Here is a 288,358-nt window from a genome sequence, read left to right as displayed (position 1 = left end):
TACAGATCCAATTTTGTCCCTGCACCAGCTGAGAAAAGGCTGCTGTCTGGGCCCCACGTGACTGTCTCCTAACGATGCCTGTTAGCAGGTTAGTAACTAGGAACAGCTGCTTGTTGAGTTGTCAGTGAGACGGTATTATCGGGTCATGGTGGGGGGGTGGGTAAGCTGGGCCTTGGGTTGGGGTGACATCCTATCTATTGAGGAAGGACCTATATAACACTCACTTCTCTAGCTGGGACGTTGGCTCATTCACAGCATGTCTGGTTGTCCTGATGCCCCTGAAAGCATACTCTGAAATAGCGCGCACACACACACGCAAAACAAGAGTGGGGAGCAGGAGGGACTCATTTGTAACTCATGGACACTTAGCACGAAGAACAGTCACGTGACTGCTAGTCAGCCACATGGATCTTATTCATGCAGGAAGCAACCGCCGCTGGTTGGTTGGTTGACAGGTTGGTTGGTGGCTTGGTCTGTTGGTTGGTTAGTGGGTTGGATGATGGCTGAGTGGGTTGGTGGGAGGGTTGGTTGATGGCTGGGTGGGTTGGTTGATAGCTGAGTGGGTTGGTGGGTGGGTTGGTTGACGGCTGGGTTGGTGGGTGGGTTCGTAGGTTTGTTGGTGGGTTGGTTTGATGAAAACCCCATGTGTTTACCCACAAGCCCCTTCCCGGGTTACTCATTGTGTCTCAGAGGGAGAGACTCTGGCAGGTAGGAAGAGTTCACATGGCTGTGAGCTCTAATAGCTTTTGCTAATACTGGGGGGGGGGGGTGGTAACAGCTCACCCTCCTGATTTTGGGGCTGCCCGGGTGGCACAGTTGGTAAAGAACCCACCTCCCAATGCAGGAGACTCAGGAGATGCAGGTTTAATCCCTGGGTTGGGAAGATCCCCAGAGGAGGAAATGGCCACCCACTCCAGGATTCTTGCCTGAAAAATTCCAAGGACATAGGAGCCTGGTGGGTTGGAAAGAGTCAGACACGACTGAAGTAACAGCATGCGTGCAAGTATCTGATCCTTCTAGAATTCCCCACAATCTGCTCTGTAGTGTCATCATTGCTATGCATGTCTCTCATAGACTCTACCCTTCCTGAAGGCACACTCTGGACCTAAAAGCACATCTTAATTTGTCACACTCCCTAATCTAAACCGAACACAACACAGCAGTGAGAAATTGCCTGAAATGAATGAGTGAAAATGTTTCTGCTACATTAAGACTAGTCTTGTTGTGAAAATGCTTTGCTGAGATGTTGTCAAGAAGGGATATGTATTGCACTTGAAATATCAGAAACTAGATGCTTTTAGTGGGAATTTGGTTCTTATATTATTATGACTTAGCATCATATTTCTTTGGAAATTATAAATAATTCAGGGCACATATGGAATCCCTTTTATCTTTTCTGGCTTGTTGATTTGTGGGTAGTTATTATGCCTAATAAAATATGAAAAGAGAACGAGAACTTATCTGAATGTCAACTCAACATTTTGTGGTTGTTGTCTGAGTAATTATCAAGTTACCTTAAATCCTAGAGCCAGGAGCCCATCAAGATAACATATTAGGGGTATATCTGAGTTGCTCGTAAATTTCCTTGATATTTCCCAAAATATTGTGGTATAGTAAGATTCTCTGCTTCCTAGGAAGATATAAATAAAGCCTCTACAGCATCCAGTGGTGATGAATTGAGAATTATGTTCCCATATGACCAGCCAACAACTCCCTGGAATAAGTAATTCCATGAGGACCCTGCTTTAGAACACAGGTGCAAAGTGTCTGGCTTTAAAATTATGGAGCCATTTCTGAGACAAAAGGAAAATGACGTTGATTGCCGAGCATTTATATTGCTTGTTCATCTGCATAGTCAAAAAAGGTAGCACAGCACGACCTTATGTTGTAAAGATATGGCTATTTCAGGTAACCGTCAGGGCTTGTAACCAGGATTTAGTGAAAATATAGAGCAGCAGTTCTCAGATTTATGGATCTTGGGTTCCCTTTACAGTCTTAAAAGCTAGTGAGCATCCCAGAGTTTTTGTTTATGTGGCTTGTATCCATGGATATTTACCATCTTGGAAATTAAAACTGAGAAGAATTTTAAATAATTTTTAACTCAGTTAAAAATAGCAGTGATAAATGCATTGCATTATAATGTAAGAATAAGGTAACTATGTTTCCCCAAATGATATAATTGAGTAAGAAAAGTGATATTGTTTGAGTTTTTATAAATCTTTTTATTGTCCAACTTACTAGAAGCAGGTATCAGCTGTTAATATCCTTGGAGAGAGTTGATGGCACACTGTTAAGAAAATGATATTGAAAAAGACAATTAATGTCTTTGTATTATTATAAAATAGTTTTGACTCTGTTGTGGTTCAGTAGTCACTAAGTTGTGTCTGAATCTTTGCGACCCCATGGACTGCAGCTCACTAGGCTCCCCTGTCCTTCACTATCTCCTTAGAGTTTGCTCAGGCTAATGATCATTGAGTCAATGATGCCATCCAACCATCTCATCCTTTGTTGCCCCCTTCTCCTCCTGCCCTTCATCTTTCCCAGCATCAGGGTCTTTTCCAATGAGCTCTTTTCCAATGACTCTTCGCATCAGGTGGCCAAAGGATTGGAGCTTCAACTGCAGCATCAGTCCTTCCAGTGAAAATTCAGGGTTGATTTCCTTTAGGATTGACTGTTTTGATCTCCTTACTGTCCAAGGGGCTTTCAAGAGTCTTCTCCAGCACCACAATTCAAAAGCAGCAATTCTTTGGTGCTCAGCCTTCTATATGGTCCAGCTCTCACATCCATACATGACCACTGGAAAAACTGTAGCTTTGACTATAACAACCTTTGTTGGCAAAGTAATGTCTCTGCTTTTTAATATGCTGTCTAGGTTTGTCATGAGAGGGTTTGACTCTGTGGACCCCTTGGAAAGACCATGAGCACCCAAGGTGTCATTGGTCTCCTTTTTGAAAACTGTTAATATAGAGTAACTAGTTGAACCAGGATACACACACACACACACACACACACACACACACACACACACACACACACACACACACACACACACACACACACACACACACACACACACACACACACACACGGACCCTGAACTAATACAAAGTCTGTTCTTTGTGCCAAGGTGTTGGCAGTCCCCGGGAGGAACTGTGCTGTGCTGTTTGCCCAAGCTGGTGGGATCTTTTGGATGCTTTCAAACTCCCCTCTGTCCTGCGGACACAGTCTGGCTGCCTGGCTGCTTAGGGTGGTGTGAAGGCTCTACTGACCTGCTCTTGTCCTCTGGGCAGCTCACATTATTCACCTGGTTCCCCAACCATGGACCACTGACCTGTTCTACTTTGTATGACATTTCTGCTTGGCTCGGGTAACCTAGTCACACAGATCACCACTGTGACACCAGTTACAATCAGAAGGGGAACTCTCAAACAGATGAACCTTAGTCAAAACCCCAACTCTTGGACCCTGTCTCCGAGAAGAATATAGAAAGGAGGCCATTCCAGGCTCTGGTGGTGTTGACTGACTCTTCAACCAGCGTGCTCAAAGTCATGCTTCTGCTTGACTCAGCCAACCAAGGGCTGTCTGTCCAGGAAGGGCCACTGGCATTTGGGGGAATAAGGAATGTCCCGTTTGGACCAAGACTTTGTTAGTTTTGAAACGCCAGACATGGAGCTGCAGAGGGGGACCTTGAGCTGCCTCCAGCTATAATTGTTGACCTTCCCAAGTGCTTGCCTAGACTCTGGGCCTGATAACTGCTTATTCCTGCTTCTTCGCTGACTTTGACTCCAGCTCCAACCCCCAGCCTTACTCCCCATGTTCCCTCTACACCCCTATCCACATTCACACTCAGTTCTTTACCTTATGAATGGACCATTTCTTTCCTCATTTCCTGCTGTCTAAACATACATTCAGCTGGAAGTGAGCTCTGCCATCAGCTGGGGCTAGAATTTTGGACCTGGAGAGAGCAGCATAACAAAGGAGTTGAGGCCAGAAAGGATGCAAGAGAACAGTTGGTCAGTGCAAAGTATTCTTGCCCATCATCTGCTTTTCTCCTTGGATGCTCCAGTTTGTCAAGAGTAGGCCACTCATGAGTCACTTGTTTACTGTGTGATTTCATTCCCCTCCCTGGGAGAAAAACACTAGGCAAGTAGAGCTGAGTTCATTTTCCCTGTACCCAGCCCACTTTCTGCTTTTCCCAGCAAAGTTTACCGCCATTCCACGTCCCAGATATTTCCATCAAGGAGTCTCTTGGTCCAGCAGTCTCAGAGTTAACTTGGCTCACCGAGATGAACACAGATGCTGTGTGCTCTTTTTGAAAATCACGTCTGAACCTACAGGCAGGATGACTAGGCTACTCATTTGCCAAATAGAACATACACCGCAAAATGTTCAGGATTATCACAGCGCCCCCAGGAAAGACGAGAGGACAGCTGGCGGTAGGATATCATTTCTGTTCATGTCTGTCCCCCGTCGTTTGGGCTTCTCAGGGGGCTCAGTGTAAAAGAATCTGACTGCCAGTGCAGGAGCCGAAGGAGGCTTGGGTTCGACCCTTGGGTTGGGAAGATCCCCTGGAGAAGGAAATGGCAAGCCACTCCAGTATTCTTGCCTGGGAAATCCCATGGACAGAGGAGGCTGGTGGGCTACAGTCCATGGGGTCGCAAAAGAGCCAGACCCAACCGAGCAACTAAGCACAAACATCCCATCATTCAAACATATTAACAGAGTGCCATGATGTGCCAGACATTTATACATTGGTAAACAAGACACAGATTCTTGCTCCCATGCTATCTACATTCTAGAGAGTAATAAGTCATCATCCATCCAGAATTCTGGATGAAATACATCTTTCCTGTAGGTTCTCCGTCATCATTTTGGTTGTTGTAGCTTTGGTGCTGTTTCTTGTTTGCTTTGAGGGAGCTGAGTATGAGTGACGAGAACAGTGCTTGTTCTCTTGGTAACATCAGGTTTACAGATTTAGTCATTTTTTAACTAGTGTGGTATCTAGTCACCCTACAATGAGTTATATCTGAAATGGTTGCTCCAAATCTTCTGTTGAAAGTGAAAGTGTTAGTCATTCAGTCATTTCCAAGTCTTTGCCACCCCATGGACTGTAGCCCGCAAGGCTCCTCTCTCCAGGCAAGAACACTGACTGGCGTGTACAGCCATTCCCTTCTCCAGGGGATCTTCCCGACCCAGGGATCGAACCTGGGTCTCCTGCATTGCAGGCAGATTCTTTATCGTCTGAGCTACCAGGGAGGCCCAAAATCTTCTGTTGGGAGCACTGAAATGCTCCTATATCTGAAATCATTTTGATATGAAACATCTGACTTTGCTGGTTACCGTTTCTACAAGTGGCCTTTTTCCTTGCACATTTTGTGAGTTTCGACTGGGTTTATACTCCTCAGAGCTTGATCTGTGAAATGTTTTTGAAGCTTGAGTTAAAGTTACTTTCCTCTGAAGAGGATCCGTGTTTGTTGTGTTCAGCACGTGAGTCCTGTCAACCCCAAACTACTTGAAATTCTCTCTTGGGGGTTTTCAAACCACACAGGGCCTGAAATCTGTTTGAACGCCGTCTCCTGGTTATGACTGTTCGGGGGAGATTGTTTTTCTCCTTGGCTCTGAAAAAGGAAGCCTTCTTGTCCATACTGTGTAATCCCTCTTGTTCCCATCCACGCTGATTAGAGCCCTCCTTTGAGATCAAGCGTCACGGAAGGGTCTCCTAGTGGGTCTCAACATGGACAGGGTGTGCCGCTTTCCTTCTGTCTCGACCTGCACAGCATCATATCAACGCTCCAGGTCGCCGGGGTTCGCCTCCTGGGACAACCTAGCTTCAGCCTCATTTACTCCCAGGACCCCTGCCTCCACTGTGTGTTTGGTCTGCACAGACTCCTGTTGTCTAATCGGTTCAGTGATAATTCTGGTATTTTCTTTAATCCTTCTTTTATCCTTCATTTTAGTTGACTTTAGCAGAGGGTGGTCCAAGATGTCTGGGCGTAGAACCGTATACAGGTAATCAGCATTCTGTGAAGGCCGAGGGTCGCCATCTGGTCAGTCACAGATGCCACGTCCACCGTCCAGCTGCTGGCCCAAGGGTGATGTGGACAGGCCCCATCGTCTTCCACCTTGCCTCACCCAGGCTGGAGACATGGTCTCTGCTTCACCGGGGAAACTGGGAATTCTTATGCAGCAATCACAGTCTTCAAAGATAAAAATAAAGTAAGACATCAGTTTTCTGCAAGTTTTCTCACAGTCCTGTGGTGTGGTCAAGGCACAGAACGCCCAGAACCACAGGCTGGCTCCTAACCTAGAATTTTAGTTGCTCTAATACCAGGTTCCAGGCCGTGGCCCCAGGGAGGGGGCGTGGTGGTACAGAGTGGATGGGCCCTTGTGACTGTGTGGGGAGCCTTCTGCTGGATAATTTGTCTATTAAAATTGTAGCTATTGAAAATGAGTATGGAATCCTAGACATGTTGGCAGGTTGAAAAGAATTATTTTCATCATTTGTAGAATCAGAAACTTAAGCATATGTGCCAGGTACATGGAATATTTTTAAATTTTATTTATTTCAATTGGAGGATAATTGCAATATTGTGATGGTTTTTGCAATCCATCAACATGAATCGGCCATAGAAATACATGTGTCCTCTCCACCTGAACACCCCCGTCCCCACCGTCTTCCTCCACGTTGTCACAGAGCAGTGGCTTTGGTGCCCTCTGTCATACATCAAACCCTCACTGGCTCTCTTTTTCATATGTGATAATGTATATGTTTCAATGCTCTTCTCTCAAGTCATCCCACCCTCTCCTTCTCCCTCTGGATCCAAAAGTTCCTTCTTTATGTCTGCCTGCATGGGAATATTATGCAGCCACGAAAAGGAGGGAAATTCTGACACATGCTGCAGCACAGATGAACCATGAAGGCATTGGGCTGAGTGAGAGAAGCCAGACGCAGCAGGACAGTATTGCACAATCCCACCTCTGTGAGGTTCCTGTCTGTCAGATTCACCAAGACGGAAGATACAGTGGTGGCTGCCCGTGGCTGGTGGGGGGAGGGGTGGAGAGTTACTGTTTAATGGCCACAGAGTTTCAGCTCTGGGTGCTGAAAACATCCTGGAGATGGTTGATGATAGTGATGGTTGGTAATAGTGATGCAACTGCGTGAATGTGTTTAATGCCACTGAAGTACGCACTCGAAGGTTAAGGTGGTAAATTTTATGTTATGTATGTGTGTGTGCGTCCTCAGTCACTTCAGTGGTATCTGACCTGATTCTTTGCGACCCTGTGGACTGTAGCCTACCAGGCTCCTTTGTCCATGGGGATTCTGCAGGCAAGAATGCTGGAGTGGGCTGCCATGCCCTCCTCCAGGGGGTCTTCTCGACCCAGGGATGGAACCCACATCTCCTGTGCCTCCTACACTGCAGGTGGATTCTTCACCTGCTGAGCCACCAGGGAAGCCCCATGTTATGTACATTTTACCACATTTGGAAAGAAAGCTTGAGATCACACACCCTCGACATTGTGGGGATCATGCAAGTGTGGTTACCAAACCTCATTACGTGGGTTCTCAGAATGGTGACCAGGGCTAGCCCCTTTCTCGAGGCTGGACAGACTCAGGCCTGTGTGACCCCTGGAAGTGTCTACACTTGTTGAGACTTGGAAGTGTGGGCAGGGCTGTGTTCTGCTGGCTTTGTAGACCGGGGATCACTTACTTTGGCATTTTTAACAAAGATTTAAAGCTTAGGGAATTTGCCAGTTGGCCTGGTCTTACGGCCCCAGTGAAGCAGCATGGACTTTTTTTTTTACTTAAATACAGAACAATAGCAGACGGCACAAAAGCTCTCCCAGGGCTGTTTTTCCCTTGAAGTAACACAAAGGAAGACGGATGCAGGAAAAAACACCCACATGGAATCAAATACTGCAGAAAACACATTTCACACCACATGATGTTACCACAGAAGGAAATGGAGACGGGTTAAAACCATGTGAAGTGCAGAAGGTTCAGGAGTGAGGGCACTCGAGCTATTTTTAGCATCAATGATGCTATAAATCCTGTTTTCCAGTGACACTCTGATGAATCGAATTATTTGCCTTTCTCTGCATTTGCTACACTAATTGTTGTGTGTGATGGAATCAGAGTGGGCCTGGCTGAGGGATGCTGACCCCAGGGGGAGAGGCCTCTTTTGGGGTCAGCTGGGTTTCGCGGGTCCACTGACATCATCTGGGTATCTGGTCCTTGGAGTGCCATACCGGACCCACAGGTGCACTTTTTAGCATTTCACCAGGGCATTTGGGACAATGGAAGTTTTTGAACCAAAAGATCCCCTGGAGGAGGGAATGGCAACCCACTCCAGTATTCTTGCCTGGAGAATCCCATGGACAGAGGAGCCTGGAGGGCTACAGTCATGGGCTTGCAAAGAGTCAGACATGACTGACAGGACTGAGCATGCACTCACATGGTTGGTACCATTTTTGCCGGACCGGAATGTGCTGCCTGGAGAAGTGTGTGGTCCAGGCTGGCCACTAGGGGTGTCTCCGCTGCTCTGGACGTTTGGTCAGTGGGGGTCTCTGCTTCCCTCCCTTCTGCTGAGTCCTCAGGCATGTGGAATCAGGTATTGGCCTGGCCTCTTCCTTCTGAACCTGGCTCCCTGACAAGGCTCAGAATCTCTCAGGGACCCAGGACTCTGTATTTTAGTGGCTCTCCAGCTAGTTCCACTGCCAAGGGAGATCTGGGAATCACAGCTTTCATCAGTTCTTCTCCATCAGTGGTAATGAATAAAGAGCTTCAATGGGAAGCCGATGGGCGGTGGGTGGGGTGGAGTGGTTGGGAGTGGAGGGTGGTCACGGGGGCGGGGGCGGCCCGTGTGCTTCTGGCGCAGCTCAGGTCTCAGCCCTGACATCCGTCTCCTTGGCCGCCTCACCTGCCTGGAAGTGTGTTAGTCGCATCAGTCATGTCCGACTCTTGGTGACACCATGGGCTCTATCCTGCCAGTCTCCTCTGTCCATGGGATTCTCCAGGCAAGAATAGTGGAGTGGGTTGCCATTTCCTTCTCCAGGAGATCGTCCAGACCCAGGGCTCAAACCCGAGTCTCCTACATTGCAGGCAGATTCTTTACCATCTGGAACACACGGCCAAACAGATCCCAGGGCCACTTGCTGAGCTCCTCGGGCAGGCAGAGATCTCAGCATCGGAGGAGGCAGTCACCTGCTCAGGGAACAAGTGCTGTGAAGGTGGGCAGGGGGCCCAGGGACCAGAGAAGCTGATGGCAGAATAAAGAGGCTTGGAGTTCCAGGGACACTTGACTTTGTACTCAGTCACCAGCCAGGAGCTGCTCCCAGAATATCCCTTGTCATGATCATCTTGATGACCCTGGGCCGCCAGGCAGAGGTCACAGGTATGTTCACTTCATTCCTCGGAGGCCCACAGGAAGGTGTGCGATCACTGTGGGAATTGCTCCATACAAAAGGGATAAAACGAGAGAACTTTCTGTGCCAGTTTGGCTCTGAGGGTTGTTCTCCTACACAGCTGAGCTTCACAAGGGCTGGCCCACAAAAACCCATCAGCCTCCCTGGCCCTGGGGAGGCCCTGCAGCCCCGAGCCTTCCCAGCTTCTCATTCGAGAACAGCTGCAGCCACCATCTCACTATTTTGCACGGAGCCATGTCTCCTGACGCTTCTACACCCTGTGACCATAGCTCCAGCCTTCAGTGGTGACTATGTCATGAGCCTTGGCTCAGCATCTTCCTAACATGTCTTAGGAAGTGCCTTCAATTTACTTAAATTCAACTTTATCTTCAGTAGGTGGACCCTCCTGATTTTGCTCCATGAACCACCATGGAAGAACCTTAGGACAATACCAGAGACCAAGGAAAACGGATTTATTAAATGTGGCTGAAAGCCAGAGAAATGTGAAAACTCTTACAGCCAGGGGACTTCAGAATTTGTCAGTTAACCGGTGGTACAGCTAAGCCCAGAAACACTGTGTGTTAAGGGCCCTCTGGACTCCTACACAGATTGCAAAATGTGATGACTCTTCAGAGTTACCTGGCGTCCATGGAAGGTTCTCTGGCAGCAGCTGAGATGGGCAGCCCCAGAGGACCGTCCTCAGGAAGCAGTTGAGTGCAAATGGCTGTGCAGGGGTCAGTGGCCACTGGACTCCAGATGCCAAGGAAGGCTGAGCAGGAGGAAGAGAGAACTAGAGGACTGTCCCCGGAGCTCAGCTAGGAGATGGGAGCAAGAGAGGCAGTTTTCCTAATATTTATGCCTGCTCAAGTGTTCTGCAGGCTGAGAGGAGGTGGGGTCACCTATGACAAAATGGGCATGATTTGAAAACAGCTGAGAACCCAGAAAACTAGTAGCTCATCTTTCCAACTCTGGGTGAAAACAAGAGATAGATCCACAGCCACCAGCTACTGAAAAAAAAAAAAAAAAAGCTACCTGTAAAACTGTAAAAAGAAGAAAGGAACAGATTTGGCTGCTGCTTTTCTTCTTTAACGATCACATGGCTTTAAACATCATCTGAAATGTGCGTTAGGCTCCTTCAGTGATCCACCAACAGTGTCAAGGTAACTGCCTTGCTTTGTTTGCGAGAAATCTCTGCTAATGTTGTTGGTGTTGGTTTTTGCTGATCCTCATTGATACCCATCTGTAAGTGTTTACTTGTTTGAAATTTTTCTGAGTTCAAATGCTGTAACCTGGGTTTTAAATGCTCGCCACTGACTTTTTTTTTTTTTAAGGAAGGGATTGTGAATTATTTAGAGGAAAAATGCCCTCTAAATCTTTTTGTGGAAGTCAATAGACAATATCTCTGGGGCACATATGGGTAGAGAGGAATAATTTGCTTCTTTGATGATATTGAAATGTTCTCAATGTTGTGGATCATGTTTAAAGAAAGTTAAGTGAATTTCAGCTCAATTTAAAACATAATAGTCTGATCTGAGTGCTGCCATTCTGTGTAGCTCTTGAACACATAGAATTAATGAGTAGAAGGCCCGGGGCTTGGGGGGACGGGTATTTTGGCTTAACAGGAAGAATTTTCTAGTAAGTTCAACTAACAGGATCTAGCAGAGGCTGCCAGAGAGCGTAGTGCGTCCTGTTTCCATGGAGACGGACGGCACTGGCTGGGATGCTGTGGGTGGCATTCAGTTTGCAGAGCAGGGGTTCTCCCCTAGCAGTGGTTCTGGGCGCATCGGGATCACCCCTTGAGGGGAGGGGGTGGTAGAGTCAGGCAGGGCCCACCCCCAGAGGGCAGTTAATGTTAATATCATTGGTCTGAGGCACAGCCTGGGGTTCCAGACCAAGGAGCCCCAGTGTCCACCTGCTTTTGGTGGAAGTGGGTGACACTTAGCATCCCTCCTACCACTCATGCCCAGCAGTCTTGATACACCTACAGCTTCATACCATGGGGCGCTGCTTAGGAATATAGAACCTCAGCCCTACCCAGACCTACCTGCTCAGAATTGCAGTTTAACAAGATTTCAGGTGATATGGGTGTCCATGGGCACCTGAGAAGCACTGCCATAGACCTTGATTTATAAAGCATTTTGGACTGCTTTTTCTTGTTTTTTATTTATTTTAATTAATTTATTTTTTGAGCCAAGCTGTGGGTCATGTGAGATCTTGGTTCCCTGACCAGAGATTGAAAATGTGCCCCCTGCAGTGGAAGCTCAGAGTCTTAACCACTGAACCACCAGGGAAGTCCCTGCTTTTTCTCATTTTATCTTGTGAAGGTGGCGTTCGTGGTAAAGAACCTGCCTGCCAATGCAGGACATATGAGACGTGGGTTCAACCCCCTGGTGGAGGGCAAGGCAATCCACTCCAGAATTCTTGCCTGAAGAATCCTTTGTGACCCCATGAACTGTAGCCCACCAGGCTCCTCTGTCCGTGGGATTTCCCAGGTAAGAATATTGGAGTATTCTAGGGTTAGGAGAGGGTTGCCATTTCCTCCTCCAGGGGATCTTCGGAACTCAGGGATCAAACCCACTCCTCCTGCTTGGCAGACAGATTACTTTCCGCTGAGCCCCCAGGGAAGCCCCTTGCTATTTTACCTCTTTAATATTATTAATACATTTCAGACAGATGGGTTAATTTTGTTCAATCCTAGTCCAGACCAAGACCCCCTGGGTCCAGATATAGTCCTCAGTGTCAGGGTTGATGCCAGACCACCGGCACACTCGGTCACAGGTGGCGCAGATGGGATCCCAGGGTCAGACTGGGCTCACGGCCTAGTCCTCGCCGCTGACAGACCAGACGGCAGGTCTCTGACCTACGTCTGACTCAGCGGCAGAGAGCCGCAGACCTGAACTTCAGGCACCCCCTGTTCCAGAGTCTCAAGGATTTCCGTGCACAGTTAAGAGCAGAGCAGACTAGCACGAATTGCCCTGATGGCCATCGTGGACAGAGAACGCTGTCATAGCCAGGCCTCCCCATCCTATCTCCTTGTCACCTGTCTGGGCACCTGGGCAGATAATTCACACGCAGAAGAACACTTGGGCAAAATTACTCTCCTCAAGTAATCAGAAGACCACATTTTTTTCCTACTTTAAACTTTTTATTTTTCTATCGGGGTCTAACTGATTAACAATAGTGTGATAGTTTCAGGTAAACGGTGAAGGGACCCAGCCATACATACACATGTATCCATTCTCCCGCAAACTCCCCTCCCATCCTGGCTGCCATGTAACATTGACTAGAGTTCCATGTGCTCTACAGGATCACCTTGTGAAGACCACATTTTTCAAAGTTGAAGTGTAGTTGACTTTAAATGCTGATCACTTCAGTTTGTTGTTGTTTGGTCCCTAAGTCATGTCTGACTCTTTGTGACCCCATGGGCTGTAGCACGCCAGGCTTCCCTGTCCTTCACCATATCCCAGAGTTTGCTCAAACTCCCGTCCATTGAGTCAGTGATGTCATCCAACCATTTCATCCTCTGTCACCCCTTTCTTCTCCTGCCTTCATTCTTTCCCAGCATCAGGGTCTTTTCCAGTGAGTTGGCATCAGGTGGCCAAAGTATTGGAGCTTCAGCTTCAGCATCAGTCCTTCCAATGAATATTCAGGGTTGATTTCCCTTAGGATTGACTGGTTTGATCTCCTTGTAGTCCACAGTTTTGTTTATACACACACACACACACACACACACACACTTTTTTATATTCTTTTCCTTTATGGTTTATCACAGAGTATTGAATAGAGTTCCCTGTGCTGTACAGTACAACCTTATTTATCCATTTGATATATAATAGTTTGCATCTGCTCATCTTGAGCCCCCCATCTGTCCCTCCCCTGCCCCCACTGCCCGCTTGGCAACCACAGGTCTCTTCTGTGTCTGTGACTCTGTTTCTGTTTCATAGATAAGTTTGTTTGTGTCATATTTCAGATTACACATAGAAGTGACTATCTTATTTGTCTTTGGCTTGCTTAGTGTGATCTCTGGGGCCATTTATGTTGCTGCATATAGCATTATTTCACTCTCTTTATGGCTGAATAATATTCCACTTTGTGTGTGTGTGTAGGGGGTGGAGGGCCAGCCAAAAAGTTCATTCAAGAAAACCCAAATCATCTGAATATACCACATCTCCTTTATTCATCTCTCCGTGGATATTTAGCTTGTTTCCATGGAGAAGACCACATTGTATACAGTATTTTATTACAAAGTTATTTCTTATTCCGCCAAAGGAAGAAATCACAGTTGGAAAGAAAAGCAGGAGATTGCCTGAGGTCATCCAGCCTGTCAGTGATGGAGCCGACCCCAGAGTCCACAGAACCCTCTTGGTTCCACGTCCCCACTGATTGAGGCACCCCCCCCCCCCCCACAGATCAGTCTTCCTGTGTGGCCCTGGAGGGTGGCACGCAGCCCTCATCATTTTGTGGTTTGTGGGAGGCGGAGGGTCAGCCGCTGGTTCCATGGGAACACCCCCCCAACTCCAGACTCCTCTCTGCTCATCCTCCCCCCACCCAGGTCCCCGTAAAACAGGCAGGCCCTTGAGAGATCTTGACCCTGGTTCTGGATTCCAAACCAACTCTGGCTACATGCTTGCTTTTGAGTAGAGAGAAGTCGCTCAGTCGTGTCTGACTCTTTGTGACCCCCAAGACTGTAGCCCATCAGGGTCCTCCGTCCGTGGGATTTTCTAGGCAAGAGTACTGGAGTGGGTTGCCATTTCCTTCTCCAGGGGATGTTCCTGACCCAGTGGTTGAACCCAGGTCTCCTGCATTGCAAGCAGACACTTTACCATCTGAGCCACCAAGGAAGCTTTTCAGTAAGACCATGATATTTTTCAGGCTTCCTTGGTGGCTCAATGGTAAAGAATACACCTTCCAATGCAGGAGACTCAAGAGACATGAGTTCGATCCCTGAGTCGGGAAGATCCCCTGGAGTAGGAAATGGAAACCTGCTCCAATATTCTTGCCTGGAGAATGCCATGGACAGAGGAGCCCGGCAGGCTACAGTCCATGTGTTACCAAAAGGTGTGTGGGGGTCAGCTGCTCGCTGCCCAAAAGCCAATTAACAGGCCAGATTGATGGAAAGGAAATTTGCTTTATTTTCAGATGCTGACAACTGGAGGGGAGGGGTGGCAGACGTCTGTCCAAAGGCCAACTTTCCCCCACCGCTGGCAACCAGTTTGGGCAAGAGGTTTTATAGACAGAGGTGGGGCCGGGGGAACTACATGCGGAAACAGCGCAGTCAGCTCTGAGAGTCATCTCCAAATTGGTCATCGGTGGTTTGACCAGTGCCATCTTGGCTGTTTTAAGTACAGTTAATCTTCAGTTCCAGGGCCCATTTGTTCCCATTTCTTTGAGGTCATTTCTCTGAATTGTGGCAGCTTGTGTCATGGGTACAGTCTGGTCAGCATGTAGTAACTTTTCCACCTGGGGTTTCAGTCTCTGTAAGACAGCTCACAGGACGTGGCTGAGAATATTATCTATAGCCTTGAGAAGGAACTGAAGCCCTTGAGAAGTCAAGGAACTCCTTGACTATGCTTAATGACTGCATTGTGATTATTTGGTCTCCTTTTACTGTTTTTCTTTGTATGTTCACATTTCTCTGATTAAACCTATAATTCGACTAAAGTTTTCCACGGACGAAAGGCAGGCTGAGAACATGGGGGTGGGGGCATGGTGGATTCCACCCTAGGTGGATTCCCTAGGGTCTTGCTCCATTTCACACGGGGTTGCAAAGAGTCGGACCCAACTGAGCACGCGTGCACACATACACAATATTTTTCAGTATTTTAAAGTTTCCATGTGTCTCTTCTTCCGGGATTCAGTTCCTTCCTCTAAATCCTTGTCACGCTCTCGCCTTCTCCCTGTGGACGTATGAGGGCACTTAGGAGCTTATCGGAAAGCAAACAGTACCTCAGGAAGACAGAACATTCCTTCATTGCCTTGGTTGCATCTGTTTTTCTGCAGCCAAGATAAAGAGACGACAGAAAGAGGAAAGCAGGTGCTCTGTACAGCTCATCAGAATCCTACCTCTGATATGGACGTGTTCTTCCTGCCCCTGGGATTCTTGGCCTCACAGCGCTATAAATCCTACAGTGGTGCCGCCTTATCGTGTTGCCATGCAACGCTTATGAGCACGTGGGTGCACGCACACACATACACAAAACCACACATTGTTAAAGTCATGGCTGAGAAAGGCTTTGTTGTTGTTAATTTAATTTTTCATGACCTCAAAACGTTAGCATGTGCAGGGCTAGGAACAGACTACTCAGTGTGAGCTGGCCTGTCATTCTGACATAGACGTGAACTTGACTTCTACTCTGGAACATGGCAGAGTAAACAGTTGATATCACATGAAGGAAGAAAAAATTTTGAATTTGAGTTTTTCAGTGAGTATGGGTAAAAAAGAGATAATATTTCTAGAAGAAACAGTTCATAAAGATTTTTTTTAATTGTTGTATATTTTAATACTTATATTTGTTGTTCAGTCACTCAGTTGTGCCCGACTCTTTGGGACCCCACGGACCACAGTACACCAGGCTCCTCTGTCCTCCTCTATCTCCTGGAAAGAAAAAGTGTTAGTCACTCAGTCTAGTCCAACTCTGCAATCCCATGGACTGTAGCCTGCCAGGCTCCTCTGTCATGGAATTCTTCCAGCAAGAATACTGGAGTGGGTAGTCATTCCTTTCTCCAGGGGATCTTCCCAACCCAGAAATGAACCCAGGTCTTCCTCGGAGTTTGCTCAAATTCATGTCCATTGAGTCAGTGATGCAATCTAACCATTTCATCCTCTGCCACCTCCTTTTCAATAATGAACTGGATTTTACCTAATGAAAAATGGCCTAAGATCTTGACTTTTTCATTCTGAAAGAAAGCAGGAAGAGATTACTATAAATATGCATTGCTTCTCCCTCTGAAAACAATAAGATAGCTTTTTAATATTTTCATGTAAACTAGACCATCTACTTTTGTTTCATTTGTTGGTTGGTTTCCTTTTCTCTCAAACAAGCTTGTGAAAATGAAACGTATTTCTGTTTATGTTTATAACATTCCCAAATCTGAGTGTGGCCTTGGAATAATGATTTTGTTCTGTTCTGAAGAATCTGATAGTTTTTTTCAAGGACTCAAGAATTTAGCATATTCTAAGGGCTGAAGACTGCATGAACCAGGTAAGGATAAGAATATAGCACCAGCATGGAAAAAGAATTTGAAAAAGTTTATACATATATATGTATATATATAACTGAATCACTTGGCCATACACCTGAAACTAATACAATGTTGCAAATCAACCATACTTCAATATAAAATAAAAATTTAAAAAAAAACAGTGCCTCTACAAAGAGTATAACACCAGTAAATATACTGAATTGCTTAGTTAAGTAATCAAGTCATTGGAACATGCTTTGCGATAAAGCTGCATTGATTAATACATTTATTGAAGAGTAGTTTGGACTAACAGGATCAACTGATTTGAAGAGCATTCCACTCTTCCCTTTGCTAAATTTGGCTAAACATATAAAATAAATTATTTAAAAATTTTTTAAAAGTATCCAAACTTTCTTCCATTTTACCCAGGATTTCAAAGTTTAGAAGTTGTTAGTTGTGGCCTCATGGAAGCCAGGTGTGTGATAGTCTGTTAAAGAGACTAAGGGGTGGTGATGAGCTTTGCTTTGCAGAAGGGTCCGGAAGAAAGGGTGGGACTTGTGCTCCTCAAGCAGGTGGGCCGAAAGCCACTCACACATGTAAAGCATGATTCAGTTCACAGAAATGTTGTTTATCACCTGCTCTTTGGGGAAAATACTGTTATGCAAGCTGATATGCCTGTATGGGAACCTTTTGGATTGCAAGAGATGTTTGAAAGGGCTTGCCTTGCTGGTTCCCTGGGAGCTGGTAAATATGTTTGGAATTTGAAAATGAAGCTAATTGACGTCCGTGGTTAGCATCTGTTACTGAGATGAGGGCCAGCACCTTTTGAAGGCTTCCTGGATTGCTCTAATAATCCCAACCATCTGAGCTAACCTGCCTTGCCCTTTTACTCCGCAGCTCCCCATCTAGGTGTTTGACAGGTATTATGTCCTTAAATCTCAGCTGCCCTGTGAAGGTGAGAGACGGAGCAGAGAGAGGCTCAGTAACTTGCCTGAGGTCACTCGGCGAGTTAAACCACAGAGTCATATTTTGAATGCATCGGATCTTCACTGTCGGTTGGGGATGGGGAAGGGGCACCAGGGCGCAGCATGTGTGCTAAACAAGCATGTGAACAAAGACTTGAGGACTGTGTCGAGGCCCAGTGATGTTCTGACCTCTGCCTTACTGTTCTCGAGAAAACTTTTCAGAGAAGGTCATGGCTGAGAGAGTCTGGGTGAACAGTCCCGAAGTCGTGGGTTTTTAGATGTGAACATATCTCAAAATACTCTTGACAAAACCTTCTGATGCCCCTGTTACAGAAATGAAACATTGGGGGAAACAATGCCCAACATCTTACACATCTTCGTTTACAGACCTGGTCTCCACGGGCCACAAGGCCACTGCTCTGCTGGGAAGCTTCCATGGTGCCTTAGGCTGACTTGGGTCTGCTCCTGCTCCAGGGGCACCAGTGAGCTTCTTCTGGGGGTGAGCTAGGGGCCCTGTCCTTCCTGGGAGCCCTGGGGAGCAGGATCTGGCCCCCTGCCCAGGGACCCCAGCATCAGCCTCCAGGTTTGTGCTGAGACTTCAGACACCAGGACCTGGAAGTAGGTTAGATCACCCAGGCCTCAAGGGAGCCTCCCTCCCATTGTCGGATGCTTCGTGCAACTTCTGAGCCCGAGGTGCCGAAGGGGTGGCCTTTCCATCTGTGTAGCTGCAGCCTCACTGAACACGGGCATCGTAGGGACGCTGCAGGGCCTGCCCTCCGGCAGGATTTGGGGCCCACTGGTCTTGGCACTGCTGACCCAAGTCCATCCTTACGTAGAGAGTGCCCAGAGATTATCAGTAGTGGAGGGTGGAGGGAGCCTGCTCCTTGGATGGCTTGCAGTGAACGGCTTTGTCAGAGTGCAGGATGGTGTCTGTTAGGGCCGTTCAGGGGAAAAGCATAGGATGAGACAGTCATGATCGGTTAAGCTGACATGGAAAACGAGAAGCAGAGCTTTTGTTGTTCAATCGCTCAGTTGTGTCCGACTCTTTGTGACCCCATGGACTGCAGCACACCAGGCTTCCCTGTCCTTCACCATCTCCCAGACTTTGCTCAGACTCATGACCATTGAGTTGATGATGCCATCCAGCCATCTCACCCTCTGTCACCCCCTTTTCCTTTTGCTTTCAACCTTTTCCAGCATCAGGGTCTTTTCCAATGAGTCAGCTCTTCGCATCAGGTAGCCAAAGGATTGGAGCTTCAGCTTCAGTCCTTCCAGTGGAGATTCAGGACTGATCTCCTTTAGAAGTGAGTGGTTTGTGCTTCACTGAAGTTTCCATCACTAACTCACGCACCAGGTACCCAGCACGATGCCTCCCAAAAGATGTTCTGGGACTGCTCTCTCTCACCCCTGAGACCCGGCTGAGCGTCCTGAGGAGAGGTCGTGTCTTGCCTTCTCCCTGACCCCCTGAAGCCTCCACCCGGGCTGCAGAGCTGTGAGAGAAGCAGCTTATTCCACCACAGTTTTGTCTTTGAAGGCAGGGAAGTCAGGGTATACACTATTCTCTTCCTGCAGTTTTTTTTTTTTTTTTCCAAGAACCATTTTCTCTACACTTGCTTTGAGTTTTCCTCATTCCCGGGTCTCTGTCTGAGCCCCCTAGGCGGAGCCCAGAGCCTCCAAGGGCCTGGGAGGGGATAACCTGGGCGGAGGAGGGCTGGGAGGCACTGGCCCTCTCTCGCCGCGGCCCTGCCTCCGCGTCACTGGTTCGTCACCGGGGAAGAACCGTGTTGCTGAGCTGACCTACTTTTCCTGTTTGCCTACAGCAGGTTAAGCCTGTTTAGCACGGTCCGGAGGGGCCAGGCGGAGCAAGGAGCTTTCTGAGTCGTGCAGATGGCAATCTTTGGAGGAACGTGATTTAATCTGGTTGTCCCGTTTTCCGCTAGTCTAAAGAGTTAGGACCCGCGGCCTGAGGTGACCCAGGGCCAGCCCCCGAACACGGGGCCGCCCAGCTCTGGAGACTCTCAGAGACAGAGGAGCCTGGCAGGCTGCAGTCCATGGGGTCGCCAAGAGTTTGACATGACTGAGCAACTAAAACTTTCACTTTCAAATTTCATTTTATTGCAGTAGAGTTGATTTATGATGTGTTCAACGTCTGCTGTACAGTGAAGTGATTCAGTTATACATATATAGACATTCTTGTTCATAGTTTCCATTATGGTTTATCACAGGACATGGAATAGAGTTCTCCGTGCTCTACAGGACCTTGTTCTGTATGTCATAGTTTGTGTCTGCTAATCCCAACCTCCCAGTCCAGCCCTCCCTCATCCCTCTCCCCTCTGGCAACCACAAGTCTCTTCTCTATATCTGACCCTGTTTCTGTTTTGTAGATAAGTTCACCTGTGCCATATTTTAGATTCTGCATGTAGGTGATACCATATGATATTTGTCTTTCTCTTTCTGACTTAGCATGTTAATCTCTAGGTCTATCCATGTTGCTGCAGATGGCATTATTTCATTCTTCTTGATGACTGAGTCATATTCCATTGTGTGTTTATATACATATATATATGTCTGTATCACGTCTTCTTTATCCATTCATCTATTAATGGGCATTTAGGTTGCTTCCATGCTTTGGCTACTATAAATAATGCTGCAGTGAACATAAGGAGACATGTATCTTTTTGAATTATCATATTCTCTGGATGTATACCTAGGAGTGGGATTGCTGGATCATATGGTAGCTCTATTTTTAGTGTTTTCAGGAACCTCCATGCTGTTTTCCTAGTGGCTGCATGAATTTACATTCCCACCAACAGTGTAGGAGGGTTCCCTTTTCTCAGCACCCTCTCCAGCATTTGTTGCTTGTAGACTTTTTCATGATGTCCTGTCACACTTTTATTCTTAGCTGCATGTCACTGTATTGCTGCTTATGGGCACAGGATGGTATCTCTTAGGGTCAATCAGGGAAAAAATGTAGAATGAAATAGTCATGATCAAATAAGTGGACATGGGAAAGCCAGAAACTTAGCTTTACCTGTAGTTTATGTCACTAACTCGTGTATCACGTACCCAGTACTTATTCAGTCATGTCCAACTCTTTGCAACCCCATGAACTGTAGCACTTCAGACTTCCCTGTCCTTCACTCCTGGAGTTTGCTCAGATTCATGTCCCTTGTGTTGACAATGCCATCCAACCATCTCATCTTCTGTCACCCCCTTTTCCTTTTGCTTTCAACCTTTTCCAGCACCAGGGTCTCCTCCAATGAGTCAGCTCTTCGCATCAGGTGGCCAAAGTATTGGAACTTCAGCTTCAGCATCAGTCCTTCCAATGAATATTCAGGATTGACTGGTTTGACTGGTTTGACTTTAGGATTGACTGGTTTGATCTCCTTGCTGTCCAAGAGACTCTCAGAAGTCTTCTCTGGCACCACACTTTGAATTCTTTATGTGCTCAGCCTTCTTTATGGTCCAGCTCTCACATCTGTACATGACTACTGGAAAAACCATAGCTTTGACTAGATGGACCTTTGTCAGCAAAGTAATGTCTCTGCTTTTTAATATGCTGTCTAGGTTTGTCATAGCTTTTCTTCCAGGAGCAAGTATGTTTTAATATGCCTCCCAAAAGACGTTCTGGGTCTGTGCTTTCTCATCCCAGAGCCCTGGCTGAGTGTCCTGAGGAAGGGTCATGTCTTGCCTTCACCCCGCACCCTGAAGCCTCCACGTTGGGCTTCAGAGCTCAGGCGGGAGGGGTGTTGGGCCGGTGGGCGAATTGTGCATCGCTTGGTGTCACGTCCGGAGATTGCTGTCCAGGGATGGATGTGAGTAAGGACGGAGGTCCTCTAACTAACCATTAACTTACACCATGAATAGCCAAAGGTATAAAACTGGACCTTTCCAATCCTGCCGGGTTGACCATTAAACATGTGAAAACCAGACATGTCTGATGCTCCGCTTGCTTGGTGAACAGGACTGGGTCTCAGCCCGTGGCTGTCCTTCTGCCCATGGCAGGGTCATCTCAGCAGAGATTCTTCAAGTCCCCTCTCTGGGGTAAGGGAGGAGAGGTGGTTTGCTGGGGGTTTCCTGCCTGATGTACTGTTTGCATCTGTTCTATATCTCATCTTCCCTTCATGTCCAGAGGGCAGGCCTTTCCTTAGACTTTGTGCAAAGGATCTGCGAGTGTTAAGGAGAAATGCAGCTGCTGGGACATTTAGGGGCTACCTGCGACCCACCTGTCCGGCACACCCTGGCGTACATTTCATAGCGGTGGCCAGGGTTGGAGAGACAGGGTACACGATGTTTCTGGGGAGCCCCAGGGAGACTCAGGTCATTGCCGTGCTTTACCGTGGGGACATTTGGAAGGCAGCATCCAGCACAAGAGGGGACAACACGCTTCCTGTGTAAACTGGCCTCTAACCAAAGCCTGTGGCGCATTCTAAAACATGACCGTGGCCACGGGGCCTTCCTGGAATGGATCCTTCATCTCACGAGCCCAGCTGTTCACTAGAGGGTGGTACCACCTCCCTCATCAGAGGCTGCTCCCTGCTGAGTGGGACCAGGGCCCTGGGGACAATGTGTCAAGAGCAGCATGACCCCCAGCAGACACTCCACCAAGCTAAAGGCACCCACCTGTTTTTTTTTTCTTTCCCAGTACAGACAGGTCTGGACATCAGTCACCATGACCAGTTTCCCAACCGTGAGTTCCAGATCAACCCAGACTCTCACATCAGGTGGGGAAGGGTGTCCAGGTGGTGTGGATGGACCTTCCTTCTCTCATCCTAGGGGAAAACCCTGCCCCAGGCAGCACCTGCTTCCCCCGGGGAACTGGGCTCAGCTGAGTTGTACATCGGGAACTGACAGAAGGAGCGTGGGATGATCTAACTTCACGGGTTACCTGTGAAATGAACACAGAAAGTCACGGTAGAGTTGGGAGCATCAGGGGAGTGTTCTGTGGGGCCCCTGGGCTCGGAGCAGAGGTGGTGGGCTGGAGCACCTTGCCTTTGCTGGGAGGGCGGTGCTCTCTGTTTAAACCATAAAGAAAAGAAGTGATTGCAATGATGGAAGAAAAGGGAAGATGATGCACAATAAGGTTACTTGGTGCCAACCGGGTGTGCGGCAGTTGGTAAGTCACCTGTAGCTCTAAAGATGCTGGCCTCACCCCAAGGTCACCATGGCTCACTGTGCCTTAGAAAGGGGGCAGTTCACCTTTCTCACCTGGCCCACCCTCTGCTAAGTGCAGATGAGCCATCCTGATGTGCTCTTAGGAGGACAGTGAGGGCTTATCCCCCACTTACAGATGAGGTCATCACTCCCAGTTTCCGTCTGGACCATGGGGCGGAGTGAAGGAAAGAGGCCAGAGGTAACACAAACATAGATCTCGTTAGCTCCAGACTAATTTTTCCTGCTTCATTGGAAGGACTGATGCTGAGACTCCAATACTTTGGCCACCTGATGCAGAGCTGACTCATTGGAAAAGACCCTGATGCTGGGAAAGTTTGAGGGCAGGAGAAGAAGCGGATGACAGAGAATGAGATGGTTGGATGGCATCACCGACTCGATGGACATGAGTGTGAGCAAGCTCCAGGAGCTAGTGAAGGCCAGGGACGCCCGGCGGGCTGCAGTCCATGGGGTCGCAGAGAGTCAGACACGATTGAGCAATTGAACAACAGCAATAGTTACAGAAGCATCCTATACCTTTATTAAACATTATTTATTTGAAGCCCTGATATCAAACCACAAACTCCACAGCCTGGGTGTTCCAAGCAAATTTGACTTCTCCTTTCAGGACATCTTTTTCTTGTGCTCTCTTGGCAAACTCGAGCCTGTTAGGATGAGAGCTTCCAGGCGCGAAGGAGCGTGAGGACCAACTGTTTGGTGGACGGGTGTGCCGGGCTGCCGCAGCGTTTTGTAGATTCATTTCCGTTTATCTGTCACAGCTCCCAACAGAGGCTTTCACTGACTCAGTTCCGAGCATGACTCACAAATCTCCTTTCCCCTCTTGGTGATTTTTATAGGCATCTTTTGTCCACATTCTGACCACACACCGACACCCATCAGATTCTCTCGTAAAGTCTGCGTTATGCTGTGCAATCTGAACTCTTTAGAGAGGAGCTCCTAAAAGGAACTGTCAGTGATGAGAACATAAGTCCCAAAGTTTGCAAGAATCACATGTCATGTTAGGATGACCCTTTGATCCAGGTTTAGCAGTGATTTCTCTCTTGGAAAGTCTTTGCTAACTGAACAATGTCATTGCACATTTGCTTAATGACAGACTTTCTAACTTTCTCCTTCCATTCCTTCATTGTTTATGTCACTGTTGCCCTGAATAATGAATCATCAGACCCTTGGAAAAAGGAAAATGTGAAGGGAGCATCATGATCTTAATAGGCAGATGAATCCTCAGCCTCGACCTTAGAGAGGCTTGGGGGGTCATCCTCATAGGGTCACGGGACCTCACTGAGTCGGGGGCTCTTCTCAGTTTTTCCTAGGAGTCCAGCTCTGTGAGGCCCTGGCCAGCTGGCCAGGAGGGGTGGGGAAAGCTTTGGTGAAAAGTAGACCCGTCCACCTCAACTTTCCCAAGTCACAGAATGTGAGGGATGGTGCTGAGAATGGCCCCGCTTGATAAGAGTTGGGGTTGCAAGAGTGGGTGGCTCTAGGTTGGCACCATCCATTTCCTTTAAAAGAACTATTTTTTCCCCCAGTGAATGAATCATTGCGACCGAAACAACATGCCCTGGAGAGGAAGAATTAAAATGTAGAAATTATTTCCTAGTCTCCGCAAAAGGACAAAGAAAGACAAGTCCGCACTGCAGTTTCTCAGCGACTGTTTTTTCAGAGCCTTTTTATTTCTTAAATATAACAAGGAAAAATCATTGCTGAGCTCCCACATGGAAGATGCAGATGTTAATCCAAGACGACACAAGGTCCTCTTGCCAGGCGCTGGCTGGGCTCTTGACAAGGCGCTCATGCTCTTGACAATAAATAAGCCCCAGCCAACTGGGGAGATATCTTTGAGTTTCCACTTGCTCTTGTTTGCAGTAGTTTTTCTATTTTTAAAAATTGTATTTTATTATTGGAGTATAATTGCTTTCTAGTGTTGTATTAGTTTCAGTTGCATAACAAAGTGAATCTGCAATATTTTTTATTTTTAATAACTGAAAGCCACCAGGTTTGGTTGGTACAGTGAGGAGGAATATTCAGATTTTCCAGCTACCTCGGGGCTTGTCAATCAAACCATTTCTCCCACAATTTGAAAATATCATGATTTTAGTTTTAAAAAACATGGACCAAAATAAATAAATAAATAGAAATAAAAAAAACATGGACCTTGCAATGCAATACGCCCAGGGTAGCCATTTCAGGGGGAATTCACCGTGATGCAGAATGACCCACTGGGCCTCTCTAGGCTGGCTGTATAAAGAGTTCAGAATTAAAAAGATACTGAAGAGAAAGTCTGAGCACTGATTCTAGGAATTCTGTCTCATCCCCAGCTTGTTGTTACAAATAGTTTTATTGGGACACAGCTGCGCCTGCTCACTGACACAGCTTTGCACTTTCACACTATGATACAGCAGAGATTGGATGAAAAGTGAAAGTTAACACTCAGTCGTGTCCAACTCTTTGCGACTCCATGGACTGTAGCCCACCAGGCCCCTCTGTCCATGGGATTCTCCAGGCAAGAGTACTGGAGTGGGTCGCCGTTCCCTTCCCCAGGGGATCTTCCTGACCCAGGGACTGAACCCAGGTCCCCCACGTAGCAGGCAGATTCTTTGCCATCTGAGCCATCCGGGAAGCCTGACATCTCAAATACTCAGCAGGTGGCTCTTTACAGAAAACCCTTGCTTCAGGGGACCGACATGCCTTACTGCGTGGGATGTTCACAGCCTTCTCTGAGCCCCAGGAGTGAGCTGCCAGCCCCCAGGGGGCCCTGTCCCCTGTGTGATGCATTAGCCCGGCGTCCCCACTGACACCCTGCAGGACTCGGGGCAGGTGGGGCCTGAGAAAGCAGCAGCACTGCGGCTTGCCGGTCCCTGTTCAAAGGCCAGCGTGTGATCCACGGTGTAGCGGGTGTCTGTGAGCATGAGCCCCTGGGAGGCAGAGATTTCAGCTAGGTCGCGGCGATGTCATCTGCAGACCTCATTTGTGGTGTTCTGTTCAGTTAGAGTCACGAGATATTCATCGAGGGCATCCTTGGTCATGTCCCCCTGTATTCCTTTCATGCTCTCTTCCCTCTGCCTCTCAATCCTCAGAAGGACCTAAGGTTCTACTGAATTACCACTGGCTGCTTCAGGTGGCACCCCTGTGTATATGTCTGTCTGTCTGTCTTCCGTGAGTGCACAGAGGTTTTGACAGTGACTAGTAGGCAGGCACAGTAACCCCACTCTGCCCGACGGCCTTTGACAGGCTGAAGTATCAGTTCCTACGGCTGGCCTTCTAACTCATTGTCACGGATGACACTGTGTTTAATGGTAGCTGGAATCTGCGATGTTCTGTTTGTGCCAGGGACAAACAAGTCAGGGACTGCACAGCCTCTCTGGCAGCCGCAGGTGGTCTCTGGAGGGGGGCGGGGTGGGAGCTCTTATCTGGTTCTGGGGCTGGAAAAGCTTCTTCCCCCCATACAGCACTTCCTTCCCTGATCTGGAGCACCCCCCTCTGAAACCTGAGGTTGGTGCGACCCCCTTCGCGCTATGGTGGTCTTCTCATTGGGCAGAGTGTGTTCATTAAGGCAGACAAGGAGAAAGATGGGCTGGAGGGGGGCCCAGGACCACGGCGGGAATGTAGAGGTCAGGGTGATCACCTGGGGCAGATGTGGGTGAACAGGGCTCTCCTGATGCTTCTGTGCTGTGGGGCACACACTGGCCCTCCTTGTTCATGGGCATCTCTCCTTTATGTCTCACACGTTTTCTACCTGGTGGCCTCCCGTTAGAATGAGGGGAACAGACTCATGAAGCTGCAGAGATTTGCTTAAGGTCATGGAACAAGTGAGTCTGAACTAAAATTGAAGTTGGTCTGATTCTGTGGTCAGAGGCCCACATGTTCTTAGCAGGCGATGGGTCAACTGAAGGATACACGGAGCCAGGGTCCCTGGGCGGCTTGGCCTTCCTGATTCCTTTAGGAGCAGAGACTGTGGCCCATTCCACCCACAGAGCTGCATGGAGATGAGACGATGGTTTTCCAGAACCTGGTGTTGGTTGAGGGTTGGTAGGGAAGCCATTGGCTCCTCTTGAAGGTGCTGGTTAAAGCGAGTTTTCTCTTTTGTCAGTAGCGTGTACCTTCAGATGTACCTTGTAAGTGCTGGTACCCTGGGTTAACCATGATCACTGAGGGGTTTGTGGGAGTTAGTATTACTCGGTATTGTGAGGATTCAGACAGGGTTTGGTCCTGGCTGTGTCCTTCCTCTCCTCCCCCTGTGCCTCCCTCCCTTCCTCCCTCCCTCCCTCCCCTCCTTCATTCCTCATGTATGTCTTGAGCACCTGATGTGGGTCAGGAGCTGGGCTGGGCATCGTGGCCTGGGTAATGGGTAAAGGCACTTTGTACCGAGCCCTTGCCATCCAAGTGGGGAACCAGATGTTGAGTGTCTGCTGTGGACCAGGCTTGTGCTGGCGCTTTCATACCTGCCAACATAATTAAGCTCTTGAAGAGTCACAGCTGGGGACTTCCGTGGTGGTCCAGTGGTTAAGACTTTGCCTTCCAATGTAAGCGGGGTGGGTTTGATGCCTGGTTGGGAAGCAAGATCTCACATGCCTTGCAGACAGACCATACAGCAGAAGCAGTGGTGTAACAAATTCAGTAAAGACTTTAAAAATGGTCCTCATCACAGCCTGGATGGGAGGGGAGTTTTGGGGAGAATGTTATCATTCAGTCTCTCAGTCCTGTCCGACTCTTGGTGACCTCATGGCCTGCGGCACGCCAGGCTTCCCTATCCTTCACTCTCTCCTGAATTTGCTCAAACTCGTGTCCGTTGAGTCAGTGATGCCATCCATCCATCTCGTCCTCTGTCACCGCCTTCTCCTCTGCCCTCAATCTTCTCCAGGATCAGGGTCTTTTCTAGTGAGTCAGCTCTTCACACGGGGGAGAATGGATACATACGGCTGAGTCCCTTCACTGTTCATCTGAAACTATCACAACATTGTTAATTGGCCATACCTCAATACAAAAAAAATTTTTTTAGTATTTGTCCTCATCAAAAAAAAAAAATCTAAAAAAAGTCACAGCTGTAGGTGGACAAGCCAGTCCTCTGATCCGAAGCCCCAGTGCCTTCCTGTGTCACTCAGAGCAGAGGCCAGCTCCAGCCAGTCTCCCTGGGTGTCTCCCCGTGCTAACCCCACCCATCACGCTGCCCCCCTGCCCTGCCTGCCCCTCACCACCTAGGTGCCATGGGAGCCTCGACTCTTGGGGAGTATCTGTTGAATCATAGAAGAACGCACATGGGTATCATCTTCATGCTTCGGTAAAGACACTTCAGTGCGTCTGCACAGAGAGATGCTCCGCGCATGAACCTCAGCATTGTTACGGATCAGTTTTTCCCAAACTGATCTTTAGAGTCAACACAGTCCCAATAAGCATCACAGCAGCCATTTTTTATAGACATGGACAGTGTCGATTCTGAAACTTACATGGAAATGCAAAGAACTAAAATAACTAGGAATCTTGACAAAGAAGAACGAAGTTGGAAACTCTTTATGCAGTTGAGAAGCGTAGCTGTCACCCCCTAACTTCTCCGTGGTTCCTTTGACCTGTTCTCATGGGACTTGTCTTCTTCCCCTTGCCCTCTTCCCTGTGTGCCTTGGGCTCCTCTAGCTCCTCCTCATCACGAGGTGAAAGAGTGACTCAAAAATACAAGAGGGGAGGGATCCACATGTTTCTCACAACAGTCAACAGGAGGAAGCAACCCAGTATCCATGGACAGAGGGTGGGTAAACGGAAGGTGGTCTATGCATACGGTGGAATATGATTCAGTCTCATAAAGGAAGGAGATTCTGACACACGCCAAGACACGACGGATCTGGAGAGTGTTATGCTAACTGAAATAAACCCATTGCCAAAGGACAAATCCTGTATAATTCCACCTATATGAAGGCCCCAAAGAAGTGTGTGTGTGATTAGTTGCTCAGTCATGTCTGACTCTTTGTGACCCCATGGACTGTAGCCCGCCAGGCTCCTCTGTCCATGGGATTCTCCAGGCAAGAATACTGAAGTGGGTTGCCATTTCCTCCTCCAAGGAATCTTCCCAACACAGGGATTGAACTTGTGTCTCTTGCATCTCCTGTATTGATAGGTGGATTCTTTACCACGGAGCCACCTGGGGATGAAGGCCCTAGAGCTGTCAAAATTGGAGACAGAAAGTAGAATGGTGGTTATCAGGGGCTGAGGGAGGGGAAATGGGGCTTCGGTATTTAATGGGAGCAGATTTTCAGTTTTACAAGATAAAAGAGCTTTGGTGGTGGATGGTGGTGATTGTTGTATGGCAGTGTGAGTGTATTTAATGCTTATGAACTGTACACTTTAAAACGGTCAATTTTGTTATGTGTACTTTACCCCGATTGGGTTTTTCAATGTGCACTTTACTTGTTAATTTCATTTTATATTGGAGTATGGTTGATTTGCAGTGTTGTCTTAGGTTTAGGTGTGCAGCAAAGTGAATCAGCTATACATACACATATATCCAGTTTTTTTCAGATTCTTTTCCCATATTGCTTATTACAGAATATTGAGTAGAGTTCCCTGTGCTGTACATAAGGTCCTTGTTGATTATCTATTTTATAAACAGTTGTGTGTATATTAACCCCAGCCTCCTAATTTATTCCCTCCCCTCCCCCTCCTTCCCCCTTTGGTAAGCATAAATTTCTTTTCAAAATGTGTGTCTGTTTTGTAAATAAGTTAATTTGTATCATTATTTGAGATTCCACATATAAGTGATATCATGTCATATTTGTCTTTGACTTACTTTGCTTAGTATGATAATCTTAGGTCCATCCATGTCATTGCAAATCTTAGGTCCATTGTCATATCATTCGTTTTTGTGGCTGAGTAATATTCCATTGTATGTATGTACAGCATCTTCTTTATCCATTCTTCTGTTGATGGACATGAGGAAGGCATAGAAGACAGCACTAAACAGGATGTCAGCACAGAGTTTATCGGGCAGGTTCTTCCAGGGAACTTAGCTCAGGTGTGTTCTGTTTCCCCAGGTGCAGTGGAGCCTATCAGGCAAGGAAATGGGAGGGACAGGAAAGAAGAGGAAGTGGGTGTAGAGCATCAGGGCTTTGTGGATTCAGGAAGTGTTTAAGGACACACAGAGAGAAATCAGAGCTGCCAAGGTTGATACAGAATACCTATTAATCATTTGTAGAAGTTTTGTGTATGATGTTCAGGCTGGTTTTAGAAAAGGCAGAGGAACCAGAGATCAAATTGCCAACATCCACTGGATCATCAAAAACTCAAGAGAGTTCCAGAAAAACATCTATTTCTGCTTTACTGACTACGCCAAAGCCTTAGACTGTGTGGATCACAATAAACTGTGGAAAATTCTGAAAGAGATGGGAATACCAGACCATCTGACCTGCCTCTTGAGAAACCTATATGCAGGTCAGGAAGCAACAGTTAGAACTGGACATGGGACAACAGACTGGTTCCAAATAGGAAAAGGAGTAGTCAAGGCTGTATATTGTCACCCTGCTTACTTAACTTATATGCAGAGTACATCATGAGAAACGCTGGGCTGGAAGAAGCACAAGCTGGAATCAAGATTGCCGGGAGAAATATCAATAACCTCAGATATGCAGATGACCCCACCCTTATGGCAGAAAGTGAGAGGAACTAAAAAGCCTCTTGATGAAAGTGAAAGAGGAGAGTGAAAAAGTTGGCTTAAAGCTTAACATTCAGAAAACTAAGATCATGGCATCTAGTCCCATCACTTCATGGGAAATAGATGGGGAAACAGTGGAAACAGTGTCAGACTTTATTTTTGGGGCTCCAAAATCACTGCAGGTGGTGATTGCAGCCATGAAATTAAAAGACGCTTACTCCTTGGAAGGAAAGTTATGACAATCTAGATAGCATATTAAAAAGCAGAGACATTACTTTGCCAACAAAGGTCCATCTGGCCAAGGCTGTGGTTTCTCCAGTGGTCATGTACGGATGTGAGAGTTGGACTGTAAAGAAAGCTGAGCGCCGAAGAATTGATAGTTTTGAACTGTGGTGTTGGAGAAGACTTTTGAGAGTCCCTTGGACTACAAGGAGATCCAACCAGTCCATTCTAAAGGAGATCAGTCCTGGGTGTTCATTGGAAGGACTGATGCTGAAGCTGAAACTCCAATACTTTGGCCACCTCATGTGAAGAGTTGACTCACTGGAAAAGACCCTGATGCTGGGAGGGATTGGGGGCAGGAGGAGAAGGGGACGACAGAGGATGAGATGGTTGGATTGCATCACCGACTCGATGGACATGGGTTTGCGTAAACTCTGGGAGTTGGTGATGGACAGGGAGGCCTGGCGTGCTGCGATTCATGGGGTCGCAAAGAGTCATACAAGACTGAGTGACTGAACTGAACTGAACTGTGTATGACGACGCAACCTCAGTTGTCCAATCAGGATTTCAGATCCTCAGCAAAGCAGGTTGAAGCTCGCATCCTCCTGTGAATGTTCTCTGTCCAGGGGCAGCTGGGGAAAGGCATGCCTTTTACCCTTTCCCCATGGCTGGAGCCTAACTCACGGCCTCGGCACACAGACACCACCCCGTTCCTTGGAGTGCAGACCTGGGTAGCACATCATTAAATGAATGGACCACATTTCCCATGTCTCAAAGCTTTGAACAGATTCCATATGGGAAACATTAAGCAGATGCCTGTTTGCAGATGTGCTAAGCCCACTTTAATTATGATACAAGCCTCAACCGCCGAATGGCGTGTCTCGCAAATCTATCACTAAAATATGCCTGCCGACCGGGGCTTGTGCGTAAACAGTTGAGCTGTGGCTGCACAATTCCTTTTCCTCTTTGGCTCAGATTGGTGTCTGGGCTCACAGCAGATGAACGCCACACAACGAAATTATCTCAGAGCAAAGATTCATCTGTTCCCATGAAGAATTGTTATTTAAGGTTATCATTTTTATACATGGTTCTATTGGATTAGCTCATGTTTGGTTTAGAATTTTTATAGCCATGTTCATGAACAAGCTTGGCCTCTAATAATTCTTTCTTTTAATGTTCTTGTCACCACCAGTGGGAAGCTACTGTTTAACACAGGGAGCCCAGCTCAGTGCTCTGACAATGTAGAGTGGCAGGATCGGGCCCAGGGTGGGGTGGGGGAGGAGAGGGAGGGTCAAGAAGGAGGGCACATATGCATACATACAGCTGATATAGCCCCGGGTTTGATCCCTGTGTTGGGAAGATCGCCTGGAGAGGGGAATGGCAGCCCACTCCAGTATTATTGTCTGGAGAATCCCTTGCAGAGAGGAGCCTGGCAGGCTATGGTCCATGGGGTCAAAAAGAGTCAGACACAAAAAAAAAAAAAAAAAGAGTCAGACACGACTGAGCAACTAACAGGTTTTTTTCCAACATAGCTGGTATACGTATACTGATAGCCGTACACGCTGTTTTAAGCAGAAACCAACGAACACTGTAAAGCAAGCATCTTCCAACTAAAAAATAAAGGGACCTGAGCTTGCAGACATGATAGTGGATTGGAAGAAGTAGCATCTGGATAACTTTATTGTTAAAAAAAAAATTGCATACTGTCTTTTTCATGAAATGAGTTATTTTCATTTAAAAAATTGTGATCTGGAACTTGGAATTTCAAGAGTAGACTTTAGTGCATTTTCAAAGTGTCAATTCTGGAGTCCTGCCGTCAGACCCTCTGCTTGGAGACCAGAAGTACATGGACCATGGTGCCTCCATTTCCACGTGGTCCCTGCCCGTGTCTCCATCACACTTTGCTGCATGTTCCTGCCTCCAGTTCACCTAACTCTGGCCTCAGGACATCCTGATAGTCTTTCTGCATGGAGGCCTGGCTGGAGGGGGAGCCCCCGAGATAGAAGGGACCCTGGGGGGCATGTGAAGGAAAGGGAATCAGGAATGTGGCTCCAAGGATCGGAGGCTTGCGTGGAGAAGAGGACCCCTGGTCAGTGAGCCTGAGAGGCTTCTAGTGAGTGGCCTGGGAAAGTGAAGGCCCAGATGGTAAGGCCATCTCGATGATTTGGGGCTTTGAGAACGTTCCTGGATTGGTACTTTTCACATCTATGTGCCTTGACTGTCTGGGGAGTGTATATGTCTTTTAAAAAAAAAGGACAGCATCAGTATCTTACAGTTTTCTGAGTACAGGTCTTTTGCCTCCTTAGAGAGTTTTATTCCTAGCTATTTTATTCTTTTCATTGCAGTGGTAAATGGAATTATTTCCTTAATTTCTCTTTCTGATTTTTCATTGTTAGTGTATAGGAATGCAAGAGATTTCTGTCTATTAATTTTATATCCTGCAACTTTACCATGTTCATTGATTAGCACCAGAAGTTTTCTGGTGGCATCTTTAGGATTTTCTATGTATAGTATCATGTCATATGCAAACACTGACAGTTTTATTTCTTCTTTTTCAATTTGGATTCCTTTTATTTCTTTTTCTTCTCTGCCATGGCCAGGACTTCCAACGCTATATTGAATAACAGTGGCGAGAGGGGACGTCCTTGTCTCGTTCCTGACCTTAAAGGAAATGCTTTCACCACACTGTCATACCAAGTGAATTAAGTCAGAAAGAGTAAAACAAATGTCATATATTACCGTATATGATGTGGAATTTAGAAAAATGGTGCAGATGAACCTATTTGCAAAGCAGAAATAGAGACACAGACATAGGGGTCAAACATATGGACCCCAAGGGGGAAGGGGTGGCTTGGATGAATTGAAAGATTGGAGTTGACACATATACACTGTTGGTACCGTGTGTTGTTTTGCAACTGTTGGACACCATGGTTACCATGTTTACCTGGTTCTTAGTCAATTTCAACCAGTTCTGGTGACATTTCTTTTATGTATTGGCTTTCACACAGTTCAAGACTCTGATGTTGCTGTAACATTTCTTCTCTTTTCCATGCTGTGTACACATTTTGGACAAGAAACGTTAGCTTGCAGTATTTTTCAAAGCAAGTTGAAAATGCTTGAGTAGTCATTTTGTTGGAGGAATTTATCACAGGCGAAAGAGTTTTGCATGGGAAAGTATGTATTTTCTGATGAGCAATCGCTTTGCATTTATTTTTGCAGGAGCTGCCCCCAAGAATCTAATTTTAGGTATCATCACCAGGGTCTGTGTGTGTGTGTGTGTGTGATTTTGATGGGATCTACATTCCTTTCATTGTTGAAATTAGTTGAATGATTCTGTAATTGGCTTTAAAATGCAAAGGAGATCCTCTTGTAGCTGTATTTTAATTTGCAGAGCTTGGGCTTCTGCCACTAATGTTTATTTTTCCTGACAAGACTGTAAAACGTGTGGGCAGGACCCAGCGCTGCAGCTTTCCCATTGAGGCAGCCGGAGTCCTTGGGCAGTTTCCTCTCTGGCTTCTCCCCCAGGACCCATTCTCGGTGCTGATTTGCAGGATTTCCAAAATGAGTCTTTCGTGTCTCCAGAGGCAAGAGCAATGCAGATGCCACCCACTGCTTGTTAATCCAGCTGGTATCAGGGAGGCCTGATGGAAGTTCCAAGAGAGGGCAACCGGACTGTCATTCTGGGTACACTTTCCAGGGTTTCTAGGGCCTCTAGAAAACAAAGCAATACTTATTGCTTGAAAGTGGAAGTGTTAGTTGCTCAGTCCTATCTGAATCTTTGTGGCCCTATGGACTGTAGCCCTCCAGGCTCCTCTCTCCACGGGATTTTCCAGGCAAGAATACTGGAGTGGGTTGCCGTTTCCTCCTGCAGGGGATCTTCCTGACCCAGGGATGGAACCTGGATCTCCTGCATTACAGGCAGATTCTTTACCGTCTCAGCCGCTGGGAAAGCCCCTCATCAACAGTTTCTTTAAAAATATTTATTATTTATTTGTTTATTTGGCTTGCCAGGTCTCAGTCGCAGCACGCAGGATCTTTGATCTTTGTTGCAGCATGTGGCATCTAGTTCCCTGACCAGGGATTGAAACCAGGCCCCCTGCATTGGGAGCACAGAGTCTTAGCCACTGAACCACCAGGGAAGTCCCAGCAATTTCTTACTAAAACTCTGAGTGTTTTAGTAAGAAATAAAATACTAAGCTTTATACAAAGCATTTCACAAGTGTTAGCTAATTGTTTTATGAGAGTTGTTTTCTATGAGACGTATCATACCAGGTCTGGGAGGCATCTTACAGATAACAGAGTCTTACAGAACAGACTCAGAGGATGTCTGGCCCCGCTCACAGAGCAGGTTCAGAACCCAGCAAATGCAAAGCCAATCCTCTGAGTAACGTTCAGGATTTTTTTCCTGCTCTACCAAAACCATCTCCATCCAGATTTGAAACCCAGACAAATGGTCGAATCAGAAATGTTTCAGACCAGCAGCCCCTGATCAGAGCTCTCCAGGGTACCCAATCCTATGGAAATGATAGTGAGTTTGGTCAAGTGATGTGATTCTGAAATATAAACTTGTAACCTGTCTTGGGAGAGGGGTGGACAGGAACTGGTCCAGGGAAGCATACTTCCTCGAAGTCCTTAAGCAAAGAGCCAAACCATGAGGCTTTCTTACAAAGCAAACACACCACTTTGCAGGGCATGAGTGTGAAATGAAGGGTTGCAGGTATCCAGAGAAGGAAGCTTCCCGAGAATACCGAGAAGGTCGTTTTTGCTCATTTTCCTCCCTCTGTGCCTAAGCCTGGCACTCGCTGGTCTCTGATTTAAAGAGTTGAGTTTGCAGGCAGTTTGCTAATTATGACCCAACGAGGCACTTCTGGCTGCAGTCGAGTGCGTGGGTGTGAGCCAGCCGCCGACACGGCCTCCCATGGCCATCTGTGATTTAGAGCAAAATCTTTGAGAGAAGTATAACTGCCTGAATTACTGCTCTTTTATATGTTTTTAAATGAGAATGTAAAGGCCAAGGGCATTTTTTCCCATTTAATACCATTAAATCCATCATTAAATCTCTCGCTGAACACTGGCTGATTTTAATGATGCCCTCAAGGGCCGATCCTGGTGCTTGACTGTGTTAATATTGTTGTATATATAGATACAATAAATAATGCTTAGCTAAGATGGTATGAGATGCATTGCTGTGCGTATCAATAAAAATAGTCGTGCTAATGAGACCAAGTGTCAGGAACAGATGGTATGGTGGGAATCCAGCCACTGGAGCTAAAAGCACCGGAAAGGACAGAGTTCCACCGACACGTTAAATCTATCACGAAAGCCAGCCTGAATCCTCTAAATATTTTAGAGCAAGTTGGCATAAAAGGATTAATTTGGAGTTAGCGTTTATATTTTTATTATCTTCCTTTATAGCACTGTGGCATAAAAACCACAGATGCTTTCCAGTATCTGTTCTGTTTTCTGGCTCCAGCACCCCCAATTGCTAGGCAGCATCAGAGACTTACCTGCCTGATTCTTGATCACAGTGCGGAGTTACACTCATGTTTTTATCCCAGAGGACCAAGAAACAGAGTGTGGGGAAGCTTAAATTTTTTTTAAAAAACATTTGTGATTTTGAAGATGAAACATTTTTTAATCTGACTGTCCAATACTATATCCTTCACTTTATGAGTATTATTATTATATGATATATTGTTTTTATCCTTAACGATAATTTCAATGGATAAAGAAGATGCAGCACATATATACAATGAAATATTACTTGACTCTTTGCAACCCTATCAGCTATAGCCCACCATGCTCCTCTGTCCATGGGATTCTCCAGGCAAGAATACTGGAGTGGGTTACCATTCCCTCCTCTGGGGGATTGTCCCAACCCAGGGATTGAGCCCAGGTCTCCCACATTGCAGGCAGATTCTTTACTATCTGAGCCCTGTTTGTTGCTGTAGAAAAGAATTAAATGATTCCATTTACATCATAAGGGGTGGATTTAGAGATTATCACACTAAGTGAAATTAGAGAAAGACAAAGATCGTATGATATTGCTTATATTTAGAATCTAAAAAACTGCTACAAATGAACTTGTTTACAAAACACGAATAGACTCACATAGAAAACAAACTTATGGTTACCGAAGGGGAAAGGCAGAGGAGGGATAAATGAGGAGTTTGGGACTAACAGATACATACTACTAGATATAAAATAGCCGACAAGAACCTACTGGATAGCACAAGGCACTATATTCAGTATCTTACAATAACTATCGTGTTTTTTGTTCAGTTTCTCAGTTGTGTCTGATTCTCTGTGACTCTTGACCTATGATGGAAAAGAATCTGAAATATATGTATACATACACACACATATGTATGTACAATTGAATCACTTTTCTCTACAGCTGAAACTAATAATGTTGTAAATCAACCATATTCCAATTAAAATTTTTTTAATTGAAGAAAAGAAAGCATCTACCCCCAAAAAAACACAAAATTTCATTGGCCGCAACTGAGATTTAAGGACACAAGGAGCTCATGCAACGCTGATGGGAGCGTTGGTGCTCCTGTCTTATCTGAGCCTCTCATCAGCCCCTTGAGTCAAGTATGGTCATCAGTCCCCATTTACAGATGAGGAAACTGGACCTCAGAGGCTCCATAGGACGCAGAGCTCAGGCAGCAAGCTAAGATTCAGACCCACCAGGGTCACATTACAAAGCCCAGACTCTTCCCTACTGTGGTTCTTATGCAAAACATATCAGGCATTGTGCTGGCTGGGTGTCACATGTCACTCAATGAAACTCAATTGAGATTCAAATGCAGGAACTTGATTAATATCCGTGGGATGGAGTGAAGAGACTAACTTCTTAAAGACTATAATGTCTTAAAGAACTGAAATGTTTGCACTGACTCCAAGTCTCAGAATTTCTTGAGTAATATGGAAACAGTTGGAAGTTTTCTGAAGAGTTCTAAACTCTTGTCTATCACAGAATAAGATACAGTGGATGAACCTTTCATCTGCAATATGTTTAAGAACTTTTAGCTTAACTGTCTCCCAGAAACCTGAAGTGAAAGGAGATGTCCCCTTTTACTGCCCTTAGAGAACTTATAAGATTCCATTATAAAGAGAGGAAAGGAATAAGACAACAGTAAAGTTTTATTCTTTCTAAGCTAGTCAGTCATCCTATCTTTAGCAGTTGTAACCTTTCCAGGTAATTGTTGGAGATTTGAATATAATTTTTGAACTAGCACTCTCCTTTTACAGGCAGATAGAATCTACCTCTGTGCTATTATTTTAGATTTAGAAATGGCTGTTTAATATGAGTGGGCACTAAGGTAGTGATGTATAATTTCTTTTTTGGGGGGGGGGTGCACTGGATCTTTGTTGCAATGCATGGGCTTTTCTTTTTGTGGTACACAAGCTCTGAAACACACAGGCTCAGTAACTGTGGCGAGAGGGCTCTCTAGTTGCCCCCAGGCATGTGGGATCTTAGTTCCCAGATCAGACATCAAACCCACAGCCCTGCATTGGAAAGTGGATTCTTAACCACTGGACTATCAGGAAAGTCCCAGTGATACATAATTTCTTAAGTCATAGAGTCTTACTGTAATCCTCTATCCTCTGTTTTTCTCTCTTGCTATTATACAGATCCACATAGATTAGGGCTTGGGGTGGCTTAGCGAGACTTTGATTGTGTGTGTCTGTTAGTTGCTCAGTTGAGTCCGACTCTTTGTGACCTCATGGACTGTATAGCCCACCAGGCTCCTCTGTCCATGGGCTTCTCCAGGCAAGAATACCGGAGTGAGTAGCCATTCCCTTCTCCAGGGGATCTTCCCGACGCAGGGGTTAAACCCAGGCCTCCTGCGTTGAGTTACAAACAGACAAACCAGTTCACGCTGAGCTGCAGCATCTGACTCATTCTGCATCTTCCAGCCTCTTGGATGTCAGGACACAAGCAGAGCTGCACATGAGGATCAAGTAGAGAAAACCTCAGAGGGTACTCGCATTACCTCCATGCGTACCCACCAAACAAGACGCAGGCAGCTTCCCACACTGTGGTTAGGATTCCCTCAACGATTTCAGAGCTAAGGTTAAGGATTGAGGAGATATGCAGAGAGAGTACAGAGAGCACATTTCCAAAGAAGAAAACTAATATAGCCGTCTGATGGGACCATTATGAATTTTTATACTCTAATAACTTAGCATGTACTCATGATAGAAACAGCCTCTAAAGGTAATTGAAAGAGTATGGACTGAATTTGAGGATAGTAACAATTACATGGATATATTCTTACTTCAGATCCCAAAATAAAAAGCGTCTAAGAGGATTGAAGCTCATTTTATTCAATAGAGGAAAATTGCTGTCATGTCTAATGCCATGTAGAGCTTGCTTGCCACATGCTAACAACCTAAGATTCTGAAGCTGAGAAGCAGTATCTTAGTACTGCACAGAGCTTTCTCCTGTCCTAATATCGTCTCATATGTCATGTGAAAAGTGTGGAGGTGTTAGTCACTCAGTCGTGTCCGACTCCTTGTGACCTAAGAACTGTAGCCCACCAGGCTCCTCTGTCCATGGAATTCTCCAGGGAAGAATACTGGAGAAGGGTAGCCATTCCTTTTCCAGGGGATCTTTCTGATCCAGGGATTGAACCTAGCTCTCCTGCCTTGCAGACAGATTCTTTAGCATCTGAGCCTCCAGGGAAGCCCCGTATGTCGTGTGCAGGAATAGAATTTCCTGGTGTCTGCAGCTCTGTTGGCCAGCGCCTTTGCGTTCTATCTATTCTTTGCTCCAAGTCTGTTCCCAGCCCCTGCAGAGATGGAAGCTCCAGGCCTTGTCTGTCTGTCATACTTGTTCTGTGATATGGTTCTTGGTATGAGTCTGCATCTGTCAGACTTGGAGCCTGCTGAGGCTGGACAGGGTATTACTACACACACACACCATCACACACACACACACACACCATCACACACACACACACACCATCACACACACACACCATCACACACACACACACACCATCACACACACACACACACACCATCACACACACACACCATCACTCACACACACACACCATACACACACACACATCACACACACACACCATCACACACACACACACACCATCACACACACACACACCATCACACACACACACACACACACACCCACACACACACACACACACACACCACCATCACACACACACACCATCATCACACACACACACACACATCACACACACACACACACACACACACCATCACACACACACACACACACACCATACACACACACACACACACACACACACACACATCACACACACACACCAATCACACACACACACACACACCATCACACACACACACACACACCATCACTCACACACACACACACCATCACACACACACACACCATCACACACACACACACCATCACACACACACACACACCATCACTCACACACACACACACACACACACACCATCACACACACACACACACACCATCACACACACACACACACACCATCACACACACACCATCACACACACACACCATCACACACACACACACACACACCATCACACACACACCATCCCAGACTGCAGACCAGGGGCAGCTCCCCGATGAAGTCTTGTTTCCAGGCAGGGAGGTGTTGGAGAGGACGGGGTCCTGGAAACACGGGCTGTGCGGGCCTGGTTCTGATCAACAGATACTGCCTCCAGATTCTCTGGACTGAATCCAGTTCCCTAAGGGGCTGAGGGCTTAAATAAATCCCTCGCTAATCATTCAGGCCAGAGCAGCTGGTGAGCTAAGTCCTTGCTTCTCAGCCAGGCATACAAGGAGGTTTCCTCGAGTGTTTTCTTTGGTGCTATGGGGGATGCCCGGGTGCACCCAGAAAGTAGATCAGAGTGAATGCAGCTGCCCCGGGTTCTTGCAATGAGTGATGTCTGGCTGACAGAGTACAGGCTGAGCTTGGTACAGAGTGGGTCCTCTAATCAGACACGTTACACCCTCCCCAGTCACTTTCCCTCGCCACGAGGGCTCCCTCTCTGGTGCAGTCGGAGCAAAACAGAATACCTTAGAAAAGTGGTTGGTGTTAGATCTTCAGGGAGGTCTCTCACCATTTTCTTTTCTGGAGAAAAGTTCCTCCTAATGACAGCCTTCCACATCATAGAGTATGCCTAGATTCTAGAAAGACAGTCAGGCTAAATGCTTTATGACAGATAATGCTTTGGTTTCAAAAAGAACACACGTTTTGTCAGTGACCAAGCTGGACTTCATCCTTAGGACAGTGTGGGGTTGACAGGAACCCTCTCAGGCCGTCCAGTCCTTGCTGTCACATGGCATCTTTGCTGAGTAGGTACTGAGTGCCCTGGGAAGCAGAGGCCTGAGTGACAACTTCTGAGGGTGTGTCGCTTCTCTCACGCTGCAGGGCAGCTTGGCTACTGGCATGAAGTTGCAGAGTTGACACTTATACCTTCCCCTGGCAGCCCTGGGCACAGACAACACACCCCCCTCAGAGCACCCGGACTCCAGGTTAGAGGCCCCAGTGTGTCGGGATTCCCACGCTTGGGGCCAAGCATGGAGGGAATGTCCATCCGGAAAGTTTGAGGAGGGTATTAAGAGGAGGTGGTTTAGGAGGTGGAACTGGCAACAGATGGCAGCTATGAGAAACTTGGAGATAGAGCCAAAGCTTTCTGTCCATTTCAAAGTTGGGTAGATAGTGAAGTTTTCTCATGGAAATCTCTTCTCATTGTCCATTTTCCTCCTATGAGGATGGATTTTAGCCACCACTGTCTTCTGCAAAAGAAGTGCCTAGAGAAAAGAAAGCTGGGTTGGGCCCAGGTTCTAAGCAGCCACTCACTGTCTCTGCCTGCCACGTAACTCCCTGCAACTCAAGGCACTTGCCTAAAAGCAACAGAGCAGAACAAACTTTCGGATGCTGAAAATTATTTCTGTAGCAAACATTCAAACTTAAGAAAATGGACCCTTTATACACTCATGGGCCAGAATAAGCATTTATGTCTTTTTCACTTCTGGATACCTAAATGTCATGAGTTTAAAATATTTTGAGTCTTTAATGGGGCTTTGGAGCACTAATTTTACCTTCAGAAGCCTTGCCTCTGATTTTGCCATTAGTGGGTGTGGTGGTGATGGTGGTGGGTGTGTGTGTGGGGGGGCATGCACGCTTGGGTGCACATTGGAGCAGGAGTATTTGTCCACAAACGTAACTATCCGTTTAAACAAACATCGGGTGAGGCCCAATCAGTCCTTGGATGTTAACACCAAAAGTAAAGCCCAGAGCGAATGCATTTGAAGTTGGAGCTCCTGAGAACAATCACTGCAGGTCAAGGTTTAAAAAGTTTCAGGAATCTTTGACAAAAGAGGCAAGAATATACAATGGAGAAAAGATAATCTCTTAACAAGTGGTGCAGGGAAAACTGGTCAACCACCTGTAAAAGAATGAAATTAGAACACTTTCTAACACCATACACAAAAGTAAACTCAAAATGGACTAAAGATCTAAATGTAAGACCAGAAACTATAAAACTCCTAGTGGAAAACATAGGCAAAACACTCTCTGACATAAATCATAGCAGGATCCTCTATGACCCACCTCCCAAAGTAATGGAAATAAAAGCAAAAATAAACAAACGGGACCTAATTAAACTTAAAAGCTTTTGCACAATGAAGGAAACTGTAAGCAAGGTGAAAAGACAGCCTGCAGAATGGGAGAAAATAACAGCAAACGAAGCAACAGACAAAGGATTAATCTCAAAAATATACAAGCAGCTCATGCAGCTCAATTCCAGAAAAATAAACGACCCAATAAAAAAATGGGCCAAAAAACTAAACAGACATTTCTCCAAAGAAGACATACAGATGGCTAACAAACACATGAAAAGATGCTCAACATCACTCATTATTAGAGAAATGCAAATCAAAACCACAATGAGGTACCATTACACGCCAGTCAGGATGGCTGCTATCCAAAAGTCTACAAGCAATAAATGCTGGAGAGGGTGTGGAGAAAAGGGAACCCTCTTACACTGTTGGTGGGAATGCAAACTAGTACAGCCACTATGGAAAACAGTGTGGAGATTCCTTAAAAAACTGGAAATAGAACTGCCATATGACCCAGCAATCCCACTCCTGGGCATACACACCGAGGAAACCAGATCTGAAAGAGACATGTGTACCCCAATGTTCATCGCAGCACTGTTTATAATAGCCAGGACATGGAAGCAACCTAGATGCCCATCAGCAGACGAATGGATAAGGAAGCTGTGGTACATATACACAATGGAATATTACTCAGCTATTAAAAAGAACACATTTGAATCAGTTCTAATGAGGTGGATGAAACTGGAGCCTATTATACAGAATGAAGTAAGTCATAAAGAAAAACACCAATACAGTATATTAACACATATATATGGAATTTAGAAAGTTAGTAACGATGACCCTATATACAAGACAGCAAAAGAGACACAGAAGTAAAGAACAGACTTTTGGACTCTGTGGGAGGCGAGGGTGGAATGATTTGAGAGAATAGCACTGAAACATGTATATTATCATATGTGAAACAGGTCGCCAGTCCAGGCTGGATGCATGAGACAGGGTGCTCAGGGCTGGTGCACTGGGGTGATCCTGAGGGATGGGATGGGGAGGGAGGTGGTGGGGGAGTTCAGGATGGGGAACACATGGACACCCGTGGCTGGTTCATGTCAATGTATGGGCAAAAACCACTACAATATTGTAAAGTAATTAGCCTCCAATTCAAATAAATAAATTAATTAAAAAAAAATTTAGGGCTCAGTGCATGTTAATTAGATATGCTACATACATCATATTATTAAGATTTTCTCTGTTTACATGTCTTTTAGTCCACTCAGTTTAATGAATTTAAGGGAATAAATTAAAATATGCTACTCATAAAAAATAAATAAAAAGTTTCAGGAGCAGCTTCAAATAGATCACCTCAGAAAACCTTGGCAGGGTCAGTGGCAGTCCTACTGCTATAGCAAAGGTCATGGTCAGGCAGGATGTCCCCTGAGTGTTCAGTGGGGACATTGTATTGCCTTTTAAAATTCTAATGCTTACCTTAACCTTTCAGGTTGTGTTCCTTTATCTCTCCCTGTTTTCCTCCCTCTTTTTCTCAGAATTAGTCCCTTAGAAAAATAGCATCATAAACCTGGAATTCTGTTTCTTTATTTTATAATGTTCACTAGCATTTACAGATGTTTGGGCTACAGGGCTTTTGGTAACGTGTACATTAAGCCTTTCAAGTGCACTCTGTTTACAATTATTACAATGTGAAGACCCTAAATCCCAAAGACAGCTGTCTTCGTGCCCAAAGGGAAATGGAAAATCAAAACATTGGCCAGAATAATTTAAAGAAGAGAAAGGAAAAAAACTTTCCTTTTAGGTTTCTGAAGCAGTAGTTTTTGGTGTGTGTGTGTGTGTGTTTGATTATTTGGAATGAAGTCTCCAAAGTAATAAAGTTCTCCATGAGTTTAAATGACATGTCGGCCCCCAGTATCCCTCTCAGCATTTCTCTCTCCTCACATCAAAGAAAATGCATTGTATTTCCAGCTTACAGGAAAGAGAATTATAAAATATATGTTACATATGTTTGGATTTTGTTAAGTTCAAATCCCTTTCTGTATTCTGCTAGACTTGATTAAGTTGCTAACAAATGCAAATACCCTTTTGATATATTTCTTCACCCCATTTCCTTGCTTTTTTCTTTTCCTCTTTCATGCATTCATTCATTAATTTGAACAAGTTTGTTCAATGTCTGTATCATATGCCAGCATGGTCTTCTAGGCGAGTTTCTAAGCTTCAGTTTCTTCACTTGTAAAATGAAGATTAAAAATAATAACTGTGTGGTCACTTTCCCAGGATTTTTTGTTTGTGAAAATCCCATGAAAATGTGAATTACCAACACTGGTACATGATACTATAAGCATAATGATCACATTCCTGCTGTTTTAAAATTTTTGTTTAGGAATTTGTCCGAGGAATTCAAAATCAATTCAACAAATGAAAATCAAGTAATGTAATAACTATAGAATAAATGATCTTTAAAAACCTATTATCATCTAATAGATTAAAAAGTAAAGCTTTTGACAAAAATCTAACACCCTTTCATGATAAAAACTCTCACCAAGCTAGAAATAGAAATGAACTTCTTCAACCAGTAAGAGTATCTATGGAAAACCTACAGCTAATATCATATTTAATCGTGCAGGACTGAAAACTTTCTCCTAAGACCAGGAACTATATAGGAATGTCCGCATTCACTGCTTCATTCAACATGGTATTGGAAGTACTATCTAAGGCAATTATGAAACAAAATAAAGGGCATCCAGATTGGAAAGGAATAAGTAAAACCATCTCCATTCACTGACAGCATCATCTTCTATATGGAAAGCCCTAAAGAGCCCCCATATATGTACACAAAACTATTATAATTAATAAACAAGTAGCAGTGTTGCAGGATATAAGATCTTATACAAAAATAAATATTTCTCTATACTAGCAATGGACAATCTGAAAGTGAAATTAGGAAAAGAAGTCCATTTGCAATGGCATCAAGAGAATAAAATTAGGAGTAAAATTAATCAAGGAAATGCAGTACTTGTACATTGAAAACTAGAAGACAATGTTGAAAGAAGTTCAAGGTCTAAATAAATGTAAAGATATCCTGTGTTCATGGACTGGAAGAATAACATTAAGACGGCAGTACTCCCCAAACTGACTCACAGATTCAGTGCAATCCCCATCAAAATTCCAACTGCCCTTTTTACAAAAATGGACAACCTGATCTTAAAATTCATATGGAAATCAAGAGACCTCCAAAGCCTAAAGAAAATATTGAACAAAGTTGAAAGGCTCACACTTGATGATTTCAAAGCTTACTACAAAACAATCATACTTAATTAAGGTGTTGTGGTGATGAGATTAGGATAGACATATGGATCAATGGAATAGAATTGAGAATTCAAAACTAAACCCATGAATTTATGGTCAGTTGATCTTTGACGAGGATACCAGGTCCGTTCAATGAGAGAAGAAGTGTCCGTTCAATAAATGGTGCTGGGACAACTGAACAACCTCATGTAAAAGACTGAAGTCAGCTACCTCACACCATATATAAAGATTAATTCGGACTTTTCTGATGCTCCAGAATCCACCTGTCAAATCAGGGGACACAGGTTCAATCCCTGATCCAGGAAGATTCCACACGCCACGGGGCAACTAAACCCACGGGCCACAGCTACCGAGCCCATGTTCCGCAGCGAGGGAAGCCACCACGGTCCTAAGCCTGCACACCACAGCAGGAGAAGCAGCCCCTGCTCGCTGCACCTGGAGAAAGCCCGGGCACAGCAGTGAAGACCCAGTGCAGCCAAGAGTAAATAAAGAATTTTTTTTTAAGTAAAAATTAACTCCAGATGGACTGAAGATCTGCATTTTAGAGCTAAAACTATAAAAATCTTAGAAGAAAATATAGACCCAAATCTTTGTGACCTCTGATTAGACAGTTACTTCTTAAATATTACACAAAAAGCCCAAGAAACAAAAGGAAAAATAGCTACATTAGCACCTATCAAAAGCTGAACATTTTGTGCCTCACAGGACGCTATGAAGAAAGTGAGAAGACAACTCACAGAATGGAAGAAAGTATTTGCAAATTATATGTCTAAAAAGGATCTGTTATCCAGAATTTATAATGAACTTAGACTACAACAATAAAGAAAAAAAACTTTAAAAAATGGGCAAAGGATTTGAATAGACATTTCTCCAAAGAAGATTACAAATGGTTGGTCAGAAAGCACATGAAAAAAATTGCTTATCATTAGCCATTAGCAGAATACAGATCAAAACTACAGTGAGTTACCACTTAATATCCCATGCTGCTGCTGCTGCTAAGTCACTTCAGTCGTGTCTGACTGTGTGAGACCCCATAGACGGCAGCCCACCAGGCTCCCCCGTCCCTGGGATTCTCCAGGCAAGAACACTGGAGATGGTTGCCATTCCCTTCTCCAATGCATGAAAGTGAAAAGTGAAAGTGAAGTCCGTTCAGTCACATACGACTCTTAGTGACCCCATGGACTGCAGCCTACCAGGCTCCTCCATCCATGGGATTTTCCAGGCAAGAGTACTGGAGTGGGGTGCCATTGCCTTCTCCGTCATAGCCCATGAGGGAAAAATAAAAGAAGTATTGGCAACAATGTTTAGAAATCAGAAACCTCATACATTGCTGTGGGAGTGTAAAATGGTGCAGGGGCTGTGGAGAACTGCTGGCAATTTCTCAAAAAATTAAACATAAAGTGACCAGTGACCCAGCAGTTCCCCCTGAAGTATATATCCAAGATAATTAAAAACACATGTTCACACAAAAACTTTTACATGAATGTTTATAGCAGCATTATCCATAATAGCCAAAAAGTTGAAACCATCCCCAATGTTTATCAACTGATGAGTGGATAAACAAATTATGGTACAATGAAGTCTTTTTTGGCCATAAATAGGGATGAAGTACTGACATAGATTGCAACAAGGATGAACCCTGGGAACATTATGCTAAGTGAAAGAAGCCAGACGCCAAAGGCCAAACATTGTATGATTCCATTTACGTGGAATGTCCAGAATAGGTAAATCCATAGAGACAGAAAGTAGGCAGGAGTTGCCAGAGGGTGGGAGGAGCCTGGGATTGGAAGGTACAAGGTTTCTTTTGAGTATGGTGGAAATGTTTTAGAATTAGAAATGGACGACAATTGTACAGCATTGTGAATAACTAATAACCGACTCAACTGTGCATGTTAAAATGGTTAAGATGGTGAATTTTATAGTATGTGAGTTTTATGTCAGTTTTTAGAAAGTAATTTTGTAATTCCTAGTAAAAATAATGCAATAGCGATTTTAGGCTCTGAGGTGCCAGAAAAATACAACTGTAGTATCTACTTTATTGGAAAGTGGCCAGGTTCTCCACAAGAAGCATCTCCTTAGCACGTTCGTACACACTCATCCACATGCACACACACAAACTCAGATGTCTTTCTTTCCTACTATTTTCTTTCTTTTAACTGTGAAGGTAGGGCACTTCCCTGGCAGCCTAATGGTTAAGACTTTGCCTTCCAATACAAGGGATATGGGTTCGATCCCTGGTAGATAAGCAAAGATCCCACCTGTCTCGAGGCCAAAAAAACCAAATCATAAAACAGAAGCAATATTGTAACAAATTAAATAAAGACTTAAAAATGGTTCACATTAAAAAAAAATTTTTTTAAGGAAAAGATTTTTTTAAATTGTGAAAGTAGACAGTTTAGATTTTAAAAAAAGAGCTTCCAAATAGGAAATATAGTGAAGTTCTGCGATACATGCCTATTACCCTAACATAGTAGTCAATGTAGTGTTAAAGCCCTGTTATCTTCTTCCTTCTCCAAAGCCTATCTACATTTCAAGTTCTGGGAATCATGAATCAACATGTTTTTCTAGCCATTAGATGTGAAAATAACTGAAAATCTTAATATCATCATCGCTGAATATCTGAAGATCCACCAGTAGAATCTATACTTCATCTCACTTTCCCATCAGTGAGAGTCCAGTGAGAATTTTTCTCGTCTCTTTTTCTCATCATTATGTTTATGATGATCCCTAAGGAGAGGCTGTGTCCGACTCTTGGCCACGCCGTGGACTGCAGCCCGCCAGGCTTCTCTGTCCATGGGATTCTCCAGGCAGGAATACTGGAGTGGGTCACCATGCTCTTCTCCAGGGCATCCTCCTGACCCAGGGGTCAAACCTGAGTCTCTTACTTCTCCTGCATCGTCAGGCGGATTCTTCACCTGGAGAGCCACCTGGGAAGCCCAAGGAGGGGCTATACTTTTTTTTAAATGTCATTGTTTCCTGATTATTAAATGTGGTGTGTTCATTTAAAGGTGATACTGAATTTAGGATAACTTTTTTAGTTATTTCACGGTCACTATACCCTAAAAATTACAAGTCTACCAAATTCTGACTTCCAAAAGGTATCCTTATATTGAAATTTTTGAGGAGGGACCACTTAAATGGAGATGACTTCTCTGAGCTCCTTCTTTCCATGTTTATATGTGTGGTGAGTGGGGGCGGACACACATGTACAGCATACACAGAGATGCCCTCACAGATGCCCTTGCCAGATGGATACATAGATACCTAGACAGAGGGGCTTCCCTGTGGATCCCAGTGATGCTCACACGAAAGGGAAATGGATGTGGGAGCAGGAGAGGCAGACTTCGATCCTGCCCTGGCTGGTTATTGTTTAAGAGTAGGGGAGGCATGGGGCTTCCCAGGTGGCACTAGTGGTAAAGAACCCGCCTGCCAGTGCAGGAGACATATGAGATGCGGGCTCAATCCCTATGTTGGGAACACCCCCTGGAGAAGGAAATGGCTACCCACTCCAGTATTCTTCACTGGAGAATTCCATGGACAGGGGAGCCTGGCAGGCTACAGTCAGTCAGGTGGCAAAGAGTTGGACATGACTGAAGTGACTTAGCATGCATGTAGGGGAGCCATGCTGGAATGCATATGTGTGCATGATCCTTCTTCTGCTTTCTAATCTGCTCTTAGCCGCCTGTTTCCTCCACCTCCCATCCCAGTCACTGTCTGTCTGAGACACCCACGGCTTCACCCCTTCCTTAGATCCACGGTCCATCCTTTTATTCATTGAACAAATACGCCCAAGCTCAGCGCCAGTGCTGCGTGAGCTGCAGATAATGGCCTTGAACCTGCAGGAGGAGCTGGAAGAGGAGGCCAGAAGCCAGGGAAGAGGAAGTGAGCTGCAAGCCGCCAGAGCACTGGGCCGCTCTGGCCAAGGACACAAGGCAGGCACACGGCTTGCTGCAGAACCCCTCAAGCCTGGGACAAGCCAATCTGTCCTTATTACACAGACCTGTAGGGACAAGGTCAGAGGGACTTACCAGCTTCCTGTTTGAACCAGCAGTGCTGGAACTAATTTTCCCAGATGTGGGTTTTGTAGAGTAACCCTGGGGGCCTGCTGGGGGAGCGCTGGGCCTCTCCTCTGGGCAGCCTGGGGAGCTACTGAAGGGAACTGCCTCCAGGGAGGTAGCCTAGCAGAGACCAGCTCTCAGGGCAGTTTCATGTTCTCAAAAAGGACAGGAACAGAGTAGAGAGCCTGCCAGGTGCTGGAGTTGCCGAGCTAGCATCCTGATGAGTTATAATGAGGGGGTTTGAGAGAGTCGTAATGAGGAGCTGTGTACTTACATCTGCGAGAGAAGCGTAGAAGGCCAGTCAGTGGGATGCCTAAACCCATGCAGGAAGCGAAGACCCAGGCAGCCAGGACGGTGTCTCCCCTGGCCAATCATCCCTAGGACTCAGAGTTCAAGCCAGGGACCCCGCGTGGTCTGTCCACAGACCCCCACGGCCTGGGGCCCACTGCTGTGTGCAGTTGGCCCTTGGGCTCATCCCAGCCACCATCTGCCGTCAGCTGGTTTAAGGCCCGCGAGGGATAGGGCTTGGGTCAGGAAGGACCAGGACGAGGCTTTTGGGGGAACAGAGGCCTCCTCTGTGTGGAAAGCACAGCAGATGCCTGATGCACTGTCCTGAGACGTGCCTGGGAAGGACGTAGGTCCGTGACAGGACCTGTGTAAGGACTCTGCGTGGACGCAGGAGGCTCTCCGTAGATGCTTGTTTAAAACCACAACTGACTTGAAAGCCTGAATGGTGTGCTTTTTGTTTGTCTATTATTGTTGGTGTGTTTGTTTGTTTTTAAGAAAAGCATAGACCCCCTTATCAGAGGCCTTGCTCTGGGCCAAAGATTACTTTATGGCTAGGACTCCCCCTTTACCATCACATCCGCCACCCCAGCAAACAGTCTATCTGGAAATACCCAGTTCTCAGCAACTAGTTATGCCTATGAAATTATACTAATGCAAAATAGATTTCCCCTGAGCTGTCAAACTACCCATGTTTCAGAGAGTGAGCAGCAGCTCAGGGCCTGCATCCCCTCTGGAAGCATTTCTCATGGAACCTCAGAGAGCCTTGCTCTGCTCTACTGCTCTGTCCAGGGCTTGGTCAGTAGCAGAAGGTGCCTGTTGAGGGCATGGGAGCACTTCTGGCCGCCAGTCCTCTGGGTGGGAACCGAGCAGCCCCTTCCCCATGAAGGTGAGCATAGAGACAGGGTGGCTCAGAGGCAGGTGAAGGTGGCTCCTTCACCTCCTGGCCGTGTGACCTTGGGGAAGTTCTTTAACTTCTCAAGTCCTCAGTTTCCTCATCTGTAAAATGGGTCTGTAGCACTTACCTCACTCTGTTCTAAGGACTGCAAGAGCCGTGCAGAAGGAGACCTGGGCGAGTGTGTTCTATACTCAACACCTTTGAAAATGTATTAGATGTCCATGCTCTGATCAGCAGTAGCCCAAGGAACTGAATCAGCTAGTCTCACCCTTGAACTGAGATTTTAAATGTGAAATTTCCAGTTAAAGGTGACTTGGTGATCATGCTGGTCATTGTTTAATTTTCATACATCCATGCAGATATTTTGTCTCTTTCTCAAAGCCCAGCATTCGTTCTGTCTTAGAGTCATCCTCAGTAAGGAAGAGCAAGAGTCCTTTAAAGCAAGGCTGCTGTGCTCATTTCAGACTCTTATGCTTTTTTGAAATTATTTGGTCATTGATTCTAAATGCCTTTCAACTCATCTAACCCTTGTGATCTAAAATGCATAATGTTGCCATTCTAAAAATGCGAATTACATGCCATTCTGTGATGCTCACTAATTCATATGTGTTCATCATGGGCTTCCACAATGGCTCAGCAGTAAAGAATCTGCATCCAATGCCGGAGACACAGGATATGCAGGTTCCATCTCCTGGTCAGGAAGATCCCCTGGAGGAGGAAATGGCAACCCACTCCAGTGTTCTTGCCTGGAAAAATCCCATGGACAGAGGAGCCTGGCGAGCTACAGTCCATGGGGTCACAAAGAAAGGACATGACTGAGCATGCCTGCATTGTGTCTCCACTTTTTTTTTTTTGGCTATTCTGGGTCTTAGTTGCAGCATGTGGGGTCTAGTTCCCTGACCAGGGATTGAACCCAGGTCCCCAGCTTTGGGAGCTCAGAGTCTTAGCCACCGGATCACCATAGAAGTCCCACATCTTCACTTCTAACCGTGATTCTCCTGAGGGGAAAGACTGTGGTTTTGATGTCTTCTGTATGGTCAGAAGCTGAGCAAAGACTGTATGAAGACTCTAAGGTTGCATTGGATAAATCAGGTGGGTCGATACACAGTTTTGTTTGTTTAACTTGAGGGCACACTGACCAGGTTCCCTTCTCTCTGCTGTAGTGACAGAGAATTCGGAAGAGTGAAGGGGGCTCCCTGTGTCCTAAGGGTGCCTAGGCTGGACAGGGCGGGGCACGGAAGGGGTCCAGGAGTTGAGGTGGAGCATGGCCGCCCCCAAGTCATTCTTCTGGGCCTGGGACACTTTGGTGCTCCAGCTACCTCCAAAGAAACCTGTTCTGAGATCAGAAGCTGGCCCTGCAGACTCTGTCCTCTAAAACCAGTTCCTTACTCTGATGCTGAAATATCTGATTTTTCCTAGAGCCTGCCACCTCCTCCTTCCTGTAATTGTATTTCTCATCACTTTAAAAGGTCACCTTCTTTTCCACTGTCCCCTCATCCAGACTGTCTGGCGCACTGTTGCCAAGTCACTCTAAAACAGCACCAGATATGTGTGACCCTCCACATTTAGACCCTCACTGCCCACCCACTGCCAGCCCCTACCCTCCATGTCTCGAGGTGACATTCAAATTCCCTTGTAGACCTTGGAGGCCCATTACCCTCCTCTGCTCTCTACTCATTCCCTTGTCCCAGCTCAGACTATCCCACCAGCCTGTTCCTGGGGTCACCCAACTCTCACCTTCTGTTGTAAATTCTGGACAATAGATTCATGCAGCCCTGGCCATGCCAGCTTATGGTGAGCTCTGCGTCACTGCCTGGCCCTGAATTTGGAATCTGCTGCCCATGTCTGAGGACTTCCCAGGTGGCTCAGTGGTAAAGAATCCGCCTGCCAATGCAGGAGACACGGGTTCAACCCCTGGGTGGGGGAGATCCTCGGAGAAGGAAATGGCAACCCGCTCCAGTATTCTTGCCTGGGAAGTCCCATGGACAGAGGAGCCTGGTGGGCTACCGTCCATGGGGTCACAAAGAGTTGGACACGACAACTTAGTGACTAAGCAACAGCAACTGCAAGCCATGCCTGAAGGACTGTTTTCCTGCGCCTTCATGCGTTTGCGGATTCCTGTCTCCCCGGCTGCCCCGTAAGCTCCCTTCCATGATCCCTGTTCTCTGTGCCCCATTGACAAGCACGGCTCAGGGCCACTCCCTCGCCCTGGAGCCAGGTTGGAGACTGTTCTCACGATGTTCCCAGAAGTCTGGTTTCTACCCGAGGCAGAGCCACTGAGGATGCCTCAGAGTGGAGCCCTCTCGGGTTTGGGCCAGAGTCTGCCACGGAGCCCAGACAGAACATCTGTTGTGCAGACAGCGGTAATAAAAGGTGATTTCAGTGGTTTGTTCATAGTGGCACCAACAGCCCTTCTGTGTGAGAGCAAGGAGCCCAGTACAGGAGCAGGGAGCGCGCGTGCTGCCAGCTCCTCTCCATTGTAATTGGGAAGTTGGCTTGTTTGAAATAGTTTCACAGGTGCAGGATTCATCCTCGACAGGTGACTATGTTTTGATTTGTATCATCACTTGCAAAACAGAATGGAGAGAGCGATTTCAGACTATAAAGCACGTTCTGCTGCACAAGAGATATTAGTGTTAAAAATTCGTCAGTGTTGCTAAATATTTACCCAATACTGGGTTTCTACCTTCTGCCAACCTGAAGCATTTTCTTGGCAAATGCGCTTCATGGAACTTTGGAAGTCTCTCTGCCATACTCCTCTAACTACATAAATACAGCCATCTGTCTGTGCTAGGTAAACAGACTGACCTCTATTCTTCTATTTTTTTAAACTTTTGTTTTAATTTCTTGAAATTTATCCAGAATAATCCATAGTCTGCTGCTGATTCTTTGTTAGGAGCCAAAAATACACAATTATAAGGAACTCCAGAAACAACTAAAGTGTTCTTTTTTGCCCAGTGTTATTTGAAACCCCTCTGAGAGTCGTAATTTGCAAGTTCTGCACATTTTCCTTCCTTCTGAGAGGTCATTATGTATTTTTCTGTGTCCCCTACTGTTGCATTATTTTATTGTTCTACTGGAGATGCTGGGTTTTTGTTCAGCGTCAAATTTATTTCAAAGTTCATATTTGCTCAGAACCAAACTAGTGTTCTGCCACAACTGTAAATAAGACGAGATCAGTCAGTGTCGAATTAGTTCCTACTGTGTGTTTAGTTGCTAGATTTGTTTTTAAAAGAAATACTCACATCTGGAGTATTTTTAATGTATTCAAAGGGATTACTCACTGTCCCTCAAAAAGTCATTTTGAGACACTAAATAACTCGATCTAGTAACGTCATCTCGCAAGCATTCCTAGAACTACTTTCTTCTTGAGAGTGAAGTGGATGAGCTCTGAGTTGAGTTATGACCCAGAATGGCTCTCCTTAGCTTACTCATTCACTTTCTTGAAGCTTGACTCTGAACCACTTCTGACTCTCTCTGAATTCAGATCCACTGTTAACACTGACATGCCCAACCCTTCATCCCCCAGGAATTCAGAGGCCTGTGATGTAGAGGCATTAGTTTCCAAAGAGGAATTTCAGAACGATCTTGAGTTGCCCCAGCCCTGGTGGAAAGACCCACCTGCCGAACAGCAACAATAAATGATACACATGTGTGTTGAATTAGCAAGGTTGTAACAACAGCTTCAGGACAGCATCACACCTCACTTGTTGAGCAACCGTTATCTGAGTACCTGGCATGGGCACTGCGCTGAGATAGACCCTGGGGATGGAGTCATGAACACAAGAGGGGTCTCTGCCCTCAGAGGGCTTGACCGTGGTCTCAGTATTGACTGAGTTACAAACTATTAGTGCTCTAGGCTTTCAGAGAAAAGGAGAGTTAAACGAAGGAGGCTGTGAGATGTTCCTGAACCATTGGAGTCATGAACTAGAATGTGATGAAAGGGTAGGATGTGGACAGAGACATGACGACAGAGGTCAGACATCCAGGCAGCCTCAAGGGTGGCGAGTGCATGAGCCTCCTTCATGTGGGAGCCGTGGGAACCCAGCTTGCCTGAACCCCAGGGAGATGCTCCTGGGAGAGGCATCAGGACATGTGCTGTTAGGCCCAGAGGCGCCTGGCATTTAAAAATATGCTTTCCCCAGTATTTCAGGGCCCCCAAAGACACAATAACTATGTGTAAGGAAGTAGGAATAGCCCTGGACTTGGAATGAGGAAGTGGTGAGTCTGGTCCCAGGGCCACGGGGAACCCTGGAATCTGGGGGCAGAGGCCACTGTAGTGAGCAGTGTTGCTACTTTTCACATGAGAGGTCTTGACCTGGAGAAGTTGTCTGCCCAAAGCCAGCAGTCCTTCTGGGGCTCAGCTGAAATGTGAAGCCAGGGCTTCTGTGTCCTTCAGTATCCCTTCAGTTTGTCAAAGAATGATAAGAACATTTAGCTGGGGTCCTCTGAGGAGGAGGGCCATGCTGAGGAGGGTCTGGACCCTTCATCAGTAGCTTACTACTCCTTCCCTGAGTCCAGAGGATATTCATTGTCTCAGAACCCCTCTGCCACTCACCATCTGCACATGCAATTGAGCAATCTCTAGGTCTTCTTTTTAACAGCTGTATCGAGGTGTGATTTACATATCAAAAAACTAACCCATTTCAAGTGTGCGATTCGATGATATGTAGTAAATTTATAGATTTGTGCAACCATCATCATAATATAGTTTTAGAAGATTGCATCAACCCAGTAAGACCCCTCATACCCATTATATGGAAACGTTCACACACACACAGACACACACACAGATATACACACACGCACACTCTTATACATTGGATGGTTCAACTAGAATATTGATACCCTGCCCTATTTAGGCTTTTAGTACAACACGTATTTTTAATGGGGAAGTGGTAAAGAATCTGCCTGCCATGAAGGAGACACCAGTTCGATCCCTGGATCAGGAAGATCCCTGGAGAAGGAAATGGCAACCCACTCTAGTATTCTTGCTTGGAGAATCTGTTGGACAGAGGAGCCTAGTGGGCTACAGTCCATGGGGTTGCAAAGAGTCAGACATGACTTAGCAACTAAACAACAACATATTTTTAGCAATAAGGTTTCAACATTTAGAAAAGTTTGCTGCTATATAATAAAACTTGCCTGCTGCATACTTTAATGATTATATGGAATACTCTTCAAAGATAAAATTTTATGGCTCACCTTTTCTTTTCAAAAGTTGCTTTTCCTTCCAGTTTTCTTGTTCATATTTATTTCAGGAATTCTACCCATAGAGATGTGATATGGTAAATATATTTGTGGAACAACCTAAGAGGTGAGGTAGAGAACTAATTTCCCAAATAACCAAAGCACTCTTTAAACAATAATAAAAATATATATTCTCATATAAAAGTGAGCAAAGATATAAACAAGTATTCTAGAAATAGGAAAAGAATGCATCTAATATATATGCTATACTAATAGGGATGCAATTAAAGCAACAGTTCATTTCTCCTGTGAAATTGGCAGTGAGTTAAAAAATGTATTTAATTGAGGTATAATGAACTGTGTATAGTGAAATAAAATTGCAATACATTTAAAGTATACATGATGGTATGAGATACATTGTGAAAGGATCCCCACCATCAGGGTAGTTAGCACATCCACCGCCTCATATATTTATCTTCCTTATTTTGGTAAGCACACTTCCATTCTGCTCAGCAAGCTTCAGTCGCGGTTGTGGTTTAGTCACTGAGTTGTGTCTGACTCTTTGTGACCCCATGGATTGTAGCCCGCCAGGCTCCTCTGTCATATTTCAGTTGTACAGTACAGCAGAATCATTACAACTGTAAGTATCTTATTATCAGCTGTACTTAGTCCTCAGACTTTATTGCTCTTCTAACTGAAAGTTTGCATCCTTCAGGGCTTTCCTGATAACTCAGTTGGTAAAGAATCCTCCTGCAATGTGGGAGACCCCGGCTCAATTCCTGGGTTGGGAAGATCCGCTGGAGAAGGGAAAGGCTGCTGACTCCAGGATTCTGGCCTGGAGAATTCCATGGACTGTATAGTCCATGGGATCCCGAAGAGTTGGACACAAGTGAATGACTTTCACTTGCATCCTTTTACCAATCTCTCCCTGTTTACCCCACCCCCCAGTCCCAGGCGGTCAGCATTCCTCTTTCTTTCTCCACAGAAAGTGATGCCACACAGTATCTGTCTTTGCTGCCTGACCTATTCCACTTAGCATAATGTCCTCAAGGTCAATCCATTTGTTGAAAGTGGCACAATTTTCCTCTTTTTTAAGGCTAAATAACATTCATATATATCACAGTTTGTTTTTCCATTTATCTGCCAGTGGACACGTTGGTTCTTTGCGTACCTTTGCTGTTATGAATAATGCAGTGAACTTGGGAGTGCCCATGTCTCTTTGGGATGATGATTAGTTTCTTTTGGATATATACCCAGAAGTGGGATTGCTGGATCGGTGGTAGTTCTGTAACAGGGCAGGTCAGGGCATAGTTGTTAGCACAGGACAGTAATCGTGAGAGTGAGTGCGGCAGTTAGAGGTCCCGCTCTGCTAAGGGTCAGCCTCGTGGTCAGCCTCGTGGTTGCCCTTGTGAGAGAGGGTGCTGTGGGAGGTGGACGGTAGCCTGCTCCCTGGGACCCTACGGGCCCTCCAGCCTCGGGGCCTGTGGGTGAGCTGTGGGCCGGGGACAGGCTGAGGGCTGTGTCCTGCAGGGCTCCAGAGCCCTCATCACAGCCGCCAGCTAGCCGGTCCCAGGCCTTGAGACAGTGGGAACCCCTTCCCCACCCCTGCCTCCGCAATGTAATGGCAGCCGTGGTCTTCATGGGTAGCGGACTATGGAGGCCTCAGCAATGGGAATACGTGCACACTGCCATTCAGGTACCAGCTTCAGCCAGCTTCAGTCTCTCTGTTCAAGTTTCAAATCTCAGTCTAGCCCTAGTAAGTGGCCGGAGGTCAGGGTTAAGTTGCAAGGACCTTACACGTGTTACTTCAGGTCCACCTCTGTGGGTGGGGCTCTTCTCAACAAAGGGCAATTGTTTTAAGCTGGCAATTAACCTGATGGGTACTCGTTGACCTTAGTTCCCTAACCACGTCTCCTGCGTTGGAAGGCAGATTCATAACCACTGGACCACCAGGGGAAGTTCCGAGGTGTGTGTGGTTTTGATTTGCATTCCCCTTACCCTTTAGTGATGTTGAGTACCTTTCCATGTACCTGGGGGCCATTTGTGTGTCATCTCTGGAAAAAAATGTCTTCAGGTCCATTGCCTATTTTTTAATTGGGTCGTTTGGCTTTTTACTATTGAGTTGTATAAGTTCCTTGTCTGTTGTGGATGTTAACCCTTTATCAGATGTGTGGTTTGCAAATCTCCAATTCCATGAGTCAACTTTTCATTTTGTTGATGTTTCCTATGCTATGCAGAATTGTTTTAGGCTGATATCCTGCTTGCTTATTTTTACACTCCCTTTCCCACATTTTGTTTCTGATGTAGCAATCTAAATATTTTTCTATTGTATATTCATTAACAAATTATTATAGTTACAGTTATTTTAAATAATTTCTTTTCACCTTTATATTAGAGTTGTAAGTTATTTATCCCCTCCCTTGTTAATACTCACCATCATTTTAATATTAGAGTATTACAGATTTATATATTTACCCTTACCAGTGACTTTTACACCTTCATATGTTTTTTGTTACGAATTTGAATTCAACTCATAGAAGTCCCTTTAACATTTATTGTAAGGCTGGTCTAATGGTAATAAACTCCTTCAGCTTTTGTTTAACTGGAAAACTTTTTATATTTCTTTCAATTCTGAAGGACAGCTTTGCTGGGTATTGTGTTCTTGGGCATAATCCCACTACCTTCCAGCCTGCAAGTTTTCTGCTGAGAAATCTGCTCATAGTCCTCGAGGGGCTCCCTTGTGCATAAACAGGTTGCATTTTTCTTACTTCTTTTAAGAGTCTCTCCTTGTCTTCAACTTTTGACAATTTAGTTGTAACACATCTCAGCATGAGTCTCCTGTGGTGCTTTCTGAGAGTCCTAGATCTGAATGTCTGTTTCCTTCCCCAGGTTCTCTGAAAAGCTTTCTGCCTCTTTCTCTCTTTCTTCTCCTCTTGGGATCCCCACATGCATATACTGTTCCATTTGTTAGTGTCCTATAAGTGTCTACACTCGTTCTCAATATTTTTTTTTTTCTCCTCTTACTGGATGAATTCCATTGCCCTTTCTTCTAGTTCACTGATCCTCTCTTCCACTTCATCTAGTCTGCTTTTGAATCTTTCTGTTGAACTTTTTGGGACTTCCATGGTGGCTCAGATGGTAAAGAATGCCTGCAATGCAGGAAACTCAGGTTCAGTCCCTGCATTGGGAAGATCCCCTGGAGAAAGGAATGGTAACCCACTCCAGTATTCTTGCCTTGAGAATTCCTTGGACTGAGGAGCCTGGTGAGTTACAGTCCATGTTATTATATTTATTATATTCTTCAGGCCTGTGATTTCTCTTTCACACTTCTTAATATTTTCTCTTTGTTATAATTTTCACTTTGTTGACGCATTGATCTCCTCACCTTGGTGAGCATCTTTATGACTGTTATTTTGACCTATCTCAGTTCAGCTCAGTTCGGTCGCTCAGTCGTGTGGTACATATACACCATGGAATATTACTCAGCCGTTAAAAAGAATTCATTTGAATCAGTTCTAATAAGATGGATGAAACTGGAGCCCATTATACAGAGTGAAGTAAGCCAGAAAGATAAAGAACATTACAGCATATATATATATATATATATATATATATATATATAATATGTATAACATATATATGGAATTTAGAAAGATGGTAATGATAACCCTATATGCAAAACAGAAAAAGAGACAGAGATGTACAGAACAGAATTTTGGACTCTGTGGGAGAAGGCGAGGGTGGGATGTTTCAAGAGAACAGCATGTATATTATCTATGGTGAAACAGATCACCAGCCCAGGTGGGATGCATGAGACAAGTGCTCGGGCCTGGTGCACTGGGAAGACCCAGAGGGATCGGGTGGAGAGGGAGGTGGGAGGGGGGATCGGGATGGGGAATACATGTAAATCTATGGCTGATTCATATCAATGTATGACAAAACCCACTGAAATGTTGTAAAGTATTTAGCTTCCAACTAATAAAAATAAATGAAAAAAAAAAGAGTAATGGAAAAAAAAAAAAGAATATTAGTAAAGGAACAGAAACTCATATACTGTTGGAGAAATATAAATTCATAGGCCCTTTTTTGAGAACAATTTGACAATATATGAAAATTTAAAATATTTATGTCATTTAACTTAGAAAATCAATTAATCCAGGAATTAATCCTATTGAAGAAATACAGAACCATGAAAAAAATCAATATACAAGCATTTTTGCCAAAGCATGGTTGTAGTAATGAAAACTAGCCACAATTTAACTCTACATCACTTGATTAAATAAGCTATAGTTCTTCCAGGCAATGCAATGGTCTATGCAGCCTTTAAAAAGATGGTAGGTTTATACTTCTTTGGGGAAAGAAGAAATGAAAAATGAAAAAGATTAAGTCACTAGACAGTGTGACCTTATTAGAAGTGTACATATAATCCCCCTGTTAGTATATGTATATAAGAACTGGATAAGTAGTCAGGGCTTAAAACTGTTTACTGTGGGCATTATCTCTACATCTTAGGATCCTGGCTGGCTTTCACTTTCCTGCATTTTGTATTTTTGTAGTGTTTAACTTTTTAACAAAAATCATGTACTATTTATGTAAGCCAAAAGATGTAGTGAGGATACTTTTCAGTTAAATAAAAAATTAAAACGGAATCATGTATCCCCAGCCTTTCAGTGATCACATGGATAGTTAAGAATTCATTGAGTCAGGAATCAGAGACAAATGGAGGGGGCAGGGGTTGCCCCAAACCCGGCTGTGGTCCCACCAAAGTCAGAACAGAGCAGATGCTCCAGACTGAATTCCCAGAGACCTCTCACTCTGTATGATCCTGAAACTTCCAAGATAAGCAGCTCACTATTTTAAGATGGCCAGCTCAAAAACAAATTGAATAGTTTTTGTGTTTCATTATTATGCTATTACATTATGCTAAGTTACACTGTGTTTTATTGTACAGTGTTACAAAGTATTGTCTCATTTTGGCCAGAAGGTGACCTCCATGAGGACGTTGACTTTATTTTCAGCTTTATTTCCAGCTCCTACAGCAGGGCTTATTAACACAAAGCACCTGTGGAATATTTAGCACCGGAGACAGATTCATTAGAAAGTTTATAAAAAACCAAGCTCCTTCCTATAGCTTTGACTCCGTTCGTGCTTCTTGTCTCCATAGGACACACAAAATGTGTTTTCTACAAGGCGGCCCCTCAGATGTCTGTTAACAGCAATCCTGACCCCTCTCATGCTTTTCTTTTAATTAGACACATCAGATCAATGCAGCAAGCTTGAGGAATATGGTTTCTCAACCAGCACCCATTAAGGCAGGATGGGCACTGGTGACTGGGGTGGCCCTATCAGAAAACAAAACAAAACTCGGCAACCATGAGGAGTGTGGGCCTGCTGTAGTTACATTTCTTGTTCATTGTTCATTACTTGGCTCTCCCACGGATGCTCATGTTTCCTAAGAGCCAGGGGCCATGTCTGTTGCATTGTATTCCCAGGACCTAAAGTAGCACCTGGCACATAGTGTGAGGCTAAAATATGTGTCTGGGGGAGTTCGCATCTGGGTGCATTAGTAGAGACTGACCCGACTGGCTTTACTGAGTCATAAACTATTCAGCTGATTGGAGACCCCTTCTCCTGACATGGAGCTGTGTGTTGTCAGCGGGGATCAAAGAAGAGAAACATCTGTCTGAAATTTGTAAATTATCCATTTGCCCTGTGTATTCCGAACCTTCTCACTTTCTCCCCCTCCTGAGAGATTGCTGCAAGATCATCTTTGCTTTCTAATTTCCTCCTAAAGTTCTTTTCTTCCTTTCCTCGTGTAAAGACACATTTAGCAACTGAGCTCTGAATCTTATCTTTTTTAGACATCATTAATTTGGTGTCTTCCTCTTTTATCTTTATTTCTCTGTTTTCACAGAGTATTTTTTCCCAAGGGGTAAGCTTCTTATCAGGCTATACTAAGCTCAGTCTTTTTTGTTGTTCCTTTCTTCTAATAAAGGTAACTGTTATCCTGTTTTTCTTTTGACCCCAACATCTCTTCTTCTTGAAGACCTGTGAACTTCTGAGGGAAAACATTTTAATCTTTTGCTTCTCCTTTTTTTAAGGATATTTTAGCCTCATGGTTAAAAAAAAAAAAAGTTTCTCTGGAGCTAACCGGCTTTCTCCCAGTCTCTGGATTTGACTGCCCATATATGGAGCACTGCAGGAGACATTTTCTGTCTCCTGTGAAGTCACCCTGCTTTTCACATTCATCCTTAAGTCCAGGAACATCTGGCTGGTCTTGGGCAGTGCCAACCAGTGATTTATAAATCATCTTTCAACCTGAGAAGAGATATTTGAGTGAACTTCATAGACAGGAGCCTGGTGTCTGGTAGGAAGTTAGCTGGGATAGGGCTTGAAGGAGGGAAAGACGCATGCCTTCAACAGGGTTAGGTTCACAGCAGTGAAGCAGTAGACTTGCTTTCCCTCTGGTGAACCAGAAATCCTGCCACACCAGAGACTTTTTATCTTAACCTCAGTGGCTTCCAGGGTCTGTTGCTGTCCAGGCTGGCCCGCTTTGCATGTGCCCTGCCTGGATGCTAAGTCCTGCCCCCCACCCCACAGAAGCTTTCCTCCTTTATGTCCACTTTCCCCACTCCATCCTGCAGCTCATCTGAGATGAGCTCTCAGGCCAGCATGCCAGCTGGACAACCCTCACTGCTGTCCCGGGAGGAATCTGTAGGCACAAAGGCAAAGCATCTGAACTCTTTGGAACCCAAAACCAACTTTTGGAAACAGGACACATCCTGGTTACTCATAATTGTCCCATTTAGGAAAAACACCAGTCACTGACGTGGCACATCCCCCGCCCACCCCCCGTGTGCGTGGTGCTTTAGTGGCAAGGGAGTTAGGGAAGCAAATTATTGTTTAATAAGCACACATTCTTTATGCCTTCTATTTGACTGGGAATAATTAACCAGTTAAATATTAAGTAATTAACAAAGTAAGATAGATTAAAAAAAAAAACTCATAAATGTCTTCTGTATTCATCCCATCCCTTCACAAAGTCTACGCCAAAAGCTGGAACACGCATCCTAAAGTTAGCGACACGGCAATGATTACCTTCCAGGGAGCACCGGCTTCAGGCCAGACCCTACGCTAGGTACTTTGTGTGTCTGTCGCTGATCCTCTCAGTAATCCTGCAAGAGAAGGTTATTAACACCAATTGTGGATGAGGACACCAATAATCAAAACAGGGAAGTTGCCCAGCGTCGTCCTGCTGGTCCATGGCAGGGCAAGTATTAGGCAAGGTTGGCCAATAGTAATGCCAACTCGGAGTCTGTTCTGTTCCACCATTATGCTTCTCTGTTACTGGGACACAGGCTTCATCAAAAGTACGTTTCCAGATTGTCTGTCTATGGAAAGTGGTTCAGAACATATAAAGTGAAAAACATGGCCAAGAACATAATTATGACTCTTCTTTCCTTCTAACCTCACCACCCTCCTCTCTGTCCCAGATGATAGCATCTTTCCCCTTGTTTTTGTTGTTTAGTTGCTCAGTCATGTCTGACTCTTCTGTGACCCCATGGACTGTATGTAGCCTGCCAGACTCCTCCGTCCATGGGATTCTCCAGGCAAGAATACTGGAGCGGGTTGCCATTTCCTTCTGCAGGGGATCTTCCTGATCCAGAGATCAAACCCACGTCTCTTTCACTGCAGGTGGTTTCTTTATCACTGAGCCACTATGAAAGAGCAGCTTGATTACTGCAAACCACAGTTAATTCAGAGATGATTAATTATAGTTTATATGTCTTTCCCAGGGCTAATTTCTGAGTGTCTGCATCTCCACTAAGAGGTATAACTTAGATCAGAAATAGGGTGACAGGGGCATCATTACTAACATGGCCTTTCTCCTGAGCTGGTCAGAAATTTGGCCCTCTTCCTGTAAACCTAGGTTTATATGGTTTATTCTCAGAAAGAATGCAGGAAAATACCAGCCCAAGATTCCAAATGTGGGAAATCCTCTTAATGCTCCTCAAATGCTTCAGTCTCTCCTTGAAAGCGTCTTTTAAATTTATGATTAGACCTGTGAGTGCTTCTCATTGGAGCGCAGGGTTTCTAAGAATGCACGAAGCTAGCAGGTACCTACTTGTGTGCTGCCAGCAGAAACTCAGGGGTGAACCTGTCACCTGGGTTTAACAAGCGCCATGAAGTTCCTGCAGCTGTGCACTCAACATCAAACCATCTCCTTTACATTCTGAGAACCTGATGTAGATTTCACTGCTGGTAACATTTTAACACACTCTTAGGTCCTAGAAGCTATCCCCAGATCAAAGAATGGGAATGACAGTAAACTTGAGATATATTCATCTTAAGTGAATAGATTTCATTTAAAATGAACCTTAGAAGTAACTGGTTTTTATTGTTTTGGAAGGTCCCAAGTAATACACAGAGAGAATGGGGAATGCACTTAACACAAAGGGATAGGAGAATAAGACAGATCATGTCCATCTTCCTGTTCCGAAATAAAACAAGAAAACAACAAAACTGCATCTAGAACAAGAAATCTTCAGAAAAGTCCAAAATGCAGGGATCTAGCATGAGATAATTTTTTCAAGAATGATAGTTATATACCTGGTGGCTCAGATGGTAAAGAATCTGCCTGCAAGGCAGAAGACCCAGGTTCAATCCCTGGGTCAGGAAGAGTCCCGGGAGAAGGGAATGGCAACCACTTCAGTATTCTTGCCTGGGGAATTCCATGGACGGAAGAGCCTGGAAGGCCACAGCCCATGGGGTTGCAAAGAGTTGGACATGACTGAGTGACTAACACTTTCACTTTCCAGCATGAGATAATTTTTTCAAGAGTGACAGTTAGTTATATAAACTTCAGTCAAGGCTCTTATCCTTTCCACAAGGAGTTCAGAGTTTTCAAGGGCAGCTGAAGTCAGAGAGGTGAGGGGTCTGGGTCTCCAGCAAATGGGCCTGATTGCCTTACAATGAATAACGCTCTTCACAGTGTGAAGGCAATAAGGAAAGGCCATACACCACGTGGGCTTAGCTTTGTGAGAACTGGAAGTCATATGGAGTTATAGGAGTGAGTGTGTGGCTCAGGTCTTAAGGCACCCTTGGAATTTCCAGTTGGGAAGGTTTCCTTTTGTTGTCAGTGCCCAATGCCTGCCTTCCTGCTGAAAGCCCATGGGATTATATTGTCCTCTCATGCACGTGTTCTCCAGTCTGTGAAACCTGAATTAAAAGCTGCTTCTTGAATTGTTTCCATTAATCTTTACCTACATGGTGTACCCTCTGTTGTATCCACTGGTGATTAACTTCATTGAGAACAGAGGGCAGCGACAAGTTTAGAAGCTCTGATTGCAGTGAATTAGATTAGTCAGTGTTCCAGTCAGAGAGTCTCCCACCCACCCCCTGGTGGGGGAGGGTGTGTGAGACCAGATAATATACATACAGCAACTGGGAATCCCCTTCTCAGGCCAGTTTTAGTTTATATTGGACATATGCCTGGGTTTTCAGTTTAAAAGAACGAGATTTCATGATGATTTTGGTAACCCTATTTTTACAGATTTCCATTGGTTATTTGCATATTTTTAATTTTAGCAGCCTGAGTTGTACTAAGAAAAATAGGTTTTTACAGACTCACAGATCTGGAGTACAGACTTGTGGTTGCCACGGGGAAAGAAAGGGAGGGAAGGGGTGGATGGGGAGTTTGGGATTAGCAGATGCAAACACTATACATAAATATATTAAATATATACATATATATAATAGATAAACAACAAGGTCCTACTGTATAGCACAGGAAACTAAATCCAATATCCTGTGATAAACCAAAATGGAAAAGAATATGAAAAAGAATTCATATATATGTGTGTGTGTGTATATATGTATATATAACTGAATCACTTTGCGGTACAGCAGAAATTAGCATTGTAAATCAACTATACTTCAATAGAATACATTTTTTGAAAAAGAAAAATAGGTGTAAAAAGTCTTAATAAGAAAAGTATTTTTATTTTTCAGCAGCTACTGCTTTTCCGAAAGCTTTCCATCAGTTGTTTTGAATGCACTGTACTTCCTGTTATTTTTCAGACTACAGGTCCCTCTGCTGTAGGAACAGAATGAAGATGTGTTTGGCTTTTTTGCAGATTTGTTGAGTTGTTGTTGTGTTAGTTGCTCAGTCATGTCTGACTCTTTGCCATCCCATGCACTGTAGCCCGCCAGGCTCCTCTCTCCATGGAATTCTGCAGTTAGACAGGAATACTGGAGTGGGTAGCCATTCCCTTCTCCAGGGGTTCTTCTCGACCCAGGGATCGAACCCAGGTCTCCTGCATTGCAAGCAGATTCTTTACTGTCTGGGCCACCTGAGAAGCCCAAATTAGTGATCTTGACAGTAACCTCCTTGTTCTAAGCTCAAGCCTGCCTAGGCTTCAAGTCTGACCTGGAGTCTGTGTTTACAGTCCAGGGATGGGTTGTCAACTAGAAAGTTCTTTCTAGTTCTGTCCAGGAAGGAGCATGGTTTTCCCACTTCATCTAACTCCAGGTCTGCCACGTACAGGCCAGCTGTAACGCCTCCCTTTCGCCAGATACGGTGCTCCTGTTGGCTTCCAGCATTAAAAGCATGTGCAAGTGTAATCAAAATTACCAGGTTCCATTGCTGGTGGCACTTACCTGATAAGAGTGTAATAACATGAATAATATGTGTGAAAGAACTGCAATGTGGAGTGGTGATTCTGATATGGAAACTGAAAATAAAATCATGCTCTGATCTGCAGCAGCCCCTGCCACAGACAAAAATCGACTCTGCCCTTTAGCGTTTGACAGGATTAACCCAGTGTTTTATTTTGTAAAGAGTCAGTTGCTGAGCCCAAAGCATTCTGGAGTTCACTGTGGTCATTGGCCAGGCCTGTGGAGGTGGACCCTCCGTTGGAAGCAAACGTGGAGACATTGCTGAGAGAGAGAAATAAGTAATTTAATTTAATGTAATTTAATCTCTCTCATCCATGTATGGATGTGAGAGTTGGACCATAAAGAAGGCTGAGCGCCAAAGAATTGATGCTTTTGAACTATGGTGCTGGAGAAGACTTTTGAGAGTCCCCTGAACAGCAAGGAGATCAAACCAGTCCATCCTAAAGGAAATCAACCCTGAATATTCATTGGAAGGACTGATGCTGAAGCTGAAACTCTAATTCTTTGGCCACCTGATGCGAAGAGCCGACTCATTGGAAAAAACCCTGATGCTGGGAAAGATTGAAAGCAGGAGGAGAAAGGGTCAACAGAGGATGAGATAATTTGATGGCATCTTCAACTCAATAGACATAAATTTGAGCAAACTCCAGGAGATGGTAAAGGACAGGGAAGCCTGGGATGCTGCAGTCCTTGGGGTCGCAAAGAGTCAGACGTGACTTAGCAATTGAACAGCAATCCTGGCAGCAGTCATATGTGTTTGGTAGGACAAGTATAATTTATTGTTGTTATTTTACAGGCAAAAAAGAATCTCAGAGAGGTTAAATGGATTCCTATTATTTTACCCATTGTGTAGGCATTGAAGGAGGTACCAGACATGATCTTTTCCCTCCAAGAGGTTATCATCTGGTAGGGAATAAAAGGTTTCCAATCTGATAGTGATAACCCATAAAAGGAAAACTCACATCCCCAAGTAGCCTGTGAACCATAGAGAAATGACACAAATCATGGGTGAGAGAAAGGAGGCCGGGCAGCCCTTGCTGAGGACAGCACTGGTCAGTGACCTGATTCAAACAGAGGTGGGGGTGAGAGAGAATGAAGAGGTAAGTGAGGCTGGAATAACATGAAATGAAAATCGAAAGAACTCAGGACAAGAAAAGCTTGGACAGGACAGGAAGTAAGTCCATCAGCCTTAGAGGAGGACAGTGTAGGAAGGTAACAGAGAGTAACACTGCAGTGTGCCTTGATAGCATCCTGTGATGGGGCATCCTGAGTGTGTGGAGCAAGGTCCCGGAAGCCGCGTGGCACGGTCAGTTTCAGATAAAACACTTCTGTGGCTGTGACCGAGGTAGACTGCACAGGGAAGCAGTAACCAGGGACAGAGACCAGGGAAAGTTGTTTTTCTATTCAATGCATCTAGTAGGAATAAGATACAGCTTAAATTTTTTCTAGTTTCATCTTTTTGCAAGCTCAACACTTCGCAGGTCTTCCTAACTGCATGTTTTGAACTCTAAGATTATTAGACCTCAGCGTAAAATGCAAATTTTTGTTTCTTCTCTCTTTTGATAATGAGCTGTGCTACTTATTGAATGGACGCTTTAAGTCTCCCACCATTTGTCCTGAGATGGGCTGATACAGGTGATATCAGTGCAAGTGGAAGCTACATGGCGGTGGGGGGCAGGGGTGCAGAATGAGTGTATGAGCGTCCTCTCACCTTGACGCTGCAGAGTCCTGGGACCCATGATCAGTCTTGCTCTCTAATAGGCAGGAACATGGAAACTGGCCTATGTAACCCCTGGCTTCTGAAGATTGGTATATGGAGGAGAGAGGTTTATGATATATGGAGGTATATGGAGGTATACGTCTTTTCAGTTCATGAAAGACAACCTTCTATACTCCTATTATTTAACCTTATCTGTTCATTCATTTAGGACAGAAGTGAGTATATTTGCTATATAGAGACTTGACATTTAAAGTCTGTCTAGGAAATAAGAAGATATTCTGATATATATCCCTTGGGTAACTAGACATCTTCCCTTGGGAGATGGGACTGGTGAGGCTGTGTTAACACAGATACATTGATTCTTTTTATATATATATATATATATATAATTTATATATTTATATAAATATATATTATATATTTTATTTATATATTATATAAATATATTATATATATATAAATTATATATATAACATATATATACTTAAAATTTCTTTTGCTCTTCTGTTTCCAACTTATATATTTTTATGTGTTTCCAATATATGTTTCTTATATATGTTTCCAATGTATATATATATTATATAAATATTCTATATTTATATATACATAATTTATATATATAATTTATATATATATATATACTTAAAATTTCTTTTGCTCTTCTGTTTCCAACTTACTTCTTATATAACAGGCTCTAGGTTCATCCACCTCACTAGAACTGACTCAAATTCGTTCTTTTTATGGCTGAGTAATAGTCCACTGTGTATATATACCATATCTTCTTTATCCATTCATCTGTTGATGAACATTCAGGTTGCTTCCAGGTCCTGGCTATTGTAAACAGTGCTGCAGTGAACACTGGGATATTAACGCATATCTATGGAATCTAGAAAAATGGTGTTGATGAACCTGTCTGCAAGGAAGGAATGGAGACAGACGTAGAGAAGGGGCTTGTGGACACTGTGGGGGGAAGGAAAGAACAGGATGAATGGAGAAAGTAGCTTCAACATATATAGACTGTCATGTGTAAAACATGAATAAATAGCTGATGAGAAGTCACTATATGACGCATGGAGTCCAGTCTGGCACTCTGTGATGACCTAGAGGATGGGATAGGGGAGAGGTGGGGAGGAGGATACAAGAGGGAGGGGATATATGTATAATTATGGCTGATTTGCATTGTTGTACAGCGGAAACGAGCACAGCATTGTAAACATTAAAAAATAAAACAAAAAACGTAAAGCAGATTGCCTTCAAAAAATTTTTTGACATATATGTGATTTACAATGCTATGTTTCAGGTGTACCACAAAGTGATTCTGTTATATACACACATATACAATAATTTTTTCAGACTCTTTTCCATGCTAGGTTATTACAATACATTGAATATAGCTCCCTGTGCTATACAGTAGTTCTCTACTGTTTCTCTTTTATTTATAGTAGTGAATATCTGCTAATCTCAGACTCCTAATTTATCCCTCCCCCTCACCTTTCCCCTTTGGTAACCACAAGTTTGCTTTCTATGTCTCTGAGTCTACTTCTGTTTTGTAAATAAATTCATTTGTATCATTCTTCTAGATTCTTAACCCCATCAGTTGGCTAAGAAGCATAGGCTGTTAACTGAGGACCTCCCAGCTGCTGGGGAACAGGGTATGATGTCATTCCTAAGTGACAGGAAAATCAGAAAGGAAAGAAGGTAGACAGATGCAAGCCGTAGCAGAAAAGTTTATCAGAAAGTGCCTGGCTAGAGTTTGGAGTAATTGGCTTCAAGCTTTGTATTTCTCTTCCTGTCTTATCTGTGGTCCAGGAAGTGGGCAAAGAACAGCTGAGTAGGGGTGAGGATGGGAAGATGAAGGGATGGTTGAGGTGCGGAGGTCTGGGGCAGGGCAGGGCTGAGGACTATTGCATGCAATGGTGTGGGGTCCATGGTCTGGCAATGGGACATAGCATCCTTTCCTTGTAGAGAAAATAATCTGAGGCATACTAAGTGAAGGTTTAGCAGTTATGAGAAAATATACCTTTGCTTACATCTAAATCACTCCCAGAAGTAAGGTACCAATTAAACACTTGGTGTCACATCTTTTCCCACTGGTTGTTATTACTGTGTCAGAGATCTATTCTGATGAGAAAGCTTAAGGAGGTTTTCTCCAGTATAAAGTACAAATCATACTTAGGAATCATAATAATCTCTTTAAATAACTTTCTGTTTTAGTACTATGTAGTTTCTATTAATCATTGCTAACTTAATTATAGATTACATTTGCACAATACTTCATTCTTTTATAAAAACACTTTCCCAGATACTCTGTCATCTCAGATTTCCGACATCTAAAACAGAGAGAAATTCTACCTCTCATTTTAGAGAGAATTCTGAAACTCAGCTTGGTACTAATCAGCATCAGTTCTGTTTTTTATTGAATGATTAAACATTAGGGAACCATGCTCATATATGTGTATATACACACTCACACACATGTAGAGTTAGTGATATATATATATACACACACACACACACATATTATATCTATAAAGTCTCATTTAATCCTCATGATTAAACCATGAGATACTTAGCATCTCTATTCCCTCTGTTTCAAAGATACCACAAGCTGAGATCTGGTTGCTTCCAAAACTGATGGTTTGAAATCACTACAACTAGCTGAAGATGTGACTTACTAGTTCACTGAGCTAGTAAGTGACTGAAGAGGAAATGAAGATAGTCTTTTGCCCTCAATTTTCACATGAAACCCTAATGTAGAATTTTAATATAATGAATCAGTCTTCGAAAGTCATTCCACATTAATTAAAAACAAGTATATTTAAATGTTTAGGGAAATTCTAATAAACTGTTTTAGACTTCCTTTTGGCTCAGATGGTAAAGAATCTGTCTGCAATTCAGGAGACCTGGGTTTGATCCCTGGGTTGGAAAGATCCCCTGGAGAAGGAAATGGCAACCCACTCCAGTATTCTTGCCTAGAGAATTCTATGGATGGAGGAGCCTGGCAGGCTACAGTCTATTGGGTAGCAAAGAGTCGGATGGACTTATTATCTTTACTATTCCTTCGTAAATTTAGTGGTACTCGTTACGTGGAAAAATCACATGGAAATATTTAACTATAATTAATGTTAGCAAGCAATTTTGCATTGACATATAGGTGCTCATTTCAACTCAACAAGGTAATTTTGAGCAAAGTGTTTTACTTAGTCCACACAAAGATGAGTAGACAGTATCCCTATTGAAAGAAATGTTTGGTCCTTCTTTAGAGGACTGTTCTTGAAAGACATTAGGTTTCCTCAGCATGATTTTTATTCTCCATTGGGAGAAGGGTATCAGAAGAGGGGAAAATGGTTGAATGCAGACTGAGGAGTTTACTCACAAAACTACAACACAAAAAGGAACATAACAGTTACTATGAAAAAGAGAGAGGAGAAAAGTGCCTTGGAGGAGAATGAGAAGGGCGCTCTCTTATCGTATTGGAATAGAAGGGGAATCAGCAAAGGCCTCATGACAGAAGTGATGTTTAAGACGAGCCTTCACACATGGCTAGAAATCCAAAAAGCATGTGGTGGTAGGGCATTCACACACGAAGAGAATGCTGTAAGTAAAAGCAGAGAGAGTAGTTCGTCCTATCTGTAGAGTGCATGGTTTAACACAAAGGCACAAGGCTGAAAATCGGAATCTTTGTAGAAGGTTTGAACACTGGGATGATGTCTTAGTAAATGCGGTAGAGTGAAAAACAGATACTGGATTTCTGCTAAGGAGATAGATGTGCGCACTTCAGCGGTGGCATTTTTGAACTTGGGCAAAGCAATGAATCCTTTTGAGCGTTGGCTTCCTCACCTGTAACATGGGGATGTAATCATCACGCTCAGGGTTGCGTGTAAACCTGAATGGAGCTCGCACCCTGGAAACCGTGGAGCACAGCCCCTGGCGTCACCAGCAGCTCTATTACGTGCGTGTGTTCAGTCTGTCCATTGTGGTCAGCTCTGCAACCCCATGGACTTCAGCCCGCCAGGTTCCTCTGTCCATGGGGTTCCCTAGGTCAGAATATTGGAATGGGGTGCCATTCCCTGCTCCAGGGGACCCTCCCGATCCAGGGACTGGACCTGAGTCACTTGTCTCCTGCATTGGCAGGTGGGTTCTTTACCAAAGGTGCCACCTGGGAAGCCCTTCTGGCTGTGTCCGTGATGGTATATGAAGACTGTGGAGCCAGGCGAGCTTTTCCTGTGGATCTGCACTTCAGAAAAATTAATTCAGCAGAGATGTGTGGGAAGGATTAATAACAACAGTAGAAAGAGAACCATCAGAAAGCATTAACATCTTTCAGGTTAAAAATAGTGAAGGTGTGATTAGAATGGTAGTTCAGGTAAGTGGAAAGGTAGAGATGTTGCAAGGATGTGTTGCAAGAATACGAATTAAGAAATGCACTGAACTGATGCTGTCCCTAGACACAAATTCAGCAGTGTTGCTTTGCAATCTCTTTAAAAGAGATAACATGATTTGATACATGATAGGACAGGCAGATGCTTGGGGAGCAGAGGGGAGAAGGTCACAAGGGGACATTAGGTCTTCCTTTGCTTTTTTTAGAAAACCTTGGTAACAGCAGGATAGAGAAGGGACACCTTGACTGCAAGAGTTTCGTCCCCCCCACCCCATGGCACATGTGTCACGGTGGGTGAGAGGTGACATAGAGTCAGTAAGTCCTTCCAGGGTGGGACTTCCAGAAAATGTGTTCACCTAAACAGAGGATTTCTTGCTTTTCTCAAAATCAGTTCAGTTCAGTTTCTCAGTCGTGTCTGACTCTTTGTGACACCCTGGACTGCAGCAGATCAGGCCTCCCTGTCCATCACCAACTCCTGGAGCTTACTCAAACTCATGTCCATCGAGTTGGTGATGCCATCCAACCATCTCATCCTCTGTCGTCCCCTTCTCCTCCCGCCTTCAATCTTTCCCAGCATCAGGGGCTTTTCAATGAGTCAGTTCTTCGCATCAGGTGGCCACAGTATTGGAGTTTCAGCTTCAGCATCAGTCCTTCCAATGAATATTCAGGGTTTATTTCCTTTAGGATAGACTGGTTGGATCTCCTTACAGTCCAAGGGACTCTCAAGAGTCTTCTCCAACACCACAGTTCAAAAGCATCAATTCTTCAGCACTCAGCTTTGTTCATGGTCCAACTCTCACATCCATACAGTCATACTGGAAAAACCATAGCCTTGACTAGACAGACCTTTGTTGGCAAAGTAATGTCTCTGCTTTTTAATATGCTGTCTAGGTTGGTCATAGCTTTTCTTCCAGTGAGCAAGTGTCTTTTAATTTCATAGCTGCAGTCCCCATCTTCAGTGATTTTGGAGCCCAGAGAAATAAAGTCTCTCACTATTTCCATTGTTTCCCCATGTATTTGCCATGGAGTGATGGGACTGGCTGCCATGATCTTAGTTTTCTGAATGTTGAGTTTATTTCTCAGAATGAATCACCTCTTGCCTCAGTGCTTGTCAGTTAGGTTTGGAAGTGGAAGGAATCAAGAAATAGGGTTCAGAACTGATTTGTAAATTCCAGGTCAGTTTCTTGGTAATCAGAAATGGATTCAATTGAAGTCCACAATCATTTAGTGAATGCAAATATTTTCCAGGAGATGGAACTGGAGAAAAATACCAGATATGAATGAAACAAACACCGTCCCCCTGTCACCTTGCACTCTCTCTGTCTCTCACAGTTTAGTGAGAGTGTACGTCAAAAAGCAGATGAAGTATTAGTACATGTTGAGCTAAAGTTGTATTCTTTGTTTTTTCACTTCTCCATGAATGACATTTCTATGAAGACCAAAATGATGTTTTGGACTTACTGAAAGCTTATACTGCTCCTAATAAAATAAATAGCCCCTCTAAATAATGACCTCTGTATTTTGTGCATTCCTTCAGAAACACCCTGTGAACTTTGTTGGAAGCAAACTTTGTTGTTTCCAAACTTTGTTGGAAACACCCCTTTGTATGGTGTTTTCTGTAGAACTTTACCACTGGGTCATCCCTTTACTAAGGAGCTTAAATGAAATGAAAATAGGATAGCCTAGTAGATCTTTCTAAGGTAGAAAGCACTCATGGAGATAGCCATGGAACCAGGAATTGGTAGATGAGGAAAAGAAATCATAAAAGTGTGTTTCAGATCTTTTTTAAAAAAAAGTTCCTTTCGTTTATTATTTATCTCTGTTCATTCCTTATCCCTCCCATGCCTTACTAAGACCGGCTTGTGAAACTGTTTTATGTGCTACTTCAAATGCTCTCTGTTTGATAGCGTTGTTTTTTTCTCCCTCCCTTTAGGAGATGACCTGGCCTCCACCGCTTGCTGCTATTCAACCACCTGGCAAAGTGGAACCAAGCAAGTTTCCATTTCCAAATAAGGTGAGATCCTGCATCACTCAGGATGAGTATACTTTACTCACACAAGATTTCTAGTAGACAGTGGGCTTTCCCTTATTGTCTTTCCCTGTGTAAATATTCCTGGCAGGGGCACATGGATCTGATTTTCAACAATTTGCAAGTGTAGGTCTGTTCATCCAAGGGATAATATAAAGCTTACAGTCCTATTATACTTACCTCCACTTTCCTACTTCCTACAAAACATGATGAATATTGTAATTATCATTTTATCTAGAAACATTTGTGAAGTTGAAATGTATCTTATAATCATTTTATGCATTCAGTGTGATTGTATACCTTGTTTTTCTTTCTGAAAAGCTGTTATTAAATTAATGATGTATCTTAAAATCAGTGTCTTAGAATTAAGGACATGAAGTATATAATTTCTTAGTTATCTTTTATAAAGCTGAAAATATTTTCTAGGACTTAATAAAAAAGATTTTCTGAGATCTAGCAGACACAAAATATCTGTCACAAAATGTATTTCAATTATACATGAGTGTAACAAGTTTTGATTTTTTTAATCATACAACCAACACATAATTATATACTCATTATAAAGATGTAATTATACAAATAGAAGAAGCAAAATATGAAAGTTTATCACATTCTTGTCCAGATTTTATTTCCCTACCCAGAGATTACCATCAAGAGTTTGGTGTATACCATTTCAGTTCTTTTTCTTGTGCATTATATACACATTTGTGTATATGCAGTTGTTTTTTTTTAAGTCCTAAATGGTATAATACTAAAAGTACTTTTTCTAAAAATTGGTTTTTTTCCAGATACACACAATGCACAAATGTCATTGCTAAATGTTAAATCACAATTTTCTAAAGTAAATTATCAAAATAATTGTTCATTATAATTATCACAATGGTAAACTCTGTCCTAAAAGTTGACTTTTAGTTCTCTTAATAAGGTATATTTAGAAGTCTTTCCAAGTGAGCATATAGAGATTTTTTTAATTTTTCTTAACAGTAGCAGTAAGTGGACAGTATTTCAAGCAATCATTTTGTAACTATTTTTTAGCATTATGCCTTCACAATGACTTGTCAGTTTCTTAATTCATCAAGGTTTATTGTGTCTCAAATCTTCTGCTTGTTAAGATGTGCTTATTGTGTTGCTGGGGTGTATTTTCTATCAAGTTTCTGGTCCAGTCTTGATCCAAAGTCTCTGATTGTCACTCTTTGTACTTACCTTTAGTCCTTCAACTTCCCTCCTCTCTGCTGGTTCACTCTCCTGGCGCTCTTATCTTGGTCTCTTGTTTTAAATACCCTGTATGCTCAGCTGGCTGACATCTAGATCTGTATCTCTATCTCCTTCTCCATTCCCCAAGCTCCATACTTGTGTTTCTGTTTACTTACTCAACATCCCCACTTGGGGATCTAACAAACATCTCAAGCTTGACATATCAAAAACTGAGCCTTTACTCTTCCCACTAACCTTCTATCTTGTGTTTTGCAATAAGTGGTTTCTTCATTTTTGCAGTTGGCACAGGTCAAAGTCTTGGAGCCATCTCTATTTCTTTTCTAAGGTACCTATAAAACTATGGTTTTTCCAGTAGTCATGTACAGATGTGGGAGTTGGACCATAAAGAAGGGTGAGTGCTAAAGAATTGATGCTTTCAAATTGTGGTGCTGGAGAAGACTCTTGAGAGTCCCTTGGACTGCAAGGAGATCTAACCAGTCAATCCTAAAGGAAATCAACCCTGAATATTCATTGGAAGGACTGATGTTGAAGCTGAAACTCCAATACTTTGGGCACCTGATGGGAAGAGCTGACTCACTGGAAAAGACCCTGATGCTGAGAAAGATTGAAGGCGGGAGGAGAAGGGGATGACAGAGGATGAGATGGTTGAATGGCATCACCGAGTTGATGGATGTGTGTTTGAGCAAACTCCGGGAGATAGTGAAGGACAGACGAGCCTGGCATGCTGCAGTCCATGGGATCCCAGAGAGCAGAACATGACTTAGCGACTACGCAACAACAGCAGTAATGAAGTACACATACCAGGTGGCTTAAAATAGAAAAAGTGTATTTTTCTCACAGTTCTGGAGGCTAGAAGTCTGAAATCAAAGTGTCAACAGGTTCATGCTCCCTCTGAAGGCTCGAGGGAAGGATCCTTCCTTGCCTCTTCCAGCTTCCAGTGACTGCTGACAGCAGGTCACACCCCTTGGCTTGTAGGTACATCACTCTGATGTCTGCCTCTACACTTATGAGGCCATCTCCCCAAGTCTCCCTCCTCTTCCAAGGATAGCAGTCACTAGATTTAGGGCCCACCCTCAGCAACCATCTGAACTTGAGTTTACCTGCAGAGACTCTTGATCCACATAAGGTCAAATTCATAGGTTGTGAGCAGACACAAGCTTCTGGGGGACGCTCTTCAACACCATCCTTGATTCTTCTCTTTCCCTCATGGCATGCATCCAACCCCTCATTAAATCATATCCACCCTACCTTCAAAATATGTCTAGAATCTAAATGTTTCTCCCCATCATCGCATCATAGAGGGCAATCCTGTCTTCTCTAGGATTACTGTAGAATTTGTGGGGAGCTATTTCAGCTCTAGATCTTTTGGTTTTTCTCAAGAAAGAATAGGTGACTTTACAAAGTGTAGGAACATTGGACTTCCCTGGTGGTCCAGTGGTTAAGAATCCACCTGCCCTCGCAGGGGACATACATCCCAGGTCGGGGAAGATTCCACATGCTACAGAGCAGCTAAGCCCATGGGCCAAAACTACCTTGCCCATGTGCTACAACTGCAGAAGCCCGCATACCCTAGAGTCCATGCTCTGCAACAAGAGAAGCCACAGCAGTAAGCCTGCTCACCGCAACTGAAGAGGAGCCGCTATTGCCACAACTAGAGAAAGCCTGCGCGCGGTGATAAAGACCCGGCACAGCCCCGAAAATTAAATAAATAAGTGAAGTGTAGGAACATTGCATGATTTTAATAATGCCTTTCTTTCAAACATTTCACAATAAGTATTGGTGATTTATCTCATGCCAATGAAATAAGACTGCATTAGTGTCATTTCTACTATAACAAATCACCATAAACTTAGTGACTTAAGACAACGCAAATTTATTATCTTACAACACTGGAAGTCAGAAGTCTGAAATCAGTTTCACAGAGCTAAAATCCAGGTGTCAGCAGAGCTTTGTTTCTTCTGAATGTTTTAAGGGAGAATTTGCTGTCTTCTCTTTCTCGGCTCCTAGAGGCTGCCCCTGTTACTTAGCTCATGGCTCTCGTCATTCTGACCTCTAACCTCCTTGTCACATCTTCCCTGACTCTCCTGCCACCTCCCTTCCCTTTGTGATGATGCTGGGCCTCCTGGATAGTCCAGGATGATCTCCCGTCTCAAAATAGTTAATCACTTCTGCAAAGTCCCTTTTGCCATGAGAAGTAGCATACTCACAGGGCCTGGGAATTAAGATGCAGACGTCTTTGGAGGAGCCCTTGTCCTGCCTACTGCAAAGACCTCACTAATTCTCTTTTAACCTGTATCTCCACTAATTAGTATTCTGACAGCTGGAGGCTTGCAGTTCATTAATTAGATTATTAATGTTTGGGATTATCATGATTGCTAGTGTGTAGGAGCTAGAATTGTTTATGGAACTTGCAGGGCAAAATCTCCAAAATGACTAATAAATAATGAAATTAAGCCCTTATTGAGATTAAAGGAGCAATTTGACCTCAAAGGAAAGTCGATTTAAATGTGCTTTCTGAGTTACCAGTAGCGCTAAATTAATTAGCTACATACTTCCGAGAATTTCCCCAATTTGTCTGGGTATTGAAGGACATAACATATAATAAAGTCAATTGATACTGAACTTGGATGTTTTTTCTATTCTCTGAAGATTTAATTTCGAGTCACAATTCCCTAGACAAACACTACCAGACGTGTCTGCCTTATTCTTCAAATCTCAAAAGTAATTGAATTTGGTAAAGAATGCATGCCATTAGCAGGTATTTCAATCAAGAAAAAAAAAAAAAGAATCTGTTTTGTCCTTTTCCCTTGATTTCCAGAGCAGTCTAATAAGTTTTGAAATGCAAATAGGGAACTGAAATTGTAGAACTTTCTTCATCCCCAGAAGGCATCTGTGCAAATCTAATGGCGTTCCGCAAACATTTCACATGGCAGTGAGTGCCGAAACTGATGGGATCAGATCTGGTTTGAAACTGTTCTTCCTGATCAGTTTCTAAAGCATTAGGCAGAAGAGTTCTAGCATGATTGGAGAAATGAGAGCCCTATTGCCTTTCTCTCTATATAGTACAAGGAGAATGAAAGCCAGCAAGCATGAAGGAAAGCACTTTGAAGTTGAAAAGTTTATGATCTATATCTCTCTTTGGGTTCCTGGCATGCTTTAGAAATGACCACAAAATGTTTGGGCTAAAACTTCACTTTTACTTCATTACCTCAAAGTAAACATTTAAATTGATTTTAATTTGCATTATTTCAGTTGTTCTGAGCTTCATAGAAAAGAAAGTGATTGGTGGGGAAGAAGGAAAACCAAACCACAGCAAGTGTTCTTTTTCCTCTAGTAACTAGCTTTATGTGGGGGTCTGAAAAGCAAAGAAGCTGTATTTCCATTTCTTGTCTTTTATAATTCCTATGATGGATTGACAGACAAGCAAGAGGACATATGAGGACAGCAGTCTTCAGATGGTTCCAAAAAGCCATTTTTTTAAAAAATGGACTATAATTGCTTCACAATGTTCTGTTAGTTTCTGCTGTTATTCCCACTACTGAGCATGTACTCTGAGAAAAAACCATAATTCAAAATGACACATGTACCCCGCTGTTCATTGCAGCACTATTTACAATAGCCAGGCCACAGAAACAGCCTTAATGGCTCACAAAAGATGGACAGATAAAGAAGATGTGGTACATATATACAATGGAATATATATTTAGCCATAAAATAATGAAATTAAATCATTTGTGGAGATGTGGATGGACTTAGAGACCATCATGCAGAGTAAAGTAAGTCAGAAAAAAAAACAACAACGAGTATAATATGAAATCTAGAAAAGTGGTACAGAGAAACCTATTTTCAGGGCAGGAGTAGAGACCAAAACCACTTTCCAGTAGTGTCTTCACAGGATAAGGACTCCCTTCCATCAGCAACATAGCTTAGGAGCAACTGTATTTTATTGGTCTAACATGCATATTTTTTTTCACATTTTAAGGTCCTAGTATCAGGATGTGTTTTACATTGATGGCATTTTACAATTAATTGGCAGCAATTGTCTTCAACAGTAATGCATGAGGTAATGCAGCCTTACATAGTTTTGCTACCTTTGATGAAATATGATATTTATTATAATGCTTCCTCAAATGGTTTTCTCAGCCACTAATATGCTCAGCTATTTCTGTCTTCAGCAAATGATTTGTACAAAGTTTACTTCCCAACTCATTACCACCTTTAAAGAAGTTTTGGGATTTCTTTGTACCCAACAATAGTTTAGGTGTTGGGAATTCAGGATTTAAAGATGGAGAAGCCTAAGTTTCCAGCTGTAGATATCCTAAGTAACCAGAGGTGGTTCTCCCCTCTGTGCACATGACCGTCAGAGTGACATATGCTTCATGAATGAATGTGGAAAACTAAAAGCACCAGAGTAACCTCAGAAATGTCCTGTTATAGGAATACAGGAAACTTTTTCTTATACTTTCCTGTTTTCCTGAATTTTCTTTAATGTTCCTTTCGTTGTTGTTGTTCAGTCGCTCAGCCATGTCCAACTCTTTGTGACCCCATGAACTGCAGCACACCAGGCTTCCCTGCCCTTCACCATCTCCCGGAAGTTGCTCAAACTCATGTCCACTGAGTTGGTGATGCCATCCAATCATCTCATCCTCTGTTGCCCCATTCTCCTTCCCTCAGTCTTTTCCAATGAATCAGCTCTTTGCATTAGGTGGACAAAGTATTGAAGCTTCAGCTTCAGTCCTTCCAGTGAATATTCAGGTTTGATTTCCTTTAGGAAACTGCTGTTGTTTAAATAGCAAATGCTATTTAATAAGATGGAGCCATCCTTGGGTCAAGATAATAATAGTAACATTCTTTTATTATATAGTTATTATCTAATTGAATACCTTAAATATGTACAGTTTATGTTATATCATTTATACCTTGATAAAGCTTTATTTTTAAAACAGGAGTCATAGTCAAAAAGACAATTCTTATAATGGAAGTTTGACACTGTGTAGTGAAAACATAAAGCAAATAAGTCCTTCTGAGATTCAGGAGTATTTCAAAGAACAGATACCCTTGAGCTCCTTTGTTCTGAGCCTTGAGGGGAGAATGAAGTTTCCGGGCAGAAAACAGAAGATGACAGGACGTACACCCAAGAATGAGGACGGGCTCTAAAAACTCAAAGCACTCCCACACAGCAGTCATGACGTGCCTTTCTGCCCTGGGTTATCAGAACTTGTATACACATCATCTCCTCTGCTCCCTGGGCATCTCCTCCACTCACTGGGCTCCCAGGCGGGGAAGGCAGGGGCTTTACACCCTCACTTCTGTAGCCCCTGAGGGCCTGACAGAGAGCCTTGCAGGTCTGGTGGAATGCTCCCAGAGGAGGCTGAAATGACAGTGCCCAGATGGGGCCAGCCACTGTCCAGGCAGCTCCCCAGGGATGGTGTTCACAGAGAGAGAAGCAGCCTCTGAGACGGAAGCTGTAGCTGTAAGCGCGTCTGAGTGTCTGACTTGGGCAGCAGGAGACACGAAAATGGAGAGGACTTCAGTGTCTGGAGCTGGTTTCCCTCCGAGCCCAGCCAGGCTCTGGCTCAGTGAGGGGTAAAGGATCTGCATATTCTGTGCCCTCTGCCCATGCTTCCACCCGCCAGTCTTGCAGCCGGCTGGGCAGGGAAGTACTGCTTCAAGAGGCAGCAACCATGGGCCCTGTCGTTGGCAGCAGAGAACTGAGAATGCAGCCAGGGCCCTGTGACCTAAACTTGGGAGGAGCCTCATTATACCTTCCACCAGCAGACAAGTGATGCACTCTCCAGATCAGTAAGAAGGATAATGGGGCATCATCTGTACCCACAGAGTGGTCCAGTCTAGGCACACGGGCTCCATTTGTGGTCAGTGCACCATCCAGAGGATGTCAGCTGGAGATGTGAGATGACACATTAGGGGCAGAGTCTTTATTGTGTCTCTCCAAAAGTCTTTCTCTCCAGACAGCAGATTTCGATGGTGATTTTTTTTTTTAAACCAATGATGTTAACCATTTTCTGCCTCTTTTACTCCCCCATCCAAAACGGAAATTATCATCATTAATGACAGAGATGTGTTCATTAAATTTTGAAATTTACTGGTTATGAAACACATGTTCTTGCAGTGTGTAATTACCATTCAGGTTGTCTGTAAGCTCATTTTCAGGTCTCAAGAGCCTGTGATCAGTAGTCATCATCTGGGTTTGTGGATGTCTGCAATGCATCAAGCTATAAAATGATCTATGTCCCAATAACATCAGCAAGCAATTTCACAAAAATTTGTACTGTTTTTTGGTTTTTTTTCCCCCAAGAATGGCCATAATGTTGAAAACTATCTCAGTTACCATTCTTCTTCATCTGACAGTAAATGAGTCTTCACCACTCTGGTACAAGACATCTCCAAAATGCCAAAATCTGCAGGTGGCTCAAGGGACTCAACTACATGAGACTCAAAGAATTTTTCACGTATAAGAGCTCACACTAATTCATGTTCACATGTAAACTCTACATTAGTTAGAAGGAGTGAGAAATATCCCAGTCCATTTGGGGAAGTTAACTGTGGATGTCCTCTTTGTAACAGCAACCTATTCAAATTGGCCAAAATCATTTCTGAGGATTACATTTTAGCCCATCATCTCAGGAACCATGTTTTATCTTAATACACTGTTTCCAAAAGCTGAAGCTTGGGTTGAGAGTTGAGCTTGTTATTTTTCTTCAGGTGAATAGCTCATTTCTATCAACATTAACATTAAAGGCATCTCTGTATGACTCAGTCTGCTTAATAGAGTGGAAATCCAAATTTCTTACCCAACCCCCACCTACCAATCTGAGTAAAATTAAAATAATAAAAAAGAATAAATAGAATGTTCACTGCTGTTTAAAATAATAAAAAAGCCGTAAAAAAGAAGTTAACTTCATTTCATTGGATTTTTGTCCTACACACTAAAATTGTAAATGAGTTTCACTGGACTTTATGGGTTTTTTACATTCCTACCATCTCAATGCATTGTTTTATAACTCCCTTTTATAATTCATATTAAATAGGAATCTTGCAAGGGAGGTACTCAGTCTCTCGGTCGTGTCCAACTCTTTGCTACCCCGTGGACTATAGCCCACCAGGCTCCTCTGTTCCTGGGATTTCCCAAGCAGGAGTACTGGAATGGGTTGCCATTTCCTCCCCCAGGGAATCTTCCCAACCCAGGAATTGAACCTGAGTCTCCTGCACTGGCAAGCAGATTCTTTACCACTGAGCCACCCGGGAAGCCCTTTGCCAGGAAAGAGGGTGTGAATTCCCAAAACAGAATTTAGCATTTCACTTTAGTGGAAATAAAACCAGGTTCACTCACCGCTTACCTGATCAGTAACTGAGATCAGACCCTGCATAGCACTGGCGTTCTGCCGTTGTAGGCATGTGGAGAGCTGCGATCATCTCCTGTCCACCGGTGTGAAACCAGCAGCGGCTGTGCAGGGGGACGTCCCCGAGGGTGGTGGCCAGCCTCATCCGCAGAAAGGGGGTTAGATTAAAAGCCACTAATACAGTAGATCCCCGGTGTAAGGACTAGAACCATAAACCTCACAGAGGAAGCATAGAGATTAATATTTCCAACCTTGGATTTAACAGTGGAGTCTCAGAGCCGACCCCAAAAGCATGGGCAACAAAAGAAAAAAATAGATAAATTGGACTTCATCAAAATTAAAAAGTTTTGTGTGTTAAAGGACATCATCAATAAAGTGAAAAGACAACTGACAGAAGAATAGGAAATATTTGCATATCACTTATCTAATAAGAGTCTTGGTATCCAGAATATATGAAGTACTCTTTTAAGTCAACAACAAAAAGGCAAACAACCCAATTAAAAAATGGACAATGTAATATAAAAAAGAATATGTGTGTGTATATATATATATATATATATAACTGTATCATTTTTCTGTGCACCAGAAACTAATACAATATTGTAAATCAACTATACTTCAATGAAAAAATAAAGATAATTTTGATACTCTTGAAAACAAGAAAATGGACAAAGTATTTGAATACACATTTCTCCAAAGAAGTATACAAATGGCCAAAAAGCATATGAAAAGATGTTCAGCATCATTGTCATTAGGGAAATTCAAGTCAGAACCACAATGAGAAACTACTACATACCCACTTAAATGCCTATAATAAGTTTTTTTAATTAAAAGAAAATAGCAAGCTTTGATGAGGATGTGGAGAAATTGAAATTCATACATTGCTGGTAGAAACTCAAAATGTTTCAGCCACTGTGGTTGCTCAGAGAGTTTAATGTAGAATTAGCATGTGACCCTGCAATGACTCCTAGATGTATACTCGAAGGATTGAAAAAGAAGGATTCAACAAGTACATGTGCATATGTGTTTTTAGCAGCACTACTCACAATAGTCAAAAGGTGGGAGCTGCCCACGTGTCCATTAACAGACGAATGGATAGACAAATTGTTGTGTGTGTGTGTGTATACGTATATAATGGGGTATTATTCAGCCATAAAAAGGAATGAAACATTGACATATGCTATGACATGGGTGAACTTCTGAAACATTATGCTAAATGAAAGAAGCAAGACAAAAAATGTGACATATTGTATCATTCTATTAATGTGAAATGCCCAGAACAGAAGAAGTCATAAAGACAGGATGTAGACTGCTGGGTACCAGGTACTGAGGAGAGGGGAAATGGGGAAAGTGGTGAGTGGGTAAGGAATTTGACTTTGCAATGATAGAAATGTTTTGCAATTAGAAGTGGTGGTTTAATACATGGTGACTGTACGCAATGCCACTGAACTGTTCAGCTTAACGTGCTTAATTTTTTGTGATAGGAATTTCACTTCAGTGAACAAAACAAGTCCACAATACAACATAGACGTGATTATGAGCTGTATACCGGAACTGCTTAAGGAACATGTAAATGTTTTTCATTATGGTAGCTGATAGCGATTATGATCAGTGATTAGGTTCTGAACGACCAATAATATATCTCACTTTGAAAGTCAAAATAAAAAGATTACTTTTCTCGACCTCTTATAGTTTGGGTATTTACACATGGATCTATGATTTGATTAGAGTGATTTTAAGATTAATTCATATAAAGGTCAGAGTTATTTTTTTCCATTAGATATCCAGTCATTCTGTTATTCCTCAAAAGCAGTGCTGTCCAACAGATATATAATATAAACACATATAATTTTTTATTTCATAGTAGCCACATTGAAACTGTAAGAATAAAGATGTAAAAATAATTTTCTCATGTAATTTTTGTAATCTCATATAAACAAAAGAGTATTGTTTCAATACATAATCAATATTAAAATGTTAGTGAAATGAAGAACAAAGTCTAATAAAAAAAATAAGAAAATTAATTGATAATTCTTGTTTTATTTTAGGACTCTCAGCTTGCCTCCTCTGGACACAATAATCCAAGTAAGAAATGCTTCTCTCTGTAGCTTCATATGTGGGGGTGGGAGTGGGTGAAGAGTGGGCGTGCATGCAATATACAATAGGGTTAAATGAACTTCACTAGGACAAAATCAAGTGGGGATATGAGGGTCATTGTTAAAGTGCTGCCCACACGGATAAGGTACATCGTGACCTTGAATGTTCTATCTTTATTCAAGGGCAGCAGGGCCAAAATATGGACTTCCCTGGTGGCTCAGGCAGTAAAGAAGCTGCCTGCAATACAAGAGACCCGGGTTCGATCCCTGGGTCAGGAACATCCCTTGGAGAAGGGAATGGCAGCCTACTCCAGTATTCTTGCCTGGAGAATTCCATGGGCAGAGGAGCCTGGTGGGCTACAGTCCATGGGGTTGCAAACAGTCGGAAACAACTGAGCAACTAACACTTTTTACTTAGGGTCAAAATATAAAATGATGAATTTCGAAGTAGCCCTAGGAGGAAGGAATACCATCCTTTCTTACAGTTGGCCTCTAGTGTGTATGAGGGGAAAATATTTTTAAAGGCAACTAATGAGTTACCTAAGTTAAAAGAAAATAGGTGGGCAAAGAGAACAATCAGAAGATCTCATGATAAATGTTCTTAGAATCCACGAAGAAACCATGCCCTCTTCTAGGGAGAAACAAACTAAAGTGTCCTGGAAGGAATTTCGTTGTTGAACCCAGTGTCTAATAAAACACTGGGGTTTCATCACCAAACAGAGAATATCATTCCATGAAGTATTGTTTTAATTCTCTTCTTCAGCAGGGCTAATTGGTATTAATGTTTTCTTGAGCATTAAAAATGCATAAGCCACCCCATCCATGTCGTGTAATCACACCCACAGAGACTGTGCTTTGTTAGTCTGTTGACCAGCCAGTTGGCTAAAGAGCATTGCTTGCAAATTTCAAAGCTATGTTTGAACGTGAAAATCACTCTGAGCCAGTAGATGTGTCTGGGGCTCACTCACTGAGCGTCTGTGAGGGCAGAAAGATTATGGAGGAAAGACATCGGAACAAATGCATTAGGAAGCCCTAGACTTTTAATGCACAGCTAGAGGAAGGTCAGGGGAGGGGGATGGTGGCATAATGGTGCATAGGCAATCTCATTAATTATCCCACCCTCTGTTGGAATGTGCTGTGAGCACAAGCACCAGGGAATAGGTGAAATTCTAAGGGACTTGAAATCTATAGAAATTAATAAATGTAATAGTAAGGAAAGGAATCAGGAGATGCGTGGTTAAGTTCGTGAGGTGTGCAGGCATCGGCATCATATGAAGACGCGAGCATACAGAATTGCCTTTGCTTTCCTCACCATTTCTTTCCATTTCAACTTAAACAGTTCAGGGTAAAGGGAGCAGGCAATAGATATAATAGAATAAATGTACTTCCCCTCAGCTTGGAGTCTTTGACATAAAGAAGAACAAAGGAAATAGCTGTTCAGTCCCTTCTGTGTTTAGTCGCTTCTTTATGTTTGCCTTTCATTTAATCCTGACAATAGCTGTATGAAGTAGGCATTGCATTCCCATTCTGCACAGGGTGAAAATGAGATTCTGCAGTTAATACCTAGACCATGGTCACATGGCTTAAAAACAGTGACAGGATTCGAATTCAGGGATCTCTGTCCCAAAGACAATAGGCTTTCCCTCCCATAACCTTGACCCCAAAAAGGTTGCTTCCATCCCTTCAGTGTGAGATTAAATTCCTGTCCAAGATTCTTGTTTACATCTGGCCTGGTTTTTGGCACGGCGTAACATTCACTTGCTGATCCTACCATTGAGATTATGTAAGCACGCCTACCTTCTTTGGAATTGTGAGTGGCACCTGCATGATATGGCATAAACCACATTCTGGCAATTCATCATCTAAGGATATTTGTCATTGACTTTCTCTTTTCTAGGGGTAAGGGGTTTTTTGTTTTTTTTTCTCCAAATAAAGCTTCCCCGATTAAAAAAAAAAGATAATATTATTTAAAAATCAATGATGTGGTATGTATATGTATACAAGTGTGTGCATACACACACACACACAAAATGGAATGCTATGCAGCAAAAAAAAAAAAAAAAAAGAATGAAATAATGCCATTTGCAGCTACGTGGGTGAACCTAGGGTTTATCGTGCTAAGTGAAGTAAGTCAGACAGAGGAGCAATATCATGATGTCACCTATGGATAGAATATAAAATATGACACAAATGAACCTATTTACAAAACAGAACCACAGTTACAGAGATAGAAAACAAACTTATGGTTACCAGAGCGGAAAGTGGGGGAAACAAATTAGAAGTTTGGGGCTAGCAGATACTATTATGTATGTAAAATAGACAAACAACAGATCCTACTGGATAGCCAAGGGAACTATATTCAAAATCCTGTAAGAAATCATAATGGAAAAAAATAAAAATCAGAGTGTCCTCTGTGGATTATAGCACACTGGAAACTTTTCAGAGCTGGTCCTACCAGCATTTCCTGTGCTGTTTCTTGCATTTGGTTTGAAATAATTACAGTTTGGGGAATCATGACTCCACTAAGTATGTAGAAAATAGGAAAACACTGAATTTCAGAGAAACAAAATGTGTCTTGATGGACTGATCTTCCCCACTCTAGGTCAGTGCTTTTTTTATTTTTGAAATTAGAAAACTATGTTACATAGATACTAAGAGAAAAGAGTGTAAAAATTAAACAAAATTATTTTTTAATCCAAATCTTTTAAAAGAGAGCTGCTTTAGCAAGCTTGCTGATTACCAATTAATTTAATATTATAAAACGGCAGCTTATTGAGTATTGAGAAACTTAAACATTAAAATAGGAGATGCATGTTCATAGTTTCTTAAAGGTGTGAGAATGTCCCGTTCGTGTGTCAGACTGAGCATAAGCACTTCTTCCCCTCCCTTCTGAATCTGCATTGAAATAACCAAAAGCAGTAGTGAAGGAAGGAAATCCATAATAGCCCTGAGGACAGGAAAGGATTTCATTAACAAACCAGAAATTCAGCTGAGTTTCTGGAAAATGGAGATTGGATGGGACTGTGCTGTTAGATAATCCTGGGCAGGGAAGGTGATGGCTCAGAAAAAGGAAAATAATGAAACAAACAGGAACAAGCCATAGTGGTGATGGGAATGTCCGTAGGAGCTCACTTCAGGAGAAACTCAATTCCCTCTCAACACCAACAAAGAAGTGTGGACTGTAGACCGTGATGGGTACGTGCCTGTTCTTCCACCCTTTTCTCCTCCACTCCCATCTTGGCAGGTTTTCATAGGGAGCTGTCAGTCTGGTTTTCCTCCCCCAGACACCAAAGTACAAAAAAAAAAAAGTAACATTTGCCAAGAAAGTGAACAGTTATCTAGAACTTCTAGTTGGGAGCTGGTACCTAAGAGAGAGAGACTTTCCTCGTAGCTCAGCTGGTAAAGAATCTGCCTGCAATGCAGGAGACCCTGGTTCAACTCCTGGGTCAGGAAGATCCCCTGGAGAAGGGATTCTTGGGCTTCCCTGGTGGCTCAGACAATAAAAAATCTGCCTGCTCAGACAGTAAAGAATCCGCCTGCAATGCAGGAGACCTGGGTTTGATCCCTGGGTTAGGAAGATCCCCTGGAGGAGGGCATGGCAAGCCACCCCAGTATTCTTCCCTGGAGAATCCCATGGACAGAGTAGTCTGGCAGGCTCCAGTCCGTAGGGTCACAAAAAGTCTATCACGACTGAGTGACTAAGCACACTCACATGCATGCATCTAAGAGAGAAGCAGAGTAGATTCTGAGATAATACCAAACCTTAAAAATAGACATCCATAGTTTAGTTCAGTTCAGTTCAGTCACTCAGTCATGTCTGACTCTTTGTGACCCCATGGACTGCAGCACGCCAGGCTTCCCTGTCCATCACCAACTCTTGGAGCTTGCTCAAACTCATGTCCATCAAGTTGGTGATGTCATCCAACCATCTAATCCTCTCATCCCCTTCTCCTCCCGCCTTCAATCTTTCCCAGCATCAGGGTCTTTTCCAGTGAGTCAGTTCTTTGCATCAGGTGGCCAAAGTATTGGAGTTTCAGCTTCAGCATCAGTCCTTCCAATGAGTATTCAGGACTGATTTCCTTTAGGATTGACTGGTTGGATCTCCTTGCAGTCCAAGGGACTCTCAAGAGTTCTCCAACATCTAAGGTTGGTGGAAGAAAAGTAAGTTTTTCTCAAGAGGGAAATAAACCAAAATGCTGTACACCCAGAATAAACTACTTCCTATTTTTGCTAGGGGTTCAGAGGACAGTCAGGCCGCCCAGCTTGTCTTGAGAGTTCTCTCTTGAACTCTAATTAACATTCTCTGTCCATTTAGAAAAAGCTGTAAATCAGCCCCTCCCTACAAGGGAGACATATGTTAGCAAAATGGATCAATATACTCATACAGACAATCCACACCAGTACCTTTTTAACCAGTTTGAAATCACATTCAAAGAGGTGAATACATAGCCATGAGCAACAAAGAAAAACACTGACCCAGAGGAAATCTACTTAATTCAAGAAACAGAAGAAAAAAATTTCAAATGTGACTGCAGTCTTTAGAAGCAATTGAAATTATTTGCATCAAATAAAAAGAACAGATTGATATGAAAAAGAAGCAGTTATAGAACAAATGAGTACTTGAGAATCAAAGATAAAGTTGACAAAATTTTTAAATTTAATAGAAATGATAGATAATAGCTGAGGTCTAAAATATAAGGTTGATAACATTTTTTTCTGAATATAAAGCAAAAGACAGATGAAAAATATGAAAGGAAATTAAGGTACATAAAGATTAGTCATAATGGAAAGATCAAACCTGGCTATTTAGAATATACCTCAAAAAGAAAACAAAGAAAATAGAGAAGAACAAATAATAATAGAATGAGAATCCCTAGGGAAATGAGAGCTTATTTATCAAAAATATTTACATGCAAGAAAACAAGAGACCTTGAACAAAAGCAAAGAAAAACAATAGACAGCCAAGAATTAAAGAAACCTCCAAGGACTTCAGATACTTGAATTACCAAGCCCAGAACATAAAATAAGAATGTTTACGTTAATTTTCAAAAATGAGAAAATTGAAAATATGGTAGCAAAAGTATTTGAAAGTATACTAATCAAAACCTCTACAGAAATTAAAATTTCTTTGGTTAGGTTTAACTTTTGTTTAGATATAGGTGAAGAAAAAGTAATGAATCGGGAAATTGAACTTAAGAAATTACCTAGAGTGCAGTCAAGAAAGGAAGTTTAAAGACCTGGGATATAAAGCAAGAAGGTCTAACATATACTTAACTAGAATTCCAGAAAAAGATAAGGAAAGAGAGGGAATGTTAAAGGAGATGATGGCTGAAATTTTTCCACAAGTGAAAGACTGTACCTTGCAGATTCAAGAAATCCAATGAATATTAAGCAGGATAAAGAAAAATAAGTCCACACTAGACACATAGTAGTTAACTGCAAACCACATAAATAAAGAAAAATTCTTAAAATACCATTTAATAAGGAAGCAACAGTTAAACTTCCAGTTAACTTTTGACAGCAGCTGTGGGAACCAGGAGACAATGAAATTATAACTTCATTTTTCTGTATGTGGAAACTGACAAGGTTGATTCTCACATTTATTCGATATTACAAAGGGCCAAAAATACATAGCTCATACTCTTTTGAAGAAGAGCGAGGCTGAAGGCTTGTGTTACCAATATTATGAATGAATGAATGTTTTAGCTAAGGGAGGCCTGGTGTGCTGCAGTCCATGGGGTTGCAAAGAGTAGGACACGACTTGGTGACTTAACAACAACAAAACTAAGTAGTGAAGATAATAATAGGCAAATTGAGCAGTGAAACAGTATAGGGGAAACAGACCCACAGATATATGAAAACTAGATTCATGTCAGAGCTAACAATGTAGATCAATGGAGAAAGAATGGGCTTCTATTAAGATACCAAAATAACTGGTAATCTACAGGGAGAAAAAGGAAGTTAACTCCTACCTCACATCACATATAGAAACTATTCCAGGTATTTGTAAAAGACCTAAATGTGACGAGTAAAATTATACACTTTCAAAAGGGTATAGAGAATATCTTTCTGATCTATTTCTTAAGTAAAACACCAAAAGGAAGTGTCAAATAAAGGAAAATAGCAGATTTTTATTGATGCTTTTGAACTGTGGCGTTGGAGAAGACTCTTGAGAGTCCCTTGGACTGCAAGGAGATCCAACCAGTCCATCCTAAAGAGGATATCAGTCCTGGGTGTTCATTGGAAGGACTGACGCTGAAGCTGAAGCTCCAATACTTTAGCCACCTGATGTGAAGAACTGACTCATTGGAAAAGACCCTGATGCTGGGAAGGACTGAAGGCAGGAGAAGTGGATGACAGAGGATGAGATGGTTGAATGGCATCACCAACTCGATGGACATGAGTTTGAGTAAGCTCCAGGAGTTAGTGATGGACAGGGAAGCCCGGCGTGCTGCGATTCATGGGATCGCAGAGTCGGACACGACTGAGTGACTGAACTGAACTGAACAAAGGGATGCAGCACAGCAGTGAGGATGAATGAACCAAAGCTAGGTGCATCATGTTGGCCGAATCTAAAAATCATACTATTGAATGACAGAAGTAAGTTCCAGAAGAGTGCATGCAGTATGATTCCATTCATGTGAAATTTAAAATCAGGAAAAACTGAAGACTGTTTTGTTTACAAATAAATACAGGACAGCCAAAACTGTCAAGAAAAATTGGAATATTAATGCAAGATTCCACCACTCGCTAACTGGAACTCAATAGGATGCAGGCCTAGGAGCATTCTGGGTTATTTCTTGTCAATGTCCTATTTCTAGGCTTGCAAGGTGTTTTCACAATTAACTCAATTAACTCAATTTACTTTGTAAAAACTGTGTGTGTGTATATATGTGTGTGTGTGTGTTCAGTCGCTTCAGCTGTGTCCGACTCTTTGCAACCCCATGGACTGTAGCCCACCAGGCTCCTCTATCCATGGGATTTCCCAGGCAAGAATACTGGAGTAGGTTGCTATGCCCTCCTCCAGGGGATCTTCCCAACTCAGGGATCCATCTCTTGTGTCTCCTGCATTGGCAGGTTTGTTCTTTACCACTAGCACCACCTGGGAAGCCTATATATACACACACACACATTTTTACACACATTACATGCATGCTCTATTGAACTTCTTTTTAGGAAAAGCATAGCCTTTGTCTGAGACAGATTAATCTATGCCACAGTGAGATATAAGAATGAGAATCCATTTGACGTAGATGCTGGGAACCCTTGCCTTCATTCAAGTTTAGTGGCAGTCCTTCTGCACAGGTCCAGTCTTTTAACTGTTTCTTAGACACTAATATTTATATTGTTACAATATTGTAAATTCCATGATCATATATAATTTTTCTCATTGGCCTATAGTCAATTCCCAAAATTATTAATTAAATTGATATTAATGAGATAACTCAATAATACTGAACAGAGTAGAAATATTTTAAACCTCAGCTATGCAGGAAGAAAGGTGTAGCTATGCAGAGTAGGATGTGATGGAGGGAGGGGAGAGCAGGAGGGAAGAATAAATGGGGGGAGCTTCTCCACTTCACATAGTATAAAAGAAAAAGTACTGTCAGAAGCTGATTAATCAAAAAATAGGAGATTAAATTTACTTAAAGTTAAAATACCCACTAGACATTAAAAGGGCTTCCCTGGAAGACATTAAAAGGGCTTCCCTGGTGGCTCAGATGGTAAAACAATGCAGGAGACCTGGGTTTGATCCCTGGGTTGGGAAGATCCCCTGGAGGAGGTCATGGCAATCCACTCCAGTATTCTTTCCTCGAGAATCCCTATGGACATAGGAGCCTGGTGGACTACAGTCCATGGGGTCACAAAAAGTCGGACACAACTGAGTGACTAAGCACAGCACAGACATTAAAAATAGTTAAAGAACTGGCAACAATTGTAAGAAGGGAGGTGGTCATATAAGTATATTAAATATCTTCTCTCATTTTTCATATTAGAAATTATTATGTAGTCTCTGAAGTTGATTCATCTAAAAATAAGCATATTATTTAGCATAATGGTTGTTACCATGAGCACAGATTACTTTTATTATGAAGAAATGTTGTAATGTAGCATAAGTTTCCTTCCAAGCAGAATGCAGCCCAGGTCTATTTTGATTTCCTTTTCACAGTACAACTTATGTAGAGTGCAGCACTCCAACAGTGCAGTCATTTTCAGTTAAATTAGATATTATCTGTCTTCCCAGACAGAGTACACACCATTTAAGCCCTTGGTACATTTATTGGATTAAACATGTAGCTTCTGTAACTTTTTAAGTGGCCTATTGGAGATTCGAAACTTTCACACGCCAAAGTCTGTATCCACCTCAGTGGAACGTGCAGGTGCACCACTCCCCTCTTTCCCACTATAGCGTGGGATTCTGAGTAATGAAAGGTCATCAGACAGCGGACATAGACTGAGTGTGTAATATGTGCTTGGTCCTGTGGAAGACAAATACAGAGCAACAAGCTGAAAGAACACATGTGAGATTAACATGGACACATTGCTATATTGAAAATGGATGAAAATGGATAACCGGCAAGAGCCTGCTGTATAGCACAGGGAACTCTGTACTCGACGTTATGTAACAACCTAAACAGAAAAAGAAGCTGAAAAACAATGTTGCTCAGTCGCTAAGTCATGTCCGACTCTTTGTCATGCCACGGACTGCAGCACGCCAGGCGTCCCTGTTCTTCACTGTCTCCCCGGGTTTGCTCAGACTCATGTCTATTGAGTTGGTGATGCCATCCAACCGTCTCGTCTGTTGCTCACTTCTCTTCCTGCGCTCAATCTTTCCCAGCATCCAGATCTTTTCCAGTGAGTCAGCTCTTCACATCAGGTGGCCAGAGTTTCAGCTTCAGTTACATGTATCTGTATAATTGAATCACTTTGCTATACACCTGAAACTAACACAACATTGTTAATCAACTATACTCCAACATAAAATAAAAAGTTAAAAACAAATTTAAAAATAAAAAAACACAAATAATATAAATATACATGTACATACCTATTTACATGTGTGAGTATAAATATGTACACATATATGTGTGTGTGTGTATATAATTTTTCCTTCTATGGCTCATTTTTTCTCTCTTCCTATCTGTAATTATATTTCCTCATCAAGATGACTGTGATGCACCTGAGTCCATCTCTTATGCCTAGTGTCTTCAAAAGATCAATTCAGGTCCCTTCCAAAGGACAGCAATGTGGAATCTATTGTGAAATCAGCTGAAATAGTCAGAACAACCCCCAGTAGTCCTCTTTGGTGGTGGCAAGGAAACGTCTCCTGAGCACCCAACTGAAAAGTCTCTTCCTGAGCATTTTTTCTGGCTTACATTCATCATTTTTCCCTTGGGTCCTGGTAAAGAGCCTATGATTCTTCCTGGCTTGTAGGACATTTCAAGTTAACTTCAGAAATTGCATCACCTAAAATTTCCAGATATTGGGGGAGAATTTTGTGTTTCATTCTTTCTGATGAACAGACATAGTTTTAATTCCTGACCCTATCCTGAGCTTACTTTTCCCCCAGAAAGGTTAATTCATGATCAGCTGAGAACATTCACTCCCAGACTGTTCACGAATGCCTCGTTTGGCCCTGTTGCATCCTTCCTGTTTGCCAGAAACTGTTCTGTTTTCCCCGTTGCCACAACATAAGTGCTGCTAAGAGCAGAGGTAATCAGCTGCAGCTCTATGCCTGCGCTGATCCGGCCCCCGATCTCCGCAGCCCCCAGATCCCAGGTGCAGTAAGGCCTCTGTCCCCCAGCCCACGGGTTATCTGGCAGCATTGTTGATCAAGGTAAAACATATTTATTCAAACATCCAAATAATGTCTTCATATAGCATATTGATTTTTTTTTTACATAATTTGTTCAGAAATGTTTACTGTTGCCTGCTGTTCATGTTCCTGATTATGATGAGATGTGGGGTGACTTCTGCTGGCTGCAGACCAGGAAACATAACCAGTTTCTCCAAATGAAAGGGGGAAAAGTCACTGTGTTTAAGAAAAATTAAACCTCCGTCTAGTTGTCTTTTTCATGTTGAGTTTTAAGCCAGCTTTTTCACTCTCCTCTTTTATCCTCATCCAGAGGCTCTTTATTTCCTCTTCACTTTCTGTCATTAAACTGGTATCATCTGCATATCTGAGGTTGTTGATGTTTCACCCAGCAATCTTAATAAGGACAGAGGAGTCTAGCGGGCCACAGTCTATGGGGGTCGCAAAGAGTCGGACACAACTGAACAACAGCAGCAGCTAGTTGTTTCTACCTGTCTTAGTTAATGCAGCTATTGTAACTCTGTATTTGGGGATTCTGGCAGGAATTGTGGTTACTTATTGGAAAGTAATTCTGGAAGCTACTAAATTAGGCTATTTTCTAGCATGAAAGTAGTTGACAAGGTCTTGCCTGTCTCTCAATGAGTTCACAACAGATCTGGCCTGGAAGACAAAATATGATACGGAAATATGAGCTTCAAAGTTTATTAATTTGCTGCCTCTACTTTTACTTCACTGTGATTTCCTGTGTTTGGGGCTCTGTCTGACCAGTGTTTGCTGTTGAGGCAGGTATACAGGTGTTGTGGCATTTTTACAAGGTGGCTGCCCTTCCTGGAGGCTCCAAAGCACTATGTGGGCACTCGTTAGCGCAGTCACATCTGAGATAGATGCGTGGACCATATATAGCGGTCTTCCTTCTCTCACAACTGTTCCTTTTCCTGTAAGGAAAAAAGAAGTTTACTTTTGCGTTCAGCTTGAACAGTGTCTTTGGAATGTGTTCATCATGTGATTTAGGAGGTCGTTGCTGAGCCTAGGTGTCAAAAAGGGGCTTGGTACAGGGCATAAACCTGAAGTCCTTAATGATAGACTGAGGGATTCTATGAGGTCTCCAGGCCTGACTTGAAATAGCAAAATAAAGCAAGTTGCCACCTTCAGTCCCATCTCTTGGAACTCATAATCTCGTCTGGGGTTTGTTACTATTAGCGGTGCATAACCACAGCTAACTCACAATGGCAGTCATGACCTTCTATCTCCTCTGTTGTTGTTTAGTTGCTCAGTTGTGTCCAACTCTTTGTGACCCTGTGGACTATAGCCCGCCAGGTTCCTCTGTCCATGAAATTTACCAGGCATGAATGCTGGAGTGGGTTGCCATTTTCTGCTCCAGGGGATCTGCTTAACCCCAGTATCGAATCCATGTCACCTGCTTGGCAGGTGAATTCTTTTCCACTGAGCCACCTGGGAAGCCCTTCTTCTATCTCCTAGCCTCAAGGAAATAAAAAGAAGCACCTTGTAATATGAGGATGTATAGTTTCAAACCATCAGTGGTTGAGGATCTAAGAATTATATCTACTGTAAGAGGAATTTGCCCTTTAAAACTCCAAAAAATGGACCCATTCAATCCTTGACTACACATGGCAGAAATGTGGCTTAAGTGGCCTCTCAGATGGTCAGGAAGGATTTCTGATTTACTCTGCGTTAACAGGGTGACCCCAGAATCTGCTGCCAGGGCTGTCTGTGGAGTGTCATTCTTGGGGATCTCATAAGTGGGGGTGCAGCCTCAGTGTTGTGTACAGTCCTCTTGTCCAAGCTCTGGTGTGCCCACCTGGTTGAGCTTGTGTTAGGGCTAAACACAAGCTAAACGCCACCATCCCACGTGGCGCTGGTGGTAAAGAACCCGCCTGCCTATGCAGGAGACATAAGAGGCTCAGGTTTAATCCCTGGTTTAGGAAGATCCCCCAGAGGAGGGCATTGCAACCCACTCCAGTATTCTTGCCTGGAGAATCCCATGGACAGAGGAGCCATAGGGTCACAAAGAGTTGGACATGACTGAAGTGACTGAGCATGCACATGGCAGAAAGGATCAAAGTGCCTTGCATCTAGAATGCTAATGGGGTTTATTTCCTGAGATTTTCTATAAAATGAAGGGGAAGAAAACAGGTTGCATCTGTAAGAGATTCATCTCTTGGCAGGGTCTCCACTCTGAGCCCTGGTTGTTTGCAAACAGCTCCTTCGCACCTATTCATAGGTCCATGCCCAGGCAATTGTATTACAGAGAAGAAACTATTTTGCAAATCCAGTTCTTGGACAATAAAAAGATGTTTTTAAAGCCTACTGCTGCACATTTTGAATGATTGTTAATATTGAATCTCTCTTAAATCTTAAAGGCTGTAACACTCATATGTTGGTATTTTTTTTTCTGCTTCCTTTTTTAAGAGAAAGGTGATGCCGAGCCAGAGAGTCCAGACAATGGCACATCGAATACATCGTAAGTCTCTTTCCTGTTTCTATCCCAAGGTCTTTAAAAAAAATACGCTTATAATACAAAATAGCGCAAATATCTTGTTATAGTAATAATAATAATGGAAGGAAGTCTGTGGTTCTCTTTCTCATGATAATGCCTGCTTAAATGCTTTTGGATGCAGTTGCATTTTGAGGTCTTTCTAATGCTTTAGCCCAGTAAGAGTAATCTTGAAAACACAAGGCTCCTCTTTATAATGTACAGATGTAATGAGATTTGATAGTATTATGGGGTGGAGGAGGGGAGGAGAGCTTTTGGAACTTGCTCAGCAACTTCTATCACTGTCATAAATAATTGGAGAACATTTCTCACATACTGGGAGATTGTCCTACACACCTGGGAAGTACCAGGGTCATTTTAAAGCCCGCCCTTTGCAACCTCACCTCTGAATTATGTGAAACATAGAATTATAGACATCTCTGGACCATGAAGGGTTTATTCATGTTCCTGAGTTAACAAACACAGTTGTAAAAAGATAAGAAAGGGCTCTTTTTAAACATGTTCTTCATTCCACATTTCATCTTTCTCCTCTCAATACTCAAGCAGTCGAAAAATGTTTTGATGATTAATTTGATGCCAAATTTATGTGCCAAAGTTTACATAACTCATGAGCTAACAAATTATTTTGGCTGAATAGGAATTAGTCACAGTTTTTTTTTTCTTAAAAATCATTATTTTTATCATTTCTGAGGAGTTAGATGTGATTTCTTATTATAAGACAGTTTTGTGAATATATTTATATTTGGACCAGTGTTCTTCTTACTAAGCATTTAAAGTGCTTTCTAGCCATTAGAAATGACAGCTTGTGATATAACATTATTGAGTGTATTTGTCCAAGATGTGTTTCTCAGTCTAGGAAGAGTCTTTGGCTTGCATAGGATGACTATTTATTTCATAAAGATTGTGATTATTTGCTGGTCTTTCTTAAGATATTATCCTAAAAGTTATAAATGGTTCTATTGTCATGATTTCTAATGATATAATGAATGTGACTGGTTTTAAATTGTTAAAATATTACTAATTTTTAATTTTTTTACTATATAAAATAGGAAAGGGTTTTAATGCCATCTGGAGGCATTCTAGAGAACTGAAAAGGGTAGAGTCATTTTTTTAAATGTAGTTCTTTTGAGCAGAGTTTGAGACTAGATAAAAATTTATGCAACTAAAATGTAAACTATTTGAGAGTAAGTTATATTTTTATAATTAATTTTATAAAATGTTAATTATTATAGAAGCAACCATTTTTCAACAAAATCATTTTAAAAGCAGACAAAGATACATACAAAATATGTTGGAAAGCAGCTAGCATCCTACATTTAATTTTTTCAAATTTAAAATCACATACAATGGGAATTCCCTGGCTGTCCAGTGATTAAGACTCCACACTTTCACTGCCCAAGGCCCAGGTTCAGCTCCTGGTTGGGCAACTAAGATCCCACAAACTTCACAGAACAACCGAAAAAGAAAAATCACATTCAATAGACTCAAATTTTGTTAACACAGTTTGATGTGCAACTAAAGTTCTCCTTCCCTTATATATTTCTGAAAAGTCTTAGTTTCTATAACTTATTACCTTAACAAAATCAACATGTTGTCGGAGAAATTACTTTTAAACCCTCCGGAGATTAGTGAATAGTGAAAGCTTGAAGCATCACCTCACATTCCTGAACAAAGCAGTTCCGTATTCATCTGCTCACATCCTGCCTCTTGAACTGGAAATAGCACAAATAAAGTCTGAGGTTGGACCTCTATTAAAAGTGGAGACTTCTGAGCTTGATCCTCTCAAAGAGCCCTCTAGCTCTTTCTGTTCTGTTATGATTAGGCAAGAGGAATAGCTTATTATGAATAAAGAGCAGGACTCAGGCTGTCTTAGACTTGGGTGGAGATTTACAGTCTCTATGTGGTACCCTGTCTGAGCTTTATCTATGTAGACAGATAAGTAGGGCAGGGATAGTATCCTTACTTTTTATATAAGGAATCTAAGGATCAGAAGAGTCATTCAATTTAAGTGATAAAAATAGGACACAAATCTTAGGATATTTTGCTTTTTTGGCTATTTATCATGATGAGGAGGTGAGTGGATCTTAGGAAACAAAGTCATAAGTCAAACCAAGTATAAAAATGGGGATCTATTTCTTTGTTAAATGGTAAGCATATTAGTTTGCTAGGGCTTCTGTAACAATATAGCACAGACTGGGTCCCGTAAACAAGAGAAATTTATTATCTGGAGTTATGGAAGCTAGAAATTATGAGTTCTGGAAGCTAGAAACCCAATATTATCATTAGGGTTTCTTTCTACTCTGAAGGAAGGATCTTATTCTAGGTCTTATTCATTGTTCTGTGGATAAACATCTTCTCCCCGTGTTTCTTCACATCCTCTTCCTCCTATGCTTGTCTCTGTGTGCATATTTCCCCTTTTTATAAAAATACTAGTTATGTTGAATTTTGGCCCACCCTAATGTTTTCATTTTAATGTCATTACCCTGGTGAAGACTGTCTCCGCAAAATCACATTCTGGAGTACTGGAAGTTAGGGCTTCAACATGTGGATTTTCAGAGGATACTCAACATTAAGGGTCAGGACAGTCATAATGATTTAGAAGCCAGTTCAGCAGAATCAGAGTGTACAGATGCCAGAAGATGGAGCAAGCTGAGAGGACCTGATGTGTATCTGCTGTCACCTTAGTCGTGTCCGACCCTGTGTGACCCCCACCAGGCTCCTCTGTTCATGGGATTTTCCAGGCAAGAATACTAGAGTGAGTTGCCATGTCCTCCTCCAGGGGATCTTCCCCACCCAGGGATTGAACCTAGGTCTTTTGCATTATAGGGAGATTCTTTACCATCTGAGCCACCAGGAAAGCCAAGATAACCTGATAAAACAGACCAAAATTATGAACTCCATGGGAACTGAAGGGGTGAAGCAGAGCAAAGAAAACTGTCAATAACATCCACACAGGCACTGGGAAAGATATATCTTCCACACTTGTGGTTTGGTGGGAAAATGTCAACTTCCAAAATGCCTCTACATCCCTTTGTCTGTATAGTTCCGTGAACTGTGAGTTATTTAAAGGCATTTTATGGATTTAAATTGTAGTATAAAATTGAGTCTCCATACAGCTCATTTTCCAAGGAAGCATCTTTCCTCAATGGCCTCTTTTATTTTTTTATTTTTATTTTTTTGTTTCTTATTTATTTTTTTTTCATTTAGTTTTATTAGTTGGAGGCTAATTACTTTACAATATTGTAGTGGTTTTTGCGTACATTGACCTGAATCAGCCATGAATTTACATGTGTTCCCCATCCCAATCCCCCCTCCCGCCTCCCTCCCCATCCCATCCCTCTGGATCTTCCCAGTGCACCAGCCCTGAGCACTTGTCTCATGCATCCAACCTGGGCTGGTGAGCTGTTTCACCCTTGATAGTATACTTATTTCAATGCTATTCTCTCAGAACATCCCACCCTCGCCTTCTCCCACAGAGTCCAAACGTCTGTTCTGTACATCTGTGTCTCTTTTTCTGTTTTGCATATAGGGTTATCATTACCATCTTTTAAAATTCCATATATATACGTTAGTATACTGTATTGGTCTTTATCTTTCTGGCTTACTTCACTCTGTATAATGGGCTCCAGTTTCATCCATCTCATTAGAACTGATTCAAATGAATTCTTTTTAATGGCTGAGTAATATTCCATTGTGTATATGTACCATAGCTTCTTTATCCATTTGTCTGCTGATGGGCATCTAGGTTGCTTCCATGTCCTGACTATTGTAAACAGTGCTGCAATGAACATTGGGGTACATGTGTCTCTTTCAGATCTAGTTTCCTTGATGTGTATGCCCAGGAGTGGGATTGCTGGGTCATATGGCAGTTCTATTTTCAGTTTTTTAAGGAATCTCCACACTGTTCTCCATAGTGGCTGTGCTAGTTCGCATTCCCACCAACAGTGCAAGAGGCTTCCCTTTTCTCCACACCCTCTCCAGCATTTATTGCTTATAGACTTTTGGATAGCAGCCATCCTGACTGGCGTGTAACGGTACCTCGCTGTGGTTTTGATTTGCATTTCTCTGATAATGAGTGATGTTGAGCATCTTTTCATGTGTTTGTTAGCCATCTGTATGTCTTCTTTGGAGAGATGTCTGTTTAGTTTTTTGGCCCGTGTTTTGATTGGGTCATTTATTTTTCTGGAATTGAGCTGCAGGAGTTGCTTGTATATTTTTGAGATTAATCCTTTGTCTGTTGCTTCATTTGCTGTTATTTTCTCCCATTCTGAAGGCTGTCTTTTCACCTTGCTTATAGTATCCTTTGTTGTGCAAAAGCTTTTAAGTTTCATTAGGTCCCATTTGTTTAGTTTTGCTTTTATTTCCAATATTCTGGGAGGTGGGTCATAGAGGATCCTGCTGTGATTTATGTCGGAGAGTGTTTTGCCTATGTTCTCCTCTAGGAGTTTTATAGTTTCTGGTCTTACATTTATATCTTTAATCCATTTTGAGTTTATTTTTGTGTATGGTGTTAGAAAGTGTTCTAGTTTCATTCTTTTACAAGTGGTTGACCAGTTTTCCCAGCACCACTTGTTAAAGAGGTTGTCTTTTTTCCATTGTATAGTCTTGCTTCCTCTGTCAAAGATAAGGTGTCCATAGGTATGTGGATTTATCTCTGGGCTTTCTATTTTGTTCCACTGATCTATATTTCTGTCTTTATGCCAGTACCATACTGTCTTGATGACTGTGGCTTTGTAGTAGAGCCTGAAGTCAGGCAGGTTGATTCCTCCAGTTCCATTCTTCTTTCTCAAGATTGCTTTGGCTATTCGAGGTTTTTTGTATTTCCATACAAATTGTGAAATTATTTGTTCTAGTTCTGTGAAAAATACTGTTGGTGGTAGGGATTGCATTGAATCTATGGATTGCTTTGGGTAGTATAGTCATTTTCACAATATTGATTCTTCCAATCCATGAACACGGTATATTTCTCCATCTATTTGTGTCCTCTTTGATTTCTTTCATCAGTGTTTTATAGTTTTCTATATATAGGTCTTTGATTTCTTTAGGTAGATATACTCCTAAGTATTTTATTCTTTTTGTTGCAATGGTGAATGCTATTGTTTCCTTAATTTCTCTTTCTGTTTTCTCATTGTTAGTGTATAGGAATGCAAGGGATTTCTGTGTGTTAATTTTATATCCTGCAACTTTACTATATTCATTGATTAGCTCTAGCAATTTTCTGGTAGAGTCTTTAGGGTTTTCTGTGTAGAGGATCATGTCATCTGCAAACAGTGAGAGCTTTACTTCTTCTTTTCCTATCTGGATTCCTTTTATTTCCTTGTCTGCTCTGATTGCTGTGGCCAACACTTCCAAAACTATGTTGAATAGTAGTGGTGAGAGTGGGCACCCTTGTCTTGTTCCTGACTTTAAGGGAAACGCTTTCAGTTTTTCACCATTGAGGATAATGTTTGCTGTGGGTTTGTCATATATAGCTTTTATTATGTTGAGGTATGTTCCTTCTATTCCTGCTTTCTAGAGAGTTTTTATCATAAATGGATGTTGAATTTTGTCAAAGACTTTTTCTGCACCTATTGAGATAATCATATGGTTTTTATCTTTCAATTTGTTAATGTGGTGTATTACATTGATTGATTTGCGGATGTTAAAGAATCCTTGCATTCCTGGGATAAAGCCCACTTGATCATGATGTATGATCTTTTTAATATGTTGTTGGATTCTTTTTGCTAGAATTTTGTTAAGGATTTTTGCATCTATGTTCATCAGTGATATTGGCCTGCAGTTTTCTTTTTTGTGGCATCTTTGTCTGCTTTTGGTATTAGGGTGATGGTGGCCTCACCCTAATTAGGTATTAGGGTGAAGGTGGAAGTTTGCCTTCATCTGCAATTTTCTGGAAGAGTTTGAGTAAGATAGGTATTAACTCTTCTCTAAATTTTTGGTAGAATTTAGCTCTGAAGCCATCTGGTCCTGGGATTTTGTTTGCTGGAAGATTTCTGATTACAGTTTTGATTTCCATTCTTGTGATGGGTCTGTTAAGATCTTCTATTTCTTCCTGGTTCAGTTTTGGAAAGATATACTTTTCTAAGAATTTGTCCATTTCTTCCAAGTTGTCCATTTTATTGGCATAGAGCTGCTGGTAGTATTCTCTTATGATCCTTTGTATTTCAGTGTTGTCTGTTGTGATCTCTCCGTTTTCATTTCTAATTTTGTTGTTTTGGTTCTTCTCCCTTTGTTTCTTGATGAGTCTGGCTAACGGTTTGTCAATTTTTCAGTCTTTTAAAAGCAAGGTGGTTTAGTTACAAAGTCATGTCCAACTCTTGTGACCCCATGGACTGTAGCCCGCCAGACGCCTCTGTCCATGGGATTCTCCAGGCAAGAATACTGGAGTGGGTTGCCATTTCCTTCTCCAGGGGATCTTCCTGACCCAGGAATCGAACCCAGGTCTCCTGCATTGCAGGCAGATTCTTTACCAACTGAGCTGGAGATTAGCATTGTTTGTGATGGCCAAGACATGGATGCAACCTAAGTGTTCATTGATAGGTGAATGGATAAAGAAAATGTGGTATATGTACACAATGGAATATTATTCAGCCTTAAACAGAGGAATATCCTGCTACTTGTGACAACACAGATGGACCTTGAGGGCATCATGCTAAGTGAAATAAGTCCAACAGAAAGACAAATACCATATGACCTCACTTGTATGTAGAATCTTTAAAAGAAAGAGAGAGAGAGTGCTCAGATTAGTAGCCTCCAGAGGCTGGGGGTGAGGCATGGACAAAATGGGTGAAGGTGGTCAAAATGTACAAACTTCTAGTTATAAAATAAAAAAGTCCTGGGAATGTAATGTAAATCATGATGACTATAGTTAATAATCCTGTATTAAGTATATGCAAGTTGCTAAGAGTAAAGCTTAAAAGTTCTCATCACACACAAAAAAAAGTGTAACTATGTGTGGTAATAGATGTCAACTAGACTTACTGTGGTGATCATTTTGCTGTATATACTTGTATGGAATCATTACTGAAACATTAGTAACTAACATTACATCAGTAAGCATTACTTACTGAAACAAGTAAGAGCAGGGGGTTAATTGTAATACATGATACGTAATATGTAATACATGTATAGCGATTGCCTTATAGGACACAGTAGTATGGATAACACCTGAGGATCCCTTCAGGATATATTATTGAATGGTTTTCTGAGTATTCATAAAGATGAGAGGTACAATTTATTCTTAGCACACACACAAATTAAAATTTCTGTGATAGGGTGCCAGTGTTCTCAGTGATAGAGAAGCTTATGTTGGATTAACTCTCCTGTTGATAACTATTGAAAACTCCAGATGAAATATTCTTAAAAAAACAAAACTTAAAATTTGAAGACACTAGAGTGTGATCGAGAAAAGGCAGAAAATGTTGGCAATTTGACCTTTGAAAGAAAGAAATTGGAAAGCATGAAATCTATATTTATACAGCTTCTCCCCTGAGGGCACTCCACATTCCACAAAGAGCAACTGCAATTCAAGGCCATAATCATATAATCTTGAAGTGTCTGAAGATGGAGTTCAAGGCTGTTCAAGGGTGGCTAGGATTTAAGGGAGGAAATTCCAGAGAGAAGGCAGCCATGCAGAAGATAGTTCCACTTCTGTATTTAAATTCCCTGTCATGCTTGAATGACTTCTAAACTGCATATGTATGGGGAAAAGGCCCATGAGTCCAGTGGAAAACAATAACTGAACCACTGAAAAGCTGATCAGAGATTTCAACATCTGTCTACTGCCTACAACAACTATCTATAGTGTATGGAATTTGAATCTCACCCAAGTTATAGGGAATGTAATGTAAATCATTGCAAACACTTGGAAAACACTTGGGTTTTTGCTTGAAACCTCAGAAAGGCCTTGCCTTTAAGAATAAAGGATTCACCCTAAAACTTAAGGGCAAAACCAAAGTAGATCATAACAAAATGTAATCCTAAGTATTCACAAGTTCAGCAAGTGATTTGTCTGAAAGAACAAAAATATTAATACTCTAAAGGTATAAAACAGAATCTAAACCCTCTATAACATACCATTCAAAATATTTATTGCCTAACCAAAAATTAAAGAATATGTGTAGGAATAGGAAATTGTTATTATCCATAATCAAGGAAAAAAAGTAATTACTATAATAGAACTTGAAGTAACCTAAATGTTGGGATTTTCAGACAATAACTTTAAAGCAGATATTAAGATATGTTCAAGAACATAAACAAAAACATGGTCATAATAAGTGAAAGAAGAGGACTCTCAGCAGGGAAATGGAAATGATTAAGACAAACCAAATGAAAATTCTGGAACTGAAAAGTAACATGTTTGAAATGAAAATGTCACTGGATAATCTTAAGTGAAAAATGGAAATGATGAAATAATGGGTAAATAAACTTCAGATCAGTAAGCATTATCTAATATGAAGAACAATGAGAATGATGATTAGAAACGATGAGCAGAGCCTCAGATAGGACAGTACCAAGCAGTATAATATACATGAATTAGGGTCTCAGAGGAGAGGACAGAAAAGTAGATCAGAAAAAATATTTGAAGAACTAATAGCTGAAACTTTCCTAAAGTGGCTGAAAACATTAACTTACATGAAGCTCAACAAATCCTGCTGCTGCTGCTAAGTCGCTTCAGTTGTGTCTGACTCTGTGCGACCCCATAGACGGCAGCCCACCTGGCTCCTCCGTCCCTGGGATTCTCCAGGCAAGAGCACTGGAGTGGGTTGCCATTTCCTTCTCCAATGAGTGCATGCATGCCAAGTCACTTCAGTTGTGTCTGACTCTGTGAGACCGTATGGACAGCAACCCACCAGGCTCCTCTGTCTACAGGATTCTCTAGGCAAGAATACTGGAGTGGGTTGCCATTTCCTTCTCCCAACAAATTCTAAACAGGATAAAGAAAAGTAAAACCACACCTTGAAAGATACAGAAAATTGCTGAAACATAAATTAAAGAGATTTTTAAAATCTTAAATATTGCTAGAGAAAAATGACATACTGTGTTTAAGGTATCAGTGATGCAGTTAACCAAAGGATTCCTACTACAGAGTACAGAGGCTGGAATACAAGCAAAGATATCATTAAAGTGCTGAAAGACAAAAAAAAAAAAGAAGATAAATAAATGTCAAGTTAGAATTATAAATCTAGCTAAAATATCCTTCAAAATAAAGTAAAATAAAGTTGTTTTTGATGTTATATAATCTGAGAGAATTTGTCTCCAGTAGGCCTGCACTACAATAAATGATAAAGGAAATTTCTCAGACTGAAGGGTAATAATATCAGGTGGAAGTTCAAACCTACATGAAGGAAGTATTTACAGGAAATGAAAAAGATATGTGTAAATATAAAAGATTATTTAATGCTAAAAACAAGATACTGTTTTATGGAATTTATGATGTATGCAAATATGAAATATATGACAAAATAGCTCAAAGGATAAGAGAGGGTAAATGGAATTGCATGACTGCAAGATTCTTACATTTCATGTGAAGTGATATATAATAATATTAAATGCAAGGAGACTGGCAGTAAGTTAAGGATGCATAGTGAAATACCACTAAAAAATATCCAAAAGAGCATAAGTGTCATTGGAGGCATTAAAATAAAATACCAAAATAGGTTAGATTTAAAAGACTGCCTACTGTCTTTAAGATATACAGTTTAAATACAAAACCAGTAGGTTGTAGCCAAAAGAGGAAAACGTAGACTGTGTAAATAGTAGGTGTAGGAAAGTTAGTGTGATACTATTATACCAAATCGAGTTCTAGATGAAAAGTATTAGAAGAGGTAAAAAGAACGTTTTCCCATTCTAAAAAGGTTAGTTAATGAAGAAACCATAACAGTCATAATATGTATGAATTTACTAATAGATCATCAAAATATATGAAACAAAAACTGACAGAACAACAATAGAGAAATAGAGATTTTTTAAATCTCTTTCTTCAGTAATTGATAAAAAAATAAGCAAAATATTAGGAAATATATAGAAGATTTGAACATTAACAACCACTTTGTTCTAACTGAAATTTATAAAACACTACCCAAAAAGTGTACGATATAATCTAATCAAGTACACATGATTCACTCACCAAGATAGACCTTATTGTGCACAGTAAAAGACGTATCAATAAATTCCATAGGATTAAAATCTTAAAGAATATGTTCTATGATCACAGCATGATTCCATTATAAGTCAATAGCAGTGGAATTCCAGAAAACCTCTAATATTTAAAAGTTAAATAGCATTCCTAAATAGAATAATCACTAAGGAAATTAGAAAATAATTTTAACTAAATGAAAATGCATGTACGATTTATAAGCTTTTATTGGATTCACTAAAACAATATGCACAGCAAAAGACAAATGTATAACTTTACATGGCTAGAATAGAAGAGAACAAAGGTGAACATCAGTAATTTATGTTTCCACTTTAAGAAGCTAGAAAAGGAAGAATAAATTAAACCCAAATAATTAGGAAGAAATACGTAATAACAATAGGAGTAGAAATTTTAAAACAATAGAGAAAATTAAGAAAGCCAAAATTTGTTTCTTTTAAAAATTTAGTAAAATTAGGAAAACACTGACAGGACTAATCAAGGAAGAAAAGAGAAAAAATATAAATTACCAACATTAGCAAAGAAAAAGCGGTCATCACTGCATATCCTGCAGAAATTTAAACAGTAGTAGCTGGATATTATGAACTAATTTCTGCTAATTAATTTGATAGCTTAGATGAAATAGTCAATTTCCTCAGAAAATGCAATTTATCATAACTGTCATGAGAAAAAAATAGAATATGTGAATGACCCTATTACTATTAAAGAATTTGAACTTGTATTCAAAACTTTTCCACAAAGAAGATTCCTCCAGAGCCAGGTGGTTTCACTGGCAAATTCCATCAAAACTTAAGTAAGAAATGTTTCTACCAATGAAACACCAACAAATGAACCACTAGTCTTATACAAACTCCTTCAGAAACTAGGAGAGGAAGAAAAACTACTGAATTTATTGTTATAAAGTCAGTATAACCTTGATACCAAAATATGACATAGGATTATAAGAAAGAAAGTTATCACCAATAAGAAAGTTATCACCCAATATTTCTTATAAACATTAAAAACTTAAACTTCTTAACAAACTATTAGTATGTATGACCCAATGATACATGAGAAGGGTATGATTCATTATAACCAAGTAGTGTTTATCACAGGAATGAATAGTTGACTTAACATTAGAAAACATAACTAATATAATCCACCATATTAATAAAATAATGGAGAAAACCATATGATCCTCTAAATAAATGAAGAAAAGGCATTTGATATGATTCAACACCCATCTATGACTTTTAAAACTCTCAGCAAACTAGGACAAGAAGAGAACTTACTTTATCTGACAAAGGGCATCTGCCCCCAAACCTCCTGCTAACATCATATTTAATGGTGAAATACCGAACACTTTCCTCCTGAGATCAAGAACATAGCATTAATGTCTGCATTATCTCCTTTATTTAGCATTGCACTGGAAGTTCTAGTCAGTGCAATAAGGCAAGAAAAGGAAATGAGATATAAAGATTGAAAAATCTTTTGGAAAAATCTTTATGAATGATTGCTTACAGAGAAAATCCTAAGAAATTTAATAAACGACTACTAGGGCTTCCCAGGTGGCGCTAGTGGTAAGGAACCCGCCTGCCAATGGAGGAGACATAAAATACACAGGTTCAATCCCTGGGTCAGGAAGATCTGGAAGAGAGCATGGCAACCCACTTCAGTATTCTTGCCTGGAGAATTCCATGGACAGAGGAGCCTGGTGGGCTACCGTCTACAGAGTCCAAAGAGTTGGACATGACAGAAGTAACTTAGCACACATGCACTAGAACCAATAAATGAATTTAGAAGGATCAGTTTACAAAACTCAATTGTGTTTCTAATAGCAATAAACAGTAAATAATCATAAAATAAAATAAAAGCCACTCTGTTTACAATGATATGAAATGCTTAATAGATTTAGCAAAAGACATATAAGACTTATATACTGAAAGTCATTAAACCTTGAGGAGAGAAATTTTAGACTTAGATAGATGGAGAGAAGTTCATAAATTGGAAGGCTAATTGAATGTTAATATGTCAGTTCTCATATTAGTACACACAATGTTAATCAAAGGGCAATAGGACACTGTTATAGAAAATGACAAGTTGCCTTGCAAATTTTTATAGACAAGCAAAAGATCTGGGTAGTCAAAACAGTGTTGAAGAAGAGCAAGTTCGGAGGCCTTACAGTATCTGATTTCAAGGCTTACTGTAAAACTAAAGTAATTAAGATAGTGTGGCATTGACATAAGACAGATAAATAAATCAATGGAACAGAACTGAGTCTGGAAATAGACCCACAAATATATGGTCACTTGATTTTTGATACAGACATTAAGCTGTTGAGTGGGGAAGGCCAAGTCTTCAACAAATGGTACTTGAGCAGCTGCTGGGGAAACATGAATCTCACACCAGACACAATGGAGATGGACCACAGACCTCAATAAAGAGCCCAAACCTGCAAAGCTTCTAGAAGAAAGCATAGGAAAACTTCTTTATAACCTGCAATGATTTCTTACAGAAACCACAAAACCATAGAAAAGAAAACCCTGATGAATTGGACTTCATCAAAATTCTAAATCTATGGTCACTGAAATGACAAGACAAGACACAAACTGGGAGAACGTATTTACAGTACATATACCTGACAAATACTTTGTATCCAGAATATGTAAGGAACTCTGACAATTCAATAACAAAATGATGAAAACACAGGTTTTTTAAATGGGCAGAGCCTTGAACAGACAAAAGAAGATATACAAGTGGCCAAAAAGGAATTGAAAACATTCATTTTACTAATAATATTCATCTTCAGGGAAATGCAAATTAAAGCCACAATGAAATACAACTATATACTCACTATAATGAGTAAAATTGAAAAGACCAACACCACCAAATAGTCACGGGTTATGAAGCAATTGAAACTCTTGTATATTGCTGTTGTGAGTGTAAAATGACATAACCATTTTTAAAAACTGTTTCTTATACACACATTTATTGCATTCCCCAGCAATTAGGCACACACTTCCATTTGTAATTATTAACATGGGAAAAATGAAAAACATATGTCATTTAAAATATCAGTACAAGAATTTTAATACTGGCTTTATTCTTGATAGTCAGAAACTGGAAACAACCCCAATATACATCAACTGGTAAGTGGATAAACAATTCTGGCATATTGGAATACTGAAATACTTTCCAATGTATTGGGAACATAATGGAATACTTCCAATAAAAAATTAACAAATTCCCCAACATCATCTTTGGATTCAGTGCAATCTGAATCAAAATTCCAGCAAGTTATTTTGTGGATATCACCAAACTGATTCTAAAGTCGATAACAGAATAGCCAATACAATAAGAAAGAAGAACAAAGTTGGCGGACACAAACTACCCAGCTTCAAGACTTACTATAAAGCTACAGTATTTAGCAGAAGAATAGATAAGTATATGATGGAACACAACAGAGAGCCCAGAAACAGACCCACATAAATATAATCAGCTGGTCTCAGAAAAGCGATTAAAGACAGTACAATGGATATAGATGCTCTTTTCAACAAATGGTGGTGGAACATTGTATATCCACATATTAAAAAATGAATCCAGACACAGCCTTACAGTGCTCACTAAAATTAACCCAAAATGGATCACAGACCTAAATGTAAAACACAGTACCATAAAACTCGTGGAAGGTCGCATAGAAGAAAACCTACATGGGGACTTCCCTGATGGTCCAGTGGTTAAGACTCCATCGTTCTCCCAGTGCAGGGGGCATGGGTTTGATCCCTGGTCAGGGAACTGAGATCCCGCATGCTGCATGGCGCAGCCAAAAGAAAAGAAAAACAAAAAACCTCCATGACCTTGACTATGGTGATGACTTTTTAGAGCAGGTGACTAAGGCGGTATGGGCAGCAGAAGAGCAAACTGAAATCATTTCAGATTCTACATCTTTACTAGAAAAGTTCTAGGAATAAGGAGCAACTGGAGATTTCCAAGACACAATGAAGACTGCAGTTTGGCAGGGTCACTGTGCTTGCTTAATCCAGATTTGCCCACCACTGGCTAATCAATGCTCAAGTCTGAGGTTGAAAGCATAGGCTTGTAGAAAAGGCCTAAGGCAGGACCCATCTGCATTTGAACAAAATAGTGATAAATTTAAAGAATAAATGAGGATTCAAAATGACCTTCATAAATTAAGGAAGCTGGATTAAACACAAAGAGTTAAACTCCTAGGAAAAAGAAATAACAAAATGTGGTGGAAGGAAGTAGTCTGCCCAGTGTTCACGTTGTACAATAAAAGACTGGGAAACTATTATGAGCTCAAACTGAACTAGAGCAACCCACAAAGCCTTCTTTCTCCAAAGTTAATACAGTAGTTGGAATATATGGTAAGGGCCCATTACCTAGTAGGCACTCAGTAAATCCTTATTATTACTATTCAGCAGTAATCATATATGACAGAGAGAGAAAGTGAAAAGAGAGAAAGAGAGAAAGCAACCCTATCTCTGCAGTTGGTACAGATCAGAGCTTAATGAGAATTTTCATCTCTCCTTTTAAAAAGATAACACAATTAGAAAGGGTTAAGTTTACAAAGACTCTTGAGAGTCCCTTGGACAGCAAGATGAAACCAGTCAATCCTAAAGGAAATCAACCCTGAATATTCGTTGGAAGGACTGATGCTGAATGTCTAATACTTTGGCCACCTGATGCAAAGAGCTGACTCGCTGGAAAAGACCCTGATGCTGGGGAAGATTGAAGGCAAGAGAAGAAGCAGGGTGACAGAGGATGAGATGGTTAGCTGTATCATCGGCTCAGTGGACATGAATTTGACTTAAATTCTCGGAGACAGCGAAGGACAGGAAAGCAGTCCATGGGGCTGCAAAAAGTTTGATGTGACTTAGTGACTGAACAGCAGCAAGAAGTTTACAGAGTTCTCCTAGTGAAGCTGAGGCTGTGAAGAAAAGGCTGAGTGGTCAGTTTTCTCCAGAAATGTCAGCTGGAATGTTCTCTTCCCCCAGCCTTCAGACTACAGAACCAGAGGCCAACAGTTCATGGAGTTCTCCCCAGAGGTGAACTCCAAGCCAGGAGTTGGCTGGAGAATTCACCTCCACCGCTGCTAATTATGTTAAACATCTTGGAAGACTTGGGTATCACAGACAGGTGGAACAAAGTGGGTCTAAATGATGTCCAGAGCTCCTTTCCAGGTGTCTGATGTGTACCTGTGAGTCGTTTATAAAGGTGAGAGGTGACCCATGTTACATCAATGAGTTTATATCAACTCTATCAATTCAGGCTACTGTATAACAAACCACCATCGACTCAGCGGCATATAAACAGCAGAAAGTTATTTCTCATAGTTTTGGAGGCTAGGAAAGCTAGGATCAAGTGCCGGCAGGCTCAGTGCCAAAGCCAAAACTTCCTGGTTTGCAGGTGGCTATCTTCTTGCTGTGTCCTCACACTGCAAAGAATGGAGAGACAGGAAGCTAACGCTCTTGTGTCTCTTCTTATAAGGGCATTAATCCCATTCATGCTGCTTCTACCTTCATGACCTCATACTTCCCAAAGGCCTACCACTTAATACCATTACATAAAGGGTTAGGATTTCAACATATAAATTTGGGAGAGGGGGCACAGCCCATAGTTATTTATTAAACATATCTTATGCCCATTGTAGAATTACCTTAGAAAATGTTAAATATGGAGGAAAAATATACAAAGGAACAGTTATGTGCTAAACATATAAAGAGATCTCTCACTTATGCATGTGCTTTTAATAATAAGATTATAGAAACTAATCATATAATAGGTTTCGGAATTTGAGAGATCAAAGTCGATTTGAGAACTGTTACTTACCAAAAGAGGTTATTTTCTTTTTAGAGAAATCTGAAACCTTCCTGATATTTATTTTGGCCGTAGCAGTCCGTGTCTAAAATGATGAACTGTGACTGTTCTTTTAGCCCATGAGGTACCTTCCCTAGAGACTTCCTTTCTATATCTGTTTAAGTCATTTGCCAGGATCCTGTCTGCTAGGAAAATGAGAAGTCTAGTATAGGCCCTTTGTCTAGAGAAAAGTGGCCAGATCCCGTTTCTCCAACTCTTAGGCACAGAATAAAAAATAACCTTGGAAGGCCGTTTAGGGCTCCTTGGACTCCCTCCTTACACAGATGAAATTAGATTGAAGGCCTTCGAGGGGTGTGGTGTGTCCCGTGGATATGGAGGGAAGATCTTGACCCTGCCTTCAGGGACCAACTGGTCCAACCGGGAATGGGCAACATTGCTGAAGGGGAGGAGGGGTCAGGAAGTTGTTCTACCTGAGAAGGAAATTAGATGTTGCTTTGTGTTGGTTGTTATTCATTCAGTCATGTCCAACTCTTTGTGATCCCAGAGGATGTCGGGAAGATCCCTTGGAGAAGGGAATGGCTACCCACTCCAGTATTCTTGCCTGGAGAATTCCATGGACAGAGGAGCCTGGTGGGCTGCAGTCCACGGGGTCACAAAGATTCAGACACAACTGAGTGACTAACACTTTCACTTTCACTTTGTGTTAGTTGTACTCTCAGGTTAAAATACTAAATGAATCTAGAAATGTAGATTGGAACTTATGCCATCCCAGAACAAGACTGCAAACCTTAACTTCCATATCCTTACACCAGACTGAAAGGCCCATAGTCCCAGAGATCATAAAAGAAAATTCTTCGACCAAATAGGAAGTCTGATCCCATCTCCTGTTTGGTTCCCCTGGACTCATGCTTTCTGTTTTCTTTATACCTGGATTTCATCCAAGCATATCTCTCCTCAAGGTGTCAGCTAGGTCAGGGTTTCTCAAGCTTTTTTTTTTTTTTTTGTAATTTAAAGGGTTTATAATTTAATTTTGATAAAATACATATAACATAAAATTTACCACTTTAAGCATCTTGAAGTGTACAGTTCAGAGGCATTGAGTACATTCACATTTCTGTGGCTACCATCACCACCAAGTATTCCCAGAGGTCTTCATCTTCCCAAGCTGAAACTCTGTTCTCATTAATACCAAATTAATAAATTGCTGTAGCCAATATCTCTCTGTTTCCTCCTCCCTCTAGCCCTTGGCAACTACTACTCCACTTTCGGTCTCTATAATTTTGACTACTCTACGCACCTCACAGAAGTGGAATCAGACAATATTTGTCCTTTCATGTCTGACTTATTTCACTTTGCATAATGTCTTCAAGGTTCATCCGTGTTGTACCATGTGTCAGAATTTCCTTCCTCTTTAAAAATGCATTTTCTTTTTCTTTAAAACTGAATAATATTCCATCGTGTGTATAGACATTTTATTTATCCATTTATCCATCAATAGTCATTTGAAGTGTATCTACCTTTTTGGCTGTTATGAATTACACTGCTTCGAACATGAGTATACAAATATCCCTTCCTGCTTTCATTTCTTCGGAGTATACACACATCTCAAATTTTCAAACATAACCTTCTCAGTCAGCCATACATCACATCCTGTGAGAGTGTATGTTTCAAACAAAAGTGTCACAGAACATTACCCGCCGTGACACTGACATTTTCTATTCTTAGTATTTTTTTTTAATGCAAGTCAAACCACACAAATTCATTTTTGTCAACCCAGGTTCACAAAGCATAGTAAAGGTTACTGACCAACAAACGAGATATTAATAACTTGTGCCGAGGGGGTGAGGGAAGAAAAGGACATGCCGTGTTTGTAGCCCCGGCTCGTCCCTGATGAGGGTGAGCTCTTCCAGCCTCCTCACAGCCTGGAGAGAGAGTTCTTCCTTCCCACTGTACAGGGGAGGAAACCAGGCTTGTCTAAAGATCTGCCTCCACGGAGTCTGTCTGCTGTGGGGCCTCTCTCTGGCCCACCCTGCCCGACAGGCTAGTTTATAGGGAGCCCTGCAGGACTCCCCTCAGAGAACCCAAGGCAGTGTAGTAGAGCCAAAGAAAACTCTGACTCAAGGGAGTGACAACTCAGAAAATTTCAGGACCCATTCACAGCCTCATGGAGCATGTATCTGGGGTGAATGCTGTACGGGAAGGGTTATTTTTCACCAACCTCTAACTCAACCAGCGAAGCACCTACTTATTTCACTTGATGATTAAGGTGGACAGTCTGTGGAAGTGAGTTTGGCACCTTTGCAATGAGCTCATTCAGTCCAAAGAGACATTCATTAGTAAACTGGAGCGTCTCTGTATTCAGTGTGGTTGTAGCAGATGGCAGTATTTTTCTGAGTCACTCTGGCCAAGGGAGACTGTGGTAAATCAATAATATTACCATATGTATTGATGGCAGTACATAATCAATAAATATTGCCTGACATTAACAGAGTGATTATGCTTTATCCAAATGTTTTCTTTCATAAAGCTGCTTCACATTCTTGTGTTGAAGCCCGGCCCAGCATTTAGAACATAATACTTATTCAGTAAAAGATTATTAGTGTGAGTAAATGAATAAATGTAGGGTAACAGACAGGCTGGTTTGAATACATCCACTGTGTATTTCGTATATCTTCTTTCAGAAATACCATTAGCTTGATTTGCTCTTTCTTTTCTGTGGATTTTAATCAAATGTAAATCTGCAAAATGCAGAGCTTGTATATTTACAACCTGAGTTTTCCCCATCCCTCCCACCCCCAGATCACAGATTCTCTTTGCACTCCATGCCTCTCTCTAACGCTGGTCCCTTCTCAGGCAGCCTGGTGCCAACATGAAATTCCCATGCATTCAGTGCCTGTTTAGAGCCTAGCACTCTGCCGGACACGTTGTCTTATTTCAGTCTCACAACAGTCCAATGATGTTACTACATCTCATATTACAGATGGGAAAGGCAAGGTCTCAGTGAGTGAGACCTCCCAAGCTGGCAATGACAGAGCTGAGATCCCTGTTGGAGGCACTGCTTTAGGTCTGGTGCAGAGAGCTCATGAGGTAGGATAGGAAGAAAGAAATCCTGTTTCTGAGCAAAAGGCCGGCATCTCCCTAAAAGCCCTGACTGCCTGCTCTCCCACCGTAGAGTTTAGAGCGCTGTAGCCCCAGAGCCCAGAGGAGGCTTGCGGGCGGAGTCAGGAGGAAGCCTGGTTACAGGCCATGAGTCACAGTGGTGTTTCTGCACAGCGATGGAGGTCTTGGAAATAGCAGGGGCTGGACTCTGGAATTCATCTAACAGTCCAAGAAGCTGGCAGACATCAAAGGACAGTTCCCCAGCCCTGGCCCACCTGCTCACCTCAAAGGGCCTTCTGCTGTTGGCAGAGTGTGTCTTGGTAAAGCAGTGTTCACATGATTCCCCTGAAGCATGTAAAGTATTTAAGCCTCTGCCCTCAAGTTTCTGCCACAGAGAATTCCATCTCCACTTTGAGCTTCTTAAATGACTGAACAGTACAAATGGTCTTCCCAGGTGGCGCTAGTGGAAAAGGATCCACCTGTCAGCGTGGGAGATGAAAGAGACACAGGTTCGATCCCTGGGTTGGGAAGATCTCCTGGAGGAGGAAATGGCAACCCACTCCAGTATTCTTGCCTGGAAAATCCCATGGACAGAGGAGCCTGAGGAGCCTGGCAGGCTACAGTCCATGAGGTCGTAAAGAGTCAGGCACAACTGAACATGCACACACAGACACACACACACATACACACATAGAAAGGGACAGGGACTGTAGGAATAACGGACAGGTGACAAAACGTTCACACATATGCACTCACCCTTCTGTGTGAAGAAGGCCATTGCCACTTTAAAAGTGATGGCTCTGCAGGATGTAAAGCATTTCTTTCAAATAGTACCATGGGGGTATATATTTATCATGATGAAGAGGTTACAAATACTGAATGCTAACTGTAGACCAGACTGCGTGCTGATGATTTCTAAAACTCGGAGGGTTGTACAATATATAACAGTGATGCAGGGACAGCTGGCGTAAACTGAACACAAGGTCACCCTGTAGACGAGTCAGTTCTTTGAATCCTCATAGCAACTCGAAAACATTGACAGCATTAGAATCTCCCTTCTTATAGGTAAGGAACCCAGGCTCAGAGAGCTCACATAGGTAGCATGACCCAGCAAGGAAATTCCCCTATAAGTGCCAGACTTGAAGGCACCCTTTCTTTGACACCGCCTCAGACTGCAGAAGCACGGGCTGAGCTGGAGCCCTCCGCACACGGGCTCAGCCGCCGCTTCCAAACACAAACAAATGAAGTTCTGCGTCACCAGATGGCAGGGAACCCGGCAACTGGGGACTGTTTCATTTGAAAGTCTGTCTAACACTAAACTGAGAGGATTGAGTTAGATTAATTGGATTGTAGGGATGGGGGAGAGGGTATTATTCATTTGCTTTTGGAGTTTTGTTAAGTAAGGAAAATTAATAAGCAGGGTGAGACGAGAAGAACAACCAGGAGTTGGGTAGAACTGGTGACCCTACAGCCTTACTTCTTGAAACAGGGTGATGCTAGTTTCAGAAGCAGATTCCTCTAAAAACAGAGGACTTTTTAATGAATAAATGCATAAAATATCTTTATTTTTAATTTTGAAAAAATAGATGTTATCCATTTGACCACAAAAAAATCTTTCTTTTTCTCACTAGTCACTTGTGAAAATGGAGATAGTCTCTTACTTTTGTGAGTTTTGTTTTCCTGCTGACAGTTTTGGCTAGGTCGTATGACTCTCACCCCTTAAAGTTACTGAGCATTTACTATGTGCTAGGCACTGTTCTAAGATTTTACTCATGTTATTCTCACAGCTCTCTGGGATGGTTATCCCCATTTACAGATAAGGGAAATGATGCGCTGAGAGGGTAAGTAATTTGCCCAGAGTCACACAGCCATTGTGTGACAGAGCTGGGATTTCAACTCATTTTGCCGCCTGAGCTCACGCTTTTAACTGCACTTCTCTACAGCCTTCATTTCCGCTATTAGACTTCAGATTATTTCCAAATACTGAATATGACTGTGTCTGTAAACTAGAGAACAGCATTTCTAAATTGTGTGATACCCCTGGGAGTACTTAGATGTTGGAAAATACACTTGAATTAAGAATTAGCATGATGTGTTTATCTTATCTTTAAATGTCTGTAGCATATCATTATTTTTATTTTCCCCTCAGAATGTCCAAGAGGTGATCATTTCATTACATTTTGAAGTACATTTGAATTCTTCTTCTGCTTTTTTTTTTAATCATACCGTTCCCAATCATGCTGTACAGTCTCAGAGTCAGAACAGCAGAAACCAGTGCCTTTGAAAGCATTAAATGTGAGGTTCAAACTTGGAAGAAAAGTGAGCCGTTAAAACTCAAGTGTTTGTATGGTATCTGCTTGCACTAAGATCGCGTGTTGCCTGAGGGACCAGTTTCACAAGTTCTGGATTCCGGTGATACTGGGTCAGCCCTGGAGCTCTGAGTGGACTCCTTCAGTGTCAGGATGTGGTACCTCCTGTGGATCTTTTATTCAAACTGGATTGATCAGAAATAAACTGAAGTAATGCCATGGAGAAGGCTGTGCCTAGACCAAAGGCATTCAGAAGGACAGGAGTGGAAATGTCTCTTCTGCCAGGAGTTGTAAATGGAAGTCTTTGTTGTTTCATGTCCCTCTGTTTAACCTCTAAACTAGGATTGCCAGATAAAACACAAGACACCCAGTTCCATTTGCGTTTCAGATGAATGAGGAATAGTTTATGAGTGTAAGTATGTCTCATGCAGTATTTGAGACTTAGCCGCTCAGTCGTGTCCGACTCGTTGTGACCCCATGGACAGTAACCCACCAGGCTCCTTTGTCCATGGGGATTCTCCAGGCCAGAATACTGGAGTGGGTTGCCATTCCCTTCTCCAGGGGATCTTCCCAACCTAGAGACTGAACCCAGGTCTCCTGCATTGCAGCAGATTCTTTACCAGCTGAGCCACCAGGGCAGCTCAAGAATACTGGAGTCGATAGCCTGTTCCTTCTCCAGGGTACCTTCCTGACCCAGGAATCGAACAGGGTCTCCAGCATTGCAGGTGGATTTTCTACCAGCTGAGCTATCAGGAAAGCCCCATTTGAGACATACTTACACTTAAAAAAACAAAACAAAACCAAAAAACGGGTGGGGAGTGTGTATTTTTTACCTGAAATTCAAATTTCACTGGGAATTATGTATTTTTATTTGCTAACTCTAGCAACCCTGCCAAGTCAGACATAGACTGTAGGTCCAAGTGGACTCTAATTTAAATATATAATTTATCAAAGAATAGAAGAAAAAGAGGGGAAAGGTGGGAGAGAAGAGAGACAGGAGAGAGATAAAGTAATGGGAGAGAGAGAAAATAAGAATGAATTCAGGCAATCTACCAAGCAAAATAACTAACATTTTGCAAGAAAGAAATTCTAAAACAGGTCATAAGATGGAAAAAGTCTGTTTCACAGACTCTTTGGCCTGAACATTGGCCAAAAAAAAAAAGCAGGCATCCTATTAACATGTGAATACCAAAGCTCATCCAGGAATGGAAAGATTTGGAATTTGAAGGTTCTTAGTTTTCAGCTTGGTTAGAATACCCCCAATTCTTTATTAATTGCAAGGAGGATTTTGCTTTTTCAGTGAGATGCTTCGGTAATTCTATATCAAAGAAAGCTAACTTCCGTTTATGTAACTAAGACGCGTTTGAAACTTCATCGGTCGTGTTTTGCTTGCTTGCTTACGCTGACATGCAAAAAAACTATCAGATGCCAGAGACGGAGGAGAATTTACCTGTTTAAAAATCACACAGTTCTTCTGTGAAGCATGAAAATGGCTTTTTTGTTGTTGTTGTTAAGTGAAAAATATTAACTGACAGCTCAAGTCAAGTTTTTTTTTTTTTCTTTAATCTCTAACCAGACAAATTACTATAACCAAGAACTCTCTTGCCTTAATCCTGGACACGTCACAGACATGACACTGTTCTGTAGGAGATGGCTTTTTAACTGTGGATGAGGGAAAATAACCTTTGGAATTTTTAGGATGTTATTACAAGCAAGTTTACTAGTTTTTGACTTACTAAGCCACAGCTGGAGCCAGCCTTCATCGGGGTAAGAATATTTTCATGCTACTATTATCTTGTTCATATTTCAAGCGTAGGATTATTATGTTGGGGGGAATATGGCCTTTGAGGCGTGTACTGTCTGTTGAGAATGCAAATGTGAATGTCCTATAAAAAGAGAGAGAAACTGACAGCTTCCGTCTGTGCCGTAAACTTAAAAGACTCCAACAGATGAGGCACTGGGGCTGTTGGAGCAGGGACTGGATCACACCACCATTTTGGATAAAAGAAAATGTTTCTCTGGGAGGTATTAAAAGGGCTGGGCTTGCAGCCTCTCTCAAAGCCAGACAAGCGTGTGTCAGGCTCTCATTTCTGTACTTGTTATTGTATTGTTGCTGCTGCTTTAAAAAAAAAAATCAACAGAAGAGGGCAAGGAATTTTCAGACCAAATTAATTGTGAATCTACTTGATCAGATTTTTGTTTGAATTAGTGAAATGTGGCTCTTTCTACCACCTCGTCTCTGTTCTGCATCTTACTGTTTCTTTCATAAGGTTCAGTGTGTGGTTAGTTCAGAGAAAAAGCAATGTTTTTCTATATGCTTTCACTTAAAGGAGATGCAAAAACAGTTCCAAAGCCAGTCTCTCTCCAACAAGCAGAGCTGACCTCCCCACCGGCCTGGCTGCCTCGGAAATGCATTGACAAGTCACAAGCAATCATATCAGTCCACCTGCAACAGCCAGGCTGGGAGCAGGCGCTGTTTTGATAGGAAAAATGTCCACAGGAAATTGTCAGGTGATGTCAGGAACAGAGAAGCAGTCTGTATGGTGACTTCAGTATCCTTCCTGACCAGGTTGCTTTTTCAGTCCCATCTCCTCACTGTGGTTCTTAACCAGGGTGCGCACCAGATCTCCCGGGGAGCTTTTGGAAATGTCAGTAGCTGTGCTGTGGACTCAGTGCCTGCCCCTGTCATTCTGATACACGTCTTTGGTTAAAAACATGCTTGGAGGTCTCAAACCCAGATCACCATAGGAATCACTGAGGAGGCTTTACAGTGCAGATTCCTAGGCCCCCTCCACCAGAAATTCTTATTCACTGGGGCTGGGTTTGGGCCTAGGAATCTGTATTTTTTAAGTTTCCCAGTTAATGTTGCTGATTAGTCAGATTTGGAAACCCCCTAGGCCCCAGCGGAATCACACAGATTTCAACAAGAGAAGCATCATAGGTTAAAGAGAAGAGTAACCGTGTGTTCAGAGGCTTTGGAGCAGCATCCTGTACTTGCTTTGTTTCCACCTTAAATTTTTCCCTAGCTTTGTGCCCCGCTGCTTCCTCCCATCCCAGAGGAAGAAATGCCTGATCCATTTCCCTTCTGATTCCCTGACCTCATCTCCTCCCTCTGTCCTTCTCCAGCCCCGGTTCATTCTTTCCTTAGGTACTCTTCCTCCCAGCCTGCAACATTCTGGTGTTTTCCCAAACCAGAGCAAATAGCCACACCCGTCAAGCGTTGTGGCTGCCGGGCTCTCCTGCTTGTTCTCTCTCCCATCCTCGGACCTCCCGTGGGCCCTCCTTTCTGCCTTCCTGTCCCCTGAGTCTGGTTTCTGGCATCTGGACTTGTGTGCCGCCATGACCTCCGTGTCCTGGGCCCGACCAGTGGCCCTTTCCCAGTCCCTGACTTGCTTGGCGTCTTTGCAGACTATGCCTGCAGCTCATGCCTGCTTTGAACCATCTGCTCTTTGCTGTCCAGCTACACTCCCTTGATTTGTTTTGTTGTTGTTGTTTTTCTTACCAACGTTCGATCTTTGATATGTTTCTTTTTCTCAGCAGCCTCCTAATGGTGATGTCATCCATTCCCACATCTTTTACTCTCGCCTGTGTCCAGGAGCCTCCCAAATCAAGATCCCTAACTCTGATGTCTTCCTCGAGTTCCTAACCAGTCTTTCCAGCCAGTCACCAAGACCGCACACTCTTATGTGTTCAGAACCTCACATTCCTCTCCATTCCACCACACCCCCCGGCTCTTTCTCTTTCATTAGTGCTGCCACCCAGAGTCAAAACCATGGACTCTGTCTCCTTCCTCAGCTCCAGAACCTAGTCACTTGGTGTATCCTTTCACATTCTATTTCCACAGCTTCTCCTGCGTATAATAATTCTATTCCTTTATGTCTCTGTAGCCATACCTTTGTTCAGGCCTTCCCTGCTTTGTTCCCAGGCCTCTATAGAAGCATGATCTTCCTGCTACCAGTTTCTTCATTCCCATTATATGACTAATTTATCTAAAGTACATTTCTGATCATGCCAAAATGTGAGTCAGCTAGGGATTAGCACACTGACCTGGGAACATAATACACTGCATGATCTAGAACTGTGTACTTTGTTCTACTAACTGGATGATTTAGGGGCTTGAAAAGCAATAAAGGGCAAGAAACATGATTAGTTGCTTGTTGGTTTTAAGGCAGCAGTCGATGGGGTTGCACAGAGTCGGACACAACTGAAGTGACTTAGCGTAAAAACAAATCCTAAAAGTGGAGTGGCTATTCATGGTGGGATCCACAACTTCTGAGACCAGTACTTCATTTTACCCAATTATAGCCACAGGTATGATACTATATATTGAATCTGACCATCTACCTAGGGTTTTTATCAGACATCTGAGATCTGAGCTATAGTGAATGGTTATATTCTTATGTTTCTTTAAACTAAATTCATGTTACATGAAGTACCTGCAAGCCCAGTGCCTATACAAAGAAGATGTTATTGGTACAGGAATGGCTTGAGACCTCAAGGTCACACCTCAAGTTCAGGAACCACAGGACCTCATATTTTGGACCCAGACTTCTAAAGCTATATTCTGATCCCAGAGTAAACTGTAGGATAAAGGGACTTAAATGGAGGTAAAGTTTCTATACTTCAAAGTGGATGCCAGTAGACTGATAAGTTATCTATGTGTATGGCACTGCTTAAAGCAACCCCTAAGGAAACTATACAAAGTACCATATTAAAAAAACACCATGAATAAATCAAAATGAAGCTCCGAGAAATGTACTAGTGAGCCATTGAAGGGGAAAAAGAGGAATAGGAAGCAAAAGGAATAAACAGTGTACAATAGACAACATGGCAGAATTATGCCCTAACATTTTCAATAATCACATTAGATGTGAGTGGTCTAAATACAGAAACTAAATGATAGAGATTGGTAGAGTTGATTTTTTTTTAATGACCCAACTATTTACTGTCCACAAGAAACTCAGATCAAACATAATGACATAGGTAGATTGAAAGTAAAAATATTAGAAAATACATCATGTAAAAATTAATTTAAAAAATCAAGAGTGGCTATATTAATATTAAAAGGTGGATTTTATGGCAAATAAAATTACTAGGGACAAATAGGGAAATTACATAAAGATAAAAGGGTCAACCCACTAAGAAGATATACCAGTTGGAAATGTGTATGAAGAAATAATAGCACTTCAAAATACGTGAAGCAAAAATTGATAGTATTGAAAAGATAGATAGACAAATCCACAATTATAGTTAGGACTTAACCCTACTTTAAGCAATTAATAGACTACTAGACAGGATATAGAGGAACTGAACCATACCATCAAACAACAGGATCTGATTGATGTTGATAGAACACTTCACCCAAGAACAGTAGGATACACAGTCTCCCCTGGAACATTCATGAAGATAAGCCTTATTCTGGTACATTAAAAAAACCTTAACAAATTTAAAAGAATTGAAATCATAGTGTGTTCTCTCACCAAAGCAGAGTCAAGCTAAAAGCAGTAATGGAAAGACAACAGGAAAATTCCCAAACACTTGGAAATTAAACAGCACACTTCTAAATAAATAACCCAAAGGTCAGAAAGGAAATTTCAAAGGAAATTTATAATATACATAGAAAGAAAAATTATACACACAAAAAAGACAGCATATCAAGATTTGTAGGATACAGCTAAAACAACACCAATATGTAAATTTACAGCACTAAATGGACTTCCTTTGTGGTTCAGCTGGTAAAGAATCCTCCTGCAATGCAGAAGACCTGGGTTTGATCCCTGGATTGGGAAGATCCCCTAGAGAAGGGAAAGGCTACCCACTCCAGTATTCTGCCCTGGAGAATTGCATCGACTGTATAGTCCATGGGGTCGCAAAAGAATTGGACATGACCAAGCAACTTTCACTTTCACTTCACTTTCACAGCACTAAATACTATGTTAGAATTGAGTAAAGATCTGAAGTCGATTATCTAAATCCTACTTTGAGAAACTTGAAAAGCCAAGACATGCAGAAGAAAGGAAATAATATAGCCGAGAGCAGAAATCAATGAAATCGAAAACAGGAAAACAATAGAGAAAATTAATAAGCAAAAAGCTGGTTCTTTGAATAAATTTAAAAATTCTAGCATGATTGAAGAGAAGAGAGAAAACACAAATAACCAGTATCAAGAGTGAATTGGGAGTATCACTTTAGACCCTGCAGATGTCAAAAGGATAAGATAATCCTGTGAACACTCTACACACATAAATTTGATGATTTATGTGAAATGGACCAATTTCTTGGAAACAACAGATTATCAAAACTCAGCCAAGTTGAAATACTTAACCACAATGAAGTGAAGTGAACGTCACTCAGTCGTGTCCAACTCTTTGCAACCCCATGGACATAGTCCATGGAATTCTCCAGGCCAGAATACTGGAGTGGGTAGCCTTTCCCTTCTCCAGGGGATCTTTCCAACCCAGGGATTGAACAGAATAGCCCTGTAACTATTTAAGAAATTTGTTGTTTAAAATTTGTTTCCACCCTGAAAAAAAAAAAAAAAACTCCAGGTTCTGATGGTTACACTGCAAAATTTTACTGTATATTTAAAGAAGAATTAACATTAATTTTATATACTCTCCCAGAAAAAGAAAAAGGAGGGATCACTTCCCAAATCATATGAGGCCATTTCCCTGATGCCAAAGCCAGGCGAAGGCAAAAATGAAAATAACAGACCAATATCTCCCATAAACTAGACATTTAAAAAAAGGTTTAAGAAAATGTTAACTTAAATCTTACATTGTATGAAAAGACCATGCTCATGACCAGGTGGGATTTACTCCAGGTATGCAAGACTGGTTCAGTATTCAAAAATCGACCAGTGTAATCAACTATAGCAACAGGCTAAAGAAGAAAGGGCATATGATTATATCAATTGATGCAGAAAAAACATTTGATGAAATTTAACACCCAAAAAAAAAACCAAAACAAAAAAAAAAGAAATTTAACACCCATGCTTTATAAAAATTCTCAGTACTCTAGGGGAATTTCCTCAACCTTGCAAAGAACATCTGCAAACCACAGCTAACATCATACTTAATAGTGAAGGAGCGGATGCTGTCCCTCTAGGAGTGAAAGAGAGATGAGGATGTTTACTATCATCACTCTGATTCAGTGTCATCCTGGAAATTCTAGCCTCTGAAATACGGCAAGAAAAATAAGTATAAGACATATATTGGAAAAGAAGAGATAAAACTGTGTCTATTTGAAGACAACATGCTTGTCTATATAGAAAATCCCAAAGAACCTATCAAATAGAACTAATGAATAAGTTCTATAATATTACAGGATGCAAGATCAACACACAAAAATCAGTTAGGCTTGTATATGCTGACCACAAGTAGAAACCAAATTAAAATATACAATACTATTTACAGTTGCTTCAAATAAAATGAAATGCTGAAGTGTAATTCCAACAAAACATGTACAAGGACTCTGCGATGGACATTATAAAATGCTGATGCCTAAATGTCTAAAACGTTCTCACATGTTGCCTACGAACATGTCTATCAGAACCATGAGGTATTCTCTTCTAGCAGAAGAGTGCTAACTCTGATCCGTAGTAAGCCTTGGAAATTGCTGGGTAAATGTGTAAAAGATTAAGTGCTCAAATGGATAAAAATTATTGGCAGCATGGATACTGATAAAGTTTTCCACTGTCTCAGTATCAAAAGCCCAAGAATGCCAGATTCCCCAAGTGAGCCAGGGTGCTTGGATTGTTTTTCGTGAAAGCAACTAGCCAGGATCAACACCCTTGGAGTAGAGCTTGAGGTGGAATTTCCAAATCCTGTAAACATTATGGTGACAACCACCCAGCACCCCAGTGCTGGATAGCCCAAGGCGTGAGTCACAGGCAGGCTCTTGGACAGTCAGCAGGGGAGAGATGCCCAGGTTGGCCCCAGCACTCCATCATTAGTGGTGTCAGAAGACACGTAGCCATGGGATGGAGAAATGAGCTTTAAAAAAATAATAATAAGCTGCTAAAATAATAGTCCAAAGGCAAAGAAGAGAGGTTCCTGGCTAGAGATTGTTGTTGCTTAGATTAGATGAGTTTTCAAACTGGGAAGAAGTTTAGAGATGGTCTGATTCTTGGAACTTTGGGTTAGGTCCAGAAACAACATAGCATTGCCCAGTCCTACAGATGATATGCACTTGGAATTCTATTTTGAACAGGCTGGGAATATACAGAGAAGTTTTAGAGAGAAAAAACATACATAGAATGTTAGAGATGAGACCTTGTCATACAGGCAGTAGATATATTATATTCAGTTCAGTTCAGTTCAGTCGCTCAGTTGTGTCCAACTCTTTGCGACCCCATGGACCACAGCACACCAGGCCTCTCTGTCCATCACCAACTCCTGGAGTTTACCCAAACTCATGTCCATTGAGTCAGTGATGCCATCCAACCATCTCATCCTCTGTCATCCCCTTCTCCTCCTGCCCTCAATCTTTCCCAGCATCAGGGTCTTTTCCAATGAGTCAGCTCTTCGCATCAGGTGGCCAAAGTATTGGAGTTTCAGCTTCAACATCTGTCCTTCCAATGAACACCCAGGACTGATCTCCTTCAGGATGGACTGGTTGGATCTCCTTGCAGTCCAAGGGACTCTTAAGAGTCTTCTCCAGCATCACAGTTCAAAAGCATCAATTCTTCAGCGCTCAGCTTTCTTTATATAGTCCAACTCTCACATCCATACATGACCACTGGAAAAACCATAGCCTTGACTAGACAGACCTTTGTTGGCAAAGTAATGTCTCTGCTTTTTAATATGCTGTCTAGATTGGTCATAACCTTCTTTCCAAGGAGTAAGTGTCTTTTAATGGCATGCAAATTCCTAGTCAGGTATTTGTTTAGTACTGCATTTATGTTCATAAAATAATGTCTTTCAAAGCACTTTATCACATTTTCTTCAACAACAACCTATAAAGAAGGTTGGGAATTGGGTTCCTTATTCCCATTGTAAAGAAGCCACAAGGAAGTTTAAGGCTAAATAGTTAACATTAGAACCAGGAGGAGAATTCAGATCCTCAGATCTACCAGTCATCAGCTCTGAACATGTGACAGAGCTGCCAGACCCTGAAAACAGTTATCAGGGCTTGGATCCTTACTAGGACCTATTTTTTCTCTTATTTTCATCCCAAGGACCTTTCTTTCAGAACAGAATGCTTTGCTTATCTAAAACAAAAGTAGCCTTTACAGTAGAAGTATGTCTGGAAGCATAACTCGTCATCTTATTCATTGCTCTTTCTTACCACATTTTCCTTGTAGACCTGAAATTTCCATATTTTCTTTCTCTATAAAAACTCTGGACTCTTAACAGTCAGTCTTTGAGTTGGAAAGTTTATTTCAAGGTAGAATATCCACAATTCCAAACACACACACACACACAGGCCACTCCCACACCCAGGTCAGGGATGGGCAGAAGGCCATCTCATGCCACAGACAGGTCTACTCAGCTGCATATGTGGCAGGAAGGACCCCACATGGCTCTGAGTAGTCACAGATCTACAGGAACCTGACCTGAACTTGTGAAACGTACCCCTCACCTGCTTTCCCCTCCTTCTTCCAGTCTCTACTTAGAAAGAGCCAGGTGGGCTCTATTTCCTGGAGGTGGAATGAAAAATTGAGTTGAGAGACCTAACACCTTCAAGTCTCCATGGTAGGGCAGGGATCTCAGAAGAAATAGATGGTGGGAGAGAAGAGCAAAGAGCAGAGAGGCTGGCCGCCTTCTTCTCCACGGCCGTCAGTAATCCCACCAGAACACAGAAATTACACGCTGTGTCATACCACGTGTAGACCTTTCATTAGTCCAAGTTCTGGGCTTCCAGAGACCACGTGCCTGGTGCTTAAGGGAGAACAATATAGAACAGTAACAAGCATAACTTGATCTCTTTCTTTTGTAGAAAACAGAGTGAGGGTAGATGTAACTGTGCGTGTTGCTGACATACTCCCCGGATTATGAAATGCATAATACCTTTTCTATGGAACGCAACTTAAAGTTTAAATGACAGCATACAGGATAAACTTGGTTTATAATTGCATACTATTTGGCGGAGATGCAGTCACTTTAGCTTCTTGTGTATAAACCACCGGAGACTTGATGCTGTTAAATGACAAGATGCTGGTAGGAGGACGTTGGAGATTGGTGTGACATTCATGAAATTTTTTATAGTTCTTCTGAGAAGCCAAGATTTTAGGTGATCATATGTCAAATAGACTTCTCAGGCAATTCATTTGAGAATTTTATCTACATCCCTCACTAAAAAAATAATCAGTTTTGTTTGAATGGGCTTGGATGGCTAACTGGGGCAGGGGGCAGCAGGCTTTGAGGAGTGGGTGCCTCCACGGCGGGGCTAAGTTCTGGATGACTCATGTTTAGTAAGTGCCTTATTGGTATGGTTTGGGCTGTTCCCACACACATAGGTCATCTTTTCAGAGATTCTGGAGAGTTCTTTAGCCAGAGAAAAATGACCCTGTGATGTTTATTTTTGCAGATACTTTATTTCAGCTTCTTCATCAGCTCCCTTATTTTATGGCATTCAAGTGTGTATAAGTGCTCGCAGAGTCTCAGGATTAATCATTACAAATGAAATCCAATCTCTGACCAATAAAAACAAGTGAAAATGTAGGGCTTTGTTGTTAGTGTGAGAAATCTCTTTATTACGGTTGTCGAAACTAAACGTGTTCATTTATAATGAAAAGAGTGGGGGCAAGGATAGTCCCACCTGCTCCATGCCTTGAAGCTTATGGGCACGCATGTAAAATCAGAGTTTTTACGGGAAAACTCGTACTCCAGATTTTCCCTTGCAGTGTCAAGGCATGCTTCCAGCCTTTCTTAAAAGATCTAACTAGAGAAGAACGTGTTCGTGCTCATAGATAAGGCACCTGGCCTAAATCCCCCGGTTGTTGGGAGTCAGATTGTCCAGGGCTAGAAGCACTGAATCTATGAGAGTCCCAGGGAGACTCACCCAGCACAGAGCTGGGAGTAGGGCCTGGGAGCCACCCTCCCACCCAACCCTGAGGCCCCTGGGGAATCTAGGGCTGCACTGCCCAGTCCAGGAGCCGCCAGCACAGCTGCCTGCTGAGATGTGGCGAGTCTGGACTGAGAAGGTTGTTAGTGTAAAATACGCTCCAAATTCCAAACACTTGGTACCAATAAAAAGTGAAAGGTCTCAGTAATTTTTTATTGATTTTTAGTGTTAGTCCCTCAGGCGTGTCCAACTCTTTGTGACCCGGTGGACTGTAGCCCGTCAGGCTCCTCTGTCCATGGAATTCTCCAGGCAAAAATACTGGAGTGGGTAGCTGTTTACTTCTCCAAGGGATCTTCCCAACCCAGAGACTGAACCCAGGTCTCCTGCATTGCAGGCAGATTCTTTACCATCTAAGCCACCAGGGAAACCCTTTTATTGATTACATGACACTATTTAGGATGTATTGGGTAAATAAAGTATATTATTACAATTACACTATTTCTTTTTATTTTTTTAGCACTATTACTAGAAATTTTAAAGTTACCTAGGTGGCTCACTTGATCCTTCTGTTAGACAGTCCTATTGTAGGCAGGCATCAGGTATGTGAGGGCGGACGGGGCGGGGGGGGGACTTATGGAAAACAATGCAGATGATTTGAAACTGAGGACTCGGCATTTCTGTTCTTAAAAGCCCTTGTCTGCCCCACCAGCTTCTTCTGCCTGGCTTCCTTGGGTAGCTTCAGCATCTACCCCGCACTAGCCTGCTGGCCCCCCTCTTTGCCCTCTGCCCATCTCTGCCCACAATCCAGACACCCTGCCTTCTATGGGGCTGAGCAGTGCTTCTCCCTGACCGCTCCACTTGATCCACTCCAGGCACTCAGCAAAACACAAGTGTCTTTGGTCAGCAAGACCCATCCTTCTTAGAAGACTTTCTTTTAAATACCAACCCACAGCCTCTCTCTCAATCCATAAACTTTAAAAGCTCTGAACACTTGAGGTTTTTAAAAATTCCTCTGGCAGAACCAATTAAAAGTGATGTGCAGCTTTTATCCCACTCCCTGAGACTATCTTGTCATTAGAGCACCCAGACCCTGCCTGAGATGGTGTAGGCTGTGTGGTATAGGCATTGGTTTGCTTTCCTAAAATACAAAGATGTTCTGAACCCCAAACACATGCAGACCTGAGGGTTTCAGATAAGGATTGTGGACCTGTTTTTCCCTTAAAATCTGGCTTTGCTCTCTCACAGCCTCCCATCAAGTCTGCCCTAAAGATCGTCTTTCTGAAAGACAGGGCTAGGCAGGTCCTTGTCCTGCTCTCAGTCCTTTGAAGGATGCCCGCAGCCTTCAGGACCAGAGCCCAGCACCCTCACAGGTGTCCGGGCTCCTCATCAGCTATCACCTGCTGCAGACCTGGTCCTCAGACAGGGGCTGAGGGGACTCAAAAGACACTTGAAATACCATCTCTGACCTCAAAGCAGAGAGGTAAAGCTCCAGGAAATATAGTGAACAGTAGAAAAATTAAGTGCCTAGGTGAATGAAACCAGCTACAGGTACAAGCAGAAGAAGAGAAGGAAGAGGCCAGAAGCACCCAGCCTGGGTCCCGGGCATGGGGAGGAGGCAGGCAGGCAGGCTGGGCAGGTGCAGGATGGGGGTGAGGGGACAGGAGAGGGAAGGGGAGGGGTGCAGTCCCCCGGTCCCTCAGCTGGACGTCTGCCCTCTCCAGATACTCACTGAGGGCAGGCCTATTGCCTGCCTTTCCAGGGGGCCCATGCCATCGAAAATTAAATGAATTCCCTGTGTTTGTTCACTTGAACTGATTCCTTAGAGCCATATAACCAGATGTTGAAGTTCATTACTTCCGTCCTGGTGTCAGTTAAGAAAGCTGATTGGAGCGTGCTAAGCCCAAGTATAATCTACCAACGGGATTTCCCGCCCTCCCTCACCCCTGGATTACTCATCAAGTTGCCATAGGAATTAGTGGTGACTCTTTCGTACCCTGCAATTCAGTTTCCATTTATTGAGACCCTACTCTATATAAGGCTCTGAGCCTACACTGATATAAACCCTCATTTATACTATGATTTAAAATCTACAGAATACTTTCATCTACATTATCTTACTCAACCCTTTAAAGTTGAGGAGATGTGTATTATTTATTCTCAATGTATATTCAGAAGTGGAGACCTGAAAAGGTTAAATTGCTCAGGACCATAGAGCTAGTAAGTAAGTGACAATGTTAAAAGTCAACAATTAACTCCAGACACAGCACTTTTTCCTGCATAGGTGTCAGCCACTTCCTCTTCATATCATACATAACTTGAGGAATTCAAAGCTTTCTTTTAAGTAGATAAGTTGAACATTTGAAGGTCATTGAGGAGGTGTGGAGGCCTGCTCACAACTGACCCAGAAATGCAACTGTTCTTATTACTTCTTAAAGCAATGTTGACAACATTTAGCCTCTTTCTCTAATATATCTTAAGTAGGCTGAAAATAAAAATGATACCCCAAATTTGTGAAGGAAAGGTTGACCCAACCATGTGAAATGGCAGAGCGGATCAGGGGAGGCTGAAAATACTTTGTGCATAGCAAGAGTGATCCAGGGTGCTGGCTCATGAAGGGAGATGCCCTCTTGTGGGGACATGGGGGACAGGCAGTTGTGCGTAAGTATTTAGAGGATAAATCCCCTAGATCCGAAACTGTAGTAATTCTCATAACCAAGTGATAAACTTTTGATAATGTTTCATTCCTGGGAATACAAAAGCCTTTGTTCAACATATTTTCTTTCAAATATACCATTCTGAGAGAGTATTTTGTGTTCTCCTTTATAGAGGTGGACATGGACAGCAAGTATCACCACCAGATCACCAAGCTGGTAAAGAACCCTAGAAAGTAGAGCCAGAAATCGAATCGCTTACACACCAAGCCCCCAGCTTCCTCTGGGCTGCCCAGGGGCTGACTGCCCAGGGTCCACTCTGACATAAGCGCCCTGTGTTTACACCTGCTGCCTGATCAGTGGGGTGAAAAAGTTGGTCTCTTGGGCTCTTCTGTCCATGGGATCCTAGCCATTCTCTTCTCCAGGGGAACTTCCCAACCCAAGGATTGAACCTCGGTGTCCCACATTAAAGGCAGATTCTTTAGCATCTGAGCCACCAGATCAGTGGGGTGAGAACAGCCAAATGGGTCATCCTTCAGAATTTGACCTTGAGCCCACAAAATCCTTTGAGCGTTTAAAGCACCCGTCTCCAGTTTCTTGGCCGGAGGGTTTGTTTTTTGTTTTGGTTGTGCTGGAGCCTAGTTGCTTTCTCTAACTGCAGAGAGCTGGGGGCTACTTTTTGTTGAGATGGTACAGGTTTCTCATCGCAGTTGCTTCTCTTCTTGCAGGGCATATGCTCTAGGCACACAGGCTTCAGTAGTCGTGGTACTTGGGCTCGGCCGTTGCAGCTCCCAGGCCCAAGAGTGTGGGCTCAGTAGCTGTGGCACACGGGCTGCTTGCTCCGAGGCATGTGGAATCTTCTCAGATCAGGGGTAGGACCCCTGTCTCCTGCATTGGCAGGAGGATTCTTATCCACTGTACTACCAGGGAAGTCCTTGCCTGCAGAGTTCTGAAAAGCACATATTTACACAATGAAAAGGCTGGGTTTTATTTATGTAAGATACCTTAACATTGGAAATAATGATGGGAAAAGAAAGAGGTATTGTGAGTGCTTTACTTATTACCAACCTAAATGTAAATAAGGCACCAAAAATCACTGGCTTTCATGTTCATTCTTTTTTATTTTTTTCATGTTCATTCTTTAAAAAAAAATTAATGACTTTATTTTTGAGTAATAAGGCAAAGGTAGAAGGAAGTATTTACTTGGTGTCATAAGATTTAAAAAGTCATTTCCCTGTTGTCAAGGAACCAGCAATAAACGTAGGACTTACAAACTGCAGGATCTAGGAGGCAATGCCATTTCTGTAATATCCACTAATGCTTTCATTTTTCTTTGGTTGAAATCACCCTGGCTTCTGAAAAAAGGAAAAGCTTAAGTGTTTTTCCTTAATAGAAAAAGCTTAGAATTACTGTAAATGATGATCTTAGGTAAGAAATCCTAATGGTATTTAAACTCTTTCCATATGAAAATTAGATTTGAGCACATCCGGGTTTTGCACTATCCAAGTGGGGGAAGAAGGTTTCTTTCCAAGAATATGATTGAAATACACACAGAGAAAAATACAATTTTCTTGCACAATCACATTTAGAGGTACCCATTTGGAGTAATGATCTTAACGTTCCTATCAATTAATAGACTTGAGTTGCAGTTAGAATGGAATTCTCATCGTGATGTCGTCTTTTCTCCTGTTCTACTGCCCAGCTGTTCCTCTGTAACCACAGTGGTCTATTTCTCTTCATTTGGTTCAGTTGAGAATCTGTCCAGTTAAGTTCCTTCTCTGTCAGGGGCCCCATGCTCAGCCCTGGACATGACTGTGAACATGGGAATATGACATTCTCAGCCCCTGCTCAAATGACATTGACCCTGTGGGGCTAGGGGGTGAAATGGAGAGAGAGCATTTCTGTGCAAGGTGTCAGGAGCCATGAGAGAGGGGTGCGTCGGGATGGGCGTGGAGCCCCCACAAAGCTGCAGCAGCTCCAGCCCCCTCGCACCGTGTTTCACCTGGTACTGACCACCTGACTGGTCCACAGGATGTGAGGAGTTTCATTCATCATCTTGGTCCTTCAGCCAGGACAAGGGTCCGTGGTGGTGCTCAAAGATGGGAGACCAGAGCAGGTGGACTGCCTGTGGTTTCCTAGAGGAGCGTATCTGAGGTGGACCCTCAGAGGTGTGTACAGTTCAAATGACAGAGGTTGGGAGCAGGCTGCAGGTGAGGACGCAGCACCCAGAGATTTGTAGGATATGACTTGCTGCTCCTCCTCCCCTCTCCTTGAAAACTCCTCCGGGACCTTCATCAGCCTGTCCTCCTTATGCTACCTGTACCTCCCAGGCACAATCCCCACCTCTGACCACAACAAACTGATAAGCTCTTCCCAACCCTCACTGCGGTTGATGACACATAAGAGCAAGAATAAGGAACAGTGCTGCTGAAGAAGGGATCAAGACCAAGGAATCAACAGAATTCACTGTCCTGTCCCCTGACCGGAGGGGCCCCCTGGGCTAATGGGAGACCTCTACAGAGGCCAACATTGGATTTAACAGCTGGGGACTTTTCATGCCTTGGGACTCAGTTCTGCAGGGGAAAGAGTTAACAGTGCTTGAGATTTTCAAGAGGCAGGCTGGGCCCGGAGAGGTAGGGGGTGGGCCCTGCAGCGATGGCCACACCCTCCCTAGGTTTCAGCAAAGCTGTTCTGACCTTGCACTCCAGCAAGCTCAGCCAAGCCTCAGGGACTGATGACCAGTCACTGCTTCCAGAAGTTCCCAAGGAGAAGGGAAGAAGGCTATGCTGAAATGTCCTTAAAGGCTTCTGAATTCTAGATAACATTAACCTCATGTTAAATACTAAGTTAATTGAATGAACTTAGCCTTTCCCTGATTCCTGAAAGTGAGAAACTGTTAGTCACTCAGTCATGTCCAACTCTTTGTGACCCCGTGGACTGTAGCCCGCCAGGCTCCTCTGCCCATGGAGATTCTCCAGGCAAGAATACTGGAATGGGTTGCCATTTCCTCCTCCAGGGGATCTTCCTGACCCAGGGATCAAACATGCATCTCCTGCATTGAAGGCGGGTTCTTTACCGTCTGAGCCACCCCTGGTTCCCAATCGCTAAGTAAACATCCTCCTGAAACACAACCTCCCTCAGAATGAGTTTCTACCTTTTTATCTAACAAGCCTCGTCCTAGGGAGCTTTCCCCTTAAGCCGGGTTTTCTCCTGACCCTGCAGGGCTGTCCGCATGCACTGTCATGAGCCTGTTGCCTCTGGGGGCCAAGGTGGCTGCTGAGACGTTTGAGGCCCGGCCCTCCTGCACAGGCTCTCCTCTGCTAAAAGGGCTGGGCTGCCAGTAACAGCGCAGCTTATCAACCACTGGTCTCCGTTGTCACCAACGCCCCTGAAGTCCCTCTGCAGAGGATTTCTCTGGTGCACAAGTTCATTCACAGCCTCAGTCCCCTAACTGTAGCCTGAGGGAAATGTCTTTGGGGAAGGCAGGTCAGAGGAAGCAGAGAAATAGTCCAGGGCGGGGGTGTGGGGGGGAAGGACACAAGGGCACTCTATCACCAGATGCTCCAAAATAAAACCCTGCCCTGGACCACAGGCTGCAGGAGTTGGGCCCCTACACGTGTCTCAGGTGGAGTTTCGTGACGGTGTCTGCATCTTTCGTGAAGATAATTTGGGCACAGATATATTGCAAGATCCCTCATGGAGCTCTCAGAGTACCCCTGAAACTCTAAAATTTCCGGAAACTCACACTCAGCTGGGGGGACAGAGCTGTGATGGGGAGCCTCCAGGGTGGGAGACCAGCCTTGGGAATCGGGCAGCCTGAGATCTCCCTGGAACAGGGAGTGCAGTGCAAGTGGGAGGGAGGGAAGTCTGGCTCCGATGGTCCGATGGGGAGGGGAAAAGGGCGGTGAGGGGGCCTGCCAGGGCTGGAAGGCACCTGCTCAGCCTCAGCTTTCTGAGGGCCTGGCCCTCTAAGCCACAGTCGAGGTCAGTGCCCAGTGAGTACAGGGGAGCCAACTGCCATGAGTTGAGGCCAGGCCATGAGGAGGTTTGTGTACTTTAGAAGCAGCAGGGACCATGAACGTAGATATGAGATGGACTGAAGCAAGGTGGGAAATGGAATCTAGAGGAATGACAGGGGAGAGGGAGTAAGCGATTACAGTGAGACCTGGAGTGAGAGAACGGGTGGAGACAGAAATGGGTTCAAGAGAAAGCTGAAGAAGCTGTAAGGAGGAGAGAGGGGAAGCCAAACTCCGCATGCAGGTGAGCAGGTAGACATGGAATTCAGCAGTGAATGTTGGATTTTAGGTGGGGAGGTAGTGGGATCTGGTTTGGGGCATATCACGGTGGAGGATAAGGTCACAGTGGTCATCCTTGGGAGCAGATGAAGAGATGAGAGGGTGTAAAAGATCAGAGAGTGGGAGCGGGCAGGATCCTAGGATAGCATCAGCTTCTGAGGAGTGGCCAGAAGAGGTGGATTCATCAAGGAAGTCCAAAGTTAAAGAGACCCTCAAGAGGCCAGAGAGCCATGCACAGAGCATCTCTAAGAAGGAGTATCACGTAAATGTCACATAAGTCAGAGTGACCAAGCAAGACCAAGAAACAAGGGTGTCCCCTATACCCTTAATGGGTTGTGCCTGCATATGCAGATATCTGTCACCTGGAAAAAATTCTACTTTTGCTGGTCAAGAATATGAATGCTTTGTTAGGACTTAAAATGACTATTTGGCCAGAATTTAACCACTTTTGCACAGATAATGACAAGCCTTTGATTTGTGCCTGTAGCTATCATGGAGACACGTTGCAGCTCCACCCCTTAGCTGTGTCTACAGGCTACTCAGTCTAGCACATTTTTGGGGGGCACACCGGTGTGGCATGCACAACTTTGTGGACCAGGGGCCCAGGGATTGAACCCATGCCCCCTGCAATGGGAAGCACAGAGTTTTAACGCCTGGGCCACCAGGGAAGTCCAAGCTCCCAATCCATCCCTCTCCCTTGGCAACCACAAATCTGTTCTCTGTGCCTATGAGTCTATTTTGTAAATAAATTCATTTGTGTCATATTTTAAATTCACATAAAAGTGATATCATATGGTATTTGCCTTTCTCCTTCTGACTTTCTTAGTATGATCATCCCTAGGTCCATCTCCGTTGCTGCAAATGGCATTATGTCATTTTCGTTTTTTGGCTATGCCATGGCTCCTAAGGCTTGTGGGATCTTAGTTCCCCAACTAGGGCTTGAACCTGGGCCCTTGACAGTGAAAGCACCAAGTCCTACCTACTGGGCCACCAGCGAATTCCTTCATTTTTCTTTTTTTTTTTTAATGTTTTGGCTGCACTTGGTCTTCATTGCTGTTCGTGGGCTTTCTGTGGTTGCAACGAGCGAAGGCTACTCTATAGTTGCAGTGTGGGGGCTTCTTACTGCAGTGGCTTCTCTTGTTGCAGAGCACAGGTTTCAGGGTGCACGAGCTTCAGTAGTTGTGGCGTGAAGGCTCGGTAGTTGTAGCACACGGGCTTTTGTTGCCCCACAGCATGTTGAATCTTCCCAGACCAGAGATCGAACCAGTGTCCCCTGCATGGGCAGGCAGAGTCTTAACCACTAGACCACAAGGGAACTCCTCCTAGTTCTTTTTTATGGCTGAAAATATATTCCATTGTGTATATGTGTACCACATCTTCTTTATCCATTCATCTGTTGATGGACATTTAGTTTACTTCCATGTCTTGGATTGTAATTGCTGTGAACACTGAGGTACATGTTTCGTTTTGAGTTGTAGTTTTCTCTGGATCTATGTTCAGGAGTGGGATTGCTGGACCATGTAACAACTCAATTTTTTAATGACCCTCTATGGAGGGCCTTTCAATACACTGACAGGGTTTGATATGCATGGATTGTTTGATACATTTTTTATCACCATGAGAGTAATTCCCCAAAGGATGTCATTGGTGGATTGAGATGCAGGGGTTATATTGATCTATTTATTTAATTTTTTTTTTTTTTGGCTGTGCTGGGTCTTTGTTGTTGCACATAGGCTTTCTCTAGTTGTGACCCAAGGGTTTCTCATTGCAGTAGCTTTTCTTGTTGTTGAGCCCACGCTTTAGGGCATGTGGGCTTCAGTAGTTGGGGCACATGGGCCTAGTTGCCCTGTGGCATGTGGAATCTTCCCAGACCAAGGTTCAGATTGGTGTCCCCTGCATCGGTAGGCAGATTCTTAACCACTGGACCACCAGGGAACTCCAGAGATGCACGTTGAATGGGTTATCATAGTTCCCATTGCAAAAGCCAGTGTGTATACCTGAAAATTATAAATAGAACATTTCACATACTTGACCTAATTTTCAGCCCTTTTCACTTAAAAAAAAGTGGTGAATTAGTCTTAGTATGTATGAGAAATTTTTTTAATTGAGGTTATTTGATTTATGTATTCAGACCACCTGGATAAGTTTTATAGTGAAAATCTAGAAACATCAGAGGTATTATGCAAAGTACTATGAAAATGGTAGCATTAAAGGTGAATTCACTAAATGCCTTGGTTTGACGATCATCTACCAATCCCCCAACCAGTTCAATGAATAGATAATAGGAACATGGAACATAGATGGCTTTTCCTTCTCCTTACATTTAAGTGATCTGCTTATCAGGTTTGTGGCAGAGAGGGTGAGTAGATTCATATCATAGCCTCTGTCTGGGGCTTTCCTAGTTGCTCAGAGGTAAAAAAAAATTAGCCTGCCAGTGCAGGAGACGTGGGAGAATAAAATCTATGAGGAAAGAAAAAGAGCAGGGCTGTCCAACAAGGAAAAAAGATGGGGATCTGTGCTCCCATTTTTTACTCACTTCACTCGGTTTATTTATCTGCCTTTAAGAGCCATATAAGGGCAGAGACTTTTCAACTTTCTATTTCTAGCACCTAGAACGTACCTGGCTCACTGGAGGTGGTCAATAAATTAAGAAGTTTATGTTCTCTTTTAGAAAAAGTAAAAAGAACTTACATTATCCCATGGTATTATTACAAGACAGAATGGGTAATAAAATTCTAATATTGAATATTGAGTAATTCCTGTGTATCAGCCACTGTATAAAATGTTTTATGCATTTCCCCCCATAGGATTCCCACATTCCTAGGAGGTGAACATTGTTTGTTTGTCCATTTTAAAGATGAGGAAACTGAGAGAGCAACTCTGAGTTCTTTGCACAAGGATGCACAGCTCATATGTGGCAGAACAGGCATGGGGATCCATCAATCAGGCTTTCTGACTGCAGGGCTCAAGCTCTTAATTACTATACATACCAGTTAGAATTTGATCTGAAAAAGAGAAGCCACTTGAGGTGTTTCAAGTAGGAAGACATTTAACACAGGAATGAGTGACCTCCAAGTCCATCAGGAGGGTTAGGTAAGCTAGCTCAGGGGCCAGCTGGAAATCAGTGATCAGTTCTGGAAAGCCATGGATGAAAGCTGCCGACAGTCATCTCAGATGTCTTGGCATCTGCAGGTGTTATTCCCAGAAGGATCCTGGAAGCCTCTGGAAGAACCTTACATCTACCACCTGCTGTAGCTTATACACCTGCTTCCACTGCCCCAGTGCAACACCTTCTGTTACCCTTCCACCTTCCAAATCCTATGCAGGCGCCTCTCACTGGTGACATCTAACCCAAAGCCCTGTAGGCAGGCAGAGGATGAGATGGCTGGATGGCATTGTCAACTCAATAGGCATGAGTTTGAGCAAACTCTGGGAGGTGGTGGAGGAGAGGTAAGCCTGGTGTGCTGCAGTCCATGGCGTCACAAAGAGTCAGACACGACTTAGCAACTGAACAACAGCAATAACTATGCTGTACTGTCTTGAAGAAAGTTTGGGGACTTCCCCAGAGACCTTGGAAGGTGGGATAACCTATGGAAGCATCTCTATTTCATCCCAGAGGCTGAAGAACAAGCCAGAAGATGATCTCAGATGCCCTAGCACTGCCCATCATTGCTGAAAACAACCACTAAGAATTCTAAAACACAGAATGATAATCCATTAACTCATTAGTAAGGGTGAGTTGTGCCTTACCCTAGGCATTCAGGAAATGCCCACCTCCCTGGAAATATTCGTATTCAAATGGAAATTGGGGGAAAGGTGAAGGCAGTTGAGTTGATACATGGTCTTAATACAATGCACTAGTTCTGTACAAAGTCAGATAAGATGTGGAGATTGCAGACGGCTTTAATGAAAAGGTGAGCATTTATTTGGAATTAGGTAGTGGTTTTCAACCCTGGCTGAATAGTACATTCATCTGGGATACTTGCCAAAAATATCAATATTGGGACTTCCCTGGCAGTCCAGTGATTAAGAGCATGCTTCCAATGCAGGGGGTGCAGTTTCAATCGTTGGTCAGGGAACTAAGATGCCATACACTGTGTGGCATGACAAGAGTACTGACGCTGGTGCCCAGCTAGGACCAATTAAATTAGCATCTCTGGGAAAGAGGCCCGTGAGTCAGTGCTTTAACACCCAGGTGGTGCTGACCTCACGGATGAGAAACCCCCAGGAGGCTCTCCAGTTTCCAGTGTGCTCCCACTTGTATCGTCTCATTTGTGTCTTGACTTTCATGCCTTTTTATTAGTGGACAGAGTAAAACTCAGAGTTTGGGACTTTTTCCAGGGACCAGAGCTATTTAAGATATTCCCCTCTGCAGACTGTCCAGTTCGCTCTGTTATATGGTGGTTCCTTTGTTTGGCTATAAATGAGAATCATCCTGGGAGCTTTTAAAATTCTGGATGCCCAGATCACATCCCAGATCTATTACATCAGAATGTGGGGGTGGAGTGGGAGCCTGGCATTAATATTTTTTTTAAAGATCCCAAGTGGTTCCATTGTGTAATAAAGTCTAGAAACCACTGTGTTAGGCCACACTCAGGGAACATGTGATGTGAGTGTAGTTCAGCTTGCCTGCCTTTACTTATTAGGAGATTATGCGTGACTCTGTTTTCTAACCTTCACAGTATATCTATTCAAATAAATCTATTAATTAGGGGCTGTCTCAGCAGTCAGCTTGTCAATAGCAATCGCCACAAAAATGCTAAAACTGGTATTGTGAACAAAAGAACACATTTTAACCTGCCTGCCCTATGTATGACCCTTCCAGATTCAATACATCCTTCCTGTCAAAAGTTATGAATGAAATAAGCAAACCACTAGTTAGGAAACAGAATAGGCAACCCAGTTTCTGACCATCAACATTTGGCATCACAGACTGGAGCCCAATCTGTGCAGACCTCTTTTCTCCTTCCCCTCGGGGTAGGTACACAATCCCCTTCTAAGAGGTTCATGTAAAGAAATGCCCGTGGTCAAGTCTGGGCAGCACAGGAAACTCCAAGTTCCCAGTCAGGGTCCCCTGACCTCTCTCCCAGGTCTGCAGAACTTGAATTCATCACTCCTTAGAAACCTCTAATTAGAAATAGCTTTATTAGAATCCTCTACTACCAAAAACATTAGTTCAGAAGCTAATTTTCTAAAAGTCCTTGTAACAGACAAAGTTGAGAATTTTAAAACCAGCTTTGAAAAGCAAGCCTTCCCTATTAAAGTACTCTTTCTAAAGTCCAGCTTGTTTTTGATAGAGATGATCGAGTCTAGCCAGCCCTCTTTCCCTGTAATTCTTTCAGGAGGAAGCAATTTTCGAGGCTAATAGTTCTGAGAAAGCTACTTTATAATCTACAGTGCCCTGAAGGGAAAAGAGGGAGTGTTTTCTTGTTTTCAGAATCATCCCAACTGTGTGTTGTGCTTACAACTCTTTGGGTGGAAAGAGGCCTGAACTGTTCAAGGAAACTGGGCCCAGCTGCCCAGATCTCCTCGCTAGAACTGCAATTCCACATAAAAAGAACAGCCAGCTCACTTTTTAAAATAGGTAACTAAAAAAAAAAAAGAAAAAGCAAAAAACAAACAAAAACTGGGCTATTTCAAATAACTTTGGTAAGATGGGTCCATGCCACGTCTGAGAGAAGCGAGGACATGATCAGTGAGAGGAGAGAGCAGACAGACTCCCCTGGCCAGACGGTCAGCATCTGACGCAGCGCATTTGCACAGCTGTTTTCCAAGGCTGTGGCTCCTGAATGCTCCGTCCTGAGCACATCCTTCTGTGAACCGCCCAGAGCTGTGCACTGGTTTCTCCTCACAGCTCTTCCATAAGACACTGTGGTGTGTCAGGTCCCGAGCAGAGAGTGTCCTCAGAACTGGGAGCAAGGTGGGTCACTGACACATTTAACTCGCCTTTGGGGTCCCTGACCCCACCAGGAATTGTCAACAGGGGTGCACGTTTGCATCGGTTCTGACCAGAGCCTGGCCTTTCTTCCGCTCAACTCCTCCACGCTCTTGAGTTATCAGGGTCTTTAGCTTCACAGGCTTGTCCAGTGTACCCCGTGAGGAAAGAAATGTAGAGAAGAGTGACCCCTGAAAGAGGCAAAGAGGAGCTGAAGGTTGGAGGGGGCAGGGATGTGAAACCTCCTCGGGATACAAACAGTCCTCATCTGCAGAAGCTCTGAGCCTATCTTGTCCAGTCTGGCAGCTACTGGCCACATATGATTGTTGAGCCCTGGAAATGTGTATGTTATCACTGTGAAATGATAACATTGGTTTATATATATTGAATATATTGTGAAATTAATTTTACCTGCTTTTTACTTTTTTTTACCATGGCTACTACAACATTTTAATGACCTGTTAGGCTTGAATTGGGACTTCCTAGGTGGCTCACGTTGTAAAAAATCTGCCTGCCAATGCAGGAGATACAGGAGACACAGGTTCGATCCCTGCATCGGGAGGATCCTCTGGGGGAGTAAATGGCAACCCACTCCAGTATTCTTGCCTGAAGAACCCCATGGACAGAGGAGCCTGGCGGGCTACAGTCCAGGGGGCGGCAAAGAGTCGGACACGACTAAGCACAGCTCTAGTGGGCTCATGGTGCTGCATTCGTATTTGCTGGTTAATGCTTAAAGAAGCTCTGAAGTCATACAGAAGAAACTGCAGACGGTGGTGACTTTGGGGGGCAAGACCGGGAAGTGAGTAGGTAGGGACAGGAAGGAGGGAGGCATTTCCCTGGATAGTTTATCTTTAGGGGGAGTTTTGTATTGTTCGTGTGTGTCACTTTTCAAAAAGAGCACCATGGGCCTGCAGGGTATAATCTACCTCCATCCCCAGGCCCGCCAGGCCTGGGGATCCCCTTCCTTGACTCCATCTGACCCCTGCACGAGCCTGAAGCCAGCACAGTCCTCCTCCTGTAGTGCTCTGCTCGGGGGCTCACTGGGTCACCGGTCCCCATGCCTGACTAACCCAACATTCTGAAGGCAGGTACGAGCCTTGGGAGCTTGTATCCAGTGAGTCAGGCTCAGCTGGTCGGATGAATGAGCTCTTTTCCTTAGCAGATGTGGGAGTGAGTGAGAGGAGTTCTCCCTGGTTCTCTCTAGGATCCCACCCTTTGGCCCAGGTCAAACTGGGAGAGATCTGGGGAGGAATCCACACTGGGGTGTGCCTGAGTGTCAGGGCCGCAGGCCCCCGGACCCAGACCACAGGCCCCAGTAAGTCCTCAGAGGAGCCTCGAGGGACCATCCCACAGGCTCTCTGCTCTCAGTGGCTGACTCGAGATGTAATAAACCTTTGTGGGCAGGAGATTACGGCCTAGCCCAGTGCTTCTCAAAGTGTGGCCTCTGGCCGGCAGCCTCTGCATCACCCGGGGACTTATAAATGCAAATATGGGGGGGCCCTTTCCCACACCTGGAGGCGGGCCCAGCTTCCTGTGTCTTAACGAGCCCTCAGGTGTCTAAGAAGCACTGGTCCAGCTTTGACTCCCAAGGCTCCTGTGCGGGGAGCTTCCTGCTGCCCTAGGCGCTGGAGGTCAGAGCCTCCGGCCTGCCGAGTCCGCTTTCCTCGGTAAACAGTCTGCCGCAGCACCTCGGGGTCCTTGCTGCCCCGGAAGACCGATCTGGTGAGGAGCTAACGGCTCAGTACACTTGGCCGCCAGCTCCTTGTTTCCGTTACTTGGAAGAATGTCCTGTGACCACGTGCTTTTCTAAATGTGCCTTTGCAGTGGAGCTCGGGGACACATTGTTCCTTAGAAAGAATGAAGTCTCCTGCAGACACAGTGTTTAAGAGGACGTGTGCCTTCAGTGCTGCACAGAACAGAGCCTGGAGCACTTGGCGAAGGCTTGATGGGGGTTCTTGGCAAATTTCTGTGCTGCTCTGCTCATCATTTAGCATATGTGTCATCTGATTTTCTTTGTAGATGCCCTTAGGAGAAAAGAAAACTATGAGTCTGGTTTTTTTAAACTACCCCAGAGCTGTTAGATGTGTGTTTGGGATCACATTCCAATATAATAAGGAAGAATCTAGAAAATATCTAGAGACAACAGGTTAGTTTATAACAGAAGAAAGAACACTTCCCTGGTCTCAAGCCCCGGTGGGGAGCTGCCACTACCTCCCGGTCCAGGTCTCGTGACCTCCTGGCACAAGAGCCTTTGTTCCTGGGAAGATGATCAGTTATTACAGACTCAGTGTAGCCGGTGCTTGCAGGTGAGGCTCTGTCCTTCACACCGTATCACATGAGAGATGTTTCTTACTGTTGTTCAGTTGATAAGTTGTGTCTGACTCTTTGCGACCCTGTGGACTGCAGCACACCAGGCTTTTCTGTCCTTCACTGTCTCCCAGAATTTCCTCAAACCCATGTCCACTGAGTCAGTGATGGCATCCAACCAACTCATCCTCTGCTACCCCCTTCTCTTCCTGCCCTCAAATTTCCCCAGCATCAGGGGCTTTTCCAATGAGGAAAAGGTGATGCCAATATTTTGGCATCAGGTGGCCAAAATATTGGAGGTTCAGCTGTAGCATCAATCCTTCCAGTGAATATTTAGGGTTCATTTCCTTTAGGATTGTCTGGTTTGATCTCCTTGCTGTCCAAGGGACTCTCAAGAGTCTTCTTCAGCACCACGATTTGAAAGCATTAATTCTTTGGTGCTCAGCCTTCTTTATGATCCAACTCTCACATCCATACGTGCTACTGGAAAAACCATAGCTTTGACTCTACAGACCTATGTCAGCAAAATGATGTCTCTGCTTTTTAATATGCTGTCTAGGTATGTCAGAGCTTTTCTTCCAAGGAGCAAGCGCCTTTTAATTTTGTGGCTGCAGTCACCATCCACAGTGATTTTGGAGCCCAAGAAAATAAAATCTGTCACTGTTTTCATTTTTTCCCTATCTACTTGTCATGAGGCGATGAGACTGGATGCCATGATCTTAGTTTTTTGAATGTTGAATTTTAAGCCAACATTTTCACTCTCCTTTTTCACCTTCGTCAAGAGGCTTTTTAGTTCCTCTTTGTTTTCTGCCATTAGGGGGGGTGTCATCTGCATATCTGAGATGTTTCTAGAAATGTCAAACACTCTGTAGCACTCTACCATCTAAAAGCACTGCCATGTTCATTTTTATGTAAATTTAAGAACCATGTGAAATGTTTCACCTGACATGCGAGAAAGTAGGCATTCAAAGAAATAACTGGACTTCACTCCAGGCTCCTGGCTCCAGTGTGGAACTTGGGCCACTTAATCAAATTCCAACCTGGCAGTTTTACTTTTAAATGAGTCATGTCAACTCAGATCCAGGGAACTCTCTAAACTCCCAGTCTAACTGGACTTTCCACCCGTTGGTAGTGGCAGAGAGTCAGAATTTAGGGCCACAAGAGTTTGTAGAGGTCATTTTATCCCAGCTTACTTTTAGAGCTGAGGAAACCATGTCCAGAATGAGTGAATGATTTGCCCAAGTTCACAGAGCTGGTTAGGGACAGAATTCAGACTCAGTGCTGGCCAACCCCATTCCACCACCCCACACTCTAGTGCCACGGACTGTGTCCTTTTATTCGTGTTGATTTTCACCTTCCTTTGATTTCCATTTATTCTATATTTATGTATTGATACTAGATATTAGACTTCCCGGACTTCCCTTGTAGCTCAGATGGTACAGAATACTCCTGCAATGGATATCTGGGTTCAATCCCTGGGACAGGAAGATCTCCTGGAGAAGGGTATGGCAACCCACTCCATATTCTTGCCTGGCGAATCCCATGGACAGAGGACCTGGCAGGCTACAGTCTGTGGGTTGCAAAGAGTCAGACATGACTGAACGACTAAGCACACACACACACGAGACTATCTGCTTGATTGAGGTTTCGAAGACAAACGTGTCTCACCAGGGTCGGGCAGGATTCCTAAATGGGGTTGGCTTTTGCAAGGGTCTTAAGTGGTAGGAAATGAGATGCTGTCCCCTAGGGAAGACAGGCCTGTATCAAGACAGCAGGTAGACTCAATAGAAGAAAAGGACCATTGGAACTTAATGTCCTTAAGAAAAAATAAGGCCATACACAGAAAAGCTATAGGACTCTTTCACCCCAGAGTGAACATGGGTGAAAGAGCTCAGAAGACAGTTTGCGATTTCATGAATAGCTAGGACTAATCCTGGAAGGAGGGGATCCAGAAAGACTTCTATGAGCAGATGCCATCTTCCCATGAACCAGCATTGCTTCAAAAGATGTCGACATGACACCTGGGTAGGATAGACTCAAAGTTGGAAAAGTCTCAGGCCGTCTGTATAGACCACACTTTGTCTTGTTCCTGATCTCTACACTGGCTTCCAGACTAAGTTCCCTGACTTGTGACCTGGATGCACTACATCCCCAACTCTGGCTGAGCCTGTCCTAGGCCACCTGGGTTCTCAGTTAACTGGGGAATAGCACAAGCTGAATTCTTCTGAACAAACGCAGAGAGGAAGGGTGTCACCTGTTTATGAAAATAAGCCCAGGCAGGTGGTAGCGCTAACCTTGACAGAGCAGTGGACTTCAGAAACAAGAAGAGGAGTTTCATAAGTTCCCCTCCTGTGTTCCAAGCAGCAGAGTGGAAGACTCAGGGAATTCCTTCAGAGGGATGAACTTGCATGACAGGCAGGTTTAACATGCCACAGCTAATTGTTAGAGTAGATATTTGCATATATGAATATGTTTAATAGGGAGTCATAAACATTTGTCTTTGGCTTTAAATCTCAAACAGGTGGAGATCATAGAAGCACCAGCTATAGAAACAAATCTGCAAACCAAACAGCCCAATTAAAATTCCGATTTTTAAGAAGCCATTAAGACCATGAAATGAACGTTAAAGGACTAAAGGATTCAGATCTGATAAAGGCCCCAAATGACAAGCAATTCCAGGAAATACTATTAATGAAAAACCACTGCTGTGTGAAATGACTGCCATCATATTTGAAGGTAGTTAGTGTGGCTGTTTGCAATACCTGTGTAAAAAGATGAGCCCTAGGAGCAGCTGGCCATCTGTGAAGGGTGGGCTACTATTTCTGCTTCCTGAGGAATTGTGGATATCAAAAGTATAAGCAGCAGCCACAACATAAAGTTGCGTGTGTGTGAGAGCTCAGTCGTGTCCGAATCTTTGCAGCCCCACGGACTGTAGCCCGCCAGTCTCCTCTGTCCGTAGGATTTCCCAGGCAAGAATACTGGAGTGGGTTGCCATTTCCTCCTCCAGGGGATCTTCCCCACCAAGGGGTCTGCCTGGCAGATTCTTTACCTCTGAGCCAGAGCTACCATCTTCAAATATTAAAGTTGCAAGTGCATGCTTCATACTGAGTTACTTCAGTCATGTCTGACTCTGCAACGCTCTAGACTGCGACCCGCCAGGCTCCTCTGTCCAAATCGCAAGGGTTGTATTGAAATCCTCACTTTTCTGAGAGCCTTACCTTCAGATGAGGCAGTTGAGTTCCATGAGAATTAGTTATGCCAGACCTCCAAAATTTTAAGGCCCTTAAAAATGTTGGTACTGGTTTGAACATAATGTGTGAGAAGAACCAGCCCTGGAAGACAGCATGCTTTCCAAAGATAGGTGCCCACCACGAAAGAATGCGGAAGATGGAATGAGTACGTGATTGGGAGTTTGGATGGTAATCCTGCTGACAGTGGTGAGGCAGTGTTTTCATTCATCCTTCACTTCCAGAAACAGAGCGGTCCACCCGAGGTGGTACTTGGCAAACTGTGAAGGGAAGTGTTTGTACTGGGTGCCCCATCAGAACTCAGAGGCAAACGACCACACACCCTTTTCTCTGCACAGCCCCCAGAGGACCCTTTGTTCAGGTGGAAAGCAGTAAAACAGTGCAGGAGACACAGATTCGATCACGGGGTTGAGAAGATCCCCTAGAGGAGGAAAAACACTCCAGGAAGAGTGCCCGGGAAATCCCGTGGACAGAAGAGCCTGGTGGGCTGCAGTCCATGGGGTCGCTAAAGAGTCCGACCCGACTGAGCATGCACACACACCAGCTGCTCCTGGGACAGTAATGTTCAGAAACTGTTGTCTACACGTTGTGCCAGTGAGAAATGAATAGAATCTGAATCACCAAGATGCATGTTTAAAACAAAGCCCTAAAAAAAAAAAAAAAAAAAAACAAAGCCCTGCCTCAGTCCTGTCCGGGTGCTGGTTCTCAGCTGTCTGACCAGACTCCACCGTGAAGTCACCACCAGGTACTGACCGGAAGTGGCCCAGACACAGTGTGACAGTTCCTCGGGCACTCAGGATGTGAAGTCCAGGTTTCTCTGCACCGCTGGCTGCACCTCTGCTCTCTGGCCTTCATTCGCAGCGTTTTACTTTATCAGCTGTCTTATTTCAGCATCCCTATTGTCATCAGATTGTGAGTCCTGCTAAGGGACTCTGTCATGTGGCCAAGCAGAGGCTCCAGGACACATCCCCTGTGCACTCAGACTGCTGGCTGTGTTTTTTGCCCTCTGTAGACATAAAGTCACATCAGATCCATCAACCATGGCAGCAATTATATCCTAAAATATGTTCCCTCTCCACAATCTCTAGAAAACGTCATCTTTTCTTCTCAAGATGGCCTGAAAATAGAGCAATGGCTTAGTTTTAAGGCATTATTACAGAAACATCTTCTGTCCCAAATTGTTGACACATGCACGTTTCTTAAATGCTCCAAGGCTTTATCCTCAGAGGTAAAAGAGGGATATTCATGAAAAATGAACATGTGTTGAATGTTGGTTCTGGACCAGCTTCTGCACTAAGCACTTTCCAAGGGTTGTGTAATGATTTCTCAGGAAGCCCACTGAGAAAGGACTAGCTGACTGCAAAGCCAAGATTCCTCCCAGGGTGGTCTGACCTCTGACCCCTGAGGACCGCTGTCCCGGCAGCATCCACGTCAAGGAGATGTTGTGGGATAGAATGAGGTCTAGAAAGTGCTCAGCAGGCCTGGCACCTTGGGAGCTGCTACTGTTGGACAGGAGCTGGGACACCTAGGAGGACACCCCAGGGACGTATAGGGGAGAGGCCGAGGGACGTGGAAGGGAGGAGCCTGGTGGGGCTCAGATGGAGGGGCCTAGAGATGCAGTCTGTACTTCCATCCCAGTCACCGACCTCAGTGTTTCAGAGTGTTGCAGTCGGCCTTCCTTCCTTCACCCCTGCCCTGAGTCCTCACCAACGCTTAGCTTGCATTTTCTTTCACTCTTGGTTTAAAGCTTTTATTGTTATTTATTGTTGTTTAACTTACTTAAGCTCATCTATTTCCTTTAGAAAATAGATGATAAATATGTTGTCAGTGGGTGGGCTGGAGTTGGGGGCAGACTGCTCTGATGGTGCGTGTGGATGTGGGTGGAGGGTGGCCTCCAGCCACAGTCTGCACCCAGTGGGGACAGTTCTGAGGGTCTTAAGTGGTCCCAGCTTTTCTCTTTTCTTCTCTAACCTCAGATACTCTTCAGCTCCTCTTCAGGCTCTCTAAGAAGCCACGTTGACGTTCCCAGCATTGAAAGGGACAAGTGCTGTGCTTTGGAAGTTCAGTCACAGGGACTCTGCTGTGGCCAGAACGAAGCAGAAGGCCGGGCGTGTTCTTGGGGGCCTTGAGCCTGAGTCACCTCAGCATGTGGCATCTGAGCTCCGGCTGGTGGTGACTATTACAGAACTGCGGTCCCGGGTGCTGGTGGCAGCCGGCTCCCGGGGTGCTGTGCAGTGTGAATAAGCTGTAGAACTCGGTGTTCCCACTGCCAGTTTCTCCTATTCCTAGACATTCTGAAGTTTAATTGGATTCTCAGAGGCAAACGGCCACATATTCTTTTCTCTGCACAGCTCCCAGGGACCAACTCACATAAGACTGGTGTGCAATCAAGCTAAAAACCCTGGCTTTAGGGCGTGTCAGAGTGTCTTCCTCTGGTTGACAGTGGTCTTCAAATGTGTACACACTGCTGTCCACACAGAGATGAACTCCTCAGTCACCCCTGACATAACTTCCATCTAACAAGGGCTTCCTAACCATGATGCTGTGTCCTTCCCTCCACCTTCCCACGCACACTTTGAACATCCGGTGCTTACAGAGCAGTCCTCGAGATTAAACCAAATTTCAGTTGACACTTGACCCCAAGACAGGTAGTGGGGGAACAGAAACTGTCGTATTCATCAGAAAGGAATTATGCCTTTAGGTAGGAAAGTCATCTTGTGATAGGTGCCCAGGCAACCAGTGGGTATTTTACCCTGTGCCACTACCCTGCTGGCCACTAGGGTCCCAGGACCAAGGACACACAGTCCCCTCCTGGGTTCTTTCCCAGCAATGCTCTAATAAATCCCAATGTGTCTCTTCTCTGTGAAGCCCACGTACGAATTCCTGAGGTCGAGGGAAATGAGTGATAAGCCACACGAATGTAAAGGCAGTTACAGTGTACTGTGCAGTCTTTGCTGGCACTTGGCTTGTTTGCTTCTGGCTTAGGTAATAAAGAAGGGTGCCACTTGCTGCTGGTAGAATGGCCACAACTAGGAGGGGATTTGGTGCCCTCATGGTTATGGCTTAAATGGTACAGGAAAATTGCCTGGAAAGTTCACAGTCGTGCTCTTTAGAACAAATGCAAGAGTTTTTCTACTTTAGGAAATGAGGGGCAAATTTATTTTGCAGACTCAAAGAATCTAAAGCAGTACTGGACCTTGCAGATGTCCAGTTTTATAACCTTTCACTTTACAAAGAGGGAAATGGGGCTGGTGAGGGGCTGTTTGGGGCAGAACTGAGCCCACACCCTGCCCTGGCAGATCGTTACCCCAAGTTTACCCCAAAAGTCACTGAAATTACTAAAAATATTCAGAAGGGACTTCCATTTCTAGTGGTTAAGACTCTGCCTTTCAAGGCAAGAGGTGGAGGTTCAATCCCCAGTCAGGGAGCTAAGCTCTCACATGCCTCATGGCCAAAAAAAAGCAGAAAACAAAACAGCAAAGCATAACACAAAAGCAATATTGTAACAAATTCAGTAAACACTTTTTAAATGGTTTCTATCAAAAAAGAGATCTTTAAATATTGAGAGGAATTTATCAACAATAGGCCTATAATTAGCTTTTAAAGGAAACAGCACATTTTAGGGGTCAGGCTTTGGACTTTTTATTTGGCTGCAGTGGATCTTAGCTGCAGCATATGAAACCTTAGTTGTGTCACGTGGGATCCAGCTCCCCCACCAGGGGTGGAACCTGGGCCCTCCACCTCGGGAGCACAGAGCCTCAGCCCCTAGACCACCAGGGGAGTCCCAGACTTTGGACTTTGGAGGTAACTTCAGACAGGACAGTGAGGCCTTTCGAGCACAAGGACTCAGGGGCCTCCAGACTGATCCCTGGAGCCCCAGTGCCCATCCCAGGATGGACTCTTCCCCTTGCTTCAGGCAGAGCAGTTTCGCACTCATCTGTGTTTAGATGTGCTTCTTAGTGAGATTTCTTTTGAATGACGTCCTGTGAAAACAATTATTCTATAAAGAAATAAATGAGCAATGCTGATAAGAATATAGTTTCATCATCATCAGAAATAATAACATTTGAATATTGTTTCTTTTTAAAATTTAATTTTTTACATATCTATCATCTTCCTATGTTTTTATTTTATGTTTGAGTATAGCTGATTCACAATATTGTGTACAGCAAAGTGATTCAGTTTTACAGATACATGTATCTATTCTTTTTCAGGTTTTTTTTTTAATTTTTGACTTTTAACTTTTTGTTGTCCAGTTACTAAGACATGTCCAAACCTTTGTGACCCCATGGACTGCAGTGCACCAGGCTTCCCTGTCCTTCACCATCTCCCAGAGTTTGCTCAAACTCATGTCCATTGAGTCAATGAGGCCATCCAACCATCTCATCCTCTGTTGTCACCTTCTACCTGCCCTCCATCTTTCCCAGCATCAAGGTCTTTTCCAATGAGTCGGGTCTTTGCATCAGGTGGCCAAATGATCAGAGCTTCAGCTTCAGCATCAGTCCTTCCAATGAACATTCAGGGTTGATTTCCTTTAGGGTTGACTAGTTTGATCTTCTTGCAGTCCAAGGGACTCTCAAGAGTCTTCTCCAGCACCACAGTTTGAAAGCATGGATTTAACTTTCATGGACCCAAAAATATGCTTTCCCACTGGGTCTGTCATGACGCACCTGAGGGATGAGATATTTCAGAAAGTTTCCTGCTACTTGATTTTTCCCATCCAGGAGGATGGTCAGATAGTGATTCTTCTCCAGATCTCCGATGGGGAACATCAAACAGCTGCACCAAAAACTCAAGTTTACTATTTTCTAGCTCTTGGCAGAGTTCTGCCCACTCTCCTCCTCTGTTTCCTGCCAATAATAATAGAGATATGGCCGAGCCCCTGCCACATGAGAAACAATGAACAAACAATTATGGAATTAAAACGTCACAAGGAAAAGCACCCGTTTGATTCTGTTTGTTTAAAGCCTCATATTCTTGAAGCATCTTGTCATGTCCTATGGCTGTCCTGAGGGTTCATTTTCATAAAGTGGCATTGGAGGTAAAGGGCTCAAAAGGAAACATTTTTCCAATGAGGAAATCTAATACACTCATTCCCTATCCTTCACTATCTCCTGGAGTTTGCTCAAACTCATGTCCATCGAGTTGATGATGATATCCAACCATCTCATCCTCTGTCTCCCCTTTCTTCTCCTGCCCTTAATCTTTCCTAGCAACAGGATCTTTTCCAATGAGTTAGCTCTTCGCATCAGGTGGCCAAAGTATTGGAACTTCAGCGTTAGCATCAGTCCTTCCAATGAATATTCAGGGTTGATTTCCTTTAGCATTGACTGGTTTGATCTCCAGTCCATAGGGCTACAAACAGTCGGAGACAACTTTGCGACTGAACAGGAACAAAAACTACACTCATTACTGAAGCGTTGCTCTAACACAGGTATTTTGGTGCTGAAGTCTCTTGAATTTGCTAAGTATCTGTACCTTTGTGTTCCCTCTTTCAGAATGCTAGAGGATGACCTTAAGCTAAGCAGCGATGAAGAGGAGAATGAACAGGTAAGATTTCCTTTCATGTTGTAGTTCTTTGAATGCGACATGGTAATGCTGACACAGTAGATGGTCCTGGGTGTTGAGTCGGATGGATGCTGGATTGCAATACCCTTGGCTGCTGGGTGTCCTCTACTGATGATGGGATTCTGTGCCGTTCAGCAAGTCTGTTCAAATATAAATATCTTGGCCTTTAATTTCCCTTAAAGCTGTAATTCTGTATCTTCATGGTGATGAAGCCATCAGCAGCTATTTACATGGAAGCCACCTGGGATCAGGCTTCAGTGTGAGATAGAAACTTTTTTTGGAAAGGTTACTGCCTTTCTGGAGATCAAACGTGTGAGTTTCACCTCATCAGCATGCAGTAAGCATGCTGTAGCATTAAATATTGAGAAGTCTTCCACAGATACTATTAACACTGAGCAGAAGCAAATGCAGAGGTAAGCTAAAGTGATGAATAAAAAATAATCACACTCAGAATAGCCTGTTTGTCTTAAGTGATAAATGTGCTTGAAACGTTCTCCTCTGGTGTTGATTTATCAGCTCCAGACATCAGTCAGGGGTTTATAAATACTCTTCTGATCAGTCAGTTAAGGTGAAAAAATACCCACTTAACATTCATCACTTTCACTTCTGCATTTCAGGAAATGTTTGTATTTTAAAGCAAGTTTGAAAACCTGGAAGACAGATTTTCCTCTGCTTCTGTTTCCTTTTTCTCATCACCTATTTTGTATTGTGTCAAGCTGGGGTAAATGTGATCGGTATAAAGACAATTCAGAGAGGTTTTCTGTGTCATTTTTACATTTGATATGAGACACATGCACTGTTCAGTTGATCTTGGGATAGTGAATTTTATGTAGAGGTATCACGGAATGCCACTCAGGTCACGCAGCCGTCTAGACATCCAAACGCAAATAAGGTACCAAGAGAGTGTGCCAAGGAGAGATCAAAGTCAAAGGCAACATCCAGGAAGAGCATCTGAGCTGTGGGGTCACACAAGAGCCTCACACCCCGTAAGAGAAGGTGAGGCATCGAAGAAAGGACTGAGGACAAGACAGAGCCCAGTGCAGTTTGAAACTAGATGGGCCAGCCAAGAAAGGCCCACGTGAAGGAGTTTTGAGCAAGCAGGACCACTCAGGCTTTTGGTTGTTAAGAGATGGATCCATCTGTTTCTGGGTGCACCCAGCAGGCTAGACATCCACAACCTGATGATCTTGGCAGAACTAGGGAGAGAGTTGGTCATGTTGGTCATCATCTTTGTATCTATAAGCAAATGATCTCATCTCTTATGTCTTTTTCCCCAGTGGACATTCAGATTAAGTACATTCCACAATGTACTTAATGTGGAATGAACAGCAAATGTGTAGATTGTGTATACTTCATATTGGAAAAGTGGTTTACAGACTGTTTCATTCAGCAAGTGTTAATTTGGAAAGAATTTCCTGGGTTATTTCCAGAAAATATTTCTACTGAAAGCACAGTTTAAAAATTCAAGGATGGACCAGACAAATTGTCTAAGGCAGTGGAAACTTTTAGTTTATCCATTTTGCTTTATTAGCTACTCCTTTCCACTCTGTAGCCATGGAAAATCCTGTTCTGTGAATATACTGGTCAGGTCTTTCTTCTTGCTTTTGGTCCCTACGTTTATACATCGTCCTGTCATTTGCAATGAAAGAATGAACGATTTTCATATCCTAATCCTCCCTTGTAACCACTCCAGACAGTGGTTTTGTATATGGCAGTTTAGTGATTGTCCTAACACTGATTATGTTATCCTTTGTGTGTATGTGTGTGTGGGTGTGTGTATGTAGAGCTTGGCCTTCATATACATATGTATCTCCTGGCCTAATCACAAAATTATAATTCTCATGCTTTTAAAAAAAGACTAATGAGACTTTCCTGGTGGTTCAGTGGCTAAGACTCCACACTTCCAATCAGGGCACCCAAATTTGATCTCCCAGGCAGCAACTAAAGATCCTACATGCCGCAGCTAAGACCTGGCACAGTCAAATAAATAAATAATAAAGGTTTTCAAAAGAAAAAAAGGAAAGTAGATAAATAAAGACTGATGATACAAAATTGTGTTTTCTCTTCAAGACCAAAATACGATTGTGCCCCCAAAAGAGTGGAGGCTTTGCACACACACAGCACACATACACAATCTGCCTTTCTCTGGCATGGAGAGATAATGAAGCATCTTACATATGTGAGTTTTTCAAATATAATCAGAGTCTGTCCCTTAGCCCAAAATCTTTCAAGAACTTTTCCCGGCCTTGGTAAGTACAGTGCACTGAAATCCTTGGCCTTTTCTGACATGACACCAGGTTGTCCTGTGACTGTCGGTCACCAGCCTGTGTAGCTGCTGTGATAAGGGGCTCCCACAAGAGCACAGAGTTGCCCCACCTGTTTGTTGTTCAGAAAGTAGCCTCAGACTCAGATGCACTTGCATATTCCTGTCTAATGTTCCTTTATCCTCTCAGCCTCTCTGCTCTCAAAATCAGAGACAGGCCAGTTTACTGAGTGAGCGCGGGCTCAGCAGCCCTGGCTCCAACTCCCTGCTCTGCCCCCGCGGCCCTGCAGCCTGGCCCCAGCCTCCGAGCTGCTCTGCGTCCAGTGCTGCTCGTTGCAGAGCTGGAATTGACATGAGATCCCCGCAGCCTGCCACCTCCTCACAACTTGTGCTCACCGGTAACCTTCATATCACCATGTCCAACAGGCTTTTTCCTTCTTTTTACATCAACTGCCTGGAGAATCTCATGGACAGAGGAGCCCAGCAGGCTACAGTCCATAGGGTTGCAAGAGCTGGACACAACTTAGTGACTAAACCACCACAGTTGAGTATACCAGACGAAAAGTTGGACTTCCCAGGTGGCTTCAGTGGTAAAGAACCTGCCTGCCAATGCATGAGACATAAGAGATGTGGGTTTGATCTCTGAGTCAGAAAGATCCCCTGGAGGAGGGCATGGCAACCCACTCCAGTGTTCTTGTCTGGAGAATCCCATGGACAGAGGAGCCTGGCAGGCAAAGGTCCATGGGGTCGCAAAGAGCCAGACACAAGCGAAGTGACTTAGCACTCATGCACGATAAAAGTTACACATAAGGGCTTCCCTGGTGGTTCAGAGGTTAAAGTGTCTGCCTGCAATGCGGGAGACCCAGGTTCGATCCCTGGGTCGGGAAGATCCCCTGGAGAAGGAAATGGCAACCCACTCCAGTATTCTTGCCTGGAGAGTCCCATGGATGGAGGAGCCTGGTGGACTACAGTCCACGGGTCACAAAAAGTCGGACATGACTGAGCAACTTCACTTTCACTTTCACTTTAACCTCAGAGTATTACTTGATGAGTATTCATAAACCACACTCATGTAACCAGCACCCAAATCAAGACACACACATGACCAGTCTTTCGGGTGTCCCACATCTCTTTCCAGAGTGACTACTCCTGATTTCTAACACCATATCATAACTGCATTTGTCTTTCACATTGACATCAGTAGGATTCTGACTGAATGCTGTTGTGTCTGGCTTCTGTCACTCAGCATTTTGTCTGTAAGACTCATGCATGATATTGCATATAAGTGAAGTTTGCTCATTTCCATTGCTGGATCCTAATCCATCATGTGCATATACTATCATTTGCTTACCCAACCTACTGCTGACAGGCACAAGGGCATTTAGGGCTATTGGGATAGTGTTGTTACTAACGTTCTTGTACAAGTCTTTGGGGAGCATGTGGGAACATTCTTGTTGGGTCTGTCCCCAAGAGTAAAAATGCTGTAGGATGTTCAATTTCAGTAGATTATCCCAAGCCATTTTCCCAAAATGGTTGTACCTTCTGACTCTGCCCCCAGCAATGTTAGAGAATTCCTTTTGCTCTACATTTCCTCACGTGCTTGTCTTTTTATATTCATGAGGAATATTGGTCCAAAGGTTTCTTTTTCTGTATTGTCTGTGTCTGGTTTTGACATAAGGGTAATGCTGGCTTATAACATGAATTGCTAAGTGTTTTCTGCTCTTCTTTTTCTTGAAGCACTTGTATAAGATTAATGTTGATTCTTCTTTAAATGTTTGTCAGAATTCTCCAGGGAAACCATGTGGGCTTGGAGACTTTTAGAAACTTAAATATTCTATTTTCTTGATAGTTAAAGGGCTATTTAGATCATTTCACATTGGGTAGGTTATGGTAGTATGTGCTTTTCAAGTAACTAATCCATTGTGTCATTTTTTTTTAAGATTTTTTGACATGGACCATTTTTTTAAAGTAATGTATTTTAGTTGGAGGATAATTACTTTACAATATTGTGGTGGTTTTTGCCATACATCAACATGAATCGGGGAGCATGTGTATACATGTGTCCCCCCTTCCCACCTCCCTCCCCACCCTATCCCTCTGGGTTATCCCAGAGCACTGGCTTTGGGTGCCCTTCTTCATGCACCGAACTTGCACTGGTCATCTATTTTACACAGTCTTCCTGTTTTATGTTTTGGATTTTGGCCCCAAGGCTTGTGGGATCTTACTTCCCCAACTAGGGATTGAACCTACACCCGTTGGGTTGGAAGGCGAAGTCTTTTTTTATTTTTTTTTATTCTAAGTATTATTTATTTATTTATTTTTATTGTAGTGGTTTTTGCCATACATTGACGTGAATCAGCCATGGATTTACATGTGTTCCCCATCCCGACCCCCCCTCCCACCTCCCTCTCCACCCAATCCCTCTGGGTCTTCCCAGTGCACCAGCCCTGAGCACTTGTCTCATGCATCCAACCTGGGCTGGTGATCTGTTTCACCCTCGATAATATACTTGTTTCAGTGCTGTTCTCTCAGAACATCCCGCCCTCACCTTCTCCCACAGAGTCCAAACGTCTGTTCTGTACATCTGTGTCTCTTTTTCTGTTTTGCATATTGGGTTATCATTACCATCTTTCTAAATTCCATATATATGCGTTAGTATACTGTATTGGTCTTTATCTTGCTGGCTTACTTCACTCTGTATAATGGGCTCCAGTTCATCCATCTCAGAACTGATTCAAATGAATTCTTTTTAATGACTGAGTAATATTCCATTGTGTATATGTACCACAGCTTCCTTATCCATTTGTCTGCTGATGGGCATCTAGGTTGCTTCCATGTCCTGGCTATTATAAACAGTGCTGCGATGAACATTGGGGTGCACGTGTCTCTTTCAGATCTGGTTTCCTCGGTGTGTATGCCCAGGAGTGGGATTGCTGGGTCATATGGCAGTTCTATTTCCAGTTTTTTTAAGAAATCTCCACACTGTTCTCCATAGTGGCTGTGCTAGTTTGCATTCCCACCAACAGTGTAAGAGGCTTCCCTTTTCTCCACACCCTCTCCAGCATTTATTGCTTGTAGACTTTTGGATAGCAGCCATCCTGACTGGCGTGTAATGGTACCTCATTGAGGTTTTGATTTGCATTTCTCTGATAATGAGTGATGTTGAGCATCTTTTCATGTGTTTGTTAGCCATCTGTATGTCTTCTTTGGAGAAATGTCTGTTTAGTTCTTTGGCCCATTTTTGATTGGGTCATTTATTTTTCTGGAATTGAGCTGCAGGAGTTGCTTGTATATTTTTGAGATTAATCCTTTGTCTGTTGCTTCGTTTGCTATTATTTTCTCCCAATCTGAGGGCTGTCTTTTCACCTTTCTTATAGTTTCCTTTGTTGTGCAAAAGTTTTTAAGTTTCATTAGGTCCCATTTGTTTATTTTTGCTTTTATTTCCAATATTCTGGGAGGTGGGTCATAGAGGATCTTGCTGTGATTTATGTCGGAGAGTGTTTTGCCTATGTTCTCCTCTAGGAGTTTTATAGTTTCTGGTCTTACATTTACATCTTTAATCCATTTTGAGTTTATTTTTGTGTATGGTGTTAGAAAGTGTTCTAGTTTCATTCTTTTACAAGTGGTTGACCAGTTTTCCCAGCACCACTTGTTGAAGAGGTTGTCTTTTTTCCATTGTATATTCTTGTGAAAGGCAAAGTCTTAACCATTGGACTGCTAGGGAACTAGTCCCCACGATGTCATTTAAATTGTCATACTTATCTGTGTAAAGTTGTATTACTTCATTGTCTATTTGAAGTCTGGATCTATAGTGATAGGCCCTGTTTCATTCTTTTTTTTTTAATTCTTTTTAAAAATTTTTAATTTGTTTATTTTTAATTGGAGAATAACTATTTTACACTATTGCGTTCAGTTCAGTTCAGTCGCTCAGTCGTGTCTGACTCTTTGTGACCCCAGGGAACAGCAGCATGCCAGGCCTGCCTGTCCGTCACCAACTCCCAGAGTTTACCCAAACCCATGTCCATCGAGTCGGTGATGCCATCCAACCATCTCATCCGCTGTTGTCCCCTTCTCCTCCTGCCCTCAATCTTTCCCAGCATCAGGGTCTTTTCCAATGAGTCAGCTCTTCTCATGAGGTGGCCAAAGTACTGGAGTTTCAACTTCAGCATCAGTCCTTCCAATGAACACCCAGGACTTATCTCCTTCAGGATGGACTGGTTGGATCTCCTTGCAGTCCAAGGGACTCTCAAGAGTCTTCTCCAACACCATAGTTCAAAAGCATCAATTCTTCAGTGCTCAGCTTTCTTCACAGTCCAACTCTCACATCCATACATGACCACTGGAAAAACCGTAGCCTTGAGTGGATGGACCTTTGTTGGCAAAGTAACGTCTCTGCTTTTTAATATGCTGTCTAGGTTGGTCATAACTTTCCTTCCAAGGAGTAAGCGTCTTTTAATTTCAAGGCTGCAATCACCATCTGCAGTGCTTTTGGAGCCCAGAAAAATAAAGTCAGCCACTGTTCCCACTGTTTCCCCATCTGTTTGCCATTAGTCTCTGTCATACATCAGTATGAATCAGCCATAGGTATACCCGTGTCCCTTCCCTCTTGAACTTCACTCTCACCTCCCACCCCATCCCACCTCTCTAGGTTGTCACAGAGCACCTGATTTGAGCTTCTTGCATCATACAGCAAATTCCTACTGGCTATCTATTTTACATATGGTAATGTATATGTTTCCATGCTATTCTCTCAATTCATCCCACCCTTTCTTTCCTCCACTGTGTCCACAGGTTTGTTCTCTATGTCTGTGTCTCCATTGCTGTCCTGCAAATAGGTTCATCAGTACCATCTTTCTAGATTCCATGAAAGTGAAAGTCACTCAGTTGTGTCTGACTCTTTGCGACCTCATGGACTGTCCATGGAATTCTCTAGGCCAGAATACTGGAGTGGGTAGCCTTTCCCTTCTCCAGGGGATCCTCCCAACCCAGGGATCAAACCCAGGTCTCCTAAATTGCAGGCAGATTCTTTACCAGCTGAGCCACAAGGGAAGCCCAAGAATACTGGAGCGGGTAGCCTATCCCTTCTCCAGAGGATCTTCCGAACCCAGGAACTGAACTGGAGTCTCCTGCATTGCAGGTGGATTCTTTACCAACTGAGCTATCAGGGAAGCCCCTATAAATGCATTAGCATACAATTTTTTTTTGTTTGTTTTTCTGACTTACTTCACTCTGTATAACAGGCTCTAGGTTCTTCTACCTCATTAGGACTGACTCAAATGTGTTCTTTTTATGGCTGAGTAATACTCCTTTGGATATGTGTACCACAACTTCTTTATCCTTGCCCCTGTTTCATTCCTAACACTGATCTTTATTTCTTTCTTTGTCAGTTTCACTAGAGGGGTATCAATTTTATTGCTTTTCCCAAAGAACTAGCTTTTTGTTTCACTGATATTCTCTGTCTATTTTTCTGCTTTCAATTTCATTGATTTCTTGCCTTTATTATTTCCCTCCTTGCATTTGTTTTGGATTATTTTGCTCTATTTTTTCTACTTTCTTGAGGGAGCCTAGATTATTGATTTGTGATTGTCCTGTTTTAAGAATAATAATTTAGTGCTATACATCTCACTCTCAGCAATGCTGTAGCTACGTGTCATAAATTTCTCTATGTTTGTACCTTCACTGTAATTGAGTTCAGAGAGACATCCTCTCTGATGCTTTTAGAACTGTGTTGTTTTATTTCCAAGTGTTTGGAGAATACCTGTGATCTTCCTTGTATTGATTTCTGGTTTGGTTCTATTGTGGTCTAAGAATACATCCTGTATGATTTCAGTTTTTGTAAGTATATTGAGTACTTGTTATGGCCCAAGATATGGTCTACATTGATATATGTTTTATGGGCACTTGAAAGAATGTATATTCTGCTGATATTGGATGGAGTGTTCAATAAATATCAATTAGAACCTGTTGGTTGATGTCGTCCTTGAGTTATTCTGTATCCTTGCTGACTTTCTGTCTCGTTGCTCTATCCATTGTTGGGAGAGGAGTGTTGAAGCCTCCAACTACAACTGTGGGTTTGTCTATTTCTCCTTTCTATTCCATCAGTGTTTTCGCTTCACATGCTTTACTGCTGTTACTTTGCGCACACATTTGGGATTGCTTTGTCTTCGTGGTGGATTGACCTTTTGTCATCATGTATGTGCCACTCTGGGCTTCCCATGCAGCACTAGTGTAAAGAACCTGCCTGCCACCGCAGGAGACATGAGAGCAGGGTTCAGTCACTGGGTCAGGAGGACCCCCTGGAGGAGGGCATGGCAGGCCCACTCCGGCGTTCTTACCTGAAGAATGCCATGGACAGAGGAGCCTGGCGGGTACAGTCCAGAGGGCTGCACAGAGTCGGACACAGCTAAAGCAACTTGGCACACATGTCCCACTCTAGCGCTCCTAAATTTCTTTGCACTGATGTCTACTTTACCTGATATCAGTGTGGCAACTGTTGGTTTCTTCTAATTAATGTTTGCATGATATAACTTTTCCCATTCTTTTACTTACAACCTACCTATATTGTTATATTTGAAATTAGTTTTTTACAGACAACATATGGTGTCATATCTTTCATCCTCTTTGTAATTTCTGTCTTTTAATTCAATGTATTTGGACCACTTACATTTAATGTAATTACTGGTTGATAATTAAGGTAACCAATTAATGTAACATAATGTAACATTATGTTACATTAATGATAGTTATGTTAGGACTTAATCTTTATCATTTTATTTTTTGTCTTCTGTTTGTTCTCTTTATTTTTTCATCTTTCTGTTTTCTTTTTCCTGAATTCCTATAGGTTCCTTGAACATTTTATATAATTCCGTTTCTGTTTACGTATAGTATTTTTGAGTGGATCTCTTCGTATAGCTTTTTTAGTGCCTGTTCTAGGTATTACATATAACAGTTCACTGGTGATGGAATTTTTAAGTTTTCTCCCTTAGGATCCTGTAATTACCTCCATCACAGAATTGATAATATGAGATTTAGTTATCTATCTTCCTGACTTCTTGAGTGAATGACCTGAATCTTATTCTGTGCCTTATTCATCTTTACTTCCCTATCGCATACCATGCTGACTGGCATCTAGCCGGAAAGCGTCATCTTCCTGTAACCAGATGGGCACAACTACCTTTTCCTTCGTTCATCTTCTCCCTTCTCCCTATTGCAAGAGGACACTGCCTTCCTCCTATCAAGATTTCCTCCCAGGTGCTTGGGGACTCGCTCCTTGGACCCTTTTCTGCCCTGCTCTCCACCAGAACCACTCACTGGGCCACAGTGTCTGCAGTGGTTCTGCAGAGCCACATGTGCTGGGCTCTTTTCAGGCTTTTTCCTTCTGAAGTCTCTTTTCAGGAGACTTACAGCATTGAAAACTGTTGGTTATTCCACTTCTCTGGAGGTTTCTGATGTCATACCCTCCTTGTTTCTTGCCCGTCTTCTTCTCAGACTCCTTTGCTGACTGCGCCTCCTCCAGCCAGTCTTGAATGTTGGAATCTTTCATCGTTTATTCCTGATTTATCTTCCCCACTTCCTCTGTCTGTCTGTCTCTCTCAGGGTGAGCTCATCAATTCCCATGACCTTCAGTTTTTATACGCTCACAATTTCTGAAGTTATATCCTCAGCACAGAGCTCTCTTCTGAACCACAGACCTGCTTGATTTTTCCACTTGGATGTCTCACAGGCATTTCAGATCCAGTTTGTGCTAAACTGGAGTTCTGGTTTTTGCCACCCCTCTCCCTACCCACACACAAATCTGTTCCCTTGTGATTGTTTCCATTTCTAACCTAGAACTGCCAGACACCCAGTTGTTCAAGTCTGGAAACATCAGACTCATCCTTGATGACGCCCCCGTTCCTCACTCCAATGTTAGTTTTATCTCCAAGTCCTATAAATTCACAGCTGTTAGTCCATCCATCTTACCTCTTTCCATCCTGGCTAGTCTAAACCAGTCTAGTAGGAACCAGCATATCTCCCTTCTTACCCCTCTATAATACACAGGGATCTTTTTAAAAAGATCAAGTCAGATCATCAAAATCAGATCCCTTAATGGGCTCCCATTCCACTTGGCACAATCCAAAGCCCATAGTGTAGCTGACAGCACCCTACACAGGCTGGCTTCACTCAGGGCTTCCGCTTCACTTCACACTGAGATGGGGCATGGTATTTCCACTCCATGGGTCTTATTTCAGCTCCTCCAGGAAGTTGAGCTCAGGTGGCTTAGGGCCTCCATAGGCCTCTCCTCCCTCATTTTTTGCCCCGCTAATACCTACTCATCTAGGAGGTGCAGCATCAATTTCACTTCATCAGGGAGCCTTCAGTAGTCTTAACTTGGGCCCCTTGTTAGTCCCTGTCATCATAACCTAATCTTTCTTCTTAGGTCTCATCATAATTTTAGTTATATATTATATTTACTTTTAAAAATATCTCTACCAACCAGATTGGAAGTTTCCTGAGGGGAAGGAACTGTATTTGGCAGAGCAGAGGTGCTGTGTACTTGCTAAATGGATATGTGAATGATGCATAATGTTAAGCTGAATTAAGAATACTTCCTGCTGCCTATTGTTAAGTATCAAGGATGACTTTCCATCTATTTCTTTTATTAAACACTGTGATTTTTCAAATTAGTCTTATCAGAAGATCAAAGGTGTTGACAAAGAAGACAAAAAGCACAGACCCAAGGTCAAAAATTGTCTGTAGATAAATACACAATTCACCTATCTATTTAGGAGAAAAACACTTATCCAATCTCTGTAGAAACATCAACAACTGCTTTGTGCTCAGTTCTGTCTAACTCTTTGTGACCCCATGGACTGTAGCCTGCTGGGCTCCTCTGTCCATGCAATTCTCCAGGCAAGAATACTGGAGTGGGTTGTCATGCCTTTCTCCAGGGGATCTTCCCAACCCAGGGATCGAACCCGGCTCTCCTGCATTGCAGGCAGATCCTCTACTGTCTGAGCCACCTAGGAAGCCTACAGCTTCATGCCAGGGCATACTGAGGTTAGTTATTTCCAGAAATCTCCAAAAACCAAGAGAATGGATTTCTTCACAGCCTCCCCTTTCACACACTAGAATTTTGACTGTAATCTCTAGGTCTGGAATTGTGACCAGGTTTAATGAAATTTGGAGGTTTAAGAAAAATGGATGTTCAGTCTCATGTTTATTCTTATAATTTTCATACTTTTGACTCTCAAACTGGAAATAAGACAGATGATTTGAGAGTCAGATTTCTTGTTTGGGCAAATTAAGGAAGGACATAGAATATGTGTGGCACCTCCTTGTCTGTGACCCTTGGCTTTAACAATTCTGGACACCAGTGTTCCTTTGGAAGAAAGTGATGGAGTTAAAAGATTTAAGACAATGTGCTTCCAGAAAGTACTAAGTACTAAAGGAATTTTTTGGTGGATTTGGAAGGGAGAGATGAATTATATTGCATATCTTCCCATTCAGTGAAAAAATGAGTTCTGGGACTTCCCTGGAGATCCAGTGGTTAAAACAACATTCTTCCACTGCAGGGGGCACGGGTTCAATCCCTAGTTGGGGAACTAAGATCCTGCATGCCACTCATTGAAGTCAAAAATAAAAGTAAATAAATAAAAGGCAAGTTTAAAAAATGAGTTCTGCCTCTCAAGTGAGGAGGGTGAGCTTGGGCAGTTGGACATAGCAAGTACTTAGTTGAAATTATTATAGCTAAGGTGTAAGGACAAGGCCACGTGGTTAAAACATTCAACAAGGAACAGCTGAGATGGTGTCAACTGCAAACAGTGTTTCAGAGATGACAAATACATTAACTCAGGGAAGTAAGGCACAGGGATCCAAATTGAATGGCTATGTGTGTGCCTGCAGCTTCCAGTAATTACATTATCCACACATATTAGGCAGTCTTTTCATTTTAATTATATAACTGCATTTTTCTCTTTAAATGAGCATGGTTTATCCACTTAAACTGACAGTTTTAATTTTACAGGCAGTGATCATGGGATATAATCTGCAGAGGGAAATTTTCCTACTGGCATCATTTGCTTCTCACAATGAAGAAAAGTTACCTTTTAATCCCCAATCAATATTTGGAGAGCCCACAATTAATTTAATAGATGTCCACGTAGTTAACATAAATCTGCAAGTTAAAGAGCCAGTTATTTGCTTCTTCTTAATGCATAGAGTGCTAATAACCTCTCTCAAAAAGAATCTAGTCCTCTGAGAAAAATGCTAAAGTTTCGCTCATCAAGGTGTCAGGATTATAGGTGAGGCCACTCTGAGTGCCGAATTGCAGTTCTTACTGCTTTTTGTTAACACTGGTTTCTTATGAAGAAACATGCAGAACGTTCCCATCTCAATTTTCTGCTCTTTACTGTAGAGGTCACTGGGTAAGTAACATCAGCTCTGAGTGTGATATTAAAAGCAGATTGCCGATTGTAATGGCCGCTGTTCATTTTCTCCCTTGTTCCTTCTTAATATGACAATTGCATAACAGAAAGCAGAGCTTTTCAGAACCTCTGAAGCCATCAGCAGGGCATGCCCATCAGTCACCAGATGAATCAGCTGAATGACATGCAGATGTGAAGTAAAAATACAGGAGGTTTTTGCAGCCCAGCTCCACTTCCTTGGGTGCATTTTTCTTCTCAGGATCAGCTTGGTGGATGCTGAAGTTCTTGGCCTGTGAAAATTTATTACCCGCAGAGTCAATCTGCATTCAGGCGGCCAAGTCTGAATAAATAGAGTCATTGTGCTTGTCTGGGATTTGTGGCCAGAGTTCATCCAGTCAACTTGACATTCACATCTCAGGAGATTCATAAAAGCCAACACCCTGGTATGTGCTCTTGATTCCTGCCAAAATTGTGTAGAATTATATAAACAGGAGTTGAAGCAGTAATCAGGACCAGGTTTGAGGGCTGAGGCTCCAAAATCAAGTTTCTGCTACATTAGAAATGACCTGTATCATAGATGGGATTTGTAGCCAACAAGAACTGAAACATTTTTCCATAAAAGTCATTCTCAGAACAATCTTGAATGCCTACTAAATGTCAGATACCGTGCAAGATGCTGGCTTGTCAGTCTTGATGAATTACACATTTGTAATATTCATTATGATCATTTAACCTCAAAATTCCAAAGTACTTTTTAAATGCTGGGAAATGCCCTGTTCTCAATGACTATACAAAAAAGTATGTATTACATATATTAAGTGAGAGTCGCTCAGTCATGTCCGACTCTTTGTGAGCCCATGGACTGTAGTCTGCCAGGTTCCTTCATCCATGGAATTCTCCAGGCCAGAATACTGGAGTGGTTAGCTGTTCCCTTCTCCAGAGGATCTTCCCAACCCAGGGATCAAACCCAGGTTCCCCGTATTGCAAGTGAATCCTTTACAATCTGAGCTACCAGGGAATGTATATAAAATATTACATGTATTAAATCTAACAGCAAAAATGAAAAAAGGAGTAGTCTAGGTTTGTTTTTATTTTTAGTCTTTCATTAATGTTGTACCTAAGCTAACTATCCAGTTTAATTATACTGATAGATTGGTTTCTTGTTAATATGGAAACAAAACAGTAGCTCTCTTTGAAAATGATCAGATCTTGGTCACATGAAGTAATCATCATTCAAACCTCAGTCACAGTCGGTGAAACACCAGTGCTCAACAGGAGGTTTTTGTCTGTTTATTTGTTTAATGGCCCTAAAGTTTAGTTAGGTAATCTTTTATACATAAAATTTTACTATCACCAGAAGCAAATGCAAAATTCTTTTAAGATGGCCAGTTTTATTATGTGATAGCACTCTCTTTTTTAACTTTTTGTTTTATATCAGAGTATAGCCAATTAACAAGGTTGTGACAGTTTCAAGTAGAACAGTGAAGGGACTCAGCCATACATATACACATGTCCGTTCTCCCCAAAACTCCCCTCCCATCGAGGCTGCCACATAACATCAAGCAAAGTTTCCTGTGCTGTAGAGTAGGTCCTTGTTGGTTAACATGATGCCAGTCTTTATAAACATCATTTGTGAGCAGCATAAGCATAAATGGGGATACACAAGAATGTAGTTAAATCTGTTTTATGTTAATCAACAGGCATTTCCAAAACTGAAACAGCCAGCCAACCTAAATGTCATGGAGCTCAGGTATACCAAGGCCCACAATCTTGTCTTCTAACTTTTTTTTCGCAAACCTCCTCTGGGGGCCTGAGATTGATGGAAGCTTAGCTGTGTCCACTCAGCGTGGACCATGGGATGTGACTAATTTCAGTCTGAGGATCCTCAGTGGGTATCTGGAAAATGAGAAAATTATGTAGAAATTTAAAGGTGATCCATTAAATTTGGGCAAACACACAATTAACACAAAAATGGAGAAGCGTGGCTTTGTTAAGCTGAAGAATTCAGAGGAAGCTACATTTTGGCAACTAAGCCAGGCTTTTTTAATGGATATCAGAACCACCAAAAGAGACTCCATTCAGAAAACAGAAGAAGATAGGCATGCTCTTGTCAAATGAAGTCGCTAGCCCCGCACTGGTTGGCAGAGGAAGTGGAAATCTCCCTCCAAAGGACTCTGAGGGAGAGCCCTTTGTCCTGTGACTTTTATGGGTTTTTTCCTTCAGTAGCATTTGCAGAGGGGCAGCCATTCAAGAGTGGATGCTCCCTGGAGTCTGCGCTATCACTCATACCCAGCCTAGGGGGCCTTCACGTGGGAGAGGCTCTCCCTACAGTCATTCACGTTTCTGGTCCAGATATGCGCTTGGAAAGTTTTATTTGTGTTTGTGTTTTTCCAAGTCTTCTCCAAGTAGGGCCGGTTATCTCAGAAGCACAGCGTTCCTCAGGAGACTGTCTTAGGCTCTTGTTTCTGTAATACGGGGAACAAAATCATCCGCGGGAATTCAGTGTCCCTGGGCACTTGCAGTTCCATCCTGGCCAGATCTGTAGCTGAAAGATTGTGCTGAGTGAAACAAGACGATCTTTAAGGAGCCGATCAAGGACTTACCAGGTGGTCCAGTGGTTAAGACTCCGTGCTTCCCCAGCCAGAGTCACAGTTTCTATCCCTGACCAGGGAACGAAGATGCCGCATTCCACAGGGCCTGGCCAAGGAGAAAAAAAAAGCAGCAGACCAGACGGTTTCTGAAATGTCATCAGACATGGTCCTCTTCTCATAGAAAAGTGCTAGCGTACGAGGCCGCCGGAATCTCCCTCTGGGGATGTCTCTGGGTACCCCTCCTTTCTACCTAGACTTTGTTCCTTTTTTAATCAGTTTTATTGGAGTTTTATTGCCTTACAATGTTGTGTTAGTTTCTGCTGAACAGGAGATTGAATCCCTGATACATTTACATGCACTCATTTTTAGATTTCCTCCCCATTTAGGTCACCATAGAGCATTGAGTAGAGTTCCCTGTTCTAGTAAGTTCTCATTGGTAATTTATGGTGTTCAGACACTCAGTCGTGTCTGACTCTTTGCAGCCCCACAGACTGTAGCCTGCCAGGCTCCTCTATCCATTGGGTTTTTCAGGCAAGAATACTGAAGTGGGTTGCCATTTCCTCCTCCAGGGGAATCTTCCCAACCCAGGGATCGAACCTGAATCTCATGTCTCCTGCATTGGCAGGCTGATTCTTTACCACTAGTGCCACCTGGGAAGCCCTATCTATTTTACACATCGTCTCAGTAGTGTATATATGTCAATCTCAATATCCCAATTCATCCCACCTTCCCTTCCCCTTTGGTATCCAAAAGTTTGTTCTCTACATCTGTGTCTCTCTTTCTGCTTTGCAAACAAGTTCATCTCTAACTGGACTTCATTCTTAAAAGTCCGAGGCAGTTGAAGGAAAAAGATGCAATTATACATGCTATGTGTGAGAAGACTTTCAAGTATAAACCATCAAGCAGTGGTCACTTGAGAGGTGAAAATCCTAACACCAATAGTAAAACAATCAAAAGTGCTTCAGCTTTCTCTTATGTTATCTAATTGGCTTGCAAAGTGGAATTATGAGGCTCTTTCCTAATGGTGACAAACCCATTTTTACATTCAAATATTGCTACTTTGTCTAATTCAACAGGATGTGTTGTGAAACAGAAAGCCAGACTTAGATTTTGGTTCTTCAAGCACAGGTTGCATTTTTAAGAAAACTATCAAAATATGTATGTCTTGTCTTCAGACAAGAACAAAGTAACACCTATCTTCTGCACCCCTGGGTCTGGGTTGCATTCATAGTGACGAACCACGTACTGCAGCAAGGGGAAGTGAATGCGACTCCACCAAAGCATCGGATGAAGGTAGCGTAAGGACTCTGTTAAAAGCTCCAAGAGGCATTTGGCAAACCCTCAAAGCAGGGGGTGAGCAATCCCAGTGTCCGCCCGCTCTGCCAAAGATGAGTTACTAATGGGCCGTCGTCATCCTGGCTGCACTCAAGGTCTGGCCTGCACTGAAACTGCCCGGTGTGAAGATTCGAGGAGTTATGATTGACCGAAGCCCTGAAGAGCAGGCCAGAAAGCCAGGCAGCCACGTAGAACCCACAAGGCCTGGATTGCATCACCCTGCACACTCCCAATTTAGCCTCCCACTCCCAAGAACCAGAAACTGCAATTCACGTCCTACTCAGAGAGGGTCTTGGGGCAGCTCAGCCATCAATAGTTGTTGATCCTATTTGCATTCACTTTGAAGTTGACAAACATGTGTGCGTGCGCGTACACACACACACACACACACACACACACACACACACACACACACACACACACACACGGACTCACTCATGTGAAAGGTGCTATTGCCTTGCCAACATTGTCCCAGAATGAACGCTTCTGCCGCTCTCACTGACCTGAGAATGGACCACTGAGCTTGGCTCTTTCACCTTCGAGCAACAGCACCAGACCTGGAAGGGCAGGCACCCCCTTTACATATGCAGTCCTGTTACAGTGAGCCCTGGAGATTAAAAAAAAATGCTTCCCTGGGGAGTTTCTTGCAGGCTCTAAATAACCAATATGCTTCTGCCTAGCATACCATTCTTGAGGAATCAAGATTAGTCTCAAAAACATAAAGCCCTCCCATCTTTAGGTCTTTGGGAGACACTTAAGAGATGACTCCTGCATGAGCGTCCCCAGAGAGTTCTCATCTCCAGGTCTGTCCACATCCACTCTGTGTCCCACCAGTCCTCTTGGCTGGGACGGGCAGAAACCAAAATGTATCCAGGCCCCTTCCCTTCAGTCTTTGCCCCAAAACCAAAATGCATATGGACCCCTTCCCTTCAGTTTTTGCCCTGAACAGTCCACAGCTCAACAAAGGCAGGACCAGGGTGCTCTCTGGCACTGTGCATGTCCAGTTGTCTTACTTTCTGACTCTGTGACCACAGACAAGCCTTTAGTGAACCTCTGTTTCAGTATCTTAATGTCAGTAGACAAAAATGCTAAAGTAGATTTAAAAAAATTTTTTTAAACAAAGAACCTAATCAAAAAAAAAAAAAAAAAAGGGCAAAAGACCTAAATAGACACTTCTTCAAAGAAGACATACAGATGGCCAACAGGCACATGAATAAATCCTCAACATTGCTAATTATTAGCAAAATGCAAATCAAAAATTACAATGAAGTATCACCTCACATCAGTCAGAATGGCCATCATCAAAAAGTCTGCAGATAATAAATGTTGGAGAGGGTATGTAGAAAAGGGAACCCTCCTACGCTACCAGTGGGAATGTAGTCCTTTAAAAACTAAAAATAGAATTAACCATATGATCCAAAAATCCCACTCCTAGGCATATATCTGAAAAAGATTAAACGCTAATTGAAAAAGACACATGCACCCCAGTGTTCAGAGCAGAACTATTTGTAATAGCCAGGACACAGAAGCAACCTAAGTGTCCATAAATAGATGAATGGATAAAGAAGATGTGGTATATATACACAGTGGAGTATTAGTCATAAAAAAGAATGAAATAATGCCATGTGAACCAACATGGATGGACCTAGAGATCATACTGAGTGAAGTAAGTCAGACAGAGAAAGACAAATACCATATGATGTCACCTACATGTGGAATCTAAAAAAGGGTGATACAAATGAACTTATATACAAAATAGAAACAGACTCACAGACATAGAAAACAATCTTGTAGTTACTAAATGGGAAGAGGAGAGAAATAAATTAGGAATATAGGATTAACAGACACTTACCACTATATACAAAATGGATGAACAGCAAGGATATACTGTATAGCACAGGGAACTATATTCAGTATCTTATAATAACCTATAATGAAAAGGAATCTGAAAATACATATATATGCATATATATTTGTGTATAAAATATATATGTGTATGAATCACTTTGCTGTGTACCTGAAATTAATACTATTGTAAATCACCCATACTTCAATTTTTTAGAAGTATTTTAATATAAATAGATATTTGCATAAAATTATCAAACTATATATTTTAACATCTTCCCCTTCCCTTCCTCTGCTTCCTCTTCCCCTTCTCTCCACAAATGTTCTTTATTTACATTGCTGGAAGTTTTTTTTATTTTTTTTTTGTTTTTTTTTTTTCAATGCCATTCTCCCAAATCATCCCACCCTCGCCCTCTCCCAGAGTCCAAAAGACTGTTCTATACATCTGTGTTAATTTATTTATTTTTTAGTTGAAGGATAATTGCTTTAGAGAATTTTGTTGTTTTCTGTCAAACCTCAACATGAATCAGCCATAGGTATGCATATATTCCCTCCCTTTTGAATCTCCCTTCCATCTCCCTCCCATCCCACCCCTCTAGGTTCATACAGAGCCCCTATTTGAGTTTCCTGAACCATACAGCAAATTCCCGTTGGCTATCTATTTTACATATGGTCATGTAAGTTTCCATGTTACTCCTTCCATACATCTCACCCTCTCCTCCCCTATCCCCATGTCTATAAGTCTATTCTCTATGTCTGTTTCTCCATTGCTGCCCTGTAAATAAATTCTTCAGTACCATTTTTCTAGATTCCATATATATGTGTTAGAATACGATATTTATCTTTCTCTTTCTGACTCACTTCACTCTGTGTAATAGGTTCTAGGTTCATCTACCTCATTAGAACTGACTCAAATGTATTCCTTTTTATGGCTGAGCAATATTTCATTGTGTATATGTAATACAACTTCTTTATGCATTCATCTGTCAATGGACATGTAGGTTGCTTCCGTATTCTAGCTATTGTAAATAATGCTTCAGGGAACAATGGGTTACATGTATCTTTTTCAATTTGGGTTTCCTCAGGGTATATGCCTAGGAGTGGGATTGCTGAGTCATGTGGTGGGTTTATTCCTAGTTTTTAAGGAATCTCCATACCATCTTCCATAGTGGCTGTACCAATTTACATTCCCACCAACAGTGTAAGAGCATTCCCTTTTCTCCACATCCTCTCCAGCATTTATTGTTTGTAGACTTTTTGATGATGGCCATTCTGACTGGTGTGAGGTAGTATCTCATTGTGGCTTTGATTTGCATTTCTCTAATAATGAGGGATGTTGAGCATCTTTTCATGTGTTTGTTAGCCATCTGTATGTCTTCTTTGGAGAAATGTCTGTTTAGGTTGGGCTTCCCTGGTGGCTCAGATGATAAAGCGTCTGTCTGCAATGCAGGAGACCTGGGTTCAATCCCTGGGTCAGGAAGATCCCCTGGAGAAGGAAATGGCAGCCCACTCCAGTACCCTTGTCTAGAAAATCCCATGGACGGAGGAGCCTGGTAGGCTAAAGTCCACGGGGTCACAAAGAGCCGGACCCGACTGAACTACATCACTTTCACTTTTCCCCACTTTTTGATTGGGTTGTTTTTCTGGTATTCAGTTGTATGAGCTGCTTGTATATTTTGGAAATTAATCTTTTGTCAGCTGTTCCCTTTGCTATTATTTTCTCCCATTCTGAGTGTTGTCTTTTCACCCTGTGTATAGTTTCCTTTGCTGTGCAAAAGCTTTTAAGTTTAATCAGGTCCCATTTGTTTATTTTTGTTTTTATTTCCATTACTCTAGGAGGTGGGTCATAGAGGATCTTGCTTTGATTTATGTCTCGAGTGTTCTGCCTATGTTTTCCTCTAAGAGTTTTATAGTTTCTGGTCTTACATTTAGGTCTTTAATCCATTTTATCTTTGTGTATGGTGTTAGGAACTGTTCTAATTTCATTCTTTTACATGTAGCTGTCCAGTTTTCCCTGTACCATTTATTGAAGAGGCTATCTTTGCCGCATTGTATATTCTTGCCTCCTTTGTCAAAAATAAGGTACCCATAGGTGCATAGGTTTATTTCTGGGCTTTCTATCTTGTTCCATTGATCTATATTTCTGTTTTTATGCCAGCACCATACTGTCTTGATGACTGTAGCTTTGTAGTATAATCTGAAGTCAGGAAGGTTGATTCCTTCAGCTCCATTCTTCTTTCTCAAGATTGCTTTGGCTATTCAGGGTCTTTTGTGTTTCCATATGAATTGTGACATTTTTTTGTTTTAGTTATGTGAAAAATGTCATTGGTAATTTGATAGGGATCACATTGAATCTATAGATTGCATTTGGTAGTGTAGTCATTTTCACAATATTGATTCTTCCTACCCAGGAACATGGAATATCTCTCCATCTGTTTATGTCATCTTTGATTTCTTTCATTAGTGTCTTACAATTTTTTGTGTACAGTTCTTTTGTCTCCTTAAGTAAGTTTATTCCTAGATATTTAATTCTTTTTATTGTAATGGTGAATGGGATTGATTCCTTAATTTCTCTTTCTGAGTTTTCATTGTTAGTATATAGAAATGCAAGCGATTTCAGTGTATTGATTTTGTCTCCTGCAATTTAGCTAAATTCACTGATTAGCTCTAGTAATTTTCTGATACTGTCTTTAGGGTTTTCTATGTACAGTATCATGTCATCTGCAAACAGTGAGAGCTTTACTTCTTTTCTGATCTGGATTCCTTTTATTTCTTTTTCTTCTCTGATTGCTGTCACTAGGACTTCCAGAACACCCTTGTCTTGTTCCTGATCTTAGGGGGAATGCTTTCAGTTTTTCACCATTGAGAATAATGTTTGCTGTCAGCTTATCATATATGGCCTTTACTATGTTGAGGTAGGTTCCTTCTATGCCCATTTTTTGAAGAGTTTTAATCATAAATGGGTGCTAGATTTTGTCAAAGGCTTTTTCTGCATCTGTTAAGATTATCATATGGTTTTCATTTTTTAATTTGTTAATATATATCACATTGATTTGCATGTATTGAAGAATCCTTGCATCCCTAGAATAAACCCAACTTGATCATGTTGTATAAGCTTTTTAATGTGTTGCTGAATTCTGTTTGCTAAAATTTTGTTGAAGATTTTTGCATCTATGTTCAACAGTGATATTGGCCTGTAGTTTTCCTTTTTTGGTGCTGTCTTTGGTTTTGGTATCAGGGTGGTGGTGAGCTCGTAAAATGAGTTTGGATGTGTTCCTTCCTCTGCAATTTTTTGAAAGTTTTAAAAGGATAGGCATTCACTCTTCTCTAAATGTTTGGTAGAATTCTCCTGTGAAGCCATCTGGTCCTGGGCTTTTGTTTTTTGGGAAATTTTTTATCACAGCTTCAATTTCAGTGCTTGTAATTGGGTTGTTCATAATTTCCATTTCTTCCTGGTTCAGTCTTGGAAGATTGAACTTTTCTAGGAATCTGTCCATTTCTTCCAGGTTATCCATTTTATTGTCATATAGTTGTTCATAATAGTCTCTTATAATCCTTTGGATTTCTGCATTGTCTGTTGTAACCTCTCCTTTTTCATTTCTAATTTTGTTGATTTGATTCTTCTCTCTTTTTTTCTTGATGAGTCTGGCTAAAGGTTTGTGAATTTTGTTTATCTTCTCAAAGAACCAGCTCTTAGTTTTATTAATTTTTACTGTTGTTTCTCTCATTTCTTTTTCTTTTATTTCTACTCAGATCTTTATGAGTTTTTTCCTTCTACTAATTTTGGGGGGTTTTGTTCTTCTTTTTCCAGTTGTTTTAGGTGTAAAGTTAGGTTGTCTATTCTATGTTTTTCTTGTTTCTTGAGGTAGGATTGTATTGCTATAAACTTCCCTCATAGAACTGCTTTTGCTGTATCTGATAGGTTTTGAGTTGTCATGTTTTCATTGTCATTTGTTTCTAGAAATTTTTTATTTCCCTTTTGATTTCTTCAATAACCTATTGGTTATTTAGAGTATTGTTTAATCTCCATGTGTTTGTGTTTCTTATGGTTTTTTTCCTGTAACTGATATCTAGTCTTATAGCATTGTAGTCAGAGAAGATGCTTGATACAATTTCAATTTTCTTAAATTTACTGAGGTTTGATTTGTGACCCAAGATGTGGTCTCTCCTGGAGAATGGTCCATGTCCATTTGAGAAGAAGGTGTATTCTTCTGCATTTGGATGGACTGTCCTGAAGATATCAATGAGATCCATCTCATCTAATGCATCATTTAAGATTTGTGTTTCCTTCTTAATTTTTTTTTGATGATCTGTCCATTGATGTGAGTAGGGTGTTAAAGTCTCCTACAGTTATTGTGTTACTGTCAATTTCTCCTCTTATGTCTGTTAGTGTTTGTCTTATGTATTGAGGTGCTACTGTGTTAGGTGCACAGATACTTACAATTGCTCTGTCTTCCTCTTGGATTGATCCCTTGATGATTATGTCATATCCTTCCTTATCTCTTGTAATATTCTTTATTTTAAGGTCTACTTTGTCTGATATGAGGATTGCTACTCCAGCTTTGTTTTGCTTCCCATTTGCATGGAATGTATTTTTCCATCCTCTCACTTTCAGTCTATATGTGTCTTTAGGTCTAAAGTGGGTTTCTTGTAGACAGCATATTTATGGGTTTTGTTTTTATAGTCATTCAGCCAGTCTCTGTCTTTTGGATGAAGCATTTAATCTATTTACATTTAAAGTAATTATTGATATATATGTTCCTATTGCCATTTTCTTAATTGTTTGGGGTTGATATTGCAGATCTTTCTCTTCTCTTTTACAACATTTGTTGTAAAGCTGGTTTGATGGTACTGAATTCTCTTAACTTTTGCTTGTCTGAAAAGCTTTTTATTTCTCCATCAATTTTGAATGAGATCCTTGCTGGGTACAGTAATCTTGGTTGTAGATTTTTCCCTTTCAGTACTTGAAATATATCCTGCCATTCCCTTCTGGCCTGCAGAGTTTCTGCTGAACGATCAGCTGTTAAACGTTTGGGGTTTCCCTTGTACGTTACTTGTTGCTTTTCGCTTGCTGGTTTTAATATTCTTTCTTTGTGTTTAGTCTTTGTTAGTTTGATTAGTATGTGTCTTGGCATGTTTCTCCTTGGGTTTACCCTGTATGGGACTCTTTGTGCCTCTTTCAGTTGACTGACTATTTCCTTTTCCATGTTGGGGAAATTTTCAACTATTATCTCTTCAAAAATTTTCTCACACCCTTTCTTTTTCTCTTCTTCTTCTGGACCCCTATAATTCGAATGTTGGTGCATTTGACAGTGTCCCATAGGTCTCTGAGCCTGCCCTCAGGTCTTTTCATTCTTTTTACTTTATTCTCCTCTTCAGAAGTTATTTCCACCATTTTATCTTCCAGCCCACTGGTTCGTTCTTCTGCTTCAGATATTCTGCTATTGATGCCCTCTAGGGTATTTTTAATTTCAGTAGTTGTGTGTTTGTCTGTTTATCTTTAATTCTTCTAGGTCTTTGTTAATTGATTCTTGTATTTTCTCCATTCTGTTTTCAAGGTTTTGGATCATCTTTACTATCATTATTCTGAATTCTTTTTCAGGTAGTTTGCCTATTTCCTCTTCATTTATTTGGACTTTGGTGTTTCTAGTTTGTTCCTTCACTTGTGTGGTATTTCTCTGCCTTTTCATTATTTTTTTAAAACTTATTGTGTTTGAGTCTCCTTTTCCCAGGCTTCAAGGTTGAATACTTTCTTTCTTTCTTTTGGTTTCTGCCCTCCTAAGTTTGTTCCAGTGGTTTCTGTAAGTTTTGTATAGGGTGAGATTTGTTCTAAGTTTTTTCTTGTTTGTTTGTTTTTCCTCTGATGGGCAAGGCTGAGTGAGGTGGTGTCTCATTCAGCGTCTGCTGATGATTGGATTTGTGTTTTTGTTTTGCTTGTTGTTCATATGAAGCATCCTTCACAGGGTGATACTGGTGGTTGGGTGATGCCAGGTTTTGTGTTCAAGTGGCTTCCTTTGTGTGAGTTCTCACTATTTGATACTCCCTAGGGTTAGTTCTCTGGTAGTCTAGGGCCTTGGAGTCAGTGCTCTCACTCCAAAGGCTCAGGGCTTGTTCTCTTTGTTATAAAGAGTAATAGTCCAGTGGAAGCCATGCACAGGGTGAGGCCTGGGGTAAGTGTGCGGACTCCTGTGTTCTCCCAGCTGACCCCTCTCGCCCAGTCTCCAAGTTGGCATCTACATTGCTGGAATTTTTTAGGCTTATTTAGATAATAAAAGGAGAGGAGTACAGGAAGGAGCCAGAAAATTGATTTATCTAAGTAAAGGCAAGTAGCTAATGATAGAAGAATAGATCTAGAAGTCAGAGGAGGAGGTGAGAATAGTGAGCTAGTGATTTGGGGGAGAGGGGCCCAGAGATGGGGAGTCACATAGAGTAAAAGAATCTCTGATTTAGTACCTTGATAGAAGCTTTTACTGAAAAATGCCACAAGGAAGAAAATGAATTTTTTTTTTTTCTAAGAGGAAGGGGGAGGAACAGACTTTCTTTATGTTGCTCATTTATACATTTTCTTACAGCATTCTATTTCATTCCAAGGTCAATTTGCAAGGTTTTTTAAAATGTAATTAATTTATTATTTGGCTGTGCCGGGCCTTTGTTGCTGCATGCAGGCTTTTGTCTAGTGGCGCATGGGGGCCACTCTGTATTTGCAGTGTGTAGGCTGCTTCTTGCGGTGGTTTCTCTTGTTGCAGGACATGGGCTCTAGGGCATGTAAGCCTCAGGGTTGCTGCACATGCGCTCATTAGTTGCGTTTCCCAGGCTCTAGAACCCAGGCTCAGTAGTTGTAGCACATGGCCTTAGTGGCTCCATGGCATGTGAGTTCTTCCCTGGTGGCGCTAGTGGTAAAGAACCCACCTGCCACTGCAGGAGACATAAGAGACTCGGGTTCTGTCCCTGGGTGGGGAAGATTCCCTGGAGAAGAAATGGCAACCCATTCCAGTATTCTTGCCTCGGAAATCTCATGGACAGAGGAGCCTGGCAGGCTGCAGTCCATTGGGCCACAAAGAACTGGACATGACTGAGTGACTGAGTGTGTACACACACGCACATACGTGTGGAATCTTCCCGGGTCCAGGGATGGAACCCATGTTTCCTGCATTGGCAGGCAGATTCTTAACTACTGAGCCAGCAAGGAAACCCCAAAATGAATTTCTTGTAAGAAAGCAGGTACATAGAGCATGCCATTTTGATTTTTAACAAAATAATAGTTCAGCAAAGATTTTTCATATCATCTTACCTGGCCAGCTGCAGCCCATGGGGTCACAAAAGAGTTGGACACGACTTAACAGACTAAACAACAACAGCAGCTTACCTAAAAGAGTAACGCAATTGAAGGGTAACGCCGGTTTAAACACAGAAGACTGACTTTCTCGTTCTTTTAAAATTAAGAAAAAAAAAACTCTTTGGTTTGTAATCGTACTAACAAAAGCGTGAATAAACTTTAAAATCTGTGAGAGACTTTTAAATCTGTTGCTGATTTTGAGTTCTCATCCTCTGACACAAATCTTTTTAGCGATGAAGTCAAACTGAGTGAATGAATGAATGAGAGAAAGTTAATCCATCCTCCGTCAGGGCTTTGGCAGAGGCACCAGCATGTCTTGGTCACTTAGGGACATTGTATTTGTCCAGTATCTATGTGCCCTGTGCTGTTGGTAGACCTTGTACTGTACCGAGAGTTGCTCAGTCATGTAACTGGTACCCACTTCCTGTCCTTAAGGAGCTGGTGTCTAGCCTCCCTCAGTCTACCCTTTATAGAGTGAATTCCTAGATGCCCTGGTAGAAGAGGCTACTTGCTCTAGGACAGTGATGCCACAGCTCTTGAAGCACAAGTTGTTCCCCAAGACCTGGCAAGGAGCTGAGTGTCACCCAGCTTGCTTCTGCCTGGCCCCCCCACCACCCCGCCACACTAACAGCCTAATGCATGGCTGTGGGTCTTCCTGCCATTACCCACCCACCTCAGACTGACCTCTTAGCACCATATACCACCCCCTCTACCACACAGACCTCCTCCAGGAATCTACCAGGACTCTCTGACCCATAACGTTGCCCTCATGGTGGTCTGTATGGCCCATCACTCTGGGTGCCTATATCATCCCAGGCCCTCCCCAGGGCCATCGCCTCCTGGGAGGAATCTGACATCAGTCACTGTAGTTGGAGGACAGCCCCTGGGGCATGTGCTCACACTATCCCCACACCTTCCCTTCTTTCTCCTAACTCTTAGCAGCTGCCCCCAACTCTTCTCTTGTGATGGCAAACCCCTCCTGGATGCAGAAGAGGCAGCCTGACGAATGTCACCATTGTTCATAGAGTTGTCTCTAGAGTAAAATGTCCTGGAAATGCTCAGTGAAGACAAGAGTGCCTCTTAATCCCTCTCAGAAAGTTTGAATTGCCAAGTTAGGATGGCCACCAACCTTAAATAGGCCCCCAGATCGGTGCGTTGGTAACAGAATCCACATTTTAAGATAATGTTATCCAGCAAACCATCTGGTGTCAAGTCTAATCAGCACTTCCCATAGGATATAACAAGTACTAATAAGTGTCAGTTGCTTTCTTTATCAAATCCTTGGTAGACATATGCAAATCAAAGCCATGCAGTTAAAACAACCAGTCAAAATTTCTCTAAAGAAAAGTATATCCTAGTTTTTCAATATAGTAAAATAGAGAAAGAATATACAGCTAAGAGGAAAAAGTGTATTTCAGCAAAGCTCTGAAATTGGAGCCGTGGCACATAGTAGCATTCGCTAGAAGTTACTACTCACATCCTACCTCAAATCCCACTGCAGGTGCTGTCCATCCGAGGGAGGCTCTTTCCAGCAGAGTGAGGATGAGCTGAGATCTCTGCCTTTAGTGATCTTCAAGGGACTTGAGTTTTAGCCAAAACTAAAATTCCTGTGAAGCAGATGCCAAGTCCCCCAGGAAAGAATAGAATCCAGCGCTAAGCCATGTTCTGACCAGGAGCTCTGAGAGTGGAGGGTCAACAGGAGCTTGAGTGGTCAAGGCAGTCTTCATAAAAAGGACCTCAGGTTGTAGGCAGACTCTAAACAGAGGACAAGCTGGAGGAAGAACAGGAGAAGCACCTACTTGATTTAAAGAGACACCAAGAGTCGGGGTGGTTTGTCCACAAGTGACCACATTCAGCTGTTTGCTTCCTTTTTTGGCAAGTTCCTCAGCTCCTGAAATTCTATGCTGCTCATCCTGATCGTGTTTATATTTGTAGAGTCATCTTTATTCGAGTGACTGTATGTTGTGCCCCAAGAAAGCAGGATTTTCTCCTCTTGTCCCTGACACCCATTTGGTTAGCATCCCCTTTCACTCTCAAAACTGTTCTTATTTGGATGATGAGTCATAGTGTCACCCCTGACTCTGCCTGACCCCTGTAGAGAACAGGATAAGGTCAAAGTCCACTGAGCAAAATGCTTCCTAGACAGCATTTCTAGACACCTAAAAATGCCAAGTACTCATTATTACTTTAAAAAAAAAAAGAAATAGACTGTTTCCTTTGTCATGCAAATATTGCTAAATGGATTGGAAAACACCAAATGGAAACTCACAACATAAAGTTAAAGACACTCATCAACTAGAACCAAAATGAAAAACAACAGCATAAAAATTAAGTTAATGAAACATAAAATGTGCTAATAGAGGTAGAAGGAAATTAAACAGGGAAATAAGTTAATAAATGCGAGTTTCAACTTGAAGAAGAATGGCAAGAAGACACTAGGCCTTACCAGCCAGAATTCCTAGAAAGATGTGAGCGTCCATGTCGATTTCATAGCCTGCTTCAATAACAGCCAAACACAAATGAACTAAGATTAGCTGCGATCGTGTTTATTCAAGTAATTAAAGGTGGAGACAACCCTAACACAGTGATGTGATGTGATCGTAATTACTGCTGCAGTGGTACCTCCTTGACTGTCCTGGTCATAAACCTGATGCTGTGTAGCAGATGGAGGTCATGCCCACAGGAAATGCAGAGACAAAAGTGTGTCCTCCCCAGCTGGAGTCTAGATCTGCTTCTCTTAGGCCAATACAAAAATGCAGATCCAGAAAATCAAACCATCTCTCTACTTGTGATTGTCACTTGCCAAAAACATGTTGATGTTGTATTCTTAGCTGGCATTTAACAGTTTTGTCTCACAAATCCAACTGTCTACTCAACATCTCCTCTTGACATCCCATAAGCAGTTGGAACTTTGCACACCCAAACTTTTGGAAGGGCAGCAGGGAGATCTTAGCATTTTTTAAATGCAGTTTTAAAAGTTACTTTCCTTTTCAGTTACTACCAAATATTGGCTGTATTCCCCATGTTGTACAACCTCCTTGAACCTGTCTTACACCCAGTAGTTTATACATCCCCCTCCTCCCTCCCACTGGTAACCACTAGTTTGTTCTCTATATCTGAGTGTGTTTCCTTTCCAGTATATTCACTAGTTTCTTGATTTTTTTAGAGTCCATGTGTAAGTGACATCATACAATGTTTGTCTTTCTCTGTCTGACTTAACTTCACTAAGCATAATGCCTTCCAAGTCCATCCATGTTACTGCCAATGGCAAAGTTCCATTCTTTTTGATGGCCGAATAATATTCTATCATATACACGTACCATTTCTTCTTTATCCTTTCATCTGTTAATGGAGATTTAGGCTGTTTCCATGTCTTGACTATTGTGAATAGTGCTGCCGTGAACACTGGGGTGCATGCATCTTTTCGAATTAGAGTTTTTTACACGCCCAGACCTAAACTCTGCCTTTGTCCTGCTTCTGCCCCCATCTTGCCTGTCCAAGTCAGTGGTTCTCCATCCATACCAGATGCTCATGCCAGGAACCTGGGACTCATTCCTGACACCCTCCCCAACATTCAGTCAGTCAACAGTTCCCTCAAGCCTGCCTCCAAAATGTAACATGAACTCTCTCCATCTCCACTGCTTCCATGCACTTCTCTTGCCTAGAGCACTGCTAGTGACCTTCAACTTTGTCCCTTCCTCTCCCAATCCATTTGCCACACAAAAGGCAGAGGGGTATTTGAAAAGTGTAAGTCATATTGCCTTTCTCCCTACTCTTTTTTTCTTTAAATTATAGATTCACCGGAAGTTGCAAATAATGTACAAGAAGGTCCCACACACCCTTCTCTCAGCTTCCCCTCATGTAAACCTTTCAGTGACTTCATGTTGCTGTGGATAATGTCCAAAATCCTTAACCTGACCTCCACAACCCTTGAGACCTGCCACTGTCCCCACCGCTCACTAACGTGCCTGACAGCAACCTTGCTGTAGCTCCTCAACTGAGCAGGGATCCAGACCTGCCTCGGGCCTCTGCTACTAAACAGTTGTCCCTTCCTCCTTCTGCATTCATACTTTTCTTATTCAGTAATGTTACCCCTGCTTAGAGAGGCTTCCTTGTACATTCATCCCAAACAAGGACCCTTCACATTCTGGTTCACAGCTCCTATCCCCTTCGGTCACAGCCCTCGTCATTAGAATGCTTCTGTGTGTTTAACCGTTTGCGTCTGGCTCACCTGGAGATTCTAAGTACAGTGTTGCAAAAGCTTTGTCTATTTTGACTGTCACCCAAGCCAAGCCCAGTACCTGCACATAACAGGTACATCAGATTGCTTTACAGTACTCCTCACATGTTAGTTCTGTTTCTGTCATTAAGAAAGAGACTGGATCATGCTGAGACCTCACTGAATTCCAGTCTTTTCCCTTTGTTTTCTCCCCACTCCAGTATCCATGAACTTATTCACCACTCGACCCAGTGACAGTAAGAGCACTTAATTTCCTCTTTAACTTCCTGTCGATAACAGATTGTGACTGGTAACTCATCTAGTGTACATTGAAACCTGCAAGTCTACTGATTAGGCTCCCAAGCACCAGCTTACTATAATAAAGACAGAGAAAAGATGTCATCTCTTGAAGAGAACCTGGAAAATGATTATTTCTGGCAGAAAATTTGTTTTGACTCATAGGCTTACCCTTCAGAGTCATTCATGAATGAGTAATGAACTCAGGAAAGATCAATGATGCATGCTCTTAACCCTCTCAATCTATTCTGCTGAGAGCTGAATAAAAAGAAAGTTACAAGAGAAGATGATTTAGGAAGAGAGAAATACGGTTGCTGTAATGTACAAGTCTTAAGAAAACGAAAGTGGGCAATTCATCTAGTTTACTATGAGTAGTTTTTCAGGCTTCAATCATGAGTCACCTAAGTAATTTTTCTGTGCTGTTTAATTCCAATGTTTATTTATTTTATTATTTTCCAACAGTAAAATAAAATAAATAGTATGCAACTGCCAAAGTTTAATGCAGTAAAAAAAAAAAAAAAAGTTGGTGGTCTTTGCTCTGGCATGTAACATAGAGTTTTAATGCCATAAGCTTTTTTTCCTCAAGGAGTTATTTAAAACATTTAATATATTCTCATCTCCTTTCTTGATGGATGATGAGCCATCTTCTGTTAACTTTTTAATGATGGAGAATAACTACAAATTAAATAGCACAATCAAAAGCAGGCATTAAAAATAGTGGTGCAGGCAGTTGTGTGGACAGACTGCAGAGTGACTGGTTAGATGCATGATGTCTAAGCCTAGAAGGACCTATTGGTCCCAGGATCATGTCTATCTGCTAAAGGAAAGCAGCCCTCGTTCCCAGCTTCAGCTCAGCTTGCATTAGAGGCCTCACCCACATCAGTCCTATGGAGTTATTCTCAGCAGGTACTACCACCTGGGAAGCATCCATTCATAGGTATTCTAGTGATGGGCATCTGAGTTTTCTGTTGGGGGTTTGTTTTGCTTTGCTTCTGCTTCTTAAGTCATCTTCTTATAGATTGCATATCAACAAGCGCTGTGTTTTCCTTATCGCAAAAGCCAGTGGGAAGTATTTGCAGGCAGGAGAGAAAGGAATCAATATACTTTTTAAAAAATTGACATCCAGGGCTGGGGGAAAATTCAGATGCCATGAGAGAGATTTCTGTTGAACTTCTAGTCATATCTCCTGTGATTTTTGTTATTCCAGGAAGAGTCCATCTCCAGTGCCTCCTACTGAGACAATGTGGAGAGACTGTGCTAATAATATGTGCCATCTTTCCTCTGGGGAGTTCCAGATGCTTTTTTGTATACTTAGCCAAACAGAGTCAGGAGTAGAAAGTGAAGTTCTTTGCAGGGATACCTTCCAACATGCAGACCACCTTGCTGAGTGAGGAGAGACCCCCTTAGGAGACAAACCAGGGAAGAGCGGTGGCTGCCTGGCACCAGCTGGGTGATCTGTGAGTGTGCTCCTGGGGCGGCCCTCACAGAGGAAGGAGAGAGAGGAGGGGAAAGGATGTGCCTCCTCTGAGGTGTCCCAGCGGGAGCCGGGACTCCAGACCTTCTGCCAGCCTCTCTCCTCTCCCCCCTGCCTCATTCCGCTCCCTCACGTGTCCCCAGGAAGAGAACGCGCAGCACACATTCTTGTTTCCTGTCTTGAATGGATGACGTGACCCTAGAATGCCAGGACACTCAGGCTTTCACTCCCTGGAATCCAGGAAGGGAGGAAGGGGCAGCTGCCCCGCGGATTGTCCCCAGGACCTGGACCTCGACTGGCTCCCTCAGCACCCATTCGGGGAGGGTAAGGGTCGTTTGAAAACCAAGGTCTGGGTTGAGGACCAGAATACAGGTCCATAATATAAATGAAAGGCAGAGCCTGTCCCAGGGCATAAGACTCTCCATTCCCAGTAACAGATGTGATGTTTTTTTCTGACTCACTGGGGCTGTGTCCCTTGCAGACTTATCTAAATTTCTCATCTTATTTTCCGTTCCTGGTGCTCAGCCCCCAAGCTCATGTCCCCTGGGCTCTTCCTTTGAAATCTGCCTTTCATTCCTACTTTGCTGCAGTGTCTCCACGGAGACACCCTTGTCATTTTAAGGGGAGAGTTTCTGATCCTACCAGGGTTGCCCCTGACTTTTAAAAGCCGTTCGCACCCTCAGGGCAGGTGCTAAATGCCAGTAGTGAACCCCTCATGGGGTTCACACAGAAACACCCCCAGCTCAATTCCGGACGCTCTTGGCACTGGGAGAGGGGAGCCCAGGTGAGAACCTCTGCTGGGCTCAGACAGGCCCTTCCTCTGCCATCCAGTCCGGGACCAGCAGCGCCTCCTCCCCCTGGACCACAGTTCAGTGGGAAGGGTCCCCTACGGGATGTATTCATTGGCGTTTCCTCTGCAGATATCCCCAGAGCACCTGCTAACAACTGCACACACTGCTTGAGGATCTGTAGAACCCTGGTGGCTCAGACGGTGAAGAATCTGCCTGCAGTGCAGGAGACCCAGGTTCAACCCCTGGGTCAGGAAGATCCCCTGGAGAAGGAAATAGGAACCCACTCCAGTGTTCTTACCAGAGAATCCTGGTGGGCTACAGTCGGTGGGGTCACAAAGAGTCGGACATGACTGAGTGACTAAAGATCCACCAGCCATTAGTCATCACTCATGTCCGCCCCTTCTTAGCTCTGTCCTACCTTCACCTTTTTTAAAAAATTATTTTTAATTGGAGAATAATCGCTTTACAATATTGGGCTGGCTTCTGCCATGCAACAACAACCTTCACTGTTTTATTTGCATGTTATCTCCTCAATGTCTGCAAGTCATCCCTGGACCTCCATTCTTACTCTCTGTCTGGAGACTCAGCTTGTCCAGGACAGTGACCACTTCTTCTGCTTTTGCCTTTGTCCCCCTTAGCGCCCAGGGCAGTCATCTTCTGTGTAGTAGGAATTCAGTGAGTGTTGATCTGACTGACTGATCCACGGATATGCTACTATCACCAGGGGTAGCTTTCATTTCTGTGATAGGGATAATGGTACTGATGTGTCCTTTTTTCTAATCTGAAGATTCTATTTTGTCTGCTTCCTGTGAAGAAGAAGAGCATGGGAGACGTTATTGTCTCTGATAAACAGTAAACTTTGACACCTGTTGGGTCAAAAGTGAAGACGGACCATGTACACTGCTTGTCTCCTATGTGGACCCAGAGGAGGCCTTGGTCTTCGAGGCCACGCTTTGATCCCCTCCCCATGTGACTTCTCATCGGAGAAGACAGTGTGCTCTCTGCCTTCCATAGATTCAGGGGAAGGCAAGTGGGCAGAAAAAAGAACAGGCAGAGGGAAAGTGAGTGGAAAACTGGGAGAATCTGAAGGAGCAGTGGAGGCCTCCTTGTTTTCTTTTTTCTTTTAATTTTTCATTATGGAAATTTTAAAACACATACAAGATTTCCCAGAATACTGTAATATTCCCCCAATGAGCTCATCACCTAGCTTCAAGAGTCATCAACCCAAGGCTGTCTCGTTTCATTTATATGCCCACCCCCTCTCTCTCCCATCCGGTTATGTTATTTTAAATCCCAACATCATGTAATTACATTCATACATATTTCAATGTGAATCTCTGAAAGACTCTTTAGAAATTATGTTAACTGTGTCTAAAACATATCAATAATCACCTAATATCATCTCAAAGCCAGTCAGTGTTGCAATATCCAGTTGTGATGACTTTATCAATAAATCTGAAAACTGGGAGTAAAATTATATCTTCATTGGGAAAGTAACGGCAACGGAACCAAAACAGATCCTTTTCTTACAGGAAACTAGAATAAAATAGTGTTAAAAAATGATTTCAGGAAGTAAAAATGAAATAGGTCTGACTGGTGCCATGTGCAACCTCCTCAAGCTCTCCCCCTGGTGGCAGGTGTGCCCAGCGGGTGGCTTCAGTTAACTTCAGAAATGTTCATTTCCTAATATTCCTGATAATACAAAAGGGTTCTCGACTATGTTACTAGTAATTTCATATTTGGCCACCTGGCAAAAAATGTGGGTGACACAGGGTTTTTTTTTTAAGTATTGATTGAGCGCATAATTTAAAAGCGAGAATATTAAACAAACATCTCTGCCCTTTCTTCCAGCAGGCAGCCCAGAGAACGGCCCTCCACGCTCTGTCTGACAGGTACATTTTGTCATTTTTATGAACCATAAATTGCTTTATGAAACATTGAGCCCTATTTATTGTGGCATATAATTCATAATCGGATTTTGTCCCTAAAGTATCTGTGAACTGGGATGTTAACATTTTGCATGCTTCGATTTGTCATGCATGTGTGGAGTTTATTACTGCAAAAATCGCCGTGTTGTATTTCATAGAAAGTATGGAGAATCCCTCGTTGTGCAATGAAACAGGAGACAAGAAACGTGGAAGGAAAGTCCTGAACGGTGCAGTAAATTCTGAAGTTTGGGATTGGTTGAGATCTGAGCTCATTTTTCAACAATAAGTACTTCATTTATTCTGGGGTGTTCTCTTCAGACATGTTCCCACATCACTTCCCCAGGAGCTGTCTGTCTTCTGATGAGATTCTCTCTCGAAATACTTTATGCGCGGAACCTAGTTCATAGTGCTGTGTGCCTGACTTTTTACCCCTCACTTTGGCTTGTCTTTTCTGACTTGTGTTATTGAATGAGATATGGAAGCCTAATCAGTAAACATATTCAAACTGTATTTCACATCTTGCTTTGCCTATAAGGCTGTGTAAAGATAGTTGAGCGGGGATATATAATAAGTTACTTCCTAGAGTAGACTTGACCATTTATTGGTTTGGGTTGGTTTTTTATTTCTCATTTGCCAAGGGGTGTGTGTGTGTGTGTTTTAAAGAACTATCAGGTGGTAAAGATGAAGCCTTGTTTTCTTTCTGTCCACAAGTGATGTTCTTACAAAGTTAGAAAGACCTGGAGGAAACGTCCCACTCAGCAGGGTAGCAGACACCTTGGCATTGTCTAGCTACCATCACCCCACTCCTTTCCTTCCCAGTTCTTTTTTTTTTTTTTTTTTTTGTGGAATGAGCTGTAATTGCCTGTGTAAACCAGCTCAGTTCAGTGCCTCTCCAAGGAAAAATCTGTCACTTAGGCGAATTATCCATGCACATAGATGAAAAGCATTTTCTCAGTGGTGGCAGGCTGAGCTGCAGTGTTGTGACTTCAGCTGAAAAGCCTTCCCCATGACAACCACACAAGCCTATGTGCTCGAAGAGTGGCTGCCACATCATCTTCTGGGGTTGCTTCTGTGACTTTTGCAAAAGCTGGTAACTGTACCACCTCTGAGTCTGTTGGTAGGAGGAGGAGAGAGACTGGATCAAAACACATTTAAAATCTGACACATTAATTCCTTTTCTCGACATGTTTCTTTTTTCTCTTTGACTCTTCTTCTTAAGTGATTCCTTCAACAAAATACATTGAGAAGCAAGAGGAAGCCCACAATTTACAATGCTATGCCATTGCCAGTAGTGACAAGGTTTCTTTTTGGGATGATAAAAATCATGTAAAATTAGATTGTGGTGATGATTTCACAACCCAGTAAATATAATAAAAACAACCAAATTGCATGCTTTAAATGGGTGAACTTTATGGTATATCAATTACATTTCAATAAAACAACTATAGAGACACAAAATCTGTTTATGGCCTTTGGTAGAATGAATCAAGAAGTATTTTTTAAAAGTATGGACTCCCTTTGAAGACATGGTTGTGTATACAAAGACAAATCATCAGAAACTAGGACTGGTATCTTCTAAGGCTTCTCCCCAAAAGACACCTGACTCTGTCCTGGGTAAAAGATGGGTATGGACTTTCATGATGAGCAACGCTAGTACCTTTGACATTTTCTGATCTTCTCAGAAGCTTCTCCTGAAGCCCAATAATTAATTGACTTGTAAGTTAGAATCTTAGCCCTTGTTGTTATATAACCACTAAGTGCAGAAACTCTAAGGAAAAAAGTCCATTCCCTGGAAACAGAGGTTCCCATTGTCACTGCTCTTCTTATGAATTTCTCTATCTTCAAATGTAACTGAGCATTTCCCTCTAAATCTAGCAGTTTTCCTGTTCACAATGCGAGGAAGTCAGGGCCTTTCAAAGTAGTGAGCTGACTCCACCTCCTGTTCTAGCAGCGCAGTCGTGTAAAGCTGCTCCTCTGTGCTTTTCCTGCTTTGTTTTCTGTTAATTCAGGGCCACATGAGTATTTCCATGAGTGAGAAGTATCTGTAATTGTTGGGAGATACAGTCAAAAAACCCTTCTTCAAAATAAGGACTTGTAACACCTACTGAATTAACTGGACTCATGTTTTCCAGTTTCTTACGTTAGAGAATGCTAGCTTATCACATGGCAGATGTCATTTTCTGTCACGTTACGTCTTCTGTGGAATAAACTAGCCTTTTCTAGAAAATGAGAAATGTGACTCTGGGTCCAGCCGCTGTATGACTTGCCTAGAATTCTTTTGTTGCCTCAGGGTGGGAATGGAATTGAGTAAAAATCCCCCCAAAACCCCAGGCTGTGACCTTCCCAAAGTAGAGGTCTAACCCCATACCTCAGACTCCTTACAGCCTGATGGTGATCTTTTCTACATCCATTCACACAAACTATTCTGGTTTCCTAAACTTTTTTTTTTTCAGCCTGTTATCACCTCTTGATATAAAATTCCATAATGATTAGGCACTTTTGTTTCTGTTCTAGAAGAAGCACTTTGGGGGCCTTCACAGTTGCTTCCTGAGTTCTGGGAGCTGGGAGTTGGACAGGAAGCCCAGGCTGGTTTGTGTCCCACCCCCACGTCACACTGAGGTGTCCTGCTCGTTTGCCCCTTTGTGATCCCACGTCCATCCCATTAGCTGGTGAACACGGGACCTCTGATGCAGGAGTAGAGTCGTTTGCCTCAAGATGAACAGCCTGATGATCAAGTAGTTTACTCGATGTGGGTTGGAGAGGTGTGAGTCTACACAGTAGGGAGACAGTTGTCCTCTGCTTCCCGTAAGAAAGTCTCCCTTCACGGGACAGGCTTTGCTCTTTCCTTTCTAAGGTCAGGTGGAAATCTCATCCACGTGGAATGTCAGAGTGTGGGGGACATCCGGATGTTTTCTGAAGGTCAGTCTTGTCTATCTTTTCATTGTTCCAGCTTCCTGGTTTCCAGGGACATTTTAGCAGAAACCCAACATCTGACAGTTGAGACTGTAATGCTTTAAAGTTCAGTGAGTTCTCCGTAATCAATACACGAGCATGCATGCTAAGTCACTTCAGTCGTGTCCAACTCTTTGCAGCCCCACCAGGATCCTCTGTCCATGGAATTCTCCAGGCAAGAATACTTGAGTGGATTGTCATGCCCTCCTCCAGGGAATCTTCCTAACCCAGGGATCAAACCTGTTTCTGCTGCAGTTTCTGCATTGCAGGTGGATTCTTTACTGCAGAGTCATCAGGAAAGCCAATCAATACACAATGTTGATCAATTAAATCTCCGATATTGCCAGGGCTTCCCCGGTGGTCCAGTGGTTAGGACTCTGAACTTCCAATGCAAGGGGGAGCAGGTTTGATCCCTGGTCAGGGAACTAGGAACCTACATGACACACTGGGTGGCCAAAAATATATTTTAAAAATAAACAAAAAACCGTGATATTGCCATTACTAAAATTTTAAAAACATCCAAGAAAAACCTGTCGCCTTCTTTGGTTTTGCCTGAGTGATGGGCTTAATTTAGGGCTGAACGAAAATACCCCAAGTACTCCACAAGTCCAGACAGGCTTTGGCCCAGTTCATCCGTGCCCCCTGCAGTGATGGGAAGGGTGAGTGAAGATGGGGTGGGTGGGTTTTGTTCTTTTCTCCTGATGGCTACAGAATTTTTCATCTGTCCGTTTTATGCTGTTGAAAGGCAGCTGGCTTACTAGAGAGGCCTGCCAATGCCCCTGAATAACGGAAAGGCAAAGATCTGGAAGAGTTGGCAAAGTTCTCAACAAGGTAAACCGGTCAATGACAAGAAAACCACCCTTTGCAAAGAGACACGCTCCTTCTTACTTACCCACTTCTTATAATGTGCCTCTCAGGGATCTCTTCTTCCTACCGATCATTGTGCTGGGTAGGGCAGAGAGAGGCAGAGAAGAATTGGGATTAATTGGCCAGTGGGTCATTTCTAAAGGCACGTCTTAGGTGCCGCGTCCCCGGTAATGTGGAGAATATGCAGAGTGCTATCAGGAGAAAACAGGGTATGTGTGCAGTAGGTAAAGTGCCTCTGAATACCGTTAACTTCCCTTCCTAGCTAGTGAATAGTAGATAACTGTGATCAGAAAAAGGATTCGAGTGATTTATCAAGCTGAGCAACTGCACATTGGCAGAGGAGCTGGAGGTCAATCTGGAAACCCAGGGCAAGAGGGGCACTAGGCAGTTGGCAGGGCTGAGAAGTTAATCACGCCCTTGGACCGCTTCCATCCGTCTCGGAGCAACGGAGCTGCTGCAGAGAGAGCCAGGATGCTTTATAGCTGTAGATCGGGAATTAATATTTTCTGTGAAACCTCCAGCTTCATTTGCAGTAACTTGGGTTTTATAAAAATGGAGCATAATTTCATATGAATAAATCACATTCAGCAAGAAAGATGAGAAGCTGGCAGGGGTGGGGAGGGGGGTGGGCAGGGGAAAGATTGTGCTTAACTTTGGGGAAAAAAAAGAACAAGCAAGAAAGCCAACATGAAAACAGTTGTTAAGGCCGTGGGGCTAGGAGGACATGAATGGCCGTATGGTTAAATTGTGCATGTAATCATCTTCTGAAATGTCATCCTGCAACTCCAGAAATGGCTCCGTTTTTACAGCCTTGGAGACGCATCACCAGACTGTAACCTGGTCTGCCCATCTGGCAGTATCTCAGGTCCAAGATCCATTTATAGTGGAATCTCAACAACTGCCGTTGATTTATTCACTGGTGCCATGAGGCTCTATTGAAGTGCCTTGTGTGCACAGCGGGCCCTGGGCCGGTGCCTGTGGGCCGTGGGGAGGAGCAGCCTGTCACCTGCTCTCAGGGCCCCCTGTCCAGAGTCCAGAGGTGCTGACTTTGTGAAGAGAAAGCCCTCATTAGCCTCATGCATCTGCTCGCCTCAATCTTGCCCTTCCTCAAATAAATCTCACCCATCAACTCTCCTCTTTCCATTAGGGAGAATATAATGAAATTAGGTAAGTGAGGACTCATCTAGAATGAAGGGCTTACCTCCGTTTGAGTGTGATCCTGTCTGGACACGGCGCCACTGGGGAGGGAAGGGCAGGTGTCTGACGGCCGGGGGCGGGAGGGTGTGCACTTTGCATTCAGCCTCACCTTCCTGACCTGTCGCCAAGTGGACCAGCCTCGGTCAAGCGGAGGGGAGTGTCCTGGGCGTGGCCACCCGCACTGCAGGGAGACTTTCCGGGTCACATTTTACACACCGTCCCTGAAATCTGGAGAAGAAAGTCACAGTTGCCAGGCACTGGTGACGATTGGGCTCTTCTCAAAGGGTCCGAAAAGGGAGCAGGAGAGGCTCATAAAGTTTCAAATTTCCAAGTTGTAAAATGACAAAGCAGCAGGAGGGGAAATATCAGCCTCGCCCTCGAGCCCCACAGTGGTCTCCAGTCTCTCCAACACAACAGCTTCTTACGATAAAGTCACTTTGGTATACCATGCAAAACGTCTTTAAAGAGCTCTAGAGCTTAGAAACCCTATCTCATTGACTGTCTGATTTTATGATCCCACAACAACCCCATGAGATAGAAGGGACCCATTTTACAGATAAGAAAACTGAACCTGAGACAGCCGATGAAGTCACCCAAGGTCACAAAATAGCAAGTGCTAGAGCTGCGGCTTCAGTCCAGGTTCTCCGATTCGTGTGGAGTAGAATTCTCTCACCCCCATCACGCCCCAAGGAAGCAGGCTTGGGTGGGGTCATAGGCTGGTGGTTCACGCCATGTCTTATAGTCCAACAAATGTTAATAGCTTACTCCATCTGCACTTTGTTTAGTAGCTAGTAGCATTAGTAGATCCTTTGTCTCTACTAATGATTATAATAATCCTTACATTTTTGGCCTAGCTATTTTTTTTTTTAATCCTTAGCACCTAGCACATTTCCTGGCAACTAAGAGACACAGAAGTCATTTGATGAATGAAGAAAACAATGAACAAATGAATGAATTAATTAGGTCCCACGTTTCGTGGTTAAGCAATGGCAACTTTGCGCATTTCATGGATCTTTGTCGTGGTGAAGGATGTTGCATAACTCAGTGAAACCATGAGCTGTTCTTTGCAGGGCTGCCCAAGATGGATGGGTCATAGTGAAGAGTTCTGACAAAACGTGGTCCACTGGAGAAGGAAATAGCAACCTACTCCAGTATTCTTAGCTAGAGAACCCCATGGACAGTATGAAAAGGCAACATAGGAAGGTGAGGCCCCCAGTTCGGAAGGTGTCTGATATGCTATGAGATGGTTAGATAGCATCACCAACTCAATGGACATGACTCTGAGCAAACTCCAGGAGACAGTGAAGGACTGGAATGCTACAGTCCACGGGGTTGCAAAGAGTCAGACATGACTTAGCGACTGAATGACGACAACAAATGCAGCTTTGGGCTTAAAATAGAAAATTGCTTGCTGAAATGGTGCCTGTTCACCATGACAGCAGAGCACCACAGGAAGCAGAGCTTAATGGTCAGGGGCTTATTACTAAGGAGTCTACGCCTAAAAGATGCTATAAAATTGAGACGTACTATTAACTGCCACACGGGACAGGGAAATGGAATGATTTCTTTTTTTTTAAATAGTCCAAAAGTAGGAAGAAAGTCTCCAGAAAAAAAAACAAAAACCTTCAAAAAATTGAAACCATCCAGTGCAATTCAATTAGAGTGGAGTTAAATTAGAAATCAGTAACCAGAGAGAACTGGAGGATGCCATAGTTCTGTTAATACCTAGACATGATCTCTGGCTGTTCCCTGTCTCTTTCTCCCCTCTCCTCATTGCCAGGCTTCCCACTATGGGCACATCTTAAGATGCTCTCCCATACTATCTCTACCAGTTCTTCGTGTTTCTGTTTTCCTTCCTTCATTCAATGCACGTTTGCAGTATAGAGACCCCACAATGAGTGAGGTGTCAAGTCAGTCTCTATGCAAGACACAAAAATGCTTTGCCCATGTATCCCACTCTCTGGGAGTTTACAGGGTGGTACAGGAAACTTGGTGGCTCAGACAGTAACCAATCCGCCTGCAGTGCAGGAGACCTGGGTTCGATTCCTCGGTCAGGAAGATCCCCTGGAGAAGGATATCCCACTCCAGGATTCTTGCCTGGAGAATTCCATGAACAGAGGAGTCTGCCAGGCTACAGTCCATGGGGTCGCAAACAATTGGACACAGCTGAGTGACTAACACTTTCACTTTCAGAGGAAACATAGACACATGCAGACCTACTGTATGTATTAAATGTCGGCATGTGCTTGTGTGGTCCTGGGACTTGTTAGTACAACAGACACGTGTAAGTACAACACCAAGCATTTCACGTGTATCACTTGTCGTTATTACACTCAGCCAAGAAGGAAGAATTCAACATTAGGGCCTAAAGAGATGAATTTTTATTTCATTTCGTTCTCCACATATCCTCTGAAATCCCAGCGAACCTAGGTTTCCAGACACACGTGACTGACCCACAATCTAACGGCTGAAAAGCCGCAGTGCGGCCTGTCTGACTCCGGCTGGTGCTACAGCTGATGGTCTTAGCAGCTTCAGTAACATCCTCCCACCTCACCAAGTTAGAGAGCGATCTAGAGCTCGCACTCCACAACGAGAGAGGCCACTGCAACGCGAAGCCTGTGCTCGACACCTAGAGAGTAGCTCCTACTTGCCACAGCTAGAGAAAAGCCCTCGCCGCAACAAAGGCCCAGCACAGCCAAAAGTAAATGTAAATTTAAAAAGTTATTTAAAAAAAAAAAATAAAATAAATAAAAAGTTATTTAGAGAAAAAAGAATGGCTGCTCAATAATAACTTAATGCCTTTCAAACATGAAAGGCCGTGAGTTCAAATTATGCTACACATCTCTGCTCCCATAAGGAGGAGGAGAAACGCCATATATCTGGCCCAGCTTTCCCTGACTTCCTCTCTTCTTTTGTAAGACATCATGAAGCAAGCATCGGATTTTGAATCCTTGAACTTGGGCTGGAATTTGGGAAAAGTATTTATCCATCTGAGTCTGAACTTTCTCAGTTGCATAAACAGGATAGTAATTATGCCCTCATTGTTAGGTTTATGGTCAGATTAAATGAGGTGATAAATAGAAAAAGTGCTTTGTTAGTCTATCCATATGATAGTAATTACCCTATTGCATCACTAAGAAAGCCCACTAATCAAAGTACCATGAGATATTCTCTAAGTCCTGCCAAGAAGCTTAAAAAGGAGCACAGGAAAATATGACAGAGTGGATTTAATTTATGGAACCATGAACAAATCATAGTGTGGAGCATGTTTTTACTTTGACATTATAGAAAAATAAATATCAACAAAGCCCAAGAACTATCCCTTACATTGCTCATTTCCTCCCAGCTTTGTACTAGGTTCTAATCTCGCCTATTCTCCCATCTAAAGCCTGTGGGTCCCTGGGTGCCGGGTGAGTTCACCCCGGCCCCTGCGGAGCCTGCCACCTGCCTCTCCGGTCAGTCCTACTTCACTCACCTACAAAAGTCACCCTGGGTCATTTCCTGACACCTTTCCCAGTTGATTTCTAAAGAATTTGATTCATTTTATTATTTTTAAGGTAAATCATCCTTATTGCAAAAACAGTGACTCTCAGGTAACCTGGTGGATCCCGGTAGAGATCTGTTTGGGGGCCATGGAAAGAGGGAAAGTGCTCACTAAGCCTCTTTGTGGGGTCTCTTCTCCCACGGGGTCAGTGGCGCCCATGGACACTCACGGAGCGGACACGCTCGTCTTGCTGCTGTCCCTGACTGCCCTCCGCTGACTGTCCGTGCAGCTGTCTGCACCAGTGTCATAGCTGACGCAGGCTATCGAGTCTAAAAACCAGCTTCTAAAAAGCCCCCCAGTACTAATTGCCACCATAAAACGTAACAACTCCAGAGAAGACAGTCAGTCCTACCAGGTAAATAAGGCATATTTTTAAAGGTCCCAAACATGTATTTTACGCAACAGAACAGAGCAGCCTGAAAGAAACTGTTAATGGTCTTTCGAGTAAATAAATAACAAGCTGTTTGAAACCACTAATTACTCATTAAGGTGGTTTAGTGACTTGGTGGGGGGGAGCGGGGAGCCTGCGGGTTCCTGCGAACCCACCGCCTGAGGTCTGAGCCAGGAGGATGCAGCCAGAGGGGCCTCTGGTAACAGGAAGTTTTTTAAGTGAACTTTTAGAAAAGTTTAATTTATGTATTTATTATTTATGGCTGTGCTAGGCCTCCATCGTGGCCCACGGGCCCTGACACTGCTGCACGTGGGCTTTCCCTAGCTGCAGGGAGCAGGCTCTCACTGCACTGGCTTCTCTTGTTGGGCACAGGGTACATTGTCTGCGGCTTGCCAGCTCAGTAGCTGGGAGCCACTAGGCTCTCGTGGTCAGCAGTTATGGCACGTGGGCTTAGTTGCCCTAAGGCATGTGGAATCCTCCCGGACCAGGGATTGAGCCCTTGCTCCCTGAAGTGCCAGGCGGATTCTTAACCACTGCTTTTGCTTGTGCATGCTCAGCCATGTCTGACTCTTTGCGACCCCACGGACTGTAGCCCGTCAGGTTCCCCTGTCCATGAGATTTCCCAGGCAAGAATACTGGAGTGCATTGCCATGCCCTCCTCCAGAGGATCTTCCTGACCCAAGGATCGAACCTACGTCTCCTGCATTGGCAGGCAGATTCTTTACCACTAGTGCCACCTGGGAAGCCCCTTAACCGCTGGACCACCAGCAAAATCTCCCATGTATATTTCTTAATGCATTGAGGCCTCCATGTCTTTATAACTCATTCACTTGTGTCTGTGCCCTTAATAAGTGGAAGTCCAGCTGCAGAAACATTTGTGGTGGGTGGGTAGTTTAAAACTAGTAGATTAGTGGGGTTTTGTTTTATTTAAAACCAAACTTCTTAGCTTCTTTTGATGGAAGTGTATTTAAATTGTGACACCACAGCTGTTTTTTGTTTTGTTTTTAATCTCCTTTTAGTGGAGAAAACTAGCCAAAGGCCTGGAGCCTGCATTCTCTGCTCCCAGAGCCTTCCAGGCCAGCACCTCCCACCCCCTCGTCTCCCTGCCTCCCCCACCCGCAGCCAGGCGGCCCCACCCAGGCGGTTCACTGCTCGCTCCTAGGATGCTGAGCCAGCTGGAGCAAGCTGCCCAGCCAGCTGCTAACTCTGGGCACCGGGCCGGTCCCTCCGCCACTCTCGGCCCCTCTCTGCCACTCGCCGCCTCTGACTCCTGCCTCCGACGTCCTCCGCAGGCAGCCTTGGGCCAGCATTGGCAGGCTGGCCTGCTGGCTCTGCCGACTGTGTTTTGGAGCCCGATGAGCTCCCCTGCTGGTGTTGAAAGGTTAACGTGCTCCCCCTGGAGGGGAGCAGGCTGACCTTTCCCGTGCTGGCTCCCAGGCCAGGTGCTGGCAGGCCAGCCGTCATACCGGGTCCTCCTATTGGCCAGCAGAATATGATGCCCACCTCTGCTCTCCTCAGCCGGCATCAGAGCCTGGCCATCTGCATCCCTGTTGTTCAAGGACAGCCATCTAACCTGCTGCCAAACTCTGAGCGGCTTCCTGAGCCTCTCCTCCCCCTCCCTGTAGCTTTCTCTGGCCTTGAGTTTCCCTTTTCACGCTGCCCTGTATTCACTGCTCCTCCATCCTGGCAGGCAGCATTTGGAATGTCCATGCTCATTCATCAAGTACAGGTCAGTTGGGTTAAATGTTGATACGAAACCAACTACTTGGGAAGGGAAAGGCTGTGGCCCTTTTTTCCTTCTTGCAGACCAGGTCCACTGGCTTACTGGCTCCTCGCTGCTAACTGGATGGAGACTCAAGAAGCCCAGCCCAGACATGAAGTCCAGAGGCCCCAGTTGGCCTCCCGGTGGCCCCATTTGCCCTGTTCACCATAAGGGAGCCAGCAAGCCTCTTTAGGCCACGGTTCCTCTTCTTAAAATGAAGACATAATCCCCATTCATCCTAAAGGAAATCAACCCTAAATATTCATTGGAAGGACTAATGCTAAAGCTGAAGCTCCAATACTTTGGCCACCTGATGTGAAGAGCCAACTCATTGGAAAGGACCGTGATGCTGAAAAATATTAAGGGCAGGAGGAGAAGGGGGTGACAGGATGAGATGGTTGGATGGCATCACTAACTCAATGCACATGAGTTTGAGCAAGCTCCGAGAGATGGTGAAGGACAGGGAAGCCTGGCATGCTGCAGTCCATGGGGTCGCAAAGAGTCAGACACGACTGAGCAACTGAACAACAAACCCCTGTTCAGCCAGCCGAATCCTGGTCCGGGGAGGGAAGGCAGATAGGATGTGTAGAGGCCCTTTCAGCCATGCATGCTGCACAGGCTCAGAGAATTGGGGTGTTTATTAGTTTTTGCAGGACTAGGTGAAGGAGGCCCTGTTTTCTTTGCGTCATTGCCCAGCCACTGAGCTATTCAGTGGAATCTAAAAGGACAGCCTGGTGGGCCTTTGCTGTTTTTGGAGGATGAGCAGAACGCTGAATGAGAAAGGCTTGTGGTCTTCAGGCCACCGCCAGGCCTCTGGGAACCTCATGGCTGCCACACCAAGTCCTCTGCTGGGACCTGATGTTGTCATCCCACTTCATCCCCCCGACTGTCCTCTGGGGTAGGAATCACTGTCCCCACTTTCCACATGGGGAAACTGAGGACTGGAGGGTGGAGTCAGGTGCCCAAGGTGGGTGGAGCCCAAGTTTTTGGAAGGCAGCATAGCCTAGGGCGGGGAGAACCTGGCAGACCTGCTTGGTGGCAAAGGGCCTCATCCTTGCTCTGCCTACAGAATCCCCAAGAGGACAAAACCCATGGCCTCACGGTCATGCAACAGGCCCGAGTGCCTCGTGCAGGACCACAGGCTGCCCTTGCCCCTGCCCATGTGTCAGAAAAGAGGCACGCTTTGTCACGCTTCGTCTCTGTCCACTCCACGTTTGCACGTGAAACGGAAACGAACACAGGCCCACGAAGGATCCCGCTGGGGGCTTGCGTGGTAGGACAGACCTCAGTCCACTTCTCTTTTCTCCGGGCAAGCACTTCTAGGGATTTCAGACCTCCTGCTGTGTCCTGCACTTAAAATAGAAGATGATGGAAAACTTGAAAAGCGCTGTGGTCGTGCTTTGACTGAGTTATAGGAGAGCCAAGCCAGCATGATTGCCTAAGGCTTATATTTCTTGAAGGTTTTTTTTTTTCCTTCCAACTGGCCAGAGAAATATTAGCTATTCGCTAACATTTCAAAATACAGGCCAAATTTTGCTCACATCCTGACAGCAACTCTCTACCCTCACTTGAGTCTTTAAAATGTGAACCTGCCCTTATATTGTTCCGTTGCTCACCAGTCATCCATCGTCCTGAGTTCCTTGCCTCAGTCAAGTGAGGTGAAGGCTCTGGGTGGTTAAGACCACACAGATCTCTCTGGGTATCAAAAGGAATGTCATGCCAACAAGGACTTAATTTCCAAAACATACAGACACTTCATAAAACAGAATAACCAAAAAACAAAGAACCCGATCAAAAAATGGGCAGAAGCTCTAAATAGATATTTCTCCAAAGAAGAAATACGGGTGGCCAACAGACACGTGAAAAGATGCCCAACATCACTAATTATTAGATAAACACAAATCAAAACTACAGTGATGTATCACACTGGTCAGAAAGGCCATCATCAAAAAGTCTGCAAACAATAAATGCCGGAAAAGGCATGGAGAAAAGGGAACCTTCCTCCTACACTGTTGGTGGGAATGTAAATTGGTGGAAAGCCACTACGGAATACAGTATGGAGGTTCCTCAGAAAACTGAGAGCTACCATATAATTCTGCCATCCCTCTCCTGGGCATGTATCTGGAGAAAACTCTTAATTCAAAAGATACGTGTGCCTCAGTGTTCACAGCAGCACCATTTACAGAAGGCAAGACATGGAAGCAATCTAAATGTCCATCAACATGAATGGATAAAGACGTGGAACAGATAAGTAACAGAATGCTACTCAGCGATATACGGGGCTTCCCTCGTAGCTCAGTCAGTAAAGAATCTACCTGCAGTGCAGGAGACCCAGGTTTGATTTCTTAGTCGGGAAGATCCCCTGGAGAAGGAAATGGCAACCCACTCCAATATTCTTGCCTGGAGAATCCCCATGGACAGAGGAGCCTGGCAGGCTACAGTCCATGGGGTCACAAGAGTTGGACATGACTTTGCAACTAAACCACCACAGCAGTTAAAAAAAAAAAAAAAAATGACATCATACCATTTGCAGCAACAGAGATGGATCTAGAGATGATCATATTCAATGAAGTCAGTCAAGAGAGAAAGACATATACCAGGATATCACCTACATGTGGAATCTAAAATATGATACCAATGAACTTATATTAAAAAACAGAAATAGACTCACAGACATAGAGACCAAAGTTGTGATTAATGAAGATGAAAGCTGCGGGGCAGGGGGCGGGGATCAATTAGGAGTTTGGAATCCATAGACACAATGTACTGTGTATAAAGCAAATTACCAACAAGGTCCTACTGCATAGCACAGGGAACTATATTCAGTGTCTCATAATAAACCATAATGGAAAAGAAAAAGCAGAGGTGTCACAGCAGGAGCTCAACTCTCAGGAGGCCTTGGGTTCCCTGGGGACTCATTTCGAGAGTCGGGGCACAGGAGTCTTCATTCCCCTACCCCGAGACACACGCTGTTCCTTCTGCCTGGAACAGGGTCTCTCCTCTGCTCTCCTCCCTCAGACATGCCTCACTACCCCATCCATGCTTCTAGTCACCGCTGAAACGCCCTGCCTTGCTGCCTTTGCCATCCGCCCCCATGGCACCCTCTGCTCACCTCCTGTGTGGCCCTCGTCACTGGTAACGAGCTGCTGAATTTCTTGCGTTCTCTGACCATATATTGTTCCTTTGGGCACTGATCATCCGTCATCCCAAGTTCCTTGCCTCAACCAAGTGAGATGAAGTTCCTGGGTAGTGGAGACCACGTGGGTCTCCCTGGACATCAGAAGGGATGTCACAGCAACTGGGGCTTAATTTCTCTTCTGTGAAGTGGAGATAGTAGTGCTCATTCTATCCAGCTCAAGGCCTTGTTGTCAGGCTTTGAGAGATGATTTTTGCCAGAGAGTTACGTTAAAAAAGACTGATTACAAATGGCCCACTTTTTAGTAATACAGTTGCTGCAAAAAAAAGAAAAGAAAAGAAAAGAAAAAGCCACTTGAAAAGCTCTTGCTCTTGATGAGGAATAAAGGGTAAAGTCAAAAGAACCCCATTCCCTCCTTCATCCTTAACCCTTTACATCCCAACCTAGGCATGGCGGCTCCTTTTCTCCAAAAGTAATGAAATAAGTTCCATAAGGGCAATGGTGGTAAATGTTCTAATACAAAAGCAATCACTGAAGTGGCAATTTTAATTCAAAAATATTCACCATTATGCCAACTTTTTCTCCTTTTTTGTTGAATCAGTTCAGTTCAGTCGCTTAGTCGTGTCCAGCTCTTTGCACCCCCATGGACTGTAGCATGCCAGGCTTCCCTGTCCATCACGTGAAATAGAGACAGAATTACTTCAAGTGGTTTACAGCAAACATGACATCAAATATAATGATTTTAAATGTATATCATAAACTGAATATATCCAAAGCCAATACTTAGATGCTATCAATACCCAGTTGCTTTTCTGGAAAAGTTTTAGTTGTCCCAGTTGCTAAAGTCATCAATTATTATAGTAATAGTTATAATCTGTTATTAAAATGCTATTGGGGGGATTTCCCTGGCAGTCCAGTGGTTAAGACTTAGCTGTGATATAGCTAAGTACCATTGGCTATGTCACAACTACAATCCTTCCTCATAGAACTCTCTCTTAATAGTAGGATGGTGTTGGCTGAAAAATACCTTAATAGTAGTTTCCTCCTTTTCTATACTTGGAATAGAATCTGAATACTATCCAGTGTAAAGCCTTGAAAATGTTTTAGTTCGTGTAGATTTGGTTAAAGTTCTAAAATAATATGTAAATTGTGGGTGCGTGCTCAGTCGCTCAGACAAGTCCAGCTCTTTGCGGCCCTGTGGACTGTAGCCCTCCAGCCTTCTGTCCATGGAATTCTCAGGCAAGAACACTGGAATGGGTTGCCATTTCCCACTCCAGGGGATCTTCCTAGCCCAGGGATTGAACCCATGTCTCTTGCATCTCCTTAGGAAAGATTAAAATTGTATAATTGGTGATTCTATATCTTTACTTGAGGCACCTAGTAGACTAGACATGGGAACCTGGAATATTAGATACTCAGGATAAAGAACAACATCTTTGTAAATCTCTGATATAATCTCTTTTCCCATGAATATCCTGGATCACCAAGATCACCATGTTGCCACCTAATCCTGAGCCATTTCTGTGTTCATTAAATCCAGCTTTCCCATGAGCTGGTCTCCTGTAGCAATCTATCAGTTCAGTTCAGTCCCTTAGTCGTGTCTGACTCTGAGACCCCATGGACTGCAGCATGCCAAGCTTTCCTGTTCATCACCAACTTCCAGAGCTTACTCAAACTCGTATCCATAGAGTTGGTGATGCCATCCAACCATCTCATCCTCTGTTGTCCCCTACTCCTCCTGCCCTCAGTTTTTCCCAGCATCAGGGTCTTTTCCAATGAGTTAGTTCTTCACATCAGTTAGCAATCTATGGATCTATATTTTTTGTTGTTGTTGATAAAGCAAAGAGTCTTATCAATATTAAGAATTGACTCATCTGTTTAATTTCTCAGTAATTGCATTAGTATCTGTCTTTATTATTTTAAATTTTTTATCAAAAGTTTTTTAAATTCTATAGTGCTTTACAGTTTTCAAAAGCTTTACACACATGATTTCATATAAATCCAATAATAACCCTTTTTATAAATTCTTCCCGCCCCTACGTTCCACCTTCCCTGCTCCCTCTGGTAACCACTAATTTGTTCTCTGTTCGATGCATCTATATTTTATTAGGATCTCTAAAGCTTTACTCACAATCAATATTGGCCTACATAATAAATCTTTACACATAAATGGAGACTTGTCACAAACAAAAATTATCATATAAAATACCCTAATCTAAAGTCAAATGACCAGGTATATATGTAAATCTAGTTAGAGATGTGGATTATTTGAAGCACATAGCTAACTAGTTGTGTGAGTATAGCATAGCAGTTAACTGCATTGCCTTTTTTTTAATCAGCCCAGCCAGGTCCAAATGCCCACTCTTCTAACCAGAGTGTTTCGACAAGCCTAAATTTTCTTTGTGTTTACTATGCAATCAATAACAGTGCTCAGGGGCACCACCTTATTTAAAATCGTGTCCCTACAGAGCCTTTTTGAGCTTCCAAAACTGTCACCACCTTGGTTACCTGGCGGGAATCTGCAACATTTTCCTCTACCTATGCAAGTTGGGAATGCCAGCAGATGATGACAGGGAGGAACGGGCCCCTCTGCAGACTGGCGCGCGCTCTTCTGCAGAGCGCTGCAGCCTGGCTTCCTTGCCCCGGATCCGAGGTCAGCGGAGCAGCACTTCCTGCGTCATTCCCCAGGCTGAGGGCAGCTGCAGCCGCCACGCACCCCAGCGTAGTGACGGGCTGTGTCTCCCTCACTGGTGAGAGTGTTCCGGTTTAAAATACAATGAGTTACCACTACTCCACTATGACAAAAACAAAGCAGCAAGTGTTGTCGAGATGTGGAGAAATTGGAACACATGTACACTCTTGGTGGGAGTGTAAAATGGTACAGCCATTATAGAAAAAAAAATATGGCAACTCCTCAAAAAATGAAAAAGGAATTACCACATGATCCAGCAATTCCACTTTTGGATATGTATCCCAAAGAATCGAAAGCAGGATCCCCAAGAGGTATGCAGACCCATGTTCATAGCAGCATTATTCATGATAGCCAAGCTGTAGAAGCAACTGAGATATCCATAGATGGATGAATGGATGAACAGGATGTGGTCTCTGCGTAACACAATGGGATATTAATCAGCCTTTAAAAAGAAGGAAATTTTGGACTTTCCTGGCCGTCCAGTGGTTAAGACCCCTTGCTTCCAATGCAGGGGGTGTGGGTTCAGTCCTCAGTCAAGGATCTAGGATCCCACATACTGCATGGCGTGGCCAAAAAGCTTCAAAAAAAAGACTAAGAAATTCTAACATGTCCCTTGAGGATATTGCATACTTTGAGGACACTATGCTAAGTGAAACAAGTTCCAAAAAAATAAAAACTGTATCTGGAGTGGTCAAATCCAGACAGAAAGCAGAATGGTGGTTGCCATGGGCTGCAAGAGTGGGAGATGAGGAGTTCGTGTCTCACAGGAATGGAGGTTCAGTTTTGTAAGATGAGAAGAGTTTTGTAGATGGATGGTGGTGATGTTAGGAAAGCAATGCAAATATACCTACTGCTACTGAACTGTACATTTTAAAATGACTAGGATAGGATGGTGAATTTTATTTTTATGTGTATTTTACCAAATTTTTTTTTAAAAAAGCAAATTATCCTGGTTTAGACCATAAACTATATATCCACACTAATTATAACTAATTCTGAATATGTGTCAGTGTTAGGAAACATTTTCGACATAAACCATTCATTTCCAACTATGGAATAAGAGCTCTGGTTATGAAGGCAGATGGGGAAGAGTTGAAAGGGCATTTGTTTGGAATGGATGGTGATAGGCAGCAGTTCATACGAGAATCAGGCCACCAGTGAGGAGAAATCGAACTTCATCCTTTCATTGACTCGAGGCTGCAGTTCTTTGGGAAAGAAGGCTCCCTGCAGTTTCTAGAATGCTAATCAGGGGGCCAAGGAAGAGGCTGAGACATCCAGGCCACTCCCAGGAGCCTTCGCCCCTGGACTGAGCCCTCCTCCATGGCCTACCTCACCCCGAAGGCCTCCCCTGTCCTCCAGACTTAGTTTGTGGCTGCTTCCTTCTGACATGCCCTCTTCCATTTCCACTTTACCATCCCTGATGAAACGTTGTTGTGGTTCAGTCACTCAGTCATGTCCTCCTATTTGTGACCCCATGGACTGCAGCACGCCAGGCTTCCCTGTCTTTCACCGTCTCCCGGAAATTGCTGAAACTCATGGCCGTTGAGTCAATGGTGCCATCCAACCACCTCATCCTCTGTTGCCCCCTTCTCCACCTGCCCTCAACTTTTCCCAGCATCTGGGTCTTTTCCAATGATAGCTCTTCAAATCAGGTAGCCAAAGTGTTAGAGCTTTAGCTTCATCATCAGTCTTTCCAAGGAATATTCAGGGTTGATTTCCTTTAGGATTGACTGTTTTGATCTCCTTGCAGTCCAAGGGACTCTCAAGAGTCTTTTCCAGCACCACAGTTCGAAAATATCAATTCTTCAGCACTCAGCCTTCTTTCTGGTCTAACTCACACATCTATTCATGACTACTGGAAAAACCATAGCTTTGACTATGTGGACCTTTGTTGGCAAAGTGATGTTTCTGCTTTTTAATATGCTGTCTAGGCTGGTCATAACTTTCCTTCCAAGAAGCAAGCAAATTGAAATTAAAAGACGAAACCCTGGGTCCCCTAAAAAGTCAGCCCTTCCATGAGGGGAGCCCAAGACTCACCTTTCCTTCAAAGTCTGGGTCCCTCTGCTGTGTCACTCCTGTGTGAGAGTGCCCCATTGATTCTCCCAGGCCACCATCCTCCACTGGCCTCATCTCCTCATTAGCTGATAAACTTCTGGAGGGAAGTATGACGATGGCATCTGAAATCTTCTCTTTGGTTCCATGACAGGTGCTTGAACACCAGCAATGGATAGTCACTGTAGTTCATTTTCCATTTGCTATCACCATTGCTGCGACTTCAGTTACTATTTAGCATGCTACTTGTTAACCTTCTCCTTTTCAAGCTTCATGCATTGCATCTTCATGGTAGCTCCGGTGTTAGCTTTCTGAGGAAGATAATCTGTTGGAAGTGTTTGTTCTTGTTTTTTAATTTGGCCGTACCAGGTCTCAGTTGTGGCAAATGGAACCTTCATTACAGCGTGCAGGATCTTTAGTTTGGGCATGCGGGATCTAGTTCCCTGACCAAGGATCGAACCCGAGTCCCCTGCATTGGAAGTGTGGAGTCTTAACCACCAGACCACCAGGGAAGTCCCTGTTGGCAGTCTTAATGCTAGAACCCTAGTCAAGGCAGGCTTCTCCAGGAAACTCAGGTCTTAATGAGTTCACCCCTCACAAGGGTAGAGTTTCTGAGGGGCTGGGTCACTTGCCCTCATGAGCAGCCCCCTAAGAGGAATCTGGAATGAAACTTGGTGTGAGCTGTCGACCTCACCTACCTCTCCATCCTCCCTACATGTTCTAAAAAGGGTAAGCTGCATCCAGGACGGTGTTAGTCTCTCAGTCATGTCCAGTTGTTTGTGACCCCATGAACTGTAGCCCACCAGGCTCCTCTGTCCATGGAATTCTTCCAGGCAAGAATACTAGAGTGAATAGCCATTCCCTTCTCCAAGGAATCTTCCCAACCCAGGAAGTGAACCCCGGTCTCCTGCATTGCAGGCAGATTCTTTATCGTCTGAGCCACCAGGGAAGCCCATCCAGGGCAGTAGGAAGGTCCAATAAGGCCTGACGGAGTAGAATTGCTTTCCAAAGGACTTTTCTACCTTGCCTGTGGTATGAGATTAAAAGTGGAAACAACAGCGAACGCAGGCTTGGGAAATCAGCTCTAGCTTTAAAGATCCCATTTTCTTTCTGTGAAACACCCAAAGAGGGCAGGTACTTATTAACTCCAACATTATCACCAAGCCTGTTGTGTTGCACAAAACAACATTTTCCACCGTCTGTTGTCCAATTGCAGCAGCACACAGCTAAGGCGGGGGGAACCCTGTCAGCCAGGATGTGCGAAAGGCCCCTGGGTGTGGACACTCTCTGCATCTGCTCTGGAAACCAGTTCAATACATTTGCTTTTTATGGAAATTCTAATCTCTAACTATGGCCACATTAGGTTTCTAAGTTAGCTGGCAGTGTTGCAATTGTGGAGATGTAAACAAATTTTGCTTCACTGGGAAAGAGGTTACATAAGGCTTACTTTTCATCCCTTTCAGCTCATTCAAAAGCTTTAAAAGGTAACATTGTAACCCTGAATTTTGTGACTTTGAAATAGACACAGATGGTACCATCCTTTTATTTTCTGACTATAGTCTACTAAAACTATGGTCAACTAAAAACCAATGCCCAACCTACAAGTTGAGAATTATGTTTTATTCAGCAGACAAAACTGAGGACTTAAGCCCGGGACACAGCATCTCAGATAGCTCTGAGGGGACTGCTCCAACGGGCTAAGGAAGGAGCCAGGATATATAGGAATTTTTGCAACAAAGACCAGGTGGTCAGAACTTCAAGAGATTACTGTTTTAATTAAAGAAAATCAGATATCTCAAGTTTAAGAATTTAGCACTTTTGTGTTCATGGCAAAATACAAGAGTCAGGGGCTCATCGAAATCATTCCTTTGATGTGCCCCTCAGCTAACTGGAGCCAGTATCCTGCGTTTTCTCATCCTGAGTCTCCTCAGCGGGGCGGGGGGGGCACTCTCTGGGTGGTTGAAACAGCTCTAATGTGATGGTTGATGGCTGTAACACCCTTTGTTTACTGATACGGCAACATTTTTTTTTTCATTGATACTGTTCTTCCATGAAAATGTCTGTTGTATTACACTGATCTTAAAATACAGTTTAGGCAACCTGAAGTATGAACTCCCAGATCCTCCAACTTCCCAATCTGTGATTAACTGTAATTAATCGTCTCATGTGTTATCCCATCTCGGATCCTGTCAAATAACCCAGAAGAAACTGTGCACAACTTTCAGCAGGAAGTCCCTACATGTTATTTAATAGTGATGCTGTTTGCCAGACATGCCAGACCATGCATCTTCCTTAAGTAATTCATTCACAAACATTCCAGGAGTGTTTCCTCCATGCTTGGCACCACACATTTCTACATCGGATAGATTAGAAAGATCACAAACATTAGGCTGCCAGATTTAGCAAATAAAAATACAGGAATAACTTTGGGATAAGTATATCCCTAATATTGCATATTATTCATTGTTTATCTGAAATTCAAATTTCAGAGGGTGCCCTGTATTTTATCTGGCAACCCCACAGACAGCATATCTTGATCGAAAGTCCATTTAAAAAGTAATCTGTGAAACTATCTGATGTTCATTGAAAATTACATCAGAAAATGTCCAGATCTTGGAGGGCCACGTGCATACAAACTATCAGTGCAGCTTAAATCACAATTCTGTCTCACTCTCCAAGAGTGCTTCTTTGAAAACTAATTTTCTCTCTTTTCAGACAATAGGATAAGCACCTCACTCCCAGTAGGATGGTGCACAAGGATTCTGTTTGATTTTCCAGACGATTGTGTGTCTTTGTGCCTGCGGAGTGTGTCGTCCTTGGAGCAAGTGTTGGTCTATTTGGAAGTCCATGTGGGGGGGTGGGGGGTACCACTTGGGGGGGTGGGGGTACCACTTGGGGGGGTGGGGGGTACCACTTGGGGGGTGGGGGTACCACTTGGGGGGGTGGGGGGTACCACTTGCAGATCAAAGGCATCTGACTGCACTCCTACTCCTCCCTCCACATCCCCTGCCCACCATCCATGTCCTGATGGAAAACATCAGGCTCCGCTTTATCGAAGGCGCAGACCGCTGCCTCAGCACTGTGCTGACCCCTTGGTGCCATTTCTGATTTATATTTTGCTGAGTTATCTGTGCCAAGGACTGTCTGTTTTCAATAAAGTGGAAGCTTTTTCTTGCTGCCACTGAGGAGAATTCCTGACCTGTTTCCACGTCTGGGAGGAAGCCACAGAGATTTCTGTGCTGACCTGTAAGAACTCCAGGGGACGGGCACAGAGCATCAACCTGCCAGCATGTGGCCTTCGGGCTGCGAGGTTCTCATTAATGGGACCGCATGCAGGTGACACTTCCAAGCTCTGTGTCTTAAGCCCCATTACTCCCTTGGTTATCACATCTCATTAATTATTCATTGCCTAACTTTCTTCCAGATATAATTAATGAGATAAGTTACACAATGGCAATAGTAGTAAATATTATAATATAAAAGCAATTACTGAAGTGGCAATTTTTATTCGAGATTATTTTAATTACATGGGACTCCAACTTATTTAAAAATCCATTCTCTACAGAGCCTCCTCTGAGCTTCCAAAGCTGTCACCACCTTGGATACCTGGAAATAGTCTGCAGAATTTTCTTCCACCTTTACAGCAGTGAGCTAAGTAGGGGCATTCGAGCAGATCGGTTACCGGTAGATTACAGGCAGGATCTGCCCTCCCACCCCCTGACAGGAGCCTGGAAGACAGCCTGTGCATTGAGCACTGTGTTTCAGAGGAGGACAGACGCGGAAGAAACCTGCATTCTAGGCAGGACCAGCATCATGGGCCACTGACCGTGCAGTGTCGTTCAGCCCCACGCTCAGAATGCCCACGCTTGGTTTAATGCTCTGCAGTTGTCCTCTTGAAATTCTGAAGAGTTTGTTCCTTGCATCTGTGTTTTGTAAGCAAAGTCCAGTGGGACCATGGGGCATGCAGCAGGGGCTTGGGGCCCTTGGCTCTGGGTAGACCACCTCCCTGTGATGGGCTCTCAGAGTCTGCCTCCCTGGGTCCCACCTAGTGTTCCCCGCTCCACTCGGCCCAGTTACTGCTGCCATCTCATACCCCCAGCAGGGCATGGACACAGCTAGGTCGGGAGGGCAGCATGCCTCGGGCACTGCAAAGCCCTTTCCACCCGAGCTGGCAGCCCTGGGGTCTGTTCAGTGGGCAGCTGTCTGGGGGCAAGCCTCTCCCCCAACCTGACTCCAGTGCCTCATGCGTCCTGCTGCACAGGCCACAATACCCTTGAGGTCACCCCCTGCCCGTGTTGGCTGGGGTTCTGGGCGTATGAGGAGGGAGGTGCCTGGCTCGACGTCACAACCCCCGAGCCAGGGCGCCACCTGGTAAGACCCCCAGTGCCTGGGCTTATATTCACCCCACAGGTACCCCCAGGCTCAGAGAGCATGGTGTGAAATAGCAAAGAGAAAGTGCTGTGGCCCATTGAGAGGCCATAGAAGAAAAGAGAGGCGCTGTATCGTAGTGTTGTGATGACACTAGTTTCCCGCCTCCTGAATAACAGGCCCACATACTCGTTTTGCAGTGAGCCCCTGCAAATTAAATGGCAGGTCCTGGCTCCAGGGCCTGGGGAAGCCAGGTCCTGGCCTTATGTAGCATAAGGCAAGTCTCATCTTTTAACCTAAGATCCTCCTGGGGAGTGTTCTTTCAGGTGACACTCTGAGGTTCCACATGCGCTCTGCTCCTTGGACTCGCCCAAGGCGCACGCTGCCAGCCGTGCTCTGACATCAGACCTTCCTCCTGCCCTCTCTTCCTCCTGCCTGCTCTGATCCCCCTTGCTCCTGTTTCCTTCACTGGGAAAAGAAAAGTGAGACAGCCTTTGAGGCAGAGTGATTCTGATCAAGGAGACACACGGGTCTGAAGCAGGAGCTCCCTGCTGGCAGGAACCGTTCCCCTGGACAAGCTGCAGGCTCTCTGCCTTTCACCAGAGCCGAGCTGGGGCCCGGACTGCCCTTCCTGCCTCCATCCTGGTGTCCAGGGAAAGGACACACTGCGGCCCTGCAGGCCTAGCTCGTCCATGGCTGACGCACAGGCCCATTCAGGCCCTCCCAGAACAAATCATCTCATCGGGCAGGGACGAGAAAATCTGATGGGCCTGTGGTGCGATATTTGGGGATGCTCTTCCTGTCAGCGGGCTGCACATCCGGGGAGCAGGACTGCTCACTTTCTCCTCCAGGACGGCACTGGAGAGCCACAGGACTTACTCGGCACTGTGCGCGCGTGCATGCATGCTCAGTCGTTCAGTTGGGTCCAATTCTTTTGTGACCCCACAGACTGTAGCCCGCCAGGCTCCTCTGTCCATGGGATTCTCCAGGCAAAAATACTGGACTGGGTTGCCATGCCCTCCTCCAGGGCATCTTCCCCAGCCAAGGGTCAAATCCATGTTTCCTGCATTGGCAGGCGGGTTCTTAACCACTGGGAAGCCATACTCAGGAATGATAAAGCAAATAAAGTTATAATATATTGCCCACATTCTAGTTCATTGCATTCCCCTTTCCTTTTCTTACCTACCCATCTCCACTGTTCTCCCTCTTTGATCAGTGTGGCAATGAAACTGCCTTTCATTGTTCAGCTAACTTTAAAGAAACAAAGGCATGGCCTGAACATCTTTGTTGGTTTTGGCCATTTAAAAATTGTGTTTTCTTTTAATTTGTATTTTGTGTCAGAGCACAGTTGATTAACACTGTTGTGTTAGTTTCAGATGAATAGCATAGTAATACAGTTATACATATACATGTATCTATTCTTTTTCAGATGCTTTTCTCATTTAGCTTATTACAGAATATTGAGCAGAGCTCCCATGTGAGCAGACTTCCCATGCTATACGGGGTCCCGTCCTATAGTGGGTCCTTTTTGGTTATCCATTTTAGATATACCAATGTGTACATGTCTTTCCTCGACTGGAATGTCTTTGTGGTGTTCCCCCTAGCTGGGTTTCTCTCATTCTCTGCCTCTGTCCATGGGGGTTGCTTTCTGCCTTGAGGTCTCCCTCAGTGTTCTCTTGGGGGCACCGCCTCTGAAGAGTCTATCTGTAGGGCCACACTGTAAAGGTGGTTGGAGAGGAGCCCACTTCCCTATCTGTATGCCCCACCTCTAGCTGCGGCTGTACTGAAGTGTACCTGGAGAGCCCTGGTCCAGCGTTTTTCTCAAGAGCTTCCCACTCAGAATAGCCTTGCTCTTTTAAATGACATAGAACATTTGCTTATAGAATTTCATTTCTTGCAGTCCAGGAAATCCGTCAGTCCCTGTCTGTTTTTCCAGCACTGTTCATCATCATTCGTGTGCCTAAATAGAAGGGCCAGAGTGCAGAGATCTGCAGAACCAGGTTTGATGGGAGGAGCCCATCTTGTCCACGTGGTGCTAGAGAACCCAGATACCTGGGGAAAGGCGCGCAGGAGCGAACTGCGCATGCGCAAGCCACAGGGCCTCTGCTCCTCCCTTCCCGCGAACCTGGTCACCGGTCCCAATTATCAAGAGCCAGGATCACAGGCGCGGGCCCCTGGGACGAAAGTAAATTAAGTAATTAATTAAAGGGCTACTTGATACCAGACTCTGGAAACTAGGAGGAAGGATAAATAGTACCACTTCCGGTGTGAGCCTGTTTCACTTCACCCTGATGGGTCTGGCTGGCCTTGGCTTCACACCCATTCTTTGACCCCCTTGCCCAAGGCTTGCCCCATCTCTGCTCTAGAGGATAAATCCCACCTTGTGTTCAGCACTCAGCTTAGCTCCCACTTCTCTGGGGACCCCCCTGAAAACTCTGGCCCTCCCTATTCCCCTGGTCTCTCAACTGTCAGCCCTAAGGATTTTATCACACAATTCAACACTTGACGTACACTGTCTTGTTTGGAACCTTGTTCTGGGCCCTCCAAATCAGAGGGTGTGGATTCGCATGGTGCATTTTGCCCCCATCATGCTCAGAACAACGCCAGACAGCGGTGGGTGCAGACCCACAGTGCAAGGAAGGAGCCTGGCAAACTCTAAATGGCAGAGGAACCCTGCTGACCTAAAACAAGAGGAAGATGCCCTGGATGTGGCTGGATTCAGGCAGGTAATGCCTTCAGCTTATCCTGGAAGTCAACATACAGCAAGCTAAGAAATCTCTAGCCCTCAGCACAGCATCTAACGTATCAGAGGCTCAGTACATAGTTGTCAAGAGAATGCCTGTGATCACCTGGGCTTGTAGAGGTAGGTGTTTCACATGTGCTCAACCGTTACATAGAAACCTCCATGCACGTTCAGGAAGAAAACACAGGGACAGCATATTAGAGTCCACTCAGGACTAACCAGCCGTGAGGAGTCTTCGTGGCTTTGGGGCCAGTGTCCTCTGGTTTTCTCTTACCCCCCACCCCACCGTGGCACATCATCCTGAATGAGGGAAAGGAAAAGAATTCCATAGAAATGAACATGTATGTGCTCAGTTGCTCAGTCATGTCTGACTCTTTGTGGCTCCATGGACTGTAGCCAGCCATGCTCCTCTTCCCATGGAATTTTCCAGGCAAGAATACTGGAGTGGGCTGCCATTTCCTACTCCAAGGGCTCTTTCCCACCCAGGGATCCAACCCACATCTCTTTTCATCTCCTGCATTGGCAGGTGGCTTCTTTACCATTAATGCCACCTACGAAACCCAGAAAGGAGCATGTCATCTCGTTAGAATTCTATTAGACATTTCTCAGGATAAGTAACTAAAATGAGGATCATTGGATTTTTTATTAATTATAGGTTTATCAGAGAATATTAGTAGTGAGAGGAACCTTAGAAATCATCTGATCCAAGCCCATGTCTTAATCAATGGGGAGGTGGAGACCTCCAGGGAATGACTATGACCCAGGATTGCAGGTTTCCAGGCTGCCCCACTCTCCCTGAACCTCAGCTGGACGGATTAATCAAGCTCACCTTGATGGGCATGTGGCAGGTATCTGAGAAGTCAGGATCACATGGATAGTGCAGGCTTTCTGCATGATGGTCTTCACTTCCTTACAAAGAGAACCCTCTGTTCGGCTCACCTTACACTGAGCCACAGGTTCTTCAGGGGAAGTTGGTTAGGCGCCAGCCGTAAGAAGTGTCTGTTGATTGGTCCAACCCAATCTTTGTGGTCTTATCACGCTTACTGTGGAACTGGTTTGGCCATGGTCACATGATGCAGTTCAAGGCAGCTTGACATGAGGTGTAGTCTGTGCAGTGAGGGAAATAAGATAGGACCATCCCTTTTCGTGGACGTGGACAGCTATGTGCGATGACCGTAGCAGCCGTCTGGGAGCAGAGAGGAGCATCGGCCTGCAGCCAAGTCAAGGGAGGCAGTGAGAGGGTACGGAAAGAAACTGGGCCCTTGCTGAGGCCTCAGTCTCTGAATTTGCCGGTCCCGGAAACTCCCCTCTTTGGGGGCTTCTTACTGTGAGGCCCGCATGTCCTTCCTTACCAGGTTTCTGCTTATTTTAATTGCTGTCCATGTTCCCTGTCACCAGACATGGTCTGTCAGCTCTGCTCTGTTACACAGCCTTTCAAAAGGCCCTTCTGAAGAGCACTTCCTGCAGAAACACCTGAATAATACTTGACACGTTTGCCCTGAGAGTCCTCATCCAGGGAGCGAATCCAGCCTGGTTGACAGCGGCTCACGAGATCACAGCCTGAGTGGGCAATGGCCACAAGTCTGGGTCCACATACTGTCATATGGTTCCCATAAAAACCGCTTGTACTTGTCATTCTTAAGTCTTGTATTCCTTGGTGAGATGCAAATTAAACACCAAGTCATGCTGACATTAAGAAGCTTGGTTTATTCGCTTTAAACACAGGAGAGAAATGGGATTGATGTATTCAGACGGAGATGAGGGGAGGGGGAGGGTTTTCAGGAGACATACTTGATTCCAACTGGGTGCTGCCAATCTCTCTGGGCCCCAACAGCCTCCCTTGGGAGCTGCCTTTGACCTTGTTCAAGGTCCTAGCTGTCTGGAGCTCTGCACTAAAACAGCAAAGTTTATGGAAATAGGAGACCTCCAAGAAGTAGTGTTGGAAAGCTCATTTGCTGTGTCACCTTCGACATTCTTTTTCTGGAGAGACAGAGTAGCTAATCTCCCAGGTTCCTTCCTGATCGCACATTTGATAATCCCATGAAATGACCAGAGATGGGTAATATGAGTTAAGAATGCCAGTAAACTGGAAGAATTCCTATCTGTTTGGGCTGCCATGTTGGAATAAGTATGAGAGTTATTAAAAATTAAAGGAGACTAGCGTTAACCTTAGGTATTGGGCACTTGCTATATACTTGGCACTGTGCTAAGAACATTACAAGCATGTTCTCATCTAGTCCACCTAGCAACCCTATGAGGCCAACACTGTCATTACCCCCTTAATCCAGTGAGGCCGCTGAGAGGCTCAGAGAGGGTCAGCAACTTCCCCAAGGCCACACAGCGACCAAGCAGAGGAGGTCAGATGTCCGTCTGGGTCTGTCCAGTTCTGAGTTTTACACGGTATTCTGCCTCACATGGTAAGAATTCTCTAGATGTGCCTAATGTGCCTGAGGCCAGAAAGGCTGATAATTTAACCCAGTCACTGAGGAAGTCTGGGTCCTCAGAGGGTACAGGTGAGCCTGAGGAGCCTGGGGTCTAGGGCGGAGCCTTCCTTCTCCACCGAGCATGCACCCATGCTGTAAAGAGGACAGGATGCGTAGGGTTATTGTGAGGCTCAGGGGAGGGATCTGAAAAGAAAATGCTTTGAAAAATTGTAATAAACCATATACATTGAAGCATCTGTTATTAAAAATAGTCAAGTAAGGATAAAAAATAGGCTAATCTCTAGGGGTCCCCAAGGAGAGAGAGGTCTGGGATATTCAAGGAGGAAGAAAGGACAAACTTTTTTACTTTTTTTCCTCTACATTCCTTAGGATTATATAACAATAATGTATCCTGCCTGAGGACAGTCTTTGGATTAAACCCTCTGGCTAATTCTGTTATTTTAAAACATAAATTATGGGAGTAGGTCTGGTCTTTACAAGGATGTATCCTGCCTGAGGACAATCTTTGGATTAAACCTTCTGGCCAACTCTGTTATCTTAAAATGTAAATTATGGGAGTGGGTCTGGTGAGGTCTTTGCAACCTCCAGACATTCTTTGGATTCATTGGAGAGTATATAACTCCATTGCTAATACTAGCAAAGGGGGTACTCTTTTGCCCCCTTCTGATGCCTATGTCAGAAGCTTTCTCTATCTCTTTTATACTTTAATAAAACTTTATTACACACACACAAAAAAATAGGCTAATCAACTACATCCAAATTAAAAGTGTTTTGCTGCAAACGATATCATCAAGAAAGCGGAAAGACTACCCAGCCAGGAGAAAATATTTTCACATTGTATATCTGACTTTTATCCAGATAGTAATAAAATTATGTTAATTTTATTAATATAATATAATATTTACATTAATAATAAATTAATACAATATAAATGGGACTCTATCCAGATAGTAACTCTGCCAGGGGAGGCATTGTGCTTGGGGGTCTTTCTGGCTTCCCGTAAAGTGAGCTGTTGCTGCATTGCAACTCCAGTCCCAGTTGTGAAGAGAAGGATGTTGAGTTCTTGGCTTTGAAATGCTCTCTGGGCTAAGAAAGATTTTTCAACTCAGCTTCACTGGCAGGACCACCCACCTGACTCGAAGGGGAGCAAGTTTGCATCACCAGAAGGCAGCAGTTTCTGGGCAAGTCTCTTAAACGGTGCCAAGGGCTGCACAGTAACGCAGCTGCAGGCTGGTTTTGCTTAGCTGGAAGTTTCAGAGACGGTCTAGCCCAGCCAGCGGGCTTTTGGAGAAGCATTCCACCAGGGGGCAAGCCCAGTGTCCTCCAAGACCCTAACTCACCAGGCCTCCCAGCTGAAATCCTGTCTGATACTCAAACAAGAGGTGCAGATACTTCTCTGCTTCCCAGTGATATTTACAGACCTGCCTCCCTGCACCCCCTTTTAGACTTTTGTTATTACAAAAGTGGTAAGTTTTAAGTGATAAGTTCTAAAATTTCAAGGAACAAATAATTCTCATACTATGTAATCTCTACTATAGATGGGACACTATGAAAGGTGAAACACTATCCAATATATCCTTTTAAAGCTAAAACCACCATGATGCAAAATCTGCCAAAAATTGTTCCCAAAATATGAAATGCTGTGTGCTGTGCTTAGTCCCTCCGTCATGACCGATTCTTTGTGGCCCCATGGACTAGCCCGCCAGTCTCCTCTGTCCATGGGATTCTCCAGGCAAGAATACTGGAGTGGGTTGCCATGCCCTCCTCCAGGGGATCTTCTAACGCAGGGATCAAACCCAGGTCTCCCGCATTGCAGGCAGGTTTTTTTACCAGGGAACATAAAACGCGAAATGGATAAATGTAAATATATGTCAAGGTTACCTATAAATATAGGTCCTCCCTAAATCCTAACTAAAATACTAGCAAGCTACATTCAATAATATAGTAGTAGAACAATGTTCCACAATGTAATTGACATTTAAAAGGAAGCATGTTATATTGGTGAAAAAATGAAGCACTGGAAAAAATAGGAATGTTCGAAAAATATTATTCCAGATAATTCTACCTTCTGAAAATATCCCATTAACATTTGAATATGTATCCTTCCAGTGTTTTGCTCTGTATATGTAATATGTATATATTTTATGTACTTCCGATCATGCTACTCTGTAGCCAGCAGACTGTCCGGGGAAGACTGCAGACATATATCATGTGAGGTTAGGTGACGGCCTTCACTGACTTGGCAAAGCGTTCAGAAACACAGCAGAGAAAGCGGTACCCCACAGTTATCACAGGGGCACCCCAGGTGCCCTTGGAGGTTGTAGCAAAGTACTTACATCACAGTGCTTCTATGCTTGGGCCGCACAAACCCCGTCAAAAAGACTTACACAGTCTGTGTCCTTAATACTCCCATGTCAGAACCCGTTTATAGACAAGTGGGACCCTCTGATTCTTGAGCTTAAAAACCCTGAGTCAGTAAAACCCTATTCTCTCTTCCAGGGGAAGAAGCAGGGTTAGCACATAGGTATTCCTGGTCCATTTTTCTGCCCTCAGATGATAGGCCTACTGGAAAGTCCATTGCCTCACAAATGCAGAGTGAGAATTTTTCATGGCAGTAAATATTCTGCCATGTTTATATGTGTATTATATGTTTATAATAACTGCATAGTACTACATTCCCTCATAAGAATGTATAGTTATTTAACTGATCTCCTGTTTATGGGCATTTTAGTTGTTTACAAATCCTTTCCTACAGACTGTAGCCCACGAGGCTCCTCTGTCCATGGAATTCTCCAGGCAAGAATACTGGAGTGGGTTTCCATTTCCTTATCCAGGGGATCTTGCCGGCCCAGGGATCAAACCTAGGTCTCTTGCATTACAGACATATTCTTTACCATTTGAGCCAGCAGGGAAGCCCATTGCAAGTAACACAAGAGCATATATCCTTGTAGATACGTGTTTTACACATCCCTGATTGTTTTCTTGGATACCTTTCTAGAAGTAGAATCTCAGCTCTGTCCCTTATTAGGAACTTTGTTGTCCCTACCTAGAAAGAGACAGAATAATACCCACCCTCTAAGAAAGAGACAGAGGCATAAAGTAACTGAAAGAAAACCCAGGGTCTCAGGTCTTAAGACCTGAGTTCCTGTTTGGGGGTATGGCTATTGTCCTCCCCTGGGGTCTGCGTGCTCCATTCTGATTTATTTGTAGAACTTTCCTTTGTTTGATTTTGTATATTAGTGAAAAATATGCAGTTTTTGCATTGTCAACAAGTGGTATCATAACTTGCATTACAGTTTTTTTTATAGCTGACTTCATGTACTTTATGATTCTGTATGGCCCTGATGACTTACCGGGTAAAGAAGCCGCCTGCAGTGCCGGAGACACAGGAGATGTGGGTTTGATCCCTGGGTCGGTAACCCACTCCAGTATTCTTGCCTGGAGAATTCCACGGACTGAGGAGCTTGGTGGGCTGCAGTCCCTGGGGTTGCAAAGAGTTAGATGTGACTGAGCGACCAGGCAGGCACGCGCACATGCACGGTTTCCGATGGTTCACTTCCTTCCCTGGAGAAGCTGAGAGAAACCGTCTCTGTGGCAGGCTCTCTGCCCGGCTCAGTGTCCGTCAGCTCCCTCCTCCCCAGACAGCACACGCACACGCTATAGCTCTGCGGCACCGGGCACCAAGTGAATTCTCAACAAAGGTCACACAGGAGCATCCTTTACCCCAGGCCACTTACTCTGAACATAAATTTAAAGACACGCCCTCCTTTTCATCCTTAACATTTTTAGAATCTCAGTTCGAGTCGTTTTTCTCACAAGACTCTCCATGTACATGTTGTTTCTAGCTTTAGTACACAGACTTTTAATATCAGAGCTTAATTTCCACAATAAATGTCTTTTGACTAGATTAAGGAATGCCTGATTTGCTTGGGTGATAGAATGGGCGGTGAGTGTAGAAGAGACCTGCTTGTTGTTCCACACATCGGCTTTTAATACAGGTAAACAGTGCTGGAGTTTGGAAGGACTGAGAGAGGGTTCCTTCTGACTTGATAAATACTGCGTTTAATTTTTATTGGGGTGTAGTTGGTTTACAATGCTGTGAGTTTAGGTGTACAGTAAAGTGAGTCAGTTACACATACACACATCCACTCTCTTTTAGATTCTTTTCCCATATGTTTTCCCAGAGTATTGAGTAGAGTTCCTTGTGCGGTACAGTAGGTCCTTATCAGTTATCTCTTTTATTTAATGTGTATGTGTCAGTCCCGACCTCCCAGTTTATTCCTCCTTGGTAACCATAGGCGGTAACTTCCGCCTTTGTTCTCTACATGTGTGACTCTGTTTCTTATGGTAAATAAGTTCATACGTACCTATTTTTTTCTAGATTCCACATACAAGCAACATCATATATTTGTCTTTCTCTGTCTAACTTACTTCACTCAGTATGACGATCTCTGGGTCCATCCGCGTTGCTGCAGATGGCATTATTTCTTTCTTCTTATGGCTGAGTAGCATTCCGTCGTGTACATGTACCGCGTCGTCTTCCTCCGCTCCTTTGTTAATGGACATTTAGGTTGTATCCATGTCTTGGCTTCCACCTGACAAGTGTTAATTCAGTGGTTCCTATTCTGGAATAAGATGCTGGTATACTTCTCTCTATTCCTCTTGCAAAGCATAGCTAAAATCTTCAGGTAGTATATATTAAAATATCATAAGAAGACTGAAAGGGGGAGAGAGGCAGATCAGCCAAGGACTCTGGGCCTGAGGAAAGACATGGCAGGGTGCGCCCTGTATGTGTGTGTGCTCAGTCCTCTGTATGACCCCGTGGACCGTAGGCCACCAGGCTTCTCTGTCCATGGGGTTTCTGGGTGTTCATGTTTCCTCATGTAGCCTGGATTAGCTGGAGAAGCTGGCAACCTGGAACTTTTAGATGTTGCAACTCATTCCTGGAGTGTGAGTTCAAGGTAACCAGAGGAAGAAAGGGAGAAAGGGCTTTCTGGCACAGAAAATGGCACATGCAAATGTACCCAGGTTGTCAAAGTGATGAGATTTATTATAGCTGAGGTTTGGGGATGGACCCATTGAGGAATTGCCAGAAATTTAATTAAGGCCAGACCATGAAGAGCTTCAGAAGCCATGTTTAATGCAAGACTTGTTCCTAGAGGTGTTACAAAGGTTTGTTGCTGTTCAGTCGCTCAGTCGTGTCTGACTCTTTGCGACCTCATGGACTGCAGCATGCCAGGTTTCCCTGTCCTTCACCAGCTCCCGGAGCTTGCTCAAACTCATGTCCATCAAGTCGGTGATGCCATCCAACCACCTCATCCTCTGTCATCCCCTTCTCCTCCTGCCTTCAATCTTTCCCAGCATCAGAGCTAACAAAAACTTTTAGTACAAGACCAACAGTCTTATCAGTTTCATATTCTGGAAGATAATTCCAGCAACAGCAGACCTCCTCAGGCCAGCCTTTCCACGTTCACCTCTCCTAATGTGGTTATCGGAGCTTCCCTGGTAGCTCAGCGGTGACGAGTCCACCTGCCAGTGAAGGAGAATCGGGTTCCATCCCTGAGTCAGGAAGACTCCCCTGGAGAAGGAAATGACAACCCACTCCAGTATTCTCGCCTGGGAAATCCCAAGGACAGAGGAGCTGGGCAGGCTATAGTCCATGCATTCACAAAAGAGTCAGGTACAACTGAGCAACTAAACAACAGTGTGGTTATAGTTTTAGATCAATTGGTATCCATAGAGACACCATCAGTAAAGGAGGACCAACGCCAGGGCACTGATGACGGTTTAGAGATCAAGCGTGTGTTAGTTCTTACAGAATGCTGAGTGAGAAGGAGCGGGACCTCTCCTAAACTATTATCCTTCAACCCATCTCAACAGCATGCTGGGCATCACAGAGACCCACACAGAGCCCAGCAGGCACAGAGCCAGCCTCCACGTTCCTTGTTAGTTCAAAGCTCATGAACGACTTTGGATATTTATCCAGGCCCCACAGTACCCTTGGCAGGAGGACCTGTGCTGTGAGATCTAGGCATCTGGGGTCCAGATCTCGTCTCTGACCGTCTGTACTCAGACTCAGCCCAGGCCAGATTCAGTCGCTGCAGCCAAAGGAAGGGGCACGACAGGCAGTTTGTTTAGAGTGAATCTAAGACACCCCAAGTGGGTATTTGGTCTCAGCCACTTCACAAAGCAGGCAAAACATTTCTTGAAATAAAAATACCAAAAGGAAATAAACCATCCAGGGGAGAACTGGGCTTACATTACATAGCAAATGAAATTTTGAATACGTTTAAAGACATTCTCTTCAAGGAGAGGTATTAACACTGGAGAAGCATGAGAGGGGCTGAAACCCCCTTACTTGTTTTTGTTGTTTTTTTTTTTTAAATAGAGAAGAGAGATTGTTTTTCTTGTTTGGTTGCTAAGTCATGTCTGACTCTTTGCGACCGCATGGACTGCAGCACGCCAGGTTCCTCTGTCCCTCACTGTCTCCCAGAGTTTGCTCAGATTCATGTCCATTGAGTTGGTGATGCTATCCAACCATCTCATCCTTTGTCACCCCCTCCTCCCTTGCCTCCATCTTTCCCAGTATCAGGGTATTTTCCAATGAGTTTGTAACCTTTTTGAGAGGTTAAATCCTTTTTTTTTCTATTGATTTTTTTCATTCAGTAGTCACATATGATCACTTATGTCCCAGGCACTGTGTGAAGTTCGTTGACACAAAGGCTTTTATTCCATGATCTCAGTAATATCTTCACGTCCACAAGTTTTCAAAGGCACCATGATCCAGAAATGGCATAGGGTCCAAGAACTCTCCTAAAAGTTGTCCAATGCTGTGTCATCACCGACAGTCGATCCATGTTATCATTTCAGGAAAAAGTTACTTTTTAACTTAAGTTGAAAAAACTGTTAATGTCTCTGGTATGGAAACATGACAACTAGTCAGCACACTAAAATTCACAGTTTGCAGTTTTAAATATATAAAGCCTGAAGTCTTCTTGCAGGAGGGTATGCTCAATATGTCTTTTTCCAGCTTCTACTCCAAAGAGCTTCTCTGGTTTAAGTGAGTCCATCCTTCTCTTGCATCTGCCTGCAATGCAGGAGACCTGGGTTTGATTCCTGGATCAGGAAGATCCCCTAGAGAAGGAAATGCAATGCACTCCAGTATTCTTGCTTGGAGAATCCCATGGACAGAAGAGTCTGGCAGGCTACAGTCCATGGGGTGATAAGAGTAGGACATGACTGAGCGACTAAACCACCACTATCCTAATTCTCATCTGCTGTGATGACCATCCCCGGCTTCTTTATTCTGCTACCCTGGCTGCCACCGTGGCTTCCACTTATCAAAGACGGTCACTACACTGAGTCTGAAATGACCAGCATTCCCCAGTGGCCCCCAAAAAGGCTAGTTAGTGGAGCAGGTTTTATGGAGGTGAGGGCAGTTACCTTAATCCAACAACCGAAGCTTCCAGAGCCCTTGCAGACAGGCCTGCCTCCATCCTTGATATGGATTATTATATCAAAAGCCATGCAGTCTCTACCCAGACCACGGAAACACGGATGTATTCAGTCCTGACCCCAGAGGCAACAAGAGCCTCACAGCCCTTCAAAGCAAGGCAGGAAGAAAACCTAAAATTCTTGGCTCTCCCGACTGTTTCAAAAGCAAATAATAGTTATGCCAGTAAAACTGTCATTTTAAGTGAATTTCCTAATATAAGGAAGGAAAACATAAAACTCTTAAGGCTTTTCTGCCAATCTGATTCAGATCAGAGACTGTCTCCCTGGGCTAGTGGGTCTCATTACGACAGGACAGCAGTCATAAAGGAAGGCGGCACAGTAACTGTTTAATGGACATTTTCCCAGAAATTAAAGGGCCGCTCCTCAAAAGACAGCCACTTCGTGGTGCAGGCCCCGGGGAACTCCACACACGTTGCTGCCTCCGCTGCAAACACAACACCAGGTGCACACAGCGCCAGCCTCTCACGTCCTTTGTTGTGGGGATGAAAGCAGGAGAATGTACTGCCTGGTGATCAAAGCCTTTGACCATCATATAAAACCAATCAAAATGCTCTCTGTTTCTCTTAATTTCCTGGACTTCAGCAGATGTCATTCCAGAGTGTGGCAGGCAGACAAATCTCTTTCCTCCAATGTGTGTTCTTTGGCTTTGGGGAGTTTTTAGGTTTGGGTTTGTGTTGGTTTGGGTTTGGGAAGGTTTTTGGCTTTTTGGAGTTTTTCCCCAGTGTTTTGGGGACCTACTGACAAACCGTTAACATGGATCCCAAACGTTCATGTTCAGTTCAGGATCTAACAGCCTTTTTTTAATGATTCCATTGATAGTAGTCATTTTGACTCGGCCCCTAGGAAAAATGGATTTTAATTCATAAGGGAAGAAAGAAATATTATAACCCTTTGATCGCTAACCGCTTCTTCCCAGCCTCTGTCTAAAGATCCAGGATTCCTCACTCAACACCGGAACAAATAGCAGGCTGGGAAAGGAATCATTTTAGCTCAGGCAAGGTGTCGAGCCGCAGATGCCTGACAGTGAAGAATTTTGTCAGACTGTTTGGGTACAGACCGTGACACTGGCAGAAGAAATAAAAACCCCTGGGGAAGCTTATGTTCAAACTCCCCTTTTCCTTAAACCTGCAATTCAGAACAGTGCTTTGATTTGTAGGTCCACCCGGCAAGATCATTTCTTGTCTTATCATTCTTCTGAAAAGCAAGATCCCAATGCATTTTAGCCCCCTCCCCCGGCCCCTCCACTGAGGATTTATGGGACTCTGTCCCGCAGCAAAGCATTTGTCAAAGATCTAAGGGGCGGGTGGGAAGGATCCTTTACCTTGCCCTAGCTGCTTTTGCACTTGAGACCATAAACTCTGACGAGCTCACTTGCATGCAGTCCTGTTGAAATGGTGGTCACAAGTGGGAGAAGCAAGCCGATATGTGCTGACTCAACATTAAAAACGTAGTCACTGCATTTTCTGGGTTTAGAGTTTGACCTCAAAAAGGACAGTCAGGTGTGTTTCAATGCAATTAATAACGGACACTGAAGATGTTGGCTATTTTGTGAGTACCAGAACTTTCTTTATGGCTCACTGTTTGGGTGGATGTGTGTTATTTGCATTTTTGTGGTTAATTAATTGCCATGAGGAGTATCCCTGTTTGCTGTTCTTTTTGAGTTTCTAATTTGAGTATAGAACTTTCTGGCAGATTTCAGCGTGGATATGAACATCAAGTATAATTTGAAGTGGTATTGCTCTATGCCACTGCACTGGAGTTGAATTTTAAAGTGAGAATAAATAAAAACTGTGTGAGTGAGGGATCTCCAGTTTTCTAATAGAAGGCTCAAAGGAAAAGTACTGTTTAGACAGCAGCCCAGCTGCGGTAAAGACGACAGCACTGGAGTCTATGGGTGGGGAGAGGTAGGAAGCCAGACAGCTTGGTCGGTCCCTCTGTGTCTGGAACCTTCCAGCAGGCCGTGAAAGCACAGAGCAGGACACTGCGCCCTTCCTCACAGCCCACTTCCTAAAATAAAGCAAACAGACCTTTTCGTTCTGCAAGGTATTTCAAGCATTTTGGATTTCCTGGCTTTTTTGGTCGATGATTGGAATCGGGGATGCATTTGAAAAGCCATTCCCAGAAACAGCAGCAAAACAGGGACAGTCCTCTTGCAGCGACGTCACCTCCTTTTCTGAAATGGGCACACAGGCCAGTCCCACCACCCGGTGCCCGACGACCAGGTGGCACCAGCCTTCACTCCCAGTGTTATTTCTGTGCCTCCGTTGTCTTAACCAGGAGGCCGCTGTGACCTTGACGGAGGCTCTGCCGGCTCCGTCCGGGCGACAGCCGGCAGACGTGCGGCCCCGCGCCGCCGGGGCCCGCTCAGCGGCGCTTCCGCGTGTGCTCACTCGGCTTCCCTTCCCTCTCTCTCCGCGCGGGCGGGCAGTGCCGGACTCCAGCCGGCCGACGGCAGGGCCTCCGCGCCCTCGAGCAAGGGCAGCAGCAGCGGCAGCAGCAGCGGAAGCAGCTCCTCCAGCGACTCGGAGACCAGCTCGGGGTCCGACTCGGAGACGGAGAGCAGTTCCAGCGAGAGCGAGGGCGGCAAGCCTGCCCACTTCTCCAGTCCCGAGGTGAGTGCCTGCGGGCTCTTCTCCCCCGGGGAGCACTGTCGGGCCTCCTCCCAGTGTGGCTCTCACACCTCCCGCTCCCCCAGCCTCCGCGGCCTGCAAGCTGCCCTGACCCGTACAGGCCACCACTCCCAGGCAGCCTGCCAGGGTTGACTGGGGCTCATTTCCCCCGACCTCCTCCTCAAAGTGCTCCTAGCTACGGAGCTTCCTTTGAGATCTAAAAACTTCATCTCTTACAGTCCGAAAATCTCTATCTTGACTTCCAGAACTTTACAAACATGCTGTAAACATCGCTGACTGGAAATAACCTGAGGATTGGGGTCAGCGAGGCAATAAGCAGATAGGGCAGCTCCAACCTGAAGTGTGAGCCCTTGTAAATCATGGAGAAAGGAGTTTTGTGGATTAGACATGGCTAGAATCTTACCTTTTTGCAGTTTGTCACAGATTAGGAGAACACGGGATATAAGTATAAATAAAACCTTTTTAACTGTGTTTTCTTTGTGAAAATATACAGAGAAAAATTAGCATGAACCTGAAAATAATAATGAAAGCTTTTATAGGTATGATGAGTATCTATGTGGAAGTATCTATGAGTATCTATGTGTGGAAGATTTAGGTGCCTCATATAAAAATATGATACGGTCCCGATAAAAGCCATTGCTATTTCTACTTTAAAGGGGAAAATTAAATAGTAATTCAGAGCATGGATCCTGGAGAGAGGACTGAGTACACACTTGTCCAGTTTCTGGATTGGTAAGGGTAGACTTTGATTTCTAAAGAAGGAATAAAATAGACTTCTTCTTAAGTGTATAGACAGTTCACATTACTGAGGGTCATAGGATTTTTTTTTTTTTTTTAACCTGCAACCCTCTGTATCACTGCGGGGCCCAAATTTCTAAATAAGCTCTAAAATGAAAACAAACCCACATGTGCAAACCTTGATGGTGAAAAGAGAGCACCTTTAAGGGCCAGCCAGCCTCACATTTCCAGTTTGTGTGCCTCTGTTATCTCTCTCTCCCTCCATCTCTCTTGATCTGTCTATCTAGTGATCTCTATCTTCCCGTATAAGTAAGGGAAAGGCCCTTAGCAACATTAACCTATAAAAGCTACATGTTGATATAACCCTGACTTCCCCCAGAAGCTAAATTATTCCTTCTCCATCATTTCATTCATTCATCTGTTCATTCACTCATTTATGGTTTTCCAACAAATATTTACTGAGTCTCTGCCACAGATTGGCCCTGGGAGACAGCAATGATCTGACAAAGAAGATTCCTGCCTATACAGACCTGATATTCTAATGAAAATAATTTGAAACAAACAAGCAAAAAAAAAAACCAGAGCCAGCTTTATGATCTAGTTTGTTGAAAAACTCCAGAATATGCAGTAGAAGAACTGTGTTTCAGGGACATTGAAAGGGCCAAGGGGGACAGTGGCGGTGGATTAAAAGCCTTAGGGTCTGTGAATGAGAGCCCCCATCCCCAGCTCTTCGTGACTTTGAAGGTTAAATTCAGGAATGTTGAATATTATTTGCATGTTGAAATGTGACTCCTGGAGTTTCTAGATGAGGTTTAAACCAGCCTCAGAGAAGCACACTTAAAAAGGGCTCTGAGCAGACTCCCTCCAAATGTCACTGAAATAATCACAAAGACCCAAACTTCTTAGTGATGAAAAGAAGCACTTGTCGTTTCTTCCAGCAGCTATCAGAGCCCTCAGCCGAGAAGGAGGAGGAGGAGGAAGGGAATCTGCTAACACAGGCCTTAGAGTTTAAGTTGCCTGAGGCCGAGGGTAGGTTTCAACTTCTGGCTTCTCCTTGCGGAGGGAGTGCAGAAGTGACAGGTGTCGCAACAGAGCATGTGACTTCTCTCTGCTGGAAAGGGATGTATTCCTTAGAATAAAAGTAAGGGGTTTGGGGCTTGTTTTCTTCTTTTGTAACATTTTTTCCCAAGACGACTACAGACACACGCCCTTCAGAAATACAAGGAGGGAATTCCCTGGTGGTCCAGTGGTTAGGATTCCGTGCACTCCCAAGGACATTGTGGGTTCAGTGTCTCATCGGGGAACTAAGATCCCACAAGCCATGTGGCATGGCCAAAAATGTTATTTTTAATTAAAAAAAAAAAAAAAGAATTACAATGAGTTTGCAGAATGAACATTGAAAAGAGGGGAAAGAAGCATTACGGGCCGACTCTATGGCAGCCCTGCTCTCCTCTGCCCTGAGCTGGCCCAGGTCCCCTGAGAGAGAGCAGGGAGACCCGTTTCCCTGTCCCCACAGGACCACCCAGCTCTTCATAGCCACACACCTCCCATTCCACCACAGAGACCTGCTCCTGCTGCTTTGCAGCAAAACATATCTGGCCCTCTTTCCCCTCCCAGAAATGTTCTGATATGAGAGCAGGAGACCCTCATGATGTCCCAAGACACCTGCATTCCCCCCTCCCCCCGCAACGTGCCAGCACTGGGCACCTGCTTGGCTCTCCTGAGTCTCATCCAAGCTGTGTTTCTGGCCCTGGTGGTAGAAAGCCACTGCCTTTCACACGCATCACCATGGAATGAAACCCCTTGTCTGCAAGCGGGCATGGAAGAGACACTGGATTCAGTGTTTCCATTGCTGAAGATCCCATCTCTGTGGCCTGAGGTTTGCTTGCTTGTCAGCAGACTAATTTTTTTCATTTGAGTTCTTTTTTCTTTCTTGGTCTGGGACATCCCCTATACCAGAGCTTGACCAGGGAGCAGGAAGGGGTTGGGGGGGGCGCTTTGCCCTCCATTAGCACATTTAGAGCAGCACACAGGGCTCCTTAGACCAGTGTTCGAAGTAAAGGGATGACTTGCTATGTGGACAAGAAAGAGACTGGTCATAGGGCTTTATTTTTATTTGACTGCACAGGGTCATAGTTGAGGCATGTGGGATCTTTAGCTGTGGCATGGGAGCTCTTAGTTGCAGCAGGTAGGACCTAGTTCTCTGACCAGGGATCAAACCTGGTCCCCCTGCATTGGGAGCACAGAGTCTTATCCACTGGGCCACCAGGGCAGTCCCTGGTCACAGGGTTTTGAGAAGAGCCAGGATAAAGTAGGTTCCACCCGTTTCTCTACTGCAGGGCATCACTCAGCCCTCAACATCACTCATGTAGACAGTGTTCTCCATTGTGGCGTTTCCCAGATATGTCCGACCATGGTAGGCTTTCTTCATGGGCTAAAAACACATTTTGGAAAATGCTGCCCTAGATCATTCTTGAAAATCTTCAAAAATACAAGTTATTCATGGATTCAACAAGCTTCTCCTTAATTAGGCATCTATGGGGTATGTGGCAGTGGGTGCTCTGAAGGTTGTAGATGAAATAGAGACTAGAGTATACCCTGGAGAGCTTGTGCATGAATCAGAGGGAAGATTGATCAGAGAGGAGAGTCCTGGCTGGGAATACACACTGCAAGCCAGCAGACAAGCAAAAGCGCTGGGCAGAACCCCACTGGATGGCTCAGACAGTAAACCAGAGCCAGCAGCCTGCCAGGCAAGGAGCTCCACGCCCCAAGTCTGCCCTCCTCCTGCCACCTAATTCTTGGCTGTTTAAATTTCCTTGGCCACAGTTTTATCCCCCCAAATGGCAGATGATCTCACACTGTCTAATCTGTGAGGTTTTTCTGAGGAGTAAGTGACAAACAGGGAGTGACAGCTCATTGTGAGTCATTGGTGGCAACCGGGTCATAGCAAGCTGCCCCTCACCTACTGGGTCCTGCGAGGGATACAAAGAAGCAGAAACCTGGCCTCTGCCGGAAAGCAGTGTTTGTCTTTGCTGAAGACACAGATTCATATACATGAAACAGATGTGGATATCAAAAGATGATGCCGTTGAGGATAATGGAAGGCAACAGGTATTATCTGGAGAGTTAGTGGTGTCTTCTCCAAAAGTCAGATCAAATTCTATCATTTGAAGACCTAACATTTCTCAAATGAAACAAGGTCCCCTTTGCATGAGGCTTCCCCAGAGAGTAATGGGAGCTTAGGCAACACAACAGGGAAGGGAATCGGATCTCTCAGCTTTGACAAGCGTGGGTTTAGTCTTGCTGGTGCCTGGTAGCTCTGCAGCTTTTATAACCTCTCTGAGCCTCATCTAAAAACTAAGGGTGATAGTACCTCTGATCTATGGATTAAATGAGATGATACATGTAATATGGGAGCACACTGTGGGTGTTCCAGCAATGAAAGATGCCTGTAAGATGATGGCTGCCTGAGGAGTTTGGATTTTGTTCAAGAGGCAAGAGGAGGTCATTGTAGATCCTTGAGAAAGGGAATGTGATTTAGCAATGTATTGAAAATGGTCCTGATTTCTTTGGCTGTGGAGAGCAGAAAAATGACTCTGTGGCACGTAGGGCAGCGGGCCCTTACCCCATTGATTAAATCCTCCCCTCGCTGTGAAGACTCCTACCAGGGAGTTTTAGTAGGAGTCTCACTGTAAGCTGCTGTGTTTTGGCTCCAGGCAAGCATCTGTGCTCTCACATGTAAGAGATGTGAGGCGTGGAAGGCTCAGGACGGTGGGGATGAGGATGACCTGGGGGGTGAGGGGAGGGCAGGTGGTAAGTGGCGGATGCTGCCATAAATGTGTCCACCCTGGCCAGTGTGCGTCCCCATCTGCAAGGCGCCTTCAGCGTCCATTCACATTACTGGGCCCCGTTTATCTGGGGAAGCTGAAGAACAGAAGTCACTGACCCAGCCAGGGGTCAGAGAGAAATGGGCCTGGGGAGGAGACAGCCCAAAGCCATAAATGTGTCTGCCACCAAATTAGCCTTCAGGGGACTTCCCTGGTGGTCCAGTAACTAAGACTCCGAGCTCCCAATGCAGGGAGCTGGGGTTCAATCCCTGGTCACAGAACTAGATCCCACATGCCGCAACTAAGCATTCGAATGCCCCAGCTGGAGATCCCGCATGCCACAACAAAAATCGAAGCTCCCGAGTGCTGCAACTAAGACCTGGTGCAGCCAAAGTGGATAAATAAATACATTTGTTTAAAGCAGCCTTTGGTCACCCTCAGCTGACCTCAGGGCGGGCGAGAGTTCCACAAAGAAGGAAGTTGGCAAAGAAGGAAGCCATTCTGTGTCCTGCTTCCCTGCTTCCTCTGTCACTTCACTGTTGCAGGAAGGGCCAGGTCAGGTGGGCTCTGCAGGTTCCATTGTTCCCTGTCTCTGGAGGTGCCACATTAAAGCAAGGTCAGAATTTACAAAATAAAACTCAGGGGCCCAAAAAAAGATTTTATCATTTTGTTTTTTTGCCTCTTGTTCAGGAGCCCTGGTCCGATGGGTGGCATGAAAGCAAATACAGCAGAACATCAAGTCAGAGTCCAGACTCCCTATCAGGGTCATGAGAGAGCCCCCTTCCACACTTGTATCCCGTGGGGATGCTCCCCCACCCTCATGGCCCCAGGAGCAGGGCCTGGGATCCCCGTGCTGGCCTCCACTGAAATGCCTCACAAGGAGACTCCCACTAAGATTTCCCGGAGGGCGCCTTCACAGCAAAGGGAGGATTTAATCACTGGAGTGATCACTGATGTGCTGCCGGGTCATTTTCTGCTTACGGTCACTGTCGCTCCCAGTCCCTCCACACCGTGTGCTGCGGTTCCCTGAAGTGTAGCTGGTCTCATCTGTTTGGAGGGAACCAGTAGAATGTCCACAGTCCCTACCACAGGTCCAGTGCCCGCTGTCCACACTCTGTGGCCTCTTCATCCTGGCCCCAGGCCCTGCTGGCCCATTAAAGGCTTCCCGTCTCCCTGAGCTGTGCCCCAGACTCAACCAGGACCCCTGGGTCTAAAGCACTGCCTGCCCTCCTTGCACTTCGCCGCCCTGCCACTGGATCCTTTCTGCATGAGGCTGTGCCCCAAGTTCTGCTCTTAACACCAACCTCTTTGTTGAAAACCAAATCTTGGCACCTAAAAGCAAGTATTCAGAAGTTATGATGTTAAAGAACAGTGTTTTTCTCCTGCAAGGGAGCCTGACTTGCTCTGGGCTTTAACAAACCAACATGAAATGCAAAGCTAAGCCATTCCTCTTTATTCTAGGAGGTATCTAATTCCACCACCCCCACCTCACCCAGTCATCAGAAGCCATGAATTTATAGAGTGGAGGACATAGGGAAGGAAACACACATCATCTTAATCATGCCAAAATTTTTCCCCATTTCACAAATTAAAACTCACAAATTAAAAACATTCTAGCTAAAGTTCTATGGGGCTTCCCTGGTAGCTCAGCAGTCAAAAATCCACCTGCAATGCAGGAGACGTGGGTTCAATCCCTGGGTCAGGAAAACCCCCTGGAGAAAGAACTGGGAAATCCCATGGACAGAGAAGCCTGGCCGGCTACAGTCCATGGGGTTGCCAAAAAGTCAGACATGACTTCGCAACTAAACAACAACAAAGTTCTGTACTTATCAATATATATCTCTTTTCTACTAATAATCAGAGAGGCTGGATAAATGGACTTTTATTAGAAATCAACATTTACTCCCTGTAAGAGAATCAGTTCTTAACCTTTCAATAAGACATAGATCCCTAGAGAGGTAAATGCAAACTATGACCCTATCTCCCAAAAATGTGTCTAAATGACCTTTGACATTCTGTTACAGGGCATTCACTGGCCTCCACCCTCCCCCAGAGCCAATCTGTGGGTCAGAGTTTAAGACCTGGAATGCCCAGGATTTTCTCTAATTTAGCAAAACTGTTTACAGGAGAGGTTTTCATTATCACCTCCTCGTCTGTAACATTTCAGGCAAAGTGTAATGGAGGCGGGTTGAGGATGGACGAACCAAGTCCAGCAGGGTCCACTCGGCCCCCTTTTCTAATTTCTCCCCAAATTACAAGTCTCACCAAAAAAGTGTGCACTTCAACACTCAAGGTCTCCTAACTACACCCCAGGTAACTTTCATGGGCTCTCAAGTTTATGCATGTCTGTATAAATACAAAAAATATACACCGTGTAACACTCAAAAGTGCTGGAAATGGGTCCTATTGAGGAATAGTGTGTCCTCTCACTTCTCAAACTGCTGCCCTGGCATTTCAGTGTGGGGGGCCAGGAAAGTGTTAGTCGCTCAGTCATGTCCCAGTCGTTACAACCCCGCGGACTGTAGCCTGCCAGGCTCCTCTGTCCATGGAGTTCTGCAGGCGAGAATGCTGGAGTGGGTAGCCATTCCCTTCTCCAGGGGGCCTTCCCCGCCCAGGGATCGAACCCGGGTCTCCTGCACTGGCAGGTAGGTGCTTCACCCTCTGAGCCGCCTGGGAAGCCCCGTGGGTGGACACACCCACTGCTTCCATGATCCTTGGGTTTCCAGCCCATCAGGTTTCTGCTCACACACCTAGAGGAGCAGCAAGTCAAGAGAAAAACAGCCAGGTGCGTTTAAGTGAGTCTGTCCTAAACGATGTTTTGTTTGTTGCGGGTTTTCTGCTTTTAGGCGGAACCAGCGTCCTCTAACAAATGGCAGCTGGATAAATGGCTAAACAAAGTGAATCACCACAAGCCGCCTGTCCTGATCCAAAATGAAAGCCACCACGGGCCGGAGAGCAGTGAGTACTACACCCCAGTGAAGGAGGACACGCAGGACTGCGGGAAGCTCCCCGACGTCTGCCCGCCCGGCCTGAGAGACAAGGACATCAAGGGCGCCTGCAAGGAGGAGCAGAGGCCGAGGACCGCGAACAAGGCCCCGGGCAGCAAGGGGGTGAAGCAGAAGTCCCCGCCCGCGGCCGTGGCCGTGGCCGTGACCGCCGCCGCCGCCCCGCCGCCCGCGGTGCCTGGCGCGCCCGCCGAGAGCGCACCCGCGCCTGCCCGGAGGTCCGCGGGCAAGAAGCCCGCCCGGCGCACCGAGAGGACCTCGGCCGGCGACAGCGGCCCCCGGCCCGAGGAGCCCGTGGCTGCCGAGGCGCTGGGGGCGAGCGCGGGGCTTCCCCCGGAGCCCCCCAAGCCCCGGCCTTGCGGCAACAGCAGGACCAACCACCGCAAGGAGCTGCGCTCGGCCGTGACCTGCGAGAAGCGCCGCACGCGGGGGCTGAGCCGGATCGTCCCGAAATCCAAGGAGTTCATCGAGACGGAGTCGTCCTCTTCGTCCTCCTCCTCGGACTCGGACCTGGAGTCGGAGCAGGAGGACTACCCTCTGTCCAAGGCCGTGGCCGCCGCCGCCGCCGCCGCCTCCGGGAACGACCCGAGGCTGAAGGAGGCTCCCAGCAGCATCAGCGGCGGCGGCCCCCGCGCTCCCGTGGGCTCCATCAACGCCAGGACCACCAGCGACATTGCCAAGGAGCTGGAGGAGCAGTTCTACACACTGGTCCCCTTCGGCCGCAACGAGCTTCTCTCCCCGTTGAAGGACAGTGACGAGGTCCGGTCACTCTGGGTCAAAATTGACCTGACACTTCTGTCCAGGATCCCGGAACACTTGCCCCAGGAGCCGGGGGTCTTGAGTGCTCCAGCGGCCAAGGACTCTGAGAGCGCACCCCCGAGCCACGCATCCGAGGCGCCCGTGGAAAAGACCTTGCCAAAATCCAAGAGGAAACGCAAGGTAGGCCTGGAAACCGGAGGGGCTGAAGGCACAGAGGGAGGGAGGGCCCTCCCCGAACTTGTGGGCAGGTCCACTGGTCTGGGATGTTCCAGGAGCAGGAGTTTATGTGTCCTTCTTCAGCAAACGTTCATAAAGCACTTTACATGTGCAGATACCGATGTAAGTGCATAGGGGCCTGCTAAGTCGCTTCAGTCCTGTCTGACATTCTGCAACCCTATGGACTGTAGCCCACTAGGCTCCTCTGTCCATGGGATTCTCCAGGCAAGAATACTGAAGTGAGTTGCCATGCCCTCCTCCAGGGCATCTTCCCAACCTGGGATCGAACCCATGTCTCCTGCATTGCAGGCGGATTCTTTACCATCTGAGCCACCAGGGAAGCCCAGTGTAAGTCCTTGACACATATTAACTAAACATCTTAGAACTGCCCATTGTGGGACGACCAGCTATTATTCCCATGTGATAGATAATTAAGGCCTGTCCCACCGCATGTGGAAGTAGGCAATTGGGAAATGTTCACTGAGTGTCTTCAGGGAATGAGCTAGAGGCTGGACCAGTGAGGAAAACTAAACACGGGTGAACCCCATTCTTTGCTGGAAGAGGTGGGGTCATTCATTGACTTAAGAAGCCAGCTGCCTCATAGAGTTGAGAAAGGCTGTGACTAGGGTGAGGCATGAATATGGAAGTGACCAGTGGGGATCGTGGGCAACAGGACCCCAGAAGGGGACCCCAGCCTGTGGCATGGGAGCCATAGGCTGGTGCTCCCCATGGTATTGATCAGGACTTTGTGGTGGAGACAAGCTGGGAACAGGGCCCTAAGCAGGAGGGACTTTTGAGTACTCAGAGGATTCACTGCCAAAGCTGGGAAGCCAGCTGAACAGAGAGGGATTGAACAGAGTGAAGCGGGCAGGGACTTAAATGCAGGGAGAGCTGGACAAGGGTCCAGAAGTAGACCCAAACACTTGGCCATTCAGGTGTTTCTAAAAAATTTCTGAGCACAAGAATCACTTAATCATAATTTAAAACCAGTTCTGAGAATCTTGACCACCTCCTGTTACTACATCTTCAAAAGTAAATAGGACCACAGCAGAAAACACAGTGGATGACAAACCAGATTATAGTCATCATGGATGGCGCCAAATTTGGGACAAAATCATTCACAACTGTTAACACATGTATATGTCCCCATGAGGGTGCTGAATCATTTATAAAATCCTTACGACATTATCAGGCAAATATTATTATCATACCCCTTTTACAGATGAGGAAACCGAGGCTCAGAGAGCCTCAAGTGACTTGCTGCAGGGTCGTGTAGGTGAGAAAGGACAGAGCTGGGAATGAAGTCAGGTCTCTGGCTGTAGGGTCTCCCAATAAGAAACCAGCCGGAGATTTGTGTAGTACTTTCGCCTCACGGCCCCCGCTCAGAAGACTCCATGCCCGGAATTTAATGCCTGTGGTTGCCATCTTGGAATTCTCCCTTTTATCTTTGAATCTGTCTTTTGTAAGTGAAGGTGATGGGACAACAGAGCTTGCTTGGTCCCACCTCCTACCCACTTCCCCAGGATGGGTTCTGCCTGCCCCGTGGCCCCTTTGCATTCCTGGCCGGGAGCAGCCTCCCCGCTCTGCATCCCCATGCAGGGGGCCGGGGTCAGGATCAGCATCTCCCCACCCTCAATCCAGGCACTGAGGGGTCCCCCAGGAGAGACTCCAGGAGGCCTTGCGGGGGGGGGGGGGGGTGGCGTGATGCCTGACTGCACTTCCTCACCCCTTGACCCACAGTTGGCAGGTGACAGAAACCATTTGCTGGGCTGCATGCACGTGCCCAGTCTCAGGCCAGCATGCCTGGCATTCGGGAGAGTCAGCACATGCCAAGTATCCCCATGCTTCAAGAAGCACAATGTAAAACAGCAAATAAACACACTTCTATGACAGGTTAAGAGACCAATTTTAAAAGACAGGAAAGTGTTCCTGACTTTAGTACTTTATAATGTTACTCTTTAACAGCTTTTTTTCTTTTTAGGTATAATTGACATAACATTATATTATTTTCAGTTATACAATATAATGATTCAATATTGGTTTACCAGTGTTGCAAAATGATGACCACAATCAGTCCAGCTAACATCCATCACTATACATAGTTACAAATGTCTTTTTCTCCTTGTGAGAACTTTCAAGATCTCCTAGCTACTTTCAGATGTGTACTGCAGTATTATCACTATACTCACCATGCTGTTTATTAGCACTGCACTACATCCACATGACTTACTCACTTTTATAACTGGAGATTTGTACTTTTTTATTTCCTTCACCCCTTCGTTTTGTACCCCCCTGTCCACCCCAGAGTGGTTTGGTTTTGGTTTTCAGATTCCACATTTAAGTGAGATCCTAAGGTCTTTGTCATCTTTGTCATCACAAAGAATCGGACACGACTGAGTGACTAACACACACACATCCCACTCATTTCACTTAGCGTAATACCCTCCAGGTCCATCCGTGTTGTTGCAAACGGCCAGACTCCCTTCTTCCGTTGCATACATACATATGCCACAATTTCCTTCATCCGTAGCCATTTATGCTGTTTCCTTGTCTTGGCCATTGTAAATAATGCTGCAGTGAACATGGGGGTCTTTTGAAATTAGTGTTTCAGTTTTCTTTGGATAAATACCCAGAAGTGAGATTGCTGGATCATGCAGTCGCTCTATTTTGATTTTTTGAGCAACCTCCATGCTGTTTGCACAGTGGCTGCACCGACAGTGCACTAGGGTTCCTTTTTCTCCACATCCTCACACATGTATTATTTCTAGTCTTTTTGATGACAGCCATTCTAACAGGTGTGAGGTGATATCTCATTGTGGTTTTGATTTGCATTTCCCTGGTGATTAGTGATGCTGAGCATCTTTTCATGTGTCTGTTGACCATCTGTATGTCTTCTCTAGAAAAAATATTTAATCAAATCCTCTGCCTGTTTGTCAATCAGATTTTTTTGTTTGTTTCTTTGTTGTTGAATTGCAAGTGTTCTTTATGTGTTTTGAATATTAACCCCTTCTCAGATATATTATTTGAAAATGTTTTCTTACATTCAGTAGATTGCCTTTTCATTTTATTGATGGTTTTTTTTTGCCGTGCAGGCTTCCCTGGTGGCTCAGCTGGTAAAGAATCTGCCGAAGACTTGGCTTTAGTCCTTGGGTTGAGAATATTCCCTGGAGAAGGGAATTCTGGCCTGGAGAAGAGTATTCTGGCCTGGAGAGTTCCATGGCCTTTATAGTCCATGGGGACGCAAGGAGTCAGATGCGACTCAGTGACTTTCACTTTGCAGAAACTTTTTAGTTTAATATAGTCCCACTTGTTTATTTTTGCTTTTGTTGCTTTTGCTTTTGGTGTTAAATCCAAGGAAATCAACACCAAGACTGACATCGAGCATCTTCTCCAGCTTTTTCAATAAGGGGCCTAGCCTTTTCATTTTGCACTGAACCCCACAAATCATGCAGTCAGCCCTGACCTCCTAGGGGAACTTGATCAGGTGACCTTCCCGTCTGTGTTTCTTCATTTGTAAACTGGTGACATCTTTACAGGGATGTTGTTAGGTTTAAATGATATAATTTAGTAATACAGGTTGGCTTGCTACACACCTGCCCCTCTTTTCCTTCTGTTTTCCTCTGCATACCCTGCCCTCCTCATTACTTGTCAGATTCATTTATCCATCAACTCCCAGGTGATTAATTGATTAATGAGTAAATCAATCAGTTATCTGGAGATTGATGGATAAATGGACAGGCTGATATAAAGAGAGAGAGGGGTGTTTCAGAGATAGAAATCGATAAACATATAGAGATTGGAAATATATATAGCTATAAGGCATATGTCAATAGAGATGTGCGAAAACAGAGACATGTATAATTCATCATATTCTGTATTTTAGTAATTTTACTATTCGTGCACTTCTTAAATTTAACTTATGCAACTTCATTTGCACTCAGCCCAACACTCAGCTCTCCTCATGAAATCTACTGAATCATACATAGGTGAACATGCATAGAGAAGGGAAAGAGCATTTGCACAGCACTCTTTACTCATCACCTGGCATGTGAAGCCACCAGTTCTGGGTGCAGGAGGTGGGACATCGTATACCTGGCTGCCCAGGGTGCAGAGTCTAGCCCTGCCAGAGCCCTGGGGGCCAGAACTAGGGGGTTCAGAGCTCTGGCTTGGACCCTCCATGGGGCATAGTTTCAACGTGAGCATCTGTGGTCCTTCCTCCAGAGGCTGTGTGACATCCCAGCTAGAAAGAGAAGGTCAGAGTCTTTCTGTCTTCAGTACCAGTGCCCGTCTCCTGGAAACACCACTGAGAGTCCTGAATGTCTCTCTGCTGTGTTGCTGCGATCTCAGCAAAAATACAGCTTGGTTGAGTGCACATGCATCACCCCTGCGTGTGTGCTTGCTAAGTCGCTTCAGTCATGTCTGACTCTTTGTGACCCCATGGACTGTAGCCCACCAGGCTCCTCTGTCCATGGGATTCTCCAGGCAAGAATACTGGAGTGGGTTGCCAGGCCCAGGATTGAACCTGAGTCTGCTCTGTCTCCTGCATTGGGAGGTGGGTTCTTTACCACTGTGCCACCTGGGAGGCCTACATCACACCTATTACACGTCTAAAGTAAATACAGTCGTGGAAAGAAGAATCCAGTCAAACTGCTGTTTTATGAAAAGATCCTTCAAGGCCATGAATTTCAGAAGAAAAGCCTGAGCTTGTCACTGCTCCCACAGCATGAAGCCTGGGACAGGTCGCTTGCTATACCTTGTTTGGGTACCAAGAAATGCCAAAGAAAGGGATGCTGAAGCTGCAGTGAGGCTCCAGAGCAGGTCTTCTTTGGAGGGTAGAATCCAGCCCATTGGTTGAGCAGTTTTCATCTCCTCCTGCACTTTGATCCCGGTGTCAACACTTTTTCCTCTCAGTAAGCTGTCAGTAGTCAAAACGACAGATTTCGTCCTTGTTCGAGGAGGAGCTGACAGGGAACCAAGGCCAGGGCTGAGGGTGTTCCCATCGTGTCGGTGCTCAGGACCTTGTCCAAAGAAGCCCCCTGAGCTGGTGGGATGGGAGCCCACTGTGGTCCCTCGAAATCCAAAGCTGATTGGTTTTTGCTTCTTTCCACGCAGTGCGACAACGAAGACGACTACCGGGAGATCAAGAAGGCCCCGGGAGAGAGGGAGAGCTCCTCACGACTGACCGCCTCTGCCAACAGTGCTTTGCCCGCAAATCATTGCAGCATGAACATCAACAGGTACGTGCACTCCTGCGAAGGCAAGGGCTGGTGGAGGAGTGCCTGGGCCTGAGAGGCACGTGTTTGCAGGGGGAGAGTCAGATTTTTCTTAATGATTTCTCTGCTCTGGGTCTCCAGACCAGGGTTCTTGGACTCCTTAATCAATAGAAATTGATAAGAGGCCAGAGGAGAAATCCAGCCAAGGCTTTGTTGGGGCTCAGGCTGCAGCTTAAAGGAGTGAGGGAAAAGTAACAGTTTCCCTTGCTCTCTCTCTGATGGGGGCAAGCCCATTCCTTAAATGTGAGGAGGGAAGCTGTGGGTCCAGGGGCTGTGCCGGAGGGGGGACTTAGGTGGTCTGCCCACCCCCTTGGTAGTCTTGTGTGCACGGCGCATGCACAGGACCTGCTTTTGCTCCCAGTTCCTCAAAATTGGCAGTTGGGTTTTTGGTCTCTTTGTATCTTGTTGTTCTTAACTTGCTGCACCTGCACCAGCTCACAGTTGTTGTTAGTCCCTCATGCTGCGCTTAGTTGCCCAGTCGTTCCCGACTCTCAGCGACCCCATGGACTGTAGCCCACCAGGATCTCTGTCCATGGGGACTTTCCAAGCAAGAATACTAAAATATGTTGCCATGCCCTCTTCCAGGATATCTTCCCAACCCAGGGATCGAACCCTGGTTCTGCATCGCAAGCAGATTCTTTACCATCTGAGCCACCAGGGAAGGCCTTAGTCCTTTATAATTGCTTTGTACTTTGTTGCTATGAGAGACGTTGCTATGAGAGACATGTGTCCAGGGGCAAGCGCTGAAGCAGAGGATCCCAGGGTCCCAGCCTGTCTCTTGCAGACCTGCTCCCCTTGGTTTAACACAGGGCTTCCCTGGTAGCTCAGCTGGTAAAGAATCCTCCTGCCCTGCAGGAGACCCTGGTTCAATTCCTGGGTTGGGAAAATCCCCTGAAGAAGGGATAGGTCACCCACTCCAGTATTCTTGGGCTTCCCCGGCGGCTCAGACAGTAAAGAATCCACCTGCAATGTGGGAGACCTGGGTTTGATCCCTGAACTGGGAAGATCCCCTGGAGGAGGGCATGGCAACCCACTCCAGTATTCTTGCCTGGAGAATCTCCATGGACAGAGGAGCCTGGTGGGCCACGGTCCAAGGGGTCGAAAAGAGTCGAACACAGCTGAGTGACTAAGCACACGTGAGGCTCACCAGCGTGCCTGGGCATGTGACTAAGCATACTCGGGGCTCACCAGCGTGCCTGGGCGTGTGACTAAGCACACTCGAGGCTCACCAGTGTGCCTGGGCGTGCACTCCTTGTCACAGCTCCAGGTGCACCAGCAGTGCTGCTTTGTAACAAAAGACCAGTTACCAGTTACAGAACATTCTATCCTTTCAAAAACACACCCTCCACTCTGAAAATTTAAAAACTGAATTGTGCATGTGTGCTAAGTCACTTCAGCAGTGTCCAACTCTGTGTGACCCATGGACTGTAGCCCACCAGGCTCCTATGTCCATGGGATTTTCTAGGCAAGAATACTGGACTGGATTGTCATGCCCTCCTCCGGGGGATCTCCCAACTCAGGGATCAAACCCAGATCTCTTACGTCTCCTGAATTGGCGGGCAGGTTCTTTATCACTAGTGCCACCTGGGAGACCCAAAAAACTGAATTAAGAGTCATGAGAACGCTAAGCTTATCACTCAGATGTAATAAGCAGACTCTTCATACAACACACCTTTTAAAGATCCTGGCTATGGACTGAATTTGTGGTGATAGACAAGATCGGGGTCTCCAAGGTGAAAGAGCCCCCCCCATCCCTCCTCAAAGGGGTTCCAGTGGGACCTGCATGGCAGTGACTCCGCTCCATGACAAACGGCTTCCTGGCAAAGCAAGGCCCCAGATATTTATTATAAGCGAGGAGCTCATCATCAGTCATAGAAGCTCTTTCCATTTAGAAACAGCACAGCTCAGAAACCACTTTCCCTCTGCTCAGACACTCTTCACTCTCCCCAACTGTGTACATAGGATTTTTAAGGGGAGATTAATGTCTCAGTGCAACACATAAAAATGTAAGCTGAAAGGTTAGGAGAAGATGTAGAGCAGCACTAAAGCCCGGAGAGGAAATTAGAGAGCATGGGCGCCCTAGCGCAGGCGCTGCGGTGTTAGAATCACCTTGGGGAGGAAGGCCCGGGGCTCTGGAAGGGCTGAGTGAGGAGGAGCAGCAAAGACAAGCTGGCCAAGCCCACAGTCCTCTGTGCCCGGCAGGTGGTGTCCCAAAACACTGGGGACGTGTGAATGGAGAAAATGTGGCTCCAAAGTGTCTTTTATATGTGTGGCTGAGTTACACATGTGCTTCTTTGTTGATGCCTTAAATAACCTGTCTGCTGGCTCTCGTAACTGCTGTAATTGCTATAATTGCTAGTAGTGATGAGTCTAAATAATATTTGAAGATGTCTGTAACAACTGATATGACATGAAAATATCTGTGATTTCCACCGGTGACACAATCACAGGTACTGCTAGTAGCACACCTGCTAAACCACTCCTCTGCTTTCCTGCCTTCGTTCATCATTAAAGGAAATGTTCCGTGTCAGTGAGAGGTTAATGACAATGAAGATGTAATTTCTTTTCCATGCAAGTTCAGGGACGCCAGGATAAAAGCAGAGGTCCTCAATCTCCAGGGTTGAATGCCTGAAGATCTGAGATGGAGTTGATGTAATAATAATAGAAATAAAGTGCACAGTTAAATGTAATGCACTTGAATCATCCCAAAACCATCCCTGCTCCTGCTCCTGGCCCGTGAAAAAATGGTCTTCCACAAAACTGGTCCGATGCCAAAAAGATTGGGGACCCCTGTTCTAGACCCTTTGCTTGGCAGAGCCTGCTGGCTGTGATAGTTTCACTTATGTTAAGTAGGGACTCAATGCCGCTATGAAAGAGCTTTGAATTTTTCTAGGCAAAGTGGTCTGTGTATCTCTGAAATTGTGATTACCTCTGTCAAGCTGTACCAGTGTAATAAGACAATGCTATATATACGGTAATCGCATGTCCCAAAGACATGATCCCAAGAATGTTTCAAAATCACTTTAGTCAACTTCAATAGATAAACTTATGATGAAGAAGAAAAGATTGTATGTGCTTGACAGTATTTAATGTAATATTCATGTAATACAGTAATAACTTCCCTGGCAGTCCAGTGGTTAAGAGTTCACTTTCCCAATGCAGGGGGTGTGGGTTCGTTCCCTGGTCGGGGAGCTAAGACCCCATATGCTTTGTGGCAGGAAAAAAAAACATAATACTGTAATGAATTCAATAAAGACTTTTAAAATGGTCCACATCAAAAAGTCTTTTAAAAAATAAAATAAAATCATATAGTGCATGGCTTAAAATTCAACATTCAAGAAACTAAGAGCTTGGCATCTGGTCCCATCACTTCATGGCAAATAGATGGTTTAACAATGGAAACAGTGACAGATTTTATTTTCCTGGGCTCCAAAATCACTACAGATGGTGACTGCAGCCATGAAATTAAAAGACAGTTGCTCCTTGGAAGAAAAGTTATGACCAACCTAGACAGCATATTAAAAAGCAGAGACATTACTTTGCCAACAAAGGTCCGTATAGTGAAAGCTATGGTTTTTTCAGTAGTCGTGTATGGATGTGAGAGTTGGACCATAAAGAAAGCTGAGCACCGAAGAATTGATGCTTTTGAACTGTGGTGCTAGAGAAGACTCTTGAGAGTCCCTTGGACGGCAAGATCAAACCAGTCCATCCTAAAGGAAATCAGTCCTGAATATTCATTGGGAGGACTGATGCTGAAGCTGAAACTCCAATACTTTAGCCACCTGATGTAAAGAACTGACTCATTGGAAAAGACCCTGATGCTGGGAAAGATTGAAGGCAGGAGGACAAGGGACAACAGAGGATGAGAGGGTTGGATGGCATCACTGACTCAATGGACATGAGTTTGAGCAAGCTCTGGGAGTTGGTGATGGACAGGGAGGCCTGGCGTGCTGCAGTCCATGGGACTGCAAAGAGTTGGACACGACTGAGCGACTGGACTGAACTGAGTGCATGAGTGCGAAGTCAATTCAGCCAGGTCCAACTCTTTGCAACCCCGTGGACTGTAGCCCACCAGTCTCCTCTGTCCATGGAGATCTCCAGGTAGCAATGCTGGAGTGGGTTGCCGTTTTATCCTCCAGGGGATCTTCCCGACCTAGGGATTAAACCAGCGTCTCTTATGTCTCCAGCATTGGCAAGTGGATTCTTTACCACTACAGCACCACCTGAGTACTGTATGTAAAATAATAGAGACTTAGAAATAGGGTTTCTTTACTCATGTGTCAAGAAACCATTACGTTCAGACAATTAACGTCCATCTTCAGCTTCAGTGTTTCATCCTCACTGGCTGAGGGACTTCTGATTCGCCCACGGCAGTTTTCTAGAACACAGCTTCTCACTTCTCAGTTGTTGGATGCACAGTACTTTTTAAACCAGAAAGCTGTCATCAGAAATTCCCTCCCTACACAAATGTGTTTGCATAGCATTAAGCATCTTGGTTTCTCATTTGTTCTAGAGGCCTACATTTGTAATTTCTACACTGTGACCACCAACTAAGGATATTGCTTAAAAAATAAGAAGTGACCTTAATGGCTTGTTTACAACAGCACATGCAATGAAGAAGTCATAAATGCAGGGATAATGACTAACTCTTTGTCCAATGAATCTACCTTACATTAACTGACTCCACCAGGTGACTTCTAGAACCATCCCAAGTTAGCAATGATTGAGTTTATTTTGGGCTAATGTGTCTTCCTACTCTTTTTGTTTCCAAGTGAAGTAATAGAGAGAGCCCTATCCACATTACATACATTGTAAAGACCCAGATATAAGTGACTCCCTTCTGTGATGGTCCACTGGGATGTATTCAGGCATAGACAATAGTTTTGAAGGTAAAATAAGGAACTAGGAATCAGAAAATGTCATTTCTAATGACCATTTCAGTTCTTTGTATTCTGATCAATGCCTGCTTGCCTAACAACTGGAAGGTGGCTTCATGCTTGATTATTCTGCAATTGTGTTATTCTCTGTGTAATAATTAGTATAAGCTCAGGTGTTAGCAAAAGTCCTTTTGGAAGTAGAGATCTCATGTATCATTTAATTGAGTTTCCCATTACCTGCTGCTTGAACTTGTTAGGAAAACAGTAAGTGGTTTGCTGTGTATTTTGAGATCCTTGGATGAAAAGCTTGGGAAATGAAAGTATTATTCTTAGTTGTTTAGCTACAGAATTACTATTAATTCTGGGAGAATAAGTAAAGAAACAATGAACAAAATGTGTTTATTGTTTGTTACGGTCCTAATGCCATAAAATTGTTTCCTGGCATAATAATTCCCAGTAAATGTCTTCCTACCAGCAGGTTTTAAATGGGAGGTTTGGGTCATATATAAAACATTTTCCTTCCCCTGTGCTGAGTGTGTGACATTCCATTACTGTGACTTCCTTTCTCAGCTTGGCAATACCAATAAATAAAAATGAAAAAATGCTCCGGTCGCCCATCTCACCCCTCTCCGACGCATCTAAACACAAATTCTCCGGCGAGGACTTAACTTCCTCCAGCAGATCCAACAGCAACGGTCTGTTCACTTCCACCTCCTCCAACAAAAAGCATAAGGTGGAGAGCCAGCTGCAGACCCACGCCGCGGACCTCACGGTAGGTCGATGCCCTCCTGTCCCAGTTAACACAGAAATTAAACTGAGCACCCCGTACTCTTCCTGTAACCCAGCTCAGTCTAAACTCCAGCTCCAGGCCCCACAAGGCAGCCCTGAATGTTGCTCTGGGAAGACCCAGCAAGAGCTGCCCTTTGCCTCTCGCACAGGCTGTGGCCGAAGACAAAGAGGCGGTATTTTAAGCCTCTTCTGCTTAGGAACCTCTTTGGAGGACCTCATTTTCCATTCTGAAAAGAAACAGCCCTAAAGTAACTCTCCCAGGACAAAGTAAATTGGGAGTCTAGGGCCACCCAGTCTTTACATTTGATATCTTTCTTGCCCTGGGGCAGAGTCAAGCCTGGGGTTAGAGCTCAAGGCCAAAGCTGCAGGGCTCCCTGCCGCCCAAGGTCACCAAGGTGATGTCCAGTGTGAGACTGTCGCCCACCACTCCTCTCCTAGTGACCTTAACAAGGGTGATTCCAACACCCTGCATTCCCCATGGCCCCGCATGGACCCGGGTACACCCCAGGTCCACCCTGTGGACACTCACACTGCATGTGAGTTCCTCTTTACGGACACTCTCTAAGAGTGGGCATCCCTGAGTACTTTATTTAATTTCAAACTCTCCCCACTGTGCTTCTCAAAACCAGCAGGGCTTTGTGAGGCAGGGAGAAATGAGACTTGGCAATAGGACTCTGCAAACAAACAGGGGAGGCAGCGTTTCCTGCTTTATCCAGTAAATCAAAGAGGCAAAAAAAGTTGTTAAGGTCCAGCAAGAGCCTCAGTCTTACTGAACCATCAGGAAACTAAGCCTCTTAGGCACCCTCATTTGAGAGCAGTTCTCTTTAGTTCTAGGATACAAGAATCTGAGAAGATCGTTATTAGGAAAATCTGAAATAAAAAGCAAGCAATTCAAATTTTAAACCAAACACAACTTCTCTTTGCCTCTAGATCCTTCTATCACAAGCAACTATGATGTGCAGAGGATCTTTAGCCAATTACAGACTTTATTTAGACCTTCTTTCACTAAACAGGTGTTTATCAAGGAAGTACTTATTGTGTCCCAGGCACTCTGCTAAGCAATAGAGATGCATTGATGATCTAACAGATTCAATCTCTGCCTGCAGGAAGCTTACAGTCTAGCTGAGGAGAGCCACTTAGACCAGGGTTCACACACATCCATAATTTACTACTCTGCCTGCCAAAAAAGAAATGCCCAGAGTCCTAGAGGCTCTCATAACAAAGAGGCTTGATCCGCACATAAAATCAGCCCGTACTTAAAGAAACACTGGTATCTAGTCCACTTTAATTACTTCAGAGGAATCCATTTGAATTTCCTAACCAAAGACAGGGTGTTTTATGATCCAAATGATCAGCACACAGTAGGTGCTCCCTAAATATCTGTATCTCCAGGAGAAAAAAAAGGATGTTTAAATTTTCCCCCAGATAGAGAGTGTTCCTTTTTAAAGCACATTTTAAATAATTTCTTGCAACACCCATCGGCTCTTCCTTTCCGGCACAGACAGCTGATGAGAACCAGTCAGTCTATGACCTGAACCTCTCGTGAGGAACACAGCTCGGTGGTTCTGAGAGCTCAGGTCCTAGACCAGCACTCTGAAACTTGTGCAGAATGCGTGTTCTCAGGCCCTCCCCCAGACCTACGGAGACGGAGATGCTGGCGTGGTCTCGGCTGTCTGTGCGTTAATGGTGATTCTGATGTGGTCAGTTTGGAGAACCATGGGTCTAGCAACCGGCAAGAGTAGGAGCCTGAGTCCTAGCCTGCAGCCGGCACCCGCAGCAGCCGTCTGAGCTTCGGCAGGTTCAGGATCTGGATGTGCGAGAGCAAGACTAAGACCTCCCTGGTGATGATGTTGTGGGGATGACATCTGACCACACGCATAAAAGCTTCCGGCTTGAGACCTGAAATGCATGCATTTCTCTTTCTTAATCGAAACAAAAAACGCTATCACGTCTAACCTAGAACCCAAGCAATTCTAAGGGGTTACTCCTTCAGCCAGAGGGCCAGTTTCTCAAAGGTGGGTGTGTTTGTTTGTTGTCTAGAAAGCGGCTCACAACAATTCCGAAAGCATTCTCCACAAGTCACGGCCGCAGACAGAGCCCTGGTCTCCAGGCGCCAACGGCCACCGGGACTGCAAGAGGCAGAAACTCATCTTCGATGATATGTAAGTGTGGAGTCTTGCTGATGTGGGGAAGCCCAGATAAGTGGGAACAGGGAGATGGTTTGTATGTGTATGTCTATATTAGACACATAGAAACCATAGTGTGGCCGTTTCTGTCATGTGACCCAGTCAGTTAAATGTCACCCTCTCAAAGGAAATTGCTGAGTGCACCCCCTGCGCCCTTGCGGGGCAGTGGTTTGAATGAATGGAACAACCAGGGCTAGCACGGTTGTATCCAGGATGCCAGAAAACTAAGGCAAATGGCATCAAGGAGTCTTATATTTCTGAGCACCTGCATTTGAGGTTGTATGCTACCAGAAAGAGGCGTTTCTGTCTTTGTAAACTGTAACAGGCAAAGAAAAATAGTGATTCGCTCCTGAAAGCTTTCTGTTCTCTAAAATGCTGTAAGTCTTTATAAAGGTGTAAATAATTCTTATACAGGAAAAAAATATCCTGTCATCCATCCCCCCATCATAGTGCCAAAACCCAAGTATTTCATTCCCAGCATCAACTCAAGAGGCGGAGAAACAAAAGAAGAAGATGAATAAATATAGCATCCTGGAAAGCTCGGGAGATGCCAAAAATGACACATGAGAAATGATAAAATGATACTGAAAATTATTTAGGCTCTTAGGGAAAAAAATATGTGTCAAGGACAAGCCTCCAGGGCAGGAGATACGGTTTCAAGAGTTTGGCTTGAATCCCATTGTCAACTTCAGCTATTCAGCAAGCATACAGTTGTGTATCTGTGGGAGTCATGCCCTTAAATCCCCAGCAGGGAGCAGCAGACAACAGTGAGAGACCCCCTGCCCCCTGACTGCTGACCGTCCAGCTGAGGGGACAGACTGTAAACCACGCACCCCACCCACAGTCAAAAGCCAAAATGGTGCTAAATGTCCCTGAGTCCCTGCTTCCTAATCAGAAAAGGTGAGTCATGACCCTGGCCTCCTGGCGGGTCCCCTGGGACCCAGTGAGACGGCCCCTTCTCAGAGTGACCACCTGGAGAGTTGAACGCTGTCTCTTTCACCCTCATCTTCCTCCCAGCCTTCTGTCCCACCCTGTCTTTACCAAAAGTGTAGACAAGGTCTGTTTCTTCATGTCTGAGAAACAGGAATACTAAGTTGTCTCCCTCAGGCCCTGCTTGGACTTCATTAAGCTAACAAGGAGATAGACTTCGGGGATTGAGAGCCAAATCCAGCTTTTTTGTTTCTTCATTGGACACACTCCCAGATGATTGAGTTTAGTAAAGCCTAAGGGTGGCCCAGGAGAACGTGCGTTTTTCTCCTCTTCCTGTGATCGCACCTGCACTCAACCCCACACATGCTCTCCCTGACCCTCACCGGCTGCCCTTTCCCTCATCTCACTGCCCTGGGCAGCCAGAGAAGTGGTAATTAACCCCCAGGGTGAGGGGCGTGTAATGGGAGTACAATCCAATCCGACAGTCAACTGCATATACAATTAGTGTTTGGTGGTGTAAATTGTTCAAAGGGAGCATTAACCATTTATAAAAACAGGCAATTGGAATTGTATTTAATGACAATGTGGAAATTTGCATTTGGAAGATGTAGGAATCTTTTGATTTTCATCTTAATTAAGGATGCTGTCCCTAATATTAAGAAGCAAATTGAAGATAAAGTAGATACAGATGGGTCAGCCTCTGTATCCTTCAACTTGTAACTCAGTTCCTTGAGGAATGAAAAACAGTTATACTTGTCTTATAAGTCAAGTCTTTATAAGAATGGAAATGTGGCTCTATACATCATTCAAACCAAGTTTGCTGAGGTTTTGGGCCCCAAACCTCCCCTATCCATCTCAAGAAGCTTGCTGAGGGGGAGGGATAGACTGAGAGTTTGGGGTTAGGAGATGCAAACTAGTGTATATAGGATGGATAAACAGCAAGATCTTTCTGTATAGCATAGGGAACCATATTCTCTATCCTGGGATAAACCATAGTGGAAAGGAATATGAAGAGGAATGTACATATGTGCATAACTAGTCACCTTACTATCCAGCAGAAATTAACATTGTAAATCAGCTGTATTCAATAAAAAGTAAATTTAAAGAAAGAATAATGCAGATATTATAATAGTGCAGATAGTGCAATAAAGATCTGGTGATAGGAAACAAAAAAAGAAGAGGAAGAAGTCATAGTCTAACAAAGTGAGCGTACACACACATTCAACAGTAAGGTACCTGGATCATCAAACATATCAAGGGCGTGGTGTTTAAACAGACACATATGGGAAATTAACATGTAAGGCATTTTCCAATGTATAGACCAGAAAGCTAAGTCCAAAACAGCAACAGCTAAACAGTCCTACATGGACCCGCAGCTCCTTGGACTGTTTACAAGAGGAAATGTCTCTCAATCTGCTGGGACGGCGGCTAATGTAATTTTGTCCCTATCTGTATCAAACCAAGAGGCTGTTACCATGCATTCTTCCCATTAGCAAACTGTGTGATTTTTCTGGCTGACAGCTACAATAAAACTGTTTCTCCTTTTATGGATATAGATGGAATTTAAAAAAAGCCCTCTTACATATCCATCATATGGAGAGAGAGACATCTTCCAATTGCCATGTGTCCCAATTGATTTGAAATCCATGACAGTAAAGAAACACGCGGCTCAAACAGCCACTCAGCCACTGAACTGAGAAAATCATGGGGAAATTCTTCAAGCTTGAAAAGCAACAACAGGCACTGTCTCTTCCTTGGAACAATAAAAATATGGGTCTTAAGAGATCACTGGGCTAGGAAGTCACCTAAAAGTGTGTAAAGTGTTCAGCTGGTATGTGCTGAGGTCCGGGGGGGAGTGGGGGTGTATGCTTCATTCATTCCGTTATTAGTTCAGGGAAGATGGCGGTCCATGGGCGGCCTCTGCAGGAAACTCCTCTGCGATCACAGTTCTCAGCCTCCTCCTGCTTTCTCCGCTCTGCACCGGCTTCAAGGACCATGATCTGGCTCCTGTCACTTTCCTTGTCTTGTCCTCACTGGAGGTGTCAACAGGCAGTGACATGAACAAAGAGAGATCACCAGAAGGAAAGAAGGAACTAGAGAATTAGCACCAAAATGATTTAGAGTTGATAGAAATCCAGTTATTGCACTCCCCAAAGTAACAGTTGCCATCCTGTCATTTCCCTTTTAGAGCCGCATCCCATAGCTTTAAAAAAAAAAAAAAATAGTAAACTCATCCTTTTGTATTATAAATACTCGTTAATGGTTGAATAAACTTGCATTTCAGACAACAGTCAGAATTCAGCAGGCACTCCGGTAACAACTGTTGAATGACCCTAAATGGAATAACATTCTGGAGGGGGTGGGGGGGTTGAAAATGTTAGTTGCTCAGTCATGTTTGTCTCTTTGTGACTCCAGGGGCCGTAGTCCACCAGGCTCCTCTGTCTGTGGAATTCTCCAGGCAAAAATACTGGAGTGGGTTGCCATTTCCTTCTCCAGAGGATCTTCCCGATCTTGGGATCGAACCCAGGTCTTCTGCATTGCAGGCAGATTCTTCACCGTCTGAGCCACCAGGGAAGCCTGTCTGGCAGGGGCCAGGGGGTAGTGCCTGCATCCTTTTTTTCTTTTTTTTTTTTCCGTGAATGTAAGGAATTACTACAGGCAAGTCAATTTAAATTCATAGTCTTCCAGCCCCTTCTCCTAGGTTACTTACCAATTCAGCAGGTACCAGGTGGTGCCTTCGGAATGCAGATAGAACTGAACAGAATAACTTATTTTAAAAATGTGATCCAGATCAGCCTGTCCTGCAGGCTCAGACGGGAGGCAGTAGGACTGCACCTCCTCCTCCCGTGATGTTTAGCCGTGTGCCACTTTCAGTCCTCAACGGGGTTTTTTTTTCAAGCTTCTTCTTTTGTGTTAGGGAATAGCCGATTCGCAATGTTGTAATAGCTTCCGGTGAACGGCAAAGGGAGGCAGTTATCCATAGACCTGTGTCCGCTCTCCCCCAAACTCCCCTCCCATCCAGGCTGCCACATGACACTGAGCGAGTTCCCTCTGCTATAATCTTTTGCTGGTTATCCATTTTAAATATGATGGGGCTTCTCCGATTGCTCAGTGGGTAAAGAATATACCTGCAATGCAGAAGACACAGGAGATGAGGGTTTGGTCCCTGAGTCGGGAAGATGCCCTGGAGGAGGACACGGCAACCCACTCCAGTATTCTTGTCTGGAGAATCCCATGGACAGAGGAGCCTGGTGGACTACAGTCCATGTGGTTGCAAAGAGTCGGACGTGTGCGTGCTAAGTCACCTCAGTCGTGTCCGACTCTTTGCGGCCCTATGGACTGCAGCCCACCAGGCTCCTCTGTCCATGGGATTCTCCAGACAAGAATACTGGAGTGGGTTGCCGTGTCCTCCTCCAGGGCATCTTCCCGACTCAGGGATCAAACCCACGTCTCTTATGTCTTCTACATTGGCAGGTGGGTTCTTTACCACTAGTGCCACCTGGGGAGGCCGAAAGAGTCGGACAGGACTGAGCAACTAGGCACACACACAACATTTTAAATATAGCAGTGTGTACATATGGATCCCAAACGCCCTAATTATCCCTCTCCACATCCTGCCCTCTGGCAACCAGGAGCTCATTCTATAAGTCCATGAGTCTCTGTTTTATAAGTCAGTTCATTTGTGTCATTTATTTTTAGATTCCACATGTAAGGGATGTCATCCAATATTTCTCCTTCTCTATCTGACTATCTTCACTCAGTATGACAATGTCTAGGTCCATGCATGTTGCTGCAAATGGCATTATTTCATTCATTTTAATGGACAGCTCTGGTTTTAAGGTGACGCTGGTGTGATTACCAAACTTTTGTTTCAAAAATCTGTTAGGAATTTATATCCATGAGTAACAGCACTTCATTCAACCCAAAGCCTAGAAACCGACCTTATTAGTGCAAAGCCATGAGCTATAAATCTCTTGGTGTCATCACTAGTGACGGGAGAGTTCTTGGCGGTGGAAAATCTCGAGAACAGCTGTGTCACGAAGGCCTCAGTGCAGACGTCTGAGCACAGCTGATGGCGAAGCGCTTGGCCTCCGTTCACCCGTGCCATATTGCTTTGCCGGGGAGCCAGAGAACCCCGGATGCCAACCTGCCTGCTGCTTCCAGAAGGATGTGCTGACTCTCTTGCCCACATTTCACAAGGAAGAGTCAGTCACGATCATCACATTCAGCCAAGCCTCCAAACGCCCCATCTGTCCCCGTGGCATCAATTATAGGAGCCCGGCTACTGAAACCTCCAGACGCTGAGAAAAGACCCCCTCGCCACGCGATGCTAAAGCCACGACCTGTGCCGTGTGGCTGGCAGGTCCGGAAGACGGAGTTGGCACTTGTGATGTAATGATACTCAGCATTCTTATAGCTGGAAGGATTTTAATTTTATAGACGATGGAAGACTCCTGTATGTGAAAGGTCAGGTGATTTATTCAAAGGACCCCGACTGAAATCCTTATGTAGGTGATATTAGATCAAGGCAAGGCACTCCTGTGGTGGGCTGGCCATGACCATTCCCCTCCCGAGGGGCCCCTCTGCCTCCCATTGCTTCAAAGCTGGACCCCACCCCTCCTGATAATACCATTCCTGTGCCTTTCTTTCTTCATATGGAATTTTTTCCCTTATGAAATCCCTCTCAGCCAAGGTTGGTTTGTTTGTTTGTTTTTAGTCAAAACAGAGAGAAAGAAAGAACAAAAGGATTTGGTCAGAGGTTGGGAGGGCAAGAATGGTGGACAGGGCCTTTCAGATCATTCTGATTGAAATCTGAGCCCTCTGATCCTTTTAAGGGCTTTGTAAAATGATTTTATCTTACCTGTGACACCCGGAGAAGAACAGCAATCTAATTGATGAGTTTCCACTTAAACAGAAAGTTGCTTATGATAGAATGACAAAAACCTGCACATTTAGCCTGCGTGTCCTGGAAAGCATGTGTTATTTTTTAAGTGTGGCCAGGAGAGGAGTCTCCTGTGAGAGCCTGTGACCTGTGGGAGAAACGATGTGTCATCGCTCGTGCTTCTGAGAAGCCAGGGATTTAGGGGTCCGAGCCAACATCAAGGGCATAGAAACAAAAGCTGCATTTGAATTCTTGTGCTTAAAAGTTAATGTGCTTAGTTGCTCAGTCATGTCGGACTCTTTGTGACCCCATGGACTGCAGCCCACCAAGTTCTTCTGTCCGTGGAATTCTGCAGGCAAGAATACTGGAGTGGGTAGCCATTCCCTTCTCCAGGGGATCTTCCTGACCCAGGGATCGAACCCATGTCTCCTGCATTGCAGGCAGATTCTTTACTGTCTGAATCACAAGGGATGCTGTAAGCAGCCTTCTCACTTCTTTCTGGAAGTGCTCATAAAGTCAACGGCAGCACCGGGGCCCCTGGCTATGAAGTGCCCTCACCCACAGCATTCATCTAGTGCGTGGAACACAGTTCCTCCACTTCTTACACGTTCTTAGGGAAAAAAGAACCTCACAGCTTGGGCCATGGTAACACCTCCAGGACTTATCAGATGACAAGCTGACAGGCCTATCAGATGATGAATTCATCTGGTGTGCAGTTGCATCATTGTCTGGTTTGGATTCCAACTTCCTAAGAAAATTATCTCAACTTGTGCGGTGCCAGGGAACCTGTTTGTTCAGACACGTCAGGCTTTCCATCTCTGCCAGTTTTCACAAAACAGGCTGGCTCTGCCGGGTTGGGGGTGGTGTTGGGGTGCTGGCGTTTCACAGAGGTAGGAGTCACAGAAAGCTGCCTGCCAGCCTGTCCGTGGGAGGGCATTTAGTTCCATCTCGGTCTCACAGGAGAACAAAGCATCAGGGCGCTGTGATACTCCCATGCCAGCAGAAACATGAGGGTGGCTCAGACCTACTGCTGCTGAGCTAAGGCCACGGGTATGCTCGTAGGGGCGCTGGGAGGAGAGGAGGATACTGCTCTCTGGATCCAGTGCTCACATTACTTTTGGTGCCAAGAGCTCTTATAACAAACATACATGTGGCTCAGCCTAGGTTTTTAGATCCTCCAAGCCTAGGTTCTAAAGAGCGCCTGAGATGCAGTCAGTTACATGCGTGATGTTTAACTGTACTTTTCTTAGGTTTTCTCATGGATTAGCATCAAATACCATCACCCTGAGAAACAATGTGAAGAATGTTATTATCACAATGAAAAGCAAAACTCTAGGTTTTCCACATTTAAGAATAAAAAAAAAAGACTGGAGGAAAAATCGGTTTGAGCACTGAGATAATTAGGTTTCATTTTAGTGCCTCTGCAGTCTTACGTTCTGTAGCTGCCGCAGTGGTGGCAGCAGTTTTATCTTCCTGCTGACTTGAAGGTCACCACCAGAGTGATGCCTCCCTGACAGCACGTGTCCATGGCGTCGCTGGGCAATCTGGGTGACGTCCCGTCATCCAGTTGCCTTTATAATGACCTGACCTGGAACCGAGGCTCCAGAGATCACCTGAGAGGAGAAAATGGGCCAATCACCAGGCAGTCTTCAGTGACTCAGTGCAGTGAGATGCAAAGATGAGAATTCTCATGTGTTCCTAAACAGGCCCTGATAGTACATTTCTTCAGCATCTCAGGTTAATGTTGTCACTCCTGTGATACAGGCAGAAAATAGATGTGTTACTTATCCACATACACTATTGTGAGAGTCTGTGACTCAGCCTCCATCCCAGGTTTAAAGAATATATTTACTCACTACACATAAAAGCAGCCCTGATGGCGATATCCATATGGGGAATTCGATGCCACTGACACCCCAGGGATAACTTAAAAGGCTAGTAAAAACGAAGATGCCTTGGCTTATTACCAGAATTCTTTCATGAAAACAAAATGTGTTTGAAAAAATGATGATCTGTCAGTGAAGAGGTCTACAAAAAAGAGGGCAAGAGAAAAATGACCAAACTCCTCTACTCGAGTGTGGGACTGATAATGATGCGGAGACTATCAGGTTGCCATGGAGATGTTCTCTGGCTCGTTGGCTTCGAGGCTGCACCCCATCAGAAGCCAACACTCTCTCTTCTAAACTCGAAATGTGAATGCATGGGGGACTCATTTCTCTTCTACCATGTACCTAAAACAAGGTGGAAAAGATCAAAGAGGTCTACGGCAGGGCCCACACTGAAAATATTGTAGCTGCCAGCTTGCACACATGTGATGACTGCAGCCCGGGACAGCTCAGAAGGTAATTAAGTGCCTGGAAGTGAAGTGTGAACAAGAAGCGGTACCCGAGATCAGGAAAGACATAGCTGAGCTTGAGCCAAAATTACCAAGAAGGCCTTTTGTTGTTGTTCAGTCGCTAAGTCGTGTCCAACTCTTTGTGACTGCATGGACTGCAGCACGCCAGGCTTCCCTGCCCTTCAGCATCTCCCAGAGTGTGCTCACACTCGTGTCCGTTGAGTCGGTCATGCCATCCAACCATCTCATCCTCTGTTGCGGCCTTCTTCTCCTGCCTTCAATCTTTCCCAGCAAAAAGGCCTTAGGGTCTAAGAATTAGAGACACAAGCAACATCTGGCTCACTGTAAGCATTTAATGAAGGAGCAGAGAGGAGGGTGTTCTAGGGATGAGGGAAGGGATGAGCAGGGCTGAAATGTTGACCAGCCAGTGAGGACACCACTCACTGTGGTTGAGGGACTGGGTGAGTAAGTAATGCAGTGAAGAGGGTTAGGCAAGATTAGGGACCGGAACTGAGATTCAGTTTCAGAGGCCCTGGAGTTTGATTTTAGATCTGTGAGTAGGGTGGTGATATATAACGAAAGACATATTTTACAAACATCGCTCAAGAGTTAAAGCTCAGGAGAGATGGGACAGGAGTGAAACTCGAGGCCGGGAGAGGTATTGAAAGCCTGGACCTGGGTGGATGTGGTCCTTGAGGAAAGAAGGGGGTATTGACAAGGAAGCCTTCATAGCATGTGATAACAGCAGGGAGGAAAGGGATGGAGGTACGGGAGCTCCTTTCCTGAACAGGTAGGCTCCAGGACCCCATGTGAACTCAGGAGTCAGACCTGGCTTCCAGCTAGCGGTAGATCTGGTCTTCTGTTCTGGGGCATTCAGCAAAAAGACAAAAAATATTGCAGAGGATTTTTAAGATATGAGCCTATTCTGTATGGTGCTATTATGGTGGATATACGTCATCATACAGTTTTCAAAACCCATAGAATGTGCCACACCAAGAGTGAATCCAAATGTAAACTACAGACTTCAGGTGATAATGACATGTTAGTTTAGGCTTTTTTTTTTTTTTAATCTGACTGTGCCGGCACGTGGGATCTTTTCGTGCAGCATGAAAACTCCTAGTTGTGGCATGTGGAATCTAGTTCACCAACCAGGGATCAAACCTGGGCCCCCTGCACTGGGAACTTTGAGTCTTAGCCACTGGGCCATCAAGGAAGTCACTCAGTTTAGGTTTATCAATTGTAACAAATGGGCTGCTCAATCGAGGGGTGTTAGTAGTAAGGGAGGCTGTCCACGTGTAGAACCAAGTGGTTTATGGTTTTTTCTACTTTCTACTGTATTTTCTACTTCATTTTGCTCTGAGCCTAAAACTGCTCAGAAAACTTGACAGTCTATTAAAAAACAAGAACAAAAATAATGTAAATTGCCAGAGTTGGCATCAAAGACCCAACAGATAGGCAGTATGTGTTCAAAGGTCAATCTGTGGACAAAGAAGAATAAACCACCATGAAAAGCAACCAAAACGTCATTAAATGGAATAAACATAGAGGAAATAAATTGGAGAAAGAAGAGATGGTCGAAGCTGGGCCTTCCTTTGAAGGAACCCACAGGCTTCACCCACCAGTGCAGACCCGTCAGGATGAAAGGAAGGGCTCAGGCCCGTGTGGCAGGGAAGACATGAAGGGATCATGACCCAGAGACAGGAGTTTCATCATAAACATAGGGGGGCCCTGCAGCCACATTCCTATCTCCTTGTTGGGAAAGTTAAATATTCCCAGCATGTTACCACAAGTGCTGACGACAATTTATGGGGAAGAAGAGACAGAAAACCAAGGTCTTTCTCTTGCTTCTGTGATTTGTGACCCAAGATTAAGTATTTGCTTTTATCCTGGTTTGTCCATTTGTTTGACTGATTAAACCATTCAAATGAGGATCACAGTTTTGGATGGTAATATCATTGACACGATCTGTGTGATTTTTTTAAGCATTTTGACCCCTTAGATAAAAAAGGATGCTCTGGCTACCTAATATTGTAGTATGGAAAAAGACTCATTAGAATCTGAAAGAAGGCAGTTCAAAATAAGTGTGTTAAATAGACTACACAGTGTATGATTAATATCACTACTAACATCTTATCTCCCATCAGGGTGTGCTGCCTTATGTTGAGTATTCATGAATAGGTCAAGTTTGTTGATTACATAAAGACCCATAATACACAAAAGGTTTATACTGATGGTTCCTAAACTATGTAGATTTTTAAAAATCCACCTGACGAAGTACTTAAAGGTGCTGTCTGATGAGTGGTTTAGTGTAACTTGGGGTCATTTCACACTCTCAGATTCGTCCCTGGATAAATTACCTTCATCTTGCAGCAGAGTCGGGTTATTGCTTTAACAATGCCCATGCCTGGGATTAAATGTTTACCAGCCAGCTAATCAGAACTCAAGAGAATACAAGGTAGACATCATTTTACAATTAGCTTCATTACAACTGGAATGCAATCATTCCAGCGTCACCTCTTTTCATTTCTCACTGCAAAGCTTTAAAATAATTATAGAGACACATACAACTTTAGGTACCAGTTATGCAAACAGACAACACTGATTTTCATAAGGCTAGACAAAGACATACACCTATGTACAACTATACAATTATTATATCTTTGCCATCTTTGTACCAAAAACAGATTGTTTTACGTAAGTGTCATGTGAAATAAGATTTTGCATTTTCTTAACCATGAAATAAAAAAATCTGATTTACAAATTAGGCGCTGGGGATCCATGTTAAAAAATCACTGTAAACATATATACTTATCTATATATTTAGCATGTTTTGAATTGCTAACTTAAGAACAATATAATGGTTGTCTTTTACATATAGGCGGCAGTAGTTTGGAAATGCGAAAAAAAAAAAATACTGATTCCATCTTAAGCAGAGTCTTGAAATTGTGGTTGAAGTTTGAGCAAAGGAAAGAATATTTGCTGAATATCTTACACTTGCTCAGTAATGATATTTCATGTCGCTCTCTCCTCGTAGGCCACGCAGTGCAGATTATTTTATGCAAGAAGCTAAGCGAATGAAGCATAAAGCAGATGCGATGGTAAGACCTTTTCTCTCCAGATCTGTTCCTCCAAATTACGTTTGTACCGCAGCTTCATCGCTGGGGCAGCATAGCCAGGATAATTATAAAATCTATTACAAGGATGGCTGGGTCTGTTAAATGCAGAAGTGTTTATATAATCCAGGGCTCATGGCCCAATAAATTATGACCTCAACTAATAATGTCTGACTTGGAGGAAGCCCTGGATAAACAAATATTTCAATTTAGTCCTAAAGTTTGAATGGGAACCAGAGGCAATGGAGTCAGTGGGTGGTAGGTTTTTGGGTGTTTTTCCCTTAAAAAAAAAAAAAGGTTTACATTTTTCTCCCTTGTTAGCCTAGCCAATCCTTGGCTTGGTCCCAGGATCAAATCCCTTTTCAAAAAGACTTTTGTTCTTCATGTGTACCTGCCAAAATAAATACTTCCCCTGAAACTGGACAACCGAGAAACTATTACACACACACAAGACCATAAAGTTACTATGATTTGATGGTTTCAAAGAATAAGTTTTCTTATTTGGGAAAGCTTAACGCCTTCAGGCAAGAAGGCCTGATTTTCTTCTGTAAGAGATCATATGGTGGTTCCATCTGAAAGTCTCATCCTAAAGGACCCCTTCTTCCTTGGTCATTTCAGTTCTGCTCCCCTCCAGTGTTCATAACTGAAATCAGGGCACTAGAGATGAGTTAGGCATCTCAAATGACCTTTAGCTCAGTTCAGTCCTCAGTCATGTCAGACTCTTTGCGACCCCATGAACCGCAGCGTGCCAGGCCTCCCTGTCCATCACCAACTCCTGGAATTTACCCAAACTCATGTCCATTGAATTAGTGATGCCATCCAGCCATCTCATCTTCTGTTGTCCCTTTCTCCTCCCGCCTTCAATCTTTCCCAGCATCAGGGTCTTTTCCAATGAGCCAGCTCTTCGTATCAGGTGGCCAAAGTATTGGAGTTTCAGCTTCAACATCAGTCCTTCCAGTGAACACCCAGGACTGATCTCCTTTAGGATGGACTGGTTGGATCTCCTTGTAGTCCAAGGGACTCTCAAATGACCTTCAGAGTATTATTCTTCCAGGGTTGCAGGTGCATAAATTGTAACCTCACGCTCCCCAATGCTACTGAGGTTGCCCACCAAGCATTTATTAGTATAAAGCTAATTCCTGGGTCCACTGGTATACAGGGGAAACAATCACAGAGTATCAGAAAATACAGAAGGGAAGTAGGAGGTAGAGTTCTCCTCCTCACAATCCCACAGTCTGATGGAGCACGGGTCCCCAGCTGATGTGCCACAGACCACTACTAGTCTGTGATGTGTTAGGCACCGGACCACATAGCAGGAGGTGAGTGGTAGGCAAGCAGAGCTTCATCTGTATTTACAGCTGCTCCTCGTCACTCATTACTACTTGAACTCTGCCTCCTGTCAGATCAGCAGCAACATTCTATTCTCTTAGGAGTGTGAACCCTACTGTGACCTGCAAGCTTGAGGGATCTAGGTTGTGCACTTCTTATGAGAATCATCCCAAAACCATCCCCCGACTCCAGTCTGGAAAAATTGCCTTCCACAAAACTGGTCCCTGGTGCCAAAAAGTTTGGGGACCTCTGTGATGGAGAGGTCTGGTTGCCAGTAGAAGCCAATGCATGGTCACATTGAATTTTAAAGCAGGAAATTTCCTGCCCGAATCGTCCAAGGTTTACCAGGATTCTTCATTCCGTGTCTCCTTGCCCAGCCTGGCCTTTCTCAGTGACACTTTGCTACAACCACATTGGCCCCCTGCCGCCTCTGAGCACACCTGACTTGTGCCAGCCGGTGGGCTTTGCACCTAGAGAGGGCACACTCACAGTATCTCACACATACACACTCTCACTGTCGTGCATACTCACACCTTCAGTGTGCTCCCCAGATTCCACCAGATCATACTTTCCCTTCCTGGGTCACCTTCTGGGTCCCTTCAGGTCTCCTCCCTGAGGACCCAGCCTCCCTGTAGCCCTGTCATTTGCTCCCTCCTGCCCTCCCTTTGGCATTGGACCCCTTTGCATTTCACTAGTTAATCATGGACTCCCTTGCACTTTGAGCTATCTCATGAGTGCATATTTTTTCTCTCTCTAAATACATGTTCCTAGAAGGAGCTTTTGTGTGTCAAGTGCAAATCACACAGAATCGGGTACTTCAGCAAATACTTGTTGAAAGAAATGACTTCCTTAATCTAAAAGCACTGCCAAGAAATACTCCTCTTAGGTTTAAAGCTGTTTAAATTCTTGATTTGCTAACACAGGAGAGTTTTATCTTACATTTCCGTTTCCCAAGGTGTCATGAATAATGAGAGGGTTTTTTTTAGAGGCAAGACTTAGATCAGTAGTTAAGAGTCTCTGTAATTCTGTTTTATTTGGTGAATGAATGTTTGAAAACCTGGCAGATTATCCAATCCCAATTTAGAATGTGTTATCCATCGAGAGTAAGAATGTATGGAACCACGAATCTGATGTATACATTTAGATTTATGAGAACCTAAGAATGTAAAGCTGATATAGGGAAAGATTATCATAAGTTTAGACGGTCTACAGTCTCCTGCAAGGGCTTCCCCTGTGGCTCAGACAATAAAGAACCGACCTGCAATACAAGAGACACAGGTTCAACTCCTGGTCAGGAAGATCCCCTGGATAAGAGATTGGCTACCCACTCCGGTATCTTTGCCTGGAGAGTCCCATGGACAGAGGAGCCTGGCAGGCTGTAGTCCATGGGGTCACAAAAGAGTTGGACAGGACTTAGCAGCTAAACAACAGCAGCAAATCCTCCCAAATCAGTTCTATTAATGTTCAACATTGTGTCCAAGCTGATATCATTCCTTGAGCTTTACCTCCTCTCCCTTTCTTTCCTCACCCTTAGGGCGGAGTCCTATTCATGAAACAACTGAAAAATTCATAACTACACGAAGACATGGAGATGTATTGGGTTGACCAAAAAGTTTTTCGGTTTTTTTTTTTTTTTTGTAAGATGTTACAGAAAAACCCAAATGCACTTTTTGGCCATCCTAATAGATGTCACAAACAGTGCAAAAGATAATAAGCAAGGCCTTAAATTGTCCAAGTAGGAGTATACCATAAAAATGTGAAAACTCTTACATAGAGTCAAACCCATCAGCTTACACATATATTAATATTTAGCACAACAGCAAGGACCAAGGGGTGAAGTTGATTTGACCATTAGGAGTTAAGAAAGAGGACAATAGAAATTAAAGCAGCCGTGAAGTTCTGTGCAATTCTGATTGTGATGTGGATTTGGCATAACTCTGTATAACCATTCACTCACTTGCCCTAAACCAGCAGGAATCTGTGAAAATAACTAGAGAAGGAATTATACCCTATTTCTACCTTTTCTGGGCTCCATTCACAAGACTTTGGAACTTCAAAGTCGAGTTTCTCAAAGTATGTAGATTTTGTGACAACGCTGTTTGAAAAACTCTTCTTGAGGAAGACACTGTTCACTGTCTTGACCAGGTGGAAAAGTTTGGAAAGGCTCTGAACTATGCAGAAGCAGCCTTGTCATTCATTGAGTGTGGAAATGCCATGGAACAGGGCCCCATGGAGTCCAAATCTCCTTACACCATGTATTCAGAGACAGTTGAGCTCATCAGGTAAGCGCTGCATTTTCTTGCAAGGGGGCAGTGCAGGGAGGTGGAGGGAAGAATATATATGTATAAGCACTGTGAACACAGAAAAGATCACACCATCTGGGTCAAAATAGTGAGCAGGCCTGCCGTTGCAATGTCAAGCAGGTGCTGGAGGGTAAGCGAAAATGGTATTACAATGCTGTCGGGTTCAGCGCACTGGGCCTACTGTGAGCTGATACAGTATATGAGAAAGACAATGTAAAAGAAGCCACGAGAAGGCTTCCTGAGCTTTTGTGATGACAGGGGGTACATATTAAGAGAGCGCTGGACCTGAGCATGAGGAAACAGGTCTTGCCTTTAGTGACAGAATACGAGGAGGATAAATTCTACCTTGAGCCACACCCTGAAAGAGGGTATTCGGGAAAGAAAAGAGAGAGAAGAAATCATCATGAAACAATCATGCAGTCTAAATCTGTGGATGTGGCTGCCCTCAAGTATCTTTATGAAGTTGGTTAAACCTGAAATGTGGGCTTCCCGGGTAGCTCAACAGTAAAGAATCTGCCTGCAATGCAGGAGATGCAGTTTCGGTCCCTGGGTCAAGAAGGACCTCTGGAGAGAATGGCAACCCACTCCAGTATTCTTGCCTGGAGAATCCCATAGACAGAGGAGCCTGGCAGGCTTCCGTCCATGGGGTTGCAAAGAGTTGGACACGATGGAATGATCAACACTTTCACTTTCAAACCTGAAATGTACATTGTAGAACTATCTGTGCTATAACTGTAGTACTTTAAATAAATACCTATTATAATTATTCTTGGGGGACAGAAAAAGATCACACTGTCAGTTACCAAGAGCCAGTGTTCATCCCCCAAATAAGATGGATGATCTTGCAATGTGTTTTGGTATCGCCTGCCTCCTTTGATCTCTGTGTGAGCGATGGTTGGGAGGACGGCTCCTCCAACCCCACTGGCAGGAAGGAAGCTTTGTCTGAAGGAGATATGAGTTGCCAACTTCACCTGCTGGGAAGTGGCAGAATTTGAACTCTTTTCATCTCTGTGCTGTGGTTTTATTATTATTATCTGATTCAATATTATTTAGATTTCTATAATCTAAATTCTAACTCCAATCAATAAATGATTCGGGAGTATTTAATAACAGGAAAAGAAGGTGCAAGGGGACTTTCGGAAAGGAAACCCATCCGATGAGGCTCTGTCTGAAAAGGCACTGGGCTTGTTCTGGTCTAAGACTTGGACCTGAGCACCATCCCCCAGCCTGAGTTAGGACCACGGGGTGAACAAACGCAGGCTTTGTGACAGGGGCACAGCAGGGCCATGGGCGGGAGACGCCTGCCTTCCACGAGGGCTGCGTGGAAAGGCACATCCTTCATGTCGCTAATGAACCATTAAGGGAATTTCATCCATTAATCGTTCCGAGAGAGCCTTTGTCATGTTTTATGTCTTTAGCTGGTTCAGCTGCTCGGAATAACGTCTAATATGCACTATATGAAATAACCCTTCCCAAAATTAACTTTAAGAGATTTTTCTAATTCTGGAATTCTAGGCCACCTGAGAGTAGCTGTGTTTTACCATGCCTCACTATTCCAGATGGAAAATGTCTTATTTATTTGTGGCTGGGTTGGGTATTCGTTGCTGAGCACAGGCTTCCTCTCATTGTGGAGAGCAGGGCCTGCTCTTCGTTACGGGGTGTGGGGCCACTCATCACAGGGCCCCCTCTTATCTCAGAGGACGGGCTTAATTGCTCTGCTACATGTGGGCTCCTCCCAGACCAGGGCTGGAACCCACGTCCCCGGTACTGGCAAGCGGATTCTTAACCAATGGACCTCCAGGGAAGTCCTGGAAGATTTCTAATCATCCTAAATTTAATCTTCTTGGTATGCATTGACCCAAGTCAACGATGTTTTTCATCACTCTCCTTCAGGATTCAGAAAAGGATGACAGTCTTTGAAATTGTCATCCCAACATCAAGAACACATCATCTGCAAAATGCACTTTTCAGGAATGTTTTGGAAGTCAATGCTGTCCGGCCCTTTTTCTTATTAAAATATTTCTACTACACCAATGCGTTGGTGATTCCTTCATACTGTCTTCTTATTTGGTACAGTACTTTGGACTGTGAAGAAAAGAAATTGCCATATTAAAAAAAAAAAAAACTTAAAATTACTTTAAGAGATCTTGTTGTTGTTGTTCAGTTGCTAAGTTTTGTCCGACTCTTTGCGACCCCGTGGACTGCAGCGTGCCAGGCTGTCCTTCACCGTCCCCAGGAGTTTGCTTAGACCCACGTCCATGGAGACCTTAGTTTCTAATGTTTCGTCCTCTGAATAAGGCACAGACATGGACGCCCACAGGCAGACAGGGAAGAAAGTGGAAGGAAGCAGACAGGCACAGTGCTGTGGGGGATCCTAGAACGCAAGTGCCTTGAGCACAGAGGTTTGGGGGCTTTGTCTGATCTGTTCATTAATGTGTTCATAGCCCCGGGAGGAGTTCCCAGAACATAGTACGCACTCAGTCAACATTACAGATCAGCGGGTCACAGGGCCTGTGGTGAACTGGAGTGTACGTGGTCTGCTTAAGGCATTCACACTTTAAGAACAAACAAACAAACCCAAACAGCAGTAATTGCCTGATTCCATCAGATACGACTGGAGGTGCTGACATGCTCACCTGCTCTGCACCAGGGATGGGACTTGGCGTGGGTGGAGAATACAGTCCATTTTTTAGATGATTGAGTCAAGTCCCTTAAGCTACTCTGAAAACTAAAATAAGAGCTCTTCTTATCTGAGTTAGAAGATAACATTAATTTACTGCTTGAAACTGCATGTTGCCCACCAGGTTTGAGACTCCCTTCCCCCACTGAGAGACTCTGGGGAGCCAGGAGCACTGCTGGGGGCAGGGGTGGGGGGTCCTGCCACAGATGCCCAGCTGACAGTGTGAGAAAACTCCTCTCTCCACCAAGGAGAAAGTGCCTGGGGGACACTGGCAAGTGGAACCCCACCTCCTCAAACCAAAAATTGCACCATGTAGACTTCCTTGGAGGTCCAGTGGTTAAGACTACATGCTTTCATTTCAGGGGGGCATGGGTTCAATTGCTTTTCAGGAAACTAAGATCCCACATGCCAAAATTTTAGGAAAAAATTGTAGCACAAAGGCTCTGAAAATTAAATTGTTATTGGAACCACAACCCACAGAAGTAGGCTAGGACTTGCCTGCTAAACCTAAACAGGATGACTTCCTTTTAAAAGAAAATATTTAAACAGGACCCAGGATCTTCTAACATAATAGCCAGAATATCTAACATAGAGTAGAAATTCACTCATCATACCAAGAAACAAGAAAATCACAGCCAAGATGAGAAAAGACAGTTGGTTGACACCAGTAACCAGGATGAATCAGATGTTAGAATTATCTGACAACGATTTTAAAGCAACTATCATAAAAGTGCTTCAACAAACAATTACAAATTCCCTTGAAACAAAAAAATCAAAGTCTCAACAAAGAAGAAGAAGTTATTTTGGAAAAGAACCAAGTGGAAATTATGGAACTGAGAAATGTAACGGAAATCTAAATCTCACTGGCGGGCCACAGGAGTAGAGAGGAGATGACAGAGGATAGGATCAATGAACTTGAGAACAAGAAACAGAATCTACCCCCAACCTAAGCAACCAAGAAAACAGACTGAAAAAGAAGTGGAGAGCTTCAAGCACAATGACAATAGAACTGCCAGGTCATCTTTGGGGTCCCAGAAGAAGGAACTGAAAGATATGTTAAAGAAGTAATGGCTAGGGCTTCCGTGGTGGTTCAGTGGTAAAGAATCCCCCTGCCAATGCAGGACACATGGGTTCCATCCCTGGTCCAGGAGGATCCCACATGCTTCAGAGAAGCTGAGCCCAGGAGCCACAGCTGCTGAAGCCCAGATGCTCCAGAGCCTGCGCTCCACAAGAGCAGAAGCCACAGCAGTGAGACGCCCTCACCCCACAACTCGAGAGCAGCCCCCACTCACCACAGCTGGAGAAAAGCTCATGCAGCAAAAGTGGCCCCGCACAGCCAAAAATCAGTAAATAAATAAAAGTATGTTTTTCAAAAGAAGTAATGACTGAAACTTGCCAAATTTGGCAAAAGGCATAACCCTACAGGTTCAGGAAGCAGAGAAAGCTCCAAACAGCCTAAAGCCAAAGCAATGCATGTCAGTACACCATCAAAACTACATTTCTGACAACTGAAAACAAAGACAAAGTCCTGAAAGCAATGAGAGATGAATGACACATTACCTATCGGGACACCAGTTCTGGTAACAGCAGACGTGCGGCCTGCAACCATGGGGGCTGGAAGCGGCATGCCGTGCTTCCAATGCTGAAAGAGGAAACCTGTCTAACTATCACTTAGATTCAGGGAGACCTCGTTCTTCAGGAATAAAGAGGAAATCAAAATATTCTCAGACTAAGGAAAATGAAGTGTGTTTCTAACAGACCTACCTTTAAAGGTTGGCTAAAGGAAGTTTCTCAAACAGAAAGGAAGCGGCAAAAGAAGGAATCTCGGACCAATAGGAGGAAAGAAAAAGCGACATAAGCAACGGACTGTGGACACATGCAATAAACCACCCTCCTCGTGAGTTATGTAAGCAGAGTGCTCAGTGAGCGAAACAAAAACCATTCCACCATCTGTGATCAGTGCACCTTGTTAGTGCTCAGTCGTGTCTGACTCTTTGCGACCCCGTGGACTGTAGCCCACCAGGATCCTCTGCCCCTGGATTTCCCAGGCAAGAATACTGGAGTGGGGTGCCATTCCCTTCACAGGGGATCTTCCGGACCCAGGGATCGAACCCGGCAGGTCTCCCACATTGTAGGCAGGTTCTTTACCACCTGAGCTACCAGGGAAGTCCATCTGATGCTCCAGGCAATGTACTTAAAGGCATAAACATGGAAGTAAGGTTTCTACTCTTCATGCAGAGTAGAAAATGTTGGTACCAATTAACTGTGAGCAACAACTATGAGAACTAAACAAAAGGGATACACTCGAAAAGGGAGGAGGTTCAAGAGGGAGGGAACGTAAGTGTACCTACGGCTGATTCATGTTGATGTATGGCAGAAACCAACACAACATTGTAACGCAATTATCCTCCAATTAAAAATAATAGGTTTTTACACACTCGCCCTGTGCGATGGCCCACACTCTGTCTGTGCAGTCTGCTTTGCTCTGAATCTGAATAAATCCATGTCTTACCTATCAAAAAATAAATAAATAAAATTTTTAAAAGCACCTCAAATCTACATGCATTGGAGACAGTGTTATTACAGTGTCATTTCTTGAGCAACTTGCAACAAGCCAGCCCACTATGCTAAGAGTTTTACAGATGCTGTTTCACTTAATCTCTTCAGCAATGCTATGCGATCAGCAGTAATGTACTCATCTTACTTTATAAATAAGGGAAAGGATGCTCAAAGATGTTAATTTGTGTAAGCTCCCCTGACTAATAAGTGACTAACCTGGGATTTGAACCCAGAACTCCCTGACGGTTCCCCAGCCTGCCTCAGGCCTCTCCAAGGATCTGCAAGTAACTTGGTGTATTATTGGAGAAAGGAATGACCGTGGACTGCTGGTTCAGAGAAATAAGTGAGATTGAGTAAAGTTCATAAAATCTACTAGTTATGCATCCAGGATACTGCTGTCAAAATAAGAGTTTTGTAACAATTTAAAAAAAAAAGGTAAACCCACGCATTCATCTGAAGACAAAGAGTAAACATTTTTCTGGAGATTGGTCCAAAAGGGTTGAACTTTACCAACATCTTCTCAGCCACTCAGCCATGGATCAGAATTTGTAAAAATGGATGCATCACCATATACGCGGGTAATGCTTGAATAGGTAACACTCTTGACCATCTGTAGAATTTGGACTTGTATTGTTAAAAAGCAGAAAGTAGCTAGATGGTCATCAAAGTCATTTTGTTCTAGTTGTGACAATAATGTCATGGTTAGGTGAAATGGGGCAACCTCAGTTGGCTTGCAAGAAAGAACTGTCAGGGCTTCCCAGGTGGCTCAGTGGTAAAGAACCCGCCTGCCAATGCAGGAGATGTGGCTTCAGTCCCTGGGTCAGGAAGATCCCCTAGAGAAGGGAGTGGCAGCCCACTGCAGCATGCTTGCCCGGGAAGTCACATGGACAGAGGAGCCTGGCAGGCTGTAGTCCACGGGGTCACAAAGAGTCGAAGATGACTTGGTGACTAAATAACAATAAAATCCGCAAGCACCATGAAAAACTAAGAGAACTACCAACCTAGATGTTCGATGGCTAATAAGAAAGCTTTATCTCTTTTTCTTTCCTTTTTTTTTCTTTTTAAGGTATGCCATGAGACTAAAAACCCACTCCAGCCCCAACGCCACACCAGAGGATAAACAGCTGGCTGCATTATGGTAAGTGCACCGTATCGGCTTAAAATAGCCGCCCCAGCCTTGTACATCTCCACTGGCGAACCTGGTGACCTGGTCCCAAAGTGCATGACGTGTTCACAGTGCTTCTAACACCAAACTGATGGCATATCTAGAGGTGGCCGTGGAGAGCCTGCACCCTGCTGTCCTATGCATGAGGGGAATTCATGACTAAAAGTGAACAGGTCTGTGACACAAGGACTCATTCTGTGTGTGTGTGTGTGTGTGTGTGTTTTAATATCAGGTAAGTTTGTGTTTTAATCATTTGAATGTGAATTGTGCCCAATGTAATCTCTCATATTTAACATTTTGGATGCAATCAAAATGACTCATCTGTCTCTTTACGTGTGGGATTAGTAGGGCTGAGTCAAGACGGTATGTTCAAGTTCTCAACATGTTAAACTGAGGAGCCGTTCCTTGCACTTTGATAATCAAAGACTTTTTAAATGTTAATCAACATGTAATAGGTTTTTTTCTATAATAACAGAAATTATAATGATTATGTGATTATAATAACAATAATTTTCCCCATGACATTTCCTCAGGACACCTCACTCAACTCTATCAAATTACAGGACACCTCTCTGTTAGTTCCTGCTGTGATAAGGAACCAAAATGTCTCTCTCTGACGGTTCATACTCCACCCTAGAACCGGATTTGCAAGTCATAGAACTGAATCTCGAAATAGTAATAGTAATCATAATAACAGTGACAGACACAAAGGAGAGGGTCTCTGATAGTTTTGCATCACCACTTCATGTAGAGTTTGATGTGCTGTTACTCAGGGATACATTGTATTAGTACAACACAGGGAATGAATGCAGCCAATATTTTGTAATAACTGTAAATAGAAAGTAACCTTTAAAAATTGTATAAAAATAAATTTTAAAATTTAAATAAAAAGATAAAGTTTGAGACCATTAAGTTGTATTTTCTAGGTTGGTATTCTACTATGTCAATACCATATCTGAGTTAGCAAATAATTTTGAGTGAAAAGCACCAAGGAATAGTTGATATGGCTCAGGAAATGCTTTCTATGCTCTTTTCAAACTTTAACTTTCATGTTAGGATTAATAAATTAACTATGATTAGTTCATATTATATAAGAGGGATTACTGGTATGTAAATAACAAATACATAAACTATAAAAATAATAACTACTCCCAACATAGTTTTTAATTATTTATAAAACACATTCATATCTGTTACTTTATTTGAACTAATCATAGTCCAGTAAAGTAGGTTTTTTTTAACTTTTTGTTTTATGTTGGAGTATCGCCGGTTAACAGTGATGTGATAGTTTCAGGTGATCAGCAAAGGGATTCAGCCATACATACACATGTATCCATTCTCCCTCAGTAAAGCAGCTTAAATGACAAAAACAGGTAGAAGGGCTGTGCTTTCAACAAACCCATGGCCAGAAGTTCAAGATGTCCGAGGAAAATCAGAGTAAATTAGTTCTGCCCTGAAGTTTACCCAGAAAGCAGAGCGCTGTGCTAGCGCTTCTCACTCCTCTTGTGGAGAGAGACTGCCCTCTAGTGGTGGAAGAAGAAAATGGCCAGCTGCTTGGTCCCAACGAAGACGCAATAAAGCTATCTGTTTGTACTTCCATTCTTTATTTATATATGTACACACATTGTTTATTGATTGATATTTATATTATTTATGTATATATGTTCTTTATACATGAAGTGATGTTTTTAATGGAGTAACTCTGAAGTTTTGAATCACATCAAACAAATAGGAAGGTCAGATACCTGCAGACATACATGCATGTATAGAAATACTTAATATATATGTAATCATGCTATGAACATTGAGTGCATTGGAACAACAAGATTGTTGGCACAGGGGCCACTCACTTGTCCCTTCCTGCCGCAGTTACCGATGCCTGGCTCTTCTGTACTGGCGGATGTTTCGACTCAAAAGGGATCACGCTGTGAAGTATTCAAAAGCACTTATCGACTATTTCAAGGTACTGTCTGGCTAACGGGCAGAATGTTGTATGCAGTTTTCTCCCTGTCAAGGACATGTTCAATGTAGAATCCACTGATTTGGGGCTAATACAGGAGACATCTGAAATCTGCACTAACCCCATTTACGACCTACTCATGGCATTCAGGGCTCAGAGAACCCATCTAATTTATCCCCCTGCCTGTGTCCAAGTATTTTTATAGCCCCTAGAGAAAGAAGATCCTGTTACCCACCCCAGTGTCCTAGGAGATCCATCTTTATAGCTAACATAAATTCCTCGTGTTCACTCAGAGCTTCCTCTTAGAAGTAGCTCCTTAGAAGTAACTCCTCTTTGCTATCTCCAGTCACTAATTTAATTTTTAATAAAGGTGTTATTTTAAATGACAAGAAATGGCTTGGTAGAACCCAGAGGCACTAGAATAGCACTGTGCACATAAAAGGATAGAATTGGAAACTGTGCTTTTTTAGGGAATGAAATCATTTTCATTGGGAGAATGAAGAAAGAGGAGGGGAGACAAAAAAAAACCTCTGTGTTCTGTTGTGAAGTGGACGTGACATCATAATTTATTAGAGACTTTTTGCCTCTTCACTGACCATTTGACTATAGAAACAAGAAATTATACCATCTCTGCCTCCAGCAATCTTTATCAGATACACAGCCATCATTTTATATTTATTTTTGGCTGCACTGGGTCTTTGTTACTGAGTGGGCTTTTCTTTAGTTGCAGCGAGCAGGGGGTGCTCTTCTTGAGGTGCCCAGGCTTCTCCTTGCGGTGGCTTCTCCTGCTGAGCGCACAGGACCGAGGCGCCTGGGCTTCAGCAACGGCAGCATGCAGGTTCAGCAGTTGCGGCTCCTGGGCTCTAGCGCTCGGGCTCAGAAACTGCGGTGCACAGGCTTCTAGTCACTCCATGCCCGGACCAGGAATCTTCCCGGACCATGTCCCCCCGCACTGGCAGGCGAATCCTTATCCACTGCACCACCAGGGAGGTCCCCACGGTCATCATTTTTGATCTTTAATCCCCAACCTCCACTTCTTGGAGATGATTTCTGACGGCCCGGCTGTGTTGGAGGTCCTGTGGGCCATGTCCATCCAGTAGCCTGGCCATGCATGTAGAGTATCCAGGTGCTAAGTCAAAAAGGTAACTGTCTTAGTCCATTGACAATCATGGGTTATAATGACAAGTACTGACACTAAGAATCTCCCTTTACTTTGGGTGCCTAAGTTTAAGATGAATCATTTTCAAAAATTTAGAATCTAAGAGCTATTTTGGGCTCCAAAATCACTGCAGCCATGTGAATGGTGGCTGCAACCATGAAATTAAAAGACACTTGCTCCTTGGAAGAAAAGTTATGACCAACCTAGACAGCATATTAAAAAGCAGAGACATCACTTTGTCAACAAAGGTCCATCTAGTCAAAGCTATGGTTTTACTAGAAGTCATATATGGGTGTGAGTTGGACTATAAAGAAAGCTGAGCACCGACGAATTGATGCTTTTGAACTGTGGTGTAGAGGTAGACTCTTGAGAGTCCCTTGGACTGCAAGGAGATCCAACCAGTCAATCCTAGAGAAGATCAACCCTGAATATTCATTGGAAGGACTGATGCTGAAGCTGAAACTCCAATACTTTGGCCACCTGATGTGAAGAACTGACTCACTGGAAAAGAGCCTGATGCTGGGAAAGACTGAAGGCAGGAGGAGAAGGGGACGACAGAGGATGACATGGTTGGATGGCATCACTGACTCAATGGACATAAGTTTGAGCAAGTCCTGGGAGTTGTGATGGGCAGGGAAGCCTGGTGTGCTGCAGTCCATCGGGCTGTAAAGAGCTGGACACGACTGAGTGACTGAACTGACTGAAGAGCTATTACTTAGGAGTTATTATAGTAAAGCAAAGCACTTAAAGAAAGAAAGAATCCGAACTCTAAGCCACAGAGCTTACCACAGAACTTTTAAGAGATCCAAGTTCTTAATGTATGTGGATTGTCTGTGAAACTGTACAGAATGAACAGAGAACGTAACTTAAAGATCAGAACTCCCCCTCCAGAAGTTCCTGGTAGATACCCTAAATCAAAGGCTATTTCAATACTACTTAAAGTTCAAAGATCATGAAAACTTTAGGAAACAATGATTAGTGTTAGTTGCTCAGTCATGTCGGACTCTGCGATGCCATGGACTATAGCCCTCCAGGCTCCTCTGTCCGTGGGATTCTCCGGGCAAGAATACTGGAGTGGGTTGCCATTCCCTTCTCCAGGGGATCTTCCCAACTCAGGGATTGAACCCGGTCTTCATTATTGCAGGTAGATTCTTTACCATCTGAGCCACCAGGAAACAATGATAGTTGGTTCTTAAAAATAAGTTTCGTCAGTACAACTGGCTCTGAAAAACAGGACTTTGCCCCCACGCGTGTTTTTTATAGCCACGGGACCTCAGTTGTAGTGAAAGAGAACTGAAGGCAATGTTGCGCAATTCCCATGTGTAAGGCCATTTCTTACCATTTTGATAACACCTCCACTAAAAGCTAAAAAATCAGTCACCACTTCATAAAATTCTTTTTAACCAAAAGAAACATTTTGTCTCTGGGGAACCACGCTGAGGCTATTATATTTTTCTTGTTTCTGGAAGGGAACATTCACATCCATATTATAAAGACCATTTTTTCCTTAACAATCTCACAGACTTATGTCCAAGAAAGCTTCATTGGACTCTCAGGGAGGAAATCTTCTGTACATTTAGAAACTTTCCTTGCCAAAGGCAAAATGTCTTTTAAATGCCTGATGCAAACAACTGGCTCAGGCAACAAATCCTAAATCAGAATATTTAAATAAATCAGAATTTTTGAATTCACTCTCTGTTAAGGAAATACATTTAATCTATTGTTCAAGAGCAACTTCCTTTAAGAGAAATACTTTAAAGCTTTGTAAGTTAAAACAGTAACAGTTGATGTCTCATATATTTTCAGGCATTAAATGTATGTCAACAGTTCTGCAAATATGCCCTACATTTAATATAAGATGTTCTCAGTGTATGTGTGGGAGGGGGGTTGCCCGAAGCCAATAGCTTAGTAATTATAACTTCCCAGATCCAGTTTCTCTGAACCTGCATTTTATCTACAGTGTCTGCCATTACTTCTCTCAGCGGTCACCTAAGAACATGTTACTGTGGGCTGTTTAAACTCAAGCAGATGGTACTCACTGTCAACATTTTCGTTTTCTTGCAGAATTCATCTAAAGCTGCCCAAGCCCCATCTCCATGGGGGGCCAGTGGAAAGTAAGTTCATTTTTGCGAAGTGAAGGTGATAAATGAGATGTTGCATGAAGCTGAGCAAGGGCTTCCTGGGGGCTCAGTGGTAAATTACCCGCCTGCCAATGCAGGATATTCAAGAGACGGGTTGGAGACCTGGGTCGGGAAGATCCCATGGAGGAGGAAACGGCAACCCACTCCAGTATCCTTGCCTGGAGAATCCCATGGACGGAGGAGCCTGGTGGGCTACAGTCCATGGAGTTGCAAAGAGTTGGACACGACTGAGCCCTCCCAGCCCAAACACATACCCACATACACACACAGGAAGCTGGGCAACGCGCTACAGTTGACAGTGCCCTGAGGGGCCGCCCGACCTCACCCGGTACTAACCTCTCCTGTTTCTCCATGCTCTCCCCTTCCAGGAGCACTGGAACCCCATCCCCCATGTCTCCCAACCCGTCCCCCACCGGCTCCGTGGGCTCTCAGGGGAGCCTGTCCAACGCCAGCGCCCTGTCCCCATCAACCATCGTCAGCATCCCGCAGCGCATCCACCAGATGGCAGCCAACCACGTCAGCATCACCAACAGCATCCTGCACAGCTACGACTACTGGGAGATGGCAGACAACCTGGCCAAGGAGAACAGAGGTGCGTGCACCCCGGGGAGGCGTGCGCGGGCCAGCCACAGCTCGGGGAGGCAGCCTCATCCGTGGGCGTCACCGCGAGACCTTACCATTCACCGAAGTAGAAGCTGTCACCTGAGTGAACTTTCCCTGACTGCTCCCCCTGCTCAGCACCTCCGGGGCCTTTGCCTGTCTTTATCGTTACTGTGGGAAAGATCAGAGATGGAGATGGGGTTAGAGATGATACAGGTACCAATGACATAGATACAGGCTTTAAAGATGTGCACACATATGTTTTTCCTTTAGACAGTGAGGTCCTTGAATAGGGATGACATTTTATTCAACTTTGTAACCGTAAGACCTGCACAGTGCCTAGAACATAGCTACGGATCTGAATGTTCCTGGGTTTCCCAGGTGGTGCTAGGGGAAAGAACCCACCTGCCAATGCAGGAGGCGTAAGAAACACAGGTTCAATCCCTGGGTCAGAAAGATCCCCTGGAGGAGGGCGTGGCAACCCACTCCAGTATTTTTGCCTGGAGCATCCCTGGACAGAGGAGCCTGGCGGGTTGCAGGCCATACGGTCTCGAAGAGTTGGACACGACTGAAGTGCCTTAACACACACACACACGTGAATGTTACTGCCTATTCAAATGATAGCTGGTTACTACTGAAAAAAAGGTTTTTATGGGTAAGCTGTATTTCTTTCTTTTTAATTAACTTTTATTGGAGTATGGTTGCTTTACAGTGTTGTGTTAATTTCTGCCGTGTGGATATATATATCCCTTTTTTTCTGATTTCCTTCCCATTTAGGTCACCGCAGAGCCTGGTAGAGTTCCCTGAGCTATACAGTAGCTGTATTTCTTTTAAATAATGTTTGTTTTTACTCATAAAAGCATGTTTAAACTTGTATGTATGTAAACTATGGCTAAATTTGTAAAGTACAGAAAATTAGAGAAAAAAATTTTTAATTATCAGTAATCTTATCACGGGCTTCCCTGATGGCTCAGTGGTAAAAAACCCACTTGTCATGCAGGAGACATGGTTCGATCCCAGGGTCAGAAAGATCCCCTGGAGAAGGAAATGGCAACTCACTCCAGTATTCTTGCCTGGAAATTCCATGGACAGAGGAGCCTGGTGGGCTACAGTCCACGGACGCTAAGTCAGACACGACTTAGCGACTAAGCAGCAACAATCTTGTCACTAAGAAATAGCACTATTAACATTCTATTGAAATGCCGTCGAGTCTTCTCCAAACATGCATGATTTTTACCAAAATAAGATTATAGTGTATGTACAGTTTTACATCCTTTTTTTCATTTTACATTATATCAGGCATATTTTCATGTCACTAACTAGTTCAAAAACACCCTTTATGATGGCTCTGTAACACTGTCATAATAGTGGTTATACAGTCACGTGTGTTACTCAGTCGTGTGACCCCTTTGTGACCCCATGGACTGTAGCTTGCCAGGCTCCTCTGTCCATGGGATTCTCCAGGCCAGAACACTGAAGTGGCTTGCCATTTCCCTCTCCAGGCATCTTCCCAACCCAGGGATCGAACCGTGGTCTCCTGCACTGCAGGCGGAAGCTCTACTGTCTGAGCTGCTAGGGAGCTGAGCTACTTTATACAGTCATAAAGTATCACAGTTTCTCAAACCATTCCCCTGCTGTTGAACATTTATGTTACTTCCACTCTCTTCCACTATTACGAATAACAGTATGACAGATATCTTCATAGAAATCATTGTTCGTATTTCTGATTATCTTCTGACAGGAGGGAATTGTAGAAATAGAATGTTGAGGTCAACAGGTATAGATTCTTTTAAGACATGCATTGTTATGAAAGAAAGTGAAGTGTTAGTCGCTTAGTCGTGTCTAACTCTTTCCACCCCATGGACTAGAGCCTGCCAGGCTCCTCTGTCCACGGGATTCTCCAAGCAAGCATGTTGGAGCAGGTAGCCATTCCCTTCTCCAGGGGACCTTCCCGATGCAGGGATTGAACCCGAGTCTCCTGCTTTGCAGGCAGATTCTTTATTGTCTGAGCCACCAGGGAAGCCCTGATTGGTATATATGTTATTAATTTTCTCCCTACCAAGTTCCTGCTCTTTCTCCAGTGCTGAGTGAGAGCTTTGTTCCCATGGTAACATGCTTCTGAGGCCGAGACTGACAAGTTCACGGTGAGATGAGGACCAGTGGCAGAGAGGCAGCTGGGCCCTGAGCACGTGAAACCGATGGTGTAACCAGACGGGACACAACAGCAGCTCAGGGATGGTGCACCCAGAAATCCCAGTGGGGATGCCACGGAGATCAGGGCTGGGGGCCAAGACCAGCAGGACAGGCTCCCTAGAGGAGCTGGCACAGAACAGGGTTTTGAAAAGCAGATAGTGGTCGAGTAGCTGAGATGGAGTCGGGGTGGATGTCACAGGTGAATAAAAGAGCAAGGACAAATGTACAAAGGTTTCTACGGCCTGTTTGGGAGAACCTGAGCAGACCAGGCTCCAGATGGTGCCACCAGCTGCCACCTGGCCCTCAGCAGAGCCACACATCCAGTCTGAAGTCCACCTGGCTTCCCCCAACCTGCCCTTCGCCCCTGGCTCTGCTCCTGGCTTCCTGCCACGCTGCCCTCCCTGCCACCTGGACCCTGGCTCTTCTCTGAGCCTCCCTCGTGGGACCTCACTCAGCACATCCGGGAGCACCTTTCAGAACCTCGTCCCAGGTCCTCGGGCTTCCCTGGTAGCTCAGATAGTAAAGAATCTGCGTGCAATGCAGAAGAGCAGGGTTCAGCCCCTGGGTCGGGAAGGTCCCCTGGAGAAGGGAATGGCTACCCACTCCAATATGCTTGCCTGGAGAATCCCATGGGCAGAGGAGCCTGACGGGCTGCAGTCCGTGGGGTCGCCAGGAGTCAGACATGGCTGAGCGACTAACACTTTCAATATTCAGATATATATATATACACATACATATTTAATGCATATATGCACACTTTCCCCAGATTCTCACTTCCAGAGAGAGCTGTTCAGTGGTCTTGGACAGTGCACCATGGCAGCCACGTGAATGGATTTGTCTCTGTCAGCCGCCAAACTGCAGTCTCTGAGATGGCAGAGCCTATGCATTCTTCATCTTGGTGTCCTCTCTGCCTCCACCCTTGTGCCCCTAGCATAGCGCCTTGGCAGTGATCATATGTTTAATGCAAGGACAAACCTAAAGAAGGTTCACAGATTGGCTGGCAACCTCAGTAGATATGTCTCAGAACCCGTCTGTGAACAAGGCCCTACACTATAGCACAGGGAACTCTACTCAGGATTTTGCAATAACCTATAAGGGAAAAGAAGCTGAATGTTATTTCACATATGACTGAATCACTATGCTGTACTCCTGAAACTAACACAACATTGGAAATCAACTCTCCTCCGGCAGAATAAAAATAAAAGACAGTTTATACAAGCTGATTGCTCCCAAAGCCAAAACAAATCCATCCCTGATTTGCCTCCAGGAGCCCCGGACTCCCCCAGGGGCTCAGCATCTAGCACAGTTGAGTACAGTGTAAAGGCTGCCAGAGCTTCAGGCCGAGTTCAGGGTGAGAGGTGTCACTGCGGGAAGGACGGTGCCACCCGGGGAAGTCAGTTTTCCTTGCTTTCTGGCTGAATAGGTGTCATTGGTTTGAATTAGAAGTGGCCAGTCGAGGGACTCTCGGGACGCAGGTGCGCTCTCTGCCGGGGGGCTCCCGTCACGTGGCGGGACCGGGCGCTGAGCGTGTATCCCCCTGACGACCCTCTCTGTCTCACCAGAATTCTTCAACGACCTGGACCTGCTCATGGGGCCGGTCACACTGCACAGCAGCATGGAGCACCTGGTCCAGTACTCCCAGCAGGGCCTCCACTGGCTGCGGAACAGCGCCCACCTGGCCTGAACGCCGCCCCGGCCGCGGCGGGCGCGTCTCCAGGACGGCCCAGCGCTCTGGACACTGTGCTCCCCACCTTCCCGGCCGCAGCGTTTCTCGAAAGGCGGTGAATATTTTCCAGCATCGAACAGCAGTCTGTTCTCCCAGGGCGTGTGTGTTTGTGTGTGTGGGTGTGGAATAAGCTGCCGGTGGAGGTGTGTAAGACACAACAGTTCTCTAGAACACATCTCCTGTGTCTCGCTTCCAGCATCCCAGGCTAGACAAAGTGATCTGACGTTTCTGATTAGAGAAAACACACTCACTCACACACACACACACATTTTCTAGTTCAAAGCTCAACCGTGACTTCTTAGAATATTCAACCAAAATCTCATGGGTTAGTGAACCAGGTGCAATAGAGCACACCAAAAGCTTGACTGCCCGTTAAGATGAACCCAGCTCTTATACTATTGATTCCTTTCAGTATTAATATCCTTTTCTCCCATTATTTTTTTATTGTCTGTATTAATGGGTTTTTGAATAATGAAAATAAGTCAGTTATTTTTGTGCTGGACGTTTACTAGATTGCATGTTACCAAATACCCTGCTTTTTGTCTAGTCCCTTCCCTCCTCCATCCAATTCTCTATCTAACTCTGCTATCAACTAAACGTGTTAGACGCAAATGACTCGACTCCCATGGGCCTTCCCTGCCCCCCAAAATAGGATGACCATGACCCTGACCCTGAGATTTGGTGGGGAAAAAAAAAAAACAAAAAACTCTGTGTCTTTGAAAACGCACCCACATGGAAGCAGCAGCAGCTGTGTCCCCGGGCTCGGCGAGGAACTGACCCCCGCACATGCCAGGAGCCCCCCGGCACGTGTGTTCCTTCCTCCCGCCACTGTGACCCCAGGGGCTGTGCAGCCCCGTGGGTTTGTCAGCCGATACTTTTCAACAAGTCTTTTCTTTCCGTGAGAGCTTTCTTACCCATGTTCTTGGCCAAATGAGGACATTGTCTCGGATGTCCCTTCCCTCGGAATCTGTCTGTTGCTTTGTCAGGCCAAGAACTGTTTGCTGCAATGATTCTGTCTAATCCTGTCTTTGGAGAAAGTGCCGTGCAGACCTTAAATGCATTTTTGACCTGGGGTATGTATGTCAGGGTCTGATGAGCAGGTTGCCCACCACAGAGCAGGTGATCCCTGTAGTGATTGAGGTTCTGTCTGGGGTAGCAGCGACCCGAACATCATGCTTAAGCCCCCGTGCATCCGGTACGTGTATGTCTTCCCCCGATTCTTTTTTGTTTTGTTTAATTAAGTTTACATTTTAGTTTTTTCAACATTTTGTTTACAGTGTTTGAAATTTCTTTTGTTGTCTGAAATTTATTTCTTTTATTGTCTCTTGTCATATCCTAGATTTAGTGTTCCTGTTAAATATATTTGAATACAAAGATATTGGTAAAAAAGAAAAACTCCTGGAAAGGAGGATATACCTTGTCATGCTTTAAAAACAAAAATAATGACCTTGATGCCTCTCACTTGACAAAATTACCCCATGACAGCCTGAGAAAGACAGATGATGGGGTACATGGAATAATCCATTTTTCAAGGTGGTGGTAACATAAAATACTTATATCAGATGCTAATGGTCTCACTGGTTTGGTTGCAATGTTAACATTTTCATCAGCCTGATCTGTGGGTGGGAAATCAGATTGCTGTAATCCCCTAGCTCTAAGCACTGATTCAAAACTGTGCAAGTGATTGAACAGCTTTGGCGATTTGAAATTCATTCAATGAACAAGTGAAGGCTTTGTGAAATTTGTATTTGGTGTTGGCCTTTAAGCAGCTGGAAATATTAACAATATTTCTTTTTTCACATTTATCCAACTGCGGTGCTTCTGACATTCCTTTCACTAATTATTACTAGATCTCCCCTTCCCATTGGGGTCTCACTTAAGACATTTTTGTTTTTGTTTGTTTGTTTGGTGTTTTTTTTTTTTTTGGAGGACTGAGGCTTAGTTCTACTCACTGTTGCTGAATTCTGATGAAATGTTCAGACTCTCACATAAAAGGACGGCCCCCCAGTGTCCCTCAGGCATCCCTGGGTGCCTTTCTGATCTTATCCACCGTTAAGCCCCAGGCCCCATGGTGGCATCCACGTAGTGTGCTCACATGTAAAGGCACAGGCTGTCTCCAGCTGGTTGTGCCCCAGCACTGCATCAGAACGCCGTGAGCCGCGGTCGTTTCCAACAAAACGTGAAACCAGTTAACTGGGGGCAGTCACAGCATGCCGTTCTTCTCTGTCTCATTTCATTGGTGGAGCATGTCGGGGCAGTGGTTGTTCCTTGCTTTGGCATCAGTGCTTTTGATAAGGAAGCATCTTCTGATCATTGCTGGTCCCTTTTCTTTAGTTTTGTTCAAAGTAAAAATAGCTTTCTTGTGTTTTCTGATTATGAAACTAACAGACACTCATGGTGAAAATTCAAACAATACAGACAAGTGTAAAGTAGGAAGTACTCAGCCCCAACCCCCAGAGACAGCACTGCTCACCCTTCCCTGTATATCCTTCGGGAGAGTCTCCCATTTAAATGTAGAATGTCTATCATCATTTCCTTCTATTTGAAGACATTATTTCTTCAGAAGTTCAGTACAAGTTCAACTGGCCTTATCCCTCCATGACCTGAATGGACCTGGATCACAATTGTTAGAAATATCTTTGAAAGAGAGGAACCCAAATAATATTCATGATTAAAGTGTGGGATTTGTTACCATTCGACACAGATCAGACTTACATGCAGAATTGTGCTTGGGAAGAGAGGTTCGGTTAAAATGTTATTTCTGGAAACTTTCAAATTGCAAACGGAAAGTCGGACCCACTGTCTAAAGAGAAATGTACTGGAAAAAAAATCTGAAAAGTTGACAAACTGTGTATTGGATTGAAGATGTGGAATCAACGCAGTGAGCTTTTCTGCACTAAAACGTACCCTCGTATCTACAACAAAGATGTGTGTATTACATAACAGTGATGTGTACATTTCTGACATCCCATACATAATATACACAGTTTGTATAAATGCATACATTTAAAAATATATATGTACAGTACAGCTACCATAAAACTGTAGTACGCTTGAAGGATATGACCAGTGCCTAATGTTGAGTATAAGTCACTGCGTGTTTAAATCACCTCGGAAGTGCAGTAATTGTTATCAGATTAATCAGTGCAGCCAATCTTATTTATGAACCACATCTTTGAAACTGTGCAGTAGTATATACATATATATTTTTAAATAACATTTTTCACAGTTTTCCAGAGTTACTGTTGAAATCTGTATCACCAAAAAAAAAAAAAAAAGCAAGATTTTTTTTAATGATGTAGACACTCTCCAAACCCAGTAATCTGTGTGTGATTTCCTGTTTGTAGATACCCAAGACACTTTAGCAGTCACCAGCCTTAATGCATGTACAGGATATTATTGTGACTTAATTTATCTGCAGTTTTTAATCCATGTGAAATTGGAATTTATAAACTGACTTGGATTAACTATGTCTGCCTTTCTAAGGTTGCAAATGTTACATTAAATGATTTATGTTGTAAATGAGAGACATCGAGTTGTACGTAAAAAAAGAAAAAATGTCCACCAATTTCTGTGAATATTTTTACAAGGAAACTTCAGACTCAAAATATATTCAAATAAGCATTCTGGTCCCCAGTTCATAATCTCTGTAGAATGGACCTTGTAGTTTCATAAAAATTTTTAAATGACGCTTCCAACATATTATCATTACTAAGTCTGATATTTTTCATGGGGGAAAAAAGTAATGTTTTCATTATTGGAAGTATAGTTTGCTACTTGTCTTTGCCATTTCCCAGCATATTTACACACATGTGTGTGAGAACACACCCACAGTGTCCCAGAAAATGCTGAATCGGAAGCTTAAGGGGTTATTTTAATAGCTACACTGGTGCCTGTCCAACCAGCAGCCCCAGGACACCGTTTTACTCAACATTCCATGATGACAGAAGTTAATTCCCTCACTTGTGTCTACCAGGTTTTTCCAACTCTAACCAACATGGTGGAATAATGTCAGCATTATTGAGCGAAATGAGAGAATTTTGAACTACCGAAGACAGAGATATTAGACCAGTGGCTTCCCATAATACATATCTCCTCCATGTGAGAGCATTTTTTATTAGCCTCATATTTTTTTTACTCTTCTTTCTCCCCTTTTTCATTCCTCTCCTCCCCAAATTAAACTAAATAGAAGCAGAAACAGTAACAGAAGTAAAACAATTATTTCACTTTGCCCAGCCTATATCTTTATATTCAAATACGACAGCAGAACCCTAGCTCTGGTCACCATGAAGACCACCTCATCTCAAAGATGACCAGAGTGGGGTTCTTGGCTTTGCTTGCTCCAGAGACTATTGAACTTGGCACTCTTTCAGAGGTGGTTTGGGCTAAGAAATGTCCAATAGTCTTTCAAGAACTATCTTCCCCTTATGCAGTTTAGCCTACTAGTCAGCTGAACTCTGTTCCCATCAGAATCCTGTTTTTAAGAAGTGGTGGCCCAGAAGGTAAAGAATCTACCTGCAATGCAGGGGACCAGGTTTGACTCCTGGGTCGGGAAGATCCCCTGGAGAAGGAAATGGCAACCCACTCCAGTATTCTTGCCTGGAGAATCCCATGGACAGAGGAGCCTGGAGGGCTACAATCCATGGGGTCGCAAAGAGTCGGACACAACTGAGCAATTGACATTTCACTGAATCAACTAGAGTCTTAAGAGATCTTTTTTTTAATGAAAGAGAAGGAAAAAAAAAAAAAACCAACAACATAAACTGCATTTCCAGCAATCTGGAGCCAGAGTTTATTTCCTTGTCTTCCCATTCCCAGAAGAGCACAGTTTTTCAACATTACAAACTTCCTAACAAATAGCACAAGAAATGTTCAGACTTCTGAGATGCGTGTTCTCTTTGTTCAAACTGAATCCTTCTGTATGTCATCAGATGGGTTTGTTTGCTTGGCATAAGGGAAATTATAAAACTCTGTTCTCAAATGAAACACATCTGACCATGGTTTGGTTTGGGTTTTATTATTTAATTGGTGCTCTGAGGCAGCATGGGGTGAATTTGGGGTCAGTTGAAAGGGGATTTAGGCTCACAGCTCTTACTCGTAGTAATGGGAATCAAGGGATTAAATCCCTCTGCGTTACTTTGAAAATCCACCTCTTATGACCAATTGTGAACCCACTGCTCTGAGGGATGAATTCAGGGTACTAATTGCCAGTCAACACAAGGATCAGCATTTGTCTTTAAGCATCAGGAAGCAATGTTGAGACCTGAAAAGCCGGAGCAGGCTCATTTCTAACATAGGAAAAGCTCATCAGAAAATGCTTATATCCAGCTATGATGTAAGATAATGCCAATGTTTAGAATTATCAAAGAGTGCTCTTTGTTTATAAAAAATAATCACAATTTTCTTATGTCTGTATTGGTTTCCAATGCTTTTTCAGTTTTTCATAAAACAGGGCTGGTTTTTTTTTTTCCCTCCAGTATTTTATCTTCTCTTTATTTCTAGATGCCCAAATGAGCAAAGAAAATACTCACCACTGAGGAATGTGCGTTACTTGACTGGGCAGTGTCTACCCGCAGTAGCCAAGTGTATGTGGCTTTTTAAAGAACATTGTTTGAGTCTCCTGTTACCTTCATCTACAGCGTGAATGATCACCAAGGCTGAAGTATGGCCACATAGTTCAGGTGTCAAAAATCCTAAGCGTGTGACACACTCATCTTTAGTGATAGGCACTTCCTTTAGCCTTACCAGCTATCTCTGGGATGTTTGTAGGGCAAAAAAACAATATTAACACTTTCCTCTGAGCAATTTGCAAACTGGTTATGAATCCCCTGAAGTCCCCAGCACTGCCAACTCAACCCAAAATTTCCTTCTCTGTGAGTTGACTTGATTTTTTTTCGTTCCTTTGGGTTTGTTTGTTTTTTTTTTTTTTCCTTCTATCAGTCAGATTCTGTATCTTGACTGTTTAGAAAAACAGTTACTAGAGACAGCGGGAACTTTAAGCAAACAGATTCAATATTGGAACTTGATGATGTTGAAGTTTGAAGGGTCAGGGGTAAATCAGGCTGCCCAGACACTCTCTTCCTTTGCTTGCTGCCCCCGGATCTTGGATAAAGCCCCTTCCACAATTCCATTTCCTCTACGTGAAATGTAGCCCAATTAACTGCCGCCCCAAAGACCCAGTTGCGGATCACCAGATTAGAGCAGCAGTTGGAGACCCCAGCTGTCGCCAGCAGCTGGAGTTAGCATCGCTGTCACAACAGAGGCGCCTGCAGCCCAGTCTCTCTAAGTACCATGATGCAAAGGCGTGTGATGTGCAAGGTCCCAGCTCCAACCCGGTTCTCTGGAACCAAGAGGATGACAGTGGGGTCTCCATGGGACCCCCGAGCTTTTGCTGTTACCACTTTTGAGTCCAACCTGCTGGTAGGCAGGGCTCTAATAGACCGGTGAGGGGGCAGGGGTCTGTCCATGCCAGGTCCCCTGCAGGTAGGGGTATAATCCCACCACCCTCTTTCTCGTCCCGTCCTGGCCTTAAGAAACAGGGGAAGGAGGGACATGGGGTCCCGCTCCCCGTGGGTGCCTCTTCAGTGAGAACACAGCCTGCCTCTAGACCACCAGGCTCTGAACACTCCTGCCCCTCTGGTGGTGATTGTTTTTGTTGTTTGGGGCTGGTGGGGTGGAGGACAGCTGCTCTGGGAGGTTTGTCCCTGAGAAAGGAGACCTGTCACAAGGGTATGTCACAAGCTTTAGGAAAGCAGAGACCCCTCCTGAGGAAAGGCGGGGTTTTCCCTCTAGTGGGCTAGATAATTGCCTCAATGTTATTGCTTAATTGTAGGCTAACCCTTAGTCAGGCTCCCTGGAGAGGGAGCGTCAGCCTGAGAACTCAGTGACTTTGTGAGAATGACCACTCTCCCTTCAAGCATCAAGACAGAGACTGGAAATCTGACCATTGACCTGACTGTCATCACCGAGGTCAAGGCATAAATGTTCAGTTGAGGTTTTCAGCTTTTCCCTAATATTTCTATTATTTAGACATGGGGGCTTCCTTGTGTCCCACAATGAGTGCTTTGAGCTTAACCGAAACAATCATGAAACGCTCATTCAGAAGGGCCTCTTCTTGTCATACTCACTGGAAACCCTTTCCTAGTCTTTCTTTAGGACAAAAGAGCAACAACTGACCATCATCAAAGTCCCAGCCTGATTTAAGCCCAAATAATATCAGTACCCTTTTCCCAGCAGCACAACACCAAGGTGGACTCCAGGTGTTTAGATTAATATTAGCATGAGGAGGTGGAGATTCACCAGCTAGACACTCAGATTTCATTTCATCTCAGGCAGGATGTTAAGGAACAGACAAGCCTACTACAGCGCAACAGCAGGTTACCGCCAAGGTTCTGTGAAATCAAGCTCAAAGTCACTCTCACACAGTTTGCCTCCGCTGGAGCAGGAATTTTAATTCCACCATTTTCCTTTTGCTGTGTCATCTTGGATGTTTATTCATGGAGCTGGCAATTCTAATTCAAGATTTCAGTGTGGGAATATCAGAGGCCCGATGTGTCACACTAAACACCTTTTCAAATTCTGCATCTTGGTCTTGGGAAAGCTGCCAGCCACTTAGAAACCAGCTCATCCCCTGGTGACATCTCCTGCCATCCAGTTGAAGCAGCCACCAAACCAAAATAAAGGGCCTTCATTTTCTCATACAGGAATTGGTTTTAGGATTATTTCAACAATTGAAGAGGATTTTAAGTCAGACAGTTCTATACAGTAATATATGCTGTAAAAATGTATATATTGTAGCATTGATTATAGAGTGCTATATTTATTAACATCAAATACTGTTTTCATTTTTGTCTAGCTGTTCACTATTAAAAGAGCTTAAGTTCATTTTTGTTATGTGATATTCATTTGGGACTTCTTGTGAGAGCATTTGACATGGGTAAAAAGCTCAGGATCTGTGTTGATCATCACTATTTTAATCCAGTAGTCATAATGATCTGTTAAGAATCACCATGACACACCCTACTCCTGATGAAATCTCGTGCTTTCAAGTGCATCTTTAATAATGTGATTTTTTTTTAAAATCTTAACCCAAGAAATTAACAAAGAATGGTGGCTTTAGCAAGGAACGCCTCCTCCAGGTTTTCTTCTTGAAATTCGTGAACACTTTTTCCAAGGAAATCCCATTGGACCCTCCCTAAGTTACCAAGAGCTCTTTCTTTTCCAGAGAGGTCTCATCTCCCAGCTGCTTCTAAGACGTCTACAGTCCTGGAGGGTAAAATTTCTCTCATTTGCTGGTTGCTCGGATCTGCTTACGGAAATGTAAATTGTCTCCCTCTTGTATTAAAGAAAAAAGTTGCCCCCCCCCACAGCTGTATTTTATCATATTGCAAATAAACAGAAGTATACATTCAAATAATGAATTATTTGGGCAAGATATTAGGAAGGAGTGGAGAACAACTAATATTAAGGATTTGTCTGGGAGGATCATATGTTTAGTCTGAGTTTAAATTGACGAGCACAAGCAAGGATGATGGATTCGTTGGCCATTTATTTGACTGTATGGAGGTTTTGCCATGTCTGTAAGTCACATGAAACGCGTGTGGCACAGTTCTGAAATGGGGAAGCGTCTTCCTGTACTGTAACAGAATGAGCCTTAAGGATTTGTGAGAATAAGCACTTTTATATTTGACAGT

At 43.9% G+C, this 288,358-nt stretch overlaps 1 protein-coding gene, 1 long non-coding RNA gene and 1 pseudogene across 7 annotated transcripts; all 3 read left to right on the top strand.

The window, feature by feature from the left end:
• The first annotated feature begins 8,881 nt into the window (after positions 1 to 8,881).
• On the top strand, positions 8,882 to 10,509 carry LOC122441413. The gene is made up of 2 exons (XR_006269349.1): positions 8,882 to 9,392; positions 9,796 to 10,509. It is a non-coding gene; the product is annotated as an uncharacterized LOC122441413 (long non-coding RNA).
• A 64,140-nt stretch (positions 10,510 to 74,649) lies between these two features.
• On the top strand, positions 74,650 to 283,187 carry AFF3 (AF4/FMR2 family member 3). Of its 6 annotated transcripts, none has more exons than XM_043467930.1 (18): positions 74,650 to 74,737; positions 85,377 to 85,413; positions 97,669 to 97,720; positions 118,610 to 118,663; positions 154,073 to 154,124; positions 188,554 to 188,591; positions 226,719 to 226,902; positions 234,332 to 235,429; positions 240,578 to 240,702; positions 246,186 to 246,387; positions 248,445 to 248,566; positions 259,772 to 259,835; positions 263,325 to 263,461; positions 269,788 to 269,859; positions 271,756 to 271,849; positions 275,070 to 275,119; positions 275,515 to 275,738; positions 279,502 to 283,187. In XM_043467930.1, exons 1-18 carry the CDS (start codon positions 74,660 to 74,662, stop codon positions 279,621 to 279,623), a joined length of 2,805 nt encoding a protein of 934 aa, XP_043323865.1. In that variant the 5' UTR covers positions 74,650 to 74,659; the 3' UTR covers positions 279,624 to 283,187. The 6 variants fall into 6 exon arrangements, with proteins under 6 accessions (XP_043323865.1, XP_043323864.1, XP_043323867.1 ...); XM_043467929.1 differs by having other exon boundaries at positions 188,551 to 188,591; XM_043467932.1 differs by lacking the exon at positions 118,610 to 118,663.
• On the top strand, positions 263,520 to 264,929 carry LOC122441290 (annotated as a pseudogene).
• Positions 283,188 to 288,358: the final 5,171 nt, after the last annotated feature.

The sequence above is a fragment of the Cervus canadensis genome, chromosome 5 (assembly GCF_019320065.1).
Source record: "Cervus canadensis isolate Bull #8, Minnesota chromosome 5, ASM1932006v1, whole genome shotgun sequence".
Taxonomy (NCBI): Eukaryota; Metazoa; Chordata; class Mammalia; order Artiodactyla; family Cervidae; genus Cervus; species Cervus canadensis.
Note: the sequence above shows the minus strand (reverse complement) of the source record. Positions and strands in the feature narration are given on the sequence as shown.

Bases quoted from the DNA above. Each gene is read 5' to 3' on its own strand.
- AFF3 (XM_043467929.1), top strand. From the start codon at position 74,660: ATGACCTGGCCTCCACCGCTTGCTGCTATTCAACCACCTGGCAAAGTG. The intron at 74,738-85,376 runs GTGAGATCCTGC...GTTTTATTTTAG, and splicing joins AGTTTCCATTTCCAAATAAG to GACTCTCAGCTTGCCTCCTC. The intron at 248,567-259,771 runs GTAAGTGTGGAG...CTCTCCTCGTAG, and splicing joins AAACTCATCTTCGATGATAT to GCCACGCAGTGCAGATTATT.